Raw genomic sequence first — 288,358 nt, 5'->3', positions numbered from 1 at the left:
TCTTTCACTTTGGACACTAGACCTCTGTGAGGTCATTCCTAGCGCCCACCACCTCCACTTCCCCAAACTTCCCACCCCACAAGCCCTTAAGCCCGCTGCCTCTCTGAACCAGCATTCTCTGCAAGATCTCAGGACCTTAACAAGCTCAGCTGTAATGCTCCGATATGCTCCAGCTCTGCTCAGCAGAGTTCAAGATCACAATAACTTACACATCTTTTAGTTGCTAGCATAGTAGTTGATGATCAAACAAAATAAAACCTCCATTCAAGAAAGAACTTCGCACTGCAAACCTTCAAATCTATGTTTTGCTTCCAATGAGACCAGCTAGTAAAGGCTTGTGGGACAGGCAAGGATTGTGAAAATGGGCAGCGTCATAGCTTACGCGCATATGTGGATCCGTAGGAGGTTTGCACATGACCTCTTGATGCAATTTTCCCCCAGTTTCTGTTTATCTTACTGTTTCCTTCCTCTTCACCACATAAGTAACACCATCTCCTAAGTGACTATAGTAAGAATCGGGACATATTAAATGAGATAGTCCATGCACATTCAACAAATGATTGTTCAACGAATTAATTGAATGACAGAATGAATGAATAAAAAGCAATGTGATTGGAGGCAAGACTGTAAGGTGCTGGTGTAATTTCCTGCAGTTTTCTTTATGACCCACATGCTGAATGGGACACAAGATGCTTAATGTTCGTCTCTCCTCATCTTTGTCAAGGTCTGGTATTTCCATTTAGAGATGAATCTATTACCATTAAAACATAGATGTCCACGATTACCATTATTATTTAGCACTCTGGGAGCTCCCACCAGTGCAATCAGACGGGCAGTAATAGCTGTTGGACGTGCCAGGTACTTAGCAATGTGCTTCCCAGGCAGCGTTATATTTAATCCTCACAGGATCCCTAGGAAGTAGGTATCATTATTCCTCTTTGAGGAATGAGCCTGAGATTGGGTAAACTGCAGAAGGTTTAAATTCAGGTGATACATCTCCAATTTACCCCAGGTCTGTTTGTCTCAAATATCTATACTTTTTCCCCCAGTACTTCTTTCATCAGTCTTTAAGAAAAAGGAGTAAAAATCTGCTACATGGAAAACGTTTCTTGCAAATGATATGACTGTCTCTCTGCAAAGCCCAAACTGTCCGAACTAAAAACTAGTATAGCTAATATAAAAATAGAAAACTATTAAAGCTAATTTCAAAATAGCCACTTTTGTCTACATCTTCCCAATTGTATGTTCAGAAATATGTCATTTAACGATCCCATTAACTGCAATTATAAGAAATGTATCATATTGAATGTTTCCCTTCAGGGCATTAGCACGCTTGCTGTGTTGACTCCAATCCCCCCACCCAGCAGTCAGGACCTGATTTCTCTTGGTAATGAAAACTTTTGCAAGTTTTTGACAAAGTGAGTAAAATTCACTTCAGGACTTTGACGAAGGAAACAAAATAAATTCCTTTACTTAGACATAAGCAAATGATACTAAAAAATAAAAGGATATAATATTTTGTCACGGGCAGATTTATTGCTGCTAAAAGTCAGTTTTTCACAAATTTAGTCTTACACTTAACCATGCCAGGAAAACCTTGAGAAGACTATTTTCTAAAGTTTTGCAAAATGATTTTGACATTCATAAGGAGAGCATGTATGCTGGCAAAGCCAAATCTCTTTTGGAAATGAAGTATTACAAGAAAGACTTATCACACAAATATTAACATGTAATTAAATCAAAACATTCTTTGTACCAAATTAAAAAGACAGTAATAAATCAGAAGTATACAAGCAGGTCAACTGTGTATATATACACATATATGCAGTACTTGATAAGCGTGAAATTTACAGTCAGTAGAAAAAGAATGGATAGCTCAACAAATGATCTGGGAAAAACTGGATAATCATTTATAAAGCAATTGTAAATATCAAATTCATACCATACCCTGAATCAATCCCAGATCTGCTAAAGTTTTAGGTGTCACAAAAAGAGTAAATCATAAAATTGTAAATAGTCTTATATAATTTTCAGCAAGGTTGAACGAAAGTGTTTTATAAAAGGCAGAAATTCAAAAGGAAAATACAGTTTTATAATGTATATAAATAACAAAAAGAGAAAGAGAAAGAAAGAAAGAAAGAAAGAAAGAAAGAAAGAAAGAAAGAAAGAAAAGCAAATGACAAACCAAAAGTCAGCCTCATGGCTGCACTGTAAAGAGTTGATCCATCCATGTATAAAGATATTGTATGTCCTGTTACTGTGTCATATGCTCGTAATCTAGGCTATTCTGGGGGCTAAGGCAGGAAAACATGAGTTCAAGCCCAGCCTGGGCCACTTAGCAAGACTCTGACTCAAAATAAAAAAATAAAAAGGGCAGGGGATGGTGCTCAGTGGCATAGTGCTTGCCTAGCAAGTGTGAAGTACTGGCTTCCATACCCAGTAACACACACACGCACATACGCACACACACACATACAACACACAAATTAGACGAATAGATTTGAAAAGTGTGTACATTTTCTTTTAAAACACAACAACTGCAAGTCACAAAAGAAATACAAATGACTATAAACCCCACTAGGAATTCAAGAATTGTAAGCCAAAACACCTTTGAGATAACATTTCCTCAATTATCAAAGTAGTGATAATTTCCTAAATTATTGGTTAGATCATGAGAAGAGTAAATAAATGCAGCCTTTCTGTAAGTTAACTTTGTATAGATATTAGAAAATACCTTAAAACTGTGCACACTGCTGGAGAAGTAATAGAAAGCAGACATACACGTAAATAAACTAAATTTTATAAAATTTATTGACTCATTGTTATAGTAGTGACAAAGGGAAACAATGTGAAATATCTCATTTTAAGAAATATTTCTTAAAAAACAACTCTAGATATTCACAATGGAATACTATGCAGTCATTTTAAATGATACTACTTTGTGGTCATACTTTATGACACAGAAAGATGTTTACAAACGATAAGAAAAACTTAAGATTACAACCATCGTACTGTATTAGCTCTGTGATAGTATAGCAAAATACCCGAGATGGATTTGTTATGACATAAAAGGAGGTTTTTTGGCCCCATGGTTCTGTTGTTCAAGTTAGGATTGATGGTCCCTTTAGTTAAAACCTTGGGTGAGAACAACATATCACAGAAGGAGCATGTGTTAAAACAAAACATATATCCAGCCAGGAAGCACAGAGAAAGGAAAACACTATCACTGCATAAGCCTCTTTGAGAACATAACCCTCATAACCTATGCCTGTCCCCCCAAGCCTCACCTCTGAAGGTTACACAGCACTTCCTGATGGCACCACCCTGGGGTAAGTCTTTACCTGTAGAGATTTAGGGGGCACCGCCTATATTCAAACTGTATCATGAGCTACCTTTTAGCACTTTCTATGCCAACAGGAAGTATTCTACATCCGCATTTTCCTTACGTAAACACAGGTTTTGAGCACTTCAAAAGTGACTAATCTAACCATGAAGCTGAAATTTTATTACTATTAATTCGAATTTGAATAGTTACATTTCTCTATTGGCTACCATATTTGTTATGGTTTGTGGTATGGTACGAACTTTCAGATGAGCCATTTTTGGAGGTAGCTGAATCTAGAGTTTGGAACTGACTCATGGTTCAGTGCTGCAATCATGGTTCAATGTAGGATCAGCCCATTGATTGGGTTGGCACTGCCCTAATCTCAGTGGTCTGTGGATAAGATAAAAGTGGCAGAAAGATGCTTGTTTCTCTCTTCTTTGATTGTTGCTTTGTGTCTTCTCCCACCGAGCACAGTTTCTGCTCTATCATGTGTCACCCTGCATTGGAGCCAACTGATTATGGACTGAAACCTCCACAAACTGTAAACTAACTACAAATTTCCACCTCAACTTTGAATGTTGAGTATTTTGTCTCAGCAACGAGAGAACAGTAACTAAGACAATATTGAAGCATGCAGATCCATAATATGAGTCAATTTTGTCTTCACATACATGGACAAGAATAACATTGGAAGGATTATGCCAAAATATAAATAATGATTAACCACATTCAAAGGGAATATGGTTGGTTAATTATTAAATTGTGTTTATGGGGAGATTGTTATCTTTTAAATGGAAATAAAATGTGCTACACACTGCTTTCTGTGCAGAAAATGGTGAAAACCCTGTACCTCTATCATGCATCCCTGGTGGATTTGCATGGTCATTGAGACCAAATTACATTTAATTGGAGCTCCAGATTCTCCCCAAGGACCATTCCAGATGTCACAGCCCCACAGTTCAAGACACCAAGGATGACTGCTGTAGAGTCACAGCACTGGGGTCTGGTCAGTGCTATTTTCCTAAAAGTTTTCTTAACTCATGGGCAGAGAGTAAGAAAAACACACGTGAACAGTGGGACGGAGGCCTGGTTTTAATAGATGTGCTGCGAGCTATGGACTCAGCCGAGCATCATTTCCTCCAGCACTTCTTCTCTCATCCGCTGTCAGGGCTTTTCATCACATCATGTACCTCAATCCAGGGAAGTTTGCTCCCCATGATGGCTCCCAGCCCAGTTCTCCATCCCCAGAGCCTGGTCTAGGCATGCCTCAAGGATGAAAAATTACTCAAGCTGCAGGTACAGTGGGAAAACTCACGCTGACTGTGAGAAGTTCAAGGTGTTTCAGAATTCCTCTGATACTGCGGAAGCTCTCCTGGATGCCCACATCTTGAGGTTCCATGGCAGCCACATAGGACCATCTCATAATATGTCTGTCTTCAAGTGTCTCTCCCTCAAGACTAGCACAGACTAAATCAAGCATGAGTTTCCCATTGTCACGCAGAGCACTGCTATCTGCCTCCTTCTCAACCCAGAATAATCCTCACCCTGGATCTGAATGGATGTACTCTCTCAGTCCATTTTCTGTTGCTGCAACAAAATACCTGAGACCAGGTAGGAGAAAGAGCATTAGAAGCCAGGAAGTCCAACAGCATTGCATCAACATTTGTGTGGCTTCTGAGAAGGATGCTGCCTCAACTCCTGGCAGGAAGCAGGCAACAAAGGACACACGCTGCAAATGCAGTGCGTGAAGGACAGGCACGCTTTCTAAGACGTCTCTCTCCAAAAGAAATCCATGTAGCCCTTGGGAATTAAAGTTTGTTGTCTGATTGACTGTGTGATAGCAGAGTCTCAGCTGCAGTCAGGGTCTGTATTTTTGGATATTTAAGAGCAAACAGAAATAAGTCCTTATATGTGTAGACTGCTCTATGATTTTCAAAGCACTTTCTTGTACAGCTGAATGACTCAATAACCCCATAAAAATAGGAAAAGCCACTGCTAGTTATCTAAACTGCGAGGGGACAATTGTTTACCAAGTAAGGAATAAAGTAGTCTGGGACATTATTATCATTTGTTATAAAATGTCACCAAAATTCTCTCATGTTGATTGTTGAAAGGGCTTTTATGAGGTAACTGGGTTATGTAGCACTGTACTCATTGGTAGATTAATTCACTGATGGACTCGAGGCTGAATGTGCTCTGAGAAGGTGAAGCCTGGTTGGAGGAGGTGGATCACTGCATGATGGAGAATCATGTATGTTTGTCCCTGGTCCCTTCTGTCTCTCTGCCTCTTTTTCTCTTGCAGGGTGAAGCTGTTTTCCTCCGCCTATCCCTGGACCCCACTGACCATGGGCTGAAATTTCTCCAAGTGTGAGCCAAAGTTAACCTTTTATCCTTTAAGGTAGATATCTGTTGTTTTGTCCCAGAATGGAAAAGCTGACTGATACAGTCTCTGTGACTGGAGAGCTTGCTTCTCAGTGCCCAACCCTAACCCAGCCCTTCCACTCTCCTCCACTGGCACCTGTCCAAGAATGTGTAGGGGACATGCGATGAGCTCAATGGGCCAGGAGCACTGGGTTCCAAACTTGGCTTCACCCCTTCCTGGGTGTGTGACCTTGAACTGATTCATAGCCTCAGTAAGCATCAGTTCTTCCAACAATGAAGTATAAACACTACCATTACCCACTTCATACAGCCATGAAAGGGAAATAACTTTTAGCACACTGCCTCATTCATGTGTAATAAATACACAGAAGAAGGAAACCATTACTATTAGTACAGTTTGACATTCAAAAATCATCCCAGAAATGTGGCCTGTCCTTTAGTAGAGGTAGCAGATCTCTGTGGTTTGAATCACCAACGTGGATTCCAAAAGAGTCTAGTGAGTCATTCAGAAGGGAAGGGAAGGGAGAGCAATCATAGATGAAGATGGGGAGTGGCTTCCTGAACGAAAGTCATCTTTCAGGTTTCTGTTGAGATTTGTGGGTTTACTTCTTGCCTTGTGGAGGTCAAATCTGGGGCTCCAGAGGTGAAATGGGACCCGGTGTGAGCAATTAAATTCTCTCCCTCTGGGGTTACCTCACTGACTTAAGATAAGGCTTCCCCTTGAATGGAGTTGACCTTTTGGTTATCCCATGGCCACAGTTAATAATGGAACTTTGTTTGGGAGGAAGAAATAGTGATCACTGTAAATTTTAATCTTAAAATGACAAAATTTTTAGGAAGAATTAGTGACAAAGAATATAAATCATTTATATCCTTGTTCTTGTCCAACTGTGTTCTCTGTTACTTCAATATAGACTGAGAAATCCATCACTGAGGATGCAGTCTGTCCCACCATAGGCGGGGGCATCCTTGCATGCTCTAGGTGAGGATGCCAGTGATGCAAATCCTTGATCACTCTTTACCTGATCCATTTTTCAGGTTGTGTTTGCAGCAAGCAACCTTTAGTAATGATATGCCATCACCCCCAAAGAGCATAAATGCTGGTCATTCATTATAAAAGCAGTGAGTCCACCAGGTACTGTGCTATAAGCCCATAATTCTGACTATTTAAGAGGCTGAAGCAAGAGGTTTGCAAATTCAAGCCCAAGCATGGTAGTTCATACCTATAATACCAGCACTCCAGAGGCTGGAGCAGGAAGATTGCTCAAAGTTTAGGGCCAGCCTGGCCTACATAATGCATTCAAGCCCAGCCTGAACTGCATAGCAAAATACTGTCTCAAAAAGACAAAAATAAATCCAGATGCAGTCTGGGCAACTTTGTAAGACCTTGTTTCAAAACAAAAAAGAAGAAAGGGGTTGAGGTAATAGACCATCTCTGAGTTGAATCCCTAATTCCACAACATGAAAATAATAACAAAAAAGTGAATCTCCCAAATTCAGGGTTTCTGTCCCGTAACACCCCACTGCAGGGGCACCCACCTCATCTCATTTGTGTCATCCCTGTCCCCCAGGAACTCAAAGTCATGGAGAACTAAAGTAACTAGGAAGATTCGGTACTCTGCCATGCTGTAATAAAGTCCTTGTATTCATCATCTGGGAAATAGTGACAGCTTAACTTATTAACTTGCAAGTAGGGTCAACTACCAGATCTTTTAAAGTTCTTGGCACTTATATATTGTCACTGGGAAAAAAAGTATCATTTTTTTGTGCTGTGCCTTGTGTGGTAATTTCAGAATATCATACAGATGGTATTACTATAATGTCCCCAATCCCTCTGCAGGGTGAGTCATGCACACCTACGAACCAGATCTGCAGCAGGTGCTAGAACTGAGCACACCCCATTCACAAGGTGGCTGGCAGCCTGGGAGGTGGACTCATGCATAAACATGCACTGAACACGATTCAACACATCACTTCTCCATAGGGCTTTTCCTGGGCCCTATGCTACTGCAGGCTACAGAAGCATTGCTTGAGGAGACGTTAGGAGAATGAACATACAGCCTTATCTCACACAAGTGTTTTCACGAAACTGGCCCTACCTCCCAACCCTCAGCTGCCTCTGAGCCCATCCTAAGGCTCCACCTTAGAGCTCCCCAAAGAATCAGAAAACTCCTCAACCCTTTCAAGATTCTTGGAGTCCTTCATAGTAAGCCCCGGACAATTCTTGGACACAGAATGAGGCGGTAAAATTTTTACAGAAAAGAAACATGATAGATGTTTGTGGTTTTACTTTAAACTAAATGGACATATAGAAACGCTTTCCCAATTAACAAGGGCAACTGTAAGTATTTCTTATGTGTGTGCACTTCTGAGTTTTAACAGATGCAATGATTTGTACAACAGTGTTACAGTAGGGTTATATGTATCAAATAATCTCAGAAAGTATCTCCCACTGCCCTTGGTAGTTAGTTAGCTAAGCTCTAACTAACTAATCACTGACAACCTTTGGCCTGGAACAATGGGCCTTGAACTTTTGTTATTTTGTTTCGGTTTGCTTTTTTTGGTCCTGGGGATCGAACTCATGACCTCACGCTTGCAAGCAGGCACTTATGCCACGGAGCTAAATCCCCAGCCCTGAATTATTGTTTGTTATAATATTTTTATCTTTTTAAAGATATCATAGAGGGCTGGGGATTTAGCTCAGCAGTGTAAGTGCCTGCCTGGCAAGCACGAGGTCATGAGTTCAATCACCAGTACAAAAAAAAATAAATAAAACAACCAAACTAAAAATGTCACAGAAATAGAATTCTGTAGCATGCTGCTTATTAAAACTGTCATCCTCACTCAGTACAAGGTGTTTCAAGTGTATCTATGTCGGTATGTGCATCAACAACTTGTTTCTCTCTATTAGTGAGTAGTAGTCTATTGTAGGGTGTACCACACTGTTAACCCATTCCGTTCCCAAGGACACACTTTCAGGCTACCTAAGCTGCCCGAGTGATGATAATTTTCTTCCATGTCCCCCCTCCCATTAGCTCAAGGAAGAGAAGACCTAAGAAAATAAACCCCAGGCATCTGATTCTCAGGACATGGCATACCTGTCCCTAGAGAGTGTTTCTCTTTAAAGTCATCACTGATTCCATAGTGGAGCACAATATATACACTGTTCAGAGTAGGTTCCTCTTATCCACATTTTACCTTTCAGTTCCAAGTATCCACAGTCATCCATGGCCCAAGCATACAGTTCCAAACAATAAGAGAAAGAAGGAAGGAAAGAAAGAAAGAAAGAAAGAAAGAAAGAAAGAAAGAAAGAAAGAAAGAAAGATTCACATAACTTTTATTAGTATATTGTTACAATTGTTCCATTTTACAAGTTATTTGTATTCAACTCTGCTGTTCTTAATTTACAAATTAAACTTCATCCTAAGTATTTATTTTTAAAACATACTGTACAGGATTCAATGCTGTCAAGTTCCACATATCCACTGGGGTCCTGGAACATGTTCCTCCAGGATAAAAGGGACTACCATATAATATTGCACGTTATGCTTTTTGCTTCTATATTTTAAATCCTATAATAGCTTCTTTCTATGTCACCTCCTACTGTTTGGATTTCATAATCTAAAGAAAAAAAAAGACAATATCCACATAGTAGCAGCACACGGCTCGTGATTCACAGCCATGGTAATATTAACAGACATTTTCTGAAACCATTCTCATTTTTCTCCTTTCCAAGCTTCCAGACTACATTTAGCATCCTATATGACAAACCACATCAGCACCACCCAATCCAAACCACACATCACTCTCTGGCAAATTAATAACAGCTTAAAGTAATATAATAGCGGGCTTGGACAAATAGTTAAGTTTAAAATAAGCTTCAGTCATTCCAATTGAGAGAGTCAGCAAACCCAGTAGTCTAGGAGGAATCAGCGAAAGTGATTTTGAGACCATTTTCTTAGAAATGTAGACAAATCATCATGGTCTAGCTGAGTTTCACGTACATATATTTGTGCAGTAGGAAATTTCTGTCCAGTCACCGACGAGCACAGTCAACATTGCAGGATGGATGCCAACAATGCATTGTACTATTGTGTAACCTCAGTTTAGATTTTCCTCTGTTTTTCGGACAGCTCACTCTTGATTTAATGAGCCATTTCCAAAGGCTGAGAGGTGCTCTTATCTCAAAGTATGCAAAGCTGTGAATTTCTCCAGACTGCACAGTTACTCCTCCAAATGAGTTGTTAGGACGTTTGACGGATGGTGAGGACAAATCAACCTTTAATGATCTGCTGTGTAATTACAAAACAAAACAAAAACAGTTACAGACATTAAACATCCCCACACATGGACAAGAAATGAGCAAAATTATTCTTCCAGACCCAGGCTTGGCTCCTCAGCATTTTTATTAGAAATAAACATTGTGGTTAAGTAAGCTTTCTGAATGCAAGGGCTTTTACTTCTACAGAGTAAGTTTCCATTGCAGAAATTCTTCTCACCCCAGAAATAATGCTATTTATTTTCATTATTGTGTTGAGCATCATGCAGTAATACTCCATTCAAAAGCAAGTGTTAATGAGTGGTAGTTAAGGGTCACTTTCTGGAGCCAAAATAGTTGTGCTAAATCTTGGTTATATCATCACTAACTGGCTGTGCAATCTTTATCAAGCTCTCTGGTTCTGTTTCCTCAACTCTAAAATGGGGGTGATCCTGTTTGCCTCTCAGCAATGCTAGTGAGAATTCCCAAAGTTACTACTTGTGAATCACTTAGCTCAGTATTTCAGAGAAAGCCTTTGGTAAGTGTTAGCTACATTCTTTCCTGGTTGAATCACCTTGCATTCAGGTGCATTCAAATGTCAAGAGATGACAGAGGATCATCGCCCACTCAAACAAAGTATCTCATTCATTTCCCCTCTATCTGGTAAAAGAGAGACTCTCTGCAGGGTTCCAGAGCAAGAATCCCTACATGGAGACAGACTACCCAGGGTGGGGTTCCATGTCCTGGGCTTGATGATGGTGACTCCCTACCTCCCCAGATGTTGACACCAAAAGATGCTTCAGAGAGGTGCTGTGGCTGGGTTCTGGTTCTGGCCCACTGCAGAAACATTCTTTATTGGGCTGGCCAGATATCAGGCTGTCACAAATCCCATTTAGCTTGACCTCTTGTATGCTCTATTTTTTTAATTAACCTTGGATCAGCAAAGCAATATCTGTTCTCCAAATACAGCCATACTTTATGCAAGCAGTGACAAGCTAATTAAGTTAATTATTATAACGCCTATCTGTATAATGAAACTAAGGTTGGACGATTCCAGCTGCTTCTCCTTAGAGTGCATCCCGGTGATGATTAAAAAATAATTAATATTTCACCAAAGACAGGAACAAGAAGTTAATTAAAAGACAGAACCGCAGTCTTAATGAAACATATGCAATCTCGTTCACCACACTGCTGCTCCACAGCCAGGTCGCTTCTAGAATACAGAAGAACACCAGTGAGCATCAGCTCTTTCTTGAGAGCATTTAGAAAACTAACAACTCTCATTAAACTCATGCCATAAACTTTTCTAGAGCTCTTTGTGCCTTTTAACAAGGTAAGGGAAACTTAGTCATTTATGGGAAGTCAGTTGCCTGAAATTCATTCCAAATTCAGACCAGCAACAATACTTTTTTGGAGGCTACATCTTCAGAGCTGCCAGAGAGAGTATCATGCATATTCAAATAGGTCTCAACTCTTTTGGATAGTTCTAAATATTTCCATATTTATCTACTGCCCTATTTTGCCATAGGCTATTGGGGATGCTATCTAGCAAAATTCTTGAGGTCGAGTGGCTTGCGAACTTCAATTATTTATTACAGATCTGGAGGCTGGAAAGTCTGAGGAGCCAGCAGATTCGATGTCTGATGAAGGCTTATTTTGGTTCTTTGTGGATGGCCATCTTTTCATGGTGTCCTCCCACTAAGGAAAGGGTGAAGGATCTCTCTGATGTCTTCTTGTAGAGACTCTAATCCCATTCATGACATTACTGCCCTTATGACCTAAGCATCCCTAAAACCCCCACCCATAATAGCATCACACTGAGAAGTAGATTTAACTAAGTCCAGCAGGGTGATGTACTCCTATAATCCCATCACTCTTGAAGGCTGACGTAGGAGGACTGAAATTTTGAGCCCAGCCTGTGCAAGTTAGCACCTTAGCAAGAATCTGTATCAAAATTTTAAAAAATAAGTTTAAAGGGCTGGGGATATAATTCAGTGTGAAGGCCTTGGGTTCAATTCCCAGCACCAAAAGTTTTAAAAAGAATTAATACAAGAGTATATTTGGAGAGACACACATTCAGCCCATAGCATGACTTCATAAAGGAAAGATTAAATCAAATGTAACAGGAAAAATTATAATTTTACTTGGAACCAATCAGATCAGTTCACAATAGTTGAAGTCCAGGCACCGGTTTCCTCAGAGAGGAAGACAGAGATGACTTCCCTGGGTGTCTAGGATCTGGAAAAGCACATCTATAGTCAGCAAATTCATCTGATTTCTGGGAATCTACAACAAATGAAACAGAAGTGAGACAATTGACTAATTCTGAAGAGACTATCAGGGCCCCAGCTGCAGTCTGCACCTGCCAAATAAATAGCTTTGCCATGTTGGAAAGTGAGGAGGAGTTGTTTGCAAAGGGAAGCACTAGGAATTAGCTAAGCACTCTTTTAGCCAAAATCAGAACTAATAATTATCCCCTTAAAATTGAAAGTCCTGGGTTCTTTCTCGTTTGACAACAATTTTATTGTGTCCTCAGAGAATTCCGCAAAGAGAGGCAGATTCCTTTGCCTCTCTGAACATTTTTCTTCTTTTTTATCAAAATGAAGTGGCTGGATATAAATTCTAGTGGCAGATCCTTCTAAGGACACAGTTCTGAGGCAAGAGATTTAGTACGAGGCACAGTGGCTGGGTAGGTGGGCGTGATGGGGACCCAGGAACATGCACCTGAGACCCGCGCCTTTACCAATCATGCATCTGCCAGAACATTGTGAAGTCACTTTGTTTCCCCTAAACCTCAGCCTTCAGACTACACACCAAATATTTTGATTCCTCATGGACTTCTAAGACAGGAGCGGTAAGGAGGTAGATATAACCAGTGTACAAATATTTGCAAGTATTGCATTAGATTTGAGGTCACAGACATCTATCCCAAACACATCAGCATGTAGTATGGTAATCATCTTTAATTTCCTATTATCTTAAAATCTGGAAACCTGTGTGACTTATACTGTTTTATCATGACTGAGCTTAGTTAAATCTGGTTTGTTTGATTGCTGTCTGGTATCGACAGATTTTATTTAAAACTGATATGATTGATAGTATCAAGTCTGAGAGTATAGTCAACTACACTGAAGATGACAAGACTCTACGATACACATTCTGGTTTGATAACTGCCGGTTTTTGAAGTTCCATACTATATACAAAGTTCTGTTTTTATTAATACTGTTATGTACTAATATATTCAATTATACTATGTCTGATGATGTAGCCAATTCTATTGAAGATAACAAGAGACAACATAGGAACTATGGCAGAACTCCTTGTACAATGGTCTTATATGTCTTTTTCATTTCATGTATTTATAGGAATATGTTTTGTTTTGTTTTGCTTTGTTTTGTTTCTCCTATAATACAGAAAGGATAGAAATACATGTTAAGACTCATGCATGTGTAGAATCTATAAATAGTTTATGAGAATTGATCTTAAGACACATGATGAAATGAACAGATATTCTGATTAAAAAGAGACACTAAAGTACCCAGTGCTAATCCTGGAGTATCATAACGTGAAATCCAGCAATAGTATTATTCTTTGTTCAGAGTGATATTAGCCTGCTTGGGTTTGTTCAATCTCAACGTAATTGAAGATATAGATAACTGCATGTATGTTAAGTGTATAGGATTGATAACCATATTTCTAAGTTTTTATTGATAGTTAAACAGAACTGGTTGCAGTCTCACTGTTTGAATTCCCACTTTATATGCTCCACTTTAGTATCTTGAATAACTATTTGTAAGGGGACAAACTGTAATCATCAACTAGTGATTTCTTACTGTTCATTATTTTTTTCTTTGAAAGTATGTATTTCTACCCGTTTTTTGTTTTGTTTAGTCTTTCTTTAAATAAAATTAAAAAAAAAAATAAAAGAACAATATTTGCCAGTATGGAAATGTTGTATTTCATACAATTCATATGATTGACTATTTATTTTAAAAAAGAGTTACTACTTCAAGTAGTGCATGCACTAATAACAATTCAGGTTCTGTTCCTCAAGGATTCCTTCCCTAGACAAGTTCTAAGAAATCTAAAGCTACATAAACCAGCATGATCACCATGACTCAACAGAGGAAAAGGCATAGGAGTATTTTGGGATTTTTTTGCAGGACGCTCCCTAACAAAGAGGGGAAGCTCTCTATCACGGGCCACATCCACATAAAAAGCAATTTAATACAGTCAATCCAGCTGGGCCTTTGCAGCAGTAACAAATCCTGTGGCATTCGTCTAACACCTCATTCGGAGCAGACTCTGGAGGTCTTCCTCTCAGGAAGCAATTATACACCATGCACCCTGCCTCGAAATTGTATCCTGGCTCTGGGTTGCTGGGGCACAAGCAAAACCTGGTGGAAAGGGGTTTCTTTCTCATTTATTTGGAATAGGGGATTTGTGTGCTGGCATCCTAGGAAAGGTGAAGACATTTCAGAAAGGGCTGTGGTGCCTGAGGAGGGACTGGAGAGGGAGAAAGGTTTTTCAGTGGGGAAACTCAGGTATCTAAGTGGGATTTGACCAGTCCCGGCTTTGTCCTGAGGTCTGGGGTGTGGAGCGGCATCACCTTCCTCCAGGCGTCTCTGCTTCTGATCTCATGGGTCACTGAATCCTTCCTGTTTTAGATGGTTCTTGTGACAAAAGGACTATAAAGCCATGTCCAGCCTCAGAGCCATAGAAGGCCGGGCATCTGCAGGAGTGGTGAGAAATCAAATATGTCCCAGGGCATGAAGTTCAGGCAGAAAATAGTCTCATGTTAGAAATCAAGACTGGCGAGTATCTCCAGTGGTCATGGCATCCACACGGAATTTTCCAGATGGCTATTTTTGTATGCAAAGTTCTCACAGCCACAGTCTGATCCAAGCTGCACATAAACTTCTGATCTCTTGTTCTCTCCATTTCACAGTTGAAAATAATTGAACTGCAGAGAAAATGCCATAGGTCTAATGTGACACTGATTCTGAGCAACACAATTATGACCTGGATTAAATGTAGTTTAAATTCAAGCATCCCTACCAGAATGGGAATCCACAGATGCTCCTCCTCCTCCTGTCCCTCTCACCGCCTCCCACGGCTCCCTGAAAGCTGCCCCTTCTGAAGGTACCATTCAGGTACTCTTTGGTCCAACAGGACTGAGTTAGACTGGACAAACACCATTCCTGGATGGGAAGCCAAGATGACTGGGTCTCTAAGGAATGAATTTAAGGGAACTTGAGAATTACTTCTGCTTCCTGACAATGCTTAGATGAGTACCCCTCAAGATCTGTATGTCAATAGCCTGGTAGAGAGGGCACTATTGGGAGGACTTTGTAGATCTTTAGGAGGTTGAGCCTTATAGGAGGCCCTTATTAGAGATGTCCACTTGAAGGGGATTTTGGGACCTTGGCCCAGTCATCCCCTCTTTCTGGCTCAAGATTTAAGCAGCCTGCTTTGCTATGTGCTTTTGCTATGATGGACATCTCTCTCCAGAGGTCCAAAGTTATGGAGCCAGCCAAGCTTGGACTAAAACTTCCTAACTATGAGCCAAATAAACATTGTCTCTTTACAAGTTAATGACCTTGAGTATTTCATTATACTAGTGCAAATCTGCTAATATACTTCCATAAAATAATGTTTTTCTTTCCAACAGACATCCATGGCCTCCCTATCCCCTGATGTGTGTTTCCATTCTTTCCTCTTTATGCTTTTGATTTGCTCTACCCACGGACGAGGACTGGCCTGACACTTACACTTCGTTGAGATGTGACAGCAGGGTAGTCCACAGTAAGATCTGGAGCCTGGGGTCAGACCCTCTGTGTCCACATTCTGGCTCCATCTTCTAATGCAATAGATTTGGAGCATGTTGCTTTGCCAGTATGGGTCTCAGTGTCTTCATCTGTAAATAGCAAGTACTAATAGAATCTAAGCCACAGAATCATTCTGATAATTGAGCTAACAGCACACGAAGGAGGTTTAGCACATCGTCTAGAATAGACAAGAGCCCAGTACACAGGAGCTGCTACTATCGTTCTGTTTCCATAGCAGAATCATGCACAGTACCTTCCCAGAGATGAGTGAGGTTGAATTCCTGCCTTCAGGGAGCTTACAGTCTGGCAGCTGAATTAACACATGTCAAGGAACACACGCACAGCAAGGTTGGTGTGGAAAGTGCCTCCCATACCTGAGTACACAGCGGAAGTCACACTTGGAGAGAATGTCAAAACACAGATTAGGCGCCCTCTCCTTCAGAGTTGCTGATAGCTCAGAACTATTGTGCGTCTGAAAATTCACATGTTTAATAGTTGCCAGGTGATACTGATGCTACTCATTCAGGGACAGAGTTTTAAAAACCTTTACAGAATAAAAAGAGCACGAGCATTGAGTCCTGAGTTCAAATCCTGCTTCCATTCCTTTCTAGTTGTGTGGACTCAAACAATGGGATAAAGCTCAGGTACTGCCTCACCCTCATACAAATACTGGAAGGATGAGCTGACCATGTGCTGATGGCCAGGCAGTCAGCAGAGAGCAGAGCGGGGGCCTCACTGTTGACCCCTACTTGCCTTCGGGTCAGTGGTCAGGAAAGTAGACATTAATCTCAGCTGAAACAGAGGGGCTCGTGGTGGGAATTAAATGTGAGCAGAATACTAATCTTAATCCTAACTACCAGGGATAGTAACATAAGCTCTTTGAAGGCTTTGAGTATATCTGAAAGTATAAAGGAAGAGTGTAATTAGAGGCATGATTTTGACCCCTCTGGACCTTGCAATATGAGAAACATCAGGGAGCCAGAAGGCACCCTATTTTTCCCACTCATAATCTATCTATAGAGACCTTGGCACACTGTGGCTTTGTGTCACAGGATGGGGGGTACATTCGACTCAGTAAAGCACCAGCCAAAGTTGTCCCACACCGATGCCGTTGTTGTTTTCAATTAAAACACAAGTTACTTCTATTAACCAAGCTAATCCACCACAGGCCCTGCAACTGTTCATTTCCTTCAGTCATTGTTACCAATCCACACTTCCCTCACTCGCAGTTTGAAAATGTTGATGTAAAATGTGGCAGACATTTCCTGAACACACCAAAAATTTGACAACCGGCTCCCAGGAGAGTCATTTCAAATCGCTCAACATCTTTGCCCACAACAGGATCCAGGGCCCCCGTATGCATGCCGCATTTCGGTGGTTACAATTCTCTCCTTCATGGACGTTTGCCTGGATCCTGAAGCCACAGAATATGGAACTGTTTGACATCTGGCAGCTCCTGCAAAACAAAGATGCAGGCCGGGAAGAGCAGGGTGGGAGAAGAGAGGGGTTCAGGTCTGCCAGAGCGGGAATCTGGGTTTGGGCTGCATAAATTCTGAGCTTCCAGGGGGAGGCGAGTTAGCCTAGAGGGGCGATTCTGACACTGGATGGGGAAACTGGATGTCTCACACCTGGGGTGGGACTGCAGAAGCCCAGAGGGGAAGGTTTTGGGGGAGGACCTCAGGCTTCAGTGATGAAATAAGCAGTCTCCATTTCCTTAGAGTCCTGCAGCCCGCTTGGCAGACCGGAGTACATAACCCTGGTTTTCCTGGCTTGATCCCCCTTCAGAAGCATACTAGGGTTTCTCAAATGCTATTTCACAAAATGCTCTCCTGTTTCAAAAATTAATATTGCCTCCCTTTCTACGAGACCACAAGCCAGATGTCTAGGGGACAGCGTCTTCCAAGTTCTTGTTGGTTCCAAACCCCTTCCAGTTTCCAAGCTCCTCTTGGGTTCTTCCCTTCCCAGTTGCTCTGTCCAATGGAGCTTCTCCTTCCGTCCTTTCTGAAAGTGAACACGCAGGCCGTTCTGTCTGTTTGCTGCTTCGCCCCTCTCCTTATGCAGAAACTACAGACCCACTACACAAAGCAGGCAGGGCTGAGCAAATACGTGTGCACTGAAGATGCCGTCCGTCTCAAACCTGAACATGCATACAGATCCCTTGGGCCTCTTATAACGACTTGGGCTCAGACTGAAAGATTCCGAATAGGGCCAGTGCTCCTGCGTTTGGACAAATTCTCACGTGACCCTGGTGCCGCTGATCTATGATATCAGCACAGTTGTGGATGACAGGAAATGCACTGAAACCAGATCAGAAGAATCCCAATATTCTGGGTCACTCAGTGGGACACGTGGGAGAAAGTAACAGAGTGCAAGCCAGGCAGGGTTGGAGACTGAGGCAGGAGGATTACAAGCTTGGGCTCAGTCTGGGGAAATTGGCAAGCGCCTGTCTCGAAATGAAAGATAAAAAGGGCTTGAATTCAGCTTCATGCAAAGGCCCTGAGTTCAATCTCCAATGCCATAAAAAGATGAAAAAGAAAAATGTAAAGACATCAAATGTGAAAGCCAATCAGCTTGGTAAACGTAAATGGATTTTTGTTAGTACAGTATCTGCCCATCGTCACGTTACTTAGGGGTTATGGATGTTGCCTGTTACATTTCAAGATTCTACTGTTAGCCGAGGTGAAAGGCTGGTGAAATCATCTCCCAGATGATTAGATGGAAACTTTAGAATCAGAAGAGAGGAGTCTAAGCTCAGCAGCTCCCATCACTAGCTATATGCACCAACAATGCTGTTAAATCACTGGAAAGGTTGGAAAAACGTAATAAATGCTCCCTCTGAGTAGAGCCTGGCAGCTTTGAAGACGCAACTACATACGGACAATTTCAACGCAATTGCAAATGATGAAGTATACATGTCACCTATAGGGGTCAATAGAGTACTCACAAGTATGGGATAACAATAAATCTCCTGTACAGGCACTGTTACACTGTCACACATGCTATCACTTTGTCCCCATTGCATTTTAAGACACAATGTCATTTTACTATCCTGCTGCTCCTATGATCAGAGCAGAGGACGTTGCATTACAATGACAGCATTCACATAAAACATAAAATATTCAACTCTGTTGCATTCAAGCTTGGCCATCTCTCCAGCTAACGCCTCTCAGGAGATTGCCCCTGACCCTTGACTCAGGTGAATTCCTCTCCCTTGGGAGCCCTTAAGGAAATAATTATCCTAGTGTCCCTGCTCACCCACCCTAAAGTAACTGTTGAATTGGGAAAGAGGAGATCATGTGCTTGTAAACCTTCAGGAGGACCGGAAAGAAGCATTCGGATGGGTTAAATTTTTGAATTAGCCATCTGAAAAAGTAGCCTGCCTTAATGAGATTGAAATACTCTGAGAAATTATGTCTCTACGAAAATAATATTGTTGGATAAGTATTTGCCAAAAGGGCTAAACTTCTGGGTTCAATGTGTACCCCATTTAGACAAATGATGTTACAACCCTGGGCCTGTGTGTGATACAATTACAGAAATGTGGTTTTCATTACGTTTTTAAAGTGCTAGTTGTTATTACACAGGCCATACTCTTGGCAGATGCTCTTCCCACAGTGCTCTTGCTGGGGTAAAACCAAACTTTCATCCTCTCCTGTGCTCTCTTCCCCTGTCCTGCCCAGCTCTTCTTGCTCCTCTCCCCTCCCCTCCCCTCCTCTCCTCTCCTCTCCTCTCCTCTCCTCTCCTCTCCTCTCCTCTCCTCTCTTCTCCTCTCTCCTCGCAACATTCATTCTGGGAATGCAAAGTTTCATGTGTTGAACAGGAAACACCCCTCAGCCCTATGGGTTGTTTTTGATTGGGCTCAGCTCCTGGGAGAGCTTAGATCCCTGCAGAGCCCAGCCATGTAAACAGAACCCCCTCCCCATCATCATTAACCCTTTTCTGAGCAGGCAGCATTCATACAAATTTAAACCAGATGGCAAAGCAAGACTGTGCAAGAGGGAGGAATATATATTTTTATGTGTTCCAGGTAGAAAACGAACAGGGGCTGTGTTTCATGCATGAGTCGTATGTTTTGGGACATCTGTACTGAATACTATGTGATGTTGGAATTGAAATCCTGGAATTGGCTGAAGTCTTGTCCTAATCTGGAAAGAGTCCTTTAGCAATCTTAGATGAAGCCGACTCTACCAAGGATGCTAATAGTCTTTAGGAGTAGGGTCCTGTACATCCAATATGGTAGGTCATGTATCCAGATTTGGTTTATAATATCCGCTCAGTCTCTGAGAAATTATTTATTGTGTATATTCAGTGCAGAAGGGTTAATGGGCTTTCAGAGAATGTTCAGTCTCAGAATATAGGACGAAGTCAAAAAATGTTCCCTTTTCAAACTGAAGCTATTAGGAAATAACAGGAAATAGGAGCCACCCACCATCTGCAGAGCTAACTTGCCTTTTGGCGATGTGCTGCAGAGAAGATTGGGATGTCTCCTAAGTCTCTACCTGGAAGCTGAATGTCTCAACAGGTTCTTGGAGAGTGACCTTTAAGAAATCTATGGGTAGAGTGGGTACCAATGTGGGTACGTATCTTAAAACTTTAAGGGTGACACTGTAAGATAAAACAAAACAAACAGAACCATAATGCAATTGTTATCGTGAAAGTTTCAGAATTGAGGGGAGGGCTGCCCCAGCGATGATGCTCTAAGAAAAATATCTTGAAATTCAGAGATATAATTCATTTGGTTACTCCACTTTGGAGCACCTAAAGGCCTAAAAGCAACCTATGCCTTTTAATTAATTCTGTATTCAAGAAGCAAACAAATGAAAAAGAAAATTGTTATTGGCTGAACCAACCATTGGGGTACATGCAACTGTAGGGGGAAATATGGCCACAGCTATCAGCAGCTCTCAAGGAACATAGTTAGAAGCCATCATGGCTATGAACAGTATTCCCGGGAACTGGGACTTGGGTGCATAGACACTAAAAAGGACCCATCGATACAGCACCCCAGGAATTAACAGCCAGATATTTCCAGTGAAATATGCTGCAAACCTGAAAGTGACTTACTCACGAGCTGGACTGGAAAAAGTCTAAACTACAGGGAGAAATTTGTCAGTTCTAGACCAAATGCAGCCTATCAAAACCCCTGTAAGGACATGGAATTTAAAAGCGTATACAATGGAGAGATAGCCTTCCAGGGGAAGGTATTCCAGCATGCTAAAAAAATGAGACAAGGGACACCAACCCAGAAAGAAGAGAGTCACAAATGATCAGATCAAAGAAGACCGTATGGAGAATCATGAGTCCTCTGGAAGGCTTGGGGACCCTTTCTTCTTCATCCTGCTTGTGCTTTGGGGACCACTGCTTTTCACCATCAATGCATGACGTTCACTCCTTAGGGAGCAAGTAAACCAGTCTTGCTAAGTAAGAGTCTTTTCTTTTTTACACATTCCTTTGCCTCTCTACCACTTCTATTTCTGTCCTGGTTTTTTTCAAAGGCCACTTTCAAGTCTCCATTGCTTCATAGAAACTCTTCCTTAGACACCGTGGGCCTTTAAAAGTTTTTAGTACTGAGAATCAAACCCAGGCTTCATGCTTGCTACACCAGCACTCTACCATTGAGCCACATCCTCTGTCCAGCTGTTGACTGCTCAGGAAGCTACAGCCTCCTCCCCAAGCCCCAGTTCACCCAGAGAAGCAGGATGATGATACTCATGAAGGATGAAGAGTTAGAGGAAAGCAAAGATTGAGAAGAGATAAAAGGCTATGTTTTTAAATTCTGTGCCTGGACCTGAGAATTAAGGAGAAATTAGCAGGAACAAAAAAATATAAATTTTTTTGATGTATTTTTATGTATATGCAAAAGCCTTCTAAAAACAAACAGACAAAAAGACCCCCAAAAAAGAGGATAGACTGATAGCTTATACACCATTTTAACAAGAAGCTGTGGAGCTGTGGTAAGACCCAGAAAGGAAGACTTGTGCAGTAAGTGATGAATGATAAGGAAAAGACAGAGATACCTGGGGAAAATGAATGGAAAATCCATTACTCAGTTTCCGTCACTAAAACAAATACCTGCACAATAAATTCACCAAAGGAGATGATTTATTTTGGCTCACAGTTTTGGAGGTTCTGGTCAATGGTCAGGTAGATGCAAAGTTTCTAGAACTGGAGTGGGCTTCCAATGGCAGGAATGTTGTCAGGAGGGAGGCAAGATTGGCTCATGGTCAGGGAGTTAAAGAGAAAGAAGAAGGGACTGGGCTGCACTATCTCCTTCAAGGGAATAGTGGTCACCTCCAAAACGCATGAGGCTCTGGGGGGCAGTTTACAACCAAACCGTAACAAAGGACGTGACGTCAGTGTCCAGACGTCTTGACCTCACACTAAGCCCTACATCTTCAAGGTTTCCACCGCTTCCCCATAGTGACAAGATGAGGAACAAGCCTTTTCCACATGGACCTTTGGGGGACTCTTAAGATCTGTACTCTATCAGGCGGTAAGGGTTGTGCTAATAGATTTGTTTACACACATTTATGTTGGCATCAGTTCCCCATACATTCCTCTTCCTAGTAAAGGAGGCTATTTCCCAGGGAAGTTTTTATTTGCTTTTAGATAGAAAGACAGGAGTTTGGAGACCCCTGCCCTTGCACCTGCTATTTCTTAAGTGTCTTTTGATCAAATTGATTATAATGACTCAGTGGCAATTTTGGGATGACGTGTTCTGATCCTCTTTGCAAGCAATGGGGAAACTGTCTTTTCCTACATAAAGGCTAATGAAACATAGACTTGTTCTGGATAGGCAGTGCGCTAGGTGTGGTGATGAACAGGACGGATGCTGACATTAACTTCCTGGGGTTCAGATCTCTACCACATTAGCTGTGCTGCCTGGAAAGGTTCCTCATGTTTTTGGAGTCTCTGTTTTCTCAGCTGTAAGCAGGAATAAAAATGACACTTACCTCATATGACTGCCGTGAGTACTAAGTAAATTGATGATGTATAAAATGCTTAGGAAGTTTCTGGCACATATGTGATGCAGAGTTAATATCAGCTAGTTAATTTTATTTGAAGGTAGAGAAACTCTCTTTGGCTTGAGTATTTACAAAACGGAGCAACAGATGTGGCTCAGGGGGGGTCAGCCCAGGCCCCATGAGGGAGCATCTGATCTGCAGACCTTAGTGACGGATCTGGAAGTCCTTCTTGTGCTGCTTGAGTGTGGTGGGCTGAATACTGGCTGCCAAAAAATATTCATGTCCAAATCTTCAGAACCTCTGAATCAGGTGCCTTAGTCTTTTTACATGGCAAAAGGATTTCTAAAGACAGCTGTGATTGAGTTAAGGATTTTGAGATGAGGACTCTCTTGGTCCACTTTCTGCTTCTGTCCTGAAACTGGGGATGTCTCTTTTTAAAGAGACATTCATTTCTTACAGTTTTGGAAGCTGGGAAGTCCAAGATGGAGTGCCCAGAATCTGGCAAGAGTCCTCCTGCTGTGTCTCGTCATGGTATAAGGCAGAAGGTCAAGAGAGGGTAAGAAACAGTTACAAGGATCAAGTTTGTCTTTCTATATGGACCCAACAGTTCAGGTGGTTTCAACCAACTCAGGAGGATGGAGCCCCATGACCCAGATACTCTGATTAGGGTTCCCCTCCAAGCACAACTGGACTAGCAGATTGAATTCCTAACGCATTTTGTTTTAGGGACACGTTCAAACCAAGGCAAATATATTACTATGGTTTGGGTCTGAAGTGACCCACAAAATTCCCATGTGCTCAGAATCAGAGCTTTTTCAAGGTAATTGCAGCACTACAGCTAACTTGCTATTAGAAGATGGAGTGTGGTTAGAGCTAGGTCACCTGAAGGCATGACCCGGAAGGGTATTATCTCCTTCTCCTCCATCTCTCCTCTCTCTCTGCTTTCTATCCCCAGGAATTTGGAGATGCCAGGAATATGCAACATCCGAGAAAAGCCACAGTCAGTGAGCAAAGACGCTCCAAGAGGGAAGCCTGGAGGGTAGCAACTGGCAGTGACCTAGAGGCAGGGATTCGCAAGCCCTTCGGAGCTCACCTTCACCACAGAGCTTGAGGATTTAGGATTTTCCCTTCAGCCTTGCTTTGGTCCCATTCCTTTCTGTCCCCTCCCTTTCCCCTTTTGGAATGAGCATGTTCATCCTGGGCCGTTGTATGTTGGAAGTGTTTAACTTGCCTTCTGATTTTTACAGGGGCTCACAGCTAAAAATTTGCTTTGAGTCTCAGAGGAGAATTTGAACTTTTAGCAATGTTGAACTTTTAGCACTTTGGTAATTCTTAGAGATTAATTAACTGTACTTTGTGTAAAGAGATATGCAGTCTTCTGAGGGTCAGGGGCACAATGTTATGCTTTGGATCTGGAATGATCCCTGAGTCTCATGTACTCAGAGAAAAGACTTCTGTAAGGTGATTGGATGAGGGGACACCACAGCTAACTTGCTGTTAAATGGAGGAGGGTCACTGCAGTTGTAACTTGGAAAGTTCTGTTTTTGTCTCCAGCCCTTCATTCTCTCTATGCTTCCTGGACACCATGATGTGAGAAACTTGCTTCCCCTAGACCCTTCCACCATGCCATTTCTATTTCAGAGCCAGTCAGAGACCTTAACTATGAGCCAAAATAAATCTGTCCTCTTTTAAATTGCGGGTGTCAGGTGCTGAGTCTCAGCAACCAGAAACTGATTAACATGGAGATTAACCTAGATCATCCAAGTGCGCCCTGTAGAATCACGGAGATCCTTATAACCAGGAAGCAGGAAAAATCAGAGTCAGAAAAAGAGATGTAACACTGGAAGCAGAGCCGGGAATGACATAGGGTCATGATTCAGGGAATGTCAGAAGCATCTAAAAACTACAAAGAGTGTCATGGTTTATGTCTGTGTCCCTCAGGCCTCATGAGTTTGCATTGTGCATTTGTGATTGGTTCATTGTCTAGTGCTTGGATTGATGGTGTCAGTGCTCCGCCCACAAAGGGGTGGAGCCAGGATGTGATGTAATGGCAGGAAGAAGGTGTGTCTTGCTCTTTGCTGGTTCCTGTTTGCTGTTTGCAGCGGCCATGAACTGCAGCCCAGCCATGCCTGCCTGCCTTGGAGCTAACTGAGTGTGGACTGAAACCTCCAAAAACTGTAAGAAATAAACCTTTCCTTTCCCAACTTGGGCTTCAGGTATTTTGTCTCAGCAACAAGTAAAAAGTAAATATGACAAAGGGTGAGGAAATAGATTCTCCCCTTAAGCTTCACGGGGGTATGAAGTCCTACTGACCCATGTTAGTCTTCTGACTTCCAGAATGTAAAAAGGATAAATGTGCATTGCTTCAAGCTTCCGAATGTGTGGCAATTTGTCCCAGCAGCAATAAGAAGTTAAACTGAGCAAATGGAGAAGAAGGTTAAGAATTAACCCAGGACAAGGGGTGGACACAGTGGGCTGCCCGGGGAGAAACACAGAGATTCAGTTAAAGGGGTGGACTCCTTCATCCAGTTATCATAGTGCTTACTGGGGCTTATGCCTCTGTTGAAACTTATCAAACTGCTTTCAAAATGGTGATTTTATAGATAAAGATGATGACTCAATCAACTTGACAGTGTGTGTTTTTAATTTTTATGTTGTATGAGAAAATAAAACCAAGTTTTATAATTACATAATAACAAAATAACAGTATTTATTACACTGTGTATCATTATCTTCAAAGTAGTTACTCAGAGTACAAGACATAAACCAGTACTGTAGAATGGTGTGTTCTTGTAATCCCAGCACTCAGGAAGCTGAGGCAGGAGGATTACCATGAATTTCAGGCCAGCCGGAGCGATATCATGAGTTCAAGGCCAGACTGAACTACATAGGGAAACCTTGTCTCAAACAAAGCAAAACAAAGATATAAACCAAAAGGATTCTTATGCAGTCATCCCTTCAATTTCTCCAATGTTCAAATCATCCCTATTCTGGGTTGTTATCTGCACCATGGAATCAGCTCCAACATCCTCACCTTGCAGAGGTGGAAGTAGAGGCTCAGAGAGCTGTGGAGACCTGGTCCAAACCACACCAAGATTCTTCCCCAGCTTACCCAAGAGACTAGAACTAAGAAGTTTGATCACTGCCCAGGGATTTTTCCCTACAAGACTCTAAGAGACTAAGGTAGGGAGGTGAATGAGAATCAGCCCCACAAGTGTCTTTCAGAATGCAGACCCAGGACTCCTTAGTCTAAGACTGAGACATCCCACTCTACCATTTCCAAGGAGAATGAAGTCAGACCAGCCTTTCCCTTCTATCCCCACAGCTGAGCACGATGGGTACAAAGCCCCCAGCTTAGGGCAGAACTCTTAAAAGGTGTGAACAGATGTTTCCTCATGAGATTTCGCTTTCCCCAAGCCAGGAAGACACCTGACCTCCCATCTTACGTACCAGACCCTGAGTACCTTGCCTCTCCCCCACTGATCTCAGCTGCAGAAAGGTCTTAACATGCATGCCATTATGGGAGCTTGGCCACTACCAATGTCCTGGGAACACCTAATAGTGTGGGGAGTCAAGAAATGCCAACCCCCAATCCAGGAAACAATTTTTTCTACCATCCACAAAATTAAATTCCCCATCTCCCACTTTGCGTGCTGTTGTTCACCCCTTCAAACAACCCCCTCAAAGGTAAACTTGTAATTCTATAGGCAGTCAGGGAAGCGGAAGACAGAAAAGGGAGAAATAGGGGGTCCAAGACCGTGGGAGTCAGTCACCAACCCAGTCATGGTCTCACACAGCTCTGGCCACCGGGAATGCGTTGCTGGAAGCTTGGAGCCTTTCCAACTTCCATGGTCAGGAGAGGTTGAATCCTCATTCCTGAGCAAGCAGGACTTCCCAGAATATTTTGACCCAGCACAAAAAAGCCCGAATCATTCTTTAGTCAAATTTAGTTGTGATAGGAGTTCAAAGAGAAACATAGATTGCATTCCTTAGAACCACTGAAAGCAGTGGTTCACAGGGGTGTTGGGGGAAGAGCAGGGGACACACTACGTGGCCCTTTGACCACTGTGTCCTTGTCACGTCATTGTGAACCTCCTCCATCCTTCTCCTCCAGATGCCAGATCTTTATCTTTTGACTTCACAGCTGAGCATCACTAACTCAAGCATTCAAAACAAAAGAGTGGTCCAGAATTTTTAAACTATTTCTGACACAGCGGGTGAATTTGAGAGTCAGGGGGCATCTTTAAACATGATGGGTTTTTTAAATTTGTGCTTGAAAACAAAATAACCAACCCTGAGTACTAGCATTAGAGTTAAAAGCTTGGAGTGTATCCTTCTTCATCAAGTGCTTGCTCTGTGCTGCAGGAGTCTTTGCCTTGGGGTCCCAAACCGGTACTGCAGCATCACCAGGGAATTCGTCAGAAAAGCAAATTCTCTAAGCCCTCCCCTGGCCTGCAGCACCAGAAACTCTGGATTCAGGACCTGCAATGTGCATGTTGACATTCGGTCAGGGATTCAAATCTTCACTCAGGGTTCCAAACACAGATTTGCAGCTCTGTCTTTCCCCTTGTTCAGTCATAGGTCCTCTGAGAATGCGATCCAGACTAGCTGTTCTCACCAGGAAAAATACACAACTAAAAACTTTTGCATACAGTTTTAAAAGTGGAGCCCATTCAACAGAAACCCTCAGACACTAGGGGCCTTGGTAGAGAAGATCCACTCTGAATCTCGACCTCTACAATCTCCACATTGCAAGGAACACACAAGTCTTTGGATCTGAATTCCAGATGGGTCGAGATGTAAATCCTGTTTCTTTCACTTTATTGGAAGCAGCCTGAAAAGTTCACACTCACAAAGCTGTTCTCCAAGCTACCACTGCCTTCAGTTTGACTGATTTCTGGAATGCACAGGTGAGAAACCAGCATCAGGCTGGCATTATAAACGCTTCACAACAGTGTTTATTCTAGAGATCAAAAGACGGATTGAGGAGGGGGTAAGAGGAAGTTGGTTCTTTTCACAGTGAAGGCAAAGAAAAGGGAAAAGGAATCAAAAGATCTTTACACATAGGGGCTGGGGATTTAGCTCAGCGGCATAAGCGCCTGGCAAGCAGGTAGTCGTGAGTTCGATCCCTGGTACCGATAAAAAGGAAAAAGATGAAAAAAAAAAAAAAAAAGATCTTTACACTGAAAACTACAGTACTCTGTAAAAGAAAATTGCAGAAGATACCAGAAAATGGAAAGATATCCCTTGCTCTTGGTTTTTTTTTTTTATGGAAAAAAGGTAAAACAAAATTTCATAACAAAAGTTAATACATTACATGTAGCTATATTTAAAGTAGCTGTTCAGGGTACAAGATATAGATATAAAAACGTCTCCAATCAATATTAAGCATAAACCTTCCTTTCCTTGCTCTTAGGTAGGAAGAATCATCATAGTGAAAATAGCCATGCTTGCAAAAGTACTATACAGATTTAATGCAATCCCAATCAAAATGCCATTAACATGCCTCACAGAAATAAAGAAAACATTCCTAAAATTCATTTGGAACCAAAAGAGACTTAGAATAGCAAAAGTAATTCAGGGTGTCCAAAAAAGGCAGGGGGCATCACAATCCCTGATTTGAAATTACACTACAGAGCCACTGTGATTAAAAAACACACACACAGCATGGTCCTAGTGAAGAAAGCAGATCTGAGGATCGATGGAATGAACTAGAAGATGCAGAAACAACTCCAAAAGCACCCAGCCAGCTGATCTTTGGCAACGCAGCAAAATACATTTACTGGAAGAAGGAGATCCTTTTTTAAAATGGTGTTGGAAAACCTGATTTTCTACATGCTAAAGACTAAAACTAGATCCCTGTCTCCTACCATGAACTAAACTAAAGTCAAAATGGATTAGATCGAAATATTAAAGTAGAAACACTAAATATGCTGGAAGATAGAACAGGTAAAACTCTGGAAGACATAGCTGTAGGCAAAGACTATCACAAAGAATCAACAACTGGGACATCATCTTACTAAAAAGCTTTTGCACCGCAAAAGAAATCACCCACAGAATGAAAAGATAATTCACAGAGTGGGGGAAAAATTATGCAATTTGTTATTCAGACAAAGAAGTAATATCTAGAACACAAAAAGAACTGAAAAAAATCAGACCTTCCAAATTCAAAGATGCATTTCAAAGATGGAAATCTGAAATGAATAAATATCTCTCAAAAGAAGTACAAATGGCAAATAAATATATGAAAAAGTGTTCAACATCATTGGTCATTCAATAGATGCAAATTAAAACTATGCTGAGTCATTCCACTTCTGTCCAAAAAGAATAGCTATCATCAAAAATAACTAATAAAAAATGCTGGGGGGCTGGAGGGAAAAACAAACCCTTCTCCACTGTAGGCTTGTACAAGCACTGTGGAAATCAGTGTGGAGATTTCCCAGAAAACTAGGATTATCAGCCCCATGTGACCCAGCTCTTCCTCTCTGGGTATCTTCCCAGAAGAATTAAAAGCATCGTAGCACAGTGCTATACGCACACACATGTTTATAGCAACCCAGTTTGTAATATCCAAATCTTGGAAGCAACCCAAGTGCCCATCAACCAAGGAATTTATAAAGAACATGTGGTTTTTTTTGTTATGGAGTATTGCTCAGCCATAAAGAAGGATAAAATTGAGATATTTTTAGCAAAACGGATGGTCACTGAGACCACAATCTTACGTGAAACAAATTGGAGACGCATCTGTAAATATTGCATTATCTCTCTGGTATGAGAAACTGAAATGTAAATAAGAATGTAAATGTACAATAGATATTGTGAGATAAGAAGAAATTGTTCAAAAGGCAAAGGGAAATGGGGGAAGGGAAAGAAAGGGAAGAAAAGAAAAAATGAGAAACAATGATAAAATAAAAATTGAGCTTTGTGAAAGGGGTTTGAAGAGACCTGACGTGAAAAAAAGGAAACAAGAACCATCATATACAAATACAAATTCCCTGTAATGAATGTGGTCATTCTATATCTGAACTAGACCAATAAATTTTAATTTTTAAAAGGTGTAGTAAACCATTTTAGCCACTAGGTGGCAGCCAGAGAAACAAAAGCCCCAAATTCGCTTTCTATGCATAGGCTTGTTGGCCCGCAGAGTTATAAATATTTTCAGGAAATTTCACATAGAAATCTAGACGCCCAGTCTCTCTTGCTAAACAACCCACAACCTTATTATCAATGTGCAGTTCTCGGGGCAGCAGTCACCGGGCACTGAGAGCCACTCTTGGGACTGAGGCCAGGATGTCTGGGCTCTCCTCTCCTGGCTTCACCTGTATTGCCAGCCCGCCCCGCCACCATGCAGATGACTGATCCTATAATCCATAACCCACCCATGATACCGGGTGAGCTATGCAGGCAGCGTTTAGACAACCATCCATTCGGAGCTACAAAATGAAATGAGACCTGACTATGTCCAGAGTCCAACAAAAAATGTATGCACACTTCAGGAAAAGAAAAACTTGTGTATACATTTTAATACTAAATTTATTGAGACATCATGAGATTAGTGCAAATTATATTTGGCCTCTACAGTTACAAGGGGTGCTCAAGGTGGTGTTCAGACATTTATTAGTGCTGCAAACTGCTGCTTGACCAAACCTTGGTCAGTGAGACAGCTATGCACAAATTTCCCATTTCTTCTCCAAAGGGCAGCAGTGTAGTGGGTTGTTTGCATTGTATGACATTCTATAGGGTCCCCCATACAAGGGTAACACCATCAGTTGACAAAACATACTATTTTCCTTTTCCTGAAGCGTATGTGCGTTTTTGGTAGAGGCTCTGTTTCACTGCATAGTCCAGACTGGCTTTGAACTCACGAAGCAGCCCAGTCTGGTCTGCAGCTTGTAATCTTCCTGCCTCAGCCTACTGGGTGCTGAGACTACAGCATGCACTGCTTTATCTAGCTGCATTTTTTGCTCTAATATTTTCCCTGTTACTCTGTTTCACTGTCTGCGTCCTAGTTCCACTGCTCAGGCTCAAGGCTTGGTAAAACTCCTCCGCTCCCTCTACTGGGAGGTCTTTGCATTGGGATATATCCCAGCCCTTTAAAAAAAAAAAACTTTTTTTTTTTTTTTTTTGACAGGGCCTAAGTTGCTAAATTGTGCTTGTTTGGCTCAAACTTGTGATCTTCCTACCTCAGCCTCCCACAGTGCTGAGATTACACGCCCCCACACTGCAGTGTCCCTAACATAGGGTGTGCCACTGTCTCCTGTTAGTTTGTGAATTCTATGACGACAGAGAACAAAACTATCTCCACTGCTGAAATCCTTAGCCCGTACCTGGGCTCTTCAAAGGAATTCAATTCACAAGGACAGCAAGTGGAGAGGGAGACACGGTGGGAGGAAAGTTTTCTCCTCTCTGAGCCTGGACCCCGAGGTCCCAACATCCTCCAAACCAGCGACTCAGAGCCTAGGTTGGCACCTGGCATCCTCCCTGGTGTCCTGTCAAGCAACCAACAGAGATCACCATAAAGACACTGCAGCCAGCGCTTCTGAAATGCCAAGCACTCCTGCGTCAGGGGACATGGAAACATCCCTGGTTTTTTGGCAGGAACCAAACTAGACAGACAAAGGTACAAAGAGTGACAGACAGCACCTCACATCACAGAAAGGCTCTGCAGACTTCAGGTCCAGGTTACTGAGATGCCGTTGACTTAGGAGTTTTGTGGGTGCATCTCAGAAATGCATCTCAGGGAAGGCTCCTGAGCACAAAGCCCCAGCCTAGTGGGAGCTCTTCCCCTTCCTGGGAGGCCTAGCTGCCAACCAGATGGGCGCCTGGATGGGCTCAGGCCCTTCTCAGAAAAACACGTGGGCACACACTGCCCCCTAGTGGTCATGGCTGGTGACACAAGAAACTTAGGGAAACCCTGACAGCCATGTCTGATGGATGGACACAGAGAAAGATAAAAACTGTAATTCTTTTATCCTAGCTTTTCTTTCAGCTAATCAAAACACACATTCCCATTACTTTATATAAATACTGTGGGAAAATAGGGCTGGAGGAGGAGAGTGAAACACTTCAAAGATGCCAACCAGACAGCACTGGCCGTGAAAGAATGGATGAACGGGAATTCCGTTCAGGCTCTTTGGATGCCTTCCAGATGGCCAGCCAGCTGGTCACACTGAGTCCCCTCCAGTCAATGACTTTTCTTGATGTTTCTAATCAACGGTATTACATATGCGATGCTATAAACCTTTATATTTAATATTAGCTCATAACTCAGGATCCTAAACCAGACGTTTTGGGTGAGAAAGAAACTGATGACATATCGGGGGACTGAACCCAGGCCACTGGCTGCTCTCCAGGAATTCTACCAGCTGAGCTGCAAAGCAGAGTGGCTGCCACCAGGTCCCTTTAGTTCTGAGGGGAGAGAGACAAAAAAAAAAAAAAAAATAAAAAAGAAAGATGAACGTAAAACTGAATTTAAAGAAAATCTCTTAGGAGTTTCTTTCTCTTTTTATAAAACAAGAGCTTGTACATTACCTTTTAAGGCAGTGATGGTCAGGATTTTTTTTTCAAGACAAGGTCTGTCTATGTAGTTCAGGCTGGCCTTGAACTCACTATGGAGCCCAGGCTGGCCTCAGATTCGTGGCGATCCTCCTGTCTCAGCCTCCCAAGTGCTGGGATTTCGTTACAGGCATGCACCTCCATTCCTAGCTGTCCGGTATTTCTGGACAGCTAAACTCATCTCTCTCTTCTTCATGACTTTAGGAAGTGGGATAGAGTAGAAAAGAAAGTTAAGTATTTAGCAAAGAAAGGTGATGAGCAGCCGTGATTGATGAGCTGTCATGGATGATGAGGACTCATGTCTTAAAATTACTAACTGATTTTTCCACTCAAGGATTTATTTTTCCTTTGCCTCCCTCTATCTAAGCAGCTAAGCCCACTTTTGGAGGGACTATACAGACAAGAGAACACAGAACAAGGAATGTTTCCAAGGAAACTCATGGAGGAAAGAAAGAACCTCTGGTTCTCCCCCCCTCTCTGTCTTGGAAAACACCCCCCAACCTGCAGAGCTGAGATACTGATAGGGTCCTATTTCGGATGTCTTGGGTGGGAGTCCAGAGAGGGAACAGAGGCACTGCAGCATCTGGCCAGGGGAGCCCCGTGATTCCAAATGAGATAAGCCCTGAAAAGCACTTAGCAGGATGCCTGATACATAATACGTGCTCAGTGAATTGTAGCTATTATTGCTTTGCCAGGTTGCTCAAGTTTCTGGAGCCTTCAGAATGGCCAGTTTCCTGTGGCAGGCAGAGAGGTGAGCCCTCAACTAGGGACAGCTGGCACAGATCCCTCTCCCTCTTCATGACCTCCTTCTAACACCGGCAGGACCACAGTCAGCTCAGTCGTTTTCAGTTAACTGATGTCAGCTGACATGCAATGCGTAACTTCACGTGTCAGCTTGGCTAGGTCACGGTTTCCAGAAGTCTGTCAAACATCAGTCTAGATGTCTCTGTGAAAGTAGGTCGTGTGCGTGCGTGTGCGTGTGTGTGTGTGTGTGTGCGCGTGCGTGTGTGTGTATGTGCGTGTGTGTGTGTGTGTGCAAAGAAGACAGCTCTCTGTGATGTGGGCAAGGCTCATCTAACCAGTTAAAGGACCTCCTGGAAAAAAGACTGAACTTTCCAGAGAGAGAAAGAATTTGGCCAGTAGATAGCCTTTGGACTCTTCCCTGGTCTCCAGTCTGCCTATCAGCCTGTCCTGAAGACAATGAATTTGTCAGGCCTTATAGTCATGGGAGCCAATCCCTTGACATAAATAAATATCTAGCAATCCTCGAATGCTATGGGTTCTGTTTCTCTGTAGAGCCCTAATAGCACAAGTCCACAGAGAAAATTCTAGAATCGACCTAAGGCTTTGGTACATGAATAGAGGTTAAGGGAACACAGTTCCATGCTCAGCAATGGGGTACAAAGACAGGAAAGGCATTACCAGAGCAAACGAGGAGGCCCCTGAGACAAAGCCATGGGGCCCCAGGGGCCTAAGAGGCCCGCCATCTTGCTCAGCAGGACCTTAGGTCCTCTCTGTCCAGGTGCCCAAGCCAGGGCCTCTTCGAAAGCGGTGCAGGTCTACTGATTTCATTATTCACCTTTCTTCTCATTCTCTTCCCTGGGTCCAAGACAATCTCTTCCAAATGTTATGACAATCATTTTCCCTCTATGTTTTTGCCATGGACATTTTCTCCATCCAGAAAATCACCCTATCCCCACCCCAAGCCAAGACTTTTGGCACAATACAAATGAAAGCAAAGGGCTGTTTCTCCCTTCTTCCACACCATGGCTCTGTCCAAAGACATCCAAGGTAGTCCTCACTATCTGCTTGAAACGGAAGTAGGGCCACCCATAGAAAAGAAAATCTGAAAATCTTACACCTCACTTTGTTCTAAACAAATTTTAAAAACAGACTGGCTAAATTAGGGGGGTGGGTCGGTGGGAGGTGATAGGGAGGGCTATGGACAGATGATACCTACAGTTCATGCTGGTGCTGGGGTCCAAGTGGTGGGGTTCACTGTGTGTGTTGGACGTTCTCACTAGAAACTGGCAGAAGAGAAATAGTATCACTCACATTTACCAAATAAACTCTTTGAGGGGGCAAAAATAGACCCTTTTACTTATTGGTATCCAAATGATTAGCACCCAGTAATGCTAAAAATGGACTCTAAAAGCAGCTGGACAAGCTGGGCGTAGTGGCTCACATCTGGGATTCCAGCAACCTGGGAGGCTAAGGCAGGAGAGCTGAAAGTTCAAGGTCATTCTGGGCAATTTAACACCTGCTATGGTTTATGTTTGGATGGCACCCCAAGCCTCATGCAATCATGGAGGTGGCTGAATCTAGCGTTTGGGAGTGGTTTGTTGTCTAGTGCTGGGATTGGCGGTGTCAGTGCAACACTTGCCCAGGGGCAGTTAGCTGGCATAGTATACAGGGGTGGAAAGAAGGCATGCTCCTTCCTTTTTGCCCTTTCAATCTTGCCAGTGGTAGCTGCCATGAACAGCTGCCCCTTAGCCATGCCACCCTGCCTTGGGGCCAGCTGAGTACAGACTGAAACCTCCAAAAACTGTAAGCTAAATAAACCATTCCTTCCTTCATTTTGGGCATCAGGTGTTTGTCTCATGAGAGAAAAGTAACCAAGACAGCACCTTAGCAACAACCTGTATCAAAATAAAATTATAAAAAAAAAAATGGGATGCAGCTCAGTGTAAAGACCCTACGTTCAACCCCCACAAAAGCAAGGAAGGGAACGGAAAAGAGGAGAATGGAGGAAGGGGAAGAGAAACAAAAAGATGGGGAGGAAAAGTGCTAGAGGAGGAGGAAACCACCTCTCAGAAAGCTCAGTGTTTCCCAGAATGAGGAGCTGCTAAGCCATCTAGTGGCCAGGCGCACACACTGCACTCCTGAAGATGTCCTGAGCAGGAGGGGGATGAGAGAGGAGAGCAGGTCTCCATTGCAAATGGGTGAATTGTGTTCCTCCCATTCATTCAATAAGTCCTGAGACTTCTCAACTACAGGTCTGCTTTCTGTGACTTCACTCCTCGTTATCAACTGGGGCCTGAAAATACTGTATGAAAAATTCCCAAAGTAAACAATTCCTAAGTTTTAAATAACATGTATTATAGTGTATTATTATACTTGCTGTATTTTTATGATTCATTGTAATTGCAAATCTCTTCCTGTGACTAATTTTAAATTGAACTTCATCATAGAGAAGATTGTACAAGAAAGCAGAGACCACTCAGAATTCAGTTCTAACAAGAGTTTGAGGCCGTTGGAGACTCTTGAACACAGTTCCTGTGTATAAGGGGTCTTCTATATTTGAATATATTCCCCAAAGGGGGGATCAAGTTTAAGTGAGGCCACAAGGTCCCTAATCCACCCCTCTGGTGTCTCCATGATATGAGAAATGGTATCAGTAAAGAACTTTTCAGGAAAGGGTGAGTCCGAGGGTCTTGGTCACTCACTAAAGTGACTGGGGTCTATGTAGAGTTCATTATACCAGGCCCCTGGTCATTCTGTCTTTATCTTGAGGCCTCAGGTCATAGCTGTGATGAGTTTTCATCTTTTCCCTGACCCCCTCAAGATCCCAGCCCTGTCTGATTGCCTATACTAGACAGCACTAGACATTAGACAACAAACCAATCACAAATGCTAGATTCAGCCACCTAGATGATTGCATGAGGCTTGAGGTGCCATCCAAACATAAACCATAGCAGGTGTTACACTGCCTGGAAACCCAACTCAGGTGTCTATAAGAAGAGATGATAAACACACAGAGAGAAACACTGGGGATGCATATGCAGACGAAGAGTCATGTAAAAACACCAGCAGGGACAGCCATCTGCAAGTCGGTGAGACAGGCCTCAGAAGAAACCAGGCTTATGAGAAGATGGCCCTTACAGATCCATCCTCAAGGGTTGTGAAGATGTGAATTCCCAATATTCAAGCCACCCAGTCTGTGGGCTTGGCTGAGGCAGCCCGATCAGACCAGTCTTAGGTAGATCTTCCATGCCATCAGCAAACATTTCAGAACTTTGACTAAGTGTCAAGCACTGTGCTTGACACTAAGGGTCTACATACGGGTGTTGGAAGCTTGGGAGGTGTTGCTGAGATCTAGCTGGAGCCCCTCAGGGGCTGAGCCAGGCTGTCCATTATCTTCTTCCATCCGCTTTCCTTCTATTATGGTGTAAGTATGAAGCATCCCCCATGGGCTCAGCGGGGCAAGGTTCAGAAATGCTCAACATTCTGAGCCTTGGAGGACTGCTTGGACCCCCAGGGTGCCGATGCATTTCATGGGTGCAGTACAGCCCCGATGCGTTCACACGGACTCTCCACCAGATGGCGTGTTAGAGCTGGGGCCCACAGAAGACTACACTCTGCCCCTGATCCCTGGTCTGCTTCTCCATCTCTTCTTCCTCCCATTAGTGGGGAGGTCTGTGTGCTTTGTTCCACCACCTGATTCCGGCTATTGGGCTTCTACGTCCTCACAGGCCAGAAAGTAAAGGAGCTCAGTGACCATGGAAGGAAGCCTCTGAAGTCTTAAGCCAAAATTAATGCTTTGGTCTTTCAGTTGCTTTTCTTTTAACTTATGCATTAACAACTTTTGTCTTAAAAACAAATAACACGAATGGCATAAGTTCACCACCACTGCTTGAGAAGAATAAAAGCCCCTTGCTGTTAGCCAATAAAGGTTTGCTGGTGCTCTGGGAAGCCACCCATTCTATATGCTGAGCAACCACCAGTGGTCTCTAATCTATGACTAACAAGACACCAGGCTATTGAGAAGATGGGGCAGTTGTGCTGGACACCAACTGGGCTATGCTTTAGCAAATAAAAGATGGGTTTGGCATGGTGGCACATGCTTGCAGCCCCAGCACTCTGGAGGCTGAGGCAAGAGGGTTGCTCTGAGTTCAAGGCCAACCTGGGAAACCTAGCGAGACTGTCTCAAAAATTAAAAAAGAAATAAAAAAAGGAAAGAAAAGAAAATGATCATATAATCAATGCAGGAAAGAAAATCATCCCTGCAGGCACATGCCTGTAATCTCACCACATAGGGGTCTCAGGGAAGAGGATCATCACAAGTTTGAGGCCAGCCTGAATTACATAATGAGATCCCACCTCAAAAACAAAAAGAAAGAAAGAAAGAAAAAGAGCCCACATCTTCAAAAAACAAATAAATAAAGCTCCTTTGTATGGAAAATGCGCATCACACTGGGCCTGCCAAAGACAAAGTGTCCTCATTTATGTTGCCTTGAAAGCTAAAAGGTCACCAATGCCTAAATCACAGACATTTTTACTGGGTTTACTTAATGCATTGAGTTCAAACAGGATGGTGCATGACTAAATGCAGCATTCTGGATGGCTGAGGCAGGAAAATCACAAGGTAGAGCCCAGCCTGGACCTTAGTGACTTAGTGAGACTTTAGCAGGAATCTGAAGAAAAAAGTCTGAAGAGGTGCTTCAGTGGGAAGATGCAGGGTTCAATACGCAGAGATGCAAAAGTAAGTAACTAATAGATGATAGATCGATGGAACACGTATATAGATACTTAGCTCATTATAAATAATTAAGCTAAGTAGTCACAGATTGGAGAGGAGTAGCAATCAGCTAGAGGAGAGTTAGAGGAAGCAAAGGCCGTGGCGAGGTAGTGGACAGGCACCGTGGAGACGTCCAGCCGGGCTCCAGGGGCAGGCTTGGCTGCTTGGAGGCGCATCGGAGCCAGAGCCCTGTGCTTAGAGGCTGCACTGGTGGTCTGTGGACGGAGGACGTGCCGGCACGGAAGTGAAGCAAGAGTAAAATCAGACGACAGATGGACAGAGGGACAGTGTGACAAGAGGCCTTGCCGTGGGAGACAGCCTGGAGTCAATATGTTGCCAAGCTGCTGAGAGGAAAGCCAGGGGAGCCTGTGGCGCACAGGAAGCAGAGACTGTCTGCATTGACACACACCACTGATGGAGGACAGATGGGCAGCTGGACGGCCAGTGAGCTCTCCTCTTAAACCTTCGGAGAGTGGCCCTTTGTCCTCTGCTCCTGTTAGGAATTTTAACACACTCTCTGAACTCCTTATTTGTCAGAAGGCAAACTTAGACTGCAGTGCGCCACCAGACTGACCCATTGCATGGTGACCTCTGCATACGAGTGCCGAGGGCTACCAATACAGGGCGCTGCATGACTATCAAAAGGAAAGAGAGGAAGATATTGACCTCCACCTCAGGGACATATTGCTTGTGAACAAAGAGAGGGTCCTTGGTTGCACACAGAGTCAGGGATGGACAGGAAGTCTGGCCAGAAGAAATTGGTTAAATGGCTATAATGAAACCACCAGGGAGAGGAGAGACTTCCCTGGAACTTCAGTTGAACATATTGGGAGGAAACAAAATCTCACCTCTCACTCCAAAGCCCAGGCCAACTCGACCCCCACCTGTTGTTCCAAGTTCTCCAAAATCTGATGCAAACATTGAGTAACAAGGTCAGCACTGATGAAGGGTTACTCAATGACTTCTTTCTCTCTCTCTCTTTTTTGTTCAAGGTTTGGGCTGGGCTGCTATGCTCTGGGCAGAAGTTGTCTGGGCAACCTTTCCTGAACTGATACATAACCTGCATAAAACGTGGATTGATTATTAAAGGGCTGAAAGTTGGTGTTTGTGGGTTGGGAGTTTCTGTAAAACTAGGGAGATGGTATCTGAGAACCTGTTTGGTGAGTATCTTAAGCACTATTATTACAGTTGCCACTGAATTAAATGCCTATTGCATCCTTATTTTTGTAATTGATAGATCTAAATAATCGCTTTGTGGAAGTACAGGGTAAGTCTAACGCAAAGTGTATTTAGTAAATACAATTTTGAGGGGAAAATATACAGTGAAATAAAATGACCATAGAACTAAAAAAATAAAGTCACAGATTTATCTCACTGTAAAGAAACAGACACCTGAGCTATATCCCATCCCTGGTCCAACCATAGGGTTTTCTTATGAGGTGAAGACCCGACTTTTGGAGAAGACATGCCTTGACTGCCTCGCCAACAGTCCCAAAGAGAACTTGGAACTCTTGTTAAAGTATCGTAATCTAGTGACAACTTCCCCTTGAGCTCATTTGGCCAGAGAGAGTCAACAGCTAACATGCTTAACTGCTTCCTCACTTTGCAAGGCTGCAACCTCAGGACCCCAGCCAGGAAGAGCATCTTTGAATGACCAAAAAGATAGGTGGCTCCATCTAGATGCCTCGGGAGCTGCCCAACTGTCACAGACAACCCAGGGCAGATGTCACCAAGCGTGGACACCATATGCTCAGTGACTGAGGAGCCCTGCGCAGGTCTCCCGAGTCCAAGCTTGCAGATTTGGAAAGACCCCAAGGAACCCAGGGCAGGTTTCCAAAGACCCAGCTGCTATATATTCACAACCACCGGGAGCCCAAGTCAAGTCTCCTCGGGCCCAGCAACCAGTTGTGTATAGAGAAAAACTAAAGCACCTCTTGTAATTAAGGGTTGCAAGGAGAACAATTATGTACAGGACACAGAATTTATGATGTTTTATGATGGTCTCCTAGAGTTAAATACAAATGCAAGAAATCTGTCCACAACACTAAAGACATAGAAAATGTAGTTGAGGGCCTGGATCCCACAGCAGTGTCCTGAATGACTCCAGCTAAAGACCTAGAGCCCATGACAATGCCTCCCATGAATCCAACTGGAGGCTCAGATTCCATAACAATGACTCACGCAAGTCTGTTTCATGGATCTGCACTGGGAAGGGCCAAAGGTCAATAGCAGAAGCTAAAGAATCTATGCCAGTCAGTTGAAGGATCTGTGCCGGTAGGTTGAGGGCTCTGCAGTGGAGCCAAGAAGCAACAAGCTCAAAATAAGAACCAGGGCTCCCCTGAAAAGTAACACAGCCATCCTCAGTGACAGTGAGGTCCCTAGATCTTGGGACAATGAGAACAGTCTAGTACATATCAGGAAGGTAGTTGTCAAGCTTCTCCTGGAGATTAAAGAGCACACATCTTCTCTAGACCCAAGAAGTGATGCTCAAAGTAAGGACTAGAACTCCCCCAAATTGAACCATAGCCACTGTCAGCGACAAGGTCCTGAACTCCTCCGATGATAATGGCTGAATTCATATCAAGGAAGCCAGCATGACGAGCTCCTCCAAGAGAACCAACAGCACCAAACAAAAACACAAGAGAACCTACAACACTACTCTTCCTCTCCAGGTCTCTTTATTATGCTGATAATGGTTCTCAGGTGGGCCATCCATGCTCACCTACTAAAGGGGCCCAGAGTAAGTTTCACCACACCCATCCATCAGATACTCAAAGGCACCAAGTAGCTTTGGGAAGGTCTCCCCAGGCCTGGCCATCAGGAACCCAAAGACCCCAAGAGGCCAGGGCAGGTTTTCGCAGAGGTATGCATCCCAGGCCTGCCCCTGGACCCACAAACATAAGGATTCCAGGGGAGATTCCCATCGGAGATTTTTCAAGATCTGACCTTGAGGCACTCATAAAAAACAAGGAATCTAGGGAAAACTTTCCTAGAGGAAGTCTTCCCAGAGCCCTGGCCTTAAGGCACCCACAGACACCAAGCAGTCCAGGGGAGGTCTTCCCAGGGGAGGTCTTCCTGGGCCTGATCATGAGGTATCCATGAAAACCAAGGAGTCCAGGGGAAGTTCTCCCAGGAAGTTCTTCCCAGGCCTTGGTATGAAGCACCCACAAAAAAATCAAGGGTCTCAGGGGAAATCATTCCAGGGAGGTTTTCAAGCCTAGCCATGAAACATGCAGCATCACTGAGGAGCCCAGGAAAGATCTTCCCTGGCCTGACTTTGAGGCACCCAGAGCCACGAAGGAGTCCTAGGGTGGTCTTCTCAGAGTCTGCTACCAGGCAACCAAATGTACAAAAGAGTACAGGGGACATCTTCCCGTGCCTGACCACCATGCAGCAAAGACCACAAGGAGCCCAGGATAGGTCTTTCTTGGTCTGGCCTTCAAGTGCCCAAAGATACCAAGGCTTCTTGCTACCAGGTGACCAAAGACAGCATGGAGTCCCTGGGTGTAGTCCCAGGACTGGCCTGGAGGTGCCCAAAGCACCAAGGAAGCACCAAAGAGATCTTCCTAAAGTACCTGCCCACCAACTACCTAGAGACACCAGAAATCCAGCACGTGTCCAGCACATGCCCAGCCACCCTGAGTCCCCTTGTACAACTTCAGCCCTTCTGAGTGTGAGAGAATACAGCCACGAGGGACATTCACCCTAGACAGGAGCTGGTGCTGGGATTTTGTGAGCCCAGTGTCCAGTCATATTCATACCCAGGAGAGAACTGGCAGGTAGGGAAGTCCTGTGCCCAGTGTTAATCCCTGGTACCCAGAGTCCTCTCCTATCCTCCCAGAATACAGTGCTGTGACACAGGTGTATGTGGGATCTAGGAAGCAAATTGTCACCTGGGGCATAAACAAGCTAAAGGATGGGTGGACAGAGCCTGAGGCTTCCTGTGGAGCTGATGCGCACTGTCCACACAGAGATACACATAGGATGCTGAACTGGGTCTTGTTACTTGTGTCCTTTATGCCATTTGCCTATGTGCAAGATACCATGATTCCAAAATATCAGAGGAAGCCAGCTCTGCCATTGGGCAAGGGAATGAATGGAGGGGACTCTTTCAAGATTTAGATAGAACCAAAAAGCCCCAGAAACCCAGACATCACCCTCAACACCTCATTCCTGGGCTAGGTGAGACCATGGTCCTGCACCCAAAGGAATCTGGGCTCTGTGTTCTTCCCTACCCACATCCTCTTTCCCAGCCCCCACCTTGGCCAGGTGCAAGGTCACCATCCAACTTTTGGCAGCAGCATCAAAGAAGGGACATTGGCATCATTACGTCACATCTTGTGATAATTTGCACGTGACCATTTCTCATTATGTTAGCACTTGTACCCAAGGGGCTGTGTAGCATTGACCTAACTGTGGTTCAGTCTTTCTCCAGCTCTTATACATCATCCTTTGACCAGAGCTGTGTTCACTGAAAATATCAAGATCTCTTGTTATTCTGTGCATTTCTCTGACAACAGATGTTACAACATCTGCACAGATCAGTATCTTGGGTCCTACAGGTCAGGAACCAGAACCTCTCTGGGCTGTACTACATTCCAGAAGGGGAGTGACGACCACAGTTATTCAGCTTTTTATGCGAGGAGACCTCGACTTGGCTTGTCCTTGGGCCATTTCAGTGGCACCCAGGGAAATTTTGTATATCCTGAGGTACACACGCCTCCACCCAGCACGAGGGTTTTCTCCTCTGTACAGGGGGATGTTGTCTCGGGACACATGGACTGATGCTCTTAATGCAGGGAATTACAACACCACCTGTACTTGACAAACAACATGGCCTGAAAATGCTAATTTTTCCAAGCTTTCCCTTTAGAAATTTAACTGAGAGAATCACTTTTATGCTCGGGCTCTCCCGTGCCCCCTGAAGCACACACCACTAAGAATTCTGTAGTTTTCTCTAAGCTTTACCCTGCAACTATATTTGGCAGTGATTTCATGTCTCCCCTCTGGTGGGCCACAGATTGGAAATCACTCAGCTGTGTGCCATGCAAAAGTCTGGTGAACGCATTTGCTATGAGCAAGCAGTCAGGTCACACAGCTTTCCTGGGCAATCAGCCTTTCTGTAGCCCCTCTGTCCTGAGCACCTCCAGGGGGTACATTTCCACCTGACAGGCCCTGATGATGGGAAGGTGAGTTGTGCCTTCTGCAATACAGTGCAACTCAGCCACCTACCTACTGCTCCCATGTCCCTGTACCTCGTTCAGCCTCTGTTTGCACCTCTGAGCAATATGGTACTTGAAGGCCCAGCTCATCGAATCACTGTAGGTGCAAGTGGGTTTTCCAAAGCAAGTGCTGGCCCTGGCACTGGCCCTGTGGAAGACCTGCAGCTTATTCTGATGATTTTCCTTCACCACAGGGAAGCTTTGTCTCCCTCTCATTGACCATTGCATTTTAGAGAAGCTCTTCTCTTCATTATAAAGGTGATTGAAGAGTCACTCTATAAGCTTTTGGGTATATGAAAAGCAGGCTGGCTGAGGGCCCATGCCCACACACATATCATGGCAGGAGCTGGTGGGTTCCATTCTTCCAGGACCATGCATGAAACCACACTATGTACAGACACTTATCTACATACTGACTGTGATCCAATAACCAAGTAGAAGTAACTGATGTCCTCTTGGGCTTGTATTCTAGTTGAGGGCTATACAGTCAACCTAGACATCTGAGTAGATAGTTTCCACAGTACCGCAGATGGGACAGTCTCCTGATCACCCTAGTTAGGGATGCACAGCCCAGAGAAGAGGAACCCAGAAGACACCCAGGGAACTGGGTAGAGAAATGAGCCAAGAAAAGCTGAGGGAAGGCTAGCTAGGACACACTCCTATTTTCTTCTACTTCTCAGATGTTTATGGAGCACATGCCAGAGTAGACAACACTCCCTTGCTTCATGAAGGTGACATTCCAGCAGGAAGAGGCAGACACTTGTGGGTCAAGTAGCATCCCAAGCCCACGGAGCCACAGAGTAAGCATGAGAAGGACTGTGCTATGAGAGAGAGAGCTTGCAGGTGCGGTTGTAGAGAGACAGCCTCCAGGTGTGCTTGTGGCACGGGGGCACTCAGCAAGTCAGTGGGTGGATGCAGTCTGGGAAGACTTCCTCGGATGGGCTGGTGGACAGAGCTGTCTCATGGAAGGAACATGGACAGTTGGTGGGCTTTTCTCCTCCAGCGAGCTGCAACCTAAACTGATGTCTCATGTGCAGAACCTCTGCAAGCTCGACCTCACCAGCTCATCTAGCATGTGCAAGGCCCTGGGTTTGATCTCAACAGTGCAAAACAATAAAAAACAAAAAGTCCAGAACCATCATACCAGATATATAGCCAAAGCAGCAGAAATTAGAATCACAGAGCTCAGTACCAAAGCCAAGATGCCCACTGTGGGCCTGGGTAACTGATGTCTCCCCCTGGCAAAGTCAGGGAGACTTAGTGGTGGCTGTCAATTCAGGATATCATCACATCGACTGTGGGTGCATTTATCAGAATGAGGATGAGGTAGAAGAAGCCATCCCAGAGAAGATCTAAGAATAGGTTGTGAAGTCAGAGGGGTTCTTCATGGTTAGCAAGTTGTGGACTGCATTCTTCGTGCGAAGGCTGCTGAAGACCCTCAAGGATCTAAGCCTGATGACCTGGAATCTAGTTTTTTTATTTGTACCCCTTCCTCTCTACCCCGTTTTTGCCAGTATCAGCTTTGTTTATTTATAAGTCCCTATAAAATTATCATAAAATGGGGCTGGGGATTTAGCTCAGCAGCATAAGCGCCTGCCTTGCAAGCAAGCAGTCGTGAAATCGATCTCCAGTACCGATAAAATAGAAAAAGACAAAAAAATTATCATAAAATATATATTAATGGACAGACTAATAGGCAAAAAAATATAAAACACATAAGACAATTATAACAATCAAGGTACATTTTCAAATACATTGTCCATGATAGATTACAATAACCCTCTCCACACTCTTTTTACCCACTGTCTTCAATTTTGTTATTTACATACTAAGTTTTCACATAACAGCAACCACACATTTAAACTTGCATATCTGATATACTTCACTTAACATTATAGCCTCAAAGTATGTGTGTTTTCCAAAAATAACTCAAATTTATCATACTTTACAGCACAGTAGTATTTCACTGTATATAAATACTACATTTTTTATTGATTAATCTGTTGATAGATATGTGGGATGTTTCCAAGATTTAGCTATTATGAACTGTCCTGCTATAAACATGGGTATGCGTACATTACTACGGTATGATGTCTTTATCTCTTTTGAGAGTATATTTAGAGGGACAATAACTAGGTCAATAGCTGGATATTCATCTTCCTCACTTTCCACAGAGACCTCAGGCTGGGAAGGACTTGAGCCCTAGAGACCATAAAGGCAATATCCTCTCCAGTAAAGTCACATTCTTGGCTGCCTGGGAGATCACAGAGGAGCTGGTGGAGTAGGAGTTGTGAATGCACTTGGCATCTCTAACTTTCAGAGAAATCAAAAAACTCTTGAACAACCCTGGACTGAAATAAAAAAGCAGTGACTAACCAGGTCCATTGTCACTTATTCCTCACCCAAGAGAAACTGACCCAGTACTGCCACTCCAAGGGCATCACTGTCATCACCTACGTCCCGTTAGTCTCTCCAGATAAACCTTGGGCCAAACCAGAGGACCCTTCACTATTGGAAGATCCTAACATTAAGGAAATTGCTAAGAATAGCAAAAAAAATTCCCAGCACTAATTTCTTATCTGGTTCCATATCCAGAGGAATGTGGTGATGATCTAAGTCTATGACACCAATGTGCATTGTTCAGGTCTTTGCCTTCAAGTTGAGTGATGAGGAGATGGTGATTATCCTCACCTTCAGTAGACACTGGAGATTGTGTATTGTACCTGTGCCATCTGGTTTGGAGGAATATCCTTTAGATGCCAAATACTGAAGCTGAATCCTGTGATGAGGTTACCAGATGAATGTTGTCTCTTCACCATGTGGAATTCACTCCCTGTGAGTCCTGTTTGAGTCAAACTTTTCTGAACTCGTACTGCATCTGGGCTTCCTGTCAGAAAACTCTAGGCAATGTTGCAGTATTTAGATCCTTTAGGAGCAGACATCACTGAAAATATGACTCAAGCTAATGAAAACACTTTTCACTTCTTTGAACTGTCCAAATGTCTGTCAATGCCAGGAATCTGGATAGCATTGAGCCTACAATGATACAAATAATAAAAATATAGTACTAGTAAAAAATAGGAAACCAATCTAGCCATTTGTGACAGCATGGTAGAGACAGAGGACACTGTGTTAAATGATGTAAGCCAGACACAGAAAGCCACGTAACATATGGTCTCATTTATATGTGAAATATAAAGAACTCAAACTCTATTAGGAAAAAAGGTGGTAACTATGTTGTTTTCTAATTATAGTTAACAAAAATCTGTCATATACTAAAATTTGCTAGCAGAGTAGATCTAAGATTACATCATCACACACCTCCAAAATGACAGCATTATGAGGTGACAAAAATTGTTGACTATATTGATTATGGTAAATCTTTGTATATCAAAATTTCATACCGAACACATTAAATATGCACAATTTTCATTTTGCAGGAAGAGAAATTGCACTGCTGTGGCTACTTTGATGTCTGAATCAATTCAAATGTTTGCCTTTCATGGTCATTTGCATTATGGAAAAGAAACAAGTTACATGAGGCCAGACCCAGAATAACGTGGATGAAGACACAATGCAACATTTTTATGAGCTTGTATCCTCACTGGGTGCATCCAGCTGCCGTATTCACCATATTTTTGATCATACTTCATAAGGACACTTATAAAAGAAGACTTCAAAAAATGCTTCACAAAGTGCTAAGAATCGTGGCATGTATTTTGTTCACCTCACAATTTTTCTATGAATTTTTCAGGATCTAGGACTCACTTTCTTGCTAAAATGTCATCAGGATCCTTTTATTCCCTAGTTTATGGACATCAGAGTCCCTGCCCAGTGGAGAGGCTGGAGGGGAGAGTGAGGGGGACAGTCTGGGCAGTGGGGAACAGGTCTCTTATATATGCTGCCCACAGCCCCCTCAGTCTGGCATCCCAGTGTCTACCCACCCTCTAAAAGCCTGCTGTGGGGCCCTCTGCAAAGCATATTCCTCATTCTCCCTACCTGAACCCCAAACCTAGTTTGTACCCAAAGAGGGGAGGACTGCTTCCTTTGGTCCCCTCTCCTACAGAGGCTGTTATACCCATCAAGCCTCAGGATGCCCACACTGCATCCAGACCAAGTGTCATCACTCTCCTCTCTCCCTTCTCTCCCATTCCCTCCATCCCACCTGCTCTGACATCTCTCTATCCACCTTAGCTTTTTCCTGCCTGGTCCTGCTTCACACATCCTTTGCTGCGAAACCTCTGAGAACTAGAAATTTCAGACCCTCTTACAGTTTGTGATGCCTCTCTGGTACCAGTAGGGTCCACACTAGGGATGAGGACCTCATGCTGGCAAACAATTGTCCTAAGTTTCCATGTTATCTTAGTTACCTTCTCATCACTGAGACAACACCCAGCACACACATTTTATAGGAGGAAAGGTGCATTTTGGCTGATAGTTTACAGTGAGTCTTACTTCTTGTTAGCATTGTTTCTAGGTGTTATCTTTATTTGCAGACGTCCTCCCAAAGCCTCATAGGCTCATAAGTGGGGCTTTGGAGGTGACTGGACCGTGGAGTAGTGACAATCATCAGGGAATTAGTCCACTGCTGAGTTTATAGCTAACTTCCACGCTGGGAACTGAAGCCTGGGTGGAGGCGGTGGATTGCTAGAGGCATGCCTTGGAAAGGTTTATAGTCCTCCGTTTGTAGAGCTGGCTCTCTGTTTTCACCACCATGCTATTAGCCCTTCCTTTTCTGCCATGCTGCTCTGCCTTGGAGCCAGCTGATTATAGACTGAAAGACCTGAAAACTGTGACCTAAATAAACTTTTCTTCCTTAGAGTTATGAATGTTAAGCATCGTGTCTCAATGATGGAAAAGTGACCAGGACCCTAGCTATGTTGTACTCCTGGTTCCTTAGGATTTATTTGTTTGTCTGTATTGTTTGTTTTGGTATTGCTTCTATAAAATGGCCTCTCTTTGCAAGAGTACCTGCAAGTCAATAATAGGTATGGAGAAAAAGTATGTAATATATAATACGTAGTTCAAATGAAACACCCCAGTATATCCTCTCTGGTAATCAAAGACAACATAGTGAAGCACCAGCATGGCTTTGTTTTCTCTGGTTGTTCCTGCATATATAGCATGCTCTGATAGAGAAGAAATGCACTCCACAGGATGGGCTGACAGGGTTCCCGAGTACTTACAGCTTCATATCTTGCACAGGCAGTTTTACCTTTATAAATAAAATAATCTACTTCCAGGAGGGATGGGGAAGGGAAGATGCTGTTCAAAGGTACAAAGTCTCAGTCAGAATGGGAAAGGAATTTTTGGTGATCTACTGTACCACATGGCAACCACAATTAACATGCTGTATATTTTAAAATGGCTGAAGAACAGATTGTTAATGTCCTTAGCGCGCGCACGCACACACACACACACACACACACACACACACACACACACTGTTAGTCAGGAATTGGGTATGCTAATTAATTAGATTGACCTTATAATGTATACATAGTTCAAAACAGCACATTGTACCCCATAAATATATACAAATGTTGTCCACAAAAAGTAAATATACACATTTCAGAAGAAAAATAGTGATCTAATTTATTTAGTCTTAAAATATCCAAATTCCAAAAGATTATATATAACAGTATCCTTATGGCCATCTTATTTTAAAAGCTAACACAATTTAAAACAACCCAAATATATGATATTTGAGTAAGGTTACATTATGGTAAATGCTGTATAAACTATATAGGTTTCCATATAGGGCAAAAATGTAATTGCACTGTGGTATACCTATAATCCCGTACTAGTAGGGTAAAGCAGGAGTATCACAAGTTCAAGGTCAGTTTGGAAAACTCACCAAGACTGTCTCAAAATAAAACATAAAAATGCCTGATGATATAGAATGACTCTGAACTTGATCTCTAGTACACAAAACTAACCAAACAAACAAAAATGGCAAAAGCTTTTAAACTATTTGGGTTGTCAGACTATATATATATATATATATATATATATATATATATATATATATGCTAATTAATTAACTGAAGGCTTCAGTTCCCCCGCGTGGAAGTTAGCTATAAACTCAGCAGTGGACTAATCCCCTGATGATTGTCACTACTCCATGGTCCAGTCACCTCCCAAGCCCCACTTATGAGCCTATGAGGCTTTGGAGGGACGTCTGCAAATAAAGATAACACCTAGAAACAATGCTAACAAGAAGTAAGACTCACTGTAAACTGTGAGCCAAAATGCACCTTTCCTCCTATTAAATGTGTGTGCTGGGTGTTGTCTCAGTGATGAGAAGGTAACTAAAAAAAAAAAAAAAATATATATATATATATATATATATATATATGAGTTGTTTTAAATTTTGTTAGCTTTTTAAATGAGATGGCTATAAGTATGTTTTTAAATATAATCTTTTGAGATTTGGCTATTTTAAGGCTAAATAAACTAGATCACTATTTTTTCTTCTGAAGTGTGTATATTTACTTACTTTTAGTGGACAATATTTGTATATATTTATAGGGTACAATGTGCTGTTCTGACCTATGTATACACTGTAGGGTCAATCTGTTAATTTATATATATATAAAGTCATCTCCAAGGCAAAAGTGATAAGTTTCATGTAGTAACCTTTCCTCAGGCTGACTGTACAAAGTCAAATCAGGAAAGGTTGAAAATACAAGGAAGGATTTAAAAATTCTCATAGGAAAACCCAGATATCTCAAACTCTGTTTGAGCACCAGTTTGAAAGACACTGTCTTACTTTCTTTTCCCACTGTTGAGACAAAATACCCAACATTCAAAGTTATGGGAGGAAAGGTTTATTTGACTCACGATTTATAGAGATTTGTTGCATTTTACATTTTAAATGTGTACAGTTCATTGCATGTCAGTTATCTCTCAGTGAAACTACTTAAAAAAGAAACATCACACTGAACCACCCATGAAGCATAGCTTCTCACATTTGTTAGGATTACTAACATTTCTAACATTTCTGTACAGCGTGGACAGACTCAAAAGAGTAGTCTTAGATAAATTTGATCTTATAAAAACAAAGCAGAAATTAAAAACCCTGCATAAGATAAAGGAGCATTTCATCTCCTAGACCAGGATTCAGCCCTCTCCAACACTTTTGCTTTCAAAGGGACCTCTTAAGATCCAGAGGGCCCCTCTGCACTTTGCCCACGTGGAACATTTTCCTCTTTACATTCCTACAGGTACTCACATATTCACACAGCAGACCCACAAGTGAGGTTTAAGGGGTGATCGAGAAAAAAGCGGGCCTAGGAGTGACAAAGGGAAAGAAAAAAAGAGGGTGGAGGCAGCTCCTTTCTGAACAGGAGGGTCCAGGGTTAGCCATATTGCCTAGTAATCATGTACCTGGAGCACCGACCACATTGTTATAAATTAGTTATAAATTAACTGACCGCATCGTCAAGCTGTTCTGTATGCGTCGTTCCCCCCACCCCAGTAACTTGTGTGCTATGTCAACCTTTGTTCCCCTTGTAAGAGACAAATGATGCTGTGTCCGCCATTGTTCCCTTTATGAGACACAAATGTTCCTGGAATTGGCAGACCAAGGGCTATGAATTGGCTAAACACCCACTGTGAAATGCCTCTGATCTCAACCAAAAGGGAACAAAGGCCCACCTTGTCTCTGTTTCTCATCAATATGTACTTAATGATCAATGAGCTAATCATAAATGAACTATAAAAATCAGTCAAAATTCTAACTCAGTTGAACAGCTTTGCAAGTTCCATCTGTACTGTGTCGCTGGGCCAGCTAAAATAAAAGCGCTTCTTTTTAAAATGACATCATCTTGCCCCATTTTTTTCATCTCGGGGGGATCTTATTGGGGGGAGTACAGCAGCCAGTGGCAGCATTCTGCTTCTGTAACTACAGAGACTTAGTTGGCACCAGACTTAAGAACACACTGCGTTCCACTTGCCTCCACACCAGCACCCATTTGCAGCACAGAAGGAAATTTCTCAGAGCTCCTCACAAGGCCCTGGAAGGTCAGTGAGAGCACAGAGGTCCTGTCATTCTACTGAAGACAGCGGCTACCTCTCCTTCAAATGACCCTGTGCAGAGCTTACCTTTCCCCCTCTGGGAGTGGATGAGCATCAAGGAAAAGGAGATCATGCTTTGGGTGGAGCCAAGCAAAAACCTAAGTAATGTCTTGGCTTTTTTGCTTTTAGCTGATTTTCCAAAAAGATCACTAATTTTAGAAGTCGGGCACCTGAGCCGATTATATCTCCCACTAGCTGTGTTGCAGACGACACACTGTGTAATCTTTGAGGGTGACAGTGGCTCAGTCTTTCAAGGAGTTGAAGACCACCCTTGTGAAAAACCACCCACTCTACTCGGGCCTGTTTCATGGGTGGCTTTTTGGACCATGCTGGCCATTTTCTGAACTTGTGTACCAGAAGAGCCATGAAGACTAAGCAACGCTAGTGACTGAATACTCCTCCTCCAATCACCTCTCACCTGCTTCTGTATCCCACAGATAACCCTAGACCAGTGGCAGGGAACTTATGGCACACATGTTATTTGTGTTTTTTTCAAGGCAAAAAATGTTAGTGAATGAGTTGTTTCTTCAAAACTAAACCTTCAACATTCAGAGTCCTCTTATCATTTTTCCTTTTAATTGCAGAATAGGTACTCTGTGATAAATAAGCAGGTTTGGGTTTGTGGTTTAGGTAGTCATCTCTAAAAGGTTCAACATCACTGCCCTAAATCTGATTCTCAGGGAGGCAGGTTTAAGACATGAGCCTGTCACTTCCAGTTTTGACCACCTTGTGATGGAGCTACAAATGCTTCTACAAACTGACTGCTTTGGCAACAGGCACAGACCAGCAGGGACTCAATTGGTAATAAGGGAATCAACACCCAGTTTCTGAGCGTTGATTCTCAATCTCTAGAGAGATTAAGGTAAGAGGAAGTCTGTTTGTATACACCTGGCTTCCTTCATTTGATCCTTTTCTTCAGAGTACAGACTCAGTTTCACTGGGGAAGCTGACATAAGGCTGCTGTTCCTCCCATGTCACTAAGGGTAACAGAGATTCCAGTTGTTAAGATGTGAGTAGGAACACATGCCACAACCATGCAACTCTCTGTCCTTCTTTCCTCCTTGAGTCCTCTGGAATGAAGCATCTGTGGCCATGGACATCCGAGAGGGCCAAAACCAAGCTCTGATGTGCCAGAGACACAGTGACAGCAATGGAGACAGGCCAGGGTCAGTGCAGACGCACATCCCAGAGTTCTGTTATAGGAGCAAGAACTCTCTCTCGCCTGTGCTCCTGTTGCTCTGAGTTTTCTGCCAAGTGGGTGAATTACATTCCAACAGAGGCACTAGCTTTGCCTTGAATCACTGTGTGATCTTGACCTGGATGTGTCTCTCCTCAAGGACACATACAGCCCCATCTGCTCAAGGGGCAGAGCTGAGGAGGACATGGACAATTATCAAAGACTCAATGCCTTCACCTGATCATACCCAGGTCTACTGGTGAGAGTGACAGTGTCTGATTGTCTTTGGGGAAACACTCTTCCCCTCTCAAGTCCAGGTGTCAGAGTGAGGCTGAGAACATTTCCAGCCTCAGAGGATGAGATACTCATAGAATGAGGAGTTCCCTGTACATGAGCCATGCAGCACTGTTCCTGTGTACCAGCCATTATAACACACATAGGCTAGGTGTGCCTGGCTGTGACACGAATGCATTTATGCCAAGTAAGGTATGGTGGCATTGTCATATGGAGAGAAAATCATACGACCCTGGTGCACCTCCCTTGCATAACCTGTCACACTTCATGTGGAGGGAATTCTGTAGCATCCATTAATGCCACAGGTGGGAATTAGGTGTCACTCTCAAAAGTGACACAGGAAAAGAGGAGTCTGGAGGAAGGTCCTCCAGGGGACAGAAGCACGTAGTCTCCAAGAACCACGAGAAGGGTCCACAGCAGGGAAGTAGGAGATGCGAGGATTACAGGGTTTTGTAGTCAGGGGTTGTATACAGAGAACAACTAGGATTAGGACATGGAATTCATAATATTTTTATAATGGTCACTGGCAGTTAACACAGGAAAATGCAGGAAATCTATCTGCAACACCAAAGACATAGATTATTTAGTCAAGAGCCTAAGCCCTATGGCAATGTCCCACATGAGTTCAGATAAAAACCCAGATCTCAGGACAATGCCTCCCATGAGTCCAACTGGAGGCCCAGAGCCCATAAGAAGGACTCATGCCAGTCTATTTTATGGATCCATGCCGGGAAGACCCAAGGTTCAGTGGTGGAAGCCAGAAAGTCTATGCCAGCAGGATGAAGGAACTGTGCTAGTGGGATGAGGGTTCTATGCTAGAGCTGAGAAGTCACACTCACAACAAAGACCAGGGCTGTCCTGAAAGGCACCACAGCCATCCTCAGCGACACGGAGGCCCTGGGCTACTCCGACAACAAGCACAGTAGGGTATGTGCCAGGAAGCAGTGTGAGGAGTTCATCCTGGAGACCAAGCAGCACATGTCTTCCCCTCCAGAGCCAGGAAGCAATGCTCGATGTGAAGACCAGAGCTTCTCCAGGAGAACCAACAGCTCAGACAGCAACTCTTAGGAGAACCCACAATGCCTCTTAATGCCTCAACCCTCCACACCTCCCTTCTTCTCCACCTATTTAGCCTGGCAACTTTCCTCAGATGGAGCATCTTTGCTCAATGCTATGCTGATGTAATCCAGCTGGCGTTAAGTTGACCACCCATTCTTAATCCATAACACAGAGATAGGAGATTGTGTGTATTACTTGTCTCTCATTGTTGGAACAAAATACCTGGTACCCGAAATTAAGGAAAGACAGGTTTTATTTAGCTCACAGTTTGTAGAGGTTTCAGTCTGTAATCAATTTGGCTCCAAGGCAGGTTGGCATGGTACAGTGGCAACAGTTCATGGCAGCAGAACATAGCAAAAGCAACCAGAACAAAAGTAGGGGAGAACAACTCTTCCTCTAAATCTTAAAATTGCATGCCAGCTCCATGCAGTCCTTTACATCCACACTATCGGGGTGACATCCTCTTGTACAGGCTCAGGATGTTTACAAAGTGAGGACCCTGCCCCCTGCTGAGTCAGGTAAACTTCTAAACTTCTCAAGCTGACAGTGTATCAACCATTACAGGGATCCTTCAGGTGTCCAAGAGGTCTGCCTGTTCTGGATCATTCCTAACACAAGCTGGACAGAACAGGGCCTGGGATCCTTTGTTCACCAATCTGAGCACTTTTGACTAGATCAAACTCTCTAGAGTAAACAGAGGAAATGTCATGGCTTATGTCAGTGGCTCCCAAGCCTCACAAATTATGAACCCAACCAAATCCAGCATTTGTGATTGGTTCAGGGTCCAGTGCTTGGATTGGTGGTGTGCCACACCCACCTAGGGATGGAGCCAGCATATGACATAAGAGCGGGAAGGTGTGTCACTCTTTGTTGTAGGTTTCTGCCTTGCTGTTTGCAGCGGTCATGAATGGCTGCCCTGCCATGCCATGCTACCTTGGAGCCGACTGAGTATGGACTGAAACCTTCAAGGACTGTAAGAAATAAACCTTTCCTTTCTTAACTTTGGACATCAGGTATTTTGTCTCAGCAACAAGTAAAAAGTAACTAACACAAGAAATAAGGCCTCAGTTTTCTTCCCTTATGGCACTTTTTTTTTTTTTTTTTTTGAGCTAGGATCTCACAAAGCCACTACATTGCCCAGGCTGGGGTTTAACTTTGATCCTCCTGCCTCAGCCTCCCAGGATGCTGGAATTACAGGGAAAATGTTTTTAGTAGGACTCCTTCCTCCCTTAACCTTATTTTTGTCTCTTCATAGTCCTTGAACTCAAGCTAATTTCTAAGAAGAAGCCTCTGTAAACTCTGTAAACACATCCTCGTATCCTCAGTTTATATAAATTGATTGACAGAAAAATAACCTATTTGGCCCCAGAAAGTGTAGGTCCACTTTTGATTAGATAAGAAAGAGGAAAAAAAAATGGTGCTAGATGAAAACAATCCACTCAGAAAACTCAGTGTGTGGAGGAGGAGGGGTCTGTCCATCATCTCAGAGAAGTCCTTTCCACGTCTATTTTGGGGGGACATACAGATTTTGAGGCAACAAAGAGTCCCCTCTACCTTCTTCAGTGCTGAGAAAGGAGATTAGGGTGTGGCAAAACTGGCTGAGGAAGTAGGCATGACCTGTTAATTATAAGACCCCAAAACACAAGAAAGAATAGTTCCTAAAACCCTGCACATGAACCTCTCAAGAGATCTCAAGCAGGTCTTCAATAGGATGGCCAAGACCTGCCATCAGCCTGAGGCATAGGAGCCCTGCACACCTGCCCTGACTCAAATGTACAAGTTCTTGTGGGTTTCCTCATGATTTGGATAATATAGCAGGACCCGGATGGGAAGAACTTGCCATCACGACTCTCCTCATGATGGCTCTTTCTGTGTCCTCCAGGGTGTACCTTTAACTTTTCAGCTCAAGCACACCCCGAGGGGACAGATTCTCCCTCACTCACTTCTACTTTTTTCAAAGAAACTTTGCTCACGTTTTTCACTTGTTTCATTCAATTCTTTGTTCAAGATGAGAAGAACCTGGAAACCAGCTGCAGAAGGGAATGGGAGTGCCACAAAATCTGGTAACATTTATCTAGAGTTATTTCTAGAAGGTGCTATCCAGTAACATAATTTGGCATGCTATTTTTAGAAGGATGACTGACACAGCCTCCTGAATATATACTTTTTCCTACTATTTCTATTTTTGGTTTCTTAAGTCTTTCAGTTGAGCAGAAGTTGGTATGAACCTTAAGTCTGGTAACACTAGTCAGACATGGTGGTGCTCCTCTGTTATTCTAACACTGGGTGGGTAAGGAGGATCAAAATTTTGAGCCTAGTCTCAGCAACTAAATGTGATCATGTTTCAAAATTAGAAATTTAAAAAAGATTAGGGAGTATTTCAGAGTGAAAATCCTCCGTCCGAACTCTCGTAACATCATAAGCCAGGATAGCAAATACTGTGCAACTGAACTTTTGAATTTGTTGATAGCTATGCCTACTCTGTCATCAAGTTGACAGCAAGTTGAACTAACAGTTAGTCTCTGCTCAAAGCCCTAGCCTCTTGGAATTTGTATTCTAGTAAACTCTTAGAGTGATAAAGGTCCAGCTTTTATTTGCATATGCCAGGAATAAAAATACAACCTCAGGGATGAGTGCAGAAAGGCACTCTGGGCACTAGATACACACTGCTCACCAACCAACCCTGCCATATCTTCTTCATCTTGCTCTTCTTCTTATTTTTTAAAGGTATAAGTAGTTAGGATTACCTGCAGATATGCATCAAGAACATCAATGAAATGGAGGAAGCAAAATTTTTTGTAGTATAAATAAGATATTTTTAAAAGTCCTCTCCCCAAAAATAAAAAACAGGATCAAAGTAGTCATGAGGGGAAAAATCAATCTTTTATTGAACTTTCTAACACTTTTAAACAACAAGTTAGTAATTTTTTCAAAATTATGAATATTTATGGGGATGTTGACGTTAAGAAAAAGTTCCAAATGGATCAGTATTGGTTGGAGGTACTTAAAATGGAGTGGTAATGTTACCAGGTTCAGGGTGCCCAGGCCTCCCCGCAGAGGCGGTTTCTAGATTTTTTTCTGTCCTGAACAGAAAAGGACCAAAACGAGGAAGGAAATAGGCTCTGTAGAGTGAGTTTGTGCTAAATGAAGGCAGAAAAAGAAGTATATTCTATACCACATGAGCAGAAAGGTCAATGGTGACTGTCTTTTTTGTGTCACCAACCCCTCAGGCTGATGTCAGATCTATGTCTATCCAGAATGGCTCCAGTTCCTTTCAGAAGTCCACGTGAGGGCTTTTGTAACTGTTCTGCACATGTGTCCTAGGATTTTACAATTACTTCCCCTGCCAGGTCTGCCAGGTCCTCATCTCCTGCCTCATGAAAGTGATTATTAATCAGACCTCAGACACTGTGCACCTGAATTTTTGAACTGGTCTGTAGCTATGCCCATCCTGGCATCAAGTTGACCTCTGAAACATTGTTAGTCTCTGCTGACCTGTACAAGGTCCCCCAAACTACCTGAGACTGAGAACACCACACCCAATCTCCTTCTTACAAAACAGCGTAACTTTTGCAAGCATCAATCATAATTCCAAATGGTGTACTGTCTCAGGTCCTTGCAGTTTAAGCTGTACATAAAACTATCATCTTGTAAAGCTCTGAACACTTTTAAAATGGCTTGAATGTATGTTTTCCCAGGTTGCAAACCTAACTAGCTCCAAATAAATGTCATTCTTTGCTTGACTGGGTTAACTTTTTTCTAGGTTGATCACAATCTTTCCCACACATAAGCCTTCTAAAGGGGCAAAGTAAATATGCAGAATTTCCACAAATGTGGTAGTACTCTCCCATAGAACCAATTTCACATTTGAATACAGCTTCCAGGTAAATAATCTCCCTTACTGAAAGGAATGCCTTGTGTTTTTCAATGCTTTGACCAAGTTCTCACGAGAAATTCCCGTGAACTGCTTAAGGGTGTGATTGGTCTTTGCTTATCAAAGGTTACATACTGGGACATCTAAACTTTCCCTGCTCAGCATTTTTTAGTTATTGTAAAGTATATTTTGTGTGGGTTGAAACATTTTCTTTTGAACTTACTAGTATTTATTGATTGCCTCTTCTGTAGCAGTGCTGCTCAAAGCGCTGTCAATATTATATTAGGTGACTAAATATTTTAAGTCCCCATTTTACAGATAAGGAAATGGAGACTGAGAGGTCAAAATACTTAGCTAATAAACGACACAAGCCTCCCTTACTAACCTTAGTAGGAGCTTATTAACCCCTAACAACTCTTGCTTTTTTCCTCAAAACCCACTTAGACCAATCAACATGCACTTATACCAATTAAAACGGAAATGAAAATGGCCAGACCTCCTATGCCGCAGTTTAGTACAGTTTATTTCTTCACAGTTATTCCTCAAAATCACCAGAAACAGGAACAAAACTCTGAGGCCTTGACACGACCCTGACAGTTAAGGAACGGCTCATCACTGGAGGTGACAATGCTTAATTGTCAGTGTAACTGCAACCTCTGAAATTTCCCAGCATCTTACCGAATCGCTCTTCCGGTCGCTGCGCCCCGGAAGTCCAACCCCCAAGCAAGGACAGTTTCCGGAAGAAAATTGACCCCGGGAAAGCCTCAATGGGATCTGGGCCTCCCGCTCTCGGCGCTCTAGCATTCCTGCACTCTATGGCTACCTCTGATTGACAGGCACCGGGCTGCAAGACTCCTCTCAATTGGATGCATAGCCTGGCGTAGGCGGGCCGTTCGTCTTTCGGCGCGCTGATTGGCTCAACCTGCCATGCGGCGCGGAGGGGTGGTACTTGGGCACGAGGGCTGAGGTGACCGGCTGCTGGCTCAGCTCAGGTGGGGACAGGCGCATGTGGGCGCTCCGTTCCGTGCTGCGGTCCGTGGCCGGGCGCACCATGTCTCAGGGGCCCGCCCGTCGCCAGCGGCCGCCCAAGGACCCGCTGCGACACCTGCGCACGCGGGAGAAGCGCGGCGCGTCCTGGGGGCCTGGGAGCCCGAACACGGTGTACCTGCAGGTGGTGGCGGCCGGCGGCCGGGATGCGGGCGCCGCGCTCTACGTCTTCTCCGAGTACAACCGGTCAGTGTGCCGCGGTCGGAGTCCGACTGAGGCTTTGTGGGGTGTCCCTTACCGACCCCCGCCCCGACCCCCTCGGGGCTTTCGGTGCGGGGCAGCCCCGGAGCACTGCGGCCGCTCCCGGGCTTCGGGTTCTCCCCCATCCACACGTGTGCGAGTTCACTGTTGCGGCGGTTCTGCTGAGTTGGCGGGTGGGGAATCCGAGATTGCTTGCATCCTTTTATAAGTACGGTTTCTGGGGATCTGTGAAGAACTTCTGACCTGAGTCTAAGCGTCCTTGTGTTTTTAGCATTCCTTGGGCCGCGGGCTGACTCTTGGTAATCACTGAGCCGCAGCCTCCTGTCACCGCAAAGCCTGGGCCTGTAGTTGATGGGTGGGGCAGACAAGGCCAGCGAGGACCTTTGGGGAGCCCCCCCCCCCCCACTCCAGGTCATACATACAAGCTCCTACTTCTCCTGGCCTCTGCTAAGGACGACCCCAAACTTTCCATCCTAGTGGAAACGCTGCTTGGGTTGTACAACATTGACTTTTAGTTGTTTGATTCAGAGTCTACCAAAATGCATCTTACAGATGTCAGAGATTTTATAAAATAGATTTTTCTATTATGTTCTTCTGATAGGTATCTCTTCAACTGTGGAGAAGGTGTGCAGAGACTCATGCAAGAACACAAGTGAGTCAACAATTTGGATTTGGGGTGGAGATAATCGTGGGGCTCGTAAGCCTCTGTGAGAGGCAGGAGTGTGTTTATAGCAGAAGTGGTCAGTGGCCAGTCCATTTCATCCTGCTGAAATGTTTTCTTTCTCTTAGACTGAAGGTTGCTCGCTTGGACAACATATTTCTAACACGAATGCACTGGTGTAATGTTGGGGGATTGTGTGGTGAGTATACTCTGGTGGATCAGAGATTGGTGGAAGCCTCTGGAATTTTAATGTACCTTATTTTAGCCTTCTCCTGAGCCCAGGGTAGCTGGAATTCTTTTAGTACCAGTCGAGTTGGCTGCAATACAGAGCATCAAAAGTTGTGACTCAGAAGAGCACATTTTACCATGGAATTGCATCCAAGTGTTACCAATCACTTGATGTGTTGGATTGCTCCGTCAGAGCATTAACTGGAGGAGAGTTTAGTGGTGGGGATGCAAGCATACGTATTTATGATGAACGCCATCAGTCACATATAGACATCTACTACCAGATTATTCATGTTCATCACCTGGGAAGGTTGAGGTTGTATTGCATTCAGACCCTGTAATCTTACTGATGTGGACAGAAAGGAATGGAGTACTGGGCTGATTCTGATTTTGAGAGCTGAGTGTGGGGTGTGGGTTGTGAAGTGCCTAGGAAACAAAATATAAAGGAGTCCCCTCACTTGTACCTTCTATAAGAGTGGTGCTTCACTACATTTTGCATACCAGGTGCTTCGCTGCCTCAGAAGCCTGGGGGAGGGCGTTGTATTCCTTACATCTCTAGTTAGCATCACTTCTGCCCTGCATTCATGGCCTGATGGCTGTTTAGAAGCTGAGTGAAGACACAGAGGAGTAACTACATAAGGCAGTAGTGCTTCTGCTCCTGCAGAAACCACAATTCAGGCTGGTGAATGACCTCATTCTGCTTGTTTTCTTTAGGAATGATTCTTACTTTAAAAGAAACGGGGCTTCCAAGGTGTGTCCTTTCTGGACCTCCACAGTTGGTGAGTCTTTCCTGACTACTTGTCAAAAGTAGCTCCTGCTTTTTCAATATAAGTAATAAGAAATTTCTTTTCTTTTGTGTTTTTTTTTTTTTTTTTTTTTTTGGTACCAGGAATCGAACTCATGACCTGGCACTTGCCAGGCAGGTGCTTATGCCCCTGAGCTAAATTCCCAGCCCAAGAAATTTCATTTTTGCATATCAGTTTTTTGTCCTTTACTGGTACTAAGCACTTTACCTTTCAAGTTAAAATAGACCTGAGTTCAAAATGTAATGAAGTGTGTGATCTGGAGTGAGTCACTTTGCCTGTCTGAGCTTTGGTTTCTTCATCTGTTAAATGGCTATACTGTAATGTTTTGTAAAATTGTTGAAGATCAGAAGAAGTGACTGGGGATGTATCTCGGTGGTAGTGTGCTTGCCTAGTATGCACATGGCTCACAGTTCAGTCGCCAGTACCACACACACACTCACACAAAGATCAAATGAAATAACACAGCAATACGTCAGTTTACTAGATGTTTGGTGCCAAGGAAGTACTTAATAAATAATAGCTATTTGTTTTATTTACTTGTTAAATAGCAGACATTTTCATACCAGTCACCGAGGCCTGTTAATTCTGCTTCCAAAATAAGGCCTCAAGTCCATCCATTTATCTCCATCGCCTTGAGGTCTTCATTCTCTACCATACCTGTCTGCCACAGTAGCCCTCTGTATCTGCCCTTAGTCCCTTCTGATTCATCTGCTACCTAGCAGCCTAATGACCTCTTTAAGGTATAAATACACATGTCATTTCCCACCCTGAAACATTTCAGGGGTCCTGCACTGTAATACCACCCACATGACTCAGTATGGTCTACAGGTCCCATAAGCACTGGTGCTCACCCACACTTCTGTATATTTCATCAAGCTGCAGCCACAGGCCCCGTGTTCCCTGCCACCTCTCACCTCCCAGCCTCTGTCCTTACTCAGCATCCCGAGATCCGCTAACAAAGTTTTTGTTGCCGTTTGTTTCCATTTTGTCTACTCCCTTGTTCCTGAGAGCTAGGACTTCACCTGCTTTGTACAGCTAAGTCGTAGGCACCTTAAGTGTGTGGTGGACATGCAGATATTTGTAGAGATACATTTCAGAGTGCTTATTGAAGTTTTTTTTTTTTTTTCTCTTGATATCCACCCCACTTACATACATGAATTCATTGCTGTGTTTGGTATTTTTTTAACTACAAATGTTACTTTATATTTTTTAGGAAAAGTACTTAGAAGCAATCAAAATATTTTCTGGTCCATTGAAAGGAATAGACTTGGGTATGTTCTCAACTGTGATTCATTATTTCATATTTCTTTCTCATGTATACTGTGCTTTTCAAACTAGAAGCCATTAAACTTGCCTTAAGGAGGCACATGCTTGTAATCTCATCTCCTTGTGTGGCTGAGGCCGATGATTAACAAGTTCAAGGCCAGCCAGAACAATTTAGAGAGACCCTGTCTCAAAATAAAAATAAAATAAAATAAAAGGGCAGGGGATTTGCTGAATGTAGAGTGCCTCTGGGCTCAGGCCCCAGTACCACAAGCTCACTTAGGTCAGACTTAAAATCAAGTGCTCCATCAGCATTGAGATGGATTTCAAAATAACTGCTTTGTTGCCCTGCCTGTGCTCCCCCTGGGGACACAAAGTTACTGGCTAAGAGGAAAGCCAAGAATATGTTACAGTTGTTATTTTCTAATTATTTCCTGGGAATTTTTTTTTTGATAGAAGAGTACTTTGTATATTTTCTTGATTAATATCTACTTGTATTATATTAACATAAAAAAAAGGCAACTGTGTACCTGCAAGTGTGCTAGGGGTGTGACAGTGTTTATTCAGGCCCTGAGGCTCCTTCCCCAGCCCAGGAAGTGGTTCTTGTGCTTTTTCTGTGCAGTAGGTAGAGAGGGGGGCAAGGGTTTTGCAGCCACCTTTGTAACTAAAACTAAGGTCCCGTGAGGGGGGCCCACAGCCTCTGAAGAGAAAAGGCTTAGCCTAGGTTGCCTGTAGGTGCATCTTTGGCTTATTATTTCTCCTCTTTATAGACACATGAGTGTCTTATTCCGGAATGTAAAGCAGCCCAGACAGTTGAGATGATAGATTGTTTGACTTCTCAATCCAGTTAATTCAGAGCTCTTAAATTGGAATATGTTAAGTTCCCGATCTACAAATGAGTTCTCTTTCGGGAGGACGTTCATAAGGCAGATTCATCTGTAAGTCCAACAGGGAATCTTACACACCTTGCACATAGATCACACCAGATTCGAGGTCCGATCCTATCGGTGAAAGTCAGAGACTTACTGTACAGTATTTTTTTCTGTGCTTCCTTTTTTAATGGATTCTCTGCAGTGATCATGTCTCTGCATTTGATTGTGGTAAATATAAATGATAAAAATGCACTTTTGTCTCTTCATAATGTTAATCTGCTCAAAAATTCTGGTTTTAAAGTCAGATTTCCACCAAATTTCTGAAGCAGTTGAGTTTTTTGTGGTTGTCTTGAAAGTCCCTTTTCACGTCTGTACTGACGCGGTCACTTTCCTAACTTGTGACTTTTCTGTAGCTGTGCGGCCCCACTCGGCACCAGAATACAAAGATGAGACCATGACGGTTTACCAGGTCCCCATCTACAGTGAGTATGAAAGCCAGGTTCCCAGGAAGAGCAGGGTGCGGCTAAAAGCAGAAACTGTTAGCCTGCTTGCTGTGGTGTTGTGTCCTTTGCATGCTTAGGACGTTTAACTGAAGAGCTTACGGTCTTGTGAACAGTTGCGTACTCATACCTAATGACAAGTGATCTTGCTTTGGAACATTACTTAATTAATTGCTGTCAGAAAGCAGCCTGCACTCAGATTGGCTTATTCATTGCTTAGAGGTTTGCTTGCCACAGATATAAATACCCTCTTGATAAGGAGGGGTTTGTTCAGATTGAACACAATGCAAGAAAGAATGTTACCAGGTCTGAGAAGCTCCAGCAAAACCTATCAGGTGCGAGGGTCAGATGATGATGTTTTGACTTGGAACAAAGCTCTGTTGGTCATTGTGGCACTTGCGTCTGAACAGGTGATCAGAGTGAAGTTTTATCCGCATGGGAAGAGCAAACCTTGTAGTAGTAGGAACCTTTAGCACTAACTAGTATGAGCTTCCCAAGTGCTAGAAGACCACAGACAAAAGCATAAACCCCAGAGAAATCCAGAGGAGATTCAGAAATTAGCAGACCTGTACTAATCTCAGCATTTGGGAGGTTGAGGCTGGAGGATGATCGTGAGTGTGAGGCCAGCCTGAACTACACAGCAAGAACCCGTCTTAAAAAATTCAAAACAAAACAGAAAAGCAAAGTGCTTTAGGTAGAAGGCAGTGGGGCTTGAGCCATGGCACCAGTGTTCCTAGGCCAGGAGATGGTGGTCTGAGCAGACTCCTCCCAACCTGGCTGCGTCCTGGCGAATGTCTTACCCTGACCTACACGCCCTCCGCCCCCTGCGGCTCCCTCTGGTTTCGGTCTGGCTTCTCCAGCTCTCCTGCCTCCCTCCACAGCACTTGACAGTTCATGTGTCTTTGTGTGGTCACCACTTAGCTGACTTTGTTTGGCGGCTCATCGAGTGACTCTGTTGAGCCCAGACAGTGCTTCAGCTTCTCTGAGCAGCCCTCTTTTTCATTTTGCTTGACTGTGATTTCACTGCCCAGTTAAGCTCCTGCACATGGAGGTGGGTACCCTTTGGACCTGTTTGTTTTCTGTAGCTGACGATCATGAAAGAAGCAGCCTTGAGCCTGCATGCTTTTCCATCAGCCAGCACCGCTGAGTCCTGCCTACGGACAAGGCTGTGGGCTAAGCAGAACGGGAGAGATCAGTGAGGTGCAAACCGCCTCACATTTGAGACGCTGCTGTGTAAGAGGGGTGCGATCTGATCAGGCTCCTGGCCTCCTGCGTCCGGCTGCCTGGCCTGTGGCTGTGAGTTCCCCTGGGATGGTGTGTAATGTGCTGGCTTCCTGTGCCTCCCAGGTGAGCGGGGGCTTGAGGAGCACCAGCCCTCCCAGAGCCCGGGGACGTCCCCCCACAGGCTCAGCCCCGAGCTGTCCTCCGACTCTGGGTCAGCGGCTGAGGAGCAGCTCCTTCCAGATGCCAATGGTGTTAACAAACTCCACTGGAAAGGTACTTGCATTTCTTTATGCTTTGCCCTCATTTAAGTTAATTTACTTTTCATCGATAAAGTAGTAACTGTGTGTACTTAAGGGATACAAAGAAACGTCTGATCCTTGTAGAAAGGCTGAATCAAGCTGTAGTCTCACCAGTTATATATTTTTGTGTTTAAGGACAGAAACTTTGTACACTTCAATCACCATTTCCCTTTCCCCATTACTCCCCTACTCCCGGCTTTTGGTCATCTTTCTTTTTTTGAGGCAGGGTCATGTAATTCAGTGCATAGGCTGACCTTGCCCTCACAGGGATCCTGCTGCCTCAGCCTTCCAAGGCGTGGGATTTACGGGCACACAGCAGCACACCTGGCTTTCTGGTCACCTTTCTACTCTGTTTTTATAACCTCAGCATTCTTAAATTCCACATATAAATGAAATTGTTTTCCTGTGCCTGACTTACTTCACTCGCATAGCAACTTCCCTTTTTACCCGTGGTGTTGGAAGGGACAGTTCTTTGCCTTAATACTGTTTTATGTGTTTTTTTTTCTTTTTGTCTTTTTTCTTTTTTTTTATTGGTACCGGGGATCGAACTCACGACTACCTGCTTGCAAGGCAGGCGCTTATGCCGCTGAGCTAAATCCCCAGCCCTAATGCTGTTTTATGTGTACAGATACTTTTTCCTTGGTTCATCATCTCGGAGACACTGAGAAGGGTTATCAGAAAGGTGACAGTACTGATCTTTAAAGGTTCTGGGTAGCCCTAAACTGGTGTTCGGTTCACCCAGAAGGAAGCAGAGCCCAGCAGACTGGATGAAAGAGGCCTTCGTGGATGCTGCTGGGAGGCCAGTGCAGATGAGTTTTCCAGTAACCGGGAACTGTCAAGCCGAGCACTGTGTTAGTGAATGGCTCCAAACCTGGTCTTTCTGAATGACATCTGACTGGGATCTAACAATAGTCGGAAACCCGAAGGAGCCACAGGATTGTGCTGCCCAAGGGCTCTGTTGTCCAGTGCCGGGCAGAGCTCACTCAGTCCCCCTGATCCTGAGGTTACGTGGTCTGGTGACCCAGTGAAGACAGCCTTCCGTGCCACTGTCTTCGGCCAGCATGGGATCAAGGCTGTCATTTATGTCCCTCCCGCTGGCCTTCCAGCTTTTGTCTTGTTGGCATATTTTGTTTATAAATCATATTGCAATTTATTTTTTGCTGTCTTCACTACTAGGTAAAATGAGTCCCTTACAAAGAGTTCCTTGTGAAGATTTTCTGGCTGAAATTGTGCATTTTTTACTTACTCGACATAAGCAGGATAAAAAGGAAGCTGACCTGCTGAGGAATATCAAGGTCTTCTTCCTCTTTTGTGTTGGGAGGCTGACGTCCATTTAATTTTATGGATCTACATATATTTGTATATACGTATATATTTGGTGCCAAGAATCAAACTCAGGACCTTATGCCTGCCAGGCAGGTGCTTTGCCCCTGAGCTGTATCTCCCACTGTTTAATTTTATAGAAAGTAAAATTAGGTATTAAGTGGTGTGAATTTGTGATGCCCCTGCACCCATCAGCTTGTTATAATCAACTGTGTGTTCCCTCAGGTGTTAACCAGAAAAAAAATGGCAGGGACCCTTCCTTGGTTGTGGCTTTCATATGCAAGGTAAGTGTGTCTCCAGAGACTGGCTGGTGGCCTGGCTGCTGCTGGGGCTTGGAACCTGTAGGTAGCACTGTTGCGGTAATTTGAAGATAACAGCTCCTGAGTTACCTTGTCCAAAAAGTACGGACCCCACTTAGGTTCATATCCCTTTGACCTTGGTCTCTTCTGTGTCTGCGTACGCATTTTATGCTTGCCTGTGATTGGCTCTCCGGGAACTCAGAGTTAGCCGGGCTTGACTTGTTTTCCTCCTGCTCAGTCAGGCTTTTATTCAGATTCCGGACTCCCTCAATTTTGTTCTAATTTATTTCACTGCACAGTAGTAATGAAGGTATTACCATCAGGTAAATTTTAATACAGTGTTATTAAAAGCCTAGATCTGCAATCTGAAATTGGTCAAATTCCATTACGAATGCTTATTACATCTGGAATGGTGACACACAGCTGTAGTCCCATCACTCTGCGCTCAGCCTGACAACCCCGTCATCCGGTGAGACCTGTCTCCGAAAACAAAAAGGGCTCGTGATGCAGCTCAGTGCCAAGGCCCTGGATTCAGTCCCGAGTACTGGGTGGATGGGGAGATTTTTATTCTAGTAGGCTATTTTAAAAATCTCACTAATGACCTACTTTTAGTGGGACTTAGTTAAAATATTTTTATAATCTCTAGCAGGTATTTTTGCTTAATTTATGGTAGGACTACATCATTCTTTTGTGGGCTTTGATGGGCAGGCTGTTAAAATAATGTTAATTTTAAAATATATTTGGAATTTAGTTATTGTATCATTGCCAGTATCATTTCTGTCAGTGTGTGTGAATGAAAGTTGTAATTTTTATAGAAGTACAGTTGTCAGGTATTCCCTGGGGGGTTGTGTTTTAGACTGCAAAGTAATGTTTCAAGCTGTTTTTCCCGGCAGCTTTTCAGTTGTCAGGCACTCTGCACTCGGCCGCTGCAGGAAGTTCCTTCCTTGCGGCCTGGCGCCGCTGCTGAGGGCTGCTCTCGCACAGTGAGCCTGCAGCACCCCGTCCCTCGTAGTTCATTTGCTGCTTTGTAGTGAGGTTTGGAAAGCAGGGCGCCGAGCTATTCAGGTTCTGGGAGGCCGGAGAAGGCAGCTCTCAGCGCAGGTCCTGAGAAGCCCGTCAGGGAGCAGCGTGCCATTTAGACCACTCTCGGCTGGCTCGTGGGTCTTCCTGGCCGTGTGTTCTCATCTCTCTGTGTCTGCACTGTCTACTTTCCGCATTCAGGAACAGATCCGGATGGGTAAATCAGCGTGCTTAGCTGTGCAAATGCCTCTTAGCATTGAAAACATTTGGTTTCATCGGCAGACCCACTTGAGTATTCAGGGTGCTGATTTTCTGTAGTGCCTGCTAATGTCACCCATAGGTGACAGGCACACACTGAAGCTGCGGTTCTTCATCTAGGACGAGGTTGCACCTCCCTCTAGGACAAGTTTTCAAGATGGACGGAAAATTCTAGAATCATGAGACTGATACTCGGGATCCAAATTTGAGGCTTGATTCTACGAGTAACTACTTAACTTCAGAAAGTTAAAATGGAACGCAAATCCTTTATCCGGATTTAAAGAAAAAGACAAAGATCATTTGTTAACATCTTAATGCCATTTTGATGTTTGTGTTGTACGTGAAATGTGTGGACCCTAAAAAGACTTTGACAGGTGCAGATGGTCATGAGGCTTTGTGACAGGACTGCCGTTTGCCCTTGTCACGTAGTAAGAGCCTGCTGGGAATTGGTCGTTATGATATAAAAGCAACAAGGGCACATTGCCAAATATTTGAAAAATCTAGAAGGTGAAAAACCCATCTCTTCTTTTGTTACGCTGTCACTGACATTGGAACACTGTCACTCAGCACTTTGCCTGGTCATTGGCTTGTGAGTGCTTTAGTGGCATTCCTTCAGCTATTGATGGATGAATGTGGAATGATCAAGCACGATCTGTGTATGCTTGTGTTTCTCCCAAAGGGACCTGAGGATACTTTCAGTTTTGATATGGAAAAACATGCAATTTTTACTTTTTTTTTTTTTTTTTTTTTTGAGTCGGGGCCTCGCCAGGTGGTTAGGCTGGGCTTTATTCACTGTGCGTTGCAGGCTGGCTCCAAACTGCAGTGATTGTCCTGCCTTAGCCTCTCCAGTGCTGGGACTGCAAGTGCGTGCTACCATACTCAGCAAAATTTGTTACATTTATAGTGAGTTAATGTCGGGCAATAAAATACCGCTTTAAATTATTTAGGTTTTAGTTCTAAACTGTTCCTTCCAAAATTGTGAAACAGTGAATTGCATTTTAATTGTAATAAAGTAATGTTAATTTGAAAAACAGAAAGATGCACTTCTGAGGCAGTTGACTAAAACCAAGCTTCCTCATCAGCTGCTGGAGTTACATCTGCGTCCCCTCTGTTACAGCTTCACTTGAAGAAAGGAAACTTCCTGGTGCTCAAAGCCAAGGAACTGGGCCTCCCAGTGTGAGTGTCGGGTGAGGCTGTCTGTCGGGACTCGCGGGTCCTCACTGTGAGTCCCCACTGCTCTCCAAGGGAGCACGTCTCTCAGGGGCCTTGCCTCTTCCTTTCAGAGGGACGGCTGCCATTGCGCCCATCATCGCTGCTGTCAAGGACGGGAAGAACGTCACCTACGAAGGGAGAGAGGTGAGTCACCGGTCTCCACGGGGACTCGGCACTTGTGAACACCGGACGGGACCACCATCTAGTGCAGGCGCTGCTGACCCCACTTACAAAGCGCGTGGGGCAGCCTGGAGTCCTGCACTTGTCTGTGCAGCGAGCTCTTACCTAGACGTGTCCTGCTCAGCAGCACTGCTGTGTTAGGGCGTCCTCTAGATTTTCCTGCTGGGGATTGGTGGTCATCCTACAAGCATGGATCCTTTTCTTTGTACTTGAGATCAGGGCCATATTTATTTATTGTTTTGTTTCCTTTTGTTTTGTTTTTGTACCGGGGATTGAATTCATGACCTCAGGCTTGTCAGGCAGGCACTTAAGCTGCTGAGCTAAATCCCCGGCAAGGGCAGTATCTAAAAACACTGTCAGTACATTTATAGATGTATAAATGACATAGTCCAAAAGAACCCCCTGTGATTTTTTTTTTTATCTTTTTCTGTTTGGGAGTGTGTGTTTGTGTGTTTTGGTATTAAGCCTGGGGCTTAATTTAAGATAAGAGTTGGTCATGCTGTGCTTGAATTTGTGATCTTCCTGTCTCAGCCTCCTAGAACGCTGGGTTTATAGGTGTGTACCACCAAATCCAGTGTTTGCCAATATGTTGTTTATCAAGACTTTTTATAGTTTCTCAGGCTGTGGGGACCAGTGACTGCAGTGTCTGCCTTTGAAATGTCCCTGTAAGCCAGACAAGTATAAACAGAAAGCAGGAAGGGTGAGGTGGTGGCTTGTCGGAGTCTTGTGGACCCGGGGTGTGTAGTGTGAGCAGCTGTTTTGATGGCCAATCGGTCAGGGAGAGCCTGATGGCCCCTAAGCTAGCCTGCTTGGTTTTACAGATTTTAGCTGAGGAGCTCTGCACGCCCCCGGATCCTGGTCCTGCCTTTATCGTGGTAGAGTGTCCAGATGAAGGGTTCATCCAGCCCATTTGTGACAATGCCACTTTTAAGAGGTAAAGATGAGGGTCTGCGGGTGGCAGAAGTGAGTGTCTGCATGTGCTTGGGGAAGCCTCGCTCAGCAGGGCCCCAGGGTTTCAGGGACTGAGCTGGGTGTCGTGGAAGCCCATGGTCCAGGTGTCAAATCTGTGTCTGTCCATGCTCTTCGTAGGGTTTATATCCCTACTGGTAGTTACACACAGCCTTGAGAGAAAACATGGAAAATCACAGCCACCAAGGACTAGAACATTAATTGGGATTCTTAAAGTTCTAAGTCTGGAATACATTCTAGAACCTTCTTGAGTTCTAATTCATCGTTATTTGGATTGCTTTTGCCTATGTGAGTTTCCCTCACTTACCCACACCCAGCCTAGAGGTAGTAGGGCAGACTGTTGGAGACTGTGGTCACGAGCCTGTGTTAAGGGACAGACTCACGCTGGGAACGTCCTCTGTGCTGAGTGTCCTTCTGTTTTGTCCCATGGAAAAGTTAGCCAGTTCTGGGGTGAAGTTTAAGGCAGGGTAGAATCTCCCATGCATGCATCTTGGTTCTAAGCTTTTTCCCAGGGCACAGCACTTTGCAGCACAGTCCCCATGTGGGGACTGATGTGGCCTGAGTTGTGTCCCGTTATAAAGTAGAGATCCATGCGCTCTTCCTTTGTCTAGGTACCAAGAAGAGACCAACGACCCTGTGGCCGTGGTGGTTCACATGGCCCCAGAATCTGTGCTCTCAGACAGCAGGTACCAGCAGTGGATGGAGAGGTATGGAGCCCAGCCAAGCAGACACGGGGCAGCTCTTCTGAGTGGTGACGTACCTGCTCACGGATAAGTGCTATCTACCCTCATTTCTGCTTGCCAGCATTTTCTCTGGGAATCCTGCCCTATAATTCCTGGAGGTGCCTGTCACAGTACCACCGTGTAGGATAGAAAAACCACCACGAGATGGCATAGTCTATACCTGCAGCCCACTGTCGCAGGGCTTGATTTCACATCACATATATCCTTTCTACTCTCCGTGGCTTCTGAACCAGAGCTGTCTTTTGACTGATGATACCACATGCATCTCCCAAGTCAGAGACTTGCAAATATGAAATAATAGCTTGTACTTATTGAATGCCCACCGTAGATCAGCTAGTGTGTTAAATACTACATGTATCCTGTTCTTCCCAGCGAGTGTGAGCTAAATGTTGTACAACAGTATAGTACCTGGGAGGAGAGCGTGCTGTGTTCTCGTGGCTTCCATGGTCGTGTCCACCACATGGGTGAAGACGTCTGGCACTGGTGCCCTCAGATTGCCTGTCTGCGCCCGCTGCTCTGTGCCCTACATAGCTCCTTGTCCCATTCCTTGAGGGTCTGAGTCCTAACACAGTCTGTTTTCTCTTGTGACTTTTCCTTTTGATCCCGCACTCTATCCTGTCTGCAGTTCCCTATCTGCACATCTTCATTTTTCTTGGATTTTGCTTCCTCTTTCCAGCTGTGATAGGGAGAGAACACTGGACCGTGAGACCAAAGAAGCAGAATTATGCTTACACGTTCAGTAACTATTCGGGGCCAGCAAGGGGTGTCTGTGAATACTTCATCTATGTTAGGGCTTCTGGTCTCCACCCTGCCCCTTGGGTATCCTTGGTCCCTAATGCGTGCAGTCAAGGTCCGGCTGGCTTTAACGTAGGTTTGGGCCTGACACCCAGCACTTGATCCTGAATGAGAATTGTGCCTCAGTCCACAACCTTCGCAGCCACAAGATTCAAACCCAGCTCAACCTCATCCAGCCGGACATCTTCCCTCTGCTCACCAGTTTCCACAGGAAGGTAATGTTCCATTGCAGCCCCTGGCCCCCACCCCTGTCCTGTGGGCACTGTTGAGTGTGTTCTCGTCTCTTTCAGGAGGAAGGCCTGGCCCTCGGGGTGCCCACCGTCCGGGGTGAATGCCTCCTCAAGTACCAGCTGCGTCCCCGGCGGGAGTGGCAGAGGTCCGTGCGATCTGAGCCAGCGCAGTTGTCTAGTTTGGGCGGGCAGCCTTCGGGTAAATAACCCAGTGGCGGATGGTTCAGGGAGCCCTCGAGGCCGTGCGGTCTGCGTTGTAAGTACTCAGCTCGGCCACCAGAGCCCAGCAGAGCCCCAGACAGCACGTAAATGAGGGGCTCTGAGCCTGACCCTTGTCTGAGTAAAGCTGGGAGATTTGGGGTGAGCAATTAGCCTTTTCAGAACTTGTTTCCGTGGTAACAGTGGCAGTGATGATCCTTTTACAGAACAGGAAATGAACGCTCAGGGAAGTCACCCTCATCCTGTCACAGAGTAAGGGACTTAACCTTAGATTCATGTAATGGGATGGATTTCAGATGTGTGGGTGTGAGGTAATGACTTGGTGTCTTATCAGTGTTTTAATGCATCGTTAGTGTCCAGTAAAAGGGCTTTTATTGGTGTGTCAGTTACAGCCCTTTGCTCGTGCTGTGCGGAGCTCAGGCTGTTCAGATATTTCCAGTGTTTCTCTCTTCTATGAAAAAATGAATGTATATAAATCTTAACTAGAACTCCGTCCCTAAATGCAGTCTATAAAGGTGTGATTACGAGGTCAGGGTGTGATAGTTCTTCAGGCCCTGGAGGGTGAAAAGTGCCCCGCAGTTGTATTTTACTCTTTGAGCTCTGAATCTGGACTCATTTAAGTTCCCCGGCCACTCCACCGTGTCAGTGTTGGGGGAGACCGTGATCCGGGCTGTGACTGGGCACGGTTCACAGTTGCAGTTGGTTGGCTGGTGCTCCCAAGGGCCCTCTGTGTACGGAGACGCGGCCCACAGGCTGAAGGGCCTCCTGCTTCCTGTGTCAGCGCCTGCCAGGCAGTGACTCAGCCAGCCAGTGCTCAGACTCACCCTGGCTTGGGAGACCTCCCCCAGACCTGTTGGAACAGAATCTTGAGAGCTGGCTTGGGTCTTCCTTCTTAAGATCCTGGTGACTTTAAGAGCTAACCTTCCCAGGGGTTGCTGCTCAGGGCAGTAGGACAGAAATGCCCGCATCCCTTCCGTGGTAGGTTCTCAGGCCCCTTCCAGAGCTCCCGAGTTGGTTTGTATTTTGTCAAGGTTCCCAGCAATTATCTCTCCGTATGCAGCTCTCTAGGGCCCTGCTTCTCAGCGGGAGCCACTTGGCAGTGTCTAGAGGCCTTTTTTGGCCACTGTAGTGGGGATGGGGTAGTGGTGAGGAGAGGATAGCTCCCAGCACAAATACTTATCTGGCCGTAGCATCAGTAGTGCCAGGCTTTGAGGCTGAGAGGCTGTGAGGAGTTCAGGCTACTGACGCCACCCTGAGATACCCCATGTAGCTGAGGAAGGTTCCAGAGGCAGCTAGGTTTGGAAGGCAGGAAGGCTGCTGGAGGAGGGCTTTGCACCCAAACCCTTGGGTTGATGCTCTGTGTCCAGGCCAGCGCTTGCTAAGCCCCCGCACCACGTTTTGCGCACTGGAAACGCCTCTCTTTGCAGGGATGCCATTCTCACTTGCAACCCTGACGAATTCATAGCTGAGGCCCTGGAGCTTCCCAATTTCCAGGAGAGTGTGCAGGAGTATAAGAAGAGCGTACAGGACGCCCCAGCCTCCACAGGTGCGTGGGACACCCCAGGCCTCCCTCTTTCCTTGGATCCTGCCACCTCCTGTGGCCCTCACAGTACAGAGCAGTGTGTTCTTGGGCACTGTCCAGCCTACTTTATCTGTGTAACCCAGGGCTCTGTACTCTGTCTCTGCAGTAGAGGCAAGCCTTTGGTGTGAGGTGGTGGTGTCCCAGACGCCCGCATCCCACCCAGGACCAATTTTGTGGTGGTGTCCATTCTTCACTGCTGACTTGAGGTCTAGTCCTGAGTCGGTTTTAAGTGTCCACAGCCCACAGCATATCTGGCCAGCTCCGTCACTTCCTTGGCTTTTCCTCATCCCTTCAGGAATAATAGTGAATGTGTGCCTGTGTCTTTGAGGCAGGATTCCACTGCAGTTGAGGCTGGCTTTGAACTCACTTTGTAGCCTAGGCTGACTTCGAACTTGCAGTGATCCAACTGCCTCAGCCTCCCCAGTATTTGGATTATAAGCATGCACCACCAAGCCCAGTTAGCAGACAGTGAATTTTGTGACCTCTGTGCATACTGGTTTTTCCTGCGATATTCAAAGAGAGTGCCAGAACAGGACGAGGGTTGGGGTTTTAGTAAGCCAAGTGGCTTTTCAGCAGACTTGCCTTCCTCCGGGAGGCGAGCAGCAGGCCAGCCGCAGAGGCAGGCCGACCTCACCGCCTGTGCCCGTGTCTTCGGGAGGTGGACTTCCCCTGTGCAGGACCGCTGTCTGAGGTGTGTGCTAGACGCGCCTGTTGGGCCAGGTAAGGGTGAGAAAGGGACACGAGTCACTCAGCCCCTCTGGATGTGCCTCCCGGCTCTGCCGCCTCTTCCCTGTGGAAAGCTGGTCCGTGCGTGCTGGGTGGCCCAGGCTGGCCGTGAGCTCCAGATCCTTCTGTCTCATCACAACAGGCTACCGCTTTTTTTTTTTTTAAGGAAGGACTACAGAATGTATCTGTTCTCCTTTCCAGTGCACCCCTTCCTTGCAGACAGCTGGATGGTCTCATACTGATGAGGAAACCCGCTCTGGGAAGGCGAATGCCAAGGTCCCTCCTGGAAACTTGGACTTAGCTTTATTGCTTACCTGTCATGGCTAAGTGCTGGCTCACTGTTTGAGGCTACAAAAGGGAAGAAGGCCCACTTCTCCCCCCGGACATGCTAGCTAGGGTGACAGGCTCCTAGGGCGTTGTGGTGTTGTGATTTCATGTTAGTATGGTCAGTGTAGCAGCACTTCTGTTTGAAAAGTAAGTGTTGGCTGAATTTTGATTTCCGGCCTCAGAAACATGAACTACTGTACATGTGTTTTCCACAGAGAAGAAAAACCAGTATCCAGAAATCGTCTTCCTCGGAACAGGGTCTGCCATCCCGATGAAGATTCGGAATGTCAGTGCCACGCTGGTCAACATCAGGTAGGACTGCTTTCCCCAGACAGCAGCTGCCCAGGTGACACTGACCTTCCCAGCACAGAGTTCCGCTGCACTCAGCAGGCTGATCCGGAAACACAGAGCCCAGGAACCTGTCGTCTCCAGGGTCCCGGAGGACTGTTCACGGGCCTCAGTCCCTTCTGTGGCCTCAAGCTAACTTCCTTCCGGGAGTCAGTAACACTTACCGCATAATGACTCCAATTAAAAAAAAAGAGCCAACACCACTGCCTGCTTTGCCCTTGCTAAGATTTTCTCACTTCATTTGCCCACCAGTTCTATGAAGTGGTAAAGAATTACCCATTTTACTGATTGGTAAACTGGTGCATAGAAAGACTTCTCACTTTAGATCCATAGCGCATGAAATACAAGTCTAAAATTTCCAGTGGTACCCTAACTGCTCCACTGCGTTGTCCCTGTAACTCCTTATTGGCGGTGTGGTAAAGAGCTTTTGGGCTCTGTACATTGATTTTGTGTTCATCCACCGTCGGGGATTCCCCTGAACATTCTGCGTTTTAGTTGACTGTTTTGGGTTTGCTTGGGTCGTCTATCTGCAGAGAGAGTAATCGGGGCCGCATAGATGTTGATGGTACCTCTGCAGGGGGAAGGAAGATCCAAATACCAGTTAGTCTAAGTGTCACTTGTCGCCTTAGATGCTAGTGATGGAGAAGTGCCAGCCAAGGAACGCAGCGACCCACAGTGACAGGATACAGCCTGAGATCGGAGGTCTGCTTCTCAGGACTTTCCTATGACTGAGAGGTGCAGGGTGACTGCTAGCTTGCTTTCCGCACAGTGGCTTTCTGGAGAGAGGACAGACAACCAGACTTACTTTATGGTTAAGTTAACTGGCTTTAATATGAGCTCCTCAAAGAGAAAGTCAGAGGTTCTGAAGATGGAGGTTTCCACAGCTTCCGCCCGTTCCCTGGGAAAGCACACATTCTGCGAGTTGTCGGAAGCCTCGCCTGTTGGGGTAACTCTCTCTCTTCTTCCATAGCCCTGAGCAGTCTCTGCTCCTGGACTGTGGCGAAGGCACATTCGGGCAGCTGTGTCGTCACTACGGGGATGAAGTGGACAGGGTCCTGGGCTCCCTCGCCGCGGTGTTTGTGTCCCATCTCCATGCAGACCACCACACGGTGAGTGTCTGCGCAGGGCCAGCCGGCAGGGCAGTGCCTTCTTCCCTCCTGTTCCAAGTTTGTGGGAGCCTCTGCAACTCGTTTGTTTGCAGGGAGAGGTCTCCTATACAACCCCAGTGCTGAGCAGATACGGCTGACCTTGGTGCTTGCTTTTGCATGTGACAGACAGGTTTGGCTGCATCCAGCTCTTGACTCTTGCCTTGTCCACAGCCTGCTGGAAGCACCTGGTCTGACCTGCGAGAGGTGGCCTTGAGGCCTCTGCATCGGGCAGTCCTGGGGTTCCTGGGGCGCAGGCTATTGCAGTATCTTTCTAACATGGACCGTGTTGCTTTCTGCTGGATGTTTCATGGGTCAGCAAGGGCCAGCTCCCACCTGTGGTCATGCTGGAGGGCTAGTGCTGGGTCTTGAAGCATAGAGGAGAAGACACTGACTTGGCACCTGGCTGATCCGGATCCTGTTTTCCTCCCCAGGGCTTGCTGAATATTCTGCTGCAGAGAGAGCGGGCTTTGGTAAGTCAGGACTTCACTAGCATTTTGAGTTGAGTTGGCATATGTCCCTGCCCTGAGCCTACCCTCCTGCACTCCAAGCTCTCTTTCACTGCCATGTTCCTCGTGGACTCAGCACTTGGAACTCTTTGTTTCAGGCATCTCTGGGAAAGCCGTTCCGCCCTTTGCTGGTGGTGGCCCCCATGCAGCTCAGGCCGTGGCTGCAGCAGTACCACAGGCAGTGCCAGGAGGTCCTGCACCACATCAGGTGAGTGTCCAAGGTTGCCTGACTCCAGGCTGCGCCCTTCATTGCCGCCGCCTCCAGGAGTTCAAGGTGGACACCAGGGCAGTTGGCAGAATCCCCTGGAAACAAACCCTGGCTTAGGGTTTGCTTGCTTTGAGCCAGATCTCTCCATCCTCACTTCGTTCCCTGCTGCTGTTTAGACTTTGGCCAGCGTGTCTCCAGGAGAGGTTTCCAGGGCCAGGCACCCAAATAGTGGCCAGCTCAGAGACCATCCACTGGGGACAGCCAGATGCTGGGGGACCGGTCCCAGCCCATGTCGCGGTGGGGGAGCCCACCTGCCTGGGCACAGCTGTCTTCTGTACAGCCTGAGCCGAGGTGCTTTTCTCCTGTTTGTGAACCGGGGAACTGACCTGGCTTTTTACTTGATCAGTGTCCTGGTCTCACTGACTACAATTTTAGTTGTGTTTCGTCGTAAGAATGATTTGAGGCCCTTACCCAAGATCTGAATTTTGATTCTATTTGTAAAGTGATTGTTTGAAAAATCTGCATTTTAATTTTTAAATATTTTATCTTCTCACAGTCTGATTCCTGCCAAATGGCTTCAGAAAGGGGTGGAGGTCTCCGATCCCACCATGGAATGTCTCATCGGTTCCCTGTTGGAAACCTGTGACTTGAAAGAGGTAAGGGCACAGTCGTAGGCCTGACGAGGGTGGGGCCGGCAGGGCAGAAAGGGGCCCTGCAGCTAGCTGTGCCCCTTCAGTTTCAGACCTGCCTGGTCCGGCACTGCAAGCACGCCTTCGGCTGTGCCCTGGTGCACACGTCCGGCTGGAAGGTGGTCTATTCTGGGGACACCATGCCCTGTGAGGCTCTGGTCCAGATGGGTGAGTAGAGAAGAAATGAATACGTGGAGGTTGGTGTAGGTGGCAGTGTGTGTGGAGGAGTGTGCTAGGGGCATGTGGGGACGTCAGAGCTGGCTACCCCCTGACGGTCTCCGAGGGTCATCCTGATGTTTAGCTAAGTTGCATTTCTGGGTCAGGTCGGGACACAGCGTGGATCCAGGTGCTGCCTTGCCAGGGGGCTCTACATTGACACTCTTCTCCCTAGGGAGAGACGCCACTCTTCTGATCCATGAAGCCACTCTGGAGGATGGCTTGGAGGAGGAAGCTGTGGAGAAGACACACAGGTAGCAAAGGGTGGTCAGTCTCCCCTGTTAGCCAGTCTGTCCCTTCAGCTGGAGACCAAGTGGCCTCATATTGCCCCTGGAGAAAGGCCGCCCTCCAGTGATGTGGGGCCAGCTAGCTTCCTGCTGAGGGCCAAGGGCCTTTGCAGCCTCTTGGGCCCACTGCCTGTGTTTCCACGGAGTTGTCTAGAGAATGTTCTGCAGAGGCCTGGTGTTTTGAGAGTGTAAGAAACAGGCTGGAGTAAACCATATGCTGTGTCAGGAGAGGGTAGGTGGTGCTGGTGCTTCTGGGGGCTGTTTGGAGAGAGAGTGCTGTGACCCGAGTACCCTCAGGTTTCTTCAGGTAGCTACGCTCGCTGCCCTCGGGGAGGCTGACAGCCAGCAGACTGGGTGTCCTTCAGGGCAGGTTCGAAGGCCCTTGTCAGAGCTGCCAGTTGAGGACACCCCTCGGCTTCCCCAGAGTGCCCTGGGCAGCGGAAGGGCCAGGACGGAGCTCCCTGAGGCTCAGTGCCTGGCTGTTCCGCACAGCACCACCTCCCAAGCGATTGGTGTGGGGATGCGCATGAATTCGGGCTTCATCATGCTGAACCACTTCAGCCAGCGGTACGCCAAGATCCCCCTCTTCAGCCCCGACTTCAACGACAAAGTCGGAATCGCCTTTGACCACATGAAGGTTTGTGTGTCACACAGCTGTGAGGGTCGGGAAGCTGGAGGGAGGTGGGTCTCGGCCCCTTCCCCATCACTCAGTTACACTGGCCCCTGGCGACGCCCGCCTCCTGCACGGTCCTGCTAGATGTCAGTCCCAGGTTCATGCCTGAACCATTTCCAGTCACGCCAGTGCAACTCAGCACGGCCTGGGAGCCAGCTGCTTGCACCCCACAGGTGGCAGAGCCAGGCTTGCCCCTCTGGCCTTCTCAGGCTGTCGGCTGCTGGGGAGCACGGAGGGAAGAGTCCGCTCCTGCTCTCTGAGCGTGGTCGTGTCCTCTGAGTGCGCGTCTCCACCCTGCCCCTCTGAGGCACCTGCCTACCTTTGTGGCCTCCAGGTCTGCTTCGGAGACTTGCCCACAGTGCCCAAGCTGATTCCCCCGCTGAAGGCCCTGTTTGCCGAGGACATCGAGGAGATGGTGGAGCGGAAGGAGAAGCGCGAGCTGCGTCTGGTGCGTGCGGCCCTCTCCCAGCACCTGGCCGCCAGCCCAGACGACGACGGGGAGCGCCTGCCAAAGCGGGCCCTCGCAGAGCAGCCCCAGAGCCCACAGAGCAAGAAGGCCAGAGCCTCGTGAGGTCCGGACCCGCCCTGAGCTCCGGAGTATGCGCCCTGCACCCACAAGTGATGTCCTCATCCTGGTGGTTGCCAGAGAGCAGGATCCAGCCAGGAGGCAGAGGCAGTGCATGGCAGCAGTGTGGAGCTGTGCCTTGTCCTGGGCTCCGGTCAGCACCAGCCTTCAGTCACCTCCATCACTGGCGCCTGGCACAACAGAAGGCCATGGAACAGAAAAGACAGGACCGAAACTCCAAGTTGGGTTATAAAGTCATGGAAGCGGGCGGCACCCCTTGCCTATTCTGGCAAAATGCTTTCCTCTGCCCCTGGGAGATAAGCCAGGTTACAGGGGATGCTGGCTCTAAGCATCCTAGACTCAGAGATTAGTATCTGCAGAATTGGCCACAACAAAGAGTTTGGAGTTCTGCGTTGTTTCACTTCATCTCGGCCCTGCTTCAAGGCAGGGTCCTCCACTCCCAGGTGCCCAGGAAAGCTCCGCGGGCCTGAGGACTGTTGGAGCCTGTCCCCAGGAGCCACCGCCTTTAGCAGCCAAGCCTTGGCAGAAGCCCAGCTCACAGCATCAGCTTGGATCAGCTCACATGGGGGAGAGCTGGGCCGGTGCGGCAGAGCAGAACACAAGTCTGAACACCTTCAGTTTGTTCTCATCTCTTGAGGAAACGACCGTCTCCTTACCTTTGGGAACACTGACAAATGTCCTGAACTGGCTTCATCACCCACCTCGCAGGATTGTAAAAGAGGTTCATGCTTGAAATCAAGAGAATTTTCCAAGTTGAACCCAGAATTAACGTGTTCTTCCTCCCTGGTGACCTTCGGCCTTCCCCTGACACCACAGGGGAGGTCATTAATTGTCCCACCGCTTTATTAAAATGAGAACATGTGCCAGGCTTCGGGATAATAAATCTATTTTAATAACATTACTTTTGACAACAATTTTTACATGTATTTAAAGATAACTTCCAACCCCTGGGCTCCATTACAAAGAGGGGATTGAACTGCCCTTGCCGGGAGGTGAGCAAAGCTGGAGCATCAAAAGTCTGCAAATCCACTCTCAGAGGAGGGTGGCTTTACACCGAGCTGGGGAAATAACTAAGCATTTCAGTCTTTCTTCATATTTCTGTACACTGGTTTAGATTGAATGGCTCAAATTAAACAAATATAGAGATTTCATATGTACAAATATTATATCATGTATAGGTATATTATATTTATTTCAAAAGGATAAAATTTTCAACTTTGTCTTTGCATGCATGGTCCAGATCTGTGTCTGACTCCTTATCCCCAGAGTGCCCACGAGCCCTCCCCAGGGCTGGGTGGGACTTGATGAGAGGGGTGAGCCGCAGGTGCTGGTGAGCCGAGCAGGCACCCGCAGGCCAGTCACAGGGCCGGTGTCTCCGGGGGCTGGTTTTACTCCCACCTGCTTTGGGTAACAATTATTGCTATTCACTGTAACCTCCAAAATGAACATTTTTCTTGGGTGTCTAATGTGTTTAGGGGACGGGGCGCTACTTTGGGCATTGCAGACATGGTCAGGGTCCTCTTTGAAATTCGAGTATAAAATGAGTGAAGGGAGCTTTTGGGGAAGAAGGGAACAGAACTGGTAATCAGTGAAGCCGTGTACTCTGGAGCCCTCCGAGGAAGGGCACCCTCCCCTGCATGGCAGGCAGGCCATGCCCAGGACTTCTGGAATTCAACTAGTCCAGCTATGGATGCGGCATCTCCTCCCCCAGACCTGCTTCCTTTCTGGCCCACTGGACAGATACTGCAAGACCAGAATCAGCTGTCACAGCCAAGGCAGCATCCCTCAGGCGTGCCCACGTGGTTTTCCTGCTCCCCTGCCCCACAAAGGACGTTTCTGACAAGCCCTTGGGCAGAGAGGTGGGTGCTGCCTGGCATGGAGGCTGAGAATGGATCAAAATAGGCACAAAGTCAAAAGGCAAAGGTCAAACAAAAGGCCAAAGTCACCACCCAAAAGGAACAAACAAAATCTGCACCACCTACATTTGCCACACAGACCAGAGGTGGCAGTTTTCTGCCCGACTCCAACCTCAGGCCGGAAGTGACAGGAAAGAGCCAGTGGAGAACACTTGGCAAGCTCGGGGCCCGCTCCTGGCGGGGTGTCCCGGCTGCGTCTGTATGTACACGTGTGACAGGCGGGGGGCCGCATCACAGGGCGGTGCTCTCAGACTCCTCCTCCGAGTCCCTCTTGTCCGTCACCGAGTGTCGCCGCGCGTGCTCCAGGGGGCTCAGGCGCAGGGTGGATCCCAGCTCTATGTGGATGGAGGGGATATCAAAGTGGGCGAGATCTGCAAGTCGGCAGAGAGAAGGGAGGTGAGGGGCTTCCCGCTCAGTCAGAGGCTAATGGGGGGCAGATGGGTGGGGGCGGGCTGGTCTTTCTGGCTCAGTGGAAAAAGTAAGTGTCCTCACTGAAATGGGTGACACATGGAGCCAGAGAAAGGGTCTTCTTGGGAGCCTGCTGCTAGCCGGAGTCATTCTGAATCTGTTTGCAGAAAAGCCACCCTCTTCTGGCAACCTTATTAGGAGTACTTAAAGACATTCTTCCTGGAAGTCTGAGCAGGAGGAATGTACCCAAAGTGACCCAGCTCAGCATCTGTAGACATCTGTGAGTTCATAAAGCTCAGACAAGTCCTCAGGCCAAGCAGGGCTCCAGCAGGCACAGCCCGCGGGAGTCAGCCCTGGCGCCGCAGGTGCTGCCCAGCTGGGGCCTGGACGGTCCAAGTGGCCGCTCTCTGGGGGCTGCAGGTGAGCCAGGTGTGATGGAGCCTCTTGGTCATGTTATGTTCCCTGTGCTTGACTTGGGATGTCACTTGGCCTTGCTTATCATTTAGGTCAGAAGCCACACTCCATGGAAACTGCACAGTGGGAAGATGCGTGTGTGTTTGTAAGCAAACGTCCAGACTGAGGGATGCGGTACTGAGTGTGCAGACATACACTGGACACTGTCCCAAAAGACACTGTACAGACATGAAAGCTCTCCTTCCCCCAGCGGTCCTCTAAACGCCACTCCAGCCCGGCTTCAATCAGCTGCCTGAGGGAAGTTTAAGGCTCAGCTCAGGCGCTACCATGTAATCCTCACCAAGCCCCAGCAGGTGGCGCTCGAGGCTTGAAGCTCATCCTAGGCGCAGTTCCTCCTCTGCATAGGTATGGGGTTGTGCCCACCTGAGGCTACCCAGCTGGACCATGTGCACTGTCCAGGTCCAGACCTGTCCCACAGTGAGACTGTGGCCTTGGACAAGCTGCTTACCTACCCTGTGCTTCAGCAGTCACACAGGAATAACAGGAGTCCTGAGGCGTGCAGACATACTCCCACAAAGGACCCCAGGGGGAAGAGGGACATTCAGGCAGAGATGGGTTTAGGGGAGAAGCCTCGGTAGCCTCCCGAGCAAAGGGAAGGAGTGATTTCACTTCCCGCAGCAGCTCTGAGCATGCCTGTTAGGAGACCTGTCAGTGGGCGCCAGATGCCTGTTGCAGCCTCAGTAGAATCATGTGCCAGATGGAGGGAAGAGGACCCCAGTTAATTATGAGGCAAAAACACCTCATCTCTCTGGCTTCTTTCAAGTTCATGCCTCGGTTTTAGCTTTCAGTGTTTACTCTCCTTGGCAGGAGAAGATAAGGTAGATACTGACAAAATAATGTTACTGGGCTGGAAAGAAAGGATCTGGTGACCATTATCATGAGAGTGGGGGAGAGTGGATTCTAAAACTGGATTCTTCGGGGTTCCCCAGGTCTCAGCCTTGAGGAGGACAGGACAGGCACTGGAATCTGGGTCTGACAGTGAGGACTGCTGTGCCACAGGCAGGGCCACACACTCCAGTGCTGGAGCCCATGTGGGCTGCATCAGGTGAGTCCTCTCATGGGGACAGATTCCTAAACAAAGGTGCATGGGACCATTGCTGGGGGACTGGCCACAAAAGTCTCCAGTGGACACATCCTACAAAAAGTAGCTCTGTTACCTGCAAATTCTAATCTGGGGGAACGGTGTGTGTTTCGGGGTAGGGTGGGGGTCCTAAAGCCAGGTGATTGTGGGGTGAGGAGGAAAAGAGCTATGATATTGGCTGGGTTCCTCCCCCAGCTCCTCCCAATGAAAAGAAGAAACACAAACAAAAAGGCCTGTAACATCAAAAAGCCAGCCAAGCTCCTGGACAGAGCGTCCTTGCTGGGGGTGGGAAGGCTGGCAGAAGTGCGGCAGCCATGCGGTTGGGGGGTCTGAGCCACATGCAGAGAGGAGGTGCTGGGGGCGCTGTGGGGCTGGCAGCGGGTGGGCAGGCGGGCGGGGGCAGCTGGCCTGGCTGGCCGCAGGGAGTGGAGGGCGGTGAGGCCGGGGCCAGCTTACCCTGAAAATCCCCCTCACACGTATCCACACTGCGTCACTCTGTCAAACAGCTGCAGGAACACAATGACAGGATTCGGAGAGAGGAATCAACACGAGACACGAATGTCACAGCAACACAGGCCGAGGTCACACTCTGAGAGCGTCACAGAGTCTACACTGGCTGGAGACCGCACGTGTGAACATACGATGGTGTGCCACCAAGAGAACATTGAAACACGGTGGGGTGCAGGGCCAGGAAGGTCACTGACGCTGACAGGAAGCCTCAGTGCCGCTGCGTCAGGCAGCACAGAAGCCATAGGAGCGCGGGCCCCAGCTCCCCCTCGCCCACTGTCACCCCTCCATTTCTCATTTTGCCCTTTTCTGCCTCTCCAAGTGGCATGCTCTGCTCCTTCCCGCCGGGGTGACAGGGAAAGTCAGCAGACTTGCAGGGCTGGAGCCCTGCCGAGAGCAACCCGGGCAGGTGTTGCCCATCTGGAGGGCAGCAGTGGGCTGTGCCCTGTGCCACAGCCACTCACCCTGGAGACTGCCAGCAGGGAGGGGTGCTATCCCTTCTCAGAAGGGACTGTCCCTAATTGTTCTGTAAGCCTCAGGGTAGATGACAGCACCTACACACTCAACATTAATCACATCCAAACATAGAGAAATCAAGTCACCAGACGGCTTTCCCCCAATACTGAAGTAGCCTAAGCTATCAGAAACACTTGCAAATTTGACTAGCATTTTTATTGGCAGCAAGGGGCCGAACTCCACCAGTCCCTGGCTTCCAGCTCATCTGGCAAAGAAAATGTAAAGTTTTTTTTGGAGGGGACTCATTGAGGGAAAAAATGGCAGGATCTGTGAGAGTGCTCTCAGTGTACATAGGACCCAGCAAAGCATTTTTCTCCGATGTGCAATATGTTTGAAAAATGTTTAAATTTTTAAAAATTTATTAAGGACACACTGCTGTCAATCACCCTGGAAAAGCTCCTCCTCGCTTTAACCCCATCCCATCATTCTTGCTCCTTTCTGATGCCTTCTGGGAGTCCTCTGTCATGGGTGTCTCCAGTTGGGCTCGCATGGTCTCCCTGATGTCCCAATCGGTTCAAAGTGTTTATCCTTCACGGTCATTATGACCTTGGAGAAGAGCCAGAAGCCGCAGGGTAGCGGACCTGCTGGATGCCACGGAGGAGGAGGCACCACAGCATCTTTAACAAGCGGCCTCTCAGCAGGACGGCTGCTAGCAGCCGGCTCACTGCACTGCTGATCACCTCGGGTACAGACTCTCACGAAAGAGGACTTCCAGAACTGCCTCGGGGAGCTGCCAGTGATGAGATCACTGTTCCAAGTCAAGGAGAAGGTTTTTGCGGGGAATTAAGGGCATTAGGCCTTCCAGCATAATAAATTTTTAGAAATTTAAACATTTACCACGGAGCGAGATCAGTGTATGTAGGTATGTGGTTTGGTCAGTTCTTATCTGTCTTTGGTGGTGATTGAACTGAGGACCTTGTGACATGCTAAGCACACCCTCTATCACCTAGCTGTCCCCTCTGGGTATCCGCTATGTGTGGGGTGTTATATGCTTATATAGTAAATGTGTGGTATACATATGTATAGACACCACATGTATTCACATGTGATATGTGTGCTGCATGTGACAGATGTGTAGCATGTGTATCTTTGGGATATATGGTGGTGACCCACATGTACACATGGTACATGCATGGTGCATGCTGTGTGTCAGTGTGTGGGTGGTAAATGTGTAATACATGTGATGCGTGCAGATGTGTGTGTGTGTGCATGTGTGTTTATTCCTCTCTTGTGCTGTCTGGCACATTCCACAAATACGCACAGGCTCTGCCCTGCGCCGAGGCCAGCTCTGCTCCGAGACGCAGCTCCACGCTCTGCCTATTTTTCTGAATTAGGGAAATGCCCAGCTGGTATAGCACTCACCACAAACCCACCCTGGACTTCATGATCTTTTGTGGTCGAGATGTCTGGGAGATGCTTCAAAAATGTCTGCCCCAGTGATTAGACTTTTGCTAAATGTAATTTGTGTGAAATTTCTTGCTCACACATTTTCCTGGAGGAAGATAGTTCCATTTTGGTTTTAAATTTAGAGCCAACCTCTTGTGCAGTGGTGGGTTTGCGAGGTTGTTGCTGGAGGAATCAGGTGGGACGAAGGAGGGTCACACCTTGATCTTTTCTGAAAATGACCCTTGTCTAAATGTGTGAATAGAATACTTTCCTAGCAAGGCTCGGTGATGCCTCGGTTAACAAACTTGATTCTTTCCATGATGCTGATGGCAGACCGAGTTGGATAAGAACTAAATCAAATTCAGTGGTTCAATCTTGACTTTCCAGAGAAGTATGATTCAGTTCTGGTCCATTTTGGTTTGATACCAGAATCATGCAGAGGTCCATTTTGGTTTGAGACCAGAATCATGGAGAGAACTGAGTTTGTGAACCACTGTACTTTAATGCAAGGCAGAAGAAACATTTTGGGTTCCTGGCCTCTGTTCTCCAGGTAAGCCTTTGCACCTGCTGGCTGCCCTGGCTGGGTCCTGGGGTCCCTAACCCAGTATCTCACCTGTGTTTGACACCAGCCATTCTGGGATCAGAACAGTTTTCAGCTTTTCCTCTGATCCAACTCCAAAGGACCAAGGGTGTTCAACCTCTTGAATTACAATCAGAAATAGAACCCTTGGCTTACAGGCTGACTGCTGCACAATTTGATCCCAGGGCCTCCTTCCACTGTTGGCTTCCCCGGATACCATCGTGCAAGCAGCCCACGGCAGGCATCAGCCCAGCTGTCTCATGGTGAATGGGAATCTGTGAGCTGCAGGCTGCTATGGGTCCCTCCCGGCAACCTGTCACTAAGGTTCGCAGGAAAGCTCAAGGGCCCGTGGCCTGGTTACCTGTAGACATGCTCTCCCCCGGGGACATGCCATCCAGCATGGGGTGCTCCGTGGACTGAGGGCTGGAGGCCGAGAGGCTGACCGTGGGAGGCTGAGGAGGCGGCAGGGTAGGCCTCTGCCTGGGCTTCGGGGTAGGCCGGGATTTGGCTAAAGTGCTCGTGAAAACGGAAGGAGAGGCCAGGGGTGGAGCCGCAGCCGGGGACAGCTGGCCTGAGGCCAAGGAGTACCCTGGAGGGTAACCGAGTCCGTAGGGTGATGGGGTGCTTGGTGGAGTTGGAGACAGGCTGATCGGGGATGGCTGGCCAGCGGACTGATCAGGAACAGGCCCCGGCTGGCCAAAGGGGACCTTGGGGGGAATTGGTGCAAGCTTCTTCGAAACTGAAAGAGAAAACAGCACGGGCTGTTAAAGGGGTGCCGTCAGTGTGGCCCATCAGCACACCCTTCCCAGCGAACAGAGGCCACCACCACCTCCGCAACCCCAGCTCCCCTGCCCCAGCCTCCTGCCGCACAGCAAGCGGCCGATGCGCTGGTTAAAAATGAACCTGCAACTGCAAGTTTTCGTGTCTTCCCATCTGTTAGCTAATTCTCCTCCTCTCTCCTGGATTCCTGCCACAGTGTAGACACACACACCCAGCCCAAGCGGAGAACAAATCTCCCATCCACAGGGGTGGGCTCACTTCCCAGTGGAAAAAGATGCCACTGCTGTCCTCTGAGACGGAGCGAGCGAGGCTCAGATGGCTCAAGCTCAGCTGTCGCTGTGGACTCCTGACCCAGGGCGAGTCCTGGGCACCTGCCCAGGGGTGCCGGGCTTCCAGCCATGGTGTGTGAGCTGACTGTCTGGTCACGGAAACCCCACGCCTCAACTACTTCACGTCCTGTGCCTCCTTCCTGCGTCCTTGTCCTGCGGACTCTTTTTTTTTCTTTTCTTTTTTAACATTGGCATATTTGCACTCAGTTATGAGCTCCGGCATTGTAATGCAATACATGTATACAATGCATAATGATTAAATCACAGTAATTAGCATCTCCAGCTTCTCAAATATTATCATTTCTATGCACTGGATACTTTCCAACTCTTCTTCTCTAGTTATTTCAAAATGTGTAATTAGCTGCTACAGACTACAGTTACACAACTGTACTACTGAAGGCCACACCGGCTCCCCCTCGTGCTCCCACCGGTTGTGTGCTGGTACTTGCTACCCAGGGCTTTCCATCCCTTTCCTCCTGACATCTTCTCCTCAGCCTCTCATTATTTCCCCCCCTTTTTCTTTCAAGAATGGACATAAACATGGACAGAGTGACAGCAATTTTGCCCCCACGTCCCCCTTATACAGTGCTGGGGATGGAACCTAGGGCCGCCCACATGCCAGGCAAGCGCACCCCTGCTGTGCTAGCTCCCCAGCCTGACTGCACTTTTTATACCACACCACGGCCTCAGTCTCTCTGCACGTCCTTCGTTTTCCTCTAGGTACTTAATCCCTCCAAAGGATGACAAGCGCAGGACGTTTTGATTGACAAGGGATTGGTGAAAAAGAAACCACACACACACACAAATGCAAACATTCAGGAGCTCTACCGGATGGGCAGACATCCTGAGAAAATGACCATCAATCTCTCAGAAATAAGTGACAGCTGGGCATGGGTAGCGCTAATTCTGGAAGCTGCTGTCTTCTGAGTCCTTAGGGGGGTGTCAGAGCCTCTCCCTCCACACACCCTCCCCAGCCCTCCAGGAAACCGCACCTATTCCGAAGATACCTCAGCTGTTCCCTGGGCTCCCCCAGCCTGCACTGCAGATGCAAAAGGACACAGTCCTGTAAGTCCTACCAACTCGAGTTCAAATTTCTATCCTGGGCTGCAGATTTAGCTCAGCGGCATAAGCGCCTGCGCCTTGTAAGCACGTAGTCCTGAGTTCAATCCCCAGTACCAAACATGAAAAAGACAAAAAAAAAAATTCTCTCCTGCTACTTACCTGCTACACTGCCTGAAGCATTTTTTAAAAAGTCTTTAAGTTTTTTTAAAGAATCTCTTCTATACAGCGGGAAGAACAGTGCTGTCTTTATTGCACTGTGATACTTAAATAGAATCATGCACAGAAAGTGGCACATCGGCACGATCTGTAAGAAAACCACTTCAGTCTCCAGTTTCCTTTTCCACCTCTGCTTGGTGAGGATGGGTTGTGTCTGCCAGCGGCTCCTGACCATGCTCGGTCAGCAACATCCATCAGTGCCCTGCATGCAAAGCAAATGCAGGCCCGCGTATCCGTGCCTAAGAGTATGTCTCCCTCTAAACGAGCTGCAGGAGGCAGGATGCAGTGACATTACCATGCCTGAGATGACGTGGGAAGTGACAGGACCGGGTATGATGGACTGTAGACGCCCAGGCAACAAACCAAAGGGCCCAAAAAATAAAAGCTAAACGTCCCGTTCACGGGCAATGATGAACAATGCAAAGAAAGTTACGCCTTTCCAGTGACAGCTCGGAGTTTCTGGACACCATGTGAGAAAGCCAATTGAGATATTTTAGGCTGCATTTCCTGCATAGATTCAAAAACTAACACTACTACAAAATCTGAATGGGTCAACACAACAGTATTAGGAAGCTGACTGACTACAAGAAGATCTATGTAGTCTCTAATGGACAATGCAATGGCTGAGACTTCACCCCTACCTTGTAAGGCTGGGGAGGGGACATACACCAAGACACGCCAAAGGGCTACAGAGTCCAGACCACAAGGGAGCCTGCTGGTGCTTGAAATGCAGAATCCTGCCACCATCGCTTCAGCCCACTCCTTAGTTAGCCTTTGAGATACCTTTTCTTCTGACCATCTGCTTTCTGACTTTTGAGTCCAGACAGACTGTCCTATGTGTCCCACAACACTGATGTCCCCGGCATTGTATTACAGTTTCCTCTGGGAATTACAGACCTCTGCTCATTGCCAGAGGCACTAAGCATCTGTAGGATGCACAAGGCACAAGTGTGGAATAAACAAGATTCCAGAGCTAGGAAAAGGGACTGTCAGGCACAGGGAGCTAGGAGGCTGACAGGGCCCTAACAGGACGTACCTACCAGAGAGACAAACTGGCCCCACCTGACCAGTCCTGGAACTAAAGCCAGTCCCAGAAGCATGAAAGGTCTGGATTTAGAGCAAAGTAAGTGGTGTGTGATTTTAGACAAGGGAAAGGCTTTGCTGGGGTGTGACAGAAGGAGAAATAAGTCAAAAAGTTATGGAAGGTCTTGACTTATGGAAGACAATCCCATGCCCTCGTCTCTTTATGAGGAATCATGGGAGGAGACAGCTGAGCACAACCAGCAGGGTGGGTGGGGGGCTCCTGTGAATGACCCCACACTGCTTCTTAAATAATGAAGACAGGGCCTGCAAGTGTATGGAGGAGGACACATGCCATCCTGGACAGTGACTTATGCACTGGTGGAACTGTGTCACATGGGAAAGCATTCTTTTTTTTTTTTTTTTTTTTTTGGTACCAGGGATTGAACTCATGACCTCGCACTTGCAAAGTAGGTACTTATGCCGCTGAGCTAAATCCTCAGCTCAGGGAAAGCATTCTTGTATTTATGTTCCTCGTGAGTCCACTTTTCAGATGACCAAACTGAAGAATAATGGTGAAATGACCCCCACTGAGGTGGTTTATCTTTTTTTTTCTGGTGGTGGGGATTGAACTCACAACCTTGCGTTTGCCAAGCAGGCATTTACCTAAACCACTGAGCTAAACCCCCGGCCCTAATCTTTTCAAAGCTCTTATGTCTAGACTGGAAATCGCTCACTAAGCCACACGATTTAATTTCCAAACATCCATGCCAGCGAGGGCAGTGACTCTGCAGGAATATACCAGCCACCGCTTGCCTAAGACCGACCCGGGAAGGAAGCGGTGACTCACCTTTCCGGAGGGTATGAGGGCTCTGGTCCGCAGGTGGCTGGCCGGGGCTGGTGCCTGGCTGTGTCCCCGGACCGGCTGTTCCCTGGCCAGAGCCTGGACTTCCTTTCTGCCCAGACCCTGGAGATAATTCCTTGCTTTTAGACGTGCTGAAACACAAGCACACAGGAGGAGAGAGAAGCCCTGAGCTCAGTCCGTGTCAGCACCAGGCTTACCGGCTGTGACCCTGCTCGCCTTCTGGTAATGCTTAATTCCACCCAGCATCTGAGCTGTCGCCTTTGCTTATTTAAGCCTCTGAAAGTGTCTTAAGAGCGCTCGTGGCTGGCTCAACTCAGCTGGGTGGCACCTGGCATTCACTGCCAGCACCCTCTTCGTACCCCTGAGCTCAAGGACACTTAAACAATGCGAGGCCAGAGACCCTGAGCTTCCTCCCTGTACCAGTTGTCAATGCAGGACCTCCGCATCTCCATGGACACCAGAGAGGAGAGATTTCTGGAGAGCAGGGTGTCCAGTGAGGCTGATGCTGCCATGCCCATGGCTATAGGGTTTCAAATGTCTTCCCGGATCCCCCACTGTACCCCTGAGGAAGGGAGGCATTCTGGGACCCATCCCCAAACTCAGCACCAGGTCCCAGCTGGGAACAGGGTTGATTCCGTGAGCCTGCACATAAGTCAGTTCAAGTTCCAGAGCTCTAGGGGAGGGTCACAAAGGGTCCCTGGTCTCTGGAGGACCTTTGAGTTGGCAGAGGGACCCGAGGATTCACCCTTACTGTAAGGCTCCTTCTCAGGTCCTCTGATGGGGATAGAGTTCAAGTTAGGACAACGCACCAGTCAGTCCCCAACTCCCTACAGGTGGCCACCTCCAGGAATAGTGCTCATTGCCCCACACATTCCCCCACGGGCCTCTCAGTCCTTTCAACAAAATGCTCCAGGCAGCTCCTGGTGAGTCAGGAGGAGCGCTGACTCTGGGAGCTCTCCATGATCCTGGGTGAGTCTTCCCAGGTTCCGATGCCCTAAGCTGTAAAGCAGGGAGTCTAAAAACCCACATATTCCTCCGTGGCTGTTTCTTCCGTCACAAATGCAGTCACATGCTATTTCTTCCCTAACTTTATTTAGAAAATGCAAATGTGACTGTGGAGAAAATACCAAAAGAAGTATACCATCCATGCCCCCTGGGCTATGCTGGGCAAGACTGGAGCAGAAAACTGGGCTAGAAGGGGAAACACCATTAACCACAGGTAGTTAATGCCCATGGGAAGGGAGGAGGGAAGGAAGGAGAGAAGGAAAACAAAGGGAAGGGGAGGGGAGGGGAGGAGAGGGGGGAAGGGGAGGGGAGAGGAGGGGAGGGCAGGGGAGGGGAGGGGAGGGGAGGGGAGGGCAGGGCAGGGCAGGGCAGGGAAGGGAAGGGAAGGGAAGGGAAGGGAAGGGAAGGGAAGGGAAGGGAAGAAGGAAGGCAGACCAGTTAGTTCCCCTCGAGGGGAGGGGAGGGGAGGGGAGGGGAGGGGGTGGGAGGGGGGAAGGGAGGAAGGCAGACTGGCCACATTCAAGGCCATGGTATTTTCCCTTGCAGGATGAGCTCTGTTCCTAACAAATTTTCCAAAAGAAAAATGTCATTTTATCCAAGAGAAACCAGAAGAGCAAAAATTCTTTTATGTATTCAGTTAATGAAAAACAAAACCATAAACCTTGCATCTGTCAGCCTGGACGAAGACTATCCTCCAGCCTTCCTTAGTCTCAAGGGCACCGGGCACCTGGCATTTATGGCCAACATCCATTTCCCCTGCTATCCATTGCTACCACTATCAAGGGTAAGTTGTAACAGTCACCAAAGAAGACACCAGATCAGCAGAGCAAAACCTTGCTTTCTAAGGGACGGCAGATGATTCCTCCTTCTTGTGGCAGGACAGCATCGCACTAGGAATCGAGGGTGGCTCTTTTTCTGTCCCCTCCCACGTGACAGAGTCCCCAGCACAGAAACATGTACTGTGCCTCGCTTCCCTCTCTCCAGCACAGGCGCAGCTGGCCCAGAGGGAGCACTGGATGAGAGAGTGGTTATGGAATAGGACCCCTCAGTTTGGGGGTCACGTGACTCAGACAGTAAGCTGGGTGCCCAAGAGCAGAAGCCGTGCTTGGGGTCAGTGTCAATGCCAAGCCGTGGTGCAGGATATGGCGGTGGAGCCTGCTGGACAGAGCCACCAGCCTGGAAGGGGGGAGCTAGAGGCAAGGCCTGGGAGTGAGCGAGGGCCTGCTCTCCTCGGGGGAATCCAGCAAGGCAGGAAGCCCCATCTGGGCTGCAAATGTCCAGAAAACAGGAAACAATAATGGAGCACCCATTTGTGCTGGGAGCGAGCCACACAGGGAGAGAAGAGGGCACAGTGGGACAAAGGAAAGCAGTATCACTCGAAGAAAAGCTGTGGGACAGAATGCCCAGGGAAAGGAGGCCTACGCGGTGTTAGGCCTTTTAATAACCTGAATGAGCGGGTGACATTCCCTGCCCCAAGTGAACGCAAGCCCATTCACCTCGTTCCTGGAATGCCTTCAGAGCCTGGGGACTCCATCCTCAAGGCACCTTTTTTTTTTTTTAGAAATATCATTTATGTGTCAAACACCATGTGGCCTAAGAGTGTCTGATAAGATGGGAAGTCAAAGCTGGGCATGGTGGTGCATGGCTGTAATCACAGCTCTCGGGAGGCTGAGGCAGGAGGATTGCCGTGAATTCAAGGCCAGTCTGGACTATGTAGTGAGTTCAAGGCTGTCTTCAGCTATATATAGCAAGACCTTGCCTAAGAAATAAATAAATGAATAAATAAAAAGACAGGAAGGTAGAATGATGCCGGTGTGTGTTCTGAGAGGGGACCATCTAAGAGGGGGTCATCTCAGACCATGTCCTGCTGCAGATGCCTCCTGGTCAGCTGTCTGGCCTGCCCCTGACAGGCTCTAGTTCTGCTCCAGCTTCCTCTGGCCCCTTGTGCATCTCTCAAGCAGACCTGAAGCCCAGCCAGGGCACAGCAGGACAGCTGGAGCCATTAGCAACAGTCCCAGCTATCAGGTCTGCCTCCTGAACTCTGGAATTGTGAAAATATCTTCTATGCATTGAAGAGGAAGAGGAGGAGAAGGGAGGAAGAGGAGGAGGAAGAAGAGGAGGAGGAGGAGAAGAATGAGGATGAAGAAGAGGAAGAGAAGAAAAACAGGTTTGCAATTCCCCCATTTAGAGTCTGGGATGCGTCTGTGTGTGTGCATGTGTGGGCGCGCGTGTGCGTGCATGCGTGTGTGTGTGCATGTGTGGGCGCGCGCGTGCGTGCATGCGTGTGTGTGCATGTGTATGAGAGTGTGAAGACTGAGTTAAAAAATCCAGCCTCCCAAAGTCTCCACGCCTTCCTCCTGTGGCTTCCCACCCCGACAGAGCACACAGAAGTATATTTGAATTAGCGTCCTCTAAACTGCTGTTCGAGAACAGACAGGAACAAGCAGCAAAGCTGTTTGATCATGCAGGCGTCATTTCCAGGGTCCCCAGGGTCCTTTGCCCTGACTGTACCCTCCAGGTGCAATCTCCTTTGCTTGGACCCCTGGGTCTCCAGCCCAGCTGTGGTATTTGCCTGAGCCTGTGTGCTCCCTGTGACATGAACTGCTTAGGGGCACTGAGCGGGGCTGGGGACACAGAAGGCACTGAGCTTGCCATGGGAGGAACCCGCAATGCCACCACGCGATGTGCCGCAAGGTCACCAGGCCCAGGGTGACTATGTCACCTCCACTGCTTCTCTGATTTGCATTCATTTAAGCAGCAAAAATAACCGACTCAAAGAGGAGAGAAATGTTAGAATTCTGTTTCAAAATATGGAAGCAGAAAGGCGTGGAAGGTGGGCACAGGGAGCTGGAGAGCTGCGGATTCTTCACACTGCTTTAGCAAGCTTCTAAAGCCAGGATTGTACGTGGCAATCGGGGAGGCTGTGGGGGGCTGATTTGGTGCCAGGTGGATGTAGAAAGCGCAACACGAGGGGGTTGGGGATTTAGCTCAGCGGCATAAGCACCTGCCTTGCAAGCAGGCAGTCGTGAGATCGATCCCCGGTACCGATAAAAATGAAAAAGACAAAAAAAAAGAAAAGAAAGAAAGTGGAACACGAATGCTCAGAAGTGAGAGCGCATTGTGCGACCCATGCCAGGAAGACCCCAGTGGGTGCAGCGAGCTCAGACACCTCTAGCTGCAAACCCCAGGACTGCAGGCCAGTGCTTACCTGGTGCGCTCAGCTGCGGGCTGCAGGCCCCCGCCGGCTGGAGAAAGGGCAGGTGTGGCCACTGCTGCGGGGCTGTCGGGGACCTGCTCCGGCAGGGGTGATGGCAGAGGGGCAGCCAGCTCAGCAGGCGGGGCGGGAGGCTGCATGGAGGGCGGAGCGCCGGTGGCCTTCCTGCCAGCCGAGGAGCCTCTTCGAGCCACCCAAGATGTGTCCATAACCCTCACACCCATGCTGGCGAGGGACACAAAGACACCCTTTTACCAACACAGGACAGGTGACAGGCTCCCTTCCCCACCAAAAGCAGAGACATTCAAGCAGGTCCTGGTTAGGAGAAGAGCAGCGCAGGCTTAGCATCCTTCTGGGCCAGGGAAGCAATGTGCAGCGGGCGGGCAGGGATTGGCCAGCAACTCTCCCAGTGCCCAGACTGCCGGGGCCACTCAGACACAGCCCCTGCAGCCCAGGCTTGGCAAGAGCAGCTCTCACAGAGGCAAGGCTGCAGCAGGGTGCACGCGGCAGCTTGGGGCTCCCCAGGTTGTGCTTCCGCCCTCTGCCAAAGCCGGCTGGCCTTAGGACAGAGGGCTGCCAGGCTCCTTGGGTGCAGAATCCAAGCTGTTCTCAGAGCAGAATGTGGCCTAACTAGGGAGCAGGGGACCCTTGTTTCTCCCAAGTTCAAGAGGGCAGAGGCAGAGACGCTATCAAACTGAAACACTGAAACAACTGTAGGAGACATCGAAATATAAATCCTCTTCCTTTTTTTGGTAATTGTAACTTGGGTTCCAATCCCAGCTCCACCACTGCTGGGGTACCCTGGCCAAGTCCTCTGCAGGGTCTGCAGGGGCTGCAGACCACACCTGCTTGTGTATACTGCAGGGAAGGGGCTGCTCACGCCCACAGCCCCTCCAAGCTCTGAGTTCACTTTCATGATAGGCACACAGCTTCAAATAAGTCGGCCAAGCAACCAAACATGGCACATTCGCCCTCACAGAGCTCACTAAGACATAGCTCGCTTAGTTTAGGAGACTGAACGTGGCCTTGTAGCTACCAGAGGATACTGTACCTTTGGATTTTCCTAAGGCTGCAGGGACAGAAACATACAGATATTAGTGCCAGCAAATCTATGCCTTCCTTTGGACACAAAGGTGGTCTTTCTGCAGGACTGTCTTGCCATGGTCAGACTCTTGGAGTAGGGTTTCTTCCCATAAAGTATTATATTTAGTTGGTAGGGGATATGTGTGCCATGATTACCATTTAGTTGGTTAAGAGAACTTTTTTTTTTTTTAAATCGGTACCGGGGATCGAACTCACGACTGCCTACTTCCAAGGCAGGTGCTTATGCCGCTGAGCTAAATCCCCAGCCCCTAAGGGAACTTTTTTATTCACACAGGCAAAATCGTACAGATGGGTGGAGGAGCTGATGTGCTGTGGGGTGAGTAGTGGGAGTTATATAGGAGATGGAGACAGAAGCAAGCTATCTGCTCATTTCCGGGTTACCCGGACTTGGGCAGTTCCTTTTGCTCTGGTCTAGGAGGTAAATTATTCTCTGGTCTGGGAGTAGCTGATCCTTTGGTCCTGAGACAAGGGCTTTACTGACGGAGGCAAGAGCTCACATTTCGAGGGCGAAGGCAGACATGTGTGCAGGCTGAAAACGCACTCTTTTGTCTCTAGCAGTTACATGTATTGTGGAGCAGAGAGCTGAGCTTATATGCTCACTCGCTCCTCTTCTCTACTAAATGGTCATTCACACTGAGCAGAAGGAAGAAGCCAGCATACCATGAAGTGCTATCCGCCTAAAATGATCACAGAGGTATGACAAGATTAAAAAATAATACTGAAAGTTCAAATGCAGAGATTGGTGGTAGCAGGTATGATTTGGGTCTTTTAAGGAAATATGACTTGGGATAGACTGGCAGAGAGAGAGAGAGACAGACAGAGAGAGACAGAGAGAGGCAGAGAGACAGACAGAGACAGACAGACAGAGAGAGACAGAGAGAGGCAGAGAGACAGACAGAGACAGAGAGGCAGACAGAGAGGCAGAGACAGAGACAGAGAGACAGAGAGAGAAAGACACAGAGAGAGAGAGAGGGACAGAGACAGAGAGAGACAGAGAGGCAGACAGACAGAGGTAGACAGGCAGAGACAGAGAGAAAGAGACAGTGAGACAGAGAGACACAGACAGACACAGAGACAGAGACAGACAAAGACAGAGAGAAAGAAAGACAGACAGACACAGAAGACAAAGGGACAGAGACAGAGACACACTAAACCAAGCACAGTGGGGAATGAGGACCATTCCTGAAGCATTTATTCCCTAAGACTGCCAGGGAACCCTTCATGCCTGCTGCCACGGTTGGCACTCCTCACCACCTCTGCAAGGCTTCAAGCAGCACCTTGGAAGAGCACGGTAGGGGAAGGGATGTGCCCTTCCACAACCCATTAGCTTTCACGATGTCTTGGGTATGGACACCGATAAATGGGCACCTCTTATAGGGTATGTAGGAAACCTCTTAGAGACTGCCCAAAACTACCGAGACCAGTACGTCCTGCAGGGGACTCATGAAGTATGCTCTCTGGGCTTCAGAATTTACCAGGATGAAAAGGACACGTGCTGTTCCACTTGGGGAACAGACTCTGATCCATCACTTGGTTGGAGGGGTCAGTGAGCATAGCGGGTAATGAGATGTTTCTTATGATGAACATTGAAAAGAGCCCTGAAGGACGTCAGCCCTACTCCGCCTTCTCTTCCCTGCTCTGTCCTCTACTGCTCAGTAAATCTGTCCCACACACGGGAGCAAGGAGGCTGGGCTTCAGGTCAAGGGGGTGAGGGAGTTCTGATTTCCAACCGCAACTTGACGATCAGGTTGAGCAAAAAGCCAGCTTGAGCATGGTGCGACCCTGACTGAGTCCTGCAAACTATCACTGGCAGACCCACAAAGGACAACTATGAGTCGCTGCACACTTCTGTCGTTGCTCAGGTGCTGAGGTGCTGTGTCAGTGACCGCTGGGCCAGCTGGAATGACTTTCTTCTGGGTGGCAGCTTCAAATGCTCCCAGAAACACACCTAATGTTCACCGGCAGTTCACAGTTACATCATCTGGGCAGAGTGAGAAAGTCACAAAGGTTGGAGCCATGCTCTTCGAAGGGACGCAAGCCTCAGACATGTCTCTTCCACTGCTGTCTTTTAGGGTACGGAGACAAGGGCTGGTTTTGCGCTTCACTGGGTCACTGGGAGCCCTGCCCTTGGAAGGAACTGATGCAGTTCTCAGCGGGACACTGGTTCTCACAAAAGAGTTGTTATACAGGACCAAGTGTGATGTTAAAATCCTCTCTGGCTTCTAGGCTTGCACTCATGTGAAACTCCCACAATGATGGCGTCTACTATGTAACACAATCAAGGGGGCCTTCAGAGTAGGGCTGATGGCACTGAACCTCTAAATCCATGAGCTAAATAAATCTCTTTGCACAGTACTTGGCCTCAAGTTTTTTCTTTTTTTAAAATAGCAACAGAAAGGGAATTAAAACAGATGAAAAACAGAGTGTGTCCAAGAAGAGACCTGCCTCGCTAAGCAAATGGTACTGCATGGAGACATGTTGGAGGCTCAGAGACTTACCCCTGAGGAATGGAACATAGAGGCTGAGTAGCTGCTTTGTGAGATGTGATGGCTGCACACACGTGTCTGCTCAGCACAGCATGGTGCGCTGTGCAAGCAGGAAATTGGGGATTTAATGCCAAATTTTCCAATTGTTAACTATATGATATATATGAGTTACTTTCAACCATGCTCTGTGAAATGGAGGAGGTAACATGTCTTTCTCTCTTACGGTTGCTGTAGAAAACAAATGGAACAATGTACACAGGATCCTTTGCTCTAAGGTATCAGTAAGTACAGATTTAACATTTATAATCTGAAAGTTCAAAAATGAAGATGCTCCAAAACCCAGAACTCTGTGAGCTCTCATATGACACCTCAAGTGGGAAACTCCACAGCTTACATTAAGAGATGACTCGCAGTCCAAGCGCAAGGGTGAGTGCTCGCCTCGGCAGCACAGACCCAAAATGCAGCTGAGGTTAAAACACTGTGCAAAATCCCCGTCAGGCTGTGTGTACGAGGTACAGATGAAACACGATTGAGTTAAGCATTCTCATCCTCCAGACATCTCATTATGTAGATGCAAATGTTCCAAAATCTGAAAAAACTCAAAAATTGAAACATTTCCGGACTCACATATTTTGGATGAGAGATACTCAACCTGTACAAGTATCAGTGATAAAAATGCTGTCCTGCTAAATTCTAAGCACATATGTGTCATTAAAAAAATAACTCTACTTGGAGAAAAAAGAGAGTAAACCAAGTGTCAAATGTACTTATAAAAGGAGAAAAGCAACACAGTGCTGGTAAACCAGGGACAGCATGAGACGGAGATAAAAAATGCCACCAGGTCACGGCATCTAGGTCTATCATCAGATTTCTTCCCTCCCAGCAGCGGGCATGAACATCCAAAAGATTTGGGGTAGCCTCTGGCAGAAGAAAGAAGGGGACCAAAAATAAGGATGGGTAATGGAGGGGTCTTGTTTTTTGGAATGGGTCTTGCAGGGTTCCAGTAAGCTAGCGGGGCCAAGATGGGTCTTGAAAGAGGGGATACTGACCCCTTATTTAGATGATGCTAAGATTAAGGAGAAGAGAAATAAAGAGGGGATGAACACAAACTCCAGGGTGATGGTTTGGACAAATCTATTCTAAAGGTCTATGCGTTGAAGGCTTATTCTCCAGCCTGTGGCTGCCTTGGAAGGTGGTCAAATGTTTAGGAGGTGGGGCCTGGTGGGAGGAAGTTAGGTTATTGCGAGTGCTCAGGAAGGAAATATTGGGACCTTGAGCCCTCTCCTTTCCTTTGGCTTCCTAGTCACCACGGAGTGAGGGCCTCCTCCGCATGTTTGCACCATGACGTGCTGCCTCACCAAGGCTGAGGGCAATGAGGTCAAGGGACAATGAACCGAAACCTCTAGACTGTGAGGGAAAACCGTCTTTCCCTCCTTACAAGGTGATTATTGTAGCTCTTTTGTTACATTAACAGAGAGCAGACTAACACCGCTCCTAAGTAGGTAACAGAGATGGCAGGAATAAGCAGGGTGGTCTTGATTGATAACTGCATCAAAAGCAAACTGTGAAAGGGTACAGGGGAGCCTTCCCCAATCATCAGCTGTCTTGGACCACTACCTTTTGGGTTTGGTATGCTATGTGCTTGTAGAATTAGCTCAACTGCCCATGGTACGTCCAAGACCAAACATGAAGTACTTCAGATGAAAAGGCTTGGTCAGGGTGTCTCATTAGTAGTTGTCTTATTAGGAACTTTCCTTGTTGATGTGACACAAAACCCAGCATCCATAACCTAAGAGAGGAGAGGCCTATTTGGGCTCACAGTTTCAGGACCCTGCATCCTAGAGGCACGTCTCAGTACTCAGCATGGGCGAGCGAAGTTCACCCACTCTAGGCAGAGAGAGGCTAAACTCGACAAACAGTAGGACAGTGCCAAGTCTGCCATCAGAGACCCAACGATTGTGTCCTTGGAGACAGGTGAAGGAGCAGGACTGCACAGCTGAGCCACAGTGAGCTCTCCTCTGTCATTTCTACAAAGCCCAGAAAAATCTGAGCACAAAGAACATGCTAGGGGGGGCTGAGAAGTCTCTAAGCAAAGCCTTGGAACCATGCTAGATTATACTGGCTGCGAAGCAGTTTTTGAGATAGCGTCAGTTAGGGATCCGATGACAAAGAAAAAGATGGGATGGGCCAGGGCAGAGAACTTTCAGCAACAAACTATGGGGAAAGACTCTGAAGTGAGTTGGGTGTAGAGGTGCTTGACTGTAATTCCAGCACTCAGGAGGCTGAGGCAGGAGGATCGCTGTGAGTTTGAAGCCAGCCTGGGCTACAAAATGAGTTCAAGGCCAGCCTGAAGTACACAGTGAAAACTTGTCTCAAAAACAAAAACAAGGACACTGATAGAAGGTGAAGGAGAGCTTTGTGTCTGGGAAAGTATTTCAGATCCTCCTCTTCTCAAGCTGAGCTAGCTGGATCTTAGGGCAGAGACCAAAGACTGCATTTAACTACACCCTCAGCACAGCCTGCCTGAAGAAGATGGGCTTAAAGAAATGGTGTTGACCATTAGAGAAATCAAATTAAAATTAAAATAATACTGGATTTTATCTCACTCTGGAAAGAATGGCTATTATCAGGAAATCAGATAATAACGGATACTGGCAAGGCTGGGTTGGAGAAGGGGAACTCCCTACATTGCTGGTTGGAATGTGAACTAATCCCACGACAATGGCTATAAGTATGAAGATTTCTCAAAAATATAAAGATAGAAATTCCATGAGACCCAGCTATTCCCCTTCTCCATATGTGGAAGAGATAAAGACACCATATTACATAGATACACGCATACTCATGCGTATAATGGCACAATTCATGATAGATAAATCTTGGAAGCTGCCTGCCTGTCCACCAACAGATGGTGCATAAAGAAAATGTGGGGTCTATACACAATGGAATACCATTTAGCTCTAAAGAAGGATAAGTTAGACACATTTGTAGAAAACAAAAGCACCTTGAAAACACAATGTGAACTGAAATAAAGCAGATACATACGCTTAGATATCATATGGTTTCTCTCATATGAGAAATCCTAAGTACAAATAAAGAATTTAAAAAAGGTTGATAAGACAGCAACAGGAGCAAATTGAAAGAGGACCAACGATGGAGGATGGGGGCAAAGATGGAGGGTGGGAGGAGGGGAAGGGGACATGAAAAGGTTTAAGATGTATGATGCACAGTTTACATAAGACTCAACAGATGCAAATCAATCTCTTCCCACCCAAAATGCCCTCATAGCTTTAAATTTCCCTTTCTCTTAAAGCCTGTTCAGAAGTGATCACCATAAGCTCACAGTATCATGCGCTGCTTAAAGATAAGATACACTCTGAGAAAAGTGTCATTGGGTGATTTGTTGTACGAACACTGCAGAGGGTACTTGCACAGACTAAGACAGTTACAATATCACTAGATGATATAATCTGATTGGACCACCATTGTATAGGCCCATTATTGATCACGTGTCACTTGGTACATGACTATATCTTGATGGTAAGCCTTAGATAGCTCGTTGGAAGTTGTCCTAAGCCAGTTACAATCCCCACTTAGTTTAATGGTGACAATACATTTTAAAAGACAATATAACACTTCTTGTAAAACAATAATGGATGTAGCACACTCCCTAAACCCTTAGAATAGATGGTGGAATCTCAACTTTAAATCAGTATGGCACACAGACTAAGCACCTATTTGTCAGGGAACTTTGTCAGGGATGAGGTATCTGTTTATAATATCATTGTCCAAGTTTCTGAATCTGCTTGCATACTTTGGGAAGTCAGAGGACTCAATATCTCACTAATCCTGTAATGATATCTCCTTCATCAAAGCCACCTGGATTGCCTGTTGGGGGCACTGGGAATCTTACTGGGTCTGGCAGGAGAATGGAGGAGCACACCTGGATGTAGAAACACCCAACACTGAATATGATACATTCTCTAAAGCCCAATAGGCCATCATTTATCTTCCAGGGGATCCTTTCTGCTGAGCAATATCACAAAGGACCTGAGTTACTACTTACACCAAGATTTAATAACACATTCCAATGCACTCTCTAGTTCTCTGTGTCTCCCAGATTTCTAATTTTGCTCCTTTTTATAAGATAAAAGAAATTTTTTCCTCCTTACTTGAATATTGTGAGGATTTCCATTTTGTGTCTCTCCACTGGATAAAGAACAAACAATGGCACCACACATAGCAACAGCCCCACCGTCATCCCACATACTGACCACTGAGGATATAGAGGTAAGCAGGACACTGCCCTCCTGAAGACCACACCACTGTCAAAGGAAACAGGCTTAGGTCTCCTGTGCCAACTCTAGTCTCCAATGCCAACTGCCACTCAAAAGGAAGCCAAGTGAAAAGCAAGACTCCCACAGCTCTACAGTGCTAGGTACAGTTCTTAATTCCTAAACCTTTCAATCACGTCTTTCTGGTCACCCAGGGGCTTACCATGGGAGGGAAGTTTTAACTGCTTATGTGGTTTTCTGACATCCCCTGTGTCCTTTATGTTTCATAAGGCCTGAAGGAGCAATTATGAACACGTCTTTATGCTACTAATCTTTAATTCCTAACCAAAAGTTTACTCAACTTGCTAGACCAACTGAGGCAATCCATTCCTTCTGTGAGATCTATTAAAGATGCATTTAGCAGGCTGGACTCATCTAAGTCTACAAACTATGGTTGCCACAGCAGAGCTGGGACTTACTATGAGTCATCAGAGCTTGTTATGAAACCTGTTTATGCCCATTTTACTTGTTATGAGAATCGCATTATGTAGTTAAATATTATGCAAACTGATTTAATATGAGTGTGGAGAGACCAGTTCCCACGCACACTCACATGCTAAGTTGGGTGCATTTATGAGTCTTAACTGCATCAAAGTAGGTATAAGTTAAAAAAAAAAAAAAAGGGAGGAAAATCATCTTAAAAACTTAGAAAAATTTTACACTTGAACTACATCAAAGTTTAGTATTTTTTTCTACTTTAAAGCAATTGAAAATGGTAATGTTAAACAATGCATTAACGATATAGTTAGGCAGAAATGATTCTAATGCAAATGAATAGGTCTATAATCAAAATAAAGCCACTAAGATTCAGGAATATATATATAATCTATAGATATATAGATTTATATGCTCAGAGCTATACCTCAATGCTCCACTTCTACATATTTTGAATCAAAATTAAGTGCATATGTATTTTTATTAATTTTCCTCACTGATTTTTATTTCTTAGGATGGGACCGTATCATTTCTGATCACAATCATGTTACTAAGAATGCTATGTTTATCTCTGGCTCAAAATAGGTAAGCCAAAGACCCTCATCTCAGACAGGGCACATGAGAATCATCAAGATGAGGTCACAGCTTAACCACCAAGTCACCGAGCCTGGGGACGGTGAGGGGAGCCTTCTCGTCAACCTCACCACCGCCCTGCAGCCTTCCCGGTCCCAGCACTGTAAGAGGGATACCACTGCATACCCATCCTTTTTGTAAAACTCCAGCATCATATTATCCGTGGCAACGCTGAGGGGCCGGCGGGCCTGCTCGGGCTGGCGCCGGTCGGCAGGGTCCATGTCCGGGGAGGGCGTTGAGCTGTAGTTGGCATTATGGTTCACGTGTACTGGACTCCCATAATTGCCGGTAATGTTGAACTCTATCTCTGTAGGGAAGAAAGAATTGGCACGCATGATCTCTGGGGGTACCACACTTTCCTGGTTGGAGACAGACTCTACTTCACATCTGACTGCTGGAAAAACACACCCTCCAGTTCTGGACCAGGTAATCTATTGTTACCACTTTATTCCATTCATATAACTCATCTCAAATACATCCAAAGAAGGGAAGATATGTGGTCATCTAGACTGACCTTTAACATGTTCATGATGGAGCAGTAATTCTCATGTCTAACAACCGGGCAACCTGTACCACCAGCGGTACATGTACGACTGTCACATCAGGTGGCACGTTCCACCCAACAGGACCGTCCTGTGCTGCTAGGTAGGACCGTCACACATGTACCACTAGCGGTCCAAGCTAGTAGGAACATGCTAATAATGCCCACCTGTGATTTTAAAACTTAAAACTTAACAAGAACAGATGGATACTGTCTGAAAAAGACAAAAATCATCTATTTCATACTTCATGCTCTGGAGTAAAACTCCTGAGCAGCTGTAATTCAGGAAAGTAACAAAACCATTGAAAGAAAACACTATGACCACTGTTAGTTAACATTATCTGAGCAATTCTAGCCAATGGAATTAGTCATGAAAATATAATAATCTATTAATGTTGATGAATAACAACATTATCTTACTATAAAATCAAAGAAAATGAATTGAAAAGATCAGACGCATTATGAGAGTTTGCTAAGGTGTTTGCTATTTCTCAGATGCAAACACCGCTTCCCAGCAACGGATGAGAATAGATTAGCTCTGCACACCTCTGCCTGTCTACCCACGACGGCAATCAATAAGCTCACCCACAGGAAGCACAAAATTACTGTCTCTGCCTCCTTTATTGCTTTATTTTGACTTCCTATATTTACTTGACTTTGTGTCATCAATAGAACTCAGAAGATCAGCCATGCACAGGGAAAACAGATGTGGTAAAAGAAAGATACACTTCTTTGAGGTCAGGTCAGCACCGATTGGTCACAGAATTACTGGCATTTTGCTCTCATATTGAGTGAGTGGCTGCCACCTGGCTAAACGCTGGCCCTTGATGTTTATTACACAGAAGATACAGTATTAATTTTCGAGAGGGCAAGCACCAAATTTAGTGTAACAGCTGTATCTCTTTAAAACTGCCACTGCCGAGAGACATGCTTCTGCCATGGTGCATGCATGGTTTGGAACATCCCTGAAACTCACTCAGGGGAAGCTGCTTTGAGAACCTGATTTTGCAGCAGGCTGAAAAAAAAGCACCTCACTGCCTTAGAGCCTCACCTGCAGGTACTGAGAGGCAATACAAAGGGCAGAGCTCAGGACAACAAAACCACAACAACAAACAAAAACGACAACAGTCAAGGTGACCCACTGTGAGCTGTGAATCAAAGTCCCTATGCACCCCAGAGTGAGTATCCTTCTGCATCCATAAATTGAAGTTTAGAAAAACAGGACTCTCTCTCCTTTTTGTATGAGCTTTCTGTGAATCATGGGCTTGAAGAAACCATCATACAGACATTAAACCAGTACAAGTCACAGCACCGGCAGTGGGCACCTTCACGCGAGAATTTCCCTCAGGCAACGAAGCTGCCCGAACTCTTGTTACCTAGGTGCATTTGTGGGTATGTCTAACTGTGTGTAGGATGATTAAAAACAAATGCATCAGAAGCAACAGAAGCCTGGCGGCAGTGGTACTGGGTTTCAAAAGCTTTGAGCTCACAGGTGTCTCCCTGCTTCCGCCTCTGGCCCCTCCCCGCAGCTAGCAGGACACTGTCACGTACCCCCAGGGAAGAACCAGTCCGCGTGCTGGATGATGGGCTCGATGATCCCGACAATCTGCAGTGACACTGTGGTCATCATCTCGGTGATGTTCCTGCAAGCACAGAGCAGGAGGGTGCGGTGTGGAGTTTACCAGTCACGGAAGAGTGAGGAAGCCCTGGTCCTCTGGCCACCCAGGCTAGACTGGAACTTTGCAGGCCTAACCTGGTTTTCTCTGGGATGGATACTTCAGCCTTCTGAATGAGGACAACACTAAGGCACATGAGCAATATCCACCAAAGGCACTTCCAACACAAGGTGAGGCCCTCATCACTGCCGGGTCCATCCTCTTCCCAACCCTGCTGTCTCCTTAGAAACAGCCCTCCGTCCCTCTCAATCCTGATGCTAGAAGGTATCCTCTATAACAAGAGTCCAGGGGCTGGAAAGAGCTTGCCTTGACTGTGCCATCACATCCCTCCCCTCCTTCCTTTCATCCTGATGCTGACTTTGATTGACTCAGGGAAGGCTCGTCCTTCAGACTTGGAGCTTTGTAGAATTCTCTGCCTCTTCCTGAGCCTAGGACTTGAATAATAACTAGGGCTTGGAAAATAACTGAGATAGATAACGATGTGCAGCCTAGCCTAGCCAGTCCTGTGCGTTCCTGTGCCTCCCCAGGCCTCTCTCCCAGTACTCACCCTTCTGCTTGTGGCCATAGGAGGTTGGGTCCTAAGACAATCGCCATGTTACTGGGAGTCATCTTGTTTACATCTTGATATTCTGATAACTTGGATAAAAACTTGATCAAGTACCTGGAAGAAAAAAGGAGAAGGGTCAGATTTACCTAGGGCTGGACACCAGCCACGCTTCCCAGAACTGGATAGAAACACCTTTCATGGAGCACATCTCATGGATACCAGAACTCATGCACCTCCAATATAATGAATATGCTTTCTGTCAGGAAACAGTAACCCCGTGTCCTCCTTCTCAGATCGCCCCGAGGCAGAGGTCAACCTCTGCTTGGTCAGTGTTGGCCAGGAAAGTCTCTATCTTTGCTCTTAGCTTAGAAGAGGATGGCTAAGCCCCTTCCCTCTTGTCAAACCCTGACATCTGCTTTCCTCCCTGAGTGCAGAGGTGATAAAGTGTCTGGGTATTGTCACCAGAGCCACCTACACATGAGGTGAGATGCCCACTGGAGTTACCCAAGGGTTTTCTGGAAAGATCTAACAAACAAAAAGTTACATATAGGCTTAGCATATGACTAGGCAATTCTACACCTCAGGCTATGCCTGAGAGAAGTCCACATGTGAACTGGTACACACATGTTCAGAGCATCGTTATTCGTAACAGCCAGAAAGTGGAAACCACTAAAATGTCATCAAAGGACACATGGGTAAATATGAAACACGGGACAACTACAGGTGCCAGGGGCTGGGTTGGAGGATGCAGAGTGCCTGCGAAGGGGAATCTGGTTTCTTTCCACAGTAATGAAAATGGTAGTATCAACTCTATACATGTACTGAAAACCACTAACTAGCATACTTTTTAAAAAGCTCAATGTTATATGAATGACACCTCAATAAACTTATTATTAAAAAGACTCAGTGAAGAAGTTATATATGAATCAGGCACAAAAGCCTGCCCTGGCACACCATATCAGAACCCCATTAGGCTCTAACAAGAAACTTCAGGAGCGAATGTTTTCTACAGTATTCTCATTTAAAAAAAGTTGTGGTCCTAAGCCTGTTTTCCTTAACTCATGACAAAATAACTTCCTTGGAGGGTTCCTTGCCCCCGTCCTCTGTCAGCTCACCAGAAAGAGGACCAACCCTGTCATCCTACCAAGCAGCCACTATAGTGTCACCTCTCCTAATCGTGTTTTAACCTTGAAGAGACCACACAGGATGGACCAGGATGTGAGATGGATGAGAGCAGTCACTTTACAGACTGGCCAGTGGCCAAGGACCCTGGACATCAACATGTGGTGAGCTGTACTGATTGGATTTTGCTCTTGGGACTTTTTTAATTGTAGAAAAATATACATACATTGTACCATTTTACCATTTTAACCCATTTTAGAGGTGTGCATTTCAGAGGCATTAAGTCACAATGTTGGACATCCATCGGTACCACCCATCTCCACAACCTTTTCATCTTCTCAGATTGAAACAGGAGCCACTAAATAATCACCTTGGTGTTCTCCACTTCCACCAACCCTGGCAACCACCATTCTTCCTCCTGTCTCTATGCATCTGGCTATTCTAGGTAACTGTTAAAAGTAGAATCATAAATATTCACATTTTTGAGTCTTGTTTGTGTCATTTAACACCATTTATTCAAGAAACATCCACACTGTAGCAAACATCAGGATTTCATAATTCATTGTATATATACGCTAGATTTTTAATCTATTTTTCTGAAGTAACTGGGTTACCTCTACTTTAGTAATGCTGCTTAGAACACGGTTGCACAAAAATCAAGTCCCTGTTTTCAATTCTTTGGGGGGTAGTGTTAACTCATGTGGTAAATTCTGTGTAGTTTTTTGAGAATCTGCCATACGATTGCTCTTGGGATTTTTAAACAGGAAAACACTTAGAATCAGGCAGATGGCAATAAGAGCTGAACCTGAAAATCTGTGCCCTAAGGACCAGGAGGAGACATGGCAGGGCTAGAAGGGACCAGAAAGACAAGGGGCTTAGAAAGCAGGATGTGAGGGAAGGGAAGCCAGGAGCAGGAACAAGATCTCCGGAGCAAGGGGAAGGAGCAAAAAAGGTGACAGATGGACTCAGTCTCCATATTGTGTGTGTCCAGGAGCATCTATTTTTAATCATAAGTCCCCAACATTTTAAGATACTTGCAAGTTCAGCACAGTGGTGCAGGTCTATAACCCTGGCACTCTGGGACGCTAAGGCAGGAGGATCACACGTTTGAGCCCAACCTGAGCAACGTGGCAACTCAGTGAGACCCTCAAAATAAAAAAAAAAATTAAAAGCTAGAGATGTAGTGTAGTGTACAAGTCCTGGGTTCAATCTCCAGTACCACCCCTGCCCCCAAAGATACCTGAGTCACACATGGTGCCGTGTAAATCAAAGAACTTGGTTGAGCTACCTTATGGCTGGTTTCTTACATAGTCTCCAACATGCTACGGGTTCTTCAAGCCTATTTCCTTGTCTTAAAATAGTATAACTATCTCTGCTCTATCTCACAGGTTGTGAGAGGCTGGGAAGAGACATGATCATTCAGACCACCACAAAATGCTGTACATTGCTGATTACTATGACGTTTACCTAGGAGGAAACTTTATCTAGATCTTAAAATGACCCTGATTCGTGTGCCTCCGGCTCTCACTTACCGGATGTTGTTATGATTGGCCTTGGGCAACTTCTCACAAGCATTCCACAGAGCCTGAAGCCTCTTGTCTTGCTCCTGAATACTGGGAAATGGAAAAGTCACTGGTTGGGCATGAATCAGTGAGGTCTTGTTGCCAGTCACCTTCAAATTGAACAGTAAGGAGCTGACCACTATGACTGACCATGTTTTATTATTAAAAGTTTGCTTACCGTATTTCCCTGTCTATGCTCTTCTTCTTTCTTATCCAATGCTAGTTTAATAAAAGTTGCTCTGTGCACACCACATGTCTCAGGTGAATGTGCCAGGCTGGCATGTGAGGGTAGGATGGCAGAGCCAGAGATATGCTCTGGAGTGCGGGGCTATGGGCTTACCAGGATACAGGAGTCAATTCTATCTGCAGACCATGAGGACCATATTAAGTTCTTTGACATCTGGCAGATAATAGATGCTACGTAAATTAATTTTTCAGTAAGTAAATTATACAGGCATAAAGAAATGTCACCTTAGGAAACATAACTCAGGGAATGTATAATTTCCACTAATTGAAGGATTTTTCACTGTACAAAGTGATTTACTATAAGGGCTTCTTTATTTGTAAAGTCTATTGATCATAAGGGATTCTTTATAAGCCCACTTATAAGTCTATTAGGTTTCTTCCTCTCCTCTCTCTTGATAAATATTTATCTTACAGGGTTACATTTTTTTACCTAAATCTACATCAAGGGCTACATGGTAGGAAAGCATTACTTCAAAGAACTTTTTCTCCTGAAGAACGGAGAGATAAACACTCGTATGAGGTCTTAGGGATGTGTCCATCAATTATACACGGGCTGGATACCTCAAGGTCCCTTATCAACCCTGACCAAGGAGAGAGAGATTCTTTCTTCTTGTTTCAAGTTTGAGAAAGAGGTAGGCATTATCCACAAGGAACTTTAACTAGGAGACCAGCGTGGAAACCGAACACTCCATTTAGGAATGGAAAGTAATAGACCGTACCTGTGGTTAAAGGCTGACCGAGGCCAGGCTTGTGTGGAGAACTGCAAGAGACAGCTCCACCCTGACCCTGCACTTGAGCCAATCCTTCAGCCTCTGTGAAACTTACGTTCTTCCTCTCTGCAGTGGGGTCCCTAACAATACTTCGTACAGAGCTGTTAGAGCCGTGTAAAGTCTGCACAAAGTCCCCGGCTTTGTTGCTAGTTCATTAAAAGCTCTCAATCAAAAGTAAACGCTGGCATTTGAGCAGATGTTGCAGCCACTGACGTACTTTGTGTCATTTGCTGAGGCAACTTCATGACACCCAGCTCCATTCCCCTTTCTGTTGCTCAACCTTTCTTAAAATAACTGGTGTAGGTGCAGTTAATGGTAGGCCACTTCCCTGGACAGGCCTCAGCCCCCAGACCCCAGAAGACCAGACCAGAATGGGCTCACTTGTGCTAAGTATCATAAAATCAAAATGAACTTAGAAAGGTCCAGTTTTTCAAAACTAGGAGATTCACAGCAATGACAAAGCATGACAGGAAGTTCCCTCTCCTCTCCTTTAGCCCTATAGGAAGAGTCCCTTGGAAATAACCAATTTACTCAATGTTCCCTGTTTCTGCTCTTTTAGCTGGTCAGCCCATAAAACCAGTGTCACTTGCTGTCTTGGTCACTGTGGATAAAATATCTGAGACCCACAACTTCAAGGAGGGGAGGTCTGTCTTGGTTTGGGGTTTTTAGATGATTTGGTCCAGGCAGCTGGCTCCAAGGCAGACAGGGCAAGATGGAAGGGTTTGGTGGAGGGCGGCTGTTCAGGGGGCACAGCCAGGAAACACAGTGAAAGGAGGCGTCAGGGCGGGAGCTTTGCCCTCCCGTCACACCCTCAGAGACTGGCCTCTTTACACCAAATCACAGCTTTTAAGAGCAACTCACTGACGAGTACCTCACCTCCTGATCCAGGCTCCTTTCAAAAACCCCACCTCTGCACTCATGAGGGGGACACCTGCTCAGCTCATGGAAACACCCAATTTTACCGAGCTGCCTACTGTCCATTTCTAGAATTCAAAAAGCTAATGAGATCTTTAAATCTGTAGCAATTTTGCTATGGACAAAAGGCAAATGATCTTCAACCTTTTCTTTAACGAAAACCTCCCCACTGTGTGCCAGGCACGATCCTGGGGGCTTGGAAGTAAGAGGGAATCAGGTTAGAATGCACCAAGCTATTCTCCTGTTCACTTTACAGCCTCAAAATTATGTATTCAGTGAAAAAGGGGACAGTTCCATTAAAGGCTCTGGTTTCACTAGCAGCACAATTTTGCTCTAGAGAGGCAGGAAGTGCTATCTGTGGGTAAGCCCTGGGCTCCTTGAATCCCAATCCTCACTCAGCCATGTATTGGCTACGAAGTAACCAGCTGCTGCATACCCATCCTGCACCTCTGCAAAATGATGAAGAACCTGCTTCCCAGAGTTCTTGTGGAAATTCAGATAAAATGTGTAATGAGCCTACAGCAATGTTAAGCCTCTAACGAGCACTCACCAAAGGCAGCCCTTATTCCTACCATCCTGGGATTCACTCCCTCCATCACAATGAGATAAAAGAGGGTCATATATTCAGCCAGCCTTTTAATAATGCGCTGTAAATAGTATTATGCAACCCGATTGGCACAGACTTCCTTGGTCACGGTTGGTTTCACTTGTCAGTCCCCGTGAGTCTCTTTTAGTCCCCAGAGGTAGAGAGGATCGATAAGAAATGTGTGAGGTGATGGACACGCTATTTATCCTGATGTGATCATAACACAGTGCACCAGTGTATTAAAATATCACATTATACTCCGTAAATCTGCACAATTATTATGCATCAATTTTATTTTGTCAATTAAAATTATAAAGGACTCATCCAAAATTGTTAGCAGCACCAGATACCTTCTCCAGGGTTCTTTCTGAGAAGCTAAAATGTTTGTTCTTGATGCCTAGTTCCATGACTAGAGATCTCTAGAGATTATGTTTCTAACATCTTGCTAAGGTGAGTTGCTCACTCCAGACCTCCTCTCAGAAAACTGTTCTCCCTCCTTTCTCCTTCCTCTAGATGATCTTTGTCCTGGTCTCCACCACCATCACCCTCTGCCAAATCGCCCACCCCAGTGGTGTCTACGTCCTCTCTTTAGCCACTGACCTAGTAAAAGATTACTCCAAATAACAGTGCTGACTCAAAACAGCTCTGACCTATGGCAGAAGAGAACCAGTGATACCTTCCTTCTGCCTCTAGAAGCTTAGGAAAGAAGCCGGAAACCACAAGAGAAGACCACACTGCAGCGCACGTGACTGTGTGGTGGTGGCTTAGCCTGTGGCCTCTGCCCGTCTGCTCTCCTTATCTCCAGCATCCCAGCTCACCACGACGGTCCTGAGCTTTGCTCCTGTCACTCAGGCACATCTCCAGGAGTGGGGGACGGTGCGCACTACCCACATGCAATGTGTTTATATTATCATGTAGTGGTTGCTGAAATATTATGATTACGGTAGAGAGTGAAGCTCCCCTCCCCACTCTCCGCCCGATTCTTATCACTGCCTTTGCCTGAGTCTTTCCAGAATCATCTTGTACACATGGACACATTTCTATTGTGCTCAGTGTATAAGGAGTTTATTTTTCTTTTTCCAAAACAGAATACTATATGTGTCCTCATCAACTTGCTTTATTTTACTCAACAATAAATCTTTCTTTCCCTATTGGCCTGAATAGTTGTAACTGTTTTTTAACTGTTCCAGAGTATGTCACAGGATACACACACTGCAGATTCTTAAGCCACGCTCATCGCTCATCCAAGGACCTCCTGTTATCCCAAATGAGGCTGTAGTCCGCATCCTTGTGTGTGTCTATTTGGAAACATATCAAAAGCATTGCTCCATGATGGATACCAAGAAACAGAGTTGCTAGAATCCAGGTTACAGGCTTCCGTGATTTCAGTAAATAGACTCAGCCCTCTGCACTGGTTGGCTCCCCATCCCCAATGTAATCAGCTGTGAACTACGTATGATGTTGTGAGGCTTATGATGGTTATACCTGTGCCAAACGCGGACAGACATTTTTTTCTTATCATTAATCCCTAACCAGTATCATATAAGAACTACTTACGTAACATTTGCACTGTATGACTTACCATATTACAAGTAATCTAAAATATATGAAAGGATACCTGTAGGTTGTTTGAAAATGCTACACATCTTATGTAAGGGTCCTGGAACCAGTATTTCACAGATACTGAGGGACAGTACTTCCTGGTAAGCTCTAATCCACAAGATAACCCAACACAAGGTACTCACTTGGAAGCCTGGATCCACTCATCATAGAGTTCAAAGGTCATAAGAGGCTCTGGCAGTTCTCGGAGGTAAGATTTCAAAGCCCCTGTGCATAAATACAATAGTGTCTCTGAGGCATTGTGGCAAACAGATACAAGTTTCACCAGCCTGTACCATCCCTTGGGCTCCACTGGAGACGAATCCCCTGACCAACATGAAAGATTCAATGGTGGCTTCTCACATGTATGAACTTGGGCTCTGGACTGACAACTGCCTTAAACCCTTCCCCATTTCTCTTGAACATGAGGGAGACCATCCTCCCAGGGGTCACAGCAATCCAGGCACAATGCCGGGCCCTGTGTGGACATACCTAAAGCCTGTGCGGAAGCCACCGCACAGATGCTACTGCCATGGAGGCACAATCCGTTCCTCACCATTCCCTGGAGTCTCTGCTGAGAGCACCCTGCTCAGAGGCCACATGCACCCACCTGCAATCGCATGAGGGTCAGCTGAGTACTCCTGCACGTCCACCACACAGCAGTCCAGTGCAGCTTTAAGCTTCTTCAGCTTGGAGGCAGAAGGAGCTACACGGAAGAGGCCCTAACAACAGGACAGAGGGTCAGTGCACAGCCTGCAACTCGATGACACAACAGGAAAGGTGTTCCAAAACCTTCAATGCACATTTCACCCAACTCCATGAGTCAGCACTGTGAGTTTCTGTCTCCTCCCTCCAACACAAGCAACTCGGGAGAGAAAGAACTAGGTCCCCCTTCCCCACCACGCAGCCTAGTGTCTGTGTCTAGTGTCAGGGTGGTTCTTGGTACTGGTGCATTGCACTGGTGTACATAAGACTTCTTGTTCTCATAGACTTAAACTCTGGAGAATAATTTGACTGAGACATGAGGTCTAGCAAGTTGGATGAGAAAGGGCCTATGGTGTGTGTGTGTGTGTGTGTGTGTGTGTAAGTGTATGCATGCACGTGTACACACTCATTGGGAGGCTCCAGATAAAGAGTCCATGAACTAAATAGTCTCTGTCCTCAGAGGAAGGGCAGATTGGGATTGGTGTGTGAGGGAGCCTCCTTGTTCCATTCTTTGTGCTATTTTGAAACAGCTTCCACTTCATCCAAATGAATCTCTGCACTTTGTAGAGCAAAAGTAAGCTATGAACAGAAAGGGAAGAGAAGGACAGGATCGTGCCGAAGAGAAGGTAAACAGAGGCCAGGGTAAGAAAGAAGCCTCTGCTTCCCTGGGAGGCTGAGCATGAATCCTGTCTGTCTGTCCCTCCCTGCCTGCTCCAAGCACTCTGTGATGTGACCTGTAGGCTGAGAAATGAGCTGGCAGATTACTCCTCACTTCTTTAAACTTCTAGGTCCACAAAGTCTTCAACTTCCTTTAGAAGACAACGCTCCTGGTCTAGAATGCTAAGTTTTTGGCCTGCTACAATGTCTGTCTCTTCTTGGGAGAGAGCTTGTCAGATAAAAAGGTGTGCAAACCTTTGCAGTACATGAGTGGGCTGATCATATTTGTATTAATGTATCTGTAAAGCTGCTGTGTCAAACACAAGAGGAATGATTTAGAGCTTCAAAACCCTGCACCACTGCCAATCAAGAAGAGCCCAGAGTATGTAGTGATGGACAATGCCACGGCAGGAGGAAGAGCCGCCAAAATTGCAGTCATCCCTCACTTTAACTTTCCATAATTCTAAACACCCATGGCCAAGTGCAGTTTGCAAACACTAGATAGAAAATTCTAGAAATAAAACATTCATAAATTTTAAAAACTTATTGCAAAGCATTGATACAACCCCTCTATTAGATATTATTGCTACCTTGTACTAGGTTTAATTTCTAAATTAAGTTTTATCTCAGGTGTATACGCATAGGAAAAAACAGTATAGTATATGTAAGGTTTGGTGTTATCTATAGTTTCAGGCATCCACTGGGAGCCCGGGAACACATCCCTGGAGGTAAAGTGTGAATACTATGTAAGCATTTAGATTCTGATCACGTAACTCGAAGAACACTGTTCCATTAAGGCAAGGACTGCGGAGATAGTGAGGCCAGTTTTCGGGGTGTTAGAGGAAAACATGATGGGGGCATGTTGAAGATTGACAGCAAACACAGGAAGGGAGGAATTCTCACAGAGGCCGAGGTGAAGTAGAGGAGAAGATGGTGACCCTGTAGGGAGACTGGACAGAGAGCAGAGCAGAGCAGAGAGGATTTTGAATAAAACACACTGCAGGGCTTGTGTTTTGATCAAAATGAACAGGAGCCTCAGGCAGCCACAGCTTCAAAGACGGTGAAATTCGTACCATCGGGTACTGCTGCAGCCAAGGAGGTGGGGAGAGGGCTATCAGATCTGGTACCCTGGGCTCCCTCGGAGTCACTCCCCACTCGATGGCAGTTTTAGCTCCGGGTGGGGACAGAAGTGGCACCACAGGAAGAATATCAGTAAACAGGTAATGTCAAAGATGCACAAGAATCAAGTCTTGAGAGTTATTTTAAGAAAACTGGGAAGCATAAAAGAAAATTCAATGAACTAGGGAAGCAATATGAGGTTGCAGGTCAGTTGAACGCTTTTTCTAGGCTGCAAGAAACATGGAAGTATTTGTCACCAGAAGAGAAGAACTAACGAAAAGAAAGGAAAAAGAAAAATGGGAAGGAGGTAGAGAGGAAAGGAGGAAAAGAAAGAGGCAGAGGGGGAGAGAAGGAAATCAGAAGACAAGGATGTAAAAAATCAAGAACCAACTTACGCCAACTAAAGAGTCAATGATGCCTATAAATTATTATAACAACTCCATAATAGTAAGCATTTGAATATTGTAATACTATTGTGGCTATATTTTTTTTCATTGTTTTTATTCTTTATTGTCACCTTTTCCATGTTTTGGTGCCCGAAGTTGCAAACATCATGGATGTTTACACAAACACACATACACATATATACGAAACATGTATATAGGTTTAGAGTCCCAGGCGCAGCTATATTTTAAAATACTCTTTATCTTTTGGAGATACTAGGTATGATTACAAGATACGGTGAATATTTACATTTTTAAAACTATACTCCAGGAGCCAGCGGCCACCATGTGGAAGGGGAAGAAAATCAAGAAGGCAAACCATGACTTCCCATGAGCCAGCCAGTGCATGGGCTGGGAGACAAAGAGAGCAACCCGCCTCGATCCTGCACCCACCGTAAGCAACCGGCTGATTCGCAGGAACTCAGGCTGAGATGATAGCGCCTAAAGCTTACAAAAAAAAAACAAAACAAAACAAAAAAAAACCCCTTAGTGCTTGTATTGTTTGATTGACTTTGCAGGCCTAAAGCTGGTAGTCTGAGCATCTATTTGGAGGATAACAATATGCATTATAGCAATTATGGGGTATTTTCTTCTGCCTTGTTTTTGAAATCTAATGTTTTATTCTGTTCTACTGTTTTGTTTTACTCCTGTATCTGGTAACTGGAGCAACTATTCTGAGGATGACAATATGCAACCAATGTTAAATTTCTATCATCTTGTTTTGAAAACCTATATAGCTATTCTGCATTTTGTTGTTGTTTCGGTTTGTCTGCTTCTTGATTTTTCTATTGTTTCCCTCTTTAAAATAAAAATAAGTCAATAAAAAACAATACACTTCGGTAAAAGACACTCTGCCACTGACTTCCCTCAAAATACTCCGGCTTGCTTCAGACACACTTAGCCCATCCTCCTGCCATGCTCTGAAATGATCAGGGAAGCCCTCCTTCATGTCTTTAGTTGTGGTGTTATGGGCCCTCTACGTCCTGTATTGATTCCAAATGTTTTCCTTCATGCTCAGTTTCACTCTAAGGAACAGCCAGAAGCCACGCAGGACCAGATCTCACAAATGAGATCTATGATGCCACACTGTCTGTTTCGGCAAGCCTTCCTTTCTGTTGGCTGGTGGTATTCACAGCAGCATTCTCTATGTTTTTGATCATGCCTTGTAAAGTCACTCCGCAAAGAAGCCTCCAGAAGTGCTCCAGAGAGTGACAGAACCACAGGATGAGTATGTAGAACCAAGGGGGAATAATTTGACGGAATTAATGGGCAATGCGTCTTTTATAATATTAAACGGCTTTTAAAAAAATTGAAGCATCCACCAAGTATTGTGATCAGAACTCATATAGTTTAAAAGACTAGAAATGATATAATGTCTAAAAATTGTTTCAAAATCTCCAAGGCAGAGCTTAGGGGTGGAAATGGAAAAGGAGATAAGACTCCCCAAGATCTAGAACTGAGGCTCATTATTTTTACATGTATAAGTTTTTCCATAATTAAAAAAAAAAAATGAGGAATGAAGCGCTCAGCCCACTTCTTCCATGAAACTATCTTTTGGGGATTACAGAGGTCGCACTTTGCAATTCTAACAAGTGCAAAAATGTTCGACACATAAAATGTGGTAAAAAAAAAAAATAACAAAACCGTTTTTTTTTATTTTTTGTTTTTTGTTTTTTGGCCCGCTCCTCTTTGAATACCCAGCATCTTAAACAGGTCTGCACATATAGCAAGCAACCTACGAAGGTCCGTTGGTATAATACCTGAGGATTATAGCCTGTTTTACTGGACAAATGCTAGACATCTTTTTTATAAGCCCCTGTCTCATTCTTGGATTTTGCTCAGTACTAAATGTACCACATTAGAGTAAGTAAGTACTACTTACTTACTCTAAGTAAGTATGGATTGGCTGATCTGGTCAAAGGAAGACCTTCACCCTTCAAAGGGTGAAGATGTTAAAATAACCCATGGAAGGAACCAAAGATGGATCTGTCTCCCAAGAAATGATTTCAACAGTATTAAAAACTGCCACTACCTCTTTTTAACACAGGGCTCTTAACGAAGCATTTCCTAATTTCTCCATTAATCAGATTTTGAGAATCTCTGTTAAAGAGCTGTGATCCAAAAGGTTAAGAGCTCTGTTTTGAAAATTAGAAAACTTTTAAACAAAAGGAGGAGGAAGAGGAGGAGGGAGGAGAGGAGAAGGAGAATTAATAGTTGTAGTAGCAATGGTTGTCGTGGTAAAATTAAAGGCAGCAGATCATCAACATCAAATCATATTATATATGAAGACATAATGGTTGAATGTGCTCATATTCTAGACATAATTTAGACATAATTGTCATGTCTGATATCAGTCTCCCATGGTCCTCCACTCTCTCTGTAAATCATTTTTGTGCCTAGTTCTTGTCACCTGAACAACTACTTCTAAGATAACAACATGCAATAGATTAACTAGTGTTAATTTCCTATTTTTTTGAAATTCTGTATCATTTCCCTCCTTTTTTTTTTTTTTTTTGTTTTGCTTTTCAAAATAAAATTTTAAAAAAAATGTGAAGGCTCGTTGAGTCCAAGCAGGATCAGCGAAAGCCTGCAAGCGAGGGTTCATATCCTGCATCTCTCCATGTTTGAGTTTGGGGGCACTGGAGTGGGGATGACACCAGACAGAAGGCCTCACAGCTCTGCCTCTGCGAGGAGCCCTGCGCGGCGCGGGGGCGGCCAGCTCAGTCCTACCTCCTCCTGCATCCCGCACTCCAGCAGCATTGTCACGCACGCCTCGATGGGGAAGGCGATCTCCCGGCCACTGATGGAGAGATGCTCCTCCAGGGGCTTCCCAAAGGAAGGCTTCTCCACCCAGGCCTCTGAGGGAGAGAAGCAAGAAGGGATCAGTCTGAAGCCTGGAAGGTCATTCATGTTGAACCCGTTCTTTCCCTCTCTGCCTGGACTCTCTTGGGGCTGCCAAAGAAATGGGGACACCAATGAATCTTCATTCTTGTGGTGTTAGGGATGATGGAGACGAAAGCCGGAGTGGAGGGGTGACCAGCTACATCCAGCAAGGTGGGGTTAACGTAACCCACCCCGATCCAGCCCTGGACAGGGGCAGTGTGTGTGGATGGGTGTGCTTGTTCTGCATTGATCAAGAGCGCCTTGTGAAGTTCTGGTGACCCCATGGAAACTCGATCTTCAATGGCAGAGCAACAGGGCAAAGATGGGATCAGCCTCACCCGGCAGGCAAGCAGCTCTCCACCACCCCACCCCAACCCCAAAGCATGCGCTCACCTTGTTGTGCTTTTATCTGAGGCAACACAGCCTGCAGCAGCGTCAGTGATTTCCTGTGGTATTCAGCTTGCACTTCTATTAGCTGAGGAGATACAAGGGCCAGTGTTACCCTTCGCCAAGGCAACAACACAGGCTCCCATGGCATCCAAGTGCCTGCTCGTGGAGAAAGAAGCTGGGAGCCTCGCGGCTCCTTCCTCCGGTCCACAAGGGGGCATGCTTTTCCCTGTGGCACAGAGGAGTCACCGCATGCTGCGATTTGTACAGCAGGAGAACTGTGAAGGTACAGGGCAGCCTCCCCAGAGCTGGAGCCTAGCTTAGGGACCTTGCTTCAGTCACTCCCACACCACCTGGCACTCCTTGAAGCAAACGTCAGCAAAGAGGTTACAACAGACAGATGTAAATAGAAAAAAATTTTAAAAACCCACAACATGCTTATAAATCCACTTTCCCATAAGATACACAGGTGAAGTTTATATCTTGATTTCTATTTTTTTATATCTTGATTTCTATTTTTTTTTATTTTTGTCTATATCTTGATTTCTATTTTTGGCTGCCAGGAATCGAACTCATGACCTCATGCTTGCCAGGCAGGTGCTTGTGCCACTGAGCTAAATCCCCAGCCTTTATCTTAATTTCTCCCAAATTAGTTTTAATATAGGACATATCAAACAACACATAGCTTGAGCCATTATTCTCTTCAAGTGTGCTGGGAGGTAAAACTGCTGTGGCTGTGATGGTGGGGTCCACAGACCAAGTGCTTTCCGTGCATCCGACTGCCAGCATCCCATTATGTAAAAAGCAGGACAGAGGTTGACAAGGACCCCTGAAAACCCACGAGCTTCATTCATTTTCTGAAGGCCCCTCTTCACCCCTAAAATTGGGCATGAGAGGGAAGAAGTGCTCTGTGTGGGCTGGGGATTTAGCTCCGCGGCATAAGCACCTGCCTTGCAAGCAGGCGGTTGTGAGTTCCAGTCCTGGTACCGATAAAAAAAAAAAAAAAAAAATTAAAAGAAAAAGAAAAAGAAGTGCTCTGTGTAAGAGCTCATAGGGAATGGTGACCTCAATAACACCTTTTGCAGAGCAGAAGGGACATGACTGGGTTTCTAGGCCACATGACTGAGAAGGCTGGAAAATTGCAAAAAGCCTACTGTTATTTTATTATAGTCCGCAAGGCATTATACACTTGTCACAATTTTTCCTTTGGTCCCTCTTTACTCTCTCACCTCCCCGTTACATCTCTTTCTTGGCCATCTTTTTAAAAGTGTTCAGATTTCAGTGTTTTAGTCTCCACTTTAAAAGCGGGTAAGAAGGCCAAGCGTGGTGGCTCATGCCTATAATCCCATCACTTGGGAAGCTGAGGCAGGAGGAGGGCGGTGCGCTTCAAGCCAGCCTCGGCTACAAAGTGAGTTCAATGCCAGCCTGAATTGCATAATGAGAGCCTGTCTCAAAAAGAATAAATAAATAAATAAATAAATAAATAACAAAGGCAGGCAAGTATTTTCTTTTCTTTTCTTTTTTTTTTTTTTTTTTTTGTCTTTTTCCTTTTTTATCGGTACCAGGGATCAAACTCACGACTGCCTGCTTGTAAGGCAGGTGCTTATGCCGCTGAGCTAAATCCCCAGCCCCCAGTATTTTCATTTTTTGATATTGCCCTATCAATTTTTTTAATTGCCTTGCATTTACTTAGAAAACAACTACCTTCCTAATTATCTGAGCTGGATTACTTAAATTTTCAACAATCACATTCTGTCTCTTTCTGTTTCTCAGCTGTCAATCTGCTTCCACCGGTAAGAGGCAGGCAAACAGTCGATATTACTCATTATTTACCTACTCGCTACGGCAGGCACCCGAGGTGAAGTAGTTATCATCCACATCTCCTCGGGGCCCTAACGTTAGACACCATGGTTTCTCAAGACTGAATCTAGGGACGTTTTGGGCCAGATAATTCTCTGTTGCAGGAAGCTGCCCTGGATACTCCAACACATCCTTGGTCTCTTAGCTATTAGATGCTATGCCACCTTCCTCCCTAACTATGACAACTAAAAGTCTTCAGATATTGCTAGATGTCCACAAAGAAAGAAAGTGAAACTACTCTTAGTGAAGGATCATTGCCATAGACAACTAAGAGGCAGTCATTTTCAGGGACGAGGCTGGGATTTATTCACAGGTTTCTGAAAGAAATTTGGACAAGGAGCAATAGAATGCAGAATGACTCAGCTGTAGAAAGGTGAACCTCGACCCTCCTCCATCTGTGACAGTCAACCACCGAGAGTTCAGTCCCCACATCCCTGACTGTCTGCACCATGATTCTGGCTGGCGCATTTTTTGCAGTCTACTTTTCTGGACCCTTACCGTCTGAAAGTAGTTTGCATAGTCCATTTCTTTGGCCACAAAACTGTACATGTCAGCAGAGAGCTGGTCCTGTGGAAGAGGAATATAAAACCAAGGTAAGACATAAAATAACTGAATGGAGAAAGACGCTTAAACACTTTTTCACCTCCTTTTAATAACTTTTCCCACCAAGGACTCCACATTTTCCAAACACAGCCCTAGAGAATGAGTGAGTTTGCAAACTGTACCTGTGTGAGTAGTTTCCCCAAGGTTTTAGCACAGGGGTCACCCTACAGTTATGTGCAAAATACTTGCACACAGCTCTGTAACTGGCACCACCATTGTGATGCAGGCAGCAAGAACAGGCTGTGCTGGGGCTGGCCTTACTCCACCATTCCCCTCTGGCGACTCTACAGTCCTGCTCTCTTTCATTTATTACTGCTCATCAGCATATGGAAGAAATGCAGCATTTGGAGAAAACTTGCGTAAGACAGGTACCCAGGGGAAGGATTGCTGACTCAGCTGTCAGACACTGCTCATCCCGCATTCCACATTAATCTAGTGACGTCCACAAGCCTTCACCGGTCAGCTTTCCACAGGCTTGAGTGGCATCGATCTAATACTACACCGGAAGCTAAAATGTTTTATCCCCCAGAGAGTATTTTTTCCCCAGAGACATAGCCACAGCATCAGACTGTGAGTGTAGATTCAGAACAAGACACAGGCTCCATTGCTAGCTATAATTAAGCATGTCAGTTTGCTGAAATTGTTTGTGTAAGTCACAGGACTTCTAGGATCCTCGCAGGAGGTGTGCAGTTTGAGAAGAGCCCACGTGCTCAGGCTGAGACCATCCTGAGAGCAGCTCAAGAGAGCTCACCAGCACACTGAGGAAAGAGGGCTTCGCTTCGGGACAGGTTGCTTCATGGAAGCTCAAGCCGTCTGCACCACCCTGGCATCCCTCAGCCTTTCCCAGGAAGCCAACTCCCAGCGAAAATACTGGTTGTGCAGAAAAAATTGTTTCCTTTCAAGGAACTATGAGAAGCAAGTCACTACAGAAAGCGTCAATCGAGGGTTCTGGTATACAAAGCAACAGATCCAAATCAGAGATAAAGGAGGAAATCTGTCCTTTAAGGAGCTTTAAGCACAGATGAGTCCAGTTGCAGAAAACAAAAGATGAAGAAAATAAAATAACATTCACAGAGAACTGACGAGGTGTCAGCTGTGATGTTACGTAGAATTTTCAATTAAGCCTCCATAGAGAAGTATACCCCTAATTTTGGACCAGCAGGGGATAAGATCTTACCTATGTGTTGACCACTCAGCAGAGTGGGGGCTTAACTCTATTAATTAAATGAGAGTTGGCAAACCTCCCAAAGAATAAAAGGGCTCCAGGCCAGCAGAGGGTCCCTTAAGCAAAGCCCTTGGAGAGAAGGGGTGTCATCTGAGTGGACCTCGTTTCACCCTGTAGCCCTGCTGCTCAGGAAGCTGCCAGCTTGAGGGAGGCACTTCAGGACAGAATAAGTAAACAAACAAACAGCCCAGAAATAAAAATGGCTCAGCAGACAGAAGAAAGGAAGGGAGACCCTAAAAGACTAAATGCTGCATCAAACATCTCAACACTGGAGCTTCCTGGACAGATGAAATTGGAAAACGCGCTACGCATCCTCAGGAAGACGAACAGATTGTTGAAGGGCTGATGAGATTACTGTGTTACTGAGCTCACCGTCTGATTCCAAGCAAGCCATAGTGCGAGAAAGCACGGAAAGTGAAAACTGTAAGTCAAATTTCCATTTATCTAAATCATTTAAAATTTTTTTGAGGAAAAAAAAAAAAGACTTATCGAGTCAATGACCTTTAGAGTTTCATATGACTTGAAAAAAATCACATTTTCTAATTTTGCAGTGGATCTATACTCAGAAAAACATAACCAAATGTACTAGTCATTTCAGTAGACAGAGATCACCACTATAGACACAGAGGCATAAGCACTTTGTAGTTTTCTCTGCAGTCTGATCTTTCTGTATGATTGTTTGGTTTATAAAAATGAGACTGGACTGTTTTGTAGGTTAATTACTCCCAGATAAACATTGTTTATAATAGCCCCATGTTTTATCATAAGGATAAACTCCGTGTTTCTACTGTTGGATATTGTGTTTCTATTTTTTCACTACTATATTTATTTATTTAAGTACCAGGGATCAAACTCATGACCTTGCACTTGCCAGGCAGGCACTTATGCCACTGAGCTAAATCCCCGACCCTCTAGTTTTTCACTATGATAATGACAGCTGAATAAATATGTTTGCACATGTTTGTACCCCTCCTTGATTATCCCGTGATAAGATCTGTGGTTAAAATTAATCCTGATGATACAACATTCATAGTTAATTAAAAACTTGAAAAAGAAAATAATGTTTGGTACTCTGATACACACTACCAAACAGCAACCAGAAATATCACCATTTATACTATGAAGTATAATTTACAAGTCTTTTGCTGGCTTTCCACAATAAACTCTTTTGTTGTTGTATTGGTTTATTTTTTTGGTTTTTGAAACAGGGTTTTCTAGTAGTAGACCTCTGAACTTACTATGTACCAGGCTGGCCTTGAACACCTACCTCAGCCTCCTGAGTCCTGGGATTACAGGCATGTACCGCCATGCCCAGCTATACACTCTTTATTGTGCTTAATCACTATGAAATTAAAATTAATTAATATCAAAATTAAAATGATTTTAATTTGTATTTTTCATGATGTTGTTTCTTGTAGACTTATTAACTTTGTCAAATTTATTTTATTTATTATCCATTGTCAATCTGTTGTCAATAGACAGTATCATTTTTCTTTCTTGCGAGGCCTCGTCTTCTTACAGTAAATTTGTAAGAATTCTTTCCATTGAATAAATAATTGATTTCATTAAATACATGAATATTTCCACCCAATTTCCCATTTGCCTTCTGGATCATTACCACATTAGGGGACATACTGTGTCTTTTTATCTTGTATGCTATTAAGTTTTGTCATGATTTTCTCCTTCGGTAATATGCTGTCCTTAGAACTTCTCAACCAGCACTATAAAAGTGCACATATATGTATAAAAAACTGTATAACTTCTAAATGCTTAATAAATTTGGGACTCCTTTTGGTATTTATCTCCAGAAGATTTTTTTCTCCCATCAGATAACTAAATGCCCCAGAACTGTTCATAAATAGAACAGACTGAGCCTATGGATTGGAAATGTTGTATTTACCAGAAAAACATTTCTTATATACTTAGCTCTTTTTTAGGCTGGGGCATCTCCGCACTAAATAGTCTCTATTTCTGAAATAGTACCTAAATTATAATTATGTGGCCCTATGCTACACTTTGAGATAGTAATTCAATACGCGCAGACTCCTCCCATTATTTAACTTTAGGTTTTTTGTTTGTTTGTTTGTTTTGGTACCAGGGATCAAAATCACAAGCACACACTTGCCATGCAGGCGCTTATGCTGCTGAGCTAAGTCCCTGGCCCTTACATTTAACTTTAGAAACCTTTTATTACTCTTTGAAAAATTTACTGCACTTATAGCTAGTTACCACAACATTACACCAATTCATCACATTAATTTCAGATAATCCAAGCTTTATAATATTAGCCACTCTCCACCCAGGAACATTTCTCTTAGCTATGCAGTCTTTGGTTTTTTTTTTTTTTTTAGCAAGAGTTTTAAAAATCTTAAACTTTATACTAACAACCAAAAAAAAAAAAAAAAAAAAACCCAAAGTAAAACATTCCCTTCCTCAAACAATGAATAAGAAAACAACAATACAAGCAAGTAAAAATCAAAACTCAAACCCCCACACACATCGAAGTGGCTGATCAGGAACCAGAACCAGCCAGGTGTGGTGGTACACATCTGGGGGGCTGAGGCTGAAGAATCAAAAGTTCAGGCCCCAGCCAGGCAATTTAGCAACTTGGTGAAACTGGGAATGTGGCACAGTGTGAATGCCCTGGGTGTGTGTTTGTGTTTGTGTAGAGATGCCAGTCTCCATGAGGTAAGGCAGAACCAGAGTGTGTGTGTGTTTGTGGAGAGATGCCAGTCTCCATGAGGTAAGGCAGAATCAGAGCACAGTGTGAATGCCCTGGGTGTGTGTTTGTGGAGAGATGCCAGTCTCCACGAGGTAAGGCAGAACTAGAGTGTGTGTATGTGTGTGTGTGTGTGTGTGTGTGTGTGTGTGTTTGTGGAGAGATGCCAGTCTCCATGAGGTAAGGCAGAACCAGAGAGAGAGAGAGAGTGTGTATGTGTGTGTGTGTGTGTGTGTGTGTGTGTTTGTGTGTGTGTGTGGAGAGATGCCAGTCTCCATGCAGTAAGGCAGAAGTGTGAATGCCCTGGGTGTGTGTGTGTGTGTGTGTGTGTGTGTGTGTGTGTGTGTGGAGAGATGCCAGTCTCCATGCAGTAAGGCAGAACCAGAGCCCAGTATGACAGGACTGTTATAATCATCAGGTTAGAATTGAAACATGAAAAACTGTACAGAGTAACGAAGGCTTTAATACAAAGGAAAGTAGACAATGTAAAAGAAAGGACAGACAGATGACAAAAGAGATAGAAATGCTACGGAAGAATCAAACAGAAATCCTAGAGATCAAAGCCAGTAGACCAGAAATGAAGACTGCCATGGATGAACACATTAATGGACTGAAGCCAGCTGAGGAAATCATCTCTGAATTTATAGTTATGACAACAGAAATATATTCAAAATAGAAAAGCAAAAGCAAAAAAAAAAAAAAAAGACTAGGAAAAGGAACAGAATACCCAAGATCTCTGGGGCCACTATGGAAGATGTTATAATGAGAATATCAAAAATAGAAGTCAAAAACCTCTAATCTGAAATACCAAACTGAATTTCTCCAAAATCTGCAATTTTTTGCATGCTCACATGACATTTTAAGGAGAAAATTCCACACCTACCCTCGGTGGTTCACAGCCAAGACTCAGGGATTCTAAAAATATTGTATAAAATGACTTCAGATTATGCATATAAACCATATATGAAACGTAAGTTAATTTTGTGTTTATCCATGGGTCCTGTGCACAATATACCTCATTATGTATACAGCAAATATTTTTTAAAATCCAATACTCAAGCATGCCTAATCTCAAGCATTTAGGTGAGAGACACTCATCCCAAACAGAAGAGAATGAGAGAAAAGAAATAAAAACAACAATAATTGAGATTTTTGCCAAAATAATGAGACACCAATCCACAGAAAATACCAAGCAGGATTAATATCCAAAAAACTGTATCTAGACATACCATGTTTGAAGGTCAGAAAGTCAAAGGTACACAAAAATCTTGAAATAACAAGAAAGCCAGAGAGAAAAAGCACCTTACCGATAGGGAAATAAAGGTAAGTATTACATCCAACTTTAACTCAGAAATCATGCAAGCAAAAGACAGGCATGAAATGTTTAAAGTATTGAGATAAACTCAGAATTCCACACAATGAGAAATTATCTTTTGAAGTGAATGAGAAGTAAGGACTTTTGCAGGCAAAGAAACATTGAGGACACTTTTTGCCAAAAGGTCTACCATGAGAAACATGTTAAATATAAATTCTTTATTTTTTTGGTACTGGGAATCGAACTCATGACCTCATGCTCGCCAGGCAGGTGCTTGTGCCACTGAGCTAAACCCCCAGTCCCTAAATATGAATTCTTTAGAAAATTATACAGGTCAGAAACTCAGAGTTACATAAAATAGTGGTGCAAAAGGCAAAAATAAAGATGAATTAAAAAATCTTTCTTACACTTAGTTGATAACAAATAAGCTTGCAAAATTAATAGCAATGTAGTTTTTTTTTTTTTTTTTTTTTTTTTTTGGTCTTTTTTCTTTTTATCGGTACCAGGGATCGAACTCACGACTGCCTGCTTGCAAGGCAGGTGCTTATGCCGCTGAGCTAAATCCCCAGCCCCAGCAATGTGATATTTAGAATTAGGGATAGACTTATTAAAAAGTATCTGAGCTGGATGGGATGGCGCATGCATTCTAGCATTTGGCAGGCTGAGACAGGAAGACTACAGTGAATAATAAGGCCAATGTGAGTAAGACACTGCCTCAAATCAAACAAACAAACAAAAGGTACTTGAACTATTCATAACACAGCATTGTGTCACTTGAAAATAGACTTGGGTTAGTTATGAATACTGCAAACTCTAAGTCAACCACCAAAACTTTTAAAAAGGTTGGAATGTTGACATTGAAATCAGTTCATATGTTCAGTTAAAATCATGAAAGAAAGAGAAACTGTGGAAGATACAGGAACGAAGTATAAGGGCCACAATAGAAAACAGCAATAAATATGGTAGATATTAATTTACTCATAACAACAATAACTCTACACATCAATGGTTCAAATATACCACTTAAAAGAAACTGTCAGAGAGGATCATAAAACAAGACCCACTAGCTATTGTATACGAAAAATCCACTTTAAAGACATATAGATTTAAAAGCACAAAAATGAAGAAAGATATACCATGCTAACAGTGAAGGGAAGAAAATGGGACTGTTATATTAATATTTCTGTTATATTAATATTTCAGAACCGCATTCTGTGATATCAAACATAGCTTAACACATTTAAAACAATAACACCAAATAATATCTGCTTTCTCCGCACAATGGAATTAATGGAGAAATCAGTTACAGAAGGTGAACTGGAACTCCTTAAATACTCAGAGATCAGAGCGCGCATTTCTAAACAATCCAGTAAAAAATGAGGTTGGCTCTGCCACTCTTTGCATTGCTGGCCTGCTTGTTCAGTGCGAATTTGCATGTGTCTCTTCTGTGACACAGTAATTGAGAAGTTCTAAGCACTTGCCACGGCCAGTGAAAATCCCAAAGAGGGCAACAAGGCTGAGAAGAACAATGTTAACGTGAAACAATCTTAGCGTGGGGTGGCATGGGCTGGGGTGCAGATTAAGATGAAGAGAAGCACGCCTGTTAATGAAGTAATGAAAGCCAGCTGTGAATGACAGAGTCTGTTACTCAGGTAGATCAGATTCCAATTTCATGGGCAGCCAATCAGTACAACATCCCTGCACAATTATGACCAGAGGGTGAAAATGGAATTGATGTATTCCACTAAGAAGAGAATCCACTGCTTTACTCTAGAACAATGCTCTTAAAGACCAAGAATACATTCTCAATTAGAGAAACAAAACCTGTTCCTCCACAGCCTGACCACTTAGCGGTTTCAGTATTATTATTTTGTTTTTTGCTTCTCTTTCTCTTACACAATCATTCAAACATTTGCTTAACTAAATCGTCAATGGTATGTTTTGATTAACACTAAATGGAGATGGGCTGGGGAAAGACACTGGTTGGGTGAAAATAGACTCTCTCCATTCTGGCATGGTCACTCAGCTCTTATATTCCAGTAAGCTATTATGTGTATTTTAACAAAAATTAATAACAACATAAAAATTCTTGTATAGTTGCTCAGTTGTGCTCTCCAATCACTATAAAACCAAAAAATTTTACAACTATTTTGTATGTAGCTATTATATGGAAGGTAATCTAAGTTCATTTAAGTATGGACACATTATTTTAAACAATAACTAGATAGTAGATATCTTTCTTTTCAAATCAGGTGTTTTTTTTTTAATAAATGTATTTAAATATTTTTAAAGTAAAAGTTAAAAATAAACCTGAAAGACCTGAACAGATACTTCATCAAATAATGCAATAGCAAGTAAACATACGAAAAGATGGTCAATGTGAGTATTTCATTAGGGACCTGCAACTTAAAAAAACAAGATTCCACCGTATACTTATTAGAGAGGCTAAATCTCAAATGGTGACAACACCAAATGCTAGCTAGGTAGTGGAGCACAAGGAATGTTCACTCATTCCTGGTGGGTATGAGAAACTGTTCAGTCACTTCAGAAGACAGTTTTGGCCATTTACTATAAAACTAAACAGTCTCTATTCAAGTTTCAGCAATTATGTTTCTTGATATTTGCCCAAATGAAATATTATGTCCATACAAAAACCTGCTCATCGGTATCTAGAGCATCTTTGTTCATAATTGCCCAAAGCTGGCAGCAATCAAACCGCTCTACAATAGATAAAATGTAACATTTGAATGTAACATGTAAATGTGACATGTAATGTAACATGTAAAACGTAAACTATTACAGTAGATGAAAATGTAACATTACTCAGTCTGAAATAGAAGTAAGCTTTTAAACTCTACAAAAGGTCAGAGGAAACATAAATGCATGATACTAAGTGAAAGAAACTAACCTGAAAGGCTACCTCCTGTACGATTCTTAGCACATGACATTCTGGGAATGGTAACAGCGAGTAGACAGGAGAAAGATCAGTGGTTGCCAGAGCTCAAGGAAGAAGGCAGATACACAAGCCGGGCAGGGAAACTGTTCTCTAGGATACCAGAATGACAGATGCACGCTCTCACACACCTGTCCAAACCCAGGGTAAATACAACTGAACCAAGGAACTGGGGTGATGATGGTCAGTGCAGGTTCATCAGGTAAAATCACTCTGTACTGCCGGGCTGCAAGACTTAGATAAAGGGATATGGTATACTTGTGTGTAGAGACCGGAAGTACACAAGAATTCTGCATATTACATTCATTTTGGCTCAGAATTTAAAAGAGCTCTAAAATAAATGTCATTCATCTCGTGACTTATTATTTAGGAAATAAACATGCAAATGGAAAGGAAACGCAAAACTTTGATGTGCAGGATCACAAACTTGAGGCTGATCTTTGATTCGGACCAGTTTTACCTATCAGTGCTTCTTTGATTGGTTTTGTTTTTTAGACTCTCCTATCATCTGTACATTAGCTTTCCACTGTCCATCTCCAACATCTACCACCATTTCTCTCACTGTTTTTATAATTCTTGGACTCTTCCTTTAAAATTCTAGAGGACATTCTCGAGTTTTTTCTACACCATGGGCTCAATTTTCAGTAGGTCTAATCTTGTCTTTACCAACAGCATACATGAATTCCATTCTATTTTTCAAAAAAAACCCTCACAATCTCATTCAGTTCCCTTTTCATCTTACTCAGGGATTTTATCTCTTTATCAACCCGTACCAGATATCCACATTTTCTTCAATTTTACTTGTAGCACTAAATCTGAAAATTATTGTCATTATCAGCAAATCTTTTCCCAAAGCATCCTGATTCTTGAACACAATCAGTCCCTGTGTATCGACAGCTTCTCTGCAAATTCAATCAAGCATGGATCAAAGATACTGGGAAACAAAGTGCAATTTTATTGAACATATATAGACTAATTATTTTGTCCTCCTCCAAACAATACAATATAAAAACTATGTATGTGGTATTTGCACTGAATTAAGTATTATAATCTAGAAACAACGTAAAGAATAGAGAAGAATACATGTATGTCCATGCAAACACCAAGATTTACTCAGAGATTCAAACATCCACAGATTTTGGCCTTTGGGTTCTGGCACCAACTTCAAGCATCAAGAGGTAATTATTACTGTTTTCTAGCAGAGAAAAATTATCTATTCAGGATTGATTTTTTTTTTTAATCTTAAAATGGCGAGCATCTTTCCTGTCCCTTACTCCCACAATGATTGAATCTTCTCAGAACCTAATTCTGTCTGATAGAAACTTCATGACTCAGCACCATGTGAGGCTCATGGGAAGATACTGCCGGTCAATTTCGCTGCTCCAGATAATAAGGACAATTAATTTCTGTGTTTAGTGAAGCCATTAGATCAGAGTGCAGCTGTGTAAGGTGCTGTGTCCTGAACTTTAGGTACATGACACTGCTATGTGGAACCTCTTCAGCGTTTCTACTGCCTGATTTAAAGGGAAAATCCAAGCTGTGTCCAAGATCTATGCCACAGAAACTCTGCCGCCAGCTGGCTCTCTATTGGGCATGCCTGTTCTTGCCCTTAAATATCAGGAACAGATTCCCCTGGCAGAAGGGCACTGAAGTAATGTTAGGGCTCCCCAAGTGTTTCAGAGACTTCCAAATCTAAGGAACTGGTGGTTCTGTTAGTCTCATTTGCTTATGTAGCGTGAGATTACATTAATTCTGTCACCTAGGTCCAGACTCGATGCTATCTGTAGTCTGAGAACAAATGTGTATTTCTGTTGGGTTGCAAGGACAACGTGGGTTAGAATCTGATCTTCAATTGCCACCTTTCCTGGAGTCAAGACTGATTCTCAAGGACCAAAGATTATGCATTAGAGAAGAATAAAATGATAAAGAGACAAATTAAAAGAGGGAGAATGAGGCTAAGGTGGAAAGATAGTGATGTAGGTGGACTAAGCTAAGAATTTAAGTGATGGAATAAGAAGAGATAAACACAGGAAAGGTAAAAATAGAGGGTGGTACATTCCAGAGAAAACCTCAAAACTGCAACCAGCCTGTGCGAGAAACCTAAACTGTACCATCAAGTTGACTGGTTTTTGAATCACTGTTTTCCCAATTGTTACTTCATTGATCAGAGGTGCCTCTTTTATCTTTTCTCCTCTTAGTAAAAAATTAACACATACTTGTAACTCCTTGACTATATTGGTTCAGAGATTTTAACGTTTATTTTATTTTTTGGTTTTTTGAGACAGGCTCTCACTATGCAGCCCAGGCTGGCCTTGAACTCAAAGCAGTCCTGCTCCAGCCCCTTGAGCGCTGGGACTACAGGCATGTGCCACCACACCTGGTAGCTCAGAGTTTTTATCAGAAGCCTCAGGGAAAAAAAAAAAAAATGAAAAACATGCTGTAAATTGTGAGGGTATAGCTTGTCTCTTCTTGAAATATGGAAGCAAGCCAGGAGCCAGATGGGCTGCTGGAGGAACCCAGACACGTGCTACTGCGTGAAGTCTAAGCAGGTTCATCCTCGGCAACCCACTTTGACTGGGCTTTCCTGGTCGGCAAAAGTTCGCTGGGCCCCAAGGATCTGAGAAACTCTGCTTGGCCGTCTCTATAAGATCCTCTCTCTAAACAAAGAAGACTCAGCCTGCCACTCATTCTCTTTTAGCCTATATGCGCTCAGTTTGCTGGTTTGCCAAAAAAGTAGCAGACCCTCTTACCTGCTGAGAAAAGGTAAACCTGGAACTCAAGGGAAACCTCACTCAAGAATTTCAGAAATAGAAGAAGGTGGTCAAAGTGTATATTTAAAACAGCTGGCAACCAAAGAAGTAGGAAGAAAACCCCAAAAAAATCTAGCAAGTAAGCTCAAGGACATCAGCTCAGTGCAGAAAATTCCCCGGAGCACAGCGTGGAGTTTTACTAATTGGACATAATCACTGCAGATCTCATACATTCTAACTGATGTCACTCACTAGCCAAGATAACTATGAGAAGGATGAGAAATACATTGGATAAGACTGTATTTGCCATGAAATAATTAGAATACAAGTTGCATACTATTATCTCAAGAAGAAACAAACAAATTAAGGGGCGCAGAGTCTATTACAAAATCTGAGAAATTAGATATGTAGAATTTAACTTCTAGGGGAGTGCTTATTTAATAAACAGTGCTAGGATAATTGACTGAACACAAGGGAAAAGTACAAACCTCATGCTGTATATAAAAAGAAATTTCTGGTGACTTAAAATGCATTAAAACATATATAAAATACATTAAAATACTAAAATAAAAATACAAAAATAACATCCTCTAGGTAGAATTTGCCTAGTGGGCCACAGAGGAGCTCTTTCAAGCCATAAATAAATAAATGCACATATGTGATTGAATTTTTAATGACAGAGGCCAACATAAGAATTCAAAAGACAAATGGCAGTCTGAAAAAAATACCTGTATCTGCAATAAAACAGAGAGCAAAGCTTAATTTCCCTAGTACAAACACAAAGAACTTATGTAAATTAATCTTTTAGAAAAAAAAATAATGAACCAATTGCTAACAAAAATAGCTATGTTTCCTAATTGAGAATGCATATATATATATATATATATATAATATTCCAATAAATGTATCAAAATACACTCATCACCATTATATTCAAAATAAACTTATAATAACAGAGATAGTGTCCTCCCCCTACACTGGCAAAAGCTAAAAAAGAAGCAGCAGCAATATTAATTTCAGATAAAGATGACAGCAACTATATGATTTTTTAATAGAGAAATGTGTGCTATAATTTTGCTTTTCAGAGAAGTAAACTTTCAATATCAATTACTATCATAGACTTTGACCTAGAATATTATTTTGGACTTGGGTGATCACCCTTTGCCCTCCAGCCTTGCTTCTCCATATGTCTCTTCATCCATCTCTTTGTGTTGTACCCCACCCTCTTAAATTCTACTCCACACAGAGTAAAATCACACTGCTAAGGGAAAACTCACTGCATATGAATTGTTGGTATATGGTAAATTTTTTATATGACTATGGAGCCTGCTCCTGTGGCTAAAGGTATCAAGTTTGTCAGTTGCCAAGCTGTGTTGCTATTTTATTGTTAACTGTACTTCTTTAGCCAGAATGCCATACAGGTTATAATTGATTTTTCTCCCTTGTGTGACAAGACTGTGATTGTCTAGGGTTGTAACCATCACTGTGGTCCAGTACCAAGGGACTAGGTGATGAGTCAAACAGACAGCAATTTCTCATCCTTAATAAATTGGAAAGATACATTCTTGGGATTGACCCAAAATCTAAGAACCACCTACACCTAGAAGGCATCTTTGAGGAGTAGATATTTACTACAGACCTCAATACTAGTGATAAAGATATCTACTATAAGAACTCTACGAGCCTTAATAGAGAAAACAAAATAAAATAGAAAATAACAAGATGCAAAAGCAAAATTCAAGCCCAGAATTCTTGCCCACCCTGGACAAGTCCAGAGCACAAAGAGATAGAAGAAATTGGAGTCATCCACTGGAACTTCCTGAAATTATACTAGCAGATGTGAAAAAGACAAATGGATGTGACTATAGAAAAAATAATCTCTTAGTTAACGCAAGAACTAATGATCAAAATAAAAGGCAAGCTCAATGAATCTATAGTAGTATGCACAGATTGAAAAAACAGAGGAGCTTAGGAGAATGACAGAAACCATGAATGGCCAATATAGGAAAGAAACAGACTCCACGAAACAGATCCAAACAGATATGTAGGAGATTTAAAAATTCCACTGAAAGTACACACAACAGATTGAGCATAGACAAGAACAGACTATCAGATCTAAAAGAGAGGACAGAAGTCAGGGACCACAAAAAGAAATATATCTTAAAAACAGCAAGGGACCATGAAAAATTAATTCAACAGCTGAAAGATTAAAAAAAAAATAAGCAAAGCAGAATAACAAGACTGATCAGAGTCAATGACAAAATAAAGGACAGTGCAAATGCCACTAAAAACCTCTTCACAGCAGTAATAGCATAAAACTTCCCAAACATTGATTAAAAAATTTTGACACACATAAGGGAAGCATTCAGAACTCCAAACAGCCATGACCAAAATAAATCTACACAAAGACAATAATAATCAAGGTTCCAGAAATTCAGCATGAGAAAAGAATACTTAAAGTGTCAGAGAGAAGAAACAAATCACTTATAAATGAAAGTCTTTCAGAATCACAGCAGACTTCTCATCACAAACTCTCTAGTCAAGGAGATCTTAAAGTATTTCAGGCCTAAAAGAAAATAACCTCCAACCCAAACTGATGTACTCCACAAAAGTATCCTTCAAAATCAATGGAGAAATAAGATCTTTCCATGACAAAGAGCAACTGAAGAAATTCATTACCACTAAATCAGCTCTACAAAGTACTTTGAAGGATATTTTAGACAGATAATAAAGACCACAACTCCAAGAACACAAGCAGAATGAAGCTAATAGGCAGGGAAAATGATTAAACAGAGGCAAAAGATAGGTACCAAATAACATGAAACAGATAAGCCAATATATATCAGTTATAATAATCAATATAGTTTCAACTCACCAAACGAAAGAAACAGACTGATGTAATGGATCAAGAAACAAGATCCAACAATATGCTGCATACAAGAAACACAGGTTTAGAAAAGAAATTCACAGACTGAAAGTCAAAGGATGGAGAACAATACTCCGTGCAACAGAAACCCAGCAAACAGCAGGGGTAGCTATTCTACTTGCAGACATTGTGAAGCCAAGAATGACCAGAAGAGACAAAGAAGGTCACTACATACTTCTCAAGGGGATTTGCAAGATGAAGCAATAATAACCATAAATATATATGCCCCAAATACTAGTTGTTGTAGTCAGGGGTTGCAAGGAGAATAATTACATCCAGGACATATAATTTACAGTATTATTTATAATGGTCACTCAAAGAATCAAATACAAAGAAAGTGCAGGAAATCTGTTCATAACACTAAAGACCTAGAAAATCCAGCTGAGGGTCCGGGACCCATGACACATACCTGCATGAGTTCAACTGAAAACTCATAATACACAGCAATGGCCCATGCAAGTCTATTTCATGGATCTGCGCTGGGAAGGCCCAAAGGTCAGTGGTGGGAGCTAGAAAGTTTAGGCCAGTGGGGTGAAGGATCTGTGCCAGCAGGCTGAGTTCTAGTACAGAACTAGAGCCAAGAAGCGACACTCAAAATAAGGATCAGAGCTCCTCTAAAAAGTATCACAGCCATCCTCAGCAATAGCGAGGTCCTAAGCTCTTCCAAAGATGAGAACAGCCAAGCACATGTCAGGAAGCTAGCATGAAAGACTTCTCCTGGAGATTAAACAGCACACATCTTCCCCTCTGGAGCCAGGAAGCAATGTTCAAAATAAGCACCAGAGCTCCCGCAAAGTGAACCACAGCCATTCTCAGCAACAAGGTTCCAAGCTCCTCTGATGATAACAGCTGAGTTCATATCAGGGAAGCCAGCATGATAAGCTCCTCCAAGAGAACCAATGGCTCCAAACAACAATCAGGAGAACCCACGATGCTATTCTTCCTTTCCAGGTCTTCTTTTTATGCTGGCAAAAGTTCTCAGATGGGCCATCCATGCTCAGTGCCACACTGATCCAGTTCAGCTGGTGCTTAAATTGACCACCATGTACAAATCCACTACATGAGTACACCTAACTGCATAAAACAAATACTAACGAACATAAAAAATCAAATAAGCACTAACACAATTGTAATGCAGGACCTTAATATCCCACTTTCACAAACAGATTAACTAGACACAAATCAACAAAGAAATATCAGAACTAAACCAAGCCTGGGAAAAACTGGCCTAGGAGATGTGTACATAGTGTACCCCACTCTTCTCTGTTACATGGGAAACATTCTCCACATACTAGCCCTCAGAACATGTTTAAGTAACTGCATATGAACTGAAATAATCCCAGGAATATTTTCAGACCATAGAGCAAGAAAAACAGAAACCAATGGCAAGATAAACCACAAAAACTCCATAAATGCATGGAATTGAGCAACACCTTCAGAAACAACCAATAGGGAGCAGATGAAATTAAAGAAGAAATTAAACAGTATTTATAATTAAATGATAGCACTGACACAACATTCTGTAACTTACGGGTCACAAGGAAAGCAGTCCTAAGGGAGAAGGCTATAATAATGAATTCTCACATCAGGAAAACAGAACGAGGTCAAACAGCCTAATGCTGAGCCTCAAACTTAGAGGAAAAGAACAAATCAAACCCAAAGCTCATATGAGGGAGAAAATTATACAGCCAAGTGCAGAAATTAATGCAACTGAAACTAAGAAAATGATACAAAGAATCAATGAATCAATGAGTTGGTTCTTTGGAAGACTAACTGATAAATCCTTAGCCAACCTTATCAAATAGAGAAAAGAAGACTGAATTTCATGCAATTCAGAATGATGGTGAGACCACATGGATTCAGAGGAAATCCAGATGATCATCAGTATCTACTCCAAGAACTGGTAATCTAATAAGATGGAAAATACAGAACAAATGGACAGATTCCAAGATATATATGAATCACCAAAGCTGAATTAAGAAAATATAAAAACTTTAAATAACCCAATGTCAGTTAATGAAAATGTAGTTAAAAACTTACCAACAAAGAAAAAAAAAATGCTGATAGATTCACTACTAAATTCTCCAAGAAATTTAAAGAAGATCTAATCTTACTTCTCAAACTCTTTAATGAAATTGAAAGACAAACTATGCTCCAAACAGAATTTCAATAAGCAAGTATTTCCCTGATACCAAAATTAGAGACGGACTCAACTAAAAAAGAAAACTACAGGTCAATTTCCCTAATGAACATAGACATAAAAATCCTCAATAAGACACTGGTGAACAGAATGCTTCAAATCATCAAAAACAAAATTATATGCCATTATATGCTCATGGCAGGTAGGATTCATCCCAGGAATGCAGGGATGGATCAATATAGGCAAATCAATAAATGTAATAGACCACAATCATCTTAATAGATGCAGAAAAAGCATTGGACAGTCACGATAAAAAACCTATAGAAATTTGGAATAGATGAGCTTTATCTCAATCTGATTAAAGGTAACCAACAGCCAACATCATAATAATGATCAAAAACTAAAAGCTCTCACTCTAAAATCAGGAACAAGACAAGGATGTCCACTGTCATCACTCCTACTCAACACAGATCTGAAAATATTATATAGAGCAATTGGACAAGAAAAAGAAATAAGGATAGTAAATGAAGTTATCATTATTTGTAAATGACATGATACTCTACATAGAAGACCCTAAAAATACCAAAAGACTTCTAGATTTTTTTTTTTGTCTTTTTCCTTTTTATCGGTACCGGGGATCAAACTCACGACTGCCTGCTTGCAAGGCAGGTGCTTATGCCGCTGAGCTAAATCTCCAGCCCCAAGACTCCTAGATTTAATAGAGTAGCTAGATACAAAGTCGAAACTCAAAAATCAACAGCATTCCTGTTACAAACAACAAATACATTCACAGAGAAATTAGGGAAACAATACCTTTCGAAATAACATCAAAAAATACTTAGGAAAGAAAGTTAAAGGAAGTAAAAGATCTATACAATGAAAGTTATAATATTCTGAATACAGAGATCAAAGAGGACAGCAGAAAATGGAAAGCTACAGCTTGCTCATGGGTAGGAAAAACCAACATATTGAAAATGGCCACACTCACATAATTGTTATACAAATTTAATGCAATCCCAATAAAAATACCATTAGCATACCCCACAGAAATAGAGAAACACTCCTCAAATTCATTTGGCACCAGCAGTAACCTAGAATAGCAAAACTAATTCCAGGTAACAAAGGCAAGTCAGGGGGCATCACAATCCCTGATGTGAAATTATACTACAAAGCTACCGTTATAAACACAGCACAATACTGGCCAAAAAACATACCTGAGGATCACATTAGAAGGTGGAACAGATTAGAAGATGCAGAAACAACTCGAAACACACTCAGCTACTTCATACTTGACAAAAGGGCAAAAGACATTAACTGGAAGAAATATCAGCTCTTAAATAAATGGAGCTCGAAAAACTGGCTTTCCGCATACTGAAGACTAAAACAAGATCCATGTCTCTTATCATGCACTAAACTAAAATTGATATAGATCAAAGTTCTAAATATTAAAATACAAATATTAAGTCTGCAGAAGAGAGAATAGGTAGGACGCTTGAATACATAGGTGTAGGCAAAGATATCATGAACAAAACCCCAATGGCATGAGAAATACTGCAAAAAATGAACAACTGGGATCTCATCCTATTAAAAAGCTTTTGCACAGCAAAAGAAATCACCAACAGAATGAAAAGACAATCCACTGAGCAGAAAATAATTTCAGCCAGTTGTCCTTAAGGCAAAGGACTGACATCTAGAACACAGAAAGAACTGAGAAAAAAAAAAAAAAAATCAAATAGACCCTCCCCTAAATTTACAGACCCAATCCAAAAATGGGATCTGAGATGAACAAAAAGATGTAGTATTTTTGTAGATAAATTCGAGACATTTTTTAGGTAGATTGGTGTCCCTGTAGGCCATATTCTGACACACATTTGTAAATGCAGCATTGTCTCTCTGGTGTGAGAAATCAAAAGAGTAAATAAGGACCAAAATGTAAAATAGATACTGTGAAATGGGAAGAAAATTTCCAGAAGGAAAGAAGAACTAGGAAGCGGGGAGAGGAAAAATTAAAAAAATAAAAGAAGGAAAAAATGGAAACAAAGGAAGAGGAAGAGGCATGGAAGAGAGGGAGAGGACTGAGGCAAAAAAAAGGAAGATATACCATGTACAGGGCTGGGGATTTAGCTCAGCGGCATAAGCACCTGCCTTGCAAGCATGCAGTCGTGAGTTCGATCCCTGATACCAAAAAAATATACAATATACAGGTACAACATCCCTATGATGAATGTAACCATTATGCATATCTAAATTAACTTAATTAGTAAATATTATCTTGGGGGTGTGGGCATGGGGGTGTACACTTGTCATCCCAGCACTTGGAGGCTGAGGCAGGAGTATCACTGAGACTTAAGGGTGTCATGAATGGTGCATGGCTAATTAAGCCCTACCCAATGTGTGTACAGAAAGTAGATGGGTTATGAGAATGTGTACAACGCAGGACATCATTCCATGAGTCCAGAGTCACAGTTTTCAGAATGATGCATTTTCTTGAAAGTGGGAAGTTATTTATTTTCTGCAGTCATCTCTGCGGTTAACATTTAAGCTTCAGAGAGCAGCATCTTCCAGAAAGTGCAGGACAGATAAGGTGACTCAGGAAACATTTAAAAGGCAAGCAAGAAAAGAAACAACTTAAGTCAAGGCTCATGTGTATCTAAGTTTTTCACATGACCTAGAATTTACTTTCTGGGACTCAGATATCACACATTAAGCTTCCCAGAGAAATGAAGGTCATTTTCTCTTTGTCCACCATGTAAGGTCACTAGAGGTAATTCAAGGCTGCTTTCTTGTCTAGGTCACCATCAAAAACCCCAATTCCTTGGTTCATCTTAAACTCTTTAGAGATGTAAACAGGCAACCTGGGTAACACTTAGGTCAACTAGAGCTCACCAACAGAGCTTAAAGAGAACTTCAGTGAACAAAACAGGGAACCCCTGAGGGCTCCCCAGTCTGTCTCCGGAGACAGGAGCAAAGAGGGAGGTACCCTGCAAATCTCCACTCTGTTGGCAGCCTCCTCCATCTCTTCCCTGAGGGCATCAGCTTTGGCACCCGCAGGCTGTAAGGTGCTGGACAGACCTGAAGACTTGGAAGTCTGCTGCCACCTGATGGAAAACAGGAGAAAAAGAAGAGAGATGTGAGACAGCCAGAGCCCTTAGGAGATTCCGGGGATGCTAGGGAAACACCTGCTTACAAATATCACCCAGAGAACAATATGCTCTGACTTGAAAGGAAAGGGGGTGAAGAGTACCAAGTACTTCACCAGGAGAATGGGGCTCCCATTTGCACACTGTGACAGGTTGGCAAAGCAGAACACACAGAGAACGGGCATTCTTCAGCCTGCCACACTTCCCCTCCTCATCCTCACAAGGAGGGCAGACAGCCATCACTGTTTGATGAATGCTTCTTTTTTATTTGAGTTAATGTTATTTTCCATTGGCAAATTGTGACTGTATACAAGTATAGGTCACAATGTGGGGTGATTAAAGCAAGCTAATTAGCACAATGTGGGGTAGCTAAATCAAGCTAATTAGCACAATTATCACCCCACATTTTCCTTGGTGCTGAGGGTCAAATATAGAGCCTTGTGCATACTAGGCAAATGCTCTATCACTAAGCTATACCTCCTAGCAACTCACATCATCTGCAATGAGACCTATGAAATTTAATCAGGCAGATTGGCATTAAAATAATATATCATATATTTCACAGTAATTACCACCGTCTCTGTCATTTACATGCCCTATGGGCACTTGAGTTCACAAATTCACTGATTTGGCTGGAGCCGATAGTGTAAGCTGAACAGGAAGAGATACCAACAGGATTAGAAACGAATCTGAAAGTCAGAATCTCTACCGATAAATATACATCCAAAAATCTTTATGCTAACATTTAAATACTTCACTTATATTTAAAATATATCTTTGTGGAGAGAATCCTGGTTTCTGAAAAAAAAAATACTCAGAAACCGTTAAGGGGGACGGACCAGTACTCCTGGTTGCTAGGTCATCATCAGGAATTTCCAGAAGCAAGACATAGAGAAGTATCCAAAGACACTGAAAGCCAGTGGCTAGATTGAGGCTCAGCAGTGATTCCTCCTCTGGTGAGTTTGTGAACTCTGGCTGACAGGGGCCAGCAAGTAGAAAACATAAGCCACGCGGCCATTAGCTTAAGAACTAGTCCATGGGGTCTTGTCTCTTTGCCTGTAAAAAGGATGTGTGACACAGACCTATCTTCACACTGTGATAATAGCATAATCAGGGTGGCAAGTGGCAGCTAAGCCTGGCTCTGGTCTCCAGAAAAGGCTCAGGAAGTGGGTGTGGTGGGGAGCTGCCTTAGAGAAACTGATCCCCAGCTGAGGCAGGAGGATCCCAGGTAGGAAGGTGCACTATGGGTTGCTACAAGCTTTAACTGACAAGAGAGAGCTGGGGATTTAGCTCAGTGGCGTAAGCACCTGTCTGGCAGGTGCAAGGTTGTGAGTCTGATCCCAGGTACCAAAAAAACAAAACAAAATAGGTAAGAGAATTTGGAAATTTTCCCGTAAACTCCCCTGAAGAAATGGGACAAGAGAATAATTTCTCCTACACACCAGGAAGGTAAGAAATGTTCAGACCAGATAGGGCAGCTCTGTGGGCTCAGCCTCTCAGTTCATCAGCGTGGCAAAAAATTAGCAATGTGAAAAGATTCTCTCTCACTTAAACAATGCAATAATCCCAAAACCACTTGAAAAAGCCTGTGAGACATCCAGCTGACTTGATGTTCCAGAGATAAGCACATATCTTGGGAAGCATTCCTGATCCCAAGATAAGAATTTAGGGCAAATTAGAATGGAAAAATTCTACCCAAAGGGATTTCAAAATCTAAATGAAAATATGCTAGCAAAAAGGACTCCTAGGACTCTGAGTTATTCTTTCTTACAAAGCTTTGCTTGACTCAGTGATACAGTTGATTAATACCTCCCAGGTTAAACTATTTCATTCAAGTGTGGTGTTTTGTGGGTTTTTTGCAAATAAAATATGAGATGCCACAGCTATAATTTATATCTGAGACAATAAATATATCTCCATGGTGATTATGGGATTCAGTTACAACCGCCATCTGTTCATATTACCTGAAGAAATAACAAACAACCAATATGTAAATATATACTATAACACTAACCTGATTTTTTGTGGCTTGGCTTTGCAAATAGGTACTGGATTTTTTTTTTTTTTTTTAAACTGGCATTATATTTAGTGCATGTAAAATAAAAAGAAGACATTTTCCTCAAGTTAACTTTTTTCCCCTATTTCCCTCTAAATTTTTCTCTTTCTGTCCCTTAGTCAGTATCTTGGTACTTTAAAAAACATACAACTTGGGCTGGGGGTTTAGCTCAGCGGCATAAGTGCCTGCCTTGCAAGCAGGCGGTCGTGAGTTTGATCCCCGGTACCGATAAAAAATGAAAAAGACAAAAAAAAAAAAAAAAATACAACTTTCCCTTTCTCACAGGGAACTGTACTTGCAACGTTTAAGAAATCCATTTTGACACAACATGATGACAGCAAGAGGCCAAAATAATGCTCCCTTTGTGAAAAAAAAAAAGTAATAAAAGATCAAGGAGAATTTGGGAAAAAATTGTACTAGTAATTGGTTGGGAAAACCATAAATCATTTATTTCAAGGTGTGATCCTTTCAATTGCCTGTTCCACAAATAAACTCAGAGGTTGCAGTGTTCAACAGAAATACTAAGCATTGTCCAAGAAGTCTGAGCTTTGACCATCAAAGAGAAAGTTTTTCCCACTAAAATAGCTCATGTGACACCCTTGTTCTCTGGGGACAGAAGCCATTGACTACATAATCTTGAGAAATAAAGACTGGACACAACTTTCAATAGGCTGCGGGAGAGAAACAGGTAAGAAAAAGCATGGGGAGTTTTAGCAAGTGAAGAAGGGGGGTCAGTGTAAGATCAGCTTAGCAGGGCTGGGGATTTAGCTCAGCGGTATAAGCACCTGCCTTGCAAGCAGGAGGTCGTGAGTTCGATCCCCAGTACCGAAAAGATCAGCTTAGCAAAAAAAGAAGTCCAGAAGGAGAGTTTTTGGTAAGCTAATAGGGAAGTTGCCTCAGTGTGGGACATTTGTGGTTTCACCTGTCTGTTTTCCTTTGCTCCGCCACCAGGATCCCCCACATTTGGAGTACCTGCATCTGCTCCTGCTGTCCTGCATGGTCCAAAAGAGAGATGCCATTTTTTGCAGGACCCAGGCAGTGAATAGCCTAGGGAGGGCTCCAGAGGTAAGCCACAGCCCGGGCCATCTTTCATCACCTCTGCCAAGCGTCAGGCCAAGGAAGTGAGCAGGTAAGGTACAAATGGAGCTCCCCCTTTGCACTGGTCGAACTGGAACAAAAAGAAGGGGCTCCCACTGGAGAGACATGAGACCAAGGGACATTCAGTCACCAGGAAACAAGTGCTGTAGACGTAAGGAAAAGACCTGTGTGGAGGGAAGGGGACGTGAGAGGTACTTCTGGTCCCAGAAGTACTCAAGACTGCCACGACTCCACAATTCCACCAGACTTCTGGATAACTCCTTGCATTTCATGTGCTGCCCAGTATGCTTCCCTAAACACTATGTCCATTACTTTGTTTTCTTCCAAAGGAAGCAGGTGTATTAGTCTGCTCAGATTTTCATAAGCAAGTGCCATGGGCTGAATGGCTTAAACCACAGAGGTTATTTCCTTGTAGTTCTGGGCGTTGGAAGTCCAAGATCAAGGCTCCAGAAAGCTGGTAAGCTATCTCTTTCTGACCTGTGGACAACTCCTATTTCACGATGCTCCCCCACATCATCTTTCCTCTGGGTGCATTAAGGAAACGGACATCTCCTCAGTATAAGGCTGCCAATTATACCAAATGAGGGCTCCGCCCTTCTGCCTTATTTAAACTTAATTATTCCCTGAAGATCCTGTGTCTAAATACAGTCACACTGGTGGTTAGGACTTCAATAGGTGAATTTTGCGGAAATAGGATTCACTCAGTAAAACCCAGTAGCAGCTGTTGAACAGAAACAGAGCGTGTTCTGGACTCAGAGGGTTAAATGTGCAGTACATGTAGAGGGAAAAGTGAGGTGGTTTTAGGAAAGCACAGACCTCCTTCTTCAAGCACTGCCTACTCGAAACTGGTGGCAGGAAGGATGATTCTGTGCCATCACATTCTTTCCAACTCACAAGCCTTCATTCAGCACAAACTTCCTAAGTTACCTCTGTTCTTCTCATTAATTGTGTTGACTAATTTTGACCTCTAATTTGATTGGCTTAGGGGATGCCTAATAGATTAGTAAAGCACACACATCAGAGTATGACTGGGTGAGTCACGGAGGTTTGATTTGGGAACCCTGTATGGCCTTTTCCTCCCTGGCTCTTTTCTTGCCCCCCACTTCCCAGATGTCAGGGGTCAAGTAGCTTTTTCCCATCATGCTGTTCAGCCATGATGCTCCTCCCCTGAAGGCAGGTGACCATGGACCGAAGCTCTGAAGCTATCAGGCAAAATAAACCTCTCTGTAAAGCTGAGGGTCTCAGGCATTTTGTCCCAGCAAAGAAAAGCTGCCTAATAAAATAATCTTTTATTCATCTTCAAAGCAGCAATTTTCTCTGAGGGTCTTCAAGTCCGTTTCATTGGATTTTGAAGCAGAAAACCCAGACTGACTTGAATGGTGATAAATATGCACATTTGATTTAGACCACATTAAACACTGAATAAATCAGCTGGATGAATTCAGTACTTGCTAGAGTTGCAGGAGATTTCAAAGATCCAGTCATGGAACTGTTGGTCAATTTGTGCTCATAATAACAGAAGAATCCTGCTTGTCTTGAAAAGCAGTGTCTCCATGTGAAATACATAATTTAGTTCCAGACAGTACAGTTTACAAAGGTCGTATGTGACTCAGCCTAATTTTTGTAGTTTCAATCAGGATGCTGCAAAGATGAGAACCTAATAGGTACAGCTGGCTTCTTGGAGAAAAACAATATAGGGTAAGGGTGGGGAGGCTGAGAACTTAACTGCTTCAGGAGAGCACTTGGTGATCCTTGCTATTTCATATTAGTCTGAAATTTGGTCTGAATGTCACCACTGTGTCCTGGGAGAGAGTATTCATGTATTTAAGGTTACAGTGTTCCAAGAAAAGGCAAGAAGCTAGAATAAATTGGTTTTTTCTTCTAGCTTGCAGTAAGGTCCTGCAAAACAGATGCAGGCTAGAAGTTGCTAGTCAGACAGCTCAGTTAGAAGAAAGAGAATGTATTTGCTAAGAATGATCCTTTCACCCTAGAGCTTTCTGTCTCAGCAGATTGGACAGTCCGTAACTTGGAGGCTTAGGTTACACCTTCTACCAGCCACTATGGCAGAGACATGAAAGAAATCCTTCCAAAGTAATCCCTATCTCCCAACTCGCAACTACACAAAGTGGGCTATGAAAAATCCACTATAAAGAACATGGATCAGGTTTATGTGAAGATAACCTAAAAGGAGTTCTTTTAGTCCAAACAACAAGGGCTACAAACAGTCCGATCAGAAGGTTATAAGCACAGAAAGATAGGTGGTGTGTGTGGACTTCCTTATCAGATTCTAGGATATAGGAGATGATAACTTCAAGATATGAAAAAGTTTGATAAGTCATGGATAAAGGGTCCCTAATGGCATTTCCCTCGGGTTTTAGAACCTACAAGCATCTTGGTGTCACCATCAAACACAACATCAGATAACTCTGACCATGGTTATAACTTCAGGTTTACAGAGTAACTGCAGCAAAGAGTCATGCATGCCGTCGGCTTCAAAAGAAGGTTGAGAGCCAGAGATTTAGCTCAGTGCCTGTTTGACAAGTGTGAGGTTGTAAGTTTGATCCCCGGGACTCCACCCAAAGAAGGTTGAGTGCCACCTAAGAATCAGAAATGTTCCCCTCACAGATATATCATCCATGCTATCTCTTGAGTAACTCTCTTGATAACTCTTTTTCTCATAAGCAAATTAAACAAAATCATGTAAGTGGAAATGGTAATAAAATATGCTTCAATACCAGCATCCTGCCCTGTAATCAGAAGTGCCATGCTAGAAATTCAACTTTTCCTTGCAGAAGCAAAGACCTCAGGTTTCTACAAAAGGAAATGACTCCACAAACCCAGAAGCATAGTCTCTACCTGTTACTTTCATAGCAACATGATAATCAACACCACCTCAAGCAGCTTACAACTCCCAAAATATGACACATGAATTTCTGAGTTACAGGATATAATTTGAGAAAATCCAAAGGTGTCCCAATAACAGTAAATCCACACTCCTCACTCATCCTGCTGTCCATCCCTCCAGTGTGACTAAGGAGACGGACTCAGACTTGTTTCAGGATAATCTGAACATCCCTCCAATGCCTTGCCTTCCTCCTCTTTCAGAAAGGAAGCAAGCCTTTCACAGCCAACAGGAACTAAAACTGACTAACACTGGCTTTGCTCTCATCCTGTTCATTTTTAAGCTTGTCTAATATCTGTAGCAATAGGCACTGCTGTCCGGTTTACGGCAGTGCCGTGAAACGTCTTTCTAAAATAAATTTAGTTTGAAACAGTCATCAGCTTTCAAAAATGATGTTTGGTACAAACTGCAAAACTCAATCAGCTAGACTTTAGTTTGAGAAATACAGTAATTTAAAGAAATTCCTATTTCTCTGCTGATATAGTTTTATTTCTAAACACTGAGAAAATGCCTAATATATCTTATTCTTCCAGACGCAGAATTCCAGTGCACCAAGTAGTTATAGGACGGGATTCCTTTTGTACAGCACTAGTGAAATACTGGACCATTTTGATATTGAAAACGACCTCTTTGTGTGAAACCGTGAGTGCTGTTTTCTCCTAGGCACAGGTAAGGAAACGGATATTGCAGGAGCCTAAGTGATTTGATCTAGAACACAGATCTAGGAAACAGCTGATCTGGTTTTTGGCATCTGACCTTATGAGTCCTGTTACAAGACTTTCTCGTGCATCTTTCTGACTAAGCACACTCAAGTTTGTTCCCTTGTTTCAAAGGAGGAGATGATTAGGACTGACCTACAAAAGACAAGCTAGAATCAAATAGTTCCTTTCATACCAATACTGATAAACTTGTATTCTTTCTGCTTTCATGAAGCATATACACACACCCCACTGTAAGAATAAAGGGCAAATAAATATGCACAGTCTTGATACATGATAGCCATAGCCAATGCCAGTTCAGGCCGTAAGAACTCCGCTGCCAGAGGAATTTTCTAGTGGATTCTGACAGACATGTGCAGAAGGACAGCCTGTAGGAACTTTAAGACTATCAAAAAGGCCAAAGGTTTACAGAGCGTCTACAGAAAGATGTCTATGCCATTAGCTTCAGGAAAAGGGGAGTGCTTCTTCAGAACTGCAAATGCTCCCCCATTATAGACAACACATCCATCCCCCCTCTTGGGTCTTACTTATACCTTTCACTTCTGCCAAGCAGCGTTTCTTAAATACGCCAACTTATTCCCTCTTCAATGTCCTTCCATAAGCTATTTCCTTTGCTACACATAGCACCAGAGCTTTGCATAGGTGCCTGTGCCTGATTGATTTATCTCAGACCAAGCGATAGCTACTCAAAAATTATTTTTTAACTTTCCTCACCATTTACTAATGTCTCTTTCTCCATTATTTCTGTCCAAAGAAATCCCGTGTTATTTTCTTCATATGACTATGGCTGTCTAAAATTATCCTGTTTATTTACTTGGCCAATGGGTATCTTCAACATTCAATTGCAGCCTTCACAAGAGGAAGAAGCCAGCATCTGTGGTCCACTATTACCATCAGTGCTTAGTGAACAGCATGTGTTTTAAAAAAAAATAACCTAGCGAATGGGAAGAGAGTCTCCCACGCACAAACCCAACCTACCCCCACATGTGACTACTGTCCTTTCAAAGAAGCAGAAATGAAAACAAGAAACTCTACCTGGTTCGTGAAGAGTCCATGTCCAGCACCAACTTTGCTAAATGTTTCCTCTGCTTTTGAATATTTGGGATTTCCACCTGTGGTGAACGAGACAGGATGTAATCAGACCAAAGCTCAAGGGAAGTCCATTTAGAACTACACTTCTGAACAGTTTTTTAAGAGCTATGGAACACTCAGCCGCAAGTTTGCCCAAAGTCTTCCAATCTTTATAATCAATGAAAACCCCTCTCTGCATCACTGAGGCACAACGATAAACAAAGGACAGCTGTATATACTCCAGGCGTAAAATGCTATTTTGGTATGGCACTGAGAAATTATTACTACAATCAAACTGATGAGCATATCACCTCATATGACTATTGTCTTTGTGTACACATGTACGTGTACTCACTTGTGCATATGTGACAAAAACATTTAAAATCTACCCTCTTGGCAGATTTCAAATACACACTGCCCTCCTGTGAGCTATAATTACACCACATTGACAGTTACACCTGCAGATTAACTCATCTTGCACAGGTGAAAACTGGGTACCCTCTGAGCAGTGCTAGAGGTCATTCTTGATTCTTTTCCTGCGTTGGCTTCTCCTGCCAATCCCATCAGCTCAGACCATCTCAGAGGATCTGTACAGGCCTGCTCCCCCAGACCTGGCCACAGCCCTGCTCTTCTTGCAGCCAGCAAAAACAGGGGCTCAAACCCATCCCCCTCTACTTCTGTAAGGGTCAAAAGCAGGGAAAATGAAGAAATCAAGCAATCACACCTGGCATGCAGAAGTCATATATCTATCCTAACAAAATTGAAGAGCAAAATTGGAGGCTCACCAGCCTCAGGAGACCTAAGATGCTGTGAAGAATGCTAATAGGACATATACTGCCTACTGATAGAAACGAGTAAGCATATTTGTATGTTTGTTGAAATAACGTAAGACTCCCAGAGGGAATCATGACTAAGCACTGCCATTATGGCTTTTCTCAGCAATGAGTCCTTCCATATTGGTTGCGTGTAGATGCTCTTTTTATATTTTTCTTTCTAAAAATGACTTCCCTGAACATTCCAGTGTAGGATTTTGGTTCCAGGCCCAGCAAAAGTAGGGCAGGATGTGAGAATTAAAAAGGAAAATTGGCCATAAATTGAACTAAAAACATCTCAGGCTCTGTGTGTGTGTGTGTGTGTGTGTTTGTGTGTGTGTGTGTGTGTGTCTGTTTATAAGGGGAAAATGTGAGGAAAGCCCAGTGTTCTATAAAGTGCTTTCTATTCACTCCACGAAGCAGGAATTAGTGACGTACTATGGGCAGTCACTTTTGCTAGGAAGAAGCATAGCTATTTACGGGAGGACAAGTCCACACAGAGCCCCCAGACAGGGCTGGGGACACATGCGTACCCACATGATCTCCAAGACATTTACAGCTCTGCTTCTGGATGATCCCTGCCCTGAGTTTGCTTCTGGGTTTGGTCAGAGCCTCAGACCACCTTATGAAGGGTTAATAAGAATGTTCCTGGCTATGGAAAACCTACCAGGGGGTGGAATCTGAGAAGCCCAGAGCTGGTCTATATCAATCTATGCCAAAGCATCACACCTAGGATTTCTCACTGATTGCATTTTAGCATACTGTAATTGTTTATCTATACCTTTGTCCCAGAAAAGAGTGCCAGAGTAGGTGGAAGTAACAGAAGTGGTCCAGAGAGGAAACAGACGTGGTAGAGGGCAATGCTGTCCCAACAGTGGCCTCTAATCATATATGGCTATGCAATGCTCATGAAATTAACAAAAGTAAACTCCTGAGTCACAGTGAACACCTTCCAAGTTGCTACAGCTACATGAGGCTTGAGGCTACCAAACTCTGCAGAGACAGAATGTTCTCCTCATGGCAAAGGGTCCCCGAGGAGTACACTGCTTAGGTTCTGTATGACCAAATAGAGGGTCCGGCTTCCAGGTAAATAAAGCCGCCCAAACAACTTTCTGTCTCCTTTGATATAATTTCACTTGGTGGAAGCTAGCAAAACTGGCATACAGATGTTAAGATAACTTTTTAATAAAAAAATCTAATTCACTGTTTATTATGATCCAAAAAGAAAAGATCTATATAAAAATCAACTTGTGAGAGTTTGGCAGGGGCTCTTGGACTCAGGTTCCCCAAGTCCTTCTGTGGAGGCATCGCTGACTTCACTGAAGAGTCAGGATGGGGCAGGGTGGTACTTGGTTACAGAAAATTGCTATACAACCGGCCAGCTTTGCCGCCATAGTTGGGAATCTTGACAGTGGGCCTGGGTGATAATGATACTCAATGAAAACCAATGTCAGGGACTACAGTCCAGGAAGCAAACGAGGCTGGGCGCAGAACCCAAAGGCTTCTGAGCTGCACTCCACGGTCCCTCAGGCCCAAGTCTTACCTCGGCCAGCAGAAACAGGGGCTCGATCACATCCCTTTCTACTTGCAATTCAAAATGGATCAGCTCCTGAGCCAGCTTGTCCTCTGTCTCTCCACAGAGCTTCAGCATCTTCCTGCAACCAAAGGGGGGGAAACACACAGAACGTTCTTGAAGACATTCAGCCTGAGGTCTGCTCTCGTCACTACCTTGCTCTGGCCAATGTCAACATTGCTGGTGACAGTACTCCTCCCACTGTCTTCAATTCGGTAATTACTAATTCTTCTAAACGGGGCTGAATACTTATCATGCGTCTGGGACAAAGGGGTCCATGTGGAGAAAACAGACTGACACATGTCAAGTCCACAGACGTAAAACGTCAGGTGTTTCTCTCCCCTGGGAGCCTTGGAGAAACTGGCTGAGATTGAGCCATTAACATACCATCATCTCCTAACATAGACCCCAAATTCACTTTTGATAGCCCCTAAATAGAAAAAAATACCCTCTTATTCTAAGCCATGAAAAACTAGTTAGTCCAGCTGGGGTTACTTAGCTTAGTGGGTAGCTAATTTTCCAATAAAAAAAAGCAGCAAACAGTAAAAAACTTGAATGAGCAGAGAGATTATATCTCCAGGTAGGATGGCAGACCATTTCAAAGACGTTAATTACTTTTCAATGGCATTCTTCTTTTGCACTATATCTTACTAACCAAAAATCATGTAAAAAGTTTTTACAAATCAACAAATGTATAAGCCAAGGTAATGGTTATTCTGAAGTGAGTATATCTCTTTACTGTTCCTACCCCAGTGTGTTTACATACAGCATATAATACTGCTATTAAAAAGTGTTCACAGATGGTTTTACACTCAATATATCCTTACACAACTTGCTTTTGAAATGTCCTATTATTTGGAGGCCCATCCGTGTTGAAACACACAGAATTAATTATTCTCCTCTATGGAATCTTCACTCTTATGAGCACATAGATATGATTATATATGCCTCCATGTATTAAGCTTTCCCACAATCAAGAGTTTTAAGCAATTTCATGCAGTGCCACAGTATAGATATTTATGCCTTTTCTTCTTGCTTCTATGAGAATTTCACAGAAATATGAAAGTTTTCTTAATCCCGTACTCCTGATGGTCCTCTGTACTGGTAGGTGTCTTGATTTCTGCCAAACTTGTTGAAGCAAAGTAGTTTTCATTCTGATTTTTAACTGCTCTGCCTTGACTACAAGTGAGATTGGGTATCTTTTCAGATGCTTTGGGCCACTCAAGAGGTTTTTTTTTTGTTGTTGTTGTTCACAGATGCCCACTATTATCCCTTGGCTAATTTGAATTGGGATTTATTTTTTATTTCGGTTCATTTATAGTAATTAGTCACATATTTTTTCATAGGTAGGTGAATAAGGAATGGAATCGAACTCCATTTCATTTTGCTGCAAATATCAATGCCTAAGTTGTGGTTTTATCGTTGTGACCTTTTAACAGTGTCTTTTATCTCATTTCCTTACCCTTACCTCCATATTTTAATTCCCTTTTTTCCTGCTATACTAAAGAATGAGGGGCATTCACAATAAACTATGTGCCCTTCTCAGTACCCCTATTCCACTTTTTAAAACTTTTTTATTTTGAAACAAGATCTCACTAAGTTGCCCAAACTTAAGCTAGACTCAAACTTGTGATCCTCCTGCTCCAACCTTTCAGGGCACTGGCACAGGGCTTAAAGCTAACATACAATTTTAAATATTAGATGTTGATTCTAAACCACAGAAAGTAAAGATTTAGCTATGCTTATATTTCCCTTCCTTCCATTTGTATTTATCAGTAGATTTCCACTGTTTGTATTATTTGTATTGTTATATTACGGGTTTGAATCTTCCTAACCCTCAAATTCAAATTTTTGAAAGTTTGCATCGTGTACCATTTCTGATTTTTCAGACTAGGGATTTTCAACTGGTAAAGTTTACACAAACGATTCAAATCCAGGCAAACATCTAAAATACGAAAACTGGTTCCAACCACAGCAGAGGAGGGACAGTGAACTGGACTTGGCATTAAGCTGGAACTATGCTATGATTATTTCTCTTCCCTGAACATTTATTTATTCTTGCTGGAGTTCATAAGCACCTTGTTTCACTCACTTCCTGTGTGCTTGATGAAACTCAAAATACCCCGTCACTTCTCTAACCTGTTTCCTAAGATGCCAAAGCAAACTTGATGTGGATGAATTGCATCTTGAACTAGTCTCTCCCGGGAATGCATTAGGAAGAGGATGAAGTGTCCTTTAATCTGTGGGGCACACCTGTCTCCCTGGGGTCAGGTTTCACATCTCTTGGGATTCCTTCTCTCTGTCCTATGTTAGAATTGTGTCATTCTATGCTGGCTTCTTTCTCAGTGATTCCTTCATTAAGAGCACACTGTGCCTTGCTTTCCTAAGAAGAGAGTGGAGTCAAGTCTTTGGATGACATTTGTCACAACATTCTCCATGTCCCCCAGTGACTGGCTCTTGGGCAGGACACTGGATTCTATCCTGAACATCCTTTCCTTCAGAATTTTGAAGGCACTGTTCAACACCCTAACTGCCTCTTATTGTTACTTCTGGTTAAGTCTGCAAGATTCATAATTCTGATCCTTTATAATGTAGAAAAATTTTTTCTAGAAGGCTGTAGAATGTTTTGTCACCTGTATTTACGTGGATACACCACAGTGCAAGTTTAATTTTTCCATATATTCAGAGTTCACTAGACCCTTTTTGGTACAGAAACTCGTGTTTCTTAAGTTTGGAAAGTGCTTTTGCATCACTTTTTGTGATAATAGTATTATTTTCCCCCCTTTTCTAAGAACTCCTGTTTTTAGGCACAGGTCTTCCTGGATTGGGGCTCTAATTTTCTAAGATTTTTTATTTGCATGTCTTTGAATTCTTGCTTCATTTTCTGGATGATTTCCTCTCATTTATTTTCCAAAGCTCCTACTGAGAACTTTGTATGTTTTCCTGTTTTCATTTCTATGAGCCTGCTTTGGATCGAAATCTTTTTCCCTACAACATTAGGTACTAGTATCTTATAATGTCACAGATATATTATTTTCCCTTACTGCTTGAAAACCTAAGTGGTAACTTCCCTGAGATTTCTCCTCCCTTACATAATCTGTATTTCTTCCAAACTGTACCACACAACACACACACAACCTTGTCTGTTTTCTGTGATTTAGGTCAGAAACTTCCTTTAGTGGACTAGTGGTCTTTGGCTGGGCCATGCATCAGTACACTGCAGTACTCAAGACATCTTTTGGAGCTTTCTGGAGCTTCCTTCTGGACTGCTCAGATTTCTTAGAGACATCCCTTCTAAATTCTTGCCTAGGGCCATGATGAGCAGGGAGGAGGGCTGAGAAGCCGCCGTTGCATCTGTTAGGTCAGCATCTTTTGACCCTCCTGTTCACTGACTGGTGATCCTATGATCTCCGTCCTCCATTCTGGTGATGCTTCCTTTTACTTATTCTAGAGATCAAAGCTCCAGATCCCTGCTGGGAAGACAGCAGGGAAAATGTCTCTCAGAGGTGTAGCTGGCCAACTCAGTGATCCTAGTGGCATCTGGAAAGCCCTCGGCCCCCATTCTTTATCTAATCACCCACTCCACTCCAAAGACTCAGCGTTCCCAAGGCTTCTGGTGCACTAATTCCTGGATACCATCAGCATTTCACAGCGTACATTATGTTAGCTCTCCACACATCCCACTTCTGGATTGGGTGTCAGATGTCTGGGACTCACCAAACCAATTCCCAGTTATCCTTATGATTTCAGAGTTCACAAAATTACACTGCGAGCATCTTTTATCCCGTTTTTCCTGCCATTGTGGGTCTAAGTCTTTTCAAACAAAAGGAACTCCTTTCATATTGTAGGTTTGGTGGATTTTGGCAGGCAGAAAAATCAGATGTGTGTTCAGTCTCATCTTTATTTCCAACCTGGCTGCGTCACAGGGTCTCAGGAATGCCTCTTAGCAACATACATAACAGGATTTCGTGCTTACTTCCTGGAGATGCTCCATAGCTTAAATAGCCGGGTTTATTCCTCCTTCTTCTGTGATGGCTAAGGACACATGAGCAGCATGACAATCATCTCCGTGCTGTCTTCTATCATGATGCTTTCTTTTGTTTACCTTTTTCTCTTTCAGACCCGTCTTTGTTGTTTTTAGTCCCTTCTATTTATTCCCCTCTCTGTCTGGAATTCTATATCCTATTCCTATTATACATTCTGTTCCTATTTTTCTGGTGGATACTGTTACATGTACACTTGATTGTAAATTTAAATGTGATACACCTTTATCTTCCTTTCAAACAATACAAGAATTTTGAAATATCGGTTTCTCCTTCAGTATTTCAGGTTATGATCACCTAAGCTTCCAAATGAATCATTTATACTATTGGGTTTTAGTTCCATTTTTATTTATAATTATTTTATATTGAAATATGCCCCCCCAACTATGCCACTTTGCCATAAGAATTATTTGAAACTGAAGGTAAGTGAGAATTAGAAAACAAGAAATTGGTAGCTCTCTGCACCTCCCCTATTTGCCTAAATGCAAGAAATATCTATATAAAGATGTCCACTTCTTCTAATAGAAAATAAATAAATCACTGGCGATAATTCCAGACTCCTGCTACCCCCAAGATGGAGCCAAAGGAACACATATAACGAACTTCATTAACTAATCTTCTAATCTTTATTGCTCATTAATTCCCTATAGATTTTCTAAGAAACTCTTTTCTTTTGTCTTATTACTTCTTCAAAAATGATTGTTCTTTTGTCAAGATGCTACATAAGAGCACATTTAAATCACCTCTTTTATAACTCATTTCCCTATGCATATATTATTAAACCTTTTTTTTTTTTTTTAAGATAGGGTGTGCGATGTCTGCTCAAACTGGCCTTGAACTCACTATGTAGTTCAGGCTGGCCTTAAACTCATGGCAACTCTTCTGCCTCAGCCTCCTGAGTGCTGGGACTGCACACATTAATAAAACACGTATGCACTGATTTTGGCAAGCTGTCTGGTGTCAATTGGATTTGCGGAATCCTGGCCACAACACCTAGCATGGCTAGAGGAGAGACAAAGAAATTCTTTCCTTCCCTAATAGACAATCAGTGACTTTTCACTAAATTTTACATGGCTGCTTGCATTTCTCACCTTTCCTGTGGACTGAATCTTTTTCATACTGCATTAACTAGTACTTCTAGAAGAACATGCAAGCAGTAATTTCTATGAGTAGTTCACTACGTAAGCAAACCTCAGATGCAAGGAGCAAATTTTTGCCTGAAAAACCTTTTTTTTCCCCTTATTCCACATAATGATTTAGTCTGTCATAAAATTCTAGGTTTCTTCTGCTTTTTACTCAATTCTTAAAGGTTATTCTCCTTTACTGACCTGGCATTTATTTTACCTGATGAATAGCTTATCAGTTTAACTGCTCTTTTATTTATAGGTAATTATCTTTTTTCTTGGGTTGATTTTACATTTCTTTCTTTGTCTTTTTTAGTCAGCAATTTCACTACGATGGAATGGATTTGTTCTTGTTTATCTCAAACAGGACTTTTGTGCTAATTTTAAACAGCTTTAATTCCAATCTAGAAAAGAAAAATATGACCACAAACTTCCCTTCTCCCTGTTTTCTCCCTCAGGCTCTCCGACAAGACAGAATTCTGTGCTTTTGCATTCTGTCTCCATGCCTCTCAGTTTAATAATGTCTACACCTTTATCTCGTGGCCTTCACAGCCAGCAACTTCAGATCTGATTGAAAGTTCACCGATTCTTTATTCTGTGTAATTGTCAGTTTATTTTGACCAAGATATTAAATGATCAGCATATTTGCAATTTTAAGAAGTTCTACCTGGCTGTGGTGGTGCATGCTTGCAATCCTAATTGTCTGTGAGACATGAAACAGTCACGAGCTCAAGCCCTGCCTGGACAGTTTAGCAATTTAGCAAGACAGTATCTCAAAACAGACAAAATTAAAAGTGCTTAGCAACACAGCTCAATAGGAAGGCTCAGGTTCAATCTCCAGTACTGGGGAAGACGGGAGTTCTATTTGGTATTTATTCGGTTATGCCCACCCTCTTTTCATGTTGTTGATTCTTTTGTCAAAGACTATTCTTATCTTTAGTCCACTGTATCTTTAGTCTTATCTTTAGTCCAAATTAAAGCCACAATGAAATAACCACTTGGATATAACTTTAAATAATCATTATACATTTCTGCTTACTTCTTACAGTATTGAGTCTTCTACTGAACGCAGGAAAATATGCTGATGCAGACTCAGGAAGTTTCTATTTTTAGTGTGTTTTATTGTGAGCTCAAAATCAGCAAGGCTTGTTTTGGGAATTCCATGAGTTCCAACACATGACACTGAGGTTACATATTTACTTCCACTGAAGCCTTGGGGATTTTAATTGTCCTTTACCAGTTCTGTGTTAATTTTTCCACTGAGACTTGTCTTTCTGCATGGATGATAACTGGAGCTGAAGGTTTTGATTGCTTACTGGTAACATTTTTCTCCTTCTCCACTCAAGTCCCCATGCATAATTCACATGTGTGGCATACTCCTCGAGGAGTCACAGGCCCCTCTTTATGGAAGGAGGCTTCCTTAGATTGAGCACAAAATCTCACACGATGTCACCTTACCCAAGAAGAGTGTCATCACCCAGGATAGCTGATCCTTCCATCAAACACTGAGCCAAGGTTGTCAAAGGCAACTTTTTCTGAAAAGAAACAAATAGCAAATGAATATTACTTTCAATAGTCACCACTTAGTCTAAAAGAGCAAAAAGTCATGTACCTGCCTAGGTACTATACTAGCCAACTGACTTTAAATATGTCTGAAACTGACAGACTCAGTATACAATGATGCAATAGACTTAGAGATATCAAAATGGCGAAAATTAAAACAGGATTAGATTTAATAATTAGGAAAAGTTAGCCAAGGTGTACAGACTACATTTTAAAGTGAAACAGTTGCCAAGAAGAAAAAACGAATTTCCAAATTACATTAAAAAAGATTCGAGCAATTTATGAGTTTCCAAAAATCTATTTAAAACCTACCCTAAAAGTTTGTAAGTTCCACTTTGTAAACAAAGTCACTTATGATCCAGACAGAAAAGTGTTCACATATGATTATAAGACAAAGTATCAAAACAAAGGCACCCTCAAAAGAAATACATAAAAGGCTATAAGCACATGAAAACATACTTTTCACTAGTCATCAGAAAGTCCAAATTAAAGCTACAATGAAATAACCACTTGGATATAATATTAATATTTTTAAAAACAGAACCTGCATATTGGTAAGCATGTGTAGAAATGCATTATTAGAGGGAATGTAAAATGGCACTGCACTGGAAAAGTTTAGTAGTAACTCATGTATGTTACAAAGAATAACCATATGGCACAGCATTTCCATTCCTAGGTACATACTCAAAGTGAGAACAGATATTCTAACAAAAATGCACATAAATGTGAAGAGTAAAACCCAAAAGGTGGAAACAATTTGAACATCTACTGATAGATGCATAAATAAAACATGTGATTTGTACATATTACAAGATATCATTCCACTTTGAAAGGAAATAAAGTCCTGACATGGACTACAACATGTATGAACCTGAATAACATCATGCTAAGTGAAATAATCCAGATACAAAAGGACACATTGTATCACTCTATTTGTATGAAATGTCCAGAATAAGTAAATCTATAAAGACATAAAGGAGATCAGAAGTTACCAGAAGCTTTCAGGGGAGGAGGGCTGAGGAAAGACTCTTTAATGGCATTGGGTTTCTTTTTGGGGGTGACAACAATGCTCCAGAACTAGATAGTGACAATAATTGCACAATATTGTGAGCATACCAAGTGGAAAGATTGCTGTGAACTTTAAAATGCAGTTTTGTTAGAGGCAAGCTAGGTGTTACGGTTGGGACCTGGTATGTCTCCCCACAGGTGTCATCATGCTGAAGGCTGGTGGCTGATGGGCTTTGAGGACGTGAGGGCATGTGCTCTACCTTTACCAGTGGCACTGCAGAGAAACCACAGGAGGGAGTGCATCATGGGAACATCACCTTGGGGACTGTACCTTGTCGTCCCTTCCCCCCCCCCCCCCCGCTCCTTCCTGGCTCATTTGCTCTCTGCTTCCTACCTGCCATGAGGCCAGCAGCTTTGGTTTGCTAACCACTTCCACCATGATATTCTGGCCTCGCCAAACCTTAAAGCAATGGAGCCAACTGAGCATGCTCACACTGAAGCAAAATACAACTTTCCTTTTTAAATTGCTACTCCCAAGTATTTTGTCACAGTGATGTATAGCTAACATGCTGTTAGAAAAGTGTAGCATAATCTATCCCTTCCTCTCTAAGGGTCAAAAGCCCTCTCCTGATGGAACCAAGACTAAACAACACTCAGAGACAGTAGAAAAAAGTTAGGTAGGAACTGGTAGCATAGTCTCAGGTCTTGCAGTCTTTCTAGCCATAAGGAAAGTCCATTTACCATGGAAAGTGACTGACATATCCAGCCCAGAGTGTCTTGGTACTATCAACACTCGATAGTTCCCACTAAATGCATTTACAAATCCACAGCAGGTACTCCATGCAGGAGAAGCACCATACCAGCAAAACAAGACACTGCTCTTGTCACAGGTAGCTGAGTTAGACAGAAATATTACAGGCAGTCGGATAGAGCTGGGCCCTAAAAGAAACCAGTGAAGAAGGCCAGATACCTTGTAACTGTGGGGAAGACATTCATCTACCGCTGTGGGTCAGACCTCAAGACAAAAGATCAAATAAATTTACATTCTAAGGATAAAACATTAGGGACTGATACTCTAAATAGATCTCTATCATCCTGAGGAAGTCAAAAAGAGCCATTAACCTAACAGGCAGAGTCCTCATCCACTTGCTAAGAGAGTGCTTCCCCATTGGTCCCTGACTTAGTCAATCTTACCTGAGCAACTGTACTCATAATCTTATTGGTTGGTCATAGTTGTGTCCCACCTTGTGCCTTCCTTGGGAGTTCCCATTTTTCCCACCTTGTCCCTGCTTCACCTGATGGTTTTGGTCTGTAAAATCCCTACAGAAGGTCGAGTCCTCAGCAACCCACTCAGGATCCCTTCTGTCTTTCAGACAGAAGCTTTCTTTCTCTTAATAAACATATTCTCCTCTTAACCTCCGATGTTGCTAAAATTCATTCTTTGATTTTAGAGAACACAAACCCAACCAGACATCTAATAACCTGGGAGTTTCTTTCCCGTATATCATTTACAAATCTAGTATGTATAGAGGGCAGGCACTCCATACAGGAAAAAGCACCACATCAGGAGCAAACAAAACTATCGACACTGCTCTCATGGAACTTAACTTCTACTGAGGAGACAGATAATAAACACCATTAGATGTGTGTCTTCATTTAGCTCCCATCAGTGTCCTTTTAATAATCTTTATGACAAACTGGTAGGTACAAAGTGTGTTCTCTGAGTGCTGGGAGCCACTGGTCACAAATGCCAGAGACCAGGATTTGCAACTGGCCACTGATATGTGGACAATTTCATGGGACAGAACCCTTGGTTCATGGGATAAGAAGCCAGGAATAACATCAGGTAAACAGTGTCAGAACTGAATTACAGTGTAGGACACCTAATGGGTTTGGAGAGCTGAAGAACTGCGTGTGTGTGTGTGTGTGTGTGTGTGTGTGTGTGTGTGTGTGTGAGTGTGTGCATAGGGGGAGTATCACATATTTCTGGTCACAGAAGTGTTGCGTATGAGTGTAGACAGTATGCTTTGCACAAAAGTTGGCTTAACATCCCATTGTGAGCTCACACAAAGGGAACAGGTTAAGATACTATTTCTCAACCAGGGGTGATTTTGTCTTTCTGGGGACATCAGGTAGTAACTGGAGACATTTCTGGTTTTCTCTATGTGGGAAATACTACTGGCATCGAGTGAATGGAGACCTAAAATTCTGTTCTACATCCCGCAATGGACACAGCAGACTCTACATCAGGGAACTGGTAAGCTCAGAAATCAGCAGTGTTAAGGCTAAGGAATCTGTTTTGTTTGCAGTTATCTAAAACTTGCAGAAAGCGAAGGTGCTCCAACCTCAGTTCCAGATCATATAGTCATTCTGGTCCACTCTTATAAAAAGGCCATCTTTGTTTGCAGCAAACAAAAAACCTCATGACATACCTTCAGGGAAAGGTTTTAGCTTCCCTGAATCCTCCTTCAAACTTCGACTAAGCAGCAAAGGAGGATTCTGCCTAGCACAGCATAAAGACCAGGACTGGACAGCCATTAGAGAAACACAACTACCTGTAGGCGAGGAGTTTACAGAATTATGGAAAATCAGACTAGTCTGTGAGTTGAGCAGCTAACTGCCTATGAGTTACTGAGGTTTACGTCAGTGTCAAAGGAACAAGGGCAGCCACAGACGGGGCACAGTCTTGGAAGGAGGCAGGTGAAGGGTGGCCGGGGTCAGTTCTACATAACTCAGAGACGAACACACTGCTCGAAGTAACATGCCTGGGTTGCCTCACTCCCCAGCTTGGTGGGCAATGGAATTTTCCACCATTCCTCACTTACCACTCACACTGACGATGCTGAACTGTTAGCATTAAGTGATAAAAACCACAAAATAAGAAAATCATTCCTAATTCAACAGGTGTTTAATTCCCAATACTTTTAACAAGACACAGACAACACGACTTCCCCATTTCATCTGCTCTAGCATACCTACTTACGAATATCCATTTAATTTTTGAGCTGGGTCTTACCTTTCCTCACACAGAGAAATACTTTTCATAACATTTCCTGTGTTTATCTATTGTGCCACCTTGTTTTCAACATTCATTTGTAGCACTGGGGGTCTCCTTTCAGGCCAGCTAAGGGCTACACCAGTGAGCTACATCTCAAGGCCTCTTTCCTTTCTTAAACAGCTACATAAATGATTAAAAGATGGCAATGTATTTACTCAGGCCCTCTACCAATGCTGTCAGCATCCCTCTATGTGGGAAACTGGGGTGAACCTAGGGCTTAGATTCTAAGTAAAGACAAGAAAGCAAGGGTTAAATGAGGAAAGCTACGTAGAATATAATGAGTTTGTACTTAGGACAATGCTTTAATTAAGAATCAGCAAACGGGGGCTGGGGATTTAGCTCAGTGGCATAAGCGCCTGCCTTGCAAGCAGGCAGTCGTGAGTTCGATCCCCGGTACCGATAAAAAGGAAAAAGACAAAAAAAAAAAAAAAAGAATCAGCAAACTGAAAGGAAGCTGCCACATGACACATGGAAGTAGCAATTCTTTCTATCTCTAAATTCTCTGGATGAAATATAAATTGAGGGCTCAGTACAACCCAGGCACTCTAGCCCTCTCACATCTCCTCCTGTCTGTCAGTAAGGTACCATTGTTCTCACCAACGCCCTTTGCTCAGCCCCAGTGCATGTATCATAAAAACATGCCATCTTCAAAGGAATTAACTGCCCACAGGACTACAAAAGCTGCCACAATTTGTTTCCCTCTGCTCTCCAAGATCCATGCTGAGAGTTGGTCCCAATCCTTGGTGAGTATCAGTGAATATCTTAGCAAACTTCATGCTGAGCTGTAATGTTTCAGGGTGAAAAGAAAGTTTTTAAAATAAAATTTTCCCTAGCTCTAGAGTTCAGACAGAACTTTAAGAGACAGAATGTCCCAGGGCTTAAATGCATAAATTTGACACCCCTGAGATGATTTTTCTCTCTAAAATTATCTTGGGCATAAGCTACACCATTTGTAGGATGACTCAGAGACAAGTCTTGTTCTAATATCCACTGGTTTCCCAAACATTCTCTCTTTCTCTCATCTCGTACCTCTGAAGACCGCTTTCTACTATTCCCTAATTCTAAGCCCAGTGAGTTCTTTTTTGATTTTATCCCCAAAAGACACAGCCTAGGTTTGTTGCTCAGAGCTCAGTAGTTCTAAATGGTCACCCGGGCCTGACAGTGGGGGCCTTTTTAACAGCACCAAGTCAGATCTCTGCGATATTTGCACAAGTTAAGTACCTTGTTAGGCACGTACATAGATTACTCACTGAACTCTCAAGCAACCCTACTGAGTAGGAAATCTTTATTGCTATTACCATTTCCTAAATGGTAATAGTTAAGGCTTAGAGGCAATTCGCTTTACCAAGGTCAGGCAAAATTAGGAAGCAGGACTGCCCTACAAACTTGAGTAGTCGGATTCCAGACATAAGCTCAGAGCTGTCAGGCTACATTTCCTGCTACAGAACAGAAAGGGTTCAAATTGGTTTGCTAGTGTGTTAGGCAGGTTCTGTGCCTAAAATACCACAGCCCATCCATCCATTCAGGACACATCTATTTTTATCCCTGCCTACCATGTGGCAAGCCCTTTTTAAGGAACGAAAATACAGCTGACAGAGAGACAAGATCCCTGCTCTAAGGGTGCTTACACACTGGCTGCAAAAATCAATGATCCCAGTGATTTCAGGTACTCATACATGTCATGAACAATAACACAGGGTGACAGGAGAGGAGAGATGGTGCAAATGAAGGAGATGGTTTGGAAAAAAAGCCTCCTTGAGCAGGTGACATTGAAGAAGAACTGAATAAGAGGTTGCTGTGAACCAGCATTCCAGATGGTGGCCAGAGCAAGCTCAAATGCTCGCAGAGTACAGGACAGCCTGTGGTTCAGAACAGGTCAGCACAGCTAGAGAAAAAAGACTGTCAGAGGAAGAAGAGCTCAGAGAGGCAGGGAGCAAACATATCTCTGAGGTCTGAGGGCCAAGGTAAGGAGTTCAGACCTGTATTCTGCACTGGGAATCCTGCGGTAGGATTTCAGCAAGAGTGAGAAATCATCTGATTATCATTTTAAACCCTCACGGGGGCTGTTGTAGAGGACGGAAAATGAGAGGGCTGCAGAGAAAACAAAATAGGAACCACTGCACAACGCCAGATGCTTGAACGAGGGTGTTACACATTAAAGCAAAAATGGAATTTCTGGGCAAGATGAGCCAGCAGAAAGCTTAGCTAGGAGGTATGGAAAGAAAAAAATAAAAGATGATGTCTAGGGGGTCGGGTGTGACTCACCAGTAAAGTACTATCTGCCTCCCACAACGAAGAAAAAAAACCCACGTATCTTGGATGTGGATTTGAGCAACTGGGTAGGGCTTTGCAGGTAGAGCCTGAAACACTGCTGCTTCTGTGTTTCTGGGGTTCTTGAGTCAATGGCCATTCATCTTGTGAACTTTATTTGCCTCTCAGGGAATCTCAACTGTATGGATTTAATAGTCAAGCCAAAGTCATCAGCCCCCTTCTCCTGCTCTGTACCTTCACATTCATTCAATTATCAGCGTGAATATTCTTCCCCCGATTTCTATAAGGTACGCAGATTTGTCTCTTCACTGTTCTTACTGCTTCTGCATAGACGGTTCCTGTGCTCATCTAACTGGCCCTCATTTTATCCTGGCATCCTCCCCCTTAACCTCTCATTCGCACAGTCATGAATATATCTGACCATGCGGCTCCCTAATAATATCTCTGCTCAGGAAGCCTGAAATCTCAGCTATTCTGGAGGCTGAGACTTAAGTATAAATCCAGCGGGGGCAACCTGGTGAGATCTTGTTTCAAAATTTTACAAAGGACTGCAGACATAGCTGTGTAGAGCTGGCCTAGAATGTGTGAGACCTTGGATTCAGTGTCCAGGACTGTGAAGCAAAACAATCAAATGGATTAAATCCCCCCCCCCCAAAAAAAACAAAAAAACAAAAACCGCTGGCTTCTGCTTGCTCTTGGGGGCAAAGACCACCTTTGCCATGGCTCTCACGTTCCGATGCAGCCCCCCGTGGCCCCAGCGCACGCAGCTTTTCTTCAGCACACTGATCACCTGCACGCTTCCCAGAAATGCCACTCTCCTTTCTGGCTCTAGGGACTCGGCACACACCGGTCCTGCCTGGCAGCACCTACACCCCATGTAGCTCTACCATGTCCTACTTGTCCCCAGTGGACATTTCTTAGAACCTCCACTGCTGAATTCCCCGTGAGTTTCTTTGCTCAGCGCTCAGCACGAAGACACATAATCTGAGTAATCAGTGCTGCTGCATTCAATAGCTCCTGCCCCTGGGCTCCTCTTCCAGATACGAGATCCTGTCAGATTTGCCCAGTACCTGGCACGCACAAGAACTGCCCTTAGAGGGCAGGCGCAGTATCTAATACTTGTTAATAAGGTGGAGACACACCTTCACATCTAGCAGTTTATCTATTGGATGTGACTTGCTTATCAGATATGCAAGAGTCTTAAAAATCTATAAGCTAACTAGCTTCATTCAAGATATAAAAGTTTAAGTGTTGGGAATTATGACTAAATAATTGCTAAGGAGCTTCTAAGAGAAATAACTGCAAAACTGATATGGGTTGCAATAAAACACAGAGCTGCATGGACATCCACGAAGTCCCTTCTAGCCATGAGGCTTCTTTATGATAGTAGGAGAGAGATTATGACCCCACTTGCTCATTGATTGGCATCATTCTTTCTGTGGGCAGCAATCTCGTGACATTCTGACACTTGACCTGACTGGCTAGTGTTTGCCATCCAGCCCTCCCTCTGCCTTTTCCTGATCTCTTTTATTTTCTTTTAGAATCTCTTTAACTGCTTTTTTCTCTACCCATTCAGTAGGTCTGGATACATCTTCCTAAGACAATTTATTTCAGAATTTAGGCAATTTGAAAGTGTCCCGTTGACTAGTAAATTTCCTGATGTGTGCTATGTTTGAGAAAAAGGATTTTCATTTAGTCATTCAAAAGATGATAAGCTGATAAGCCCAAGAAACTACTGAGAAGATCTAGTACTTAAAATCTGTACAGTTAACTTCCTGACTGACCTGTGCTGGGCACTGGTATCCATTGCACTGTGATTGCAGGCTAACCAAACAGGTTCCCCATTTGCAGGTCCACTACTGGACACATGTGGCTGCAGCTGATGATGGCTACATGTCCTGACTGCTATAGGAAGCTGGACACTGTGTGTCCTCACAAATGAGTCATGGCCAGTCATGGCAAACCCATTTTTCTGATATATTTTCCTTTCTTGGCCTCCTCTGCAGCTAAAGAGACACAAAATACATTCTGAGACAGAATTATTTTCTGATTAAAAAACAAGTATGCGAAGATAAAGCATATACTAACTACCTGCTTATGTGGGTATGTAAAGACATGATGTCTGGAGCTGTGGCAGCCCTATTGTAGCTATGGGGCACAGCATTACAGAGATGTAACCCAAGGCTGCTAAATAGTTTGCAAAGTTACTTTTGACATCTTGTTAAAAGAGATGTTAAATGTCTTTTTTGCTGAAGCCAGTAATCAAGACTTTCACGTCCTGTATTCGGATTCTCTGACCAGATCTTGGGCTCTGGGGGTCCTTGGAGGGACTGCCCCTCTAATGGTTGGACAATTCCTAAGGAAACAAACAACTCAGCCAGAGCACACTTTCCACATAGAAACCAACCAATTCAGAGCTTACACTCCCAGCTTCTCTTTGACCAGCTCTCGCACTGCTGGCCATTATCCATTCGCTTCACTGGGACCAGGTACCAGACAACTAGAGGCAGTCCTCATGCCTCGATGTCTGCTGAAGTCTCTCGAACCTAACCTTGCTTACCCCGCCTATTGTTTCTTTGTGCAGAAACTATAACAAATGCTCTGGCTTACATCCCCATCTTTCCCCTCCGTTTAGGAAATGTGAGGAACAAATTCTTTTCAACCACAGTCTCTTCTGATCTGTTGCTCTCACCATACCTTAAATTTGCCAGCAAGTCAAACTACACTTTAGAACACTCAGGGAGCCAAACATCTCCTAGCTGACAGAATTTGCAAGGGTCTCAATCCAATAAAAACGCCACAAATAAAAACTCCATCCCAGAAAAAATAAATGTGAGTACTAATCCACTTATAAGCAAACACCAAAGACTGATTTGAAGCCTCTGGGGTTAACAGTCAGATGAGACTCTTGATATCAAAACATAGCACGTCTGAGATCAATTATTTTAAAGAGTGCTTCTCTTGGAGTAAAAGAAAGGATGCATATGGGTCAAAGGCAAGCATGGCTTCAGGTCCTATCAGGAATAGCTCCTGGATTTCCGCATTTGGTATGCACTTGACAGAAGGATTTCATATTCAATGTAATCCTACAAACTCTCATTTTAGATTGCTCAGGTTCCCTTTGTTGAGATCCCTGACACATACAGAATTATTTCTGTAGCTATTTTCCAGATCTGTGAGTTTTATTTATACCACACACAAGTGATTGCTGCTTGGAATACAGGTTAAGTATCCCTAGTCTTATAATACAAAATCCAAGCACTCCAAAACCTGAAACATTTTAAACACCAATATGACGCCACAAGTGGAAAATTCAACACCTGGCCTGGGGATTTAGCTCAGCGGCATAAGCGCCTGCATTGCAAGCAGGCAGTCGTGAGTTCCATCCCCGGTACCGATAAAAAGGATAAAGACAAAAAAAAAAAAAAAAAAAAAAAAGAAAGAAAGAAAATTCAACACCTGACCTCATGTGACAGGCCACGGCCAAAACACAGGTGCACTAAACATGCTGCATACAATTAACTTCAGGTTATGGGCACCAGGTGTAGATGCAACTCAAATGAATTTCTTGTTTAGACTTGTGTCCATCCCCAAAATCATTCATTATGTATATACAAGTAGGATTCAAAATGTAGAATCCAAAACACTGCTGGTTCTAAACATAGTGGATAAAGAATACCCAGTTAGTATTATTAAGAAAGAAGAAACCAGGGCTGGGAAGAGAAGAAGAAATGAGTGACAGAGTAAGCAGAGCAGGTGTCTCCACTTCAGCAGGAGACGGGAGGAAGCCGTGGTGTGTGTGACCTGACATCCAACAGAGACAAAGATGCTGCCAAGTCAACCGAGGGGGATCAACACTAGCTCCGGGTCGGAAAAATATAACAAACACTAACCATCTAAGTTGTAAACTCAAGGAAGGAGAAAAAAGGTCTCCTAGATTGCAAATTTCTGGTGCTAAAAACAAGTGACATCTCAGAGTATCTTTTAATCTTTGGTAGATTTGAAAGAGGCAGAGGTGAAGAGGGCAGTAAACCTTCCTACAGTAAGACTGTTCACACCAAGAAGTGTGAAATGGAATTGCATTTGACAATGCCTATTATTACTGACGCAGGTTGCAAGCAAAGATAATCAGCAACTTTACTCTTCAGTATTTCATTATCGTGAAAACAATTTCACTTATAACCTCTAAAAGCACGGCACAATTGCTTTCATGAGATCGTAAAATACTTTTGGGGCCAATGAAATCTATGAGTGAGCCATTGTAGGGGTGAAGATGCCTATCAAGAGTAAAGTTCCCCCACAGGTGGGGTTTCAGCCATGCATCTCTTACCCTTCTGGCAGCCTCACTCTGGAGAAGCCAAGAACCAAGACCTCACCTCTCTGCCTGGGAAGGGTACTGATTTAGGCAAGAACAGTGGAAAGATTGTCACTCTGCAGAAATAAGCAGATAGGCTTGCTTGGTTGATGTGTACACACATTAAGGACCCTTGCCATCAGGAGGCAAGTTGGAGCTGCCTGGGGTCCCGTCAAGGGCACTTACGGAGCGTTTGTCGGCCTCCGCTCCTTGCTGTCCCTGCAGACACGCGGTGAGCTTCTTATGCGTGCTGTGGGACACTTGCTTTACCAGCTCCAGACGCTTCTCCACCTGCAGACAGAAGGAGGGGTGCCATGGGGGAAGGGCAAGGTCAGAAGAGGTGTGGTTATCAATATGAACAACTGTGACACCTGTCTTTAAAAACAAGGACTCTGGGGAAGGGATCACCCATTGGTGGAGAGTTGGAGGAGGACAGACTGCAGACCATGGTGCTCTCCTGCTAACCAAATAATGAAAACTTTAAAGCTCTCCTCAATCTGAGCTAAATTGTATAGTCATCCTGATTATCTGTGGGGGCTTGGTTCTAAGACCTCCTTGAAAAAATCCACAGATGTTCAAATCCTTATATAAAAGGGCACAGTAAATCCATGTAAGCTATGTGTATCCTTCTTATACTATAAATTATCGCTAGATTACTCCTAATATTGCATACAATGTAAATATTATATTAATGCTTGGAATACTCCATTGTTTAAAAATTAATGACAATAAGAAAAATCTGTATATGTTTAGCAACTGATGCAATTTTTCTCAATATTTTTCTTTTCTTTTTGGTTCCAGGGATTGAACTCATGACCTTGTGCTCTGTCACACAGGCACTATGCCACTGAGCTAGGTCCCCAGCCCCTCCCTCCTCAATAGTTTTGACCCACAGTGGAATCCACAGATGTGGACACGCATGTATAGGACGGTCAATTGTAACCAAAATGTAAAGCATTCTTGTGAGACACAAAAAGTGTGTCTCCAGTCTGTACCGAGTGCCAGGAGTAGCTGATACATCTAATCAGACACCTCTCTCACACACAAAATGAAGACTGGCTTTATTTTGAAAAACAAAGCACCTTCGGTGACATGAACCCACAAGCAGCGACAGCCTTACCTGAAGAAGGTCTTCACTCAGAACTTCAGTCTTTTCTGCCCTATGGAGAAAATCGAGAAACAGGTCAGTAACCAAAAATAAAATATATTAAAAACATAGCCTCATAATTATTCCTCACTCTCTTCTCTTAGCAAACACTAGAAAAACATTAGTAACAGAAGCTCCTAACAAGAGAACATAGGACAATTCTGGAACTTATAAGGGACCTTAAACAAGCAACACACCTGTAAGGACTGCAGGTAAGATACTTTTGAATTTCCTGCTATAGATCTGGAGCTGGATTAAACACAACAAGCATACACTTCTTTTGTTCCCAACATGTATTTTTTTAAAGACACAGAATTAGGTAGATTTTTGTATCTAGTTGGCCTCCTCCAAGCAAGCAAGAGCAGCAGAAATCTGAGCAGAAATCAGTAAAAGAAACAGGGCCAGTAACTGAGGTAGAGGCAGTAACATCAAGGTCTGGCGACCAGGTGTTAGGACGCTATCCTCAATGACATGAGTGTTCACATAGGAATGCCAAGAAATGGACCCAAAAAATCCCAGATCTGATATAAGTTCAGCAAGATTGTATGACCCACGATAAACATACAAAAATAAAATATCTCTACATGCATATAATTAACACGGACATTGTTAAAAACACCACAGACAACAGGTTAAAGAATACAATTCTTGGGCTGGGGATTTAGCTCAGTGGTATTGGCGCCTGCCTTGCAAGTGTGTGGTCATGAGTTCGATTCCCGGTACTGATAAAAAAGAAAAAGACAAAAAAAAAATTTTAAGAATATAATTCTTAGGTGTCAGTGTACCAAAACATACAAAGGACGAAGAGAAGAGGATAGAGAGAGGGGAAGGGGAGGTAAAAAGCAGTAAAGGTGTTATCCTCATATGCCAACTTCCCACAATGAAGGTAATCATTAGCTACTGCAAATATCTACTAATAAAAATTCAAAAATAAAAATCTAAACAGACATCTCTCTCTCACACACACAATAAAAAGAACTTGCAGACTCAAAGCTACAAAATGTTTGTGAAGGAAACCAGTTGAGAGCTAAGTAAATGGAGAGATGTGTCTATAGACTAGAAAAGGCAATATATCAAGAGTGATCAAAATATATAGTGGATATTTAAATTAAAGAACGTTATTACTGCAAAAGACATACTGCTGTCAATTACCCTCAAAACCCTCCCACTAGTCTGAAACGCCCTTCCTCTAATTTCTGAGGCAGCTCTGCAAGTCTTCTTTTGTGGGTGTTTGTACAGAGAATAACAGACAGTACAGTGAACCTTCTAAAGAAAAGGCAGATGTGTAAAACATTACAGTGTGGTCACGTTCATCCCATTCCCAGGATCTGGAACTAGAGCCGGGGACTCCTGGCTCTTCCCCAACGTCAAAATAACCATGAAAGATAAACATTCTGAATTGGCTCCAGACACCCTGGTAGTCACGACCCAACTAAAGACATACATAAAAGAGGACTTTCCAGAACGGCTTCAGAAAAGTGTCAAGAATGCTGGGATAATTTTGCTTGAAACATGGGGGAGTGTTTTGAGGGGTATTAATAGCAAAATGTTTCATCTTTAAAAATCTAAACATACATCCGTTTTCAATAGTAGCCTCATAGCAAGGATGACAATTCTCCCTAGACTGACCATAAATTGTCACTAGAAAGTGTCAACAGGATTTGCTCTACATATGGACTCTGAAGCCGTTAAAGTTAAAGTACAAAGGAAATATAATAACTGAAACCATTTCTAGAAAAAAATACATGAAATAATTGTATCTAAATTACATAAAGAAGTCTTATATTCAGTAAGAAAAGTTATCTTACAATGGGCAAAAGAGCTCAGCAGAAATTTGACCAAGGAAAACATGTGGATGCCAAGTAAGCACAAGGAAAGATGTTGATCATTACTGTCCATTAGTAAAGTGTGAATTCATACCAAAATAAGAGACAAGTATTAGAATGGCAACACATACATACACACACACACACACACACACACACACACACACACACACCGCAGATCGCAAGATCTAGAAAAGACAGAATCCTTGCAACTCTCACAAATTGTTGAGGTTGAACACTAAAAAATGGCACAGCCTCTATGGGAAGCAGTCTATTATAAACAAATATATAGCTGAAAAAACCAACACATGTATATGTATATATATATGTGTATGTGTATGTATAGGTATATGAAAACAAGATAGCTATACTACTGATTTCTCTGAGTTCACTGAAAAGAAATATCTGTCCTGGTATTGTTTGGACAATTGAATGCAGATGTCTTGTGCTCTGGGTGAATGATTTGGGGATGACAATCAGCAATGTATGTACCATTGTTACTCCATGATTGATGTGTTTAGAAATTTGAGCTTCTTTTTTTTTTTTTTGAAATAAGATGGATTGATTGATTTCAGTACTGGGAATCAAACTTATGATCTCATAATGGATTTCAAAAAAAACTTGAACTTATGCTTGCCACACGATCTGCAATGCTACTTGACAAAAATGAAATTTTATGCTTAAGAAACCACACATACACACGCATTCCTTGAGGATGTTGATAAGAGCTTTATCCGTAATACTGAAATTCTAGAAGCAAACCAAATGCCCCCCCCCTCCTGGTGAGGAGGTAAACAAAGTGTGGAACTTATATACAACAGAATAATCTCCAGCAATGCATAGGAATAGAATACTGTGACATAAGTCCACATCAAAACCATTATGCTCAATGTAAAAAGGTCCATCTCACAAAGTTAGAGACACATAATTACTCCATTCACATTCCATTATTAAAAAGCTAGAGCATAGGAATGGACACCAGGGCAGTGGGTGATGTGGGTTGGGGATGGCGAGCCACACGCGGGTGACATGAGAGAACTTTCTGAGGTCATGGAACCGCTCTGCATTTTGTTTGTGGTGGTGGTTACACAAATCTGTGTACATGCTGAGACTCATAGAAGTTCATCCAAACAGTTACTTTTTCTTTATAAACATTGTTAAAGTAAAAAAAGATCTTTTAAGAGTTGCCATACTGGACAACAATAATACTACATAAATCCAGGAGGGTGGATTATTGAAATAGTCTAGCTCCTAGTAAGGTTCTTCAGAAAAGGTAAAACTACAGCTTAAGATTTTGTTAAGCTAAGACATGGTAAACCATTGAGAGATATCACTCACTACACAGGCAGAAAGAGAGTATATATCTTCCAGACTAACAGAGGCAAAATAATAAAGACTTAATGATGGGAACCAAAGGAGGAAAATGGGTGGCAGGTGAATCAATACAAAATAATAATTTTAAAAGTCCAAAGTAAAATAGTAGACACAAGTTCAACTACACGGAAAAATATAAATGGACTAAATACTCTGGTTAAAAACCAAAGCTATTCAGTCTGGATATAAGAAATATACCTTGATGCCAATCATAAAAGTGGTATGTTGGACATAAATAATGACAGTCTGAAGAGAAAAAGAAACACTAAAAATAGATTTTGAGGGGAAATACCTATTTTTGTTTTGTGATGCTGGGCATAGAACCCAGGACATCACAAGTGCTAGGCAAGCAGTCTATGACTGAGCTACACGTTCAATGCCTCTAGCTATTTTTAATTAATATAATTGACTTTGAAGGGGAGAGAATTACAACATAATGATAAAAAAAAGTTTAACTCATTGAGAAATTATGAGAATTCTGAACTCAGGTGCACCAATAAGAATCACAGAATATAAATAAAAACTGAGAAAAGCTCAGGGAAGTCCTAAAAATTATAGCATAACAGAAGATATCAAAATTCTTCTTTCTGTTAATAAGAGGCAATAAAGCTATAGGGGAGTTGAAGACTCTAAAATAACAGAATTTGACACATAAAGAATTCTGAATCCAGTCACAGAGAAGCTGAAATGTTCTATGCCCATAAAAATTCATTTCCAAACACCAATCATCTGACTAGCTGTCTTAGTTACTTTTGTCATTGTGGAGACAAGTATCTGACACCTACAAGTTAAGGAGGAAACGTGTATTTTGGCTCACAGTTTTTACGGATTTTAGCCCACAGTCACTGGGTCCAAGGGCAGCATTGGCCAAGGAGGATCACAGAGGAGACACTCCCTGGTGTGGCAGGCGGAAGGCAGGAATCAGCCAAAGCAGCAAGCATCAGAGGACGGCCCATACAGGCTCTAAGCCTATTACTGAATAGGTCCACCTACAGTCAGAGTGGGCCTTCCTTTATCTATATTACGAATCCCAGCATCGTGCCCTTAATCTCAGTATCCCACTTTAATCGAGTCACCTTCAAAGCTCTCCACCCATGACTGCATGAGGCTTTGCAGGGTCATCTAGATACGGTTATAACACTAGCCAATAAAGCACTTCTCAACAAACAGAAAAGGGTGAATGAGACACAAAGATAATGTGCTCTAAACCCAATGCACTTGAAACAGGTAACAAATTTAAAGGTAAGATAAAATCATTGGGAAATTCATAAAGCCTTAAATAGCTAATTGGTCAAAAAATTATTGTTGGAAACTTTTAACTTTTCAGAATTGAGGAACAATGAAAGCACTGCTTATTAAGTTTGTCAAGATAGCAGAGTGACACTTACTGCTTACATTAGAAAAGAGACTAAGGCACCTCACAGGTACAAATATAAAAAACATAAACTTCAATAAAGTAGGAGAAAATAATAAATCAAAATGGCAAATCTCAACAAGATTTATTCAGCAAACAAAACAGAGAAAAGATAAATGATATAAAACAAATACAGAATTTAAACTCAAGTTGAGATTAGAAAGAAAAATAAAAGTGAGGAACAATTTTACTTTACAATTAAAATGGTTCAATAGAAAAATAAAACAAGTTAAAATTGTGTAAAGAGAAGAAGCTGGAAGAGTTTTATACATAGTAAAGAAATTAAGACAGCAACCAAATATCTTTCCAAAAAAAAAAAAAAAAAAAACCAGAAGGCCAAGATGTTTTACAGGTAACTTTTCAAGAAATGTTTATTCCTAAATTCTTACACTCTTAAAAGTAGAAGAAGAAAAACAAAATCCTGTAACTCTTTAGAAGTATCACTTGATATCAAAACCAGAAAAAGACAACACAAGGAAATTAAAGATCACTCTGTCTGAGTTACTTTTTTCATTGTTAAGCCAAAGCATCTGATATCTAAAGTCAAGGGATGACAGGTTTATTCAGCTCAGAGTTGGTGCAGGTTGCAGTCCATAATCAGCTGGCTCCAAGGCAAGTGACATCACAAAGGAGAAACAGTTCATGGCAGGCAGAAAACAGCCAAACAAGAGACACCCACAGCTGTTTCTGTCCCTTGTATCTTTATCGAGGTTACTTAGGGCACTCACATCCTTACTCCCAGTGCCCTTGCTGCTAGCTTTCCACCACAAATCAATCCCAGCACCACATAATCTAGATCCAGCCACCTCTGAAAAAGCCCCACCTGTGACTGCAGGAGGCTTTGGGGGGACATCTAGACACAGCCATAACACAGGCATATATATTACAAATGATATGCCACTTCTCAGCATAATTAATACACTAAGAACAAGTTAGATTAATTGCCAGAATATGAGTCATTTAAATTTAGAAATCTGCAAGTGCAATTCATCATTTTGCTAAACAAAAATAACAAAAATGGGCACAAAATGCAAATTATTTAATAAAATTTGATGCATGCTTATAACAAAAAATAAAACAACTTGATTTTTAAAATGCTTATAAATTTTATGTTTACTAGAAACATTAAAATATACTTTTTAACTGAGAGTAAGATAAAGATTTCTACTTTTCCAGCTTAGTCAGCACTGAAATAGAAAATTTCAAAACTTACAAAGTAAAATGCTAAACAAAGTAAATCCAAAGTAATGTACAAAAATTATAAAAAAGTTTAGAACGGCAGGTTGATATAAAGTCAGTATTACATGATCAATATACTCAGAAAACATAATTTTAACAGTTAACACAGTAAAGAAATTTGAGTAAATTTAATAAGATGAAAAATATTTTATGTAGACAGTGTTTGAAAATAGTAAACATTGGGGACTGGGGATTTAGCTCAGCGGCATAAGCGCTTGCCTTGTAAGCAGGCAGTCGTGAGTTCGATCCCCGGGACCGATAAAAAGAAAAAAGACAAAAAAAAAAAAAAAAAGAAAGAAAGAAAATAATAAACATTAACACAAGAAAAGAGATGTATTGTATTTGTGAATGGAAGAATTTATTTTGTAAATATGTCAGTTTTCTTCACATCAATGAGATTTCAATCTTTTGTTTTGTTTTGTTTTTCATACTGAGAATTGAACACCGAGCTAGATAAATGCTCAGCTTTCCCTTTTAAATTTTATTTTGAGCTGGGTTTCTCTAAGTGGTCCAGGCTGGACTAGAACTTCTGATCCTCTAATAGCTGGGATTAGAGGTATGCACCACATAGCCCACCTCAATCAAACATCTTAATAAGGATTTAAAAAATCATTTAACGAGCTGAACCCAAAATTTATATGCAAATGTAGAAGGGTTAAGAAAATAATTGAAGATGATCCTGGAGAAGAATAACTAGGATAGCTTTGCTATCAGATATTAAACTTGTTAAACCACAGGAACTGGAAATATATAATTGCATAGCAATGATCACTGTAATATAAGAGGGTGCCAAAACCCAACCTACTCAGACATAGAGAAATGATAGCTGCCAGGAGTCTTATCTATCACTGAGAAACATGGGGAGGAGGAAAGGAATTATTCAGTAAGTAGTATGGACCAGCTGTTTATACATATGAAGAAAAAAAGAAATTGGATTTCTAAGAAACAGCTACAAAAAGAGAATATTCTTGTGTCTCCAACTATGGAATGACACTTTTTTTTTTTTTTTTGTCTTTTTCATTTTTCTCGGTACCAGGGATCGAACTCACGACCGCCTGCTTGCAAGGCAGGTGCTTATGCCGCTGAGCTAAATCCCCAGCCCCTGGAATGACACTTTTGAACATAAAGAAAAATAAATCTAATAATAAACATTTGCATTAAAATTAATTCTAGTATGATGGCTTTAAAAATAGTAAAAACAAAATCAGACACTGGAATAAATATATGTAAAAAAATAACTACCAAAAGATTAATATTCAGTCTGTATCAAGAACTCCTACCAGTAAATGAAAAGAAAACAAATCACCTCTTTAGAAAAGTAGGCTAAAGACTAGCACTTTTTAAAAGAAGAAATTGTAAGGCTTAACAAATGTATAAAAACAGTTCAATTTTGTTGGTAATCAGGAATATACAAATTAAAATGACGAAGGGATACTGTTTTGTACCTACCAGGCTGACAAAAATGAAGAAGACTGACAATTTTAAAAAGTGAAGACAAGGACCTCTAAAAGAGTTCCTCTAAGTGAAGACTTAAAAGGACTGTGGAAAGCAATACGTCAGTGCCCTATTCCTTCAACACTGAACTTCCGCATTCAAATGAAACTACTTCTGTTATGGTTTGTGTCTAGATGTCCCCTCAAAGCCTCATGCATCATGAGGGGTGCTTTTCAGAGGTGGCCGAATCTGCAGTGTGTGATGCTGAGCTCCAGGGTGTGTGATGATTAAATCAATCCACCTATTAGGCTTGGCATAGTTCTGATTAGGATTAAGGGTGTGAATGTTTCATCTGTTCCAAGGCGGGCGGCCTGCACACAGTCTAAGGCACAGAAAGAGGGCTAATGTGCTCCTGCTTGCCTGCTTTCCAAGGACTGTTTCTCCACTGCAGTCCTCCTCCGCCATGCTACCCTGCCTTGGAGCCAGCTGACTATCAACTGGAGACCTCTACAAACTGAGCTATATAAAGCTTTCCTGCCTTAATTTATGGGCATTGGGTATTGTGCCTTATAGAAAAGAAACTAAGACAACTTCTTAAGAGAACAATCCTTAATCTATGTTTGATGCACTTTCACATTTTCTAATATGCTCTTAAATTGATTTTACTATCACTAAAGAGTTGGGATCTGCATTCTAAACATAGTTACTCTCAGAGGAGAAAAAAGATTGGAATATATTCATATTGGCATACCATATGGTAATAAAAATGATAAAATAAAATTACCCAAAACAAGGTGGGTGAAATCTTAGAGGTATAATGTTCAGAAGAAAAACAGCAGAAAAACAAGACTATAAGAATCATGATACTATTTTCATAAAGCTCAATACGATCAAACAACATATAATGAAAGGATAAACACACATATAATAAAACAAAAACAAAGCAAAACAAGCACCTAGGTATATATAGGAAGCTTTAAATACTGGTTTTCTGTGAGAAAAAGATTGGCTTTGGGAAAGACATATAGGTATCATCCACAGAAGCAGTAATGTTTTGGTTCTGGTTATGTAGTTAATGGCTTCTTAGTACATTTCATAACATAAATATGGAAATATAGGCAGTTTATGTATATAATACTTGCATCAAGTAAAATATGCATTAATGCTAACGAAAACTAAGGACTAGGTGATTAGGTATAAACTCAGAATAAATAAATTCTCACAAGACTAAAAATAAGCATACAGACTTGTCCACTGGGAGCTTCCCTGAGTGACAGAGGAGCTGCAGGCCTGCAGGGATCACGGCAGGGTGGCCATACCTGTGCCTGTGTGCTCAGCGTACAGCTCAGTGAAGGAACAAGACTGGACCCGAGCCTTCCCTGCCCCCTGGTCCCCTTCCAGGTATAAGATGGCCTCCCATGTGGCTGATCCACCTCACTTCACTTCAGGTGTCAAACCCAGGTCTCCGTCTTCCCCTCCAAGGTTCCACGTCAGCGTGGAGGCCTCACGTGAATTCTATGGCCAACTGCAAAGCCTATGGACATTTGACCTGAAAATTTCATGTGTCAGGATCCATCTGAAACGGTACGATTTGCAGACACACATTTTCTTCTCAGTTCTGTTGGTTTTGAAAAGCTGGACACCGTTTCATGTTCAACAGCAGAGATCACTGAGCGGGCTGTGCAATTCAAGCTAGTGGAAATGTGAATGGCTGGTTTCGGGGGGGTCACGTCCCCCGTTTGTACGTGATGTGACAGAAGACTTTATGGCTTGGCACACTGCAGATCTAGCAGCAAAGACACATGGGAAGACAGAGGGGAGCAAAGCCTCGCAGGGAGGCCACTGTTCCTTGATTCAGTCTTCACTCACACTGCAATCTCTATTTTATCTTCGTAAATATTTCTTGTCTTACGATCAATTCCTTTAAGAATAAAAACTGGATATTTTACTGAATAGGTGAGTAAAAAGGATGTATTGTATCTTTTCTCCAGTCAGATTCTATTGGTGCATTTAAGGTATACATGATGATCACATTCCTCCTAAAGAATTTGTACCTGTAACGATATAACTTGTTTTTTCCCATGTCCCTATCCTCTATTTAGCCTCTGCCTCTTCCCCATTTAAAGGCTTTGTTTCTGTGTTTTCCTTCTTTTCTCATTTTTCTTAACTTGTCCCCTCTTCCCATTCCTCTTCCCCTCTCCTGTCTTCCCCTTCCCATTTCAATGCTTTCTTTATTTCACAATACCTATTTTACATTTTGGTCCTTATCTACATATTCAGTTTCTCACACTATAGAAACGGCATAGTATTTATACGTGTGTGTTGTAGTCAGGGATTGTACATGGAGAAGAATTCCAATCAGGACATGAAGTTTATAATATTTTGATAATGGTCACCAGAAGTTAACACAGGAAAATGCAGGAAATCTATCCACAACACCAAAGACATAGATTATTTAGTCAAGAGTCTAAACCCCACAGCAATGTCCTACATGAGTCCAGATAAAAACCCAGAGCTCAGGACAATGCCTCCCCCAGGAGTCCAACTGGAGGCCCAGAGCCCACAAAAAGGACTCACGCCAGTCTCTTTTACAGATCTGTGCCGGGAAGACCCAAGGGTCAGTGGTGGAAGCCAGAAAGTCTATGCCAGCAGGATGAAGGAGCTGTGCTAGTGGGATGAGGGTTCTATGCCAGAGCTGAGAAGTCACACTCACAACAAAGAGGAGGGCTATCCTGAAAGGCACCACAGCCATCGTCAGTGACACTGAGGCCCCGAACTCCTCCGACAACAAGCACAGTTGGGTACATGCCAGGAAGCAGCGTGATGAGTTCATCCTGGAGACCAAGCAGCACATGCCTTCCCCTCCGGAGCCAGGAAGCAATGCTTGATGTGAGGACCAAGGCTTCTCCAGGAGAACCAAAAGCTCAGACAGCAACTCACAGGAGAACCCACAATGCCTCCTTAACGCCTCAACCCTCTCAACACCTCCCTTCTTCTCCACCTATTTATCCTGGCAACTTTTCTCAGGTGGAGCATTTTCGCTCAATGCATGCAGATGTAATCCAGCTAGCGTTAAGTTGACCAGCAGTTCTCAACCCATAACAGTGTGTCTGTTTTATCTCATGAACAGTATGTGCCACAGGCCGCTGAGTTAGTTAGAAATACTATAGGCAGTCTGACAGGGCTGGGCCCTCAAAGGAGCCAGAAGACCAGAAACCTTGCAGCCCTGGAAGAGACAGTCACCTCCTGCTGTGGGCCAGACCTCAAGACAAAAGGCAAAGCAAATACACCCATATCTTAAGGATTCACAGTCCAGATAGTTCTCTGTCACCCTGAGGAAGTCAGGAGTTAGCATCCCACCCCCTACTGGAAGTCCCTGCTGTTAAGCATGCCGGCTTACTACAGGACTCCTCCCCGATTTGCTTCTAATTTAATCAATCTTACCTATGCAATTAACACTACTGGTTGACCACAGTTCTGTCCTGCCTTATTCCCACCTTCCAAACTTCCATTTTTCCTCACTTTGACCATCTAACCTCATGATTTTACCTTATAAAAGTCCCTGGAAAAGACAGAGTCCTTAACAACCTGCTCGGGACCCCTCCTGTCTCTCAGACAGAAGCTTTCTTTCTCTCAATAAATATATTCTGCTCTTAACCTCCATTGTTCCTAAAATTCATTCTTTGATTTTAGAGAACATGAACTCATACTGGACATATAGTAGGTCAGGAGTTTCCTCACATAGTGCTTTCTGTAAAATACAGGAGCACAGCAGGATGTTAGAGCCATCAGCTCCAGGAATGTCACCTGGGTATGAGCCTCAAGGTACAGAGGCTATGAGTCCCCAGGGCAAGAAAGTTTACACATCAGAAATTGAAGCAACAGCCTCCTCAAACAATTCAGTTGCTACCTTAATTGAATTATGCAGATGAACCCTTCTGCATATCATTATCTCTGCATTTTGCAGAGATGCTTTCCTCACTATCCGGCTAGCCAGCTCAGATTACTCACATAGTTCCTGCCATCCTCACTGTCACCCATCTTCACGCTACCCCCCTTCTAGACAAGATAATAAATTGTGGGAGAGGCCTAGGATCAGGACCTCTGTGCAGATCCTCATGGGGATTGGACCAAGGATCCCTCAATTGCTCGTCACTTGGAACATGCCTTAGTGCCTTTACTCTGGCTGTGGGTTGCACTGGAGGTGGCGGATTGGAATTAATTTGCTCAGATTCCATTAATCTCTCAAAGGGATTACAAATGTAACTTTTTGGATTATGGGGAACACTGAAAAAGGGATTAAAATACACAGTGTTTGGGACTGCAATACAAACACCCATATACCATTTTTCATGTTAACTGTTTCCATGGTTTCTTTCCAAATAAGCCCAGACAAGCCCACCTCAGCAGCTGCACACCATTCCTTGGTACACGCGGCTCAGAATAATAGAACACCTGCTCCATATGGATGTGAGTGAGGGTTCCAGTCGTTTCCTACTGCAATCCGTGATGTGAATGACAGTCTTGGAAAAGAAATCTTAGAAAGCTGTGCTGTTCTGTATGTGAGATGAGCCTCTAACATTAGCCCTGCTAATCAGGGACACACATTTAGGAGTCCAGTGAGCCTTCCACTCAGCCTCTGAGAGAAAAGCATCCATGGTCATGTCTTCCAGGGTACATGCTACAAACAGGTGGCTCAATTTTAAGGCATTCCAGAAGGTAGTAATAGCAGTTGATCACCTGTCAACTACACATAAATTAAGATAATAAATAAAAGTGAGTTGCCCAGCTAGAAGAGCTGTAAGCTCTCTCCTTTGAAGCAAAAAGATCTGGCTCCAGAGACAAATTCTGTTCAACTTTGTTTCAACAATTCTGCCAACTTTTCTTGGTGGCAGTGTGGTGGGGTTGGGGTACAGTACTGGGGATTCAACTCAAGGCCTTCACAAAGAGCTACAACTCCAGCCCTTTGCAGGTGGGATCTCACCGAGTCACTACGTTGACCAGGCTGGGTTCTAACTTTCAGTACTCCTGCCTCAGCCTCCCAGAAGGCTGGGATTACAGGCATGCACCACCATGTTCAGCTTCAACTTTGTTCCTAAAACTTTGGAGCCACAAATTTATCTGAAGACCAGACGGAGTTAAGAAAATTCTAGAAAATGTTCTGACAGAGCGCAGTTCATCAACGTTGAATCAGGAGAAGCAAAGGAGGCTACTTATTTGGCCAAACAATAGCTTCATTTCATCTGCAGCTCCCTCCTGCATCAACCCAAACCCCTCCACCAGGTCACTAAAAGTCAAGTAAGCTGATCTTCCAAGCAAGGTCAGCAGCCCCACAGACGAGCTTATTTTTAGGGAGGCTGGTATTTCCAGCTTCATCTTTTAAAGGAAAGACAGGATCATTCATCAAGACAATAAGCACTCTCCACCATGTTCCAGGGATGAGTCACTCTGCAGGGTGACAGGTACTGTGTAGGTGACACCGGGGTACAAGTCATGACTTTCTTATTATTTAACTTTTTTACTCAGTGCACCAAAAGCAAAACAAAACTACACCGAATCGATCTAAGTAGTGTGCACTATTCTATTTATACACTTCAGAACAATCAGCACCACCCACAAAACTTTAGATTGCCACCAGAATTATACATCAGCTTGTTAGGTCACAGTGGCGTTTCCCAAAATGTGTTCCACAAAGAAATAGACTTGTAAGACACTATGGTGGAAAAGATTCTGTGGACAGGTGAACTAGAGAAACATGAAATATTATACTCTCCACTTAGTATCCCATTCAAACATGAAAAGCTCAGAGAAATTCTGCAATTAAAATTGTTCTAATGTTAGCTAACCTGTCATTTCTCAATCTACAAAAATGGGAAAACATTGCAAGTGACACTCAATAACTATGAAGTAGCTGAACACCAGGTACTGAAAATGAAAAGGAAATTAAAATTTGAAATAAAGCCTACCAAGACAGTCTGCTAAGGATGCCCGCCAAGACCAGGCAGATATGTCCGTGTCTGGACAAGCCTGATAACAGAATATGTTTTCCTTCGTGTAAACCTGTGTAACAGATGGCCTTGCAATGTAACTTAAAATGTAACAGGACATTTCTTCCTTTGTATAACCCACACTTTGCACAGCTGATGGCCTTGCAATGTAACCTAAAATGCTTAAACTCCCTTAGCAACCCAAGATGTCACCCAACCCTCCAATCATACTCTGCCAAATCTACCTTTGCACCTCCATATTCCTTCTTCCTATAAAAGCCCAGGAACCCCAATGGGCAGAGCTCTGACTCTTTGGGAGAGACCCCAGTCTAGCCCACTGGTGTAATAAACTGTCTCCTAAACCTCTTTGGTGCCGTTTCTTCCCATGTTTGGTCTCTTTTCTGTAACAAAAACACAGTGGGAAATGTGAAACTGAAGAAAATCATCTCCACAGTATATCTGTACTTGGGACCTCTTCCTGATAGGCTGTTTAGGAGTCAGGGTTCAGCACAAAAAGTCATTTCTTTGGCCTGAGAACCAAGCACCGAGAAGTCGCTGAGTGAAATCAAAGAAGTTGCTTTAATAGAGGGGAGGAAGACAAACCATTTCATGTAAGTTAAATCATCAACTTTCAACAGTGATATTACCAAATCCTCTTAATTTTATACTAATCATCGTTTTAGCAGCTTTGACCCCTTTATATTTGCAGAGTCCCAAGCTAGGCCCCTCCAAGATCCACAGTGAACCCATCCACCCTGCACAGCCCCATTGGGTCCCCTTCCTAAAGGACCTTCCACCCGGCTCCCTTTTACCTGAGGTTCAGTCTGTGAGTGCTTCGGAAGCGCTATTTTGAAATGCACCCAGATTCATTTTAGTTGAGTCTAGACAGTAAGACACGTGGAAGTAACTGAACGAAGAAGCCAATACTTCTGACCTTCAGAGCCAGGAAACACACCCCCACCACACGGCCCACGCCCTGGGCTGCATGGGGAGCAGTGGGCGTGAGCGGAAAGCACAGGAAAGAGCCTTCCTATAGGACCTGTGGAAAGGAATGGGGAAGGCTGGCTAAGAAAATGGGCGGGTTTCAGGCCACCACGTTTGCAATCCTGGCACTCAGGGTCCAAGCGGAGGCAGAGGGAACATAGGCTTGAGCTTAGCCTGAACAATTCAGCAATGGAGTGAGACTCTGCCAATTAAAAAACATCATTAAAACGGACCTGGGGGATATAACTCAGAGCAAAGGCTTTGGATTGAATCCTCACTAGGATACAGGAGGAGGATGCTGGGGATTGTGTACTTTAGTCACTTTGGCAGGCCCTGAGCTCCAGCTCCTAGCAGTCTAGCATCTTGCCCTGGAAGGTCACAGGGCAGGAGGAGAGTGGTCTGAACTCTGGAAGCCTCATGAGAGCTGGGTCCAGGTAGGGACTAGTTGGTTTGTAGGCAAGTTGCGTGCTATCTTTAGGAAGAATCCAGTAGTCTGGGAAGGGTGGTCTTCCTCCAGAGAGGCTCCAGATCTAATACCAAAAGCACAGAAAATAAGAAAATATAGTTACTACAACTACATTGCTTACAAGGGGCCAGGTAGGGTTATTATACCAATCTTCTGGATGAGAAAACCAAGTCACTACTTTATATTATTGTAATCGTTTCCTGGGTACAAAATGCTGAAGAATGATCCCTGGATCACCAATAGCTGTATTGGTTAGATATGCAAATTCTCAGGCCCCAGCTCAGACCAATAAAAGAGAAACTCCAGAAAAAGATCACAATCCACTTTAAGTAGCTCTTCAGGTAACTCTGGTGCATGTTAAGAACCACTCACTGGCTTGTGAGGTAAAATCCCCAATCCTTGCTTATCTACTCTGAGTCAACACATCTGTCTCTTAAAGTCTTCTGCATTGTGTTCATTTTCTTGTCTATTCTGTCTCCTGCTCCTTTCTAGGCTGTGCTACCCAAAACACTCAAAGAGTTCCAAGCAAACCTAACATTCACTTATCTCCCAAACAAGCCTGAAATGCTTGATACACTCTGTCAACTTGAGAAGTTTAGAAACTTAAGGAAGTGACTCAGCAGGGTCCAGGGTCCTCTTTTTGTAAACATCTTGAGCCTGTGCAAGGGAAGGGAAGAAGAGGGAAGGGAGATGGTGTGATTGCTATGTCCCCCCAGGAGGTGGTAGCTGCTTACAAATAAGGGAGGAAAAGAGGCTTGTTCCTCTCCTCATTCTGCTCTGGTTACTTATGCTGTCTTCTGTAGCTTTGAACTATTTGCTCTCATCAGGCCACCCTGCCTTGGAGCCAGCTTATTATGGACTGAAACCTCCACAAACTGTCAGCTAAATAACCTTTCCTTCCTTATTTTTGGGTCTTGGATAGTTTGTCTCAGCAATGGGACAAAAGTAACCAACACAAAGCCTCACTGGGAAGCACATGGCCTTTTATAGCCAGCACAGAGCCGTGATGTGGCAAGTGTCTGCAAAACCTGTGAAAAAGGACTACAAACCTTGATAGCATTGGGGGAAGCGCTTTCTGCTTCTCATGGCAGATGCTTGATCCCATCTCCATGCCTTCTCTTTTGCTGGCTCTCACTATTGAGGGGAGAAGGCCAATAATGTCCCAGTTCCCCTTGAAACTAGAAGCACCCATGGGACCCAGTCCTAGGCCAAGCACAAGTATGCTATAAGGTCATCTGTGAAAGCTTGCTTTCCTGATAAAAGTGATTGTACACAGATTCCAGGCTCTTTCTTTTCTTCCTATTTTGAATGAAGACGTGGTGGCAGGAGTGTCAGCCATTTGAGACTACAAAGGATTGGCAAAGAGAGCTATACAAATGGTAGACCTGACATCAGGAGCCATCACTCCAAATCCAACAAACACTGATGCCTAGACTTACTTTTAGAAAGAAAGAAAATGCTGTCAAAGTCATGCTAAGCGGTATTTCTATCACTGTAGTGTGGTGCAATCTTAGCTTCATACACTAGCAGTAGAGAATCACATTTTAAGATTAATATTATTCTGAATAAAAGTATAATTATTTGATGCTTCTCAAATTCCCATAGTTGCTCATTTTAAAATCACTGGAGCAATTATTTATTAACTTTTCCCTAAAGGTTTTCATATACACTGAATGGTAGAGATACAACCCAGGTGTGGTGTGGGCAGTCAGTGTGAAAGGGTTCAGTGGAGGAAATGGGCCCAGCAGTCTCTGGAAGGGGGGTGGCATCTGCCAGGCACAGACAATGGTGAAGGTCAGAAAAGGTGGAACACCCACCAAGGGCCACCCCTGCACAGCAACCAAAGGTTATGAAGTAGAGAATTAAGCTAAGACAGGAAAGCTGCCTCAGAGAGAAAGAGTGGGGAGAAATGGGTGGGAGAGCTCTCTAATATGAAGACAAATCTGTGTTAAATACCACGTTACAGCAGCACTATTTGAGACATAGTGATTGCTTAACTTAAAAATGTTCTTCACTAATTTCTTCTGAGCAGTAAGTCGGGTTATCTTGTGGTGAAGCACTAGGTTGCTGAAATTGTCATGCTTTGGCCTGCATTGTTATGTTGTTGTGTCCTCTGTTATCTCAATCTCCCCCTTATTCATAAAAAAATTATTTTTTATTATTTTTAATTAAGGGAAAAAATCAAAAATTAGCAGGATATATTATAGTAACTTTTTTGTTTCCCTATTAACTTGATTTGAAGCCCTGTATTACTCCCATTATCTTGTTTTGACTGATTAGACTCTGTTCCGTTCTGTTTGATAGTATCAAGTTTGAGGGTATAGGCAACTACTTTGAAGGCAATAAGATTCACTATGATGCCCATTCTGGTTTGACTATTATCTTCTTTTGAAGTCCTGTAATGTTTCCAATGTTTAGGTTTTATTGGTCTTGTTCTGCACTGTTTTGTTCAATTTTATTATATCTAATGATATAGGCAATTCTTTTTAAGGAAGCAAGAGCCATTATGGTAACCATTGTTGATAACCTTGTATTCTGTTTTTACATCATGTGTTATGTCTATCCTTTGTTTTGACTGACTGCTTTGTTTTGTCCTATTTAGTTTTATTCTCTTCCAAAAAAAAAAAAGTAATAAGAACTATGGGAGTAATAAAACCCAAAATGTGTAAATTTTGTTGTAAAAAAGAAGGAAAAAAAGTGCTCTAAAGGATACAACTGCAAGTGTGTTTAGGTGTGTTAAGAGAGATGACCATATTATCGAGTTTTTGTTGGATCACTGAACACAACTGTTTGCAGTCTGTCTGAATGTCCACTTTGTATGCTTTAGTCCCGTAACTTGAACAACTATTTCTAAGATGACAATATGTAATCTATTAACTAGTGATTTCTTACCATTTTTTTGCAATTCTGTATTACTTGTACCCTTATACTGTTTTGGGGTTTTTTTCCTTTAAATAAAAAAAGAAGAAGAAGAAGATGACAAAGTCAACCCCAAGATAAAAATAGGACCCTGTGGAAGTACAGTCAGAAACAGGGAACAATTTGTATAAGTAAATTCTGCGATCCGGGGAAAACAGAATGAAAAACTATGAGAGACAGAGATTGAAAGATAGAGGGGAGGGATAGAGAGATAGTGAGATACAGGGCGGAGAGAGGAAGAGAGAGAGAAAGGGTTAGGGATAGAGAGAGAAAGGAGAGAGGGAGAGACAGAGACTGAGATTAATTGGTAGAGAAACTGATTTAATTTTCATACAACTGAAGAAAAATTCAAGTCTTCAAACTGAAAGGGACCTAGGCTCTGCCTGTACAGTGACAAATAATGAAGAATACTTTACAAAGCTTTCAGAACCGAGAAAGTTATCAAGCTCTGACTATCAGATCAGTGGCAGAATTTATCAGCAATAATTGATACTACACTGACAGAATAATACCAATGTTATGAATGAAAATTCATTTGATTATAAAAAAATCTATTATAGTAACATAACAGTCTAGGACAGACACAACTGCAGGGGCACATACCTGTGACTCCTTGGGAGGCTGAGGCAGGAGGATTGCAAGTTTGAAGCCACTCAGAAACTTAACAAAAACTAAAAAGGCTAGAGATAAAGCTCAGTGACAGAGTGTCACTGGGTTCAAACCTCAGTGGTGAAATAAAGAATTAAAAATAGACAAAATAGTATCATTTAAAAATGTACAAAATAAAGCTATCTCCTTTTCCAAGAAAGCTCCTTGAGGATATAGTCCAGAAAACCAGGGATAAAAATGTAATCCAGTAAGAAATGACAGAACTAAACCCAAGAAATGCAAAGCTATCAGACCTGCAGGATGTTTGGAAAAAGTAAATCCAAAGTAGAATTCAGCAGGTTCCCAGATGTAGAAAACAGCCAAAATAACAGATGGAAGGAGTAAACTGTAAAATATGAAAGCACACGATTCTTATGATAGAAAAAGCAAGATAATTCGTTAAATCCCAGGTCAAAAAACAAAGTCTCAAAAAGTTAGGATTCATATAGATAGAAAGTGACGCATGATTGAATGATTTGTAGAATACAACAGAACAGAAGCCGTTTGGTCTTGGCAGTTGGGAAATTCTTTTTTGTGGAACAAATATATTCATTAGAATCACAGAGAAGAATGTAATCAACGTGTTATTAGGGCCACAATGAACAACTTTTTTAGTAGCCATAACAGAAGTAGTTAATTAACATTTAAACTCTGGAAAAAGCATAGGTGATTTAAGCATGATGATTCCAGATAAGATGTATGCACATTTTATGCACTATAAAAATGCATCTAAAATAAAAAAACAATGAATGAATGAATGAATGAATGAATGAATGAATGGAAAAGAGTGAGAGAAAGAAGTAGAAAAGAAAATGAAACTGCTGACAGAACTAAGAAATAGATACACAGTAGGAGGTGGGCAGAAGAGTACCAACCCTAACATTCACTGTACTGGTTAAGAGAAATCAGACCATCCTTGGCCACTGCAGAGGTGTAAACATAAATAAAAAAAACAATACAACAATTTCAGTAACTGACAATGGAAAGTCTGCAGATAACACCATAGAATCGAAACCTTATCTCACCCAAAAGAAGTGAATGATGTGTTGAAAAGGTGTGTGAATGTGTGTGCTTGTGTCTGCATGTGTGTGTGCACGTGTGCACATGTGCACACACGCCTGCACATAAAAAATAAGAATATTATTTAGAGCTGTGGAAATAAGCCACCAGATCACCAGAAGGAACTCAGGGTAACTGCTCCAAGAATGATGTGCTATCAGGTCAGGGTGAGAGATCTGATATCTTTTTATTATGTGTTTCTCTGCCATATGTTTCTTTCTTTCTTTCTTTTTTTTTTTTTTTTTTTTTTTTGTATTGGGGATCAAACTCACAACTGTGCGCTTGCAAGGCAGGCGCTTATGCCGCTGAGCTAAATCCCCATCCCCTACCATTTGGTTTTTAAAAACTGCATCCATTTATTTCCATTTCAAGCATTTACAAAAAGACAAATCCCAAGTTTCCGGGACGTGCAACAACAGGTGTATTCATCCGTGAGTGCTGATAGTACTGTCTGTACAAGAAAGCAATGCTACCACATGTATTATAGACCTAAAAATGTAAAAAACTGTTCTCAAAGTAATTTAAATGGAAGAACTCATTGTGGAGAAATAACTAAATATGGGGAGAAAGTCATCAGAAGACTGCTCTGCAAAGGTCAGTATTCGTACTTAATCTTTTGCACCTAGCCTTTTACAGTAAGGATATATTTTTATGTGCATAAATTTATATCCATATTGTGAAGGAATAGGGACAAAAGTCCATTTTCTGACGAATCCAAAGGCTATTTAAATAAACAGACTTTCATTTAAGTAGTAAAAATGATGGTATTGATTTGCTATTGGAAAGGTCTATTAAGTGCTAAGGGGCAAACTGAACCAGGATGCACATGCATGCACGCGCACACACACACACACAGTTATACATATACACAAATGCATATACACAAAAATGCATATACACAAAAAAAATTTAAAGTATATGTCAAGTTGTTCCCACCAATCCTCTGACTTTAATGCGAATTTTACAGTGTATTGCAAAGTGTTGGGGACTGGAGTTATCTCACAGCTTCTATGGCTGGTTAACGTTCGTGGTTACATAACAATAGGACTGTACTTGCACTACTGATGTGTACACTTAAAGGCTATGAAGATACTGAATTTTAAGTTGTGTATTTTACCACCATTTTAACATAAAAATATATTCAAAAATAAACATATTGCAAAATCATATCAATTGGATTTTGTATACAGTTGGTAAATTTATGAACTACATTATACCTTTCATATTATGAAACCAAATGATTGTGTTTGTAAAAGGAATTTTAAAACTACAGCATCTAATTTAGATTTTCTCTAGATGTTATGTTTTCCTAGTACCAAAATGAGCATTTCCTGGTGGTTCTAAAACCACCCAGCGCTATTTTAAAATCTCTATTTCAAATCCTACCAATTCTTCATTATTCTCTGAGACCGCCAACAATGTTTCCCAAGAGTGTCTTCTAGTCCCAAGGTTAATACTTCCTTCTCAAAAATAAGACATTTAAATCTCAAATGTCATGACATTTATTACACTAAATCCTGAAGTATGTATTTCTAAATCCTCCAAATAATTTTATGATCCTGCTGAGTAAGAATATGTGTAAGTGTGTGTTTATATTATGCGTGCATCCTCAAAATGTCCTGTTTGCAGTCTCTCACAGATACAGTGCATGGATGAGGGTTGTGAAGACTGGGCTTTTCCCATGATTGCTGAAGTGGTTTGGGGATATGATATGTTAGTCTTGGTGTTATCTGATCTCTATAGTGTTACAGGCTGAACTGTACCTGCTCCAAAGTTCCATACTTTGAAGTTCTAGCCCTGAATATCTCAGAATATGACTGTATTTGGAGAAGGTCTATAAAGAGATGGTTAAGACAAGGTCTTCGAGAAGGTCCCCGATCCAATATGATGATATTCTTATAAACAGACAGGATCAGGACATAGACTTGCAGAAGGAAGCACCATCTACCATCAGGGAAAGATGCTTCAGAGGAAACCAGTCTTGCCAACACTTTGACTGTGGATCTGCAGATTCCAGAAGTGTGAGAAAATAATTTGCTGCTTACCCCCTTGCCCACCCTGTGGTACTCTGTCGGGGTGGCCAGAGATGACTCACACAAGAGTACACCCATCTTCTCTTTCATTGTTAGAGTGCCTTCTGGGGGCTCTGAAATTTGTGTAGTTTTAGATTTAGAGAATAAAGTCCTAAGTGTTCCATGCTCTGACCAAGTCAACCATGCTCTGACCAACTTCTGCCACATCCCAGGTTCTCCTGACAGAATAGCATTAAATGTGGAAGGATAAGGAAGTGTTTCAAAAGGAAAGAGATTCAAGGTCGCAGGAGGTCAGTTTCTTGTCTATGCTGAGACTTGAATCCAGGACACTGTGCAAACAAGCTTAAGTGTCCTACCACTGAGTCACAGCCCACCCCTGAGGTTCAGCACCTCAGGATAAAGTGACTTGAAGACCTCCCTGGTACGTGTCATTGGTGAAAGGTCCTGTGAGAACCTGCAATGCTCCCACATGTATGAGGATGGACTCAATGACTTGCCAAGGTCTTTTTCTGGACCATAGCTGTGGACACAGTCATAAAAATAAACCTATCGTTAAGTCCAGTGGAAACTGGCTTATAAATATAGGACTCCAAGGCACAAATTTTGAACATGGAAAATGACAAACTATCTTGGTACACAATTCCTGTCTGGCTTGCAAATTTTACCTTAGGTGCCCGCGTTCAGGACAATGGAGACAATTCACTATGGCAAGAGGACTAAACATGGACTTATTCTTCACTTGCTTTGCCCATAGCACCTCTATCAGGGCAGAGTTATGACAGACCAATAGAACGTATCCACGGGAGACTGAATCTGGGGCTCCTCTTCACACCAAAATTTACAAATTCTCAAGTCTCTTTTACAAAATGCCACAGCAGTTAGGAATGTACAGACTTCTTCCTGGACAATTTAAACAGCCTCTGGTTTACTTATGATCCTGCCACAGAAATCCTACATAAATAGTTACACTGTATTGTTTAAGGAAAAACGAAGGAAAACCTATATATGTGTAGAAAAGACAGAATTATTTTCAAATATGTTTGCTTGGCTGGGTGTGGTGGGGCATGCCTGTAGTTCCATCATGGGAAGCTGAGGCAGGAGTTTTGCCTCAAAGATTGAGGTCACCCTGAGCTACCTAGTAAGTTCAAGACTAGTCTGGACTCCTTAGTGAGGCAAAGATTGCTTGGAAGTTGGTTGACTTTGTGGATTTAGAGGGCGGAATGCATTTTGTTAGTAAGGCTGGTATTTCCTGAGCAGCTCCCTAAAACGGGAGACATGTTCACACCTAAATAAAACATTAATCTATTGTCTATGGCCCCTCTTTTAGGGTCCTTTCCTGGCCCCTAGAGCTCTTTAGGAGCTGTTCTGCTGTTTCTTTCCTAGTGACTTGTCATGTTCCTGGGGGATGGAAGATAAATATTCCAGATCCCTCTTCTCACTTGCACAAACCCCCCTTTCTTTCTCTAATAGTGATTTATCTAAAAACAGCTTTTCCATAGGGAATCAGAATACACTACCCTCAACAAGCCACCTTGGCACAAGGATTACTTTGAGCAGAAAGCAAGCAAGGATCCACAGATCCACAGATGCAAAAAAGCTTTCCTTGTCTGACTAAAAGGACGCAAGCAAGGACTGCCATTGAACCCTTTAAGCTTATTTTCCATCACTTCCCCCAGGAAGTGATGTACCAGTTACCTTCCAAAGATTTGCTGTCCATAGAAGCCAAAAGCCCTCTTAAAGTCATCCTTTCTCCTCCTGACAAAATTTATTTTTCCACGTTAAAACAGTCCCTGAGCCCGAATGTCAATCATACCCCACAGTACTTCATCACTGAGTTTCTCTGCCCTACCTGTACACACGCTGTGTGTGCATTAACCCACTCACTTTCTTTGTGGTTAAAATGTCTTTTGCCACTTTAATTTGCAGAGCTGCAGCTGCTGAACCCAAGTTTGTAGAGGAAAACAATTTAGCTTTTGTTTTTTTTTGCCAAAGCCACAGTGAAGGCTTCCTGGTAGCTAAATGAAACCAGCTAGGATGTGGTCTGGGCTGCTGCTGTGAGGTGCAAAGGCTGGAGATGATGGTTTCAAAGTTAGGGTTTATCTTGGCCACTCTGTCAATGCTGAGACACAATACCTGACACCCGTTACCTAAAGGAGAAGTTGATTTTGTCTCACAGTTAGAGAAGTTTCCATCTGTGCTTGGCTGGCTACCAAACGGAAACCACATAGTGGAACCATTTTGGTGGACAGGAAGCAGAGAGTGAAGGGTCAGCCAGGCAAGGACACACTACCCTTGCAGGCCACGCCCCCGGTGACCCACCACCAATCAGGTTGCGCCTCCTAACCACACTCAGCTACCGAGCTCACTAGTGAATGGACCCTCTGACCAACACAGCGACCTCATGATCCAATCACCTTCCAAAGCTCCTTGTGGAAACACGTAAGAGATGGGGAGCATTTTTTATCTAAAATATAGCAGGGCTTATGGGGTAGGGGGATGTTTCCAAACAAAGTAAACCTGCCAAACTTCAGTGTGTCTGGGGTCAAAAGTATCACCAGCAGACAGCGAGGGGGACTGTAGGTTACATATCTAAGGACCAGCTTTTTCCTTGTGGTGAGTCCTGGAAGAGGAAAGGACTCTTAATTCAATTTAAAAAGGAACCTCCTACCTGTAAATTCATAAACGATTCTGCTTTATTAATATATCTGCACTGTTTCATCTGTCTCCCCTGATGCATAAGAAATATTTAAAAGGTATTTTTCCAGTGTCCCTTTCCCACCTGCTTTCTGTTTTTATCTTCCAGTTTTGTATCACCATACCATTTTACCAATTGTTTACATGAATAATAAGCTCTAAAGTTTTTATACCCTTAACACATATGTTAAATGAGTGATAAAAGGTAAGTTAATTATGAGAAAAAAAACTCCAAAGGCTTCACATTGTAAACTTGCGAATAAATGGTTGTTAGGATCTTTAGCCACTTTTCTGGGATAAAGAACCTGAGGGCTGTGCACATGCCAGGCTATGCTCTTCCCCCGAGCCACACCTGTAGCCTTACAATTCATTGCAGCCCCAGTTCATTGCCCTCCTAGAAGTGTGGTGTTCTATCCCCTCCTAGAGCTGCTAATAAGAAGTATGACACTAGCCTTTTAATTTTAATTTTGCCTCTCTAGATAACATGAAATTTCTTCTTTATCTAGAATTGTACCAGGAAATACCTATTCATCTAGCTTGGAGTATTAATTAACCCTGCATGACTTTTCAACACAGAGCATGTCTATTTCTACTGTACTAATGATCTGTTCTGAGTACTCTTGTTATTTATGTTAAATATCTTGAACCTGCCTCTAAGCTTCTTACCTTTTCCTTCTAATTACCTTTGTTTTATGGGGTAAAGAATCTTTCCCCCTTAATCTTCCACAGTAGTAATTATATTCTCAGTAGCAATCATATTTTTGTTACATCTGAAAAAAGTATGAAGTAATGCCTTGATTTTCACAAAACGCTTTTGCCACTGCAATTATATTTTCCAGTGCATTTTGTTAAAGTCCTCTTCTGTCTCCTTATTCAGTATGGTTTCAGGAGGAGTCATACATTCTAGTTTTGAGTTAGTGCTCATAGCTTTGCATTACCAAGACCTCTTCAGTGAGCTGAGGAGCATCCCGCCTACTCTTAGGTAAAGCCCCCTCAGCGCTTGTTAGGGGCAGGCTACTGGTGCTGGGGAAGGGAACAACAGATGGTAGACTGGCCGGTGCTGAGAGTTAGGACAGGTAACAGAAGAGCACTGGGAGCAGGAGAGTGCTGGACGAGACCTTGGACTTGTTCCGTATACTGATCACTTGCTAATCACAAGAGTAATCTGGACCTCCAGTGCAGTCCTCTTTCGATCTCTGTGGTCATCAAAGTTTCTTGAAGACAAATAGGGGTTGCTTTGAGTTTTCAGAAGAGTAACAGTGGCCTTTCAATTCATACCAGGTGTCCCCCCAAATCCCACAGTATTGTCTCTCATTTCTGGATACTCTAGATATAGTCTCGGCGTCCAGCCCCAAAGTGCCCCCTAGTGCTGTCCAATCATTCCAGTAGGAAGTGTATGGCTTTCAAGTCCCTTGAAGCTGGAAGAATCTCTGTAACTGCTCATCAAATCAAATGACAAGAGTGACATCCCAGACTGGGTTACAGGGATGTTCAGTCCTGGAAAACAGTCAGCACACTGTGGGAAGTCAAAGCCACATGGAGTAGCCAGATGGGGTACACGGCCCACAGCTTCACTGCAGGTTTCTGTTGATGGACAATCAGAGGCGTGAACAACCTTCCAATGACAGCCTAAGCACATTGTAGCCTTTGACAGATGCAACAAGAATGAGCCCTGACCAAAAGCAGATTCAAGGAAAACAAATGTCCCTGCTATTTTAGGACATTGGTTTTGGGATGGTTTTGCTACACACTGGAGAACCAAAATAGCCACCATTTTATATATGCATTTCACTGTTCAGGGAAGGAATCAGAGACATGTACTCAGACCACGTTCTCCTCAGAGTCCTCTAGGATTTTATACTTTAATAAAAAATTTTCCTGTTTCTCATGGACTCAAGTGTTGTCTTGAGATCTCTCCTTGCGGTGGCTTTGAGAAGATTCTAGAAATATCTACTGCTCTGGCACTAAAATGATTGTCAGTGAGAGGTATAATGGGAAGAAACTGGCATAACACAATAATTCTGTTTCAAAAAAATATATACTTAGCAAAAGAAGACTTGCTAAATGTTATGGCAGTTCTTAGGTTGAGACTCAAAATATCTTGAGTTATCTCAGGGAATGACATTACATTTTAAAAATTTTAGGGGAAACACCTTTCTGTGAATTCACTTAACTAGGTCAAGGGATTTGAGAAGTGCAGTGTGATGGGATTAGCAGCCAGGAGTCCCTGTTTCGGGCTGGGTTGTTTCCAAGTGGCTCATTCTCCAGCAAAGCTGCAAAGCTCCTCAGGATCTCAGTCCCACTGTTAGCGAGGTACAAAAACTGGGCACAATGACCTTTAAAAGGATGCCGCCAGCTCAGCCACAACTCAAAAGCTTTATGAATGTTCGTATGTCAATACCGCGACCACACAGTACACCCAGCTCCACCCCTTCACAGATGCAAGGGCTGATGAGAACGTGAGAGGTTAACAGACAGAGAAAGAGTCACCAGGGCTGGGAAACGAGCAGAATTTCCACCACCAGAGGAAGGTGCCACACAACATCCCGTCCATGGGGAATCTATCCAGATGTTTTTAGCATATGGCTGGACCTTGTGCTCAAAAAAGTAATGAAAACATGATTCACGCCCCTCCTGAGAACCAGCCTCAGAAGGGAGAGAAATGGTGGCAGCTGTGAACTCACTGACACAGTGTCTGAAATTATGAGCCAAGAGCATGGCTCAGTGGGCCTAAGGACCTCATGGGGACCTTTCCTGCTCCCTCCTCTCTCAGGTCTGCTTTGCTTGGCTGGGGCTGGTCTCCTCTCTGGCAGACACTCCCTCACACTTCCCTAATGTTTCACCCAACAGAAGGAGACTATCCTATTGACAGACCCAGAAAACACTATTAAACCTGCAGAACAATAAGGATCCTTGAACACACAAGTCATAATCCCCAGAACCTGTGAATATAGTGCCCTCACTGGTAAAACAAATTCCACAGATGTGATGGACGGCCTTCAGACCAACACAATCCTGGATTACGCAGAAGACTCCAATGTATTCCAAGAGTCCTTAAGAGAGACACAAAAGATTCAGAAGGTGATGTGACTACAGAAAAAGGGTCAGAGCGATGTGACTTGTTGCTGGTTCTGAAGATGGCGGGAAGGGCAGAGGCAAGGTTGGGCTCTAGAAGCCTGAAAAGCCAAGGAAACTAATTCTACCCCTGGTCTCCAGAACCTGCTCTGCTGCCCTGCTGACCACCCTGATTTCAGCCCAGTGGGATCGGTGGGCTGACATCAGGGTGAGGCTGTTCCCACTACAACATGTATCCCATCTGGCAAGAAGAGGCTCACTGAAAAAAGGCAGGGGGCTGTCCCCAGAGGAATGGGGAATGGAAAATAGCCAACAGAAATATCCTCATCCTGGGTAATTTCTAGAAGTAACTAACAGCTTACGTGCCAGCATTCTTTTGATATGCAAATCAACTAAACTCAAAATCCACTTCAATCTTTTCCCATTACACTTCAATCCAGATTTGCTTTAATTATCAAAGTGCCAAACAGAGGCCTCAGGGAACCACTCCTGTTGTCCAAACCCAACTGACTTATTCAACCTATCCTATCAGGAGTCTGTACTGATGGCTCATTTTGCTTTGCCCACTTCTTCCAATGTAAACTGCAATAAAGGCACCCACTGACAGCTTCCCTCCTTCCTCCATGTCTGCCCATCTTGCTTTCCCATCTGGACCTGCGTGATATGCCAGTGGCACCCCTGTATCCAGCAGCTGTGACCATGATAGAACTTCTCTCTTCATGGTAATCATCTTTGCATCTGTGTGTCTTACAGCTGCTCAGAACAAGTTCCAAATGCATCGGTATTACAAGAGAAGGCAGCAGATATGACTCACCCTGGGAAGTTGACAAGGGAAGATATACAGGGTGTGGATGCCAACCCAAACTCTAGGCAGAAAGAAACCTCTACTTCTAAAGTGAGGATTAATAAGACAGTCTCTCGGTTCTGACAAGACCTAATGGGATAATGCACTCATATCCACCATGAAGAGGAGGGAAGATCTCATCCAGGGATTAAGAAAGGTTTCTCTTTAGGTGGCACAAACTGGGTTTGTTAAATGACACAAATATAGCTGGGCATGGTGGTACATGTCTGTAATCTCAGCACTTGCAAAGATGAGACAGGAGGGTTGTTGCTAGTCTGAGGCCAGTGTGGGCTACAAAGTAAGCTCATGCCAGCCTGACTGCATAGTGACAAAAAGACAAAAAAAAAAAAAAAAAAAAAAAAAAAAAAGACCTACACAAATGTATTTGTCTTACTTACTTTTCTCTCATCGCTGAGACAAAATACCAGACATCCAAAATTATGGAAGAAAGGTTTATTTAGCTCACAGTTTGTGGAGGTTCCAATCCTCAAGCAGCTGGCTCCAAGGCAGGGTGATATGGCACAACAGTTCAAGGTATCAAAAGACAGCAAAAGCAGCAAAAAGAAAAGTGGGGGAAAGCAAGCCTGTTTTCCTCCCTTATACTGTAAGCAGGCTACCATATCCCACCCCAGGTGTGTGGAGCACTCACAGTCTCTGGCCCCTCCTCTTGCATAGGATGAGGATGGTTACCAAGTAAAGACCCCCTGCTGGGCCCCCTTACAGTGCTAAACTTTCCAAGTTGACACAATGTATCATCCATTACAGTCTGGCCTCACAAGTTTAGAGACTAAAATTCTACAATGAAATTGTCAGAAAGGGCTGGTTGCTCTGAGGGCTGTGAGGAGAAACAGTTCAGACCTCTCTCCTAGCTTCTAGCAGAGTCAGATTATAAGTTGGTTTGTGGACTGCATTCTCCTGTCCTCTTATCATTTTTCATTAGCGTACCTCTATCCACACATCCCCTTTTCATAAGGACACACACTAATTTCAGGTTAGGACCCAGTCTAATGATTTTATCTTAACTTGATCACCTGCGACAATCTGGCTTCTAAATAAAATTACACTCACAGGTACTGTTAGGATTTCAACAGCTTTTGGAGAGGGCACAATTCACAACTCACAGCTGTTCCCTTGCCCTCAGGCATTCTTTCTCTTTAATCAAGCCCACATATACCTCTTCCAAGTTCCAAAGTAAAATTCAAATGCTAAGGAAAGGTTCTGTGCTTACACTACAAGAAAAGGGCCTCAGTTGACTGGTTTAATCCATCCTAATGCTCCGGACACAAGGGCATAACTGTACACTGCAGGATCCCAGCCAAGGGTGTCATAACCCCAGCCAGCAGTGGGCAAGTTCTCCCACTCTTCCCTCCAGGGCACCTGAGAGATAGATGGTAAATAGGGCATTCTGAAAGGGGATTCTGAATCCCAGAGGGCAGGCCAGGTAAAGGAAGCGAACAGGACACAGCTGCTGGACACGGGCTCTGCATCTGGCTAACCTGGGGGTTTCTACAATAGCAGACTTGGTCAGAAGTTTCCATTCATAGGATTTCTGTGCCCACACACGTGGGCTAATACATAGCTGAAGGCTTACTACAGCTTGGCATAAGACTTATTCCTGCACTTGCTTCCAAGCTCCAGTGAAGTCTGGCATCTGAAAATGTTCCTGAAGGAGAACTCACTGAGTACCTCACACAAGGAATATCTTTGGTAAAAGGATGGCCATCATCAGTGGTAGCCAACCCCCTGACAGTGGCTGAGTGCATCTTCATTAGTGAACCTAGCTCCTAGAAGTAAATCTTGTCTCAAGTCAGACATAATCTGTAGCACTACCTGGTGATATCTTCTGAATAAATCTACAATTACCTCTGGAACAGGGCAAGATAGATAAACAGAAAACAGATAAAAACAAGCACAGCGATTCCGTTGGTTGGCAGAAGGGGTATCCTGTTATAGGAGATACAGTCACAAGTCGTTTCCTGGAAAATAGCAGCTTAAGCTCTTACAGAATGGCCTCATCGGGACAGGTACACTGGAAAGTCGTCTTTTGCTCCATGAGAACGTAAATCCATTCTAGCCGAAAAACATTCTAACAATATATTCAATTGCAGGAATCTGTTACTACTGAAAGAGACGTGGTGAGAACCTATTGCACTCTATTTGGCCCATAGCCCATCTGCCACTGCATGGTCCCAGTCCATACATGCCTGTGGGTCATGCACTGTCCCCACTGGCCTTGAGCACAGGCTGGAACACTATGAACTGAGATAGTCACTGCACGTTATGCACATGGCTTTTGACAAAATCTTACTTTCTACTCTAAATAGATTCACTCTTCAGTATGATAATAAGGGATTGGTTCCAGGTCCATCCAGGGATACCAAAATCCAATGATGTTTATGTCCTTTATAGTAAATGGCAAAATATTTGCATATCATCTATGTAAACCCTCCCATATATTTTAAACCATCTCTAGATGACTTAAAGCAATATAATGCAAATGTGATATAAGTAGTTACTGTACTGATTTGGGGAAAGGTGACAAGAAAAAGGTCTGTACATGTACAGATGTTTATTTTTAAAATATTTTTGATCCAAGGTAGTTGATACACAGATGTGGAGCCCACGGATACAGGGCATTAACTACATTAAAAATTAATATCTGACCTAAATTAAAGGATCTCTAAATCTTCAGTCACTGATTAGTGAATTCAAGGGATCTATGTAGGACCTACAACCAATGTAGAACCCAGAAAAGGAAGAACTTTTGTTTTTTGATGGGGCTGAATTCACTTTTAGTTAAGTTCCTGAGCCCTACGTAAAGTAACTCTTGGTATTTCAAGTTAATTTATTCCTTGCCTCCTCAAAACTCAATTCAGAGAGAATCACCAGCGTCTCCTGAAATCCACACCATGTTGGAACTTAGGATACTGGGAAACCAAGCAAGCAGCTCCCCTCCCTGGTAAGCGGCTGTGGTGTGGCAGGCTGCAGCTCCTCCAGGGGGAAAACCACCAGCATCTCCTGAGATGTGCACCATGTTGGAACTTAGGATGCTGGGAAACCAAGCAACCAGCTCCCCTCCCTGCTAAGCAGTAGTGAGCCTACTGGTACACGGGCTGAGAGTCAATTATCCCACTTCCCCTACCCTCCTTCTCCTGCCCTCATTAGCAAAAAGAGATCTAAGCATCTCTTGGGAGGTTGACCATAGCAAATAAGGGGGATTTCCTTCTACCATCTCTTTGAAGGCAAATATTTTTATTAATGTTTTGCTTTATACTGATTAATGGTACTACTCTATTCAATATTCTGTTTTGAGAAGTTCTATAATGTTCTGTATTTCATTTTATTTTGATATACGTGATTGAAAGGACAACTATTGTGAAGATAAAGAGATATACTGTGGTACCTATTACTGTTATCCCGGTAACCTGCTGTGAAGTTCTGTACCAATTTCACTACACTGCCTCAGTTGGCTTTATTCTGTCTTGTTCTGCTGTATTTTATTACCTTCAAAATTAAAAAAAAAAAATTCAACATTTAGTGTCCTAAAATCAACCTCAGTTAACATAAGCTCAGACTCTTGTGTCTGTGTAGGCAAAAGGTACTCAGAAGCACAAACATGCTGGTATAGGAAAGGGCAGAAGAAAATTGCAAGGAACCCAGACACAAAAGCTGTACCACAATTAATGGCATATGGCACCGAGGTCCAAATGAGCCAAATCTTTTTTTAAATGTGGCAAGAGGTGAGAAAAGAGACTTTGCTTGAAAAAGAAAGAACAGTCACTGTTCTAATGATACATCATTTTTAGAATACAAGTTATACAAGGTTAAGCCCTCACTAAGCAGAAGAATGTTAAAGCTAAACATTCTTTTAAATTCCACACCCACCCCTGACATTGGTTGTGAAAGTTAAGAACATCATTTCATTGATAGGGGAACTGAGATTTCTAGCCAGCTGACATTAACTTGCCCAAGGTCACAAAGCTTGGAGAAGTACAGGAGGAACCTGCCTGGCCTTAGAGGCTACCTGAACTTTTATAAGATAATAGCTTAGCACAAGTTTAGAAAGGCTGGCGGTCCCCAAAGTATCTGCCAAATAAAGATCTCTATTGTGGATAATAGAAAGGATAGATAAGCAAAAATAAACTTCACCCACTTCATAATTGCCTGGAACCAACTTTCAATATATTTCTATATATAGGTTTATTCCTTTAAAAAAAAATTGTTCTCCTGAAAGCTGCAGGAAAGCAGAAAGGAAGGGTATTTACCTGCTAAGTTGCATTTTATGTCCTCCTGATCTCTAAATCTAGTTACCCTACTGCCAATGTGGCAACATCCATCTTTGCAGCCAGAGCTGACTGGACAGAGGAGGATGTGTGATTCACCAGATTCTCTTCAGACCTTAAAATAGGGGAGGAACCCAGGGGTGCACCTGTAAGGGCCAGTGGCTTCAGTGGGCCCTCTACAGTGAAATGCACAGCAAAAGAGGCAGTGACAACAGAGATCACAAGGCGGTGGCCCCTCAGGTTTGGAGCAGCCCGCTCCCTTTGGTGGCTCTTCGTCTATTACAATGCAATCTGGTTACTGATAGGGTTGAGCACGCCTACTGCCCAGTCCTTACAAGCAGCCCCTCTCTTCTTAATGCAGCTTTGGGGGGTTCTTTTCATTTGTGCTTTGTCTTGCATTGCTTTGCTTTTGACAATATAGGGCATTTCCAGAACTCTGGGGCTTGTTATAGACACACCCTGTCCTAGGCATCTCAAAACCTTATATCCATACTTTGTTATTCATGCGTCTGTGTCACAATAACAGCTTTCCCTAGGTGCCAGAGTAACTCCAGATATTTCATCACACAGCGTCTCTCCAATCTTCAACATCAATGGATCACTTATTTGGGGAACTGTAGACCGAGAGACCTCTAGTTCTAGATAAACCTTAATGGGCAATGCAAGGACATTTGAGAATTTAGAACACACAAAACTGGATCCACTAATTACTTGATAAATGGTGCTGGAAAACAGGGTGTCTGTTTGGCAGTATTCTGTTACTTGAACCACACAGAAAAATAAGTATCAAGTGGATTAAATAATTAGTTGTAAAAATGAAAAAGTCAAGGGAAAAATTCAGATAGTAGTGAATAATCTTATGCTTCCAGGCAGTATTCCAAGTTTGTGAATCATAATAAAAAAAGATTTCCTGACACAAATTTCTTAAACCACCATAGAAAAAAAGATGTGATAACAAATGACAGATTAGAAGAAAATACTTGCAATGTACAGAATAAAGGATTAGTTTCTTTGTAGAGGGTTTTGGTGGATCCACAGTGGGTGAATTCCTTCAGCACCTACTTCAGGCAGTAAGTTTTTGCTCAAAGCAACCCCTGAACTCTGGGATTTTCCTGTTCTCTCTCTATACATCTGTCTTGGTTATTTTTTACTTGTTGCTGAGACAAAATCCCAGATGCACTAAATTGACAAAAAAGGTTTATTTCTTACAGTTTTGGGGGAGGTTTTAGTCTATATTTAGTTGGCTCCAAGGCAGGGTGGCATGGCGGGGCCACAGTTTATAGAGGCTACAAATGGCAAGGCAAAAACCAGCAAAAACAAAACCTTCTTCCTGCCATTATATTATATCCTGGCTCTAACCCGAGGCCAGTATAACACTCACACTCCCAATCTAACTGCTAGACAATAAGCCAATCACAATGCACAATACAAATGCATGAGGCCTGGGGGCCACCAGCGTAAACCATGACAACATCCACATACATATATAAGTACATATACCATAGGGCACTTTTTCACATAAGAGGGTGCATACCCATTGTGTGCTCCGTGACTTGATCTCTTTCATATCAGATGTTTTAGAGCCCTTTCTGTGTATCTACATAAAGATCTACCTCAGTTTCTCCACCAGTTGTATCTGCACGATCAAATATATCATCACTCATTTCACCATTCTCTAACTACTTGTTAATGTGTCAGCTTTTTGTTGCTGTGACAAGAGACCAGAAATAAATCAACTTTAAAAAAAGAAAGGTTTACTTTGGCTCATCATTCTGAAGATTTCAGTCTATGTCTGCATGGCCCCACGACCTTACAAGGCTATTGTGGCACAGAACACAATGGCAGAAACATGTCATAGAGGAAAATGCTCACCCTATGATAGGCGTAAAACAGGAAACAGGAAGGAACTAGAGTCTCAGTACTCCCCCAGTGACCTGACGACTTCCTAGGCTCTGTCGCCTAAAGGTTCCACCACCTCCCAATAGTACCACAAGCTGGGGAACAATTTTCAACACATGAGTCTCCGGGGAACATGAGGATCCAAACTATAGCAGATATTTAAGTGGTTCCTAATGTTGCACCATTGTAAAGATGCACCAATCAACATCGTGCATGTTCACCTGTATACATACACGTAATAATACTGCTAAATGTAAAAAAGGGCAACACAATTGTACATGATATTGCCCTTAGACTAAAAGCAACTATGCCTACAATATAAATATAAAAACTAAATCAGAACATATCAAAATCATTATTAGTGAACATAACTTGATAACCACATTGAGCAGCATACTTTCCTCAATCTCTTCCAGTTCTCTGGTGTTTCTACAATGAGGAACATATTTTAACCCCCAGAAAAAGTAAATTTCAGTAGCAGTTAAATTCTGGATCAGTTGCACATTCATAGAAGTGCCACTCGCAGGTGATAAGTCCAGTTTCCTGATGGCTTTTCTCTGCAGTGTTGTGGAGGTTGACATTATTGCAAACAGTAGAGCAAGCTGTGTCCATTTATACAACCAGTAGACGTTAAGAACTGGACAGCTCTGACAGGCCATCTGGTATTAATGCATCCATTACCGTAGTAATTCAAAACAGAAGGCACAGCTGCTCTTTTAGCAAGTCTGAGACCAGGCAAGATGGGGTGCAGTGCAGTCACTGGCCAGAGTAAACTGTGGAGGATGAGGGGCCCAGTGAAAGAACAGAACCAAGGTCCAGAGTTAGCACGCAATACCTGCAGGGGCGCAAAAAGCATTTTGAAATCCATCACCCAGGAAGCACTAGTCTCTTGACCCCAAGGAAAATGAGGTTACCAGTAAGAAGCCCAAAGAAATAACTGGTGGTCTATAAATCCATTATGGTTATAGGGACTAGGCCCTAGAACGACTGTTAACATTTTATGTTGGTAGACTGTTTAATCAGATTTGTATTTTAACACGGGTCCCTCACCTCCAAACTCCTAACTTCTATGACCCCACCCAATTCTTCTGGTAGTTTCCAGCCTCCTTTGTCCTTCCTGGACTTTGCTCATAGGTGAGGACACCAGCAGCTGCACTGTGATGGTCTGCATGCAATAATGCCTACTGACTATTGAATTTGTGGGTGATAAAGCAAGACGGTGCTTTTGGCAGACTGTGAAACCATACGCAGGAAATCAGTGATTGACTCCTACGGTGTGGCTTATGAGTGGCAATTTTGCAAAAAAAAATATTATTCTGGAGTGTCATGCAGTTAGAGTTGCAGAAGTTGGGAAGTCACTTCCTGTAAGCAGACAGGCAGGGTCTCACTTTGGACAAGGAGGACAGGACCCACAGTTGTGAGACATTCACCAAGTATCCCTCTGTGTGCCATTTCGGTGTAGGTTCCGTTACTTTTGACAGCCTCACCAAGTTCGCCTCAGTGATGCCCAGGGCTCTAACACTCACAGCCATCTGCTCCATCTGCTCCCTCAGCTCCCATTCGTGGGTATGGTACACTTCGGGGGAAAAGAACACAACACAACAGACCTCTGGGAATGCACACCAACTTTATACCTGAGTCCCTGCTCTTAAGTAGCCAAAGATGCTCCTCATCCTTATATGTCCATGTCATGCCTGCAAAAAGCATTCCAAAAATGCCTGAGCCAGAGGTGGAGACCACTAAAAGAAGAGGAAAGGAAAGGTAGTCTGCAGTGCCCAGGCAGCCGAGTCAGGAATCATAAGATGGGCAGGAAGTGAATGTGGCAAAAAGGGCAAGAGAGCAGATCTGCAACAAAGCCAGCCTGATAAAGGAGGAAACCTGAGTCCACACTGTCTCGGGGGATCTTCACCACGGTGGATCTGGGTAACCAAGAACAAGTGGGGTCTTCTTTACTGCTAAACTTTTCTTGTGACTGTCTGACCGACACTATCTCAAGTTCGTTCACTCTATTTTTCATTTCTTCTGCTTAAACAGTCTGTGTTTTATCTACCTGACCCCTTACGAGTCTCAGGCAGGGGCCAGGTGGTGGGCATTTGTTTGCATGTTGTGGGTCCTTCAGTGCTGAAGACACTAAGGGATACAGGTGATGCTTCAAAGTACTTCCGGAGTGAAATAGGATGTCTCACACCGACAGTATCATTCCCTATGTACCGTACACTTTCTTCTCTTTTCAAAAAATCTGCTTGATCATGCAATCTATACTCATTTGTCCCTTAAAATTTTAAAAAATACAACACTGGGACAAAATAGAGCAGAAAAAAAGATATAGGTATTTATATATACCTATACTTCTAGGGTCATGATATAAAAAATAACAGAGGTGATTAACCAAAGCTAATACATGTCCTTCAAAAAGACACAGAGTAGGCAAACCCCTGGGAACACTAATCAAGAAAAATCAAGCAAAGACACAATGATAAATATTGCAAATGAAAACAAAGGTTTAGGATTTTTGTTTTGGGGACGGTAATTTTCTGGGAGCCCAAATGACTCAACTGAGTAAAACAATTTTCAAAAATGATGATCTGGGGCTGGAGAGTTAGCTCAGCGGCATAAGTGCCTGCCTTGCAAGCAGGCAGTCGTGAGTTCGATCCCCAGTATCAATAAAAAGGAAAAAGACAAAAAAAAAAAAAAAATGATGATCTAGCGATGAGATAAATTTAATCATAAAATAAATGTATCCCATGCAATATCACCTCTGCCTAGGACAAAGCAAACAACTAACCAGGGATAGACGGTGGGTGCTGCTGACAAGCTGTACAACTGGTCAACAAGAAGTTGTTTCAATCTATCAAACTACAGGTGTGCACTCGTTCCAAGCACTGTGCTCTTACGTTGGAACACAAGAGTATACTCACACAATCTAGAAGGTCAAGCCACTGCATACCTAGGCTACATGGAATGTATAACGTAGAGGTAAAGTTTGGTTCCGAGGGTCATGCTGGACAAAGATTTAATCAACCACAAGAGACAATGATGAGAAGAGATACAGTAAACATGAAATGCAGGGAGATGTTGCCGATATAACACAGCATATTGTTTTAGAATAAATATTTTTGTACGTAGAATTGTACCCTAAAATACCAAAAAAAAAAACCACAGAAGATAGTTGTTCGTTATTGTCAAGTATTATGTCCAATCGATAACGGTAGTGCGTATGGTTTTATGAGTGGTACCATGGTAGATCTGCTTACACCAATGTCACCACGAACACACAAGTGATGTGTTGAGCTCTGATGTCATTGGCTACATCACTACACACTACGAACTTTTCAGCTCTGTGATAGTCTTATGGGCCACAGTCACACAGATGTTTTGTCATTTACCACAATGCCTTCGCAGCCTGCGATAGCAGTTACTGAGCCCTAGCTCTGTGCCTGAAATTGTCCTAAAGCCGTGTAACACAGCAGTGAACACAAAGCCCAGCCTTGGCCAAGCTCTTAAGTCTTGAAGTGAGCTGTAAAAGCTGGTGTCACTACGGATGGGAAAGGAGAGAGACTCTTTCTAGAGCCCCTGGAGTCCTCTTTCCTGTCCTGTCCAAGGTGACATGGAAGCCCAGGAACACTCCTCCAAAGCGGTACAAGAAAGCCCTGACTTTCTCCTGACCCCTTCACAGACCTGTGGACTCAGGGACCCTAATTTTACCGCTGCATAGAAAAGGCGAAAGACTATTTTTGATCAAAGTGGTGGTAATTTCTAAAAACTAGTGCTCTGCTCCTCCTGTTTTTATCTACTTTAAAGTGAGGGCCCATTAATCTCAAAATAAAGACAATGAAAAGCAACTGTCTGAGCAGAATTTTGTGATTAGGGAAGGGCACATCAGCTCCAGGTCTTTATCAGCTCTGGGCTGGTTCTTAGCTAATTCCCTTTATCTGTCTACAGTTTTTTGCCCTTGTTCAGAAAATGAAACTAAACAGAGATGCTTTTTGAGGTTTTTTGGCTCTAAAATTTTATCTTTTAATACTTATACTTCACCCATCCTTTTACAAGTCTTTATATGTCAGTGATGCTCACCTGTGGCAATGCTTACCAACTTCATGTCTAGCAAGCATGTGTGACTCTGGGGCCCTTGAACTGAAGCATAAGGAAAACATGGATGCTCTTTTAGGGCTCTTTTTTTCAGTCTTTGAGAAAACAAACATTCAAATGACAGACAAACTGAATCATCCTAGAATCATTCACACCACTGCTTCCTGGACAATCATGTTCTGTTCAGTCATCCAACATCAAATGCTGCTAAGAATGAAGCAAATTATAAATGAGAAAATTTTATATAGCTTTTATAATGTGTGCCATATTTGTGAACCCAAAAGGAATCTATATTTTAGAAAACCAATAATTCAAAAATTCATGAATACTGTTAAAACTATTAACAGAATCTGTTAAAGACAGGGTTTAGCACAAAAAAAAAAAAAATGCAGAATGCAATTGGAGTCAGACATAATCTATGGTAAAACCCTAACCCTAAATAATGAAAAAGACCAAAAAAAAGGGGAAGAAAGACCAGTCACTTGACTGACGTCAAAAGCTGAGGCATTGGGTTCCAGGCTGCAGCTATGATTCAAACCAGAAACAGAAAATCAGATTCAGGTTATCAAGTCTGGCCAAGGTTACAAACAAGAGTAAATAGTATCAAGCCTTGAAAATACCAGGCACAGACTCCCAAATACTACAGAACTGAACTGGCAGGATAAGTGATAAGCAGATCGGAGGGGCACACACAGGCAGGTTACACAATGGCTCTTCCTAGCTGCTTCTGAAAAGACTCGGACAAGTATTTTACACACTACACGGTGAATATTTACATTTTTTAAAAAATTATTACAGTAAAAGACAAAAAGTCTTTTCACTAAAACACCAGAAGGAACTAAATCTAACATAAAAGATTATACTAAGAATGCTTTCTGTATTCAGAATCTAAATTCTTATGGGCTAGAATCTAAATGCCAGCATCTCATTAATATTTACGTTTACAAGCATGTAGCCGTGTTCCCTCTAAGAACATATGATAATACCCTATAATAGATGGTTGCTGACTCCAGGGAGCTTAGAATCCAGTAGATGATAAAGCAAAATAGGACTCCAGAAGTATAAGCACCCTCACAACGGTCTACACAAACAGTGATGGAAAATTGGTAACCAATTTCCCAGAAGCATCTTCTGCCTTTAAAAAAAAAAAAATTCAGATTTTGGCACAAATTAAAGGAGAACTATATTAGCAGGGATATTTGAAAGACACTCATGTTCCATACCCAATCAACAAATTTAACAAAAAGTGAGAAATGAGTGGGCTGATCCTGACAATGAGGCTCAAATAGCAGAGAGCATTACCAGGCAGAAATCACAAGTCACTTCCAAAGCTGAAGGAATGAAAGAGCTCCCAGGAAAAACCACCACCTGGAAACTACCATTTCTATGCTTTGACTCAAAGCCGTCATTAACACTTAACAGAAAGCACAATACGCTATCATTCATCAAAGAATGTGAACACCTTTTCCATTTTGTTTGTCTTGAAAACAGCAAAAAAAATAAACAAACTATTTGTCTTTATTCAAGATCACATTCCAAGTGACACTCTTCTGGGTGTTTGGTCACCTCAATGTTATTTATAGCAATACAAAACATTTCTGCTTCAACGTGACATGTATTTTCTTGAAAAGCTACACCTCATGCAAAATTGCACACTAAAAATACCAAGGCTCAATAGGAAAGACTGGTTGTGGTAGTCCTATACCACATCTTAACCAGAGAATTAGCATAAACCATAGCAATTCTAAAAACAGATGTTACTAGCTCAGCTACAAAATGATAGTAATCAAAATTATTTTATCAAAAAGACAAAAAAAAAGGCTTTATGGAAAGCATCAAGGCCAACACTTAGTAATAGCAAAATCTACAAAGTTCAAAGAGAACACGTCCCCCATCCTTCCCACGCACAGCTATATGAGTTTTTTTGCATCCAACTCCAGTGATTTAATAAAACCAAATATTAACATGCTAGGAAGTTGCATTTGAAATAATTCAGCATCCACTCTGTACTCACACCCTTCCTCCATTCACTGCTCATTGGTGACCTGATATACTAGCCCTGCAAAACACAGTTTGCACTGTCTTGTTACCTTTAATTATTATTTTAAAGAATCTTACCCATTGAATTAGATAAACCCATTTGTGCTATGTTATGCTGAGCTGAAAATGGATGAAACATATACAGTTCAGAATGGATAAAAGCACAATCAAGGCAGTATGTCATTTCAACCAATTGGTGGCACTGTGCTATTTGGGGAACTGACCTCAGACAACCTAAAGAAAATGCTATGAGAGAGAATCCTCAGCTCCACCACACCACCACCAAGATCTTCCATGTGAGAGATCATTTAAAACTGCTTTGCAGTATGAGTCAACATTATGATTGGTGCATACCTAAAGGAACTGAGTCAACAATCAAAGGCTGCCCAATCAAGGAAATTGTAAATAAATCATGATCTTATATTTTCATCGTCTTTTTTAGTCATATATTACCTCCATGAATGGCATCCTGAAAGATGCCCGTGACATCTGAAAATGTCTCAAGTTTTCAATTAGGAAATTAGGTAATCAGAAACAGTGCAAAAATAACTGTCATTACTATTTTATTCACAAATGTCTCTGTTCTCAAATATTATACTTTCAGTATAAAATATTCTTTCATAGCTAAAAATATTAAGGTATCTGTGTCATGAAATACTACATAATAAAGCACAGTAGATCTATATAGGCTAATATGTAAGGGATGGTCACAATATATCGTGAATGTTTGAATTTTTAAAAGTTATTAAGTAAATGATATACTGTCATGGGGCTGGGGATTTAGCTCAGCGGCATAAGCGCCTGCCTTGCAAGCAGGCAGTCGTGAGTTCGATCCCTGGTACCGATAAAAACGAAAAAGACAAAAAAAAAAAAAAAAAAAAAAAAAGATATACTGTCATTAATTTCCCTCAATCTGAATACATTCTATATTCTTGCCCCTGGAAGTCTTTTGTGAATATCTTTATAAGGTGTGATAAAAAACAATACAGTAAATGCTACTGCCCAGTGCCATCCAATGGAAAGGCAGGTTCCTAGAAACAACAGAATACATCTTCATCCACCTTATTCAATGGATCTGCCACTGTCTGACTTTCGGATCTTTCCGAAAATCAAAATGACTATGAAAGGGAAACAGTTAAAACAACTCAGAACATGGACGCAGCCACAACAGCACAACTAAAGACACGAAAGAGGACTTCCCTACTTCAGAATAAAGCAAGAACAATACGATAAGCGTGTCAGAAGTGAGTGGGAGTATTTTAAGAAGCACTGTGGAACTGTGTCATTTACTGCAGAAGTATTTTTTAATATAAACATTCACCATATTTTTCCTATCACACCTTGCATGAAATCATGGACAGAAGTCTAAGTGTGTTTAGCACGTGTCCATGTTTTTCAAACAGGTTTGTACCCAGCTAAATGTCCACTTGCTAAAGGGACTGGCTTTGGACAGAAGCCTGAGAGGTCCTAAATTGGGAAAATACACATTTTTTTATTTGTATTGCTTTTCTGAAAAAGTGACTATTGCCTAATTCTGTGTAATGAAAAATACTGATATAATTCTTTACTAGATTTTAATTGCTAAGTGTATCAAATGCTACATTCTATGAGTTAAGCCAATAAGTGTCCTGTAATTCATCCATTCATTTACCAGCTGAACATTTTCCCTAAAAATCATCCTTCTTTCTAGATCATGATTCTGATAACAGGTGTAAAATCGAGTTTAAAAGCAACAGCAAAAGTTTTTACTAGTCTAGTTCTAGATATGTTTTCTTAAACAGATTTTTAATTGAGGAAATCTATCTCTTATTTATCTCCTATTCCAAATCTCAAGTCTTATAAAACACAAAGGGAAAAGCCTTATGGACTACACAGGGGAAATAGTCTACTGACACTTGTTGACCTGAAAACACAGCACATAGTCATGCAATTACTGAATTATATTGCATATGTGTGCTGGGGAGAAAGTTTTTAAATACTTGGTAATGGCTGCTGTTAATATGAATATATTACGGGGCCAGGGATATAGCTCAGCAGCACAAGCGCCTGAGTTTGATTCCCAATATCAAAACAATATGAATATATTATAAATAAAAATATCTGAAATGGTGGATGCTTAATTCCAATCTACTCGTGTATTGACAAATACCTGTGACTCAGTAGTTATTTGAAGAATTACCAAATTTAGGTCATAGTTACAAACTAAAAGTCTACTACTTGCGAAAATTTAGAGGTCAGAAGATAAAGTGATGAACAACACAAATTCCTTATCCTTGTGGGTTTAAGCTTTGGTAGGGAAAAACAGATGATTGAAAAGTAAATAAATACAAAGGACATCAGGAAGTGACAAAGGCCATGAAAAGCAGAACACAAAGGAGCTGGCAGGGAAGCCTGCCTCAGGCGACAATCTTCTCAGCTCCTCCAAGATTCAGAACTGAACAGAAACTCTCAACACTATGGACAGAGTGACGTCAGGCTAGAATAAAGGGGCTGAATCTGAGCCCAGGTCATAGCCAGGGTGACCATCGATTGAGTTTTGATTGATTCTTGGCAACACTTATAAAAGTATATGTCAGTTCTGCAGCTGTTAATGTGCAGTACTGTCTATCAGATCAACCTTCACACAGATAACTACACACATATACACACACACACACATGCACACCTGCCTGCCTGCACTGGGTGAACAGTCTGGGTTTAGCCAATATCACATGCTAACTATACTGGCTAGGCCAGTGCTTCTCAAACATTGATCCCTGATTCGTACCATCAGCAGCATCCAGTAACTTATGATGAACGCCCAGTAAACATGGGAAAAGGTGTGGGAGGCTGTGTTCACACCACAAGCATTTCAGGATTGACCCCAAAAGGATTCTTTCCTGCAGCTCTATAACTCAGCCAGGATACCCATACACTTCTCACCTATCATGCCCTTTGAGGTTATGTTTATGACGTGAATCACTTTCCCCTGCATGTGGCACCTTTACACTGACATTGACCTGGATCCCCAGTTTATTGTCAGAAAGAGTAGTACTTTGTATTAGCTTTCCCTCACTATAAGAAAATTTCTAAGATAATCAACCTACAAAGACAAAAGGGTTATATTTGCCAGGTGTGGTGAATGCCTGTAATCCTAGCACTTGGGAGGCTGAGACAAAAGGATCTTTGTGAGTTGAGGACAGCAAGGGCTATGTAGTGAGTTCAAGGTCAGCCTGAACTACATAGAAGATCATGTCTCAGAAAGAAGTGGGCGGAGGTATTTTTGCTCAGTTTACAATGTTTCAGCCCAAGACTGAAACTTATTGCTTTGGGCCTGTGGCAGAGCAGAACATGATGGCAGGAGCAGGTGCCAGAGCAAAAGTGAGCACCTCATAACAAGGTAGCAGAGGACAGTGAGGAGGGGTCCTGTGGTCCCACAGTCCCCTCAAAGAGCACATCCTCAGTAACCTAAGGCTCTTTCACTGGGCTCCACCTCCAAAAGTTTTCATAACCTCACGAAGCACCGCCCTGGGGAGGAATTTTTTAACACACGGGCTTCTGGAGGACTCTCCAGGACCAAACAAAAGCACATGTTTTTCCTACCTGCATAACCCAGACGATCCATCCAAATGCCTCTCTTTTACCCACTTGGTTTTCCCAGTTCAGACACTACGTCTTTCTATCTCATGGAAGAGAATGGCCTGAGACACAAGTTGCAGCCTAAGAAATTGGGTTGCATGCAACCAAAGGACTGATGATTGAGGGCGGTGGCCAGTGAGTGACAAATAAGTGACCTCTCTGAGTTTGGCTCGCTTGGTCAGTAACTACAGATCTAAAGGTCCTTAGCTGTGAACATAATTCATCCTTCTTGTAAAAATCTCAGAATAAAATCAAGGCTTGGTAATGCCATTATAAAAAGGCTAAAATTAACAGCCCCAGGACCTCTGGGCAGGAAAAAAAGTGGTACTGGCTTAACCAAAGGAATTCATCCAGGCTAAGACCGACCGAAGCATCTGTATTTAAACAGACACAAATGGAGTATGAGGAATAAAAAAATATGCTAATCACTATACTTTCTGAAAATCTAAATCACAAAAGATTAAAAATTGTTTTAATAAATACACAGCAAAAGAAAAAGGCAAAATTTATGCAAGTATTTCAATAAAAATTAATGTTCGGAGGGGAGAATCTGCAAGTTGAAGTGGAGTATATCTGAAATATTTACAAATGAGAAAAACATTTGAGTACAAATGGTATTTTTTTTTAACTTTCAGGCTAGTCTCTGAATCCCAGAAAAAAAAAAAAAAACAATAATATATTATTTACCTGTAGGTATCAGTGTTTATTTTTGGATTAATCTCTACATTAACTTTGGAAATAAATGTGACCTGCATGAAGATGAGGTTATCATTTGGAAAAAGAATTAAGAAGAAAATAAAAAACCATATCCTCATAATTTAAAATATTGAATTATTCATGTTGTAACACCGTAACAAGTATTTGAAGCATAGGGTCACTGGTAAAAACACCTATACTAAATCTTTGCAAGATTGCATTTATCTGAATTGAAAAAATCTCTAAAGCATAACATAAGCCAGCCAAGGATCTACATAAAATGTCCAGCAACTTCAGACATGAAAATAATAAAAGATGTCTGAGACCAAGTCTTTATCAGTTTAAATAAAAGACTGTACTCCTTTTTGTAAAGAATGAATGGCTGTTCATACTATTTAGGTAAAAATAATTTTCAGCAAATCAGGTGCCACTGCTCATAGGATATGGTAGAGCAGAGCCCAAGGGAAACCCAGGGGAAGCTTGGACACATTTCAAAGACCCCACTTGCCAGTGCTAGGGACACCCAAGAGGCACAAACTGCACAGAAACAATAGGTCCTCGGCTTTAAGATAAGAGGATTGCCACTTTCATAAAGATAAATCCCTCCGAAGAGCAAAGACACTCAGCATCTAGGGAAAGGGAAGAGATAAATAGACAGGGAAATAACAGGATGAAGGCCTCTGTAAGCTTTCTAGCAAATCCGGACTAGAAAAAGTTGAACCCTTGCTAGAGACAGCAATTAAACAAAGAAGCAACCAAAGCTGATGAGCTAGATGGTTCTGCCAGGTGTCCCAGCTAACGCTGACTGCCCCTCCTCACCATGCAGTAAAGGACAGAGAAGAAACAAGATGGGGGGCTAGATAATACAAAACTCAGTGCATAAAATGCAGGAATACCTCAGTTCACAAACACTTCTGTTTGCAAATAATTTGGTTCTCAAACAAAAGCATTTGACAAAAATTTGCTTCCACTCACAAACTCCCCACTGGGTGAAACACAACTACAGCCATCTTGGCCACACAAACACAAATGTGGTCATCTTTCCTCAAAATTAAGCTCGCAAGCCAAGGTTCCATTGCATACACTCACCCCTGAACACTGATTTATACACAGTTGTACCTCAGTTCATCAGCTCAACTCTCTTCATGATTCCGGACACAAACTGAACTGGAGAACTGAATCAAATTTCTCCATCAAGTCTGCATTGAACCTAACCACTGGATTTGATTTGGTTCTCACCCAGTTTGTGGGAGAATCATGGAAAAGAATCAGGTTGATGAACTGCAGGACTACTGTGCATATTTTCTCACTGTGTTTCCCATTTCTTTTTTGTTTTTGTTTGGTTTGGGGTTTTTTTGTCTTTTTCATTTTTATCGGTACCAGGGATCAAACTCACGACTGCCTGCTTGCAAGGCAGGCACTTATGCCGCTGAGCTAAATCCCCAGCCCCAATTCTGTATGCTAACAAACCATTCATAAGAGTCTGACGAGACTAAGAAAATCAAATAAAGCTCACTTCAAAATACATACATAGATGATGTTGCAGGGGCTTAGAGGTCTTGGGGCCTGGGATCCACCTATGACAGCCCAGGGAACCAATCAGGTTATAACAAATTCCAGGGGCAGTGGAGGCCCCTGAATCTCTACAAAAGCAGCCAGGAAGAAACAGCTCACAGGTCCCCCTCCATCTTTCCAGAACCCCCTACCTTCCCACAAAGTTGCTTTCTGTCCCCTCCTTTCCTACAAATAGTGTTTTTGTTTTCCTGTTTAAACTTTGCTTTACAATCCTTTAGTCTTGTACTGGGGCTGGGCTTGTGAATCCTGAAGCTCACAGAGCAGAGTGAAGCTGTTATGTGGCACACACGCACACCCAGATGTGACAGGATGGACAATCTTTAACGAACAGGTCATCTTTCCAGCTCCTAAATAAACTTTTTAGCACTGTCAGCCTCCTGCTATCACTCCACCAAGCACAATTCTCAGAGAATACAATAAAAGAAGGTTTGCTAACCATCAAGTAAGGGTGGTGTTTTAGTGCACTTCCTTCTGTAGAACAACGCACCACAGATTGGGGCAATTCTGAATAATAAAGGTTTATTCAGTTCTTGTGTCCAGGGGTCAGGTCAGAAAAAATGGCACTAGGATCTGTTCAAGAACTGGCTTCAGTGCTGATTCAGAACATGCAAAGCATCTCACAGTGAGGCAGAGCTGGCAGCTCGCTCAGGTCTACCTTCTTACGGAATAGTCATGGGGCCCCTTCTCAGGACCTTCTGTGCAGGTTTCCCTTCCAACACTGCCAGCACATAAACTGGGGGATTAAGATTCTAACACACCAACTTCTGGGGGACACATTCAAACTACGGCAGTAACCTGGTAGAACTAATTTTCAAAGCTGAAGATGGGAACATAGTTAAGAGTTTCCCAAATCCTTCTTTAATCAAACCAACAGGTTCAGCAGGAATTTTCTTCACAAGGCTCTAGATTATTTCTAATTCAGTAATCCCTACCACCACCAAACACAAGACTAATTTGCTTTAAAACGGGGAGGACTGTGGCACTTTTTAAAGTCAGAAACCACTGATTCTTAGTACAGAAAGGACATTAATAACCAAAGACCAAACATTCAAAAGGAATTTTGGTTATCTGAAAATTTCAGTAAGTTAATAAGAATCACAAATATTTAAAGATTTTCTTAATTTCTTGAGGTGTTTTCTTTCAGACACTTTATGTTAGGCATTTTTTTTACTGTGTTTTGCAGTTTACTTTATTTTATTTTATTTTGAAAGTATACAACAGAACAAGTCAGAATAAAGTCAACCAAGATTGTACAGTGAAATTGGTACAGAACATCACAGCAGGTTACCAGGGTAACAGTAATAAGTATCATAGTATATTTTGTTATCTTTATAATAGTTGTTCTTTCAATCACATATATCAAAATGAGATGAAATATAGAACACTATAGAACTTGTCAAAACAGAATATTAAATAGAGCAGTACCATTAATCAGAATAGAGTGAAACAGTAATAAAAATATTTGCCTTCAAAGAAATGGCTAGAAGGAAGTCCCCCTTATTTGCTATGGTCAGCCTCCCAGGAGATGCTCAGATTTCTGGTTCCCACTTGCTAATGGGCGGGGGAGGAGAAGGAGGATATGGGAAGTGGGATAGTTGACTCTCGGCCATGTAGCAGTAGGTTCACTATTGCTAAGCAGGGAGGCAGGATGGTCATTTGCTTTCACAGCGTCCCCAATTCCAACATGGCGTGGATTTCAGGAGACACTGCTGGTTCTCCCCCCTGGAAGGGCTGCAGTCTGCCACCCTGCCTCTGCCTCCCAGGGAGGGGAGGTGCTGGCTTGGCTTCCAGAGTCCTAAGTTCCAGCATGGCATGGATCTCAGGAGACACTGCTGGTTCTCCCCCTGGAAGGGCTGCAGTGGGCCACACTGCTGCCGCTTACCAGGGAGGGGAGTTAGGCATTTTTAACAAAACTGAACATACATATAAATGTAAATGCATACATCACTTTTTTCCCCACTTAATATTTCCCAGGGAAATAATTCTTTTTCAGGTCTTAACACATCATTTTAAAAAAAAAATGTTTATTTAAAGAAAGAAATAAAAAAATGGAAAAAGAAAAAAGGTAGAATACAGAATTCAAAAAAATTAACATCATAAAATGGTTAGTTGATACATTACATATTGTTATCTTCAAAATAAGTTACAAAATCAAAGCATAAAAAGTGGCTAGACACTGAAACAATGACAGTGCAAACCCTTCTGTTCAATATTTTTAACAGAAATTCACTAATATGGTCATCTATCTTATACACCATACATATCATTATATCCTTTAGAGCACTTTCTTTCCCTGTCACTTTAACAATACCTATTATACTTTTTGGATCTTATTACTCTGTCAATTTTTATTATTTTTTACACTAGAGAGACAATGTGATATTTACTAATATGAGTCTTGTTTATTTCACTAATGAGGATATTCTCAAGTTGCCTCCATTTATCTATGAAGGCCTCAAGATCATCCTTTTTATAGCTGAGTAGTATTCCATTGTATAAAATACCACATCTTTTTCATCCACTCTGCAGTGGATGGGCATTTTGGTTGTTTCCAAGATTTAGCTATCACAAATTGTGCTGCTAGGAACATGGGTGCCCATATATCACTGTGACAGGACATTTTCAATTTTTCTTGGAAAATACCCAGGAAGGGAACAGCTGGATTGAATGGAACTTCCAATCCTAGCTTTTTGAGGAGTCTCCACACTGATTTCCATAGTGGCTGCACCAGTCTGCACTCCCATTAACAGTGGAGCAGTGTTCCTTTTTCCCCACAGCCCACCCAACATTTGTTATCAGTTGTCTTCTTGATGGCAGCCATTCTTTCCGGGGTGAGATGAAATCTCAATGCTGTTTTAATTTGCATTTCTCAAATGACCAGTGATGGTGAACATTTCTTCATATATTTCTTTGTCATTTGTATATCTTCATCTGAGAACTGTATGTTTATCTCAGATACTCATTTTTGGAGAGGGTCTTTGAATGTGGGGGGCTTGATGTTTTTCAATTCTTTATATGTTCTGGATATAAGTCCTTTGTCTGAGGGATTGTTGGCTAAAATTCTTTCCCATTCTGTGGGTTTTCTTTTCACTTTGTTGGGGATTTCTTTTGAAGTGCAAAAACTTTTTAGTAATATGAGACCCCAGTTGTTGATTCTTTGAAGTACTTCCCATGCGGTTTATATTTTATTCATGAATTCCCTGCCTACCCTTATGTCTGCAAGATTTCTACCTACCTTGTCTTCCAGTAGACTTAGTAACACACCATTTTAAATGATAATGGTATTAGTCATTACTCTTAAATAAGATGTACAAAATTATCAAATATTTCTAAAAATTTTCATTTATTATGATGATGGTATGATCAGTAAAAATAACTCATTAGTTAACTTATTAAAGAGAAATATTATTATTAGGAAGCAGCAGAAAGGTGATCAGAAAGTAGAGAATGGATACTTGAAAAATCAAACGATAGTTTTTTTAAAGTTTGTTTGTTTGTTTTGGTGCTAGGGTTGCACTCGGGGCCTCATCCATACTAAGTACATGGGGTACCGCTAAGCTACATCCCCAATCTCAAAGGATGGGTTCTGGGTTCTGAATGAAGTCTATTAATCATCTTCAAATATGACATTATAAATCTGCTCATGTACTCAAAGCACTTGGAGAGAGACAGTTCCTCTGCTTCCCTTACTTCTAAGTGTGGGCTCTTTGGCCGGATCTAGAAACTCAATTAACATAAGACTCGATAAATAAAATAAAAACATAACAATCTTGTTAACTTTACATGTACACAGGCATTTTCACAAAAGCGAAGTCCACAGCAATGATCAAACCCTACCTAGTCCTCAGTTGATAAGAACAAAAACGCTCAGAGATGACTCTACTTTCTGAAAGAATTCACAGCAGGGTATTTAAGAGATACTTGTATACTCATGTCCCCAGCAGCATTATTGACAGCAGTTAAAATGTTGAAGCAAAGGGCTGGGGATTTAGCTCAGTGGCTCATGTGCTTGCCTAGTAAGTGTGAGGTTATGAGTTTGATCCCTGGGACCACCCAAAAAAAGATAGAAGCAACTCAAAGTCCATCAGTGGGTGTATGGATAAACAAAATGTGGTATATCCATACAACTGAGAACCATTCCAACTTTAAAAAGAAGAAAATCTTGTGACAGCTTCCACACGCATGGACCTTGAACACACTATTCTAAATAAAATACTAAGCTGGATGCAGAAAGGCAACTACAGTTAGGTTTCCAACTTACAAACAAGGTCCATTCTGGCAAAACATTCATAAGCCGGATTCATTTGTGAAGTCTCGCAAAGTGAGTCTTATACACCTTTGACACAAATATATAATGCAAAGTATAAAAAACCCAAACATACACATAAAAGTATTTTAAATGAATTATTTTTACCTTAAAATGCTGCTATAGTACAGTACAACAACTGATATGTAGGGAATTCCTTTTTCTATTACTCTAGGACATTCTGAGTTCTGATTGAACACTGGACTACTTCAGTAAAGCACACAGCAACTGTGACAACACCAGCAGACATGTGAGCAAGCCAGCGATCTCTTCCCATCTATAATGGGCACTGAGAATTTTGTTCATATCTGTGGAAGTTCGTAACTCGAATGTTCCCAAAACCAGGACTTCACATTTAAAGGTAACTAAAATATGTGACTTCACATTTAAAGGTAACTAAAATAGTCAACTTCATGGAGACAAGGAGCACAGTAGTGGTTGCTAGTGGTCAGAAAAGAAGGAAATGAGTTATTGTTTAATGGATGCAGAGTTGCAGTTCTGCAAGATGACAACATTCTGAAGATCTCTTGTACAAGGTTACTATATCTGAAATTATGGGACTGTTTGCTTAAAGATGGTTACAGTGATAGATTTTGTTACATGTTTTATGCTACCTTTTTTTCAATTATTTTTTTAATTATATAAGGAGAAGAAAAAAACTTTAGCTTTTTTTTTTTTTCTTAGTGACTGGACCAGGCCAGATAACAATGGTAAAACTGAGATACATTTTCCTACAAATCTGAACTTCATCTCTAAATCACTAATGAGTATTTAACCCTGACTGTTAGAATATTGCTGTCCTCAGGAGATGGAAAACAACCAATAATCGAGGAAACTGACTTACTATTTTATGTTTACCAGTTTATATTACCATGCTCAAGAGATTTATTTTTTCTATTGTTTATCAGAAATGGATATTCTTCAGTTGGTTTAAACATCCTCAATACCACATACACATTACTGACATGTTTTAGTCTCCGTCTTGTGAAAAGAAATGTCCCCCAAAGCTCAGGTGTTTAAGCATTAGTTCCCTGAGACGGTAGAAACTTACTTAAGAGTTGGGGTCTAGTGGGAGATCTTTAAGGTCACAGGAAAGGCACGTCTCTGAGGAACATGATAAGACCACAATCTCCTCCCTTCTTTTTCTTGTTTATTCTTGATGGGGTGGTGAACAGTTTATTCTGCCACACAATCCCTGCTACAATGTGCTCTCATGGGCCCAAAGCAGGGGGACCAACAGTCATGAACAAACTTACAGCTGAATGGGCCAGTTAACAGTCCAGGCTCTTAGGCACAATGAGGAAAGAATTGCCACGCATGGACCCAACAGAATCCAGAAAAAGCAGCCAGGCTTACTGAGGATCACGGGAAGTGTGCTGAAGCCCGGTCCATGCCAACCACGGTGTAACACAGACCGTAAGAGACGCTGGGACAATAAAAAATCACATACGAGTGAAAGGTTGCAACAGTCACAGAAGAAGGGGGCCAATAACTCAGGCTTTCAGAATTTAAAGGCAAGACGCCGCTGCTTGAGGTACCTTCTAGTGAATCTCTAGGTGTTACTGACAGGGTGAAGAAGAGTCCTCCTGGTGGCTCTCATGCTCATCCCAGGATGCACTGATATCTGAATTATATTTATGAGATGCAATGCATACTTATGAGCCTGTAATGAGGTGGAAGGAGGGTAAAACGGTGGTCTCATGTGTCTTATTCATTGCATGTTTTGCTAGGAATTTGTTTTGCTGTCTTGTTATGATTTGTTTTTTCCCTATAATACAGAGAGGATAGACATACATGTAGAAATTCATGCATGAGAAGATTTTTCTAAAAAACTATTTACGGGAACAGATTATATAATGCAAGATGTAATGAACAGATACTCTGAAGAAGAGACACTAAGAAACCCAGTGCTAATTCTGTAGCATTATGATATAAAATCTAGCACTACTATTATTCACTGATCAGAGTGATATTAGTCTAGTCTCTTAAGTTCAATTTCAGCATATGCAAAGATAAGGACAGCTACTATGAAGAGAATGAGAGATGCAATGGTAATTATTATTGACTTCCCCAATGTCAGATCTTGAAGACCTAAAAAGCCTTCATCATCCTGCAATGATTTGATTAGTTCTATAATATGCAGTATGTATTTAATGTGTGTGAAGATGGGGACAACTATTTGGAAGACACCAGATACAATTAGATAAACAGTGAAGATCTCCAGTGGACTTGCTTTGAAATCTGTATTTCTTTAAATTGTTTTTCTTTAACTTTTTTGTTCTGTTTTGATATGTTTAATCTTACCCTCTTTAAGATATAAAACAAGTGTGTAGGACTGATAACCATATTACTAAGTTTTTGCTAGATCATTGAGCAGAATTGTTTGCAGTGTCACTATTTGAATGTCATTTTACATACTTTAATTTTGTAACCTGAACAGCTATTTCTAAGATGACAATATGTAACTTAAAATTTTAGATGTAGAAAAGAAAAGAACGTCAGAACGTCACGCTGGAAGGTTCAGTGCACATTTGTTCTTGCTTACGTCATCAGGGATCTCTCAAGCTTTTGTTCTTTTATTTTCTACATCTCTAAGGACAGAGAAAGCAAGAATAACTGTAGGATACTACTGTGAATTAAATGGTGGAAAGGCAGTGATTTCTCAACTCCACTGTTCCTAACTATACTAAAACCTTTAAAACTGAAAGCAAAATTAAATCCTTCCTCTTTATGTAAGTTGATTATTTCATGTATTTTGCTATATTAATAGAAAGCTGACACCATGCCCAAAAATATACCACACACATTTTCTGGCAGGTGTTGGCAGCCTTTACCCAGTTAAGTTTTAGATTTTTATTTAAGATTAATACTGACATCATTTGGTCAGTTATACATTGGTTGGAAATTTTTCTTCCAAGTTTGATGTGTCCTTTCTAAATTAAGCTTGTCAGAAGACCAGACCCTGAAGCCACAAAGGATGTCTCCTTTCTCAGGATCACATCAAATCTTTCTTATGTAAGATTCTCTTTTTTAGTATAAATGCTGCCAAAGTGAGCACACATAAGACTCTTTGAACAAAGGAAAAAATACATTTTGTTTTTACATTCCAAATCTCTCTGCAAACTTACCTTTTAGTCTCCTCAACAAGTAAAAATTCAAAATAATTAAAACCAGTTAAATGTAGTATGCTTAGAATACACTATAGTTTTGATATGTTAAATACGGTGACAGGATAAACAACTTTAAACCATACATTTATGTTTGTTATAAGAGGATGCCAGTATAACAGAAATGAAATTTTTTAAAAAAGAATGTTTCCATAAATTTTCTGTATCTCATTTCTTTATTTTTTTCTCCAATACCCAAATATTATATGTATCTCTTCTGAGAAAATTACTTTCATTGGAAAATAAACTCTATGAGAGCAGGAAATATATTTCATGCCCAGTCCCAACTCCATTCAGGAGACATAATGAGCACTGCCTAGCTGAACATGTAGGTGAATTTTGTCACCTAATCAACTTTGATTTCCACAGGACTAGCTTCCCAATACAGAAAACACTTACCATAGGTACATTCCTTATGCAGGGAAGACACAGCAATCCTGCCTCATCTGTGGGTTCATTTCTCACAGTTTTAGTTACCTGCAGTCAATTGCAGTCTAAAAATATTATGTTAAAAATCTCAGAAATGAACAATTCATAAGTTTGAAACTACAAGCCATTCTGATTACTGTGCTAAAAATCTTGCAGTGTCCTACTGTGGGATAGGAATCATCCAGTGTGTCGACCCAGTATATGTTACCCACCGTAAGGTGCTCCAAAGCCATTTTTCATAAGAAATGTCACAATATCGCATGGCTTATGTTCAAATAAATCTTACGCAGTTGTTTAATGCTATGACACAATGCCTATAACAACCCACCTTACTTCATCTCATCACATAAGCACTGAATCATCTACGTCTCCACAAGAAAAAGGGTAAGCACACTATATGGGTCAGCTTTCCTATTACAGGAACACAATATCTGACAAACACAACTCAGTGCAGGAAAGGTTTGTTTGGCTCAGTTTCAGAGTTTTCAGTCTGTGGCTGGCTGCAAAACACAGACATCACAGCGTAGGTGCACCGTAGAGAAGTCGCTCACTGCAAAAGGCTCAGAAGCAGAATAATGGAGAAGAGCACTAGCGAGAGATACACCCTCAAAGGGCGAGCCCCCAGTACCACGCCTCATCCAAATAGGTCCACCACCTAACACCACACTCACTATGAAGATCAGTAATCAGCTGACTGATAAGTACAATACACTACCCCCACCGTGATCTAGTCACCTGCCTGAACTCAGTGAAGGTGACAACATTAATTGGTATGAGTACATTATTTTAAGAAAGAAAGAGACCACATTCCTTTCATTATTGCATATTGTTACAATTACTCTATATTATTATTCATCTCCTATTATTCCTAAATTCTAAAATAGGCTTTGTCATAGGTACACATGTATGGTGCAAAGAGCAGTATATATACTCAGTACTATAAGTTTCAGGCATCCAAGGAAGGTCTTGGGATGCACCCCTGACGGATAATGGGAGTCACTACTGTCTTAATCACTTTCCTTCCCTGAGACAATGTTCACTACCTGCAACTTAAACGATAGTTTATTTTAGCTCAGTGTTTCAGTGGGTTTAGTCTGGTCAGCTAGCTCCAAGGCAAAACACAATGTGACAGAGGAACATAGCAGAGCAAACCTGGTCACATGGTGGCCAGAAAGCAGAACGAGAAAGGAAGCACCAGGAAGGAGACATAGGCTTTCAGAGTGTGCCCTCGTAACCGGCCCCATCTATACCTGCAGTACAGTAAGGCACGCAGTGGGTCACTTAGAAGGAGCTACAAGGAGACCAGAAGGAGGACTCAGTGGTTGAGAGGCAGGGACAGGAAGAGCGTCAGTGAGGTATGGACAGAGAACAGCTGCTAGTGTTTGGTAAGTGGTTAAAATTTTCAAACAGAGGGGGCTGGCAAAGATGGAAATTCAAAGAAAGATGAACTGGATCTGTAGCGATAATCCCGGGGGCCCATCAGGCAACGTGTAAACACAAGCTTCATCAAAGTAACCAGGTCTGATTCTGTGATGCAGGAAAGGAAAAAAAAAAAAAAAAAAAAAAAAAGCACAAAACATGCAAGCATGCAAGAGTCAAGAGTGAAGAAAGGTCTGAGTTTAGGCTGAATGGGTATCAGGTTCCCAATTGTAAAATGGGCTGGGTTCCATTCTGATGGGACACTTCCAGGTTATCACCGCGCTAAGCCCCCAACAACAGCATATCTCTCTTACACCAACTTCCATGTTCTTTTTCTAGTCCCAAAATAAACTTCACGAGTGCCTTCGTGTGCAGGCCAAAGGTCCTCCAATCCTTTGCCAACCCTGTCCAATCACACAGCCTCCACCTGCTGCACCAAGGGTCCTCCAGTCCTCCTGCGACACAATGACCTGTCCACTAACACAGTCTCCACCTCTACCCCAATCCCATAAAAGCAACTCTCCAGCTTTGTCTCCTTTGAGAGTCCTCACAATCTCCTGCAGCCCTCCCATGCTAGAAATAAAGGCTTTTTCTTTTCTCTGTGTCTCTCAACTGTGTCAAAAAACCTAACAGAATGGTAGAGTGTAGAGTTAAAGCTCTAGAGGGCAGGACTCTAGCCATTCAGCATCATCACTGAAAATTCTTACCTTGCTCTTTGCACCAATCCAGTTACAATGTCCTTTTGGACACAATGGAAACAGAGAGATGACCACCCTTCCCAGATCCTGCAAGGGACACTCTCCTGTACTCAAATGGAGATGCAAGCAGCTCCCAGGCAATACTGAGCTTGGGCTCGATGCCACAAGTCTAAACAAGAATGAAACAAAGTAGGAAGGAAACCCTCAACCCATAGGCGGTCTGGCTTCCAGCATAATAAGGAAGGGCTGTGGTTTGATGAATTGGCCCTAAAACATATTCTTTCTTTTTTAAAAAAACATATTTCTAAGGCTCCAACTTTACAAACAATAAGGTGACGGAGGTTACAGGTTCCTCTGAGCCCTCTTCTCCACGAGGCTCAGCCTGTAAGAGCTACAGACTCTCAATAAGAAGGTCTTTATCTAACCCATCCCTAGGTTTTGAAACTTATCACACTACACAGTTTGAGAAAAGTGCCTTCTGGGTAGGGAAAAGATAAGCTTTATTAAAAATTAATGGGAAATCTTACTGGGGTAGCTTCTGCCTCTACAGATAAACACCACAGTGAGAGCAATTAGAAAGACCAAAGCAAGAAAGGTACCAGGTAACACAGCTACCATGGGAATTCATCAGAAACAGTTAACAAGGAAAGGAAGAAGCCAGAAACCTGAAAGGACCAGGGAAACCAGCACTTTCAACCATCTCTGATAATATATAAGGGGCAGCTGCCCAAAGACTCCTATTTAATATATATCCTGTACCAGATACACACACACATCCCCTTCATTTGATCATTAAGTTACCTTTCTATGAGCACCCCTCAACCTTTCACAGAAGGACAGGAAGAAATCAAATAAATCAGCCAGCCAGAAAGACTATAGATAGAGGTACCCAGGTAAGGATCAGACTGCTGGGGAGCCCATCAGGTGGTGGTCACTTCCAATGCCCACAAGGGGGATGGGAGAAACTACGAGTCCTAAACAAAAAGGAGCTGAGACCAAAAATCCACAGTTGTTTACTTCTGATGCTCCCCTCTCTTCCAGAGTAGAGGTCTATCCTCTTTTCTTCACTCTTTTCCAAATAAACCATCTTCTTTTATTTTAAACTCTGCCTCTTTAATTCATTACTGACGCTGAGAGTTTAGGATCCCAGTGGGATCCAGGAGCCATGTTTTCTAGCAGAGCAGTGGCGAGGTGTGGTGTGGGGTAAATCCCTCTCTAAGAGGTTATAGTTTCTGATATGGTTCCTAAGCACCCAAGGCTGCATCCCCAGGATGACACTACCCTAACCCTCAAGGCTGAAAAAGCTCAAGGCTGTCAGTAGATAGATGTTCCGTCTTTCTAGCCAACTGCAACCCTAGATCTCTGACAGCTCCTTCTTGAGCCCTTTACTGAGAAGCATTTACAGATATGAGTCTTGTAATCCACAAACGAGCCTCCCAGAGGCCCTAAACTCGAGTTCAAAAAAATGGGGCAGGACATGCTTTTATTTTTAAAAAGCAGCGCTGATTTATTTTATCCTGGGCCCAGCGACCCAGTGCAGTTGGAGTTTGCAAAAGCTGTGTGTCCCCTCAAAACTTTCCAGCCTTTTTGTACATTTTACAGTTTACAAAGTAAGGGGTTATGGGTGTGGATCAGGAAATCTGCTAAGGAAATAAGGAAAACCTTTGTTTCCCTTAGCAGAGGATAGAGTAGTCTAGCAGTAATTAACAATCCTTTGTCAGCTTATTTTAGCACCACATCTGTTATTTGTAGAGGGCAACAATGGTTAACATATCAATTAGGTTAGGTTCCCAGGGATTTACAATTCTTTACAGAAGGGAGCATTGATTAACATATCAATTAGCTCACCCAGAGGTGGGGAAGACGCATACAGAACAGTAGGGTGGCATTACAGGTACTTAGGCATAACAGAACATAAGGAAGCTCTTTTTGCTAGGGTTCAGCACTGAGCATGTCCTCTGGCTCTATAACTGAGGAGTGCTTTTTTTGAAAGACCTGAGAATCACACATTTACGCTGTCACCATCAGGAATAAAGGGTCTCGATCACACAGTCTCTGTGGGAGGACAGACTCTGGATTTCTATCATGCCCATATACAGTTAATCAAATTACTGCCATACCTTTTGAAATGTTTCACTACCCTGATTCCCCTGAGCATCTGCATACCTCTCCCAGTCCCTCATTCTCCTCTAAAAAGCCCTGGCACTCAGCACAAATGGAGGCTAAGATGACCACACCGTTTCTAAATGCAGTGGAATGTTACAAATCAAGCTTGCTCTCAGCTCTTCAACTAGTGTTCTGCTCATCTCTGATAGAGGTAAAAAGTGACTCTGGTGAAATAATACTGCATATCACAGTGCTGACCAAACTGTGCAGCCACAAGACATCTTCTTGAAAAGGAGACACCAACTCTTACTTCATGACAATTACTGCAGAATTAAATGAGGTGAGGTATGGTGTGGAACATAGTAAGAATTCAATACATAATTCTTCGAAAAGCTACCAGGAATAAACCTTTATGCAATTTGGCAAAAACCAGCGTCTGGTGCAAGGGACAACTGTGTGGCCTCTATTGTTTGTAAAACTGCAGCATTAGACTTATGTAAAGCTCACTCCTGCCTCTCCAAGGTTGGTTTCTGGAACGGATCTGGTTTCAACTCATAAAAACAGGCCTGCCTGGTTCTCCTGGAAGCCAGACCTTGCAAGGACGGATGTTTTCCTTCAAAAATGAAATACATTTTTTTTTTCAAGAAAATAGCAGATTTAGAGGGGGATGTGTCCCCAAATGAAATCACTTTTATCCCTAATTCTCTGCTCTGATACAGGAGATAATGGTCCTTTAAACCACCAAACAGAACTGCAGGCAGTTCCTGAGCGTTGCCAAGGGATACAAGCTGGGCTTGTGTGTAAATTAATCATCGTGTGTAAATTAAGCAAAACACCAGATGAAATCTGTCTGGAATAGCTACTTATCAAAAGAAAAACAATGATAATATATTTCCTAGGTTTGGTTTTAGTGCTGGGGGAAAAAAAGATCTTGAGGGCTTCTCATCTGATTCCTTCATTTCACAAGAAAGTCTTAAGCCTCCAGATGTCAAGGGGGGTCCCAAAGCCAAGGGGGACTAGACTGGTCGAACAGCTTCTCACCATACCTTGCTGAATACTCACATTAACAGTACAAAGGAAAATAGAACACTGACCTAGGAAATATTTCCAGTATTGACACTGGGCATCTGAGTCTCCAGACCCTAAATTTCTAACAATCTGAGATGAAGATGTGTCAATCTGAGAAATCAATCCTTCCTTGCTGCTTCCATCTGACTCTAAGGGACAGAGCTAAAGGAAGAGTTCAGAAGCCACAGAGAATCAGGGGGAAAAAGCGGGTATAGATGGTCTTGGCCACCCCCAAGAACCACTATCGTAAGATTTGTTTAGCAGAGGATCTAAAGAGAGCAGACAGATTCCTTAGCAGTCAGCAGGAAATGATGCATAGTACTGATTTTTTGTTTTTGGTGTTGTTTGTTTGTTTGTTTGGGGGGGGGGCTTTTGACTGAATATTTATGGGAAAACTTCAATCTCACTGCAGATCCAATCCTCCAGGATCTAGAGAGCTAGGACTCTTTTGCTGCTTTACAATGGTAGAAAGCCTAAATTGCAGGATAAATTCTTAATGAAAGTTCTATATGTTGTCTTTTATTCAAATATACTAACATTTATTGAGTGTTAAACATGTCCTAGGCACTCGTTTGAGCAACAAGATGTGTCAGTGAGCAGTATAGACCAAAATCTCTACCACCGAGGAACTTAAAATACACTGAAATGAAAAAGAAAATAAACAGTACATATGTACATTTAGTAAGTAATAGGTGACATGGGGAAAAATAAAGTCAGATATAAGGATCAGATCATGGATGTGAGGGACTAAACAGGGTGACCAGAAGAAGCTATATCAAAAAATGACATCTGAGCAAAGGTCTAATACAGGTAAAGAAATAATCTATGCAGGTAAGACACAGAATAACATTCCAAGGAGAAGACACAGTACAAAAAAAGCCTTAAAATGGGATCTTCACATGTTTGCTGTGATTGAGGAATTATCAAAAGGCCACGCAGACCCATGAAGAGTGTGACATTAACAAATAATCACCAGCAACACACCAAAGCCTATAAGAAATGCCAGGCACTGTAAAAGGCTTAAAACTCAGGTTGTGGAGAGGACTGAACTTCTAGAAGGAGTCTAGACACATATACATGAGGGTAAGTAACTACACAATATAACTTGTGCTAAGGATCAAAAGAGTGAAACAGATAACAAATATTATAGGGAACCAAACACAGGAGGGTTTAGAGCAGCAGAAAGAGTTTGGGAGTGATTCTGGAGGTATCCTGGCACTCACAGGTCAAGGCTTAGAGAGAGAAAAGGGAAGTCACTCTTTGAAGAATAAGATAGAATAAGAATAAGAATAAATAGGCTGAAATTGAAACAGCAGTGCAGGACAGCCAGATTCACCGAGAAGAATGACATACTCTTAAGGTTAGGATGGACAGGTAGGTTAGACTCCCACAATCCAATAGCTTTCAGAAGTGTTATGCCTCAAGGAACAGGTAGCATCCAATCCACTTTATGTAAATTGTTCCAGAAAAACAGAAATGAACGTTTCTACACACATGTAATGAGAAAATTTTGTAAACTTGATTCCTATGTCACATAAGACAATAAAGATATAGGGAAATAGATTTACATGTTAAATACAAATCCTAAAATAAATTCTTAGCTAAATCAATGTAACTGTATATGTTAAGTGTATATTTCTGCAGCACATGGATAATTAAATATGTATTTAATATATAAAGTGAATGGAAGATTTTTTATATATAAAATCTTACCAACTCCTTCACTTTGTTTCTACATAATTGAAGAGGAAAACCATGTGGTTATGTCAGTGGATATAGGTGAGCCAGCCATAGAGCAGACCAGGAAGAACCAGAAGAAAGCTAAGCCCTAGCTTGTGAACCAGTCCGCACGTGGGCTGGGGAGAGAAGAACACACACTAGCCTGTGAGCAGCAGCTGATTCAGAGGAACTATAGTGCTTGACTGACTCTGCAAGCCTAAAGCAGGCAGTCCAAGCAAACTATTGACAATGGCATGCAATACAGTGCAAACTATTGCAAACTATTGAAGATTTCCTACTGTCTTATTACTGTCTCGATTTATTTTATTGCTCTATTACCTTTAAAATTAAATAAAAATAAATATATCAGTGGATATATTCACTTCATTTATATACTAAAAGAAAAACTATATGGTTGTTTCAATAGATACAGAAAGAATGTTTGAAATAATACTTAAGGAGAAAAAATAAGAATGAAAATACGTCTGTATACTTGCATAAATTTTGTATGCTTGATGAAGTATTCCTCCATGAACCCAAAACACAGAAAAAAATATTACTGCTACTTGCTTTGTTTTGTCACATTTGGTTTTATTCTCTTCCAGAAAAGAAAAGTTATAAGAACTGTGGGAGTAATAAAACCCAAAATGTGTAATTGTTGTTGTAAAAAAGAGAGGAAAAGAAAGTACTCTAAAGGATACAACTGCATGTGTGTTTAGGTGTGTAAGATAGACGAGCATACTATTAAGTTTTTGTTGGATCACTGAACACAACTGTTTGCAGTCTCACTGTCTGAATGTCCACTTTGTATGCTTTAATTTTGTAACTTGAACAACTATTTCTAAGATGACAATATGTAAACTATTAACTAGTGATTTGTTTATTTCTTCGAAATTCTGTATTACTTGTACCCTTTTACTGTTTTGTTTTTTTTTCTCTTTAAAAATTTTTTTTAAAAAAATATTACTATTAACAAAAAAACTGTATGTCAGCAATATTGCATATGATCTAGACATTCTGACAAACATAGGGAACGATACATAAAATAACAAAAAGAGAATAACTATCATTATGTTATAGTTGGGATCCAAAATGTCCCCCCAAAAGGCTCATTGTGCTGGAAGCTTGCCGACTGAGAAGTTTTTGAAAACTGATTGAATAATGAGGGTTGAAACTTCATTATTGGATTATCGGAGCTGATGAACACAGGAGGTGGGGGTCAGCTGAAAGGAGTGGATGCTTTATATCTGGTCCCTGGCTCCTCCTCCAGGCTCTTCCCTTTTCTCTCTGCTCCCTGATGGCCAGAAGGTGAAGGGCTTTCCTTTGCCACACCCTGCTGTCACAATACCTCTGTCTCGCCACCAGCCTAAAAGCAACAGAACCACTTAATCGTGGACTGAAACCTTGGCAACTGAGCCAAAACAGATCTTTCCTTCTCTAAATTGTTTTTCTCTGATTGTAGCAAAGAAAACTAACACACATTATTTGCAAACAATGTAATCATCTACGTAGTAGGCTTAACCCTGTGAAATAACAAATTTTTGTAGGCAAACATGGTCAAGTATCAGTTATGTCATATGGCTCAATGCAATATTTTAAAAAGTTAATAGATAAGCAACTATAAAGGGCTTTATCAAGGTTATTGATAATGTAAAAAAAAACTCACTACAGTAGCAAAGTTCTACTATAAAATCAGCATAAAAATACATAATTGTTGCCTGGCAAGCATGATGTCCTGAGTTTGAGTCCCAATACCAAAATAATAATATAATTCATTCAATATAAGGGTAAAATTAACCTGAGAGCTAAAATTAATTTATCCCTACACACCGAAGGCCCAATAAAGAAAGGAAGTCAAGTATGGATGTTAATCTGCTATGTAAAAAAGATTATAAATTTCACAGTGGAGATTGGTTACTGGGAATTAGGAGAAAGAAAGTACACTGAAAGTGATATTTAGAAGATTCATCTAGCATCACTGATCACAATAAGCTGAAGTTCAGACAGGCTAGTGGCAAGGACAGCAATAATAAATTCATTATTATAACACACACCCATAAGGACTTGTTAGAAGAAATGGAAAAACAAGGACCTGGGAGCTCCATAAGGAGAAAGAATCAAGAGAATCTTGTAATTAAGGGAAGGGTGGAGGAGGAAAAGTCTTGTCTTGGTGTCTGGCACCACCGACAGAAATAGAAAACTCTGGAGACAGGGCCAAGATAACAAGTTTGGTTTCAGAAGGAGAAAATTCAGCATTCTGTGCTTCTGTAGCCAAAATGGTCAATAAAATTTAAGCACGCTGGAGAGTACAAATGCAATTACCTCCTGAAATAAAGTCATGGTCCAATTACACTGAGGACAAAGTTGGCTCTGGTTACTACACCCAAGAAAACAAAGAAAAAAAGATATGAAGAGGAAAATAGAGAACAGCAAATCAAATGACTGAGTCAAATGGCTGATAAGGCTTTTACGGGACCTGACAAAAACAACCTGCAAAAACAGGCTAGGAGAGACCACAAATGAATTACAAAATGATAAATTTATCAAAAAATGGTTTCTTGAGTCACAAGTGTTTATGAACAAAACATTTTAGAATAAACACAAAGAACTGCTCCAAAGAACAGTGCTTACAGCTATGAAATGCATCACACTCGCTGGTATTGACTGGCTGTAAGTGGAAGGCAAAAATATTTACTGAACCCCTTCTATGTGTCACACATTGTGGTAGGCACTGCACATACAAATTTGACTAAAGTAAGCATGGTACCCCTAATGATTAATTCCACCTGTTATCCTGGCTAGGCTCTAACACCTAGCTTTGGTCTGAATAGCAGGCTCAATGTTGCCATGAAGTATTTCAGATATAATGAACATTTAAGTCAGTAGACTTTGGGTGAATCAGCTTATACTCCATAATATGGAAGCCCTCATACCATCAGTTGAGGTTCTAAAAAAAAGACTGAGGAAAGTGAACGTGAATGTTTGGACTTAAACCACAACATTAACTCTTCCCCGGTCTTCAGGTTGGAAGCAGCCTTCCCTGCAGACCTAAGACTTGCTAGATTCCACAATCACATGAATCAATGACTTCGGCGGATTATGATCAATGCCCCCCTCTCTCTCATGCACACACACACATGCCCTCACCCTATTGGTTGTCTTTAGAGTATTCTATCTAATACAATCCCATGTAGTACAAGAAATAGTAACCAATACTAATCTTATAAATCCATATTTTGAAAATAAGATAAACATACAACAGGAAAGAAACTGGTTCTACAAGAACATAAAATATGATCATCTAGTAAGCATCATGGGAACTTTCCTTCCAAAGTGATAAATCAGGCAAGATTCTGGGAAGAGTTGAAGGAAGGAAATAAAAGTAGCCAGATGACAGACAACAATGCCAGGAGAAAAAGAAATAGGCAAACACAGAGACCGTGAGGCAGGAAAGGAGGCTGCAGGGATATGTCAAGGCCAGCCCGAGAAGAACCCTACACAGACACACAGTAGTAGCTAGTACCATCTATCTGCAGTTTCACTTTCCAGTTTGTCAGCTGTGCTCTGAAAATACGAAGTGGAAAATTCCAGAAGTAAACAACCAGCTTTACACCATGTACCATTCTGAGTAGGGTAAAGAAACTGTACGCCATCCTTCTCTGTCCTGCTCTTTAGTCTTTATCAGGCTCTATCTGCCCATCTCTTTACCAGATCCACTGTCCCAGTGTCACAGAGCTTGTGTTCAAGCGACTCACATTTTATTAATGGCCTCAAAGTACATGAATAGTAAGTCTGGAAATCTGGATAAGCCAAAGAGATTCATACAGTACATCCTTTAAGTGAAAAATGAAAGCACAAAATATTGAGAAAAAATACATCCACGTAACATTTATTACATGACATTTTATCATTAATTATTGCTGTTAATGTCTTATGTACCTAATTTGCAAGTTAAACTTTGTCACTGATTTGTATGTAAAGGAAAAAATACAGTACACATAGGGGCCCGCATTCTGCATTTCAAACATCTCTTGGGGGTTATGGAACACACCTCCAGAGACCACTGTGTTAAGATTTTTCAGTCTCCCTCTGAAAGATGGGAGGCACTGACAGGAACTGCCTCACAGAGGACAGCAGGTGTGCCAAAGACCAATCTGGCTCCTGTGTCAGAAATGGAGAGGGAGAAGGTCATAATGGTGAACTGGATGCACGTGGAGTTCAGGTTTGGGACTCACCCAGCTTGGTGATGGAAGACACTACAGAGGCGAAATCTGGGAGGAAAAACATCCACGAGACCTTGGACATGTTGAGTCTAAGGTACCTCTGAATGTCTCACTGGCAATATCACACTAGACCAGGCCTCCGTGACTTTCCTAGACATAACAGGTCTCCCTCCTTCTGATCTTTAAAATCTGTCAGCCTAATCCTGTCATTCCTTTGATCAAATTCAGACTCTTCCCAGGACGTAAGGCCCATCTGCAGTCCAAAAGGGAATGAGAAATAAATTTATCTAAGAATGATCACTGAACCCAAAGCCATGAAAGGAATTGCAGAGACAGAGATTATACAACAACCCATGAGGAAATGCACATAAGAAATAGCAAAATAAACAAGAACACTCCCAAAGAACATGGAATCATTGGGTGGAGAGGGGCCTTCAAGAAAAAAAAAATGACCCACAGCGCCAACTGCTGTGAAGTCATCAAATACAAAAAAACATAAAGCTATCTATTGTATCCAGCACTGTGGCACCTGCTGTCGCTATATTCCAAACTTTGAGCAGTAATCTGGGTAGAGCAACAGGGCTAGAAGACACAATGAGAGAAACAGAGAGAGTGAATACAAACAAGTCCCCCCAAAAGTTTGCCTAGAAAAGGGGGAAGTGGGAGTGGTGAGGGACCTTAAGTTGTTCAACTAGAAAAAAAAATACATGTGTTCCAACATTGATGGAACAAACTATTTGAAAGGTTACTTGGATATATGGAGGGAGAAGAGGTGTTTGGTATCACAAGGTTTAGAGTTCAGGAGAACATGAGAACCAGAACACAAATGAAAGGGTAGAAAGGATAGAAAAGATAACTTCCAAGTTAAAACTGGCATGAATATCAAAGTCGTTATAGATATAGGTAGTCTGTGTATTCGTACTAGGGAATTCCTCTATATAACAGAGCTCTCTAGAGAGGGATAGAACCAATAGGATATGGGGGCCAGGTATAACAGGGGACAGTTTTGGTTAGCTCTGGTTTGGTTTAGTTTGGCTTTGAGACAGGATCTTGCTATATATCCCAAAGTCACAGTGGGACTCCAGAGTGTTGCAATTACAGGCGTGTGCCACCACACTCAGTAAGAGAGGACGTATAGAGGAATTGACTCATATGACTATGGAGGTGGAGAAGTCCCATAAAACCTATCTGCAACTTGAGAACCAAGGAAATAACTCTGGGTCTGCAATTCTCTCAACAAAGGAGACTAAGATGTAATTCTTAGTCCAAGCCTAAGGGCCTCAAGGTCCATGGATATGGTTTGGGAGTCCTCCTGGCAGATGTTCTAGGGTCCACAGGCTAGAAAATCTGGAGTTCTGATATCTGAGGGTGGGAGTTGTGTAGCCCAGCTCAAATACATAAAGAAAGTTCACCTTTCCTCTGTTTTTTCTGCTTCATTGAGGTCAAGAAGTGAATGGTGTCCACCAACACTGAGTGAGGGCAGATCTTTTTTACTCAGTTCACTAGTTCAGATGTCGATCTCTTCCAGAGGATCCTCACAGACATTTAGAAAAAATGCTTTCCCAGCTGTCTGCATACCCAATAAGCTGGGAAAATTGACCCCTACAATGAATCATAATGTTATCTATCCAATAAAGACAGCCTCCATCTTCTTTAGCAGGTAGAAGGTGAGCTTAGCTATGAGGGAAAGGGCTGAGTAGGCAGAAGCATGACAGTACGACAGTGGCAGAAACAGGCTTGTTTTAGAAAATGACAGGACATGTGCTGGTCTGACAAAGAAGATCCTGGAGGCAGCAAGTGGTGCCCATTTGAGTTGGGTGGCAAAGAATTCAGAGTGGTACCTGCCAGGTGACATGGTGAACAGAAAGGAGGTGACAAATGGGATAAAAATAATTTACCCAGTGTCATGGTTTACGTCAGTGGCCCCAAGCCTCATGCAATTATAGACTCGACCAAATCTAGCATTCCTGATTGGTTTGTTCTCTAGCACATGGATTGGTGCTGTGAGCGCTATATCTGCCTAGGGGTGGAGCCAGCATATGACATAAGGGCGGGAAGAAGGTGTCTCTCTCTCTCTCTTGTAGTTGGTACCTTACTGTTTGCAGCCACCATGAAGAGCTGTCCCACCATACCGTGCTGCCTCAGAGTCTCCAAGAATTGTAAGAACTTCCTTAACTTTGGGCATCAGCTATTTTGTTTTAGCATGAGTAAAAAGTAACTAAGACACCCACAGAAGGACAAAAGAAAAGATAAGAGTTCATTCAGGCCAGAGTACATTGTCAAGAGGGACAATGGGCAAGTTTCCTAGAGAACAATCATAACACGTAGGGTCTTTTATAAGAATTTGAAGATGTGGGGAAAGACTCTAGGCAGCAAATGTAATTACCTAAAGAATGTCTCTTCTCCATATCAACTAGCACCTGGTAGATCTTCCAGAGGCACCTACATTGTACCTAAAATTATATTTTAATTGCAATTTGACAAGTCTATTGCTCTCGGTGGCTGAAAGAATGTCTTTTAACTTTAGATAAGAAGGTTCATAGACATTAACTTTTAGAGAAACTTGGTTAGGGCTCATTGGGAAGAATGAGTGGGTCTTACATCAAAGGTTTATTTGTATCTTGTATAGTTTTGATCAGTGTCTTTTGCTATACCACCCACTTCTTAAGAGATGGGTAGAGTGGCTTTAGGGGAGGTTTGCTGTTTAAACCTTTTGTTGCCAGGGATCTACCAGACCAACCTGTTTTGTTGAGTGACTTTCTCCATCCTAGTTGATCTGCTGAATGCAACCATAAAGACCATAGGAAGTAGGCCAAGGACATTTGATGATCAGCAAGTTGATCAGAAATATTGAGAATCCTGGGATACTGCAGATTTACTTTATCCTAAAGACAATCACGTTCTCCCAACAAACAGGCTGCGGGTGATATCTACCATAAAGGGAGATTACCTGATAGAATATTATATTATAGAGTCTACCTAAAACTGGAGACCTTACCCAGCAGGTTTCTGAGTTAAGAATCTCTGTGGACTAGGTGTGGTAATGCTTGCCTATAATCCTAGTAATCAGGAGGCTGAGGCTGAAAGATTATGAGTTTGAGGCTATGCTGAGCTACGTATGAGCTATTTAAAAAAAATACACTTCTCTATGGATAAAAAATGATAAAAAGTAATCTGTGGAGAACTACCATTGTCTTTATACTTATCAGAACAAGCAATTTGCTTAATTCCTCCAGGGGGCTTTGTAAACAACTTGCATAGGCAGAATACACTCTTTCCAGACTTAGGATATAATCACCTAAGTCCAGCCTCACAGTGGACAGTGGAACACGCAGTGAGGACAGGCCGGAGAGCATCTTTCCACTGTTCAATGCATCTTGCTCCTGGCTCTGCCATGGCACACAATCAGTTGCCTTTCTTCGGCTCTCATCCTCCACTCAAAACCTAAGGCAATGAGACAACTCTATCCTGGTTTTTGCAAATGGCTTGCACTCTATACTTCTGTTTCTGTCCCTGAATAATTAACAGCAATGGTTAATTCAACAGCTATGGCCTTACTTACACTTTATAGACTCTTGGCACTCAACTACTTAAGGCATCACAGTTTCAAGCCAGATAAACAACAGGATAAGGATCTGTTGCAAACAGACTGGCAAACTATGGCCTGCAAGCCAAATGTAGCTCCTGGTCTGTTTTTGTATGTACTCAAGCTAAGAATAAATTGCATGTTTTTAAATAGTTTTTTAAAAAGCAAAAGTATTTCTGATTTTTGCTATAGGGGAAAGTCAATAAGCATTAAATTACATGAAACTCAAGTATCAGTGCCCACAACTAGTTTTACTCCAACAAAGCAGTGCTGTTATTTGTGTATTATCTATTCCCTTTTTTCCCCCCCATATCGTAACAGTAGACTTAAGCAATTTCTTTCAAGGCCCTGTAGAGAAAAGCTTATTTACTGTAGCGATTCCTAACCAAATTCAAGTTCAGACTCAGTGCTTTCAAAGACACTGCCTGAATCTTAGTTGCTTTCTTTTTGCTAAGACAAAAACACCTGACACCCAAAGTTATAAGAGGGAAGGTTTATTTTGGGTCACAGTTTATAGAGGGCAGCTGGCTCTGCAGCAGAGTGGATAGCACAGGAGCACGGCAGAAGAGCAGGAGTCTGTGACAGAGCAGACAGTAAACAGGAAGCAGTAAACCTGTCTGCCTTCCATCCCTTTACATTCCATCCAGGCTACAAACTTATTGGGTAGTGCCACCCATACTCAGGGTGAGGCTTCCCTCCTCAGTAAGTCTATTCAGCCGTACCCAGAACTATGCTGATCCAATCAGGGGACCAATCCATTAATCCCACCCTTAGCCCAGTATCACACACCATGACCCAAACATCCCCCAAAGCTATACCTATGAGTACATGAGACTTTTAGGGATACAAGCTGTAACAGTGCCCCAGCAATGTGCCAATCAATTGGAATTGGTATCTACAGCTTAAAAAAAAAAAAAAAAAAAAAAAAAAAAAAAAAAAACGCAGGGCCATCCCATTACTAGGACCACGGGTCTTTTTTCTAAGTTGGTGACATGATTTAAAAATCTATTGGAATTATCAAAAGAATCCTGGAAAGTGTCAAGCAAAAATCAGGCATTACTTAACTTTCCCTATAATAAGTCAACTGGATGCTTGCCCAGAGCTAACTGACTTGCTACTTGCTACACAAAACTGAAGTGTTTTGTTTTTTAAACAAATAACACTGAAAATGAAATCCAAATAGTTGATTCATATTGTCCAGAAAACATTCCAAAGAACCACAGTGCTCTGCTTCTGTATACTGTAAGGATTCTAGAAGAATAGAATCAATGGATTTGAGGTAAGACATTCCACAATGGTTGTCTAAATGCTAGAGAACTAGAGCATCCAGTAAATTGCTTAACCCAAGACTCTGGAAGCCTCAGAACAAGAAGGATCAAGAGACTAAAGACGTAGAATTTTCCTGGAGAGGGGCTGGTTTGAGTCGGTGTTGGAAAGTTTGAAAATGACGAAGTCTGATGTCCGCAGTGATGGCGGTAACAAGCACACATCCATTCAAGCTGAACTGTGCTTGCAAGCTCCTTTCTCCTTCCCCCTTTAACCCCATCTGGGCCAAAACCACTTTGGCTGATGCCACCTACAATAAGAACATGTCTCCCTGCCAACCTGGGTTAGAATACCCCACAGAGACACCCAGAAGTGTGCTTTCCAAATATGTATGATATCTCAGTTCAGGCAAATTGATAATCAAGATAAAACCCACAACCCTATCACCAGTTTTTCTATTTTGTGTAGTTGATGTTTAGATCAAAGTTTCAGATCAGTGGTCAGACATCCATGGTGATGAGTCTCTACTTCGTGGTCACTCCGGGAAACCTTTTTGCCCCATTAAGGTTTTCTGTCCAATTCCTGAAAGTCTTCATGCACTAACAAGATCAGTTCTCTAATACTGTAACGGCAATGAATTTCATTTCTCTTAAGCACACTAAGGCAGAGATGGCTGCACTGTGTGTGGCCACACAAATTACTAGGCTCCAGGAACATTCAGAACTCCTTGTGAACAAACTCCTTAGCAGGCTGTGATTGAAAAAGCAAACCAAACAAAATAGCCTCAATGATTCTGCAAGCATTGTTGTCTCTCATTAATATCTGGGTAGATGGAAACACTTAAAGACAACTCAGCCCTTAGGTATCCCCATGTCTAAGTTTTTGTTGTTCTCGATCTTTGACGAGTTGCACAACTATCCTGTTTTTATTCGAGTCTGATTTGGCCAGTGCCTCCTGTTGGCCCACAATTCTGCCTGTTGGCCCACAATTCTGCCTCTTCTCACTCAAGTGTTTGTTCACAGCGATTCCAAATCCTCCAAATCAGTAAGCTTCCCATCAGTGTCAAACATCTTCCCAAATGCTATAAGATCTAATTTGGAGAGAGGATGGGGATTAGGGTTTTAACCACGTCTAAAACCTGTGACTTCTTTCTCTGTCACACAGTCAACAGAAACTGATTGCTTTTTAAGGGCTTCAGACTTGGTCTTCAGAGTCTCCAACTGTGAGAATAGAGAAAAGGAACAAAAGGATGCTGCTTCCCCAACTCCCCTCCCTGGTAAGCCGTGGTGGTCTGGCCGACTGCAGCCCTTCCAGGGGGAGAACCAGCGGCGTCTCCTGAGATCCACGCCATGTTGGAACTGAGGACGCTGTGAAAACAAATGACCATCCTGCCTCCCTGCTAAGCAATAGTGAATCTACTGCTACATGACCTAGAGTCAAATACCCCACTTCCCCTATCCTCCTCCTTCCCCACCCTCCCACCCCACCCCCCGGCCCATTAGCAAATGGGAACCAGAAATCTGAGCATCTCCTGGGAGGCTGACCATAGCAAATAATGTGTCTGGGGAAGTTTCTGTATCCTCAATTCTGTTCCATGTATTTGTTTGGGTTCCAGCACCATGCCATCTTTTAGCTCTATTATTTATAGTATAGCTTGAAATCAGGTAGGACTAGCCCTTCTGTTTTGCTTTTTGTTGCCCCAAATTGCTTTTGCTTTCTGGGGAGAGAACAGAAAGTCTATAGACACAGACTTACTATATACACAACGTCTCTCTCACTAGTCCCTATGGTCTTCAAGGAGAGGGTTCATTTTATTCATATATATACTCCCATAAAAGTGCCAAACACAGTCTACCAAATTTGTTCCCTTGCTCATAACCTGGAAATAAATCTGGACCTTAATTTTCTTGAGCCTGGAAGTAAAAATTTTCCACCTACCATACCCAATAAACTTTATTCATTTTTATTTTTTAATTTAAAAACTATATTAAATAATAATTTTAAAATATTCAAAATACAGGTAACATGTAACAGAAACATGAAAATAGAACCACTGTCAACTGATCTGTTACAAAGATTCTATTCCAAGACAGTGGGGAAAAGAGAGGGTTTTCAACAAATGGTTGCTGGAAAAACTGGGTATTCATCAGGAACAACAATGCAATTGGCTCCTGTATTATAACTAATTTGAGGTGAGTTATAAACGAAATCTCTAGAAGAAACCATAAGAGAACATCTTCTATAAAAGTGATAATGATTTCTTCAACAGGATATTGAAAACTACTAATAAGAAAGAAAAAATAACTAGCACTTTGTCAAAATTTAAATCTTCTGTTCATCAAAAGATACTAAGAAAGTAAAAATGAAAGACACAATAGGATAATAATAATATGGTGGTAATTAGAAAAAAGTATCTGTAATATAACTAGAAAATGACATATCCAAAATATACACAAACCTCCTACTAATCAATAATGTTGAGACAAATGGTCCAATTAAGCACAAGTAAATTACTGACCCAGCATTTCATAAAAGAAGACATCTAAGTGGCCAATAAACTCATAAAAAGTTTTTCATCATAATTAGGGGTTCAAGAAATGCTTATTAAAGTCATAATGACATTCCGCAACCCTCCCACTTACAGTAACAAAAATAGGAAAGATCGACCATATCAAGTACTGACAAGGTTACACATCAAATATATACAGCCAGTAGGAGTATAAAATCACACAAACACTTTAGAAACCTGCTTGGCTTTTCTAATAAAATTCATCCAGGAAATACACTCCTGGGTACTTACCAATGAATAAAAACATAGGTTCACAGAAAGACCTGAGAATGTGGATAACATTATTTTTTCAGAAAAGCCCAAAACTGGAAACAATCTAAATGTCCACCAATAGGTGAATGAATAAATGCAATCAGGGTATCTTGTAGCTACTAAAGAATAAGACAGAATAAGCTATCATATTGCTACATGCAACAACATACATGAATCTCAAAAATAGGGTGCTAAAGAAGCCAGACACAAAAGCACCCATGATTCATGATGCATAATTTGGTCTTCTTGTTTATTCTTCTTTCCCTTTCCCTTCATATATATAGCTGGTTCTTCCAACTATACAAAGAAACTGTACCAGTTTCTTTGCCTTTGAATGTATACTTTAGAGTAGCTTGTCTATATACAAAAATACCTTGCTGAAGTATTTATTAGATCTCTCTCTCCCTTCTTCCCTCCCCCTCTCCCTCTCCATCTGTCTATCTGTCTATCTGTCTGTCTGTCTGTCTGTCTCTCTCTCTCCTCTCCATCTCCCTAATTTCCTCTTTCTTTTAGACAGGGTCTCACTATGTGACCCAGGCTGGTCTTGAACCCTTAGTCTCAATTAATCTTCTATCCTCAGCCACCCAAATAGCTAAGACCACAGGCACACACATCTAGTTACATGATTTGATATAGGTAAACTCTATTTTTTTCCAATACCAACTGTTACCAAGACAGTGTTTTCTCTCCTGAATAGCTCTTTCACTTTTTTCCAAAACCTAATGACCACAAATCTATTTTTTGTAGATCTTTTCCAGACTCTGTTATATTAGAGATCAATCTAAATGTATATATCTGTCGATACCACATCTCGATCATAGTGGCTTTATAGCATTTTTAAAATTGGGTAATGTGCTTCTTCCAACTATATCTTCTCTCAAAACTGCTTTAGATTTGCCTTCCAATGTACATTTTAGAGGAGCTTGTCTATATACAAAAATATCTTGCTGAAATATTTATTGGAACTGCATTAAACCTCCACATTAATACAGAGAACTGACAACTAGATTGAGTCCCACAATTCTGAATATAGTATGTCTCTGCACTGAAGGATCTTCTAAAATTTCTTTCATTATTGTTTTGCATTTTTCAGTATATGTTCCTGCCTAGGCTTTGTTCTGTTTATCTCTAAGTACTGTTTACTCAATTTCCGTTTTCAATAATTCACTACAGGTATACAAAAACATCATAACGTTTGTATACTGTTGCATCCTGAGACTTTGATATATTCATTTATCAGTTCTAGGAGCTTTTTCCATAGATAACTCAACATTTCATTCATAATCAAGTAATCTACAAATCGGAGGTTTACTTATTCTTTCCAATCTGTATATCTTTTATTTATTTATTTTTTTTATCTTCTTGTTCTATCCAGGGGATCACCCATAATGGCTAAAGTAGGAGTGACAAAGGAGGATATTTCTCCCTTGATTTCAAAATTAGGAGAAAAGCATTTAGAATGTTAATTGTAAGGGGTTTTCTTTTCTAGGTCCCCTTTATCAAATTAAATTCCATAGTATTTCTAGTTTGGTATTTTATCATTAGTGGATTTTTAACTTTGCCATATATACTTTCTATAGTAGCTGATAATAAGACAGGATGTTTGTCATGTAGTATGAGGAATTGCATTAGTTAATTTATGACTGTTAGAGCAACCATACATTTCCTGGGGTAAACTCCACTCGGTCACAGTGAAGTTTTATATACCTGTGTGTTTAATTTGCTGGTATTTTTGAGACCTGTTGCATCTATGTTCATGAGGGCTACTGGTCTGTATGTTTGATGCTATGTTTTTATCTGGTTTTATTATCAGAGCTAATAAAATAAGCCTCCCAAAATAAGTGGGAAGTGTCCTATGTTTTCAAAGAGGTCATGTGGAATTGGTATTTCTTTAAATGTTTCACTAAATTCACCAGTGAAACTAAGTATACAGACCTAGCTTTTTTCTTTCTTTTCATATTATACACAATCATTTTTATTATTTCTAACCCCAAATTTGTTCTTCTTAAAACAGTAATATTACACTTTCACTGGTTTTACTTCCATTAAACCAAAAGCACTGAACTCTAAAATTAACTCTAGGCAATTAAGCCCCAATCCGTATCTCTTGATTTTGTTAAAAACTGATAGAAAAGATTACCTTACCTCAATTAGAAAATATTTTCCTTGCACTCATTGTTTCATTTTGATTTCCTCTTAAAAACTATAATAACTATTTCAAAGGCTTATTCTTCCCCTTTACAAAATGTGGAGTTAAAATTCCCAAATATGCTTCATGTCAAGCCATCTGCAGTTACGTTGAGTTTTCCTACTGTATTTGTCATTTCTTTCTCAGGTCCTTCTTGACTGGTGCCCTTCACACCAATGTAACTGGCAGTGGCATTAGGACAGGAAGCTGCTTTCCAGAATCTTTCAGTTCTGTTCTGCCTGGATCCATGGATGAGCAGAGGACAAAACAAAACAGTCTCCCTTCTCCATCACGAGGTTTACCGGGACATTGCCCTGCTCATGGAACACTAACTGAACCCCACCCTGCTACTGGGGGTAACTGTGTAGTTTCGAGAGGCTTTTATAAGTACCCAGCAGCACCAGACAACCATGGTTCTGGTCAGTGTGCTCCATGGGTCCAGCAAGGAGCAGCACAGAGCCTTCTCACCGGTACCAAGAACTCTGTTTATCAGAAGTGTGTGTGTGGCCATGATATTAAGTCAAGTAAAGCACAAACGCATTCCAGAAGCCTGCAGTATCTACAGAGCTCCTCATCTGTTGAAATACTAGATCCCTGAAATTATTTTCCCACTTGGAGAGCAATCAGGGATGTGGTACAATGGACACATCCCTCATTATCACTAATCCTGGTGGGTTCACCTCCCGAAGACTGCAGATTTTTTTTTTAAATGTGTCCCAAAAGCATTGAATATTAGCATCAGATACGGTTTTCCAATTTAAAAAAAAAAAAAAAAAACACTGCCTTCTTAAATTTTCTCTGTTCCAAGGTTAGGATATCATCATCCAACTGTTGAGCATGAAGTCCGGATGGGGAAATAGTCCTCAAAGTTGGGTGAGCTGACCAGCACCCTGTCTGACCAGCTTCTCAACCAACCTGGCCCCACCTCCCGGGACCAGGAGGGGCAACTCAGTCCCCAAACAATCAAGAGGCGCCATCACCTTGACTTCTTCATAGATACAAAACTATCCCAGTTTTCTGTCACCATAGAGTGAGTTTTAGTAATTTGTGTGTTTTAAGAAATTGCTATATTTTAAGCAAGCTATCCAATTCATATAGAGTACTCTATAGTATTTTTAAATTATTTTAATTGTCAGTGTGCAGTAATTGTCTCTCCCTCTTTTATTTCTGATATTCATAATCTGTGACTTCTATTTTTCAGTCCTCTAGTTAAATCAACTATATTGACCTTTATTCAGAACAACTGTTTTTGGTTTCATTTATTCTTTCCAATGTTTTTCTGCGATCTACTTCATGATTTTCACTTATCTCTATTACTTCTTTCTTTCTGCTTGATTTGAGTATATTTTCCTTTTCTTTTTCTATTCTCTTAAAGTAAAACCTGTAGTTATTGGTTTGTCACAATTTTTTTCCTCTAATCTGAACATTTAATGCCAGTAAGCTTTTTCTCCTTATGGTTTTAGTTGCACCTCATAAATTTTGTTTTAATTCAATTAAAATGTTCCTTAGTTTCCCAGGAAATTTCCTCTGACCTGTAGATTATTTATAAATATACAGTTTAACATTTTTAGTTTCCTATTTATCTTTCTGTTACTGATTTCTAGTTGAATTCTACTATGGTCAGACCACATATTTCATAGGATTTTAAAACTTAAATTGGTTAAGGTTCACTTTCTGGCTAAAGATATGGTCAACTTTGGTGAATGATTCATAAGAACTTGAAAATACTATGCGTCCTCTTATTGTTGGGTCAAGGGTTCTATAAATGTCAGTGGACCCAGTTAGTTTATGGTGCTGTTCACTTTTATACCCTTGCTGATTCTGTGCACTAATTCTATCAATCACTGTTGAAAAGTGTTCTGTTTACTTCTCCTTTCAATCCCACTCGCACTCCATTTTATGCATTCTGAGCTCTCCTCTCAGGTTCATGTACATAGGATTATTACGTCTTCTTAGTGATCTAAACCTTTTATCACTATGCAGTATGTCCCTTTATTCCTGTGATGGTCCTCAGGGAGAGGTCCAGTGTATCTGATGTTAATACAGGCACTCCTCCTTTCTTTTTGAACTGAGCAAACCTGATAAACTTAGAATAATTGTAATTATTAGTTCACAAGTATTCGAGGGCTTTCTACATAGACAATGATATCTGAAAATAATAAGAGTTAAGAGCATCTTTGCAATCCTTGTACTTTTTAAAAATCATACTCAAGAACTTCATGACTTATTTATTCTTAGAATGATGGAGACAGACATGTCGTATATCTCTACCCTAACCCCTCATCATATTCTAATCAAATGAATTCAGTAGCTTCTTACTCTAACAAATGCAGCAATTTTAACAAAAGGTTGTAGAATTACTTTTCTCTCTCTTTTTTTTGAGACACATCTCCTTTTGCAGCCCAGGTACATTCAAACTCTCCATTCTCCCATCTCAGCCTCCCAAGTGCAGGGATTACAGGCGTATGTCACCAGGCCTGCTGTCTTGGTTACTTTTTACTCATCGCTGAGACAAAATACCTGAAGCCCAAGTTGGGAAAGGAAAGGTTTGTTTCTTACAGTTTTTGGAGGTTTCAGTCCACAGTCAGTTGGATCCAAGGCGGGTGGGCATGGCTGGGCCGCAGTTCATGGCTGCTGCAAACAGCAAGCAGGAACCAGCAAAGAGCAAGACACACCTTCTTCCTGCCATTACATCACATCCTGGCTCCACCCCTTTGTGGGCGGAGCACTGACCCCATCAATCCAAGCACTAGACAATGAACCAATCATAAATGCACAAGGCAAACTCACAAGGCCTGGGGAACACAGCCATAAACCATGACACTTGGCTTGTACAGTTACTTTTCTATTCTACTTTCTTAATTGAGGAAGGTGATTTTCCTTGCTCAAACTCACAGCTTCAAGAAAAAAGAATAAAAGTGAAGGATGAAGAAAACCATTATCTTGAACCCAAATAGGCCTAAAAAATCTAGAGGTCAATCCAATCTGCTTTCTACTGGACATTCTCTCTTTTGGTTCCTTTCCTTCTGGGCTGCTCTTTGCCACCTGCCTCTCATAATGCAGCTAAAGTACTTTTCCAAAACAACCACACCAGCAATTTCACTCTCTCTTCAACTGCCTTTAATTCCTTCCATTCCCTAACAGACCACATCTCGGTCCCCAGTTCTCCAAAGTTCGGCCTTTATAACATCAGACTTCCCACTGACTCCCACAGTAACCCCGATATTAGTCAACTCTCCCAGTGGGGAACAAATCACCTCACACCCACAATTTAAAGGAGGAGAGGCTTATTTTTGGCTCACACTTGGAGTATTCAGTCCATAGTAGGCTGGCTCTAAGGCAGGAACATTGTGGCCAAGGGGTGTGGGGGAAGAAAATGCTTAGCACATGGCAGCTCAGAAAGAGAGCAGAATGGTGCCTGAGTGGAAGGGGCCAGAGGCCAGAACCAGTGCCCAAGGTCAAACATCCGTGACCAAGACATGCCCAGAGTATGTTGTATGAATCCCTCAGGTGGCTCCCAAGCCAAGCAAGTTAACAGCTTAACTGTCACACGCACTTCCCCGGAACAGTTCCACCTGTCTCCCTGCTGTGACATACTGCAAGGATTCCCACCTGTCTATACCTGGCTCCCGTCCTACAAACTGCCTGATCATCTCCTTATTTAACTCTACACCATTGTTAAAGGTTCACATTCAAGTTCCCCCGCTTCCATGATGTTTTGCAAACAAGTAAAGGCGTTTTCCAAGTTTTTGCAATGTTATCCATGTGTAACTATGGCCAATTTGGGATCCAGACTTGTATTCAAGTGAGTTTTAGTCTGACACTTATATGCTTTGATTTCTGGAAAATCTCTTTCCTATAAAATGAAGTCATGGGGGTTCTAACTGCATCATAGTTTATATAGTCACGTGGCATTTAACAATAGAAATATACTCTCTTGAATGTGTCCTTGGGTGGTTTTGTTGTTGTGCAAGCATCTTAGAATGAACTCACAAACTAAGAGGACAATGAGACTAGTGGTGACAAACCTAAGGATGCATGTGTTGTAGTCAGGAAAGGAAAACAAAAAAAAAAATTTTTTTTTTGAGTACCGGGGATCAAACTCATGACCTCACGCTTGCCAGGCAGAAGCCTGTGCTGCTGAGCTATATCCCTGGTGGAAAACAATTTATTACAGGACACATAATTTATAGGATTATTTTATAATAGTCACCCAAAAAGTCAAATTCAAAAAAATGTAGGAAATCTGTCCACACACTAGAAACTCAAGCTGAGGGCTTGAGTTCCTGGCAATGTCCTGCATGAGTTCCAACTAAAGACCTAGAGCCCATGATAATGTCCCCAACAAGTTCAACTGGAGACCTAGAGCCCATGACAATGCCTTAGGCAAGTTTGTTTTACAGATCTGCATGAGGAAGACCCTAAGGTCAGCAGTGGATACTAGGAAGGCCTAAAGGTCAGCAGTGGATACTAGGAAGGCCTAAAGGTCAGCAGTGGATGCTAGAAAGTCCGTGCCAGTGGGAGGAAGGATCTGGGCCAGCAGGCTGCGGGATCTGTACTAGAGCCAGGAAGCGATGCTCAAAGTAAGGACCAGAGCTCCCCAAAAAGTACCACAGTCATCCTTGGAGATACCAAGGTCCTGAGCTCCTCCAATGATGAAAACAGCCAGTTCGTATCAGGAAAGTCAGTGCAACAAGCTCCTCCAGGAGAACCAACAGCACCAGCAGAACCAGAGACACTACTTCTTCTCCAGGTCTCTTTTCAATGTTGTTGGCAACAATCCTCAGGTGGGCCGTCCATACGCAGCACCATACTGAATCATTTCAGCTGGGTGTTACAGTTGACTACCAGTTGTCAATCCACTACAGCATATTATTTGTTTTTAAGGCCAAATATGGTAATGTATGAGTTGTTTTTTCTAACCTAAAACCTCAGTATTCGAGTATAATTACAGTGATGTCACTTTGCAATAAACAAGGGGGCTCTCGGTCACTGTTTGGGCACCATCACTGGACTATAACATTCCTAGGTGATGTATTATTATAGGACTGCCGTGCTGTATGCAATTTGCTATTGACCTTTCTATTACATATAATTCTCAGTGGTCATTCTACTCTCCCACCTGGAACTCTTCTGATTGTTTAGTTATTACCTTACTGTTATATGTTGCATTGTCTCATTCACTGTTCTAGGCTTTTCTACCCCACTAAGACTATTTCTGTATTTCTCTCAGTATTGAACACAATACATATTCCGTGACTCTGAGGAGAAACTGCTTATTTCCCTCACTTGAATAGGTGTAAGGGGTATGTTTATAAGAAAATACAAAAGGTACCTATGAATAAGCTTGCATACTGTAAATACGTACCATATAGCATAACTCACTGGGGACCCCTGCCTCTCCTCCTCCTCTATTATAGTCTACATAATCCCAGGAGGCAGGGGAAAAAAAAAATCAAGAAAGGCAAGACAAGCACCTTTCTAAAAATCAGAAGAACCTGCAGCGGAGTCCTTTTGTCCTCATTTTTTCTGTAAAGCTAGGAGGGATCTGTAGGAAAGGCAGGCAGGAGGGATTTCTCTGGAAAATTGAACGAGGGTTTCCTAGGCACTGTGTGGATGGGATAGGGTGTGAACAGTGGGGAAGCTTAATGGTTTCCACACAACAACTTGATCTGAACAGCCAAGCATAAGTCAGAGCATCTACTTCTTTAAACTGCAAAACAGCTTTGTTATTTTTTTAAGAGAAAGAACAAATCAAAAGTAAAAATAAGAACAAGAGACAAAAAGGAATGTGGGAGGATAATACATATACCTGTAACCCTGTAGGTGGGCACGTACAGCCATACACGAATATGTAACACACATTCATATATGCACACAGATGTGTGTATTTATGTTTATATTTATACTTCTATATGAGCTTCCTTGTCTCTCATTGCAGTCTTCATTCAGGTACAAAATTTAGCTCAATCTGCTCAGGATACAGAAAAGTTACAAAAACAACTGTGTTAGATGTAGGCACAGCGACAATAATGCGTATGTGATCTGGCATGTCCCCCACCACCTAGGGTACATCAGAATGCGGAAGACTCCACTGGGGAGAGCACGTCACTTCAATAATACCAAAAAGAAATATTGACTAAGAAAGCCTAGAAAACCCTGCTGGAGGTCAACCATAAAAGATGAAACATCACTGATACCTGATGGAGAAAGAAATAACTATTTTCTTAATGTTGAGAAGAAATCTCAAAATCTGATACCAAAGGGATGAGGTCAAAGAGCCACTGAAAGAATGGACCGGCATGAGTTCCAGTTCCATGAGAGCTCTCAGTATCAGCCCAGACAGACGTCAGCCTTCGTTCATCACTCTCGGGATAAGCTGCCCACATGAGGGTCTGCGTGGTGGGTGCCACATCTTCGTGTGGCCGTGCATTTGTGCATGGTAGCTCTCATGCACACAGAGCAAATTCATCCCAGGTAACGTAGCACGGGCAGGATTAAAGCAGCTGCTAGGACACTGGCCTGACTGCAATCTTGGCCAACAGTGTAAGAAAGAAGTCTGGGCCAACTAGGGACCGTTAACCAAGGACCGTGGCATGTCTGCGTGGGACCTGCTGTTGTTCGGTAGTCGACTGATAAAAGCATTGCTCTGGAGAAGTAAGGACCTTGACAGAACATAGTATGACTGTGAATCTCTGAGCCTATTGCCTTTGTTAAGAAAAATAAGATACTCCAGTTAGACTAGTAACTTATTTGTAATAAAACCTGAAACTAGCTCATGCAAATAATGAGAAACACAGGCTCTTCCTCCTCCCTGTTCGTCATCCAGAGAAACTGTGGCCAATGTTTTATATCCTTCCAGTGGTGCTCTATTTATTTACATGCATCTTCATTATGTATGTTTGGGAACCCACTCACTTCATCTGCTTTTTACCAAAATCAGGTAAAAAAAAAAAACATACAATGTTCTGCACTTTGCTCTTCCATCTGTCAGCATATCTTGGCGAGGGCTACATGTTGGTGCATTTAAATTGGATTCAGATACTGTCCCACCCATCCATGCCTCACACTCTACTTAATGAGCTTATTTGTGAAAGAATAAACTCTATCCAAGTCCAAAACCAAGACCTGAAAGCCCCTTTGCTATTGTACATTTTGCTATCTTAAAATCTTCAGTTATATTTTTTCCTCATCTCCATCTGTCTGAATCACATGGGTCCTTATAAAGCCTAACTTAAATCACTTTTTGTTCCGTGAATCCTGACTGATTACTGAAGTCAGGAGTGATTGTTCTGTCTTCCCAATTATTCTAGTGTTTTCTAGTACCTTACAACATAAGTAAAAACCAGCCTCAGGGATCTACAGTATGTTTTAGGTTTCAATTTCTCTCCTGGGGAAGGAGGGCAGCATTCTTACTCCTCTGGTTTTTGTCACAGCTCTGACACAGAGCTGGGCTCAAAACAGGTTCGCCAGAAACTGTTTGGTGAATGAGAAATGTGTGTATCAAGACTGCTGTGAGTTGAACTGTGTCCCCTCACAAAAGCGTTCAGTCCTAACCACTGGAACTTCAGAAAGTGTCCACAGCAGGAAGCAGGGTTGTTGTAGATATAATTATTTAAGAGAAGGCTGTACCTGAATAGAGCAGACTCTTAACCCAATGTTAACTAGTGTCCTTCCAAGACACATGGGAAGAATGCCAGGTGATTATGGAAGCAGAAACGAGGAATGTGTCCAACGAACACCAAGCGACTGGATTGCTGGCAACACCAGAGGCCAAGAGAAAAGCTTGCCTGTTTTCACACTGTTCGCAAACAACAACAGGGTGTCCTACAATTCAATTCTGACATTAACTATACAGTGACTATAGTTCTAACATGTTCAGGACAGGTGTCATGTGACTGCCTCCACTTCATATCCTGGTCACAAACTGTGGGTATCTCTAAGCTACTCAGAATCTGCCCCACTGCCTATGAATTCAGCAGCTTGATAATTCATTAAAAAGACTCAGAACTCACCAAATGCATTGCATTTAAAATTATAATCACATATATGAAACCATAATATATAGTATATAACTGTTAATAACTATATCTATGTAGATACATATACACACTTAGAAGAGAGGAAGGTGAGGAGGAGGGAGAGGAAAAAAGGGGGGAAGGGAGGGAAGGACAGGAGAGAGAGAGGTTACAGACTACGTAAAGGATCTTACAGTGGCACCTCAACCCTCACTGCTAACCCGGAGTCATAACGAGCATCAATATTTTTCACTTTATTTTCCTTATTAGTACATGTTTTCAGTACAGAATAATCACTCTCATTGCATAAAGTCGGTAAATATACATGATCATCAATTCTTTTCACATCCCCTTCTCCTCCCTTCCCTCCTGGCTGCATTTTTCTCCATGCTCTCTCCATTTATTTTTTTTTCCCATCACATAGCTCTTACTTTGCTTTTTATCTATATGTTGAGTTTCTCATATAAGAGACCCATGTGATATTTAAGATCATCTAATTCACTTAACATTATAGTCTTTTCCATTTTCCTACAAATGACAAGTTTATTCTTCTTTAATCTATAGTAGCGCTGCATGGAATATCATGTTTGCTTAACTTATGCATCCTTTGATGCATATATAGGCTGCTTCCAAGATTCAGCTATTATGAATTGTGCTGCTTTGATTAATATGGGTATTCATGCTGTCCATCGTTCTTGCAGGAAGATATATCCAAGGAAAACAGCTGAGTCAAATGGAATCTCTTGTTTTAGTTTTTTGGGGAATCTCCATACTGGTTTTTATAACGTCTGTACTAGTTTACATCGTCAGCAACAACGAAACAAGGTTCCTTTTTCCTCCATGCAGCCTTGAGTTCTCGACATCGGCCATTCTTTCCGGAGTAAGACAGAACTCCATTTCAGCTCCACCTACCTGTCCATGATTGCTAACTCCTAAGCTAACTCCTCTCCTAGACTCCTAAGCTTTTTACTTTGCATTTCTCTAACAGCTAGAGATATTCAACATTTTGTCATGTATTTAGTGGCCATTTGTACTTCTAAGATGTGTCTGTTCATTTTAACAGATCATGTTTTGATTTTTTATTTTGTGGGAGTCTAGTTTTTTTGGGTTCTTCATATATTCTAAGTATTAGCCCTCTGTCTTAGGAATAGCTGACTAAATTTTTCCCATTCTATAATTTGTCTCTTCACTCTGTTGTTTCCTTTGCTGTACAGAAGCTCTTCAATTTGATGTGATCCCATTTTTTTGATTCTTAATGTTATCTCTTGTGTGCCAAACAAATTGTTTTAGATGGAAAGGGTAGTGAGTCATGAAGCAATCAACACCCACAAGTTCTGGCTTTTGTAATGGGTACCAAACAAAGGACAAATACCAGTACAAATTTTCATATCAAAATGCTTTGAGTACCAAATGTGACAAGCTTGAAAGCAGTAGAGTACTAAGGTATATGACTGTGCTAAGGACTGAGGTATACGGCTGTACTAAGTACTGAGGTATATGACTGTACTAAGGACTGAGGTATACGACTGTACTAAGGACTGAGGTATACAACTGTACTAAGGACTGAGGTATACGACTATACTAAGGACTGAGGTATACAACTGTACTAAGGACTGAGGTATACGACTGTACTAAGGACTGAGGTATACAACTGTACTAAGTACTGAAGTATATGACTATACTAAGGACTGAGGTATATGGCTATACTAAGGACTGAGGTATACAACTGTACTAAGTACTGAAGTATATGACTATACTAAGGACTGTGGTATATGGCTGTACTAAGTACTGAGCTATATGGTTGTACTAAGTACTGAGGTATATGAATATAAAAGATGTAACTCAGCAAAAAGTGATCAGAAGAACAATGCAGGGCTAATTCTAGGGCAGGAAGAGATACAAAGTATCCATGTCCTCTCTCAAAGGAAGTAGGGTACATCATCCTCCAGGTACATCAATATGTTCCCCAACTAAGGAATTCTATTGAACTCTGGGTACCAGAGTTTTTATGCAGGATTTTATTATATAGACATGGCTGATTAATTCCGGGGCCGCAAGATTCAGTGCAATCCTAGGTCTCCATCCCTTCCCTCCCCTCTCCAGAGGTTTGGCTGGCCCAAATGCACAGCCCTTTAGTTACAGACTTGATAAATATCCCTCTGCTAAGGCTTCCTAGGGGAGGCCCACCAAGAGTACTTTATTAGCATAAGAAAGGCATTCCCTTGGTTAAAGAAATTTCAAGGATTTTTAAAGTTCCATTCCAGGACATGGGGTCAAACACAGGATGTCCTTTATTATACTACAGTATGAAACAGATTATTCCCTTCCGAGCGTATGGGCCTCCTGGCATCTTGATTTAGTACCTCTAGCAGCCAAAACTAGGCGCAAAATAAATTTCTATTGTTTACACCACCCAGTTTGGGAAGATTTGTTAGGGCAGCACTTGAAAACTAGCTCAATGGTGTAGAGCAAGGATTTCTTTAGCGGATAACACCCCAAGCTGAACTGGGAATGCCATCCCCATGTTCCATACCATCTAACACCCACCCATTTCATAGCACACCCTCTATTTCAGCTCCACCTACCTGTCAATGATTGCTGACTCCTAAGCTAACTCCTTTCCTGGACTCCTAAGCTTTCGACCCTCCTGGGTTTCTCCCCTCGCATTTCTTAAAGGCTGCCTCATAGTGACTGCTGACCTCCTAAGAGTTACCCAAGTCTAAACCTCAGCAGTAGCTGGCTCTCCTTCCTCCTGCTTCTGACAATCCACCAAGGCTGCCAACTCCACATTTTCACAATATCTGGAACTTTTCCATATATACCATTCCCACAGCTACAAGGCTGACCCAAATGGCCATGATCTCACTAGGATTTCCTTGAGTATTGGGCAGTTTCACCTCACTACAGCAAAATACCAGAGGCAGGCTACTTATGAAGAAAAGGCTTATTAAGTTCACAGTTTTGGAGATTCTAGTCCAAGATCAGACAGCCCCACTGCTTTGGGGACATCACAGCAGAAGCCCAAATGAGAAAGAGGGCTCACATCTTGTAGGAAAGTAGAGAGAGAACCAGCATGGTCCCACATTCCCCTTCAAAAACCCTTCTCTGTCTGATTTCAGTAAAATACGGCTTTTATCTCGTAAAAGTCCACAGCACTTCCCAGTATCACCCCCCTGGGAGCAAACCTTTACACATGCAACTCTGGGGGACATTCATTAAAATCACAGTGCCTAACTAGTTTCCTAGTTAAAAGTATCATATGCTAACTAGTCTCTCAAGCTAGTGTTGCTAGCTTTCACTTGGTTTTCTACTGCATAGTCTCAAGTGATCACTGGAAAACCCACGTCTGACCCATGTTCAAAAACAGCAGCAGCTCACTTTCTGAGAATTTACTCTGTCCCAGGAACTATTTGAAATTCATAAAAATAAAATCGTAATGTAGGTATCATCATTGCCCCTATTTTGTAGGTAAGAAAATTGAGGCTTACACAACCTACGTTACTCGCTCATGATTTAATAACTAGTAAATGATAAAGCCAACGTATGAATATAGGTGAATCTAGCATCTAAATCCACACTTACAACTCAAACCTTACGAGAAGAGTTCACTTGGTAATTTATACTGCTGCTTAATCATGCCCTTACAAGTTAGAGCTACTATCCAATCGACCAGGTTTTCATTTTCTGATCCAGTATTATTAATTCCATAATCTCTAACAGAAATATCATAGTATGGGCAATATATATAATTATAGGGCTATGCTATTTACAAGCCTCACTCCTTCTCCCAGTGATTATCTAGACATTCACTGACAATTTATTTTCCTTTCTTGAGGCTGCCACACTATATTAATCCAGCTACCGACTTTGCAGGTCTGGCTCTCATGACTCCCTCTAGTCAACCTCACTTAAGTTCCCATCACACTATAAACTCCTTATCAAAGATAATGTCACTGTAACCGCTTGTTTTCCTATTATTCCCACATGTGTAGTAGAGGCCCAGGCACACAGTAGGTGTGATGGACACCAGATTCCCCTTTAGGAATAAAGGATTTATCTATTCTTGGCTACTGTCAAAAGCCTGGGACATCCCTAGGCTATTTTCCCCTTGACTCTGCCTTAGTGGAAGGTCACACCATTTCCCAGTAGAAGCCCAGTTGCAATCAGCAATCGCATCAGTGCAAAGGTGTAAAGGCTGCTAGCCCTTCCTCCTAACCTCAGGACAGCATGGAAGGCACCTAATTCTAGAGCTCAGAGTGAAAGCACCTGAAGTCTTCTGGGAGCTGCATCACCGTTCAGTCCCCATTTAGTCCTGCTCTTTTCATTACCTTCCCCATGTGCCAATGTAAAGAGCACTGCCTCTAAGTATTCTGCCTGTTACCGTCACCGTCTGCCTCCCAGGGGCCCAGCCTGTGGCAGTCGTGATCAATACATACCTGTTAAATGAATGCTCTGTGAGGTGTCACGCCCTCCACATTGATTTTGATACACATGACCATACCATCGCATACGTATGGCTCAAGATTGAAGGACCATTCTTTGGAGTTAACTGGGAATTCCCAAATTAAATGTGATTAAGAAAGGAAAAAAACAAACCTCGCATTCGACCTCTTTCAGAGCACATAAACAGCCTCACTGCCATCCTGAGGAAATCTACTCCTGCTATTTGCAAAACACAAAAAGCACACAGAGATGAGTCCTTATCTCTTAAATCCTTAAATCCTTATCTCTGCGAGGATGCAAAACTTCCAGCCACAAGAAATCAAAGCAGCATCAAATAGGTCACCTAAGAGAACAAGGAGAGCTCTGTGGGAAGACAGGGTAAGGGCGATCAGATCGTGGGGAGAGACTGGAAGGCCCTGCATGGGAACCAGAGGCTGAGAATAAACCTGACCGGTGACTCTGGAGTCCCTTCTAATTCTGTGCTTCAGACACTGCTGGCGATGTACAGATTAATACAAGAGACAGGTGTATGCAGAACCTCACCCACAATACAACCCATCAGTGTGACTCGCTACTTTGAAATATATAAGCACAGTTTTGGTGAGCAGGAGAGCAAGTAGCTTAATTAAAGGTGGAAACACGGAATGCCAGATGAAAGCACACCCCATGACGTGGTCCACACACTCAAGTCTGAGGACTGAATCCCGTGAAAAAGAATCTGCACACTCAAAATGCTGAGGGGAGCAAAGTTACCCAGTACACTGTTGGCTGTTTATGCTCTGTTCTTTCTTTCTAAAGGAACTCTAATTTTGTTCAGGTATCCATCCCTCTGCCATAGTCTCTTGAGTCAGAAGAAGCCACTGGCCTCTAATTCCAGATGGAATCTTGACAGCTCTAAGGCAGTCATGATCCTACTTTCCCCATGAGTTCAAAGGCTTCCACGTCCCCTCCCTTTGGCAGGTGTTAATGGTGAAAGACCCTTAACCCATGATCATGACTACTTGGGGTATTTGCTTCCTCTTTGGCTTGTAGATACAAAAGCAAAACGCCTTAATTGTTGCAAACAGCTGTATTTTGACCATAGGAAAGTTAATAGGAGAAGGCTGATGTGCTAACGAGGGCAAAGAAAAATGCAAAAAAAAAAAAAAAAAAAAAAAAACAGCAAGTGTCTGAAATCACAAAGAACGTGCATGCTGTCTACCTGTGGGTGCCCTGTCATCTGAAATAACGTTTCTTTATTGCTATTTGAACATACACAATGTACAGATGGATCAAAACATCAAATGGCACCCCTAAATACATATGATTTTATATGCCAGTTAAAAATAAATTTTAAAAGAAAATGAATCATTTCCATATAGTCTAATCCATTCTGAAGACACAAATTTAAAACATTCTAGGAGACACAAAGGACTGAAAGGTTTTTTAAATTGCAGAATTATTTATCAATTTCTAAGAGAAATTTATAGTATACAGAATTTCTCACAGCCCTTGAGTTTTTCGTCACACGCTCCTGCTAGACTGTTTTTCCACAGAACACAACTTGATAAAGAAAGAGGAAAACTTGACATTTTTCAGTCCAGGTATTCAAAAATATGGTTCAGACTACACTGTAGGAAAAAAAAAAGAGAGATTTGAAACATGGGGGTCAATGCCACAGTCAGGGCTAGAGGCACAGATTATAATTAAAATTACAAAAAGAAACAAAAAATAAGAAATCAATTAAAATATAATTCAGAGATAGCTTCACTGTAACTAGAATTGCAGGTGTAAAAAATGAGTTCCTTGAATTCCAGGAAACATATTCATCAAAGATCTCTGACTGACTAAAGAAAAGGGAGGGGATGAGGCGGTTCATTAGGGAACCCAATCAACATCTGGGTATTCTGAATGGCATCATACCTTGCCCATCATGTTTCCATTTGCAAAATGCCCCTCCCTCATTGCTGTCTGTATGGGCTGTCCATCAAGAATACCTTCTATTATCCCATTGCTCCTAAGGGGTGCTTAGGTCTTGTGATCCAAACTTGAGCAACCGGATTCGCATCTGTGAATCACGTGTGTGGTCCAACAACAGAAAACAATTGAGAAGCCCGTTTGACTGTTCTGCAACGCTGCATCACAGGCTGCATGGTCGAGCTCTCCCCAGACTCCTTTTTTTGCTTAAATTAGTCAGTCTATTTCTGCTCCTGTGACCAGAGAAACCTAACTTGTCATGGGAGAACCACTGTCCTCAGCGGCATGTCATACAGACCATGTTCCCAAATGTGACACCTTTCCAATTTCCAGCAACGGAACTGTAGATCTAACTCCCCGGGGTTCTGGTGCCCAGGACCTGGTGTTCTACTGCACCTTAGGGTGACTACAGATAACCATAATGCATTATATATTTCAGAAGAAGCTACAAAAATGAATTTTGAAATAGTTTCACTACAAAGAAATAATACTTAAAATTAGATGTTTACTCTGATTTGGACATTACATACAATCTAAAAATATATTAAAATACCACATGGTACCCTATAAATGTGTCCAACTTTCATGCATCAGTTAAAAAGAAATAATCCATGTATGAGATAAAAGTGCTAATTATCCTGATTGATTATAAATATACCTGAATTATCAAGTTATACCTCATAATTACGTACAACTACATGTCATTTACAAAAAGATATAGACGAGAAAAAAAGGACAAAATAAAAATCTATAAGTCCAGCTGGGGATATAGCTCAGTGGCACAGTGCCTGCCTAACAAGCATGAAGTCCTGACTTTGATTCCGATACCAAAAATAAAAATTATAACAAAAAATAGCAGTAATGAACTAAAAATCTATTAACACCTCATTTAATATTAGACTATTTATCCCCTAGCCTGAGATTTGACAGCCTATCCTTTACAAAGCATTGATAAGAAGTCTCCTGTATTTGAATCTGAAGCTCAAGTGAAAATTAAACATATTTGTATTTAGATAATCAGACTTTTTAGGGCCTTAACACTAAATTATTATATATTTTAAAAGTCTCACTGTAAGTCGTTCATTTTGAGTACTGGGAACTTTTTTGGTTTTAAATAAAATACACGTTTATTTTAAAGAACTTGGAAGGCAAACAGAGGCAGGAGAGAGCAAATCACCCTCACCCTACCCAGAGATAAACACCCAGGGTCTTTCCTGGTTGTTTTTCAGTCTTTTCTATCCCATTTGTTTTAACAGTGTACAATCTCGACTCTGTATGCACTTCTGCATCCTGTTTCCTTATCTTAAACATTTCTCTGCACCAACCATGTAACCAAGAGTGGCGGCAGGCTTACCCACCCTGAGACGGGTACAAAATGATGGGAAGGTGGGCATGAGAATCTACGCTGTGTGTGGTTCCGAGGACTACCTACGCAGGAGGTCTGTAAAGTACCACACGAACTTCCTAAACAGTCTCGGAACCAAGTGACAGTGGCAGAGGCAGCAGCGTGCCTGAGACTGTTCCACCTACAAGCCCCATACACTTGACACGTCCTTTTCTCAGCCCGCACTTTCTCAGGTCCCTGCTGGAGTCACACACTGTGCTGCAGTCTCCAGAGGCTTCCACAGAGAAGAAGCTGCCTTCTTCCAACATAAAGGAAAAAGAGAGCTCCTGAAAGGCACTGTTCTCCGCCTTTTGCAGTAACTACAAAAAGGAAACAAAGTGAAGAATATTCTATTGGCAGAAATTTTGTTTTATGCTCTTCATGGTTAGAGCTACACACGAGACACTCCATTATTCTAAAGGGATGTGACATTTTCTTTTTATTCCACTCAGGAGCAGTTAATTAGCATTTCTAAAAACCACCTAAACTGAAAACTGAAAGATTCCCCAAGGTTCACAGCCCAGATCCTGCAACAGATGACAGAGACAAGGCTTTGTGACTCCCTTCCATGTCGCGGGCAGGACTGCCTTCTCCAGCCCATTTGGAGTGCGTGTACCCAGCTGACTACCTTTGGCCAATGAGATACCACTTCTAGAAAAAATATTAGGAGCCAGAGTGAGACTCATTACATCCTGATTTCCTGCCTGTACCATCGGAGAAACACAACTGCGCAGAATCTATGGCAGCCTTGCGTGGTGGAGGAGTGCTCACCTGCACTGACCAGTACTGCGAGACACTCAGATTTGGGGCAGTAGCTTAAGCTAGACTAACCAGATTGGTAAAATGCTTGGACATTGACAAGAGAGGTCATTACCATTATTGAGACCTCAAGGGACTTTATCTAGTTAGCTCTTGGCTAACTAGAGAAAACTAAGCTTGATTTGAAAAAAACACAAATGGACACTCATTGCAATTATAATTTTCAGGTACTCTGGAATATGAATTAGGTCGAAATAAATGCTTCGGGTCAAAGAGGCTTACAGCAAGGAACAGCGGTCATAACTATAATTTTTGCAGGGCTTGTTATAACCAGGAATTATTCTAAGGATATTATATTTATTATGTCATTTAATCTCAGCAATAATCTCACTCATGGAGTAGGTGTCATTTCAGTGTGCTAGGGAGAGGTTTCAGTTTCCATCCTGTTAACTACTCTTCTTCCCATTTGTGTGTGTGTGTGTGTGTGTGTGTGTGTGTGTACACACACCAACGAGAAGCCGTGAATATTTGATTAATGTTGATCCTCTCTGACAGATGTGACAATTCCTGGGAAAGACGATGAGAATCTACAGTCAACCTTCTCGGATGGAGACAGAGAATATCCTCCTACCTGGACAGTGGCAAAGGCAGGCAAAGGGGACCATGTGCAGAAGGAACGGGACGATAATAGACAGATCAGGATTCCGCTGTGTGGAGGCTCCCTGTCTCTAGTCCTATCCAGAGCAGCTCTGTGACTAGTTCCATCCAATGAAATGTGCACAAAGTGACCTTTGTAAATTCCAGTGGCATTTAAGAGCCAGAATGCCATTTCTATATTCTGTCTTCACCTTTAGCAGCTCTGAAGGAGGAGGCAAAAGGTGGGGAAGATGGAAAGCGACTAGATTCCCAAATCCCACATGGAGGAAGTTGTTCTTGGGAGTCTCCCGAAATCATAACACATAGCCTAAAATAAACTGCTATGTTGAACCATAAGAAGTTTCGAAGTTGCAGAATGTATATGTTACCATGGCAGAAACCGACTTAGCCTGACATACCACGTGGCAGACTAAAGAACACAGAAAAGACATAATAAGCCCAGAGAAATCAAGAGGAAAAATTCTGAACATTAAAAACAGCAAAATTTAATTGGATGTGGTAGTACATCCCTGTAAACCTAGCAGTCTGGGAGTCTTGGGCAAGAGCAGCACGTTAAAGCCCCATCTGGGCAACTGAGTGATTTAATAAAATCCTGTCTCAAAAAATAAAACAGGGGTGAGGATAGAGCTCACTGAGAAGGCTCTGGGTTCAATACCCAGTACCAGAAAAAAGAAAAAGAAAAAAAAAATTATTGGCAAAAAAAAAAAAAAACAATAAAAAACTTTTACCTAAGAACTAATGAGAAAGAAATGCAAATGAGACTACATTATAGACACAGAAAGGACCCTTAAGTAAATAAAAACCAGGGCCTTCTTACAGGGAAAAAAAATACGCAGGCTCTGTGTGCCTATGAGCAAGCAGTTTTCAATCCGCTTCATGGCTTGAAGCTGATGGCCTGTGGTTTTGACACTTCTCTGTGCAGGTAACACTGTCCCTCCTAGGGTAGGCTGCCATGCCTACAGATATCCCTCCATTAGCCCACAAGACCAAACCCCTAGCAACAAGCCCAATATCCAATCAATCAAGTATCAGCCCTCGGAGGGTTGACAGGGTCAGGGTTCTCTACTTTATAAAACAAGACTGCCACCCCAGATTCAGTGGTGTACCCCATTCAGTGGTGTACCAGCCTGGGCTCTACCTCGCCTCTCAAGTGGCTCTTTACCACTTCTTTTTGCAATGCCTACAATAAAATTACTTTTGCTTTGCAATGCTCTTCTCTGACCCCCTTTCTGTTTCTGCACTGGAGAATAAGCCCAGAGAAGGTGAGTCTGGGGACCTTGTAGACCCCAGGCCCACTGGACATAGCAAGATTAAACCTAAATGCTAATTTGGGTGGTGAGAAGACTCTAAAGTAAAGGTAATCAAAGGGGAAATAGGGAGAGAATACAAAGTAGCAAACCTATCAGAAATATTCAAGGAAGATTCTATTATACTTTTTAAAAACTTAAAAATCATGATAAAATAGATGCTTTTCCATAAAATACTCACTGTGACTCTAAAAAACATGACTAGCCTAATGACCATTGCAGAAATTTGGAAAATTGTCAAAGAACTACATCTTAAAAATGTCCTTGGAAAGCTACTCCCAATTTCAAAGAATCTCAACATTCCACAAAGAAGGCTTGAACAATTCGGTTTTAGGCTGCTACCAAAACATGACATGTATAGCAAAAGAAAAACTGCAAAAACTCTCACTTACAAACACTGAATACCAAAACCCTAAACAAAATAATTAAATCCAGCCATATAGAAAAAAATGAACAAACCGTAGTCAAGCTGGATCACAGGAAGGCAAGGAAAGTTCAATATTAAAAATCAATCAAGGTTTAAGCACATTGTAGAAGCACATTGTAGAACATATGGGCAGGAGTCAATGATACATTGTCAGCAAAAAGAACAATTTCTGAAACATGCAAATGCTCCGTAAATCTGTATGAAATAATTGAGAAAATATTAATGAGTTAAACAAAAAACATCAGGATTATCCTGTCAGTAAAAGCACGATATTGAATTTTAACCTTGATGTCAAAGAAAAAAACTCAGTAACAAAATTCATGTAATATGTAACATGACTAAAAAACAAAATTTCTCTAATCATCCTGGCAATTTGAGTAAAATGTGGAAACCACAGATTGCCACACTATTTTAATACTGTTCTATAAATTCTAGACAATGCAACTAGGCAAGAAAATAAAAACCACAAAGAAAAATGCAAAAATATTAATTTGCAGAAGATACGACTGTCCGCAGGGAAATCCCAAATCTCAATGTTTTAAAACTTATTTTAAAGTAATGAGATAACTCACATAGACACCTGCTAATTGCATAAAAGTCAGTTAGTTTCCTATATTCTAGCAATAAAGAATAAAAACAATAACAAATGGCTTTAATCACCAAAACTATAGTAACAGAGATGAACTGTCCAAAAATGAATTGGGTATGACCTAAATAGACAAAAGTTGCTTTATAGAAATAGAAACATATTTGAATAAAAATATGCCCTGTTCTCAAATGAAGAACCACCATGTATATTCAATGTTGCAAAAATGTCAGTTTTCCTCAACTAAATACATACAGTCAAGAAAATACTAGAGAGTAAACAAGTGAACCAGGCCGAGAAAATATGGTTAATTTGCTTTCACGAGTGGAAAAGATAAGACATTAGCTGTGGTCCAGGGTCAGAATTTGTTTTGTTAGGTTTTGGTCTGTTTGTTTGTACCAGGAATTTAACTCTCGGCCTCACGCTTGCCAGGCAGATGCTGTACCAATGAGCTCCATTCCAGGCCTTTGGCTTTGAGTCTTAATGACCAAGCCACGGAGTGACCCTCATTGGAGCCCAGCTGGCCTCTCCTGCACCTCCCACCCAACTCACTACAAGGACTAGCCCTCATCTGGCCAGCTGAGCCCATGGCAGTTCCTGCTAGAATTGACAACACAAATCAAGAAACAAACTAGAAATCCTAGAAATAGGTACAAGTAGACGAAATCTTTTAGGACATTATAATACTTCAGTGCAATATATATGAATGACACTGCTTTTTTAAATAAGGAAAACTAAACGTGAGATCTCATTCATGCAGTGCATCAAAACTTATGACTCATTGAAGATTTCATCATAAAATAACTATCACAGGTAGTAATAAAAATATACTAATATTTGTGTAAGGCTGAGCAAAGGATTCCCAAACATAACATTGAGGTATAAGTCATAAACCGACAGACCTAAGATCACAAATATTAGCTTCTAGATGGGGGAAAAAGAGACCTAAGCATGCAGGAGGTCAAGGTGAGAGCATTGGCGTGGAGTTAGAGACCAATTTGAACTGTATAGAATGACCCTGTCTCAAGAAAAAGAAAAAAAAACACAAAGACAGTTGTAGGTAATTCAGAAAAGGCAACAAATGTCTAGAAACCATAAAAAATGATCAACCCCATTAAAAATTAAAAGAGATGAAAGAAAATGTTTCTGTTTTCACCCACATAGTTCACAAACTTGTAAAATTAGCTGCTGACAGGATTGGGGGAGGGAACTTGACAATTCTACCAAAGACAGAAAAATAATGTGCATGTATAGTAGTATATGTAAAATATAAACATTCAAAGAGTTTGTAAAGTTCGTACTCTTTGATCCAGCAATCTCACTGGTAAAACTTCAATTAGGCAAGTTAACAGTAAGAAATTTTGATCAGCAAAAGGAGAACAGTTAACTATAGCACCAGAATATTACACAGCATGGAAAAATACACTGTAGAGATACAGAATTGACATGAGATCATATTGAAGATATAAAGGAAAACTAGATTTGAACTTATACACATAATATGGTCCCTACTCTCTTTTTAGGAATATACAGTGATGCACTGATGATTTCAATGACCTGGTGCATATACAACGGAGGCCCCATGTGATTATGAGGTCACAGCTATCTCAGTTTGTATGAATACACTCTACAGTGGTCACACAAGTAAGAAATCGTCCAATGATATCCCTGTTAAACGATGCACGACTGGATATAACACCCATTTAAAACTTTGAAGACTATCCAAAATATTGCCTATTGTCTCCAAAACAGAGATTACTGATGACCTTTCCCTCTTTGCCCATCCGTAAATTTATAATGTTTCTACAATAAACAAATATTACTTATGTAACCAAAAAGAAAGTTAAAAAAATTGAATTCTGTGGGAAAATAAACATTTATTCTAAAAATACGCTCTAAAGTTGGAAAATGAAAGCAAAAACATCTGCTTCCTGGACAGACAGGAGAGTTTCAAATCACTAGACATCCACAAGCTTGCCCAAGGCAGTGGGGTTCCAGGTTCCTGTGCCGAAAGGGAGCCCTGACCTTCCTGTTCATTGCTCCTCCTCTGACCTACAAACACCTCAACGCAGAGCTGAAGCATAATTTTATTATTTACTGTTCCTATTGAAGTGGCATTTGAAATAATCTGCTCTTGATTACTAATGAAAGAGATGTTGGTACTAATCCCTCCTAAAATAAACAAGCACAAATTACTGTTTTATCTACACGGCTACTGATTGACTTTCTCTAAAGGGAAAAAAAATGCTCCATCATGAAAAAATTAGGAGCTGATGTTGCTAAATAATTCCTTTGATTGAAGCAAAATAGGAGGAGAAATGATTAATTCTTATTTAAGAGGACTGCTTCCCTCAATGACTTGAAGGTCTAGAATAAGAGAATTCTGCACGAAATCAAGCGAGCCTCATGTAGACTGCTAGAGAGCAGCCCAGCGGACAGTGAAACCCAGAGGACTTGTCCAGAAAAGAGCTTAGAAGACAAGAACGAAAGCTGTTCTTTCCAAATTTGCTAGCATGGGGTTACTACAGTCTGTTCCCTGCCACATAGAGACACCTCAGCGGGAGAAAAGGTCTGAGCTTGCAAAACTCTCAAGAAACACTGGGTGACAGGTAGCGGTTTGGGAGGCGCTGGTCGACTCACAGGAAGACTGCAGTAGGAATTGTGTTTCTTGACAATTTCAAATCACAGTCAGAGAAGGAGCAGGGAGGGAATGAAGCAATCTGATGACTAATTTGGATTTGGTGCTGACTTTTCCCTGTGTCCTATTGATTCAGTTCTGGCTTTTAGGAGGCCCACTGAAGGACAGGGAAGTGGCTCAAAGAAACCTTCAAGGAAAGATGCTCGCTGGCTTTGACTGAGCAAATGTCTGCAGTGCCAGCACTCCCAGAGGCCGCAGCAGCCTCAGCCTCTAGCTCTGGACCACTGACTGAGGCCTGGAGCGCTGCAGCTCAGTTCTGAGAGCCGCACAGCAGCAGTGGTGCCCGGCAAAGCTGTGCCCCGGACAAGCCAGCTCAGCTCCCTGCACTCTGAGCAGTCTAGGAGCAGAGAACAGAGTTCTGGAGACAAACCGTTATCTCCCTCCTCTCTCAGCCTCAGAAACCACACAAGCCAACCAACCCAGCCGGCCATGACTACTTGCCTACTCTCAGATACCTTGAACTTCATCAATTCTCACGCAAGAGTGCAGACCCCATTTGAGGCCATCACTGGGCAGTGGCTCTGGTGGAATCCACCTCCAAGAAACCCTTTATTTTTAGGAAACTAACATGTTTGCAAGACTAATGGGCAAGCAAAAGAAAATATGACAATGACATTCATTAACTACTGTTTCTGTTGAGCCAGGCTCCCCCCAACTTCCTGACAGCCCTCTGAGTGAGGATTACAGGGACCCCCACGGTGCAGATTAGATAATAATCCTATTCGCCAAATCAAAGTGCAGATTTTACTTTCTCCATTTTTTTCTTTCACTTTATAGCTATCTTGGTAATTTGATTTCACTTTAGGGCTTTGATTCACCCAATATAAGCCAAACACACTTCCATGAAAAATAGTCCGTATGTTTCTGGATGCATCCCACCACGACCACTAGAAGGTTTTAAAAAAATATTGCCATGTATCAGGCATGAACTCAATCCTTTTTAAAGTCCTGCTCTATCCTTCCAAAATCCAGCTGTACTGTTGTTCTTCATTCCTCTGGATGTCTACTCCCATCACAAAACTGAAAACACATTGCATCCGTCTTTCCCATCTTTGAAGGATCTCCCCACCCAGAACACATGCATCTTTTGCTAACTTACTCATTCAGTTCCTAAAGGAGTTCAAAGACCATACTATAAGCTAAATGTGGGCTGGATGTCCCTGCCCCCAAAAAGATTAAAATCTAGTAGGAGAAAAAGAATAAAATAGTGTAAAAATTCCAGTACAATCATACAATTTCACAGATTTGAAATCCCAACACAGCTGCCATTATAACCACAGCCTGCCTTCATAATGCAGGTTTCAAGAGAGCAAGGCATTTGCTGTTCCCTGAACCAGACCAATGCCTGCTGGCACATCAGTAGGCCTTCAATAAATACTTACGGAATCAATGTGAGTACGTCATAGTACATACAGTCGAATAGCATTGGTATTACACTTACCCAAAGACATCTGTAGCTACTATTTATTATTTCCTCGTGCTGAGAGCTGTGTGCAGTGCTCTTCAGAGGCAATCTCATCATCGTTACCACGATTACCACATTACCACAATTTAATCCTTGATGCCCATTTTACAAATAAGGAACCTAATGTGCAGAGAGGTGAGCTCCAGATTACCAAGCAGCAGTCGAAATTTATCATTAAACAGCCTGTGTGCCCAACCATTAGGTGCACAGTGGCCAAGGAGTGCTTCCCATAAAACAAACGAACATAAAGGGACTGATGGTAGAAAGTTCAGGGCCAAAGAAATGTGCAGACTGGAGAAACAGACCAAAGAAGCGAGAAAACCCTTTCCCCGTTAAATACAATGTGTTTTATCAACTCGTTTTTATAACCGCTGATGTCTACTCCTTGGATGAGAGTACTTCAATGGAAAGCACTAGTCGTTTATCAGAACGCATTTCAATCAGGCAAACCCTACCTTGCTCAAGTGACCTGAGCCTTTTGCTAGAAGCAGAGCAAAGAGCCACAAGAAAGGGCAACTTTCAAGCCGACCTCTAGTCATCTCTAAGAGAAAGAGAAGTTGTCACTTTCTTGTCACAAGGACAAGAAATAAATGGCTTCCTAAAGCAATTCTACAAATGCTTTCATAAATCCACATCTAACATCAAAAAGTCCAGACTTTCAATCCCATGTGTTTCCAATGACTTCAACAAATGAGACGCCAATTCTGGCCCTTCTGCTCCCACATATACAGGGTCACGACTTGCAACCTTTTCAGTAGAGTAAAGAAATTGCTATTCCTTTCATTTTCCCTCAGGAATCAGGAGTAAACTTTTAATCTTGACAATAAGTATCAATGAGCATCAATTACCTACAAGGCATTCGAGGAAGAACATGCAGTTACAGCTCATTCCTGAGGGCAGAATAGAATAAATAGAGAGGTCAAATTGGGCATGGGCTTACAGACCACTGGCAATGCTAAGAGGGACGAGATGCCACTGGAAGCTTCTAAGCTGCAGGGCAACATGCAGTGATTTGTGCTGTAAAAGGTTCTCTCTAGATTTCACCAAAATAGATACAGTCTGGCTGTCACTGTACCTGAGGAACGATAGAATGATGCCATCTGATAGAGACAAGACACATCCACACAGCAATATCTAGCCAAGTCCCAACAATTCGTAGGCATCTCTAGATGAAGTTACTTTGTACTAGTGAGAACATGCTTTCAAAAAGACTGCACTTTTGCTGAGATTCGATTCCCCTCTTACCTTCTTTCATTTCCTCCGTGAATGAGGCTGAAAAATAAGGTACTATGTTCCTAGTTCAAAAATTGTACCACTTAAAAATAAGTCCTGAAAAAATGCCAGAGTTGTGTTCCAGAGAGACAGCATAGAGAGCTCCGAACATTTAGAATCTAGCCTTGCACTGATATATCAGATCCCTGTGTGTAGAGTCAGGGACCTCCTGAGCACTTGGTTGGTCTGATGTGATAACCAGTGCCAGCCTGCAGGGTGACGCAGAAATCCTAGACATTCAAGACTGGTCAACGTGTCATCTGCTCAACCAGCAATAACATGAAAACACTATCTCAGCACCCAACCTACCAAAGGCGGTCCACGTGAGGCTATATTTATGGCAACACCGTGCCAAAAATCTGGGCTAATCTGACTCTGCTATTCATAAATTCCCCCTCATGTGAAAGCACATGTGTTTAGGAAAGAAAAACGAATCCAAGTCAATTTTAGACATTGTTACTTGGAAACCATCTGGAGTGCCCAGAAGCATGAGAAGCCAAGGCATCCCCTGCCCTCAAATGCCCACTGTAACTGGGGCAGTGTGCTTAGATGGGAGTCTAGATGGCACTTACTCCCAAGAAGCCCTCACACCCACCCTGCAGGTGCCTGCTCAACTCCACTCCCCACTCAAGGAAGGTATTTGGTTTCTTGATAAACCTAGTGGAGAACACTTGACTCGACTCAAGGTGTTGAGCTTGTACTTGAATTGCACCCAGGGCTGGGCTCTTTGCTTTAGGGCTGCTTTAGAATTGCATGCCTGAATTCCTTTGCCACAGCAGGGACACGAAATCCTTCCCCTGGGACAGAAGGTATGAAAAATCCCCTCTACCACACAACATTCTCTATTCAGAAAATGTCTAGCTCTGGGAAAGACCCCACCAGAATCCTTATGTAACCTTAACAGATACTGGCTCCCCGTGCAGCCACTCCTGGAAACTCTGGCCCCAATGCAGCTCATTTTCACAGTGATGAAGGCAGGCTGGGTCTTCCAGCTGCTTAAGGGCCTAGCTGTTCGAGGCAGTGGCACCCCGGTCCCCATCTCCTGCCTGGCTGTGATCCTCCGCTTATCTCATCTGCCAAAGGAGTTGGACCTCCTTTTTCGCAGCCAGCCTCCTTCCCTCTGCTGAAATCAATGGAAGGCAGCGCCAGGCCACCAGCACCTTCTACTCTGCCCACTACTCCCCCGCCTCCATCTCCGCCATCCTCTCCCCACCACCAGAGGCTTGGGGGAACCCGGCCAAGAAAGTGATCCAGAATCTCGTACAGTCACAGTCCCTGAAAACAAACACGGCGGGAGGGGCAGGCCCAACAGGCCAAACACTTCCCCTGGACTCTGAGGCAACCCCGAACTCGACGCAGGGTCAGGTAAGGGAAGAGATCTCTGGAGATCACTGCGGCTGGGCTGCCCGAGGCACCATCAGAGCAAACACCTGTTTCCAGGAAGCTACAAGGCCAGAGGGAGCAGGGAGTCCAGGGAAAAGGCAGGGAGGACGAGGTGAAGGGGCAGCTGGGGACGCAGGTAAAGGATGCGTCACACATTGCGCTTGGCAACCAGCGCCGCGACCAGCAGGCAGTGTGCGAGGAGAGTTCCAGGGTCCTGGAACTCCAGATCCGGGGGGTCGCGCCTGCCAGCGGAGCCCAGATGGGGGCAGCGCGGGGAAAGGGAAGGCGAGCAGGGCGGGGAGGCCGGCGAGCTCCAGCACCTGTGCGCCCCGCGCGGATGCAGCCTCGCGGGCGCGCAGCGGCCGCCGCGGCCAGCGGGTGACCTACCTGCCCACCGTCTGGTTGGCCAGCTGGCGCATGCGGTTGAACTGCTTCTTCATCGTGGCCCCGCTGCCGCGCTAGCCCGCGAGCTGGGGAAGGACGGAGCAGCCCGGAGCCCGCCGCGGGGTTACATGGCTCCCGCGCGGAGCCTCCGGGGCGGCGGCGGCGGCACTGCGGAGCCGTCTGGCCCGCGCACGGCTCCCTGCCGGGGGCACCACAGCCTACTCCTGCCGCTGCCGCGCTGCCTCGGGCTTCATCCTCCTCACGCACGCCGCGGGCCCCTCATAGCAACGCCCCCAGCCGCTTCGGCGCCGGCCGGGTCGCCTCAGGCTGCAGCCCCAACCCCAACCCCAGCCCCAGCCCCGCGCGCGGACCGGGGAGTCTCCGCAGGCTGGCTGGCTGGCTGGCTGGCCGGGGGTCCCCGTGCGCCTGTGCGGAGAGCGCCGTGCATGCTGGGACTTGTAGTTCTCCACTTGGTGCCCACCTTCCTTCTGGCCAAAGTTTGCAGGGAGCGGGAGGGGGCAGCGTCGTCGCCCTCGGCTTTGCACTTTAGGGTTATTCTAGTAAAGAAAAATGTTTTCCTGTTTTTAAAAAAAAAATAACAAAATGAAACCAAAAAATGCAACAGCAAATAAAACTACTGAGCATCTGTCACCTATTGCATTTAAGTGTGAGTCCCAGCTGTTCTGAATTCACAGCAGGAAGACACAGGCTAGAGGTTCATTTAGTAGTATAAAGTCACCTGATTCAAGTTGAAGTGCCAGGTTAAGCTTGGGGCAGGCACAGGGATTGGATACCAGGAAAAGCATGCATCCTAGATATGTCGTTCTTAATTTTCAGCAAATAAGCAGAAGTCAGCATAAAAGAACAGAATCACAGGGGCATGGCGTCTGCCGGCCCAGGCTGACTGAGAAGGCATTTTTGTATGGCTTAGATTCCAATCCCAGCGATTCCCATTTCCTTTCCACCGTCAGAAGACCAAGAACATCAACGGTGGCAGCTTCCTATATGCCACCATTTTTATTGTCATTGGTGGCTTTCTTCAGGGCTATCCATAGGACAAGATGGGTGATTGCAGTTAGATGTCACCGTTTACCAAGTAACAGCAGTATGGTATATGCATCGTAGGGTAGCTGGGGCTTTGGATCAAATATATATAATTTCCTATATATATATATAATTTCCACGTACCTGTTATATAAGCTTAGGAAAATTCCTTTACCTCTCTAAGAGGTTTCCTCTTTTCAAGTAAAGAAATAATGCTACCCGATAGACAGCAAAGATAGAAAACTGTTAAACTACTAATAATCAAATTGCACATATATTAACTCTGTAATACAATGTATAATATTGATTTAGAACTAATATGATAATTAGCATAATAGTAAAAGATCTTATTCTACGATAGAACCCCTATTCTAGTAGATGAAAGTACTTTTTCAAAATTAAATATTTTGCATATGTTGACTATAGTCACAGGATGTCCTAAATATGGCTCTCAGTAACTTGCTGGCCAGCTGAACAAAAGATGGTTTGAGGCATGTCTTGGCTGAATGAACATGAAATTCTTAATTAATTGTGAATTTAGCCTCTGCTTATTAGGTCAGGCAGCTCCAGCCAATTAACAAGTGAAGGCATTATTTGCTTTTAACTCGCTGTATATGCCTGTAATGTCAATATAATGTTTGTACAAAATGAAGTTATTTTCATTTTAAAATTTCAAAATCCATGGCATCACATGATTTTTATCTGCATAGATAATAGTGAGACGCTAAGTGCACTATTTGAATTTTAGCAACTTTATGATAATATTTAGACTTACCTTATCCTTTACAAGTAGCCTCTGACCACATGTGGCTGTTGAAATTTAAATTAAATGAAATTAAGTAAGACTTAAGATGTAGTTCCTTAGTCACAATTTATAGGCTTAACAGTCACTAGTATATTTTTGTTTCCTACCTCAGGGAAGGAATGATGATGCAGAAAAAGAGAAAGAGATGCTAAATCTCCTCTTTTGGTCTTTTTAAGCATACTTCAGAAATGTGTGTTGGAGGTGGGTTAGCTCAGCGGCATAAGTGCCTGCTTGGCAAATGCGAGGGCGTGAGTTCAATCCCCAGCACCAAAAAAAAAAAAAAAAAAGAAAAAAGAAAAGAAATGTATGTTGGAGAATGGAGTTTGTAAAGAAGACCAGGTTGTAAGAATAGCTGCCTGCCATGAAGGATATACTAGCCTACTTAATCCAAAGGATCCACAAGCTGTGTGGTGTGGGAGATGCTGATGGGTGAGACGGAATGCAGGGAGAAAGAAGGAAGCACATGGTGTAGGCACAGATTATGTCGTTGTCCATATGTTTCATGTTTATCTCTATAAAAAGGGATCAAACTTCATCTCCTCGTTGAGGTCAAGATCATCATGGGATATTCTTGTTAAACAACTATCCCCACAAATGATTCAGGCCACTTTTAAGTTTTAAGAGTAGTTCTGTTAACCAAGTGTCGTAGTGTGTGCCTATAATTCCAGCACTCCGGATGTGAGGGCAGAAAGATAACTGGCTATTTTTAAAAGGAAAAAGCTAATACAACTAAAGAAAGGGAGAAAGAAAAACTGAAACACAAAATGTCAAAATGAAGAAAAGGATTTAAACATAGGTGCAAAAATATATACAAGAATATATTTGTAATTTTATGTTTACTTATTTTGAAATAAGCTCTTTGTTTTTAGGGAAATACAAATTGATACAGGTGTTTCAAAAATAAGTGGGAAGTTTGAGCAGATGAGGAACACTGAGGGACCATGAAGAGATTCTTGGTAAAGATAAAGTTCAAGGGGGCTGGAGATTTAGCTCAGCGGCATAAGCGCCTGCCTTGCAAGCAGGCAGTCGTGAGTTTGATCCCCAGTACCAATAAAAAGGAAAAAGACAAAAAAAAAAAAAAAAGATAAAGTTCAAAATAAAGTAGTCAGCCACACACACACACACACACACACACACACCACCACCACCACCACCACCACCACCACCACCACATACACACAAAGTTGTCAGGTTAGGTCCAAAGTGTATTTTTCTTTCTAGAGGTTCCCTATGTAGTACAATCTGGCCTCGAACTCATAGCAATCCTCCTACCTCAGCCTCCCAAATGATTACAGACATGCATCACCACCCCCGGCTTCCAAATGGTTTTATGGAAAGTTCTGGTAAAAGTTTCAAGGAAATGAAATTTTCTCTGCTGTTTAAAGTGTTCCAAAGTACAGAAATAAAAGAGAGCATCCTAACTCATGAAATTGCCCTAATGCTGTTATCAAAACCAATGAAGGTAGCACACACACTCACATCATTATCATTTACAGGAATAGATGTAAAATTATTAATAAAGTGTTAATAAATAAGAGCTAACAGAACAGTGTATGTGTTTAGGTTAAAATGTGCATATATTTTAATAATACCAAGGAAAACTTCAGAAATTTCAGATAAATTTTAAAAGCCAAAAACCAATCATTCATACTAACCAAGATAACACTGAATTTGTTAATATATTGAAAACTGGGTGTCATACTCTAGTGAGGTCAATGTGTTCTTTTTTGTCTTCTGTTAGTCCGAATATCTCTATGATCAACATGTTGGTGGGTAAAACTTTGAAAATATATTTATTTACTTAAGGTCCAAATTAAAGAGCTAAAATTTCTACATTAAAGTGTATGTTTTCAAACTTCCTGTTTCCTACGGCCAACTTATCCTCCAGGTAAAATATGGAGACACGTTACAATGTTTAAGTAGGCCATTGTACGCATACCCTGACCTACACTGGAGATTAAGTCTTTTATAATCTTGCTGGCTAAATAGATGGCAAATGCAGTATAGCGATGTTGTAATTTGCATTTATTTTTGTCTCACACTAACATTTTCCCATGATTCAGAGCCATTGGTACTTTTTCTTTGATTATTTACTTCTTTGAATTTCCATGCATTTTCCTGTTGTAAAATGCCACATTTTCTTATTGACTTTGTAAAGCTCTTTAGTCACATTAATTATAGGAGTGCTATTATATCTTGTGGTACATGTTTTCTCTAGTTTGGTCTTTCCGTCTTAAAATCTGTAATGTTGATTTTTATGTTCCAAGAATTTTATCATTTTAAGGTAGCCAAATCTATCTATTTTTCTTTATATTTTATGTCTTTGGTTTAATGCCTTAAAATGCTTCTTTATCTCAAAAGATTATAAATATTCAACTACCTTTTTACTCACAATGTTTATTTGTTCATTTCTTTTATTTGCAGTAAACTGTACATTCAAATTTTGGTGCTAGGATGATAACTAAAAACCAGTAATTAAGGCTCATTTCTTTCTGCAGTGTTAATTTGCAGTAATTCAAATAATGGCCAAAGTCTGTGTCACTCCTGGAGATGAAGAATCCCACTCACAATCTTGGCAAATAATGGTACAGGTGGTTTCTGAGTGAGGGGAGGATTGGCCAGGCAAGTTTTTCTATGTGTAGGGGGAAATTAAATGGAGACCTGTGCCATCTCTGAAAAATGACTTCTCTCACTACCTCGGTCACCAGATTCAGATTAACCAGAACTCTCATGTGAAACGGAACAAATAAAAAAACAGTCAGTGGTTTAATATAACAGTGATGAAGATTAGTGATCATGATGACAATGGTGGTAATGAACCATTTAGCCAAGAACTACTGTAAGTCCCTTGACAGGCATTATCTTATTCAATCCTTAAACTCTTACATGAGGTTTTATTATACCCACCTCACAAATCAAAGCTCAGATAATTTAGGTGGATCATCATTCAAATGCCAGAAATGGATTTAAAGCTAGATGCCTCTAGTTCAAATATTTGTCCTTATATGCAATGTATATAAAAATCATGTGTTTCCCATTAGGTGTACAATTTTTATATTTCTATACACCAGTTAAAGGTAAATATAACTTTAGAATTAAAAATTAATAATAAATGAAATATACAAATATATATGTACATCTGTATGAATGGAGATTTTTGTAATATGTGTATTTATACATACATATATACACAGATACGTTTATGCATGTATATATAGATATACTTATATATCTATATATGTATCTGTGCTTTAGTTACAGGGTATTACTTACATAAAATAGGGAAACTAACCTGAGAATTATGAAAAGATGGCCTTCGGCCAAAGAATTGCACAGAAGTAAGGGAAATATATTTTTTCATTCTATCTTGTAGTCTTAGTAAGGACTAAGAGAACATTGTTTTAGTATAACAGGAGCTTGTTGCCAAGAAAAGGAGCCACATTAAACAAGAAAGAGCTCTTGGATAAAAGACACATGACTTCCAAACTAATGAAACTGAACGGAGGCAGGAAATCACAGATTTGGCACAGCCCAAACTGGAATTAATGCATTAAAAGATGGCTAGAAGAGTGCTTCCAGAATTCAAAAGGGAAAAGTAGCTCATGCAGTGAAATGGTGCAGAAAAGAGAAGAGGCATGGAATATTTTTTCCAGAACACTCCAAAGACACATGTAATAGACTTTTCAGAGCTGATAATGAAGAAGAAATAAGCATAAAAATACTAGAAAAGTATTTTGCCCAGTTGAAGGAAGGCCCAAGTCTAAATTAATTCACCAAGTACCACAAAATATTGCCGGTGGGAGGAGCCTTGGCTGTATCTTGGTTAAACCTCTGAAATTCAAAGATAGATCCATATATATATATATATATATATATACACACACACACACACACACACACGTATATGAGAAAGAAGTTGATCTCTGAAAAACAGAAAGTGGTTCATCTTATGCCCAATGCCAATTAAATCTGGAGCTACATTCACAAAGCTCAGTGGAAATAGATGTAACTTAAGTGCAGCTCAAGACGTCTACATCTGGCCTAACGTTCATCAACTAGGGCAAGACAAAGTCATTTCTAGGGATGTAATAACTGGGAAGATTTACTGATCATCCTTCCTTCTGAAAAAAATGTTGGCCAAAAATTATTTGTTCCACTAAGATAACTTTTAAAATGGGAAAAATTAGTTTTGCACGGTGATATATACCTGTAATCCCAGTACTCAGGGATTACAGGTATATAGGCAGAGGCAAGATAATCACTGTGAGTTTGAGGCTAGTCTGGATTATATAGTGAGTTCTAGGCCGGCCTGCACTACACTCAAGATCTTGTCTCAAAATAAATAAATAAGTAAAAATTTTAAGGGGGAGTATTTCTTCAAGTTCCTGTAGAAATTTATTTCTTAACATACAACAAAAATTCTAACCTTAAAGGTAATACTGGTGAACCAGACTAATTCACATTTAGGAACTTTGGTTTGTCAGATGGCACCATCAGAGAGACACCAAGAGAAAGAAAAAGTTGTCCTCAACACTGAATGTAATGCATGTAACTGTCAAAAGAACTTGACTCCACAATATAGAAGAAATACAACAAATCAGTAGAAAAATGGAAGGAAATCCAAGCAAAAAATGAACATGAGACTTAAATAAGCACTTTTCCAGAGTCTATATAAATGGTCAAAATGATGAAAAATTGTTGAACCTCATTAATGACCCAATATATGCCATTGCATTTTACAATGAAATAACATCTCATACCCATAGAATGTCTAAAATTGGAAAAGACTGGTTAAATCAAGTCTTGGTGAGAAGGAAGCAGAAGGAGAATTCTGACATATTATGTTGGGAGTGAGATCAACATAAGGACTTTAGAGAATAATGTCTAATATCTGCTAAGGCTGGGCAATATGCACACTTTATGAGCTAGAAATTTTACATGGTATTATCTTGGTTACTATTTCCTCATTGCTGGGGCAAAATACTCAACACACAAAGCTAAAGGAGGAAAGGTTTATTTAGCTCACAGTTTGTGGAAGTTTCAATCCATAATCTGCTGGCTCCAAGGCAGAGTGGTTCATGACAGAGAGTTACAGATCATGGAGGAAGAATATGGCAAAAACAACAAGAGCAAAAAGGGAGAGTGTGAGAGAAGACTCTTTTAGTCCCTTATGTTGTTTGTAGGCTACACATCTTAGGGTGACTGTAGCACTCATACCCATAATCTCAGCATTGGACCATGAATCAGTCACAAACTCTAGAAGTCTGCCCCCATGACTGTATGAGGCTTTCAGGAGACAACCAGACACAAGCCATAACACATGTTAAACAGAAATGTGTACATGTTTGCCTCAAAATGCATGTGCCAGAATGTTTATGTTGGCAATATTTGTAATACCAAAAAATTGGAATCAATTGAAATGTTTACATAGAGTAAGTGGTGGTACATAACAGAGTGAAAAGACAATCCACAGAGTAGGAAAATTTTTAGTCAATTGTCTCTCAGAAAAGGAAATTCTATCTAGAATATATAAAGAGTTCAAAATATGAGACCATCCAGATTCAAAGACCCAATTCAAAAATAGGCATCTGAGATGAATATATACTTCTCAGATGAAGAAATACAAATGACAAATAAATATATGAAAAAAATGTTCAGCATCACTAGTCATTCAAGATATGCAAATTAAAACAAAACTGAGATGCCATCTCACCCTGGAAAGAATCACTTTCATCACAAAATCCGCAAATAACAGATGTTGGAAGGGCTGTGGGCATAAAAGAACCCTTATTCATTATTGGTGGTAATGTAGACTGGCGCAACCACTGTGGAAATCAGTGTGGAGATTCCTAAAAAACTAGAATTAAAGGTCCCATTCCACCCAGGTCGTCTGTTTCTGGGTATCTTCCCAGCACGAATTAAAAACATCATGCCACAATGATATATGTGCACCCATGTTTACAGCAGCACAATTTGTAATAGCTAAATCTTGAAAACAACCCAAATGCCCATCAAAGAAGGAACGGTTGAAAAAGATATGATATTTCTATATGATGGAATACTACTCAACCAAGGAACTACCATGGATGAAAAGGGCAGGACACTGGGTAAAACAAAAAAAATGCAAGTTAGTTACACTATCAGTGTCTCTTAGTTCATGAAAAATGAAGGTTTGTGCTAATACTGATGGCAGAAATTTTAATGCTTATATCTTGTACACTGAGCAGCTACTTTAAAGATAACATATGCTGTATTAACTATTATTATTCTACTATTATGTTGGTTTGAAATTTTGTTTCACATTTTTCCATAAAATAAAAAAAAATAAATAAATGGGAGTATGTTTACACAATGGAATACAATACTGTAAGGAAAATGAATCCGTTACTCCGTCACTTAATAATGAATAAAAACATGGGTAAATCTCACAAACAAGATGAAACCAAAAAGCCAGGTCCCCTTAAGTGTATAGTATCTGACTTTTTTCCATAAAACTCAAACATAAATACAACAAATTAACAGTAATAGCACTTGGGGTACGGCTTTACCTGGAAGGAGGTTTGGAAGAATACAGTAGTTCTGGGAGGGACCTTCAGGGAGTTTCCATGGCTCTGGTAATAGAAATGTCCTAGTTCTTTATCTAAGGGGAGGTCATGCTGAATATATACATTTTGTAAAAATTCAACCAGGCTCTACACTTATAACTTGTGTACTTCTCTGGGCAATTATTATAATTTAAAATCAGCGTTAAAATAAAATTAACATATAAAAGCTTAAACATTTGGAAATTATAACGCAGTCTTCTAAGCTATGTTTTAGATCAAAGAGAAAATCAAAAGTATAATTAAAGAATTATATATATATATATATATATATATATATATTTTTTTTTTTTTTTTTGGAGACAGGGTCTCGCTGTGCAGGTCAGGCTGGCCTTGAGCTTACTTTGTATGCCAGGCTGGTCTCACAATGATTTTCCTGCCTCAGCCTCCCAAGTTCTGGGGTTACAAGCATGCACCACCATGCACAACTTGTAAAGAATATTTAGAATCCCATAGTTTTGTCTTTTGGGGGAATACTGGGGATTGAACTCATGATCTCGCGCTTGCCAGGCAGGTGCTTATGCCGCATAGCTAAACCCCCGACCCCACTCATTTTTTTCCTTAGTTTTATCTTAAAACTGCACTCGGAAGAAAATTCATGTCGGGGCTGGGGATTTAGCTCAGCAGCATAAGCACCTGCCTTGCAAGCTGGCAGTCGTGAGTTCGATCCCCCGTACCGATACAAAAGAAAAAGACAAAAAAAAAAAAAAATTCATGTCTAAAAAATTTTCCATATTATCAGAAAAAAGGAATTAAATGTTCATCTAATGATGTTTGAAAAGAGTAAAAATATCAAATCAGTGGCAAAAACATGGAGGAATAAATTGATTCAGGTAGTAGAATAATATGAAAAGAAAGTATAACAATGTATTAATAAATAAAAAGGTATAGTATGATAGTACAATAAAAGGAACAAATATATGACAAGTTCGAGAAGAAAAAATAGATATATAACATTCAGAGGGAGAAGGAATTTTAGGCTGAGACCTCAATCTACAACCGCAGTTGTATTTTTCATGACTGAACTTTGTGTTTTGTGAATGATTCTCTTGAGCAGCAGAAACACGATTTTAGGTATTTGAGAATGATTTCCTTTCCCCTGTTTGGAGCTCAGGTTTCTCAGGAGCTAGGATGTGCCATATGTAGTAAGTGAACGAAGGGTGGCAGTGTATGATCTGCTCAGAAGTCTGTGCACCCATGCTGTTTCTGCAGATTACAGGAGCATGTACTCTCATCACAGACCACCAGATATTTTTCACAGATCTTTCTCTTCCACCTGAGTCTGGTTCGTGCTTTTCAAGAGTGCTATACAGGAGATGATTCTATAGATTCCTAGCCATTCTAAGCAGTAGGCAACTCACCTGCACCTGTCAAAAAAGCTCCAGAAGGTCCATTCTCTGTGAAGTGCAGAAATCTCCTTCAGTAGGTACTGAGCAGACCCTCTAAGACTGCCTCGGGTCTGTATATTTGCCTGAACGTAACATATCCTCTTCCACTACTAAAGTTCCAGCCTTACTAGTATGCTAACCTTAGACACCCTTCCCTTAGGAGTCTTCCCTTAGGGCTTTTATAGTGGGGATAAGATGAATGTCCGGGACAAGGAGTGAAAATACTTAGGGAAGTGGATGAGCAAAGGATTTCTTCTGTTGGTTGATTATCAGAACCTCATGTGGCAACACACAGAAGCAGAGGACAGAAAGACCATTTCGAGAGACTGTTACAGATTCCATTTGAAGAGATCTCTGTTGAGTATGTGCTGTTTGATAGGCTGAGTGGGAAGAGCTGATAAAGATGGGTGAGAGTCACTCTTTAGTCCTTCCTCTCTCCTCTTTCCAACCATGCTCTCTGTCATGGTTTATGTCATTGGCCCGCAAGCCTCATGAATTATGGACTCCACCAAATCTAGCATTTGTGATTGGTTCGATGTCTAGTGCTTGGATTGGTGGTGTGAGTGTTTCACCCGCCCAGGGGTGGAGCCTAACCCTAACCCTAACCCTAACCCTCTCCCTCACCCTCTTTCTGTCCATTTTACACTTGTTTACAGCTGGCCATGTATGGTGGCCCGCCGTCCAACGTTGCCTTAGAACCAGCTGAGTATAGACTTTAACCTCCAACCTGTAAGAATAAAGCTTTCCTTCCTTCATTTTGGGTGTCATGTATTTTGTCCCAGCAATGAGTAAAAAGTAACTAAGACACTCCCCATCTGTCCTGTTCTATCAGGGTCTAAGTCGTTTTGTTTCTGTTATCGCCTACTGACTGTCTCTGAACCTGCCCATCTTCCTCCACTGTGTGGTCATTGTTGCGTCTGAAGATTGGCCCAGCTTGCCCCAGTGGGCAGCTTCTCTGTTACCATCAACAGCTAAGAGACACCTGAGGCTAATTCTTTCTGTATCACTAGGTAAAGTTGACATGCCAGTTATCTTTGATATTCTTAGTCCCTTCCCAAGCTACAACTTCAACAGATCCTACATCATCCCCCGTACTTTGATCCTTGTATAGCTCTGTGACCCGTCTCCACTGGTCCAGACTCTCACTGATTCCTCCACTCCAGACTTCCTCTTGACCCTAACGAGTACACCAAAATTCCTGCATCTGAAACCGGTTTGAATCGCCTCTGCAGCCATTTCTACAGGCCCTACACTTCCATCCTTTCTTCTTGTTGTTATCTTCATATTTCCCAGTTCTTTCTCACTCCTTGACCAATTCTGAGTTCAGCTTGTCCTCTTTTGGCACTCTGCATCCTGCTTCTGTCTTGTACGATGTTGGCGTCTACATGGCTGAGCACTCAACATGCTGGAGGTATAAAGCCTTGTTGGGCCCAGTGATTTGCACATGTGTATCATTTTAGCTAATCACCCCCAAAGCATACCTGGGTCCTCCGGTGAAGCTCTTTTCCTGCAGAATATGAAACTCAGACATAGTCCTCTAAAACTACCTTCTGGCTTCGAGACATTCTTGCTGCACCAACCAGTGAAGCATGAAAGAGACAGTAGTATATATACCAAAGTTAGACACACTTGGCTTTTCCACTTACTGTTTGTACTTGGGAAAATTGACTTTCCCCATTTAAAAAGATGTAGGTTACCATAGAATCTAATTCTCAGAATTTAAAGAGTTAAACGAGAAATTATATGTAGAATTTGCTTATTTAGCACTGGGCAAGTTACATATATTATACACTAAATAAATGTTAGGAACATAGGAAGCTACCTCATGATAAGTCTTAAGTGCTAATGTTCTGTTTTGGAGAAGAGTTTTATTATTATGGAGCTTTTTTGCTTTAGTGACTCCCTCAATTATGGAGAGGCAAGTAAATAGTCCTTCGTTGTCCAAAGGGCACATGTTCCCAGTTGCCCAGATCAACATAGGCTGCTTCTCTAAATATCTCTCGCTGCAGTGAATGTTGAAGAAGGGTGGATCCATTTTAATATGGGTTCCAGAGACCTTGAGAAGAGGCAAGCTCTTGACTTAAGATTTAAAGTAGAAGAGACCTTTCTGGGAAAAGTAGGTGCCAGGCAAAGAATGAATTTGCCACTTAAATTATCTTAATGCCAGAAAGTGATGCAACTGGTGGCTTACGTCCTTTTCCCAGGTCAGTAAAATATTTGAAGCTATACCAAAGCACAAGTGAGTTCTAGGCCCTCAGGTAGCTTATAGTTACTGAAGTTATAGCACTGATTTATCTAGCAAGGTTCTGGGTATGTCTGTAGTCTTGGTCACCGGTTGGTTTTATCACTTACCCCACACAAATTGTTGCGCTCTAGATGCTAAATTACATGGTCATTCCAAATGAACTTTGTCCTTGATACCCCCTGGGAAAGTGGCTACACGAATCTCACTGATTTGATACACAGCAGAAGTGTGGAGGGCTCAACTCCTGCCTGGGCTTGGAAGAGTAGCAGAAGCATCGGATTTAACACTATGCTAGGTGATCATGTCACTCCATGACTAACAGGTCTCTGCCACCTGGGGGTCCATGCTTTCTCTGGTAGGAGGGCGTTTGCTTGAGTAGGGCACAGGGGAGTGAGAGCCCACACCTTCTTCTGCTAGCTGCAATAGGTGGAAAGTCCTCAGACCTCCTTCTTTGCAGCTGTGATACCAAATTCCCAACCTGGAGTTCAGGGGACACCCAGGCCCATTTCCAAACAACACATTTTGTTGACTATAATTGGATTCTCTTGTCTCCAAGAATACACATTTCTGTTTCAGTGGATCTCTTATCCCTTTACCAAAACACAAGGGTACCTGTCATGGTTTATGACTGTGTCCCCCAGGCCTCATGAGTTTGCATTGTGCATTTGTGATTGGTTCATTGTCTAGTGCTTGGATTGATGGTGTCAGTGCTCCGCCCACATAGGGGTGGAGCCAGCATACAATGTAATGGCAGGAAGAAGGCGTGTCTTGCTCTTTGCTGGTTCCTGTTTGCTGTTTGCAGCCGCCATGAACTGCGGCCCAGGCATGCCCGCCCGCCTTGGAGCCAACTGAGTGTGGACTGAAACCTCCAAAAACTGTAAGAAATAAACCTTTCCTTTCCCAACTTGGGCTTCAGGTATTTTGTCTCAGCAATGAGTAAAAAGTAACTAAGGCAGTACCTTAGACATTTGGGGATGATAGTGTATTTTCACATAATAAGTTGGACTTCGGCTAATATATACATTTGGGGGGGACTTTGAACCGTTACAGAGGAATTAATGTTCATCTCCACTGAGTTGCAAACGTGATATTCTTTTACATTGCTGTGTTAATAAGAATAGTATAATCATATTATCAGTCAATACTTGGTCCACGTCTAGTTTCTTGATTGGCCTGATTTCTACATGCAAACTTCACTTCTTTCCCTAGGATAATACAATGTACATCCCATAATCCAGACTTTTACTTCTCTTTAGTCAACCCCAACTCACTCAGTTCTGTTCTCTTGCTTTTCTGAAACATCCTACACTTGGCTCCACTGACCCCTCTGCCTTCTGTCTGCACAGCTGAGCTATGGCCATGGTTGGTGCAAAGTCCACCAATTATGCAGAGGACTTGATTTCCAGCCACATTTCCAACTCTGTCCAGGTGTGTGTCCTAATCAGTCCTCTTCTCTGTTAGCTGCAGCTCTGTTCCAGCTTTTTCCTGCTTTTATTAAAATTTCCACCACACGTATCTCTTCTACCCCATGGAGAAGCACCTATCTTCAGTACAAAATAGAAGCCGCCGTCTGAGAATTCTTCCACTGCACCTGGACCACCTCTATGCTAACCCATTTACACTCAGCTTCTTCTTTCTTAACCATCGCAATGGTTTTCCTCTTCCCAAAGGCAAACCAACCTAGAATTTATTCTCTATCACTTTCTCCTTGTTATGCAACTTAATTCAACCAGCCCAAATTTCTGCTCTCTTGAGCATCCGTTAAATGTCTGGCTCTCCGCTGTGGCCTCATGTGGCTTCCTCGCACAGTGTCATCCTCCTTGAAAGACATCTCTGGATTCACTGCCTCTGTTTCACTTGCTTTTGGTTCTTTAGTCTGTGCCCAAGTGGCCTCACTTCCAAATTGATTTCGTCTTATCAACGATTTCCTTTTCATTAGACCAAAAGAATATTTTTTTTTGGTCATCGTCTTAGTGGAATTCAGAAATAAAGATTCCTGATCTGTTGAAACTTTCTCCTGCTTTGGTTTTAAGAATGTGACCCTCTCCTAGTTTTCTGCCTGGGTTTCCAGCTACCATTTTTCTCTGCTGATATCCTTTGTAAGAGGTTTTTAGGTCATTAAGGAAGTGACCTCAGTGAGGATGTGGGACTCTAATCCTCTTCCACTCCGCTCCCCTGCCCCCTTTCCCCTCTCCTCTCCTTCTCTCCCCTCCTTTCTGTCTTGTGCCCTCTCTCACCCTCCTTTCCTGCCCCCTCATCTTCTTTCTTTCTTCCTTCCTCCTCCCTAGTTTGAGACAATCACTGGGTAACTGACGAGGCTGTGCTATGGTTGTTGTTTGGACTTTGAACTTCCAAAACTTTGAGTTAAATCAAACTTTGCTTTTCATAAATAGCCTATTTCAGCCAGGCATGGTGGTGCATGCCTGTAATGCCAGCTCTTGTGAGGCCGAGGCAGGAGGAGGATCATTGTGAGCTGAAGACCAGCCTGAGCTACAAAGCAAGTTCAAGTCCAGCCTGAACTGCACAGTGAGATCCTGTCTCAAAAAGCCCAAAAAAGAAACACGCACACACACAACAACAACAACAACAACAAAGCAAAGCAAAACAAAATAAAACAAAACAAAACATCCAAAAAACAAAAAATCTGTTTCAGGTATTTTGTGATTGCGTGATAGTTAACCTTGAGTGCCAGAGTGACCGGGCACTTCCAGATGAGTCTGTGGAGGTGCTGGCAGAGCTGACTGACTTTAGGCCAGTACAGTGAAGGGAGGAAGACCCACCCTGATTGTGTGCGTGGGGCCACCCAATAGGCTTGGCCCCTGGATGGTACAAAAGGGGAAGGAGGAGGAAGTCTGTTTATATGCTTGAGTGGGTGGATCTCCTGCTGCTGCAATTACCTGTGGATGTCAGACTCCCACTTCTAAGCTTCTCAGTGCAGAATCACAGCACAGAATCCCCAGGAAGGTTCTAGTGCTTCAGTCTCAAACCATTGTTGCATCCTTGATTCCTCTTGTTCTGAGGCTTCCAGCTTCTTGGCCCGAGCAGCTGTTGGATCCTGTAGTACTCCAGGTGCAGATGGCTCTTGTAGAATATGTCCCCTCTGATCTTGTTAAATCCCCTTTCATATATATATATATATATATATATATATATATATATATATTCTCCTAGAAAAATCTAGGGAATGTGGATAGAAAGCTAATGTACCTACTTTAATCTCTTCACTTCTGTCTTAACTCTCTTAGTCAAGGCCACTCTGCCTCTTGTCTGAGTTAATGTAATGTGCCCTCAAGTCATTCCTGTTCCTCCTCCTACCCTGTCTTTCTTTATACACCAGGTCTCATATGTTTGCTTACTCAGCATCTTTCTTTGCATTCTTGTTTCCATAGAATAAGAACGTGATAGAATAATTCATCAAACTAATTCATAAAAATTTACTGGGCTGCCTTACCCATGTCCTTGTCACTTACTGGGCATCACAGCTCGTCATGTTCCTAAAACACGACGCTACCTAGCTTAAGAAGTCTTCAGTAGTACTCCCATGTTTTAAAGATGAGTTCATACTTTTCAACATAATGAGATCTTTCCTTCTGTTAGGTATTGAATTATCCCCTCGAAATGCATACATTGAAGTCCTGATCCCCAGCATCTCAAAATGTGGCCTTATTTGGAAATAGGCTTTACAGGATTAATAAAATCAAAATGCAGCCTTTAGGTGAGCCCTAATCCAATATGCTTACAAATGGGAAATTTGGGCCCGGAGCCAGACATGCGCAGAGGGAGAACAGTGTGAAGGTAGAGGGAAGTTATGCTCATGGGCAGCCACCTATGAGAGAAGCCTGGAATAGACCCTTCCCGCACCACCCTCAGAGAGGAGGAGTCAGTCTTGTGACACAGTTTTCAAACTTCCAGCCTCCAGACCTGGGAGATAATACATTTCTGTTGTTTCAATCACCAGTTTTATGTTACTTTATTTTGACTGCTCTAGCAAACTAACACAGCTCCCAATTTTTTCTTTTTTCTCTTCTACATTTCTGCCCTAACATCCATCCCTGCCCCTTTGTTCTACTCCAACTCTCCAGAACTTCTGACAGTCCCTGAACAGGGACAGACCCAATACCCCATGTTCTCTGCAAAGGTTGATCCCTTACCTGGAATGCTTCTATTTCTGGCAGTTTGTATACCTAACACCTTGCTCTGTGGTCTTTTTCTCTTAAAGTTCTTCCTGCCACGACTACTAAATGGCTTTCCAATACCTTGCAGAATGTATTTATCAAATGGTACCACGTTTCCCATTGTTTCTATCCTCATTAGATGGCAAGAATTTTGAACCCTTGGATTATGTAGTACAAATTTGTTTCTGTCTTTTTAGGAGCCACTTCCTGTCCCAATAATAGCACTCTTATTTTTCTCTCTTCTGGTAGTGCATAAAATTCATTGATCACACTACTTAGTTCAGAGCCATGTGGGGCATCCAGGCACTTTAAATGCATTTGCACCTCCCTTTCATGACTACAAAGATGGAGTTAGGGATGGTGATGACCGGTGAAGACCACTGAAAGCCTGCGTGCATTTTCTGCCGAGATTTTTAGGGGTGAGAGACCTACTGGTGTTACATATGG

The 288,358-nt window shown here is 42.6% G+C and overlaps 3 protein-coding genes, 1 long non-coding RNA gene and 1 pseudogene across 8 annotated transcripts; 4 read left to right on the top strand and 1 right to left on the bottom strand.

Annotated features, from left to right (window-relative positions):
• The first annotated feature begins 38,970 nt into the window (after positions 1-38,970).
• On the top strand, positions 38,971-45,824 carry LOC100732550 (aldo-keto reductase family 1 member B10-like; annotated as a pseudogene).
• A 12,641-nt stretch (positions 45,825-58,465) lies between these two features.
• On the top strand, positions 58,466-80,083 carry Elac2 (elaC ribonuclease Z 2). 2 transcript variants are annotated; one of them, XM_005002078.4, is made up of 24 exons: positions 58,467-58,770; positions 59,387-59,437; positions 59,575-59,645; positions 60,389-60,453; positions 61,694-61,751; positions 63,029-63,097; positions 64,463-64,612; positions 66,187-66,245; positions 68,656-68,714; positions 68,822-68,894; positions 69,752-69,864; positions 70,511-70,606; positions 71,514-71,652; positions 71,728-71,813; positions 73,314-73,432; positions 74,737-74,833; positions 75,840-75,978; positions 76,449-76,487; positions 76,622-76,731; positions 77,288-77,387; positions 77,468-77,588; positions 77,812-77,890; positions 78,416-78,560; positions 78,931-80,083. In XM_005002078.4, exons 1-24 carry the CDS (start codon positions 58,544-58,546, stop codon positions 79,165-79,167), a joined length of 2,502 nt encoding a protein of 833 aa, XP_005002135.1. In that variant the 5' UTR covers positions 58,467-58,543; the 3' UTR covers positions 79,168-80,083. The 2 variants fall into 2 exon arrangements, with proteins under 2 accessions (XP_063097873.1, XP_005002135.1); XM_063241803.1 differs by lacking the exons at positions 78,416-78,560; positions 78,931-80,083 and having other exon boundaries at positions 58,466-58,770; positions 77,744-77,884.
• Arhgap44 (Rho GTPase activating protein 44) lies at positions 80,052-271,795 on the bottom strand. 4 transcript variants are annotated; one of them, XM_063241806.1, is made up of 22 exons: positions 271,656-271,795; positions 169,695-169,734; positions 168,761-168,865; positions 157,779-157,855; positions 151,124-151,235; positions 148,733-148,809; positions 140,763-140,880; positions 121,650-121,718; positions 119,298-119,379; positions 118,752-118,879; positions 113,708-113,819; positions 113,244-113,325; positions 108,952-109,032; positions 106,298-106,411; positions 105,626-105,717; positions 103,660-103,840; positions 95,593-95,610; positions 94,536-94,766; positions 90,308-90,453; positions 86,412-86,789; positions 83,518-83,567; positions 80,052-81,469 (listed from the first exon to the last, which is right to left on the bottom strand). In XM_063241806.1, the coding sequence occupies exons 1-21, from the start codon at positions 271,706-271,708 to the stop codon at positions 83,560-83,562; spliced, it is 2,304 nt and encodes a 767-aa protein (XP_063097876.1). In that variant the 5' UTR covers positions 271,709-271,795; the 3' UTR covers positions 80,052-81,469; positions 83,518-83,559. The 4 variants fall into 4 exon arrangements, with proteins under 4 accessions (XP_063097876.1, XP_063097874.1, XP_063097875.1 ...); XM_063241804.1 differs by lacking the exon at positions 83,518-83,567; XM_063241805.1 differs by lacking the exons at positions 83,518-83,567; positions 95,593-95,610.
• Positions 81,476-85,280, top strand: LOC106026859 (uncharacterized). Its single transcript, XR_001200446.2, has 2 exons — positions 81,476-83,025; positions 83,568-85,280. It is a non-coding gene; the product is annotated as an uncharacterized LOC106026859 (long non-coding RNA).
• Positions 169,699-274,580, top strand: LOC134474303 (F-box/LRR-repeat protein 6-like). Its single transcript, XM_063241808.1, has 2 exons — positions 169,699-169,734; positions 271,656-274,580. Exon 2 carries the CDS (start codon positions 271,781-271,783, stop codon positions 272,249-272,251), a length of 471 nt encoding a protein of 156 aa, XP_063097878.1. The 5' UTR covers positions 169,699-169,734; positions 271,656-271,780; the 3' UTR covers positions 272,252-274,580.
• The last annotated feature ends 13,778 nt before the right edge of the window (positions 274,581-288,358 follow it).

Source organism: Cavia porcellus, unplaced genomic scaffold, assembly GCF_034190915.1.
Source record: "Cavia porcellus strain 051 isolate PalLab524CR breed Dunkin Hartley unplaced genomic scaffold, mCavPor4.1 scaffold_32, whole genome shotgun sequence".
Classification (NCBI taxonomy): Eukaryota; Metazoa; Chordata; class Mammalia; order Rodentia; family Caviidae; genus Cavia; species Cavia porcellus.
The sequence above is the reverse complement of the archived record's forward strand: the minus strand, read 5'-3'. Positions and strand labels throughout refer to the sequence as shown.

Bases quoted from the DNA above. Each gene is read 5' to 3' on its own strand.
- Elac2 (XM_005002078.4), top strand. From the start codon at position 58,544: ATGTGGGCGCTCCGTTCCGTGCTGCGGTCCGTGGCCGGGCGCACCATG. The intron at 59,438-59,574 runs GTGAGTCAACAA...TCTTTCTCTTAG, and splicing joins AGACTCATGCAAGAACACAA to ACTGAAGGTTGCTCGCTTGG. The intron at 68,715-68,821 runs GTGAGTGTCGGG...TCTTCCTTTCAG, and splicing joins AAGGAACTGGGCCTCCCAGT to AGGGACGGCTGCCATTGCGC.
- Arhgap44 (XM_063241804.1), bottom strand. From the start codon at position 271,708: ATGAAGAAGCAGTTCAACCGCATGCGCCAGCTGGCCAACCAGACGGTG. The intron at 168,866-169,694 runs GTAAGGCTGTCG...TTCTGTCTGCAG, and splicing joins TGAGTGAAGACCTTCTTCAG to GTGGAGAAGCGTCTGGAGCT. The intron at 106,412-108,951 runs GTAAGTGAGAGC...TTTTTCTTCCAG, and splicing joins GCCAATCATAACAACATCCG to GTACTTGATCAAGTTTTTAT.
- LOC134474303 (XM_063241808.1), top strand. From the start codon at position 271,781: ATGGCTCCCGCGCGGAGCCTCCGGGGCGGCGGCGGCGGCACTGCGGAG.